Here is a 229,682-nt window from a genome sequence, read left to right on the forward strand (position 1 = left end):
CAAAAAATACAAAATTCGTATTCATTTGATGATTCGAATATTAGTTTCTGAGAAAATCGACCTTATGGTATAATTTTTGCCGATATTGTTGAAACTAAGCATCGAATCGTCAAATGAACACGATTTTTGTATTTTCCAGGTTGAAATTACTCTAGAAAATGATTTTCATCCAAATCGGAGCGAATCTGTTTACTCGATTTTTTTAATTTTCTGAGGCCGACCCCCCCTTTGAAAAAATTCGAAAAATCGAAAGTAATTTTATGTCTCCAATTTCGCTCAAACTTTGTATAAAAGGTAATTTTGAGCCAAAAAATACAAAATTCGTATTCATTTGATGATTCGAATATTAGTTTCTGAGAAAATCGACCTTATGGTATAATTTTTGCCGATATTGTTGAAACTAAGCATCGAATCGTCAAATGAACACGATTTTTGTATTTTCCAGGTTGAAATTACTCTAGAAAATGATTTTCATCCAAATCGGAGCGAATCTGTTTACTCGATTTTTTTAATTTTCTGAGGCCGACCCCCCCTTTGAAAAAATTCGAAAAATCGAAAGTAATTTTATGTCTCCAATTTCGCTCAAACTTTGTATAAAAGGTAATTTTGAGCCAAAAAATACAAAATTCGTATTCATTTGATGATTCGAATATTAGTTTCTGAGAAAATCGACCTTATGGTATAATTTTTGCCGATATTGTTGAAACTAAGCATCGAATCGTCAAATGAACACGATTTTTGTATTTTCCAGGTTGAAATTACTCTAGAAAATGATTTTCATCCAAATCGGAGCGAATCTGTTTACTCGATTTTTTTAATTTTCTGAGGCCGACCCCCCCTTTGAAAAAATTCGAAAAATCGAAAGTAATTTTATGTCTCCAATTTCGCTCAAACTTTGTATAAAAGGTAATTTTGAGCCAAAAAATACAAAATTCGTATTCATTTGATGATTCGAATATTAGTTTCTGAGAAAATCGACCTTATGGTATAATTTTTGCCGATATTGTTGAAACTAAGCATCGAATCGTCAAATGAACACGATTTTTGTATTTTCCAGGTTGAAATTACTCTAGAAAATGATTTTCATCCAAATCGGAGCGAATCTGTTTACTCGATTTTTTTAATTTTCTGAGGCCGACCCCCCCTTTGAAAAAATTCGAAAAATCGAAAGTAATTTTATGTCTCCAATTTCGCTCAAACTTTGTATAAAAGGTAATTTTGAGCCAAAAAATACAAAATTCGTATTCATTTGATGATTCGAATATTAGTTTCTGAGAAAATCGACCTTATGGTATAATTTTTGCCGATATTGTTGAAACTAAGCATCGAATCGTCAAATGAACACGATTTTTGTATTTTCCAGGTTGAAATTACTCTAGAAAATGATTTTCATCCAAATCGGAGCGAATCTGTTTACTCGATTTTTTTAATTTTCTGAGGCCGACCCCCCCTTTGAAAAAATTCGAAAAATCGAAAGTAATTTTATGTCTCCAATTTCGCTCAAACTTTGTATAAAAGGTAATTTTGAGCCAAAAAATACAAAATTCGTATTCATTTGATGATTCGAATATTAGTTTCTGAGAAAATCGACCTTATGGTATAATTTTTGCCGATATTGTTGAAACTAAGCATCGAATCGTCAAATGAACACGATTTTTGTATTTTCCAGGTTGAAATTACTCTAGAAAATGATTTTCATCCAAATCGGAGCGAATCTGTTTACTCGATTTTTTTAATTTTCTGAGGCCGACCCCCCCTTTGAAAAAATTCGAAAAATCGAAAGTAATTTTATGTCTCCAATTTCGCTCAAACTTTGTATAAAAGGTAATTTTGAGCCAAAAAATACAAAATTCGTATTCATTTGATGATTCGAATATTAGTTTCTGAGAAAATCGACCTTATGGTATAATTTTTGCCGATATTGTTGAAACTAAGCATCGAATCGTCAAATGAACACGATTTTTGTATTTTCCAGGTTGAAATTACTCTAGAAAATGATTTTCATCCAAATCGGAGCGAATCTGTTTACTCGATTTTTTTAATTTTCTGAGGCCGACCCCCCCTTTGAAAAAATTCGAAAAATCGAAAGTAATTTTATGTCTCCAATTTCGCTCAAACTTTGTATAAAAGGTAATTTTGAGCCAAAAAATACAAAATTCGTATTCATTTGATGATTCGAATATTAGTTTCTGAGAAAATCGACCTTATGGTATAATTTTTGCCGATATTGTTGAAACTAAGCATCGAATCGTCAAATGAACACGATTTTTGTATTTTCCAGGTTGAAATTACTCTAGAAAATGATTTTCATCCAAATCGGAGCGAATCTGTTTACTCGATTTTTTTAATTTTCTGAGGCCGACCCCCCCTTTGAAAAAATTCGAAAAATCGAAAGTAATTTTATGTCTCCAATTTCGCTCAAACTTTGTATAAAAGGTAATTTTGAGCCAAAAAATACAAAATTCGTATTCATTTGATGATTCGAATATTAGTTTCTGAGAAAATCGACCTTATGGTATAATTTTTGCCGATATTGTTGAAACTAAGCATCGAATCGTCAAATGAACACGATTTTTGTATTTTCCAGGTTGAAATTACTCTAGAAAATGATTTTCATCCAAATCGGAGCGAATCTGTTTACTCGATTTTTTTAATTTTCTGAGGCCGACCCCCCCTTTGAAAAAATTCGAAAAATCGAAAGTAATTTTATGTCTCCAATTTCGCTCAAACTTTGTATAAAAGGTAATTTTGAGCAAAAAAATACAAAATTCGTATTCATTTGATGATTCGAATATTAGTTTCTGAGAAAATCGACCTTATGGTATAATTTTTGCCGATATTGTTGAAACTAAGCATCGAATCGTCAAATGAACACGATTTTTGTATTTTCCAGGTTGAAATTACTCTAGAAAATGATTTTCATCCAAATCGGAGCGAATCTGTTTACTCGATTTTTTTAATTTTCTGAGGCCGACCCCCCCTTTGAAAAAATTCGAAAAATCGAAAGTAATTTTATGTCTCCAATTTCGCTCAAACTTTGTATAAAAGGTAATTTTGAGCCAAAAAATACAAAATTCGTATTCATTTGATGATTCGAATATTAGTTTCTGAGAAAATCGACCTTATGGTATAATTTTTGCCGATATTGTTGAAACTAAGCATCGAATCGTCAAATGAACACGATTTTTGTATTTTCCAGGTTGAAATTACTCTAGAAAATGATTTTCATCCAAATCGGAGCGAATCTGTTTACTCGATTTTTTTAATTTTCTGAGGCCGACCCCCCCTTTGAAAAAATTCGAAAAATCGAAAGTAATTTTATGTCTCCAATTTCGCTCAAACTTTGTATAAAAGGTAATTTTGAGCCAAAAAATACAAAATTCGTATTCATTTGATGATTCGAATATTAGTTTCTGAGAAAATCGACCTTATGGTATAATTTTTGCCGATATTGTTGAAACTAAGCATCGAATCGTCAAATGAACACGATTTTTGTATTTTCCAGGTTGAAATTACTCTAGAAAATGATTTTCATCCAAATCGGAGCGAATCTGTTTACTCGATTTTTTTAATTTTCTGAGGCCGACCCCCCCTTTGAAAAAATTCGAAAAATCGAAAGTAATTTTATGTCTCCAATTTCGCTCAAACTTTGTATAAAAGGTAATTTTGAGCCAAAAAATACAAAATTCGTATTCATTTGATGATTCGAATATTAGTTTCTGAGAAAATCGACCTTATGGTATAATTTTTGCCGATATTGTTGAAACTAAGCATCGAAATGAACACGATTTTTGTATTTTCCAGGTTGAAATTACTCTAGAAAAATGATTTTCATCCAAATCGGAGCGAATCTGTTTACTCGATTTTTTTAATTTTCTGAGGCCGACCCCCCTTTGAAAAAATTCGAAAAATCGAAAGTAATTTTATGTCTCCAATTTCGCTCAAACTTTGTATAAAAAGGTAATTTTGAGCCAAAAAATACAAAATTCGTATTCATTTGATGATTCGAATATTAGTTTCTGAGAAAATCGACCTTATGGTATAATTTTTGCCGATATTGTTGAAACTAAGCATCGAATCGTCAAATGAACACGATTTTTGTATTTTCCAGGTTGAAATTACTCTAGAAAATGATTTTCATCCAAATCGGAGCGAATCTGTTTACTCGATTTTTTTAATTTTCTGAGGCCGACCCCCCCTTTGAAAAAATTCGAAAATCGAAAGTAATTTTATGTCTCCAATTTCGCTCAAACTTTGTATAAAAGGTAATTTTGAGCCAAAAAATACAAAATTCGTATTCATTTGATGATTCGAATATTAGTTTCTGAGAAAATCGACCTTATGGTATAATTTTTGCCGATATTGTTGAAACTAAGCATCGAATCGTCAAATGAACACGATTTTTGTATTTTCCAGGTTGAAATTACTCTAGAAAATGATTTTCATCCAAATCGGAGCGAATCTGTTTACTCGATTTTTTTAATTTTCTGAGGCCGACCCCCCCTTTGAAAAAATTCGAAAAATCGAAAGTAATTTTATGTCTCCAATTTCGCTCAAACTTTGTATAAAAGGTAATTTTGAGCCAAAAAAATACAAAATTCGTATTCATTTGATGATTCGAATATTAGTTTCTGAGAAAATCGACCTTATGGTATAATTTTTGCCGATATTGTTGAAACTAAGCATCGAATCGTCAAATGAACACGATTTTTGTATTTTCCAGGTTGAAATTACTCTAGAAAATGATTTTCATCCAAATCGGAGCGAATCTGTTTACTCGATTTTTTTAATTTTCTGAGGCCGACCCCCCCTTTGAAAAAATTCGAAAAATCGAAAGTAATTTTATGTCTCCAATTTCGCTCAAACTTTGTATAAAAGGTAATTTTGAGCCAAAAAATACAAAATTCGTATTCATTTGATGATTCGAATATTAGTTTCTGAGAAAATCGACCTTATGGTATAATTTTTGCCGATATTGTTGAAACTAAGCATCGAATCGTCAAATGAACACGATTTTTGTATTTTCCAGGTTGAAATTACTCTAGAAAATGATTTTCATCCAAATCGGAGCGAATCTGTTTACTCGATTTTTTTAATTTTCTGAGGCCGACCCCCCCTTTGAAAAAATTCGAAAAATCGAAAGTAATTTTATGTCTCCAATTTCGCTCAAACTTTGTATAAAAGGTAATTTTGAGCCAAAAAATACAAAATTCGTATTCATTTGATGATTCGAATATTAGTTTCTGAGAAAATCGACCTTATGGTATAATTTTTGCCGATATTGTTGAAACTAAGCATCGAATCGTCAAATGAACACGATTTTTTGTATTTTCCAGGTTGAAATTACTCTAGAAAATGATTTTCATCCAAATCGGAGCGAATCTGTTTACTCGATTTTTTTAATTTTCTGAGGCCGACCCCCCCTTTGAAAAAATTCGAAAAATCGAAAGTAATTTTATGTCTCCAATTTCGCTCAAACTTTGTATAAAAGGTAATTTTGAGCCAAAAAATACAAAATTCGTATTCATTTGATGATTCGAATATTAGTTTCTGAGAAAATCGACCTTATGGTATAATTTTTGCCGATATTGTTGAAACTAAGCATCGAATCGTCAAATGAACACGATTTTTGTATTTTCCAGGTTGAAATTACTCTAGAAAATGATTTTCATCCAAATCGGAGCGAATCTGTTTACTCGATTTTTTTAATTTTCTGAGGCCGACCCCCCCTTGAAAAAATTCGAAAAATCGAAAGTAATTTTAATGTCTCCAATTTCGCTCAAACTTTGTATAAAAGGTAATTTTGAGCCAAAAAATACAAAATTCGTATTCATTTGATGATTCGAATATTAGTTTCTGAGAAAATCGACCTTATGGTATAATTTTTGCCGATATTGTTGAAACTAAGCATCGAATCGTCAAATGAACACGATTTTTGTATTTTCCAGGTTGAAATTACTCTAGAAAATGATTTTCATCCAAATCGGAGCGAATCTGTTTACTCGATTTTTTTAATTTTCTGAGGCCGACCCCCCCTTTGAAAAAATTCGAAAAATCGAAAGTAATTTTATGTCTCCAATTTCGCTCAAACTTTGTATAAAAGGTAATTTTGAGCCAAAAAATACAAAATTCGTATTCATTTGATGATTCGAATATTAGTTTCTGAGAAAATCGACCTTATGGTATAATTTTGCGATATTGTTGAAACTAAGCATCGAATCGTCAAATGAACACGATTTTTGTATTTTCCAGGTTGAAATTACTCTAGAAAATGATTTTCATCCAAATCGGAGCGAATCTGTTTACTCGATTTTTTTAATTTTCTGAGGCCGACCCCCCCTTTGAAAAAATTCGAAAAATCGAAAGTAATTTTATGTCTCCAATTTCGCTCAAACTTTGTATAAAAGGTAATTTTGAGCCAAAAAATACAAAATTCGTATTCATTTGATGATTCGAATATTAGTTTCTGAGAAAATCGACCTTATGGTTATAATTTTTGCCGATATTGTTGAAACTAAGCATCGAATCGTCAAATGAACACGATTTTTGTATTTTCCAGGTTGAAATTACTCTAGAAAATGATTTTCATCCAAATCGGAGCGAATCTGTTTACTCGATTTTTTTAATTTTCTGAGGCCGACCCCCCCTTTGAAAAAATTCGAAAAATCGAAAGTAATTTTATGTCTCCAATTTCGCTCAAACTTTGTATAAAAGGTAATTTTGAGCCAAAAAAATACAAAATTCGTATTCATTTGATGATTCGAATATTAGTTTCTGAGAAAATCGACCTTATGGTATAATTTTTGCCGATATTGTTGAAACTAAGCATCGAATCGTCAAATGAACACGATTTTTGTATTTTCCAGGTTGAAATTACTCTAGAAAATGATTTTTCATCCAAATCGGAGCGAATCTGTTTACTCGATTTTTTTAATTTTCTGAGGCCGACCCCCCCCTTTGAAAAAATTCGAAAAATCGAAAGTAATTTTATGTCTCCAATTTCGCTCAAACTTTGTATAAAAGGTAATTTTGAGCCAAAAAATACAAAATTCGTATTCATTTGATGATTCGAATATTAGTTTTCTGAGAAAAATCGACCTTATGGTATAATTTTTGCCGATATTGTTGAAACTAAGCATCGAATCGTCAAATGAACACGATTTTTGTATTTTCCAGGTTGAAATTACTCTAGAAAATGATTTTCATCCAAATCGGAGCGAATCTGTTTACTCGATTTTTTTAATTTTCTGAGGCCGACCCCCCCTTTGAAAAAATTCGAAAAATCGAAAGTAATTTTATGTCTCCAATTTCGCTCAAACTTTGTATAAAAGGTAATTTTGAGCCAAAAAAATACAAAATTCGTATTCATTTGATGATTCGAATATTAGTTTCTGAGAAAATCGACCTTATGGTATAATTTTTGCCGATATTGTTGAAACTAAGCATCGAATCGTCAAATGAACACGATTTTTGTATTTTCCAGGTTGAAATTACTCTAGAAAATGATTTTCATCCAAATCGGAGCGAATCTGTTTACTCGATTTTTTTAATTTTCTGAGGCCGACCCCCCCTTTGAAAAAATTCGAAAAATCGAAAGTAATTTTATGTCTCCAATTTCGCTCAAACTTTGTATAAAAGGTAATTTTGAGCCAAAAAATACAAAATTCGTATTCATTTGATGATTCGAATATTAGTTTCTGAGAAAATCGACCTTATGGTATAATTTTTGCCGATATTGTTGAAACTAAGCATCGAATCGTCAAATGAACACGATTTTTGTATTTTCCAGGTTGAAATTACTCTAGAAAATGATTTTCATCCAAATCGGAGCGAATCTGTTTACTCGATTTTTTTAATTTTCTGAGGCCGACCCCCCCTTTGAAAAAATTCGAAAAATCGAAAGTAATTTTATGTCTCCAATTTCGCTCAAACTTTGTATAAAAAGGTAATTTTGAGCCAAAAAATACAAAATTCGTATTCATTTGATGATTCGAATATTAGTTTCTGAGAAAATCGACCTTATGGTATAATTTTTGCCGATATTGTTGAAACTAAGCATCGAATCGTCAAATGAACACGATTTTTGTATTTTCCAGGTTGAAATTACTCTAGAAAATGATTTTCATCCAAATCGGAGCGAATCTGTTTACTCGATTTTTTTAATTTTCTGAGGCCGACCCCCCCTTTGAAAAAATTCGAAAAATCGAAAGTAATTTTTATGTCTCCAATTTCGCTCAAACTTTGTATAAAAGGTAATTTTGAGCCAAAAAAATACAAAATTCGTATTCATTTGATGATTCGAATATTAGTTTCTGAGAAAATCGACCTTATGGTATAATTTTTGCCGATATTGTTGAAACTAAGCATCGAATCGTCAATTGAACACGATTTTTGTATTTTCCAGGTTGAAATTACTCTAGAAAATGATTTTCATCCAAATCGGAGCGAATCTGTTTACTCGATTTTTTTAATTTTCTGAGGCCGACCCCCCCTTTGAAAAAATTCGAAAAATCGAAAGTAATTTTATGTCTCCAATTTCGCTCAAACTTTGTATAAAAGGTAATTTTGAGCCAAAAAATACAAAATTCGTATTCATTTGATGATTCGAATATTAGTTTCTGAGAAAATCGACCTTATGGTATAATTTTTGCCGATATTGTTGAAACTAAGCATCGAATCGTCAAATGAACACGATTTTTGTATTTTCCAGGTTGAAATTACTCTAGAAAATGATTTTCATCCAAATCGGAGCGAATCTGTTTACTCGATTTTTTTATTTTCTGAGGCCGACCCCCCCTTTGAAAAAATTCGAAAAATCGAAAGTAATTTTATGTCTCCAATTTCGCTCAAACTTTGTATAAAAGGTAATTTTGAGCCAAAAAATACAAAATTCGTATTCATTTGATGATTCGAATATTAGTTTCTGAGAAAATCGACCTTATGGTATAATTTTTGCCGATATTGTTGAAACTAAGCATCGAATCGTCAAATGAACACGATTTTTGTATTTTCCAGGTTGAAATTACTCTAGAAAATGATTTTCATCCAAATCGGAGCGAATCTGTTTACTCGATTTTTTTAATTTTCTGAGGCCGACCCCCCCTTTGAAAAAATTCGAAAAATCGAAAGTAATTTTATGTCTCCAATTTCGCTCAAACTTTGTATAAAAAGGTAATTTTGAGCCAAAAAATACAAAATTCGTATTCATTTGATGATTCGAATATTAGTTTCTGAGAAAATCGACCTTATGGTATAATTTTTGCCGATATTGTTGAAACTAAGCATCGAATCGTCAAATGAACACGATTTTTGTATTTTTCCAGGTTGAAATTACTCTAGAAAATGATTTTCATCCAAATCGGAGCGAATCTGTTTACTCGATTTTTTTAATTTTCTGAGGCCGACCCCCCCTTTGAAAAAATTCGAAAAATCGAAAGTAATTTTATGTCTCCAATTTCGCTCAAACTTTGTATAAAAGGTAATTTTGAGCCAAAAAATACAAAATTCGTATTCATTTGATGATTCGAATATTAGTTTCTGAGAAAATCGACCTTATGTATAATTTTTGCCGATATTGTTGAAACTAAGCATCGAATCGTCAAATGAACACGATTTTTGTATTTTCCAGGTTGAAATTACTCTAGAAAATGATTTTCATCCAAATCGGAGCGAATCTGTTTACTCGATTTTTTTAATTTTCTGAGGCCGACCCCCCCTTTGAAAAAATTCGAAAAATCGAAAGTAATTTTATGTCTCCAATTTCGCTCAAACTTTGTATAAAAGGTAATTTTGAGCCAAAAAATACAAAATTCGTATTCATTTGATGATTCGAATATTAGTTTCTGAGAAAATCGACCTTATGGTATAATTTTTGCCGATATTGTTGAAACTAAGCATCGAATCGTCAAATGAACACGATTTTTGTATTTTCCAGGTTGAAATTACTCTAGAAAATGATTTTCATCCAAATCGGAGCGAATCTGTTTACTCGATTTTTTTAATTTTCTGAGGCCGACCCCCCCTTTGAAAAAATTCGAAAAATCGAAAGTAATTTTATGTCTCCAATTCGCTCAAACTTTGTATAAAAGGTAATTTTGAGCCAAAAAATACAAAATTCGTATTCATTTGATGATTCGAATATTAGTTTCTGAGAAAATCGACCTTATGGTATAATTTTTGCCGATATTGTTGAAACTAAGCATCGAATCGTCAAATGAACACGATTTTTGTATTTTCCAGGTTGAAATTACTCTAGAAAATGATTTTCATCCAAATCGGAGCGAATCTGTTTACTCGATTTTTTTAATTTTCTGAGGCCGACCCCCCCTTTGAAAAAATTCGAAAAATCGAAAGTAATTTTATGTCTCCAATTTCGCTCAAACTTTGTATAAAAGGTAATTTTGAGCCAAAAAATACAAAATTCGTATTCATTTGATGATTCGAATATTAGTTTCTGAGAAAATCGACCTTATGGTATAATTTTGCCGATATTGTTGAAACTAAGCATCGAATCGTCAAATGAACACGATTTTTGTATTTTCCAGGTTGAAATTACTCTAGAAAATGATTTTCATCCAAATCGGAGCGAATCTGTTTACTCGATTTTTTTAATTTTCTGAGGCCGACCCCCCCTTTGAAAAAATTCGAAAAATCGAAAGTAATTTTATGTCTCCAATTTCGCTCAAACTTTGTATAAAAGGTAATTTTGAGCCAAAAAATACAAAATTCGTATTCATTTGATGATTCGAATATTAGTTTCTGAGAAAATCGACCTTATGGTATAATTTTTGCCGATATTGTTGAAACTAAGCATCGAATCGTCAAATGAACACGATTTTGTATTTTCCAGGTTGAAATTACTCTAGAAAATGATTTTCATCCAAATCGGAGCGAATCTGTTTACTCGATTTTTTTAATTTTCTGAGGCCGACCCCCCCTTTGAAAAAATTCGAAAAATCGAAAGTAATTTTATGTCTCCAATTTCGCTCAAACTTTGTATAAAAGGTAATTTTGAGCCAAAAAATACAAAATTCGTATTCATTTGATGATTCGAATATTAGTTTCTGAGAAAATCGACCTTATGGTATAATTTTTGCCGATATTGTTGAAACTAAGCATCGAATCGTCAAATGAACACGATTTTTGTATTTTCCAGGTTGAAATTACTCTAGAAAATGATTTTCATCCAAATCGGAGCGAATCTGTTTACTCGATTTTTTTAATTTTCTGAGGCCGACCCCCCCTTTGAAAAAATTCGAAAAATCGAAAGTAATTTTATGTCTCCAATTTCGCTCAAACTTTGTATAAAAGGTAATTTTGAGCCAAAAAATACAAAATTCGTATTCATTTGATGATTCGAATATTAGTTTCTGAGAAAATCGACCTTATGGTATAATTTTTGCCGATATTGTTGAAACTAAGCATCGAATCGTCAAATGAACACGATTTTTGTATTTTCCAGGTTGAAATTACTCTAGAAAATGATTTTCATCCAAATCGGAGCGAATCTGTTTACTCGATTTTTTTAATTTTCTGAGGCCGACCCCCCCTTTGAAAAAATTCGAAAAATCGAAAGTAATTTTATGTCTCCAATTTCGCTCAAACTTTGTATAAAAGGTAATTTTGAGCCAAAAAATACAAAATTCGTATTCATTTGATGATTCGAATATTAGTTTCTGAGAAAATCGACCTTATGGTATAATTTTTGCCGATATTGTTGAAACTAAGCATCGAATCGTCAAATGAACACGATTTTTGTATTTTCCAGGTTGAAATTACTCTAGAAAATGATTTTCATCCAAATCGGAGCGAATCTGTTTACTCGATTTTTTTAATTTTCTGAGGCCGACCCCCCCTTTGAAAAAATTCGAAAAATCGAAAGTAATTTTATGTCTCCAATTTCGCTCAAACTTTGTATAAAAGGTAATTTTGAGCCAAAAAATACAAAATTCGTATTCATTTGATGATTCGAATATTAGTTTCTGAGAAAATCGACCTTATGGTATAATTTTTGCCGATATTGTTGAAACTAAGCATCGAATCGTCAAATGAACACGATTTTTGTATTTTCCAGGTTGAAATTACTCTAGAAAATGATTTTCATCCAAATCGGAGCGAATCTGTTTACTCGATTTTTTTAATTTTCTGAGGCCGACCCCCCCTTTGAAAAAATTCGAAAAATCGAAAGTAATTTTATGTCTCCAATTTCGCTCAAACTTTGTATAAAAGGTAATTTTGAGCCAAAAAATACAAAATTCGTATTCATTTGATGATTCGAATATTAGTTTCTGAGAAAATCGACCTTATGGTATAATTTTTGCCGATATTGTTGAAACTAAGCATCGAATCGTCAAATGAACACGATTTTTGTATTTTCCAGGTTGAAATTACTCTAGAAAATGATTTTCATCCAAATCGGAGCGAATCTGTTTACTCGATTTTTTTAATTTTCTGAGGCCGACCCCCCCTTTGAAAAAATTCGAAAAATCGAAAGTAATTTTATGTCTCCAATTTCGCTCAAACTTTGTATAAAAGGTAATTTTGAGCCAAAAAATACAAAATTCGTATTCATTTGATGATTCGAATATTAGTTTCTGAGAAAATCGACCTTATGGTATAATTTTTGCCGATATTGTTGAAACTAAGCATCGAATCGTCAAATGAACACGATTTTTGTATTTTCCAGGTTGAAATTACTCTAGAAAATGATTTTCATCCAAATCGGAGCGAATCTGTTTACTCGATTTTTTTAATTTTCTGAGGCCGACCCCCCCTTTGAAAAAATTCGAAAAATCGAAAGTAATTTTATGTCTCCAATTTCGCTCAAACTTTGTATAAAAGGTAATTTTGAGCCAAAAAATACAAAATTCGTATTCATTTGATGATTCGAATATTAGTTTCTGAGAAAATCGACCTTATGGTATAATTTTTGCCGATATTGTTGAAACTAAGCATCGAATCGTCAAATGAACACGATTTTTGTATTTTCCAGGTTGAAATTACTCTAGAAAATGATTTTCATCCAAATCGGAGCGAATCTGTTTACTCGATTTTTTTAATTTTCTGAGGCCGACCCCCCCTTTGAAAAAATTCGAAAAATCGAAAGTAATTTTATGTCTCCAATTTCGCTCAAACTTTGTATAAAAGGTAATTTTGAGCCAAAAAATACAAAATTCGTATTCATTTGATGATTCGAATATTAGTTTCTGAGAAAATCGACCTTATGGTATAATTTTTGCCGATATTGTTGAAACTAAGCATCGAATCGTCAAGATGAACACGATTTTTGTATTTTCCAGGTTGAAATTACTCTAGAAAATGATTTTCATCCAAATCGGAGCGAATCTGTTTACTCGATTTTTTTAATTTTCTGAGGCCGACCCCCCCTTTGAAAAAATTCGAAAAATCGAAAGTAATTTTATGTCTCCAATTTCGCTCAAACTTTGTATAAAAGGTAATTTTGAGCCAAAAAATACAAAATTCGTATTCATTTGATGATTCGAATATTAGTTTCTGAGAAAATCGACCTTATGGTATAATTTTTGCCGATATTGTTGAAACTAAGCATCGAATCGTCAAATGAACACGATTTTTGTATTTTCCAGGTTGAAATTACTCTAGAAAATGATTTTCATCCAAATCGGAGCGAATCTGTTTACTCGATTTTTTTAATTTTCTGAGGCCGACCCCCCCTTTGAAAAAATTCGAAAAATCGAAAGTAATTTTATGTCTCCAATTTCGCTCAAACTTTGTATAAAAGGTAATTTTGAGCCAAAAAATACAAAATTCGTATTCATTTGATGATTCGAATATTAGTTTCTGAGAAAATCGACCTTATGGTATAATTTTTGCCGATATTGTTGAAACTAAGCATCGAATCGTCAAATGAACACGATTTTTGTATTTTCCAGGTTGAAATTACTCTAGAAAATGATTTTCATCCAAATCGGAGCGAATCTGTTTACTCGATTTTTTTAATTTTCTGAGGCCGACCCCCCCTTTGAAAAAATTCGAAAAATCGAAAGTAATTTTATGTCTCCAATTTCGCTCAAACTTTGTATAAAAGGTAATTTTGAGCCAAAAAATACAAAATTCGTATTCATTTGATGATTCGAATATTAGTTTCTGAGAAAATCGACCTTATGGTATAATTTTTGCCGATATTGTTGAAACTAAGCATCGAATCGTCAAATGAACACGATTTTTGTATTTTCCAGGTTGAAAACTCTAGAAAATGATTTTCATCCAAATCGGAGCGAATCTGTTTACTCGATTTTTTTAATTTTCTGAGGCCGACCCCCCCTTTGAAAAATTCGAAAAATCGAAAGTAATTTTATGTCTCCAATTTCGCTCAAACTTTGTATAAAAGGTAATTTTGAGCCAAAAAATACAAAATTCGTATTCATTTGATGATTCGAATATTAGTTTCTGAGAAAATCGACCTTATGGTATAATTTTTGCCGATATTGTTGAAACTAAGCATCGAATCGTCAAATGAACACGATTTTTGTATTTTCCAGGTTGAAATTACTCTAGAAAATGATTTTCATCCAAATCGGAGCGAATCTGTTTACTCGATTTTTTTAATTTTCTGAGGCCCACCCCCCCTTTGAAAAAATTCGAAAAATCGAAAGTAATTTTATGTCTCCAATTTCGCTCAAACTTTGTATAAAAGGTAATTTTGAGCCAAAAAATACAAAATTCGTATTCATTTGATGATTCGAATATTAGTTTCTGAGAAAATCGACCTTATGGTATAATTTTTGCCGATATTGTTGAAACTAAGCATCGAATCGTCAAATGAACACGATTTTTGTATTTTCCAGGTTGAAATTACTCTAGAAAATGATTTTCATCCAAATCGGAGCGAATCTGTTTACTCGATTTTTTTAATTTTCTGAGGCCGACCCCCCCTTTGAAAAAATTCGAAAAATCGAAAGTAATTTTATGTCTCCAATTTCGCTCAAACTTTGTATAAAAGGTAATTTTGAGCCAAAAAAATACAAAATTCGTATTCATTTGATGATTCGAATATTAGTTTCTGAGAAAATCGACCTTATGGTATAATTTTTGCCGATATTGTTGAAACTAAGCATCGAATCGTCAAATGAACACGATTTTTGTATTTTCCAGGTTGAAATTACTCTAGAAAATGATTTTCATCCAAATCGGAGCGAATCTGTTTACTCGATTTTTTTAATTTTCTGAGGCCGACCCCCCCTTTGAAAAAATTCGAAAAATCGAAAGTAATTTTATGTCTCCAATTTCGCTCAAACTTTGTATAAAAGGTAATTTTGAGCCAAAAAATACAAAATTCGTATTCATTTGATGATTCGAATATTAGTTTCTGAGAAAATCGACCTTATGGTATAATTTTTGCCGATATTGTTGAAACTAAGCATCGAATCGTCAAATGAACACGATTTTTGTATTTTCCAGGTTGAAATTACTCTAGAAAATGATTTTCATCCAAATCGGAGCGAATCTGTTTACTCGATTTTTTTAATTTTCTGAGGCCGACCCCCCCTTTGAAAAAATTCGAAAAATCGAAAGTAATTTTATGTCTCCAATTTCGCTCAAACTTTGTATAAAAGGTAATTTTGAGCCAAAAAATACAAAATTCGTATTCATTTGATGATTCGAATATTAGTTTCTGAGAAAATCGACCTTATGGTATAATTTTTGCCGATATTGTTGAAACTAAGCATCGAATCGTCAAATGAACACGATTTTTGTATTTTCCAGGTTGAAATTACTCTAGAAAATGATTTTCATCCAAATCGGAGCGAATCTGTTTACTCGATTTTTTTAATTTTCTGAGGCCGACCCCCCCTTTGAAAAAATTCGAAAAATCGAAAGTAATTTTATGTCTCCAATTTCGCTCAAACTTTGTATAAAAGGTAATTTTGAGCCAAAAAATACAAAATTCGTATTCATTTGATGATTCGAATATTAGTTTCTGAGAAAAGCGACCTTATGGTATAATTTTTGCCGATATTGTTGAAACTAAGCATCGAATCGTCAAATGAACACGATTTTTGTATTTTCCAGGTTGAAATTACTCTAGAAAATGATTTTCATCCAAATCGGAGCGAATCTGTTTACTCGATTTTTTTAATTTTCTGAGGCCGACCCCCCCTTTGAAAAAATTCGAAAAATCGAAAGTAATTTTATGTCTCCAATTTCGCTCAAACTTTGTATAAAAGGTAATTTTGAGCCAAAAAATACAAAATTCGTATTCATTTGATGATTCGAATATTAGTTTCTGAGAAAATCGACCTTATGGTATAATTTTTGCCGATATTGTTGAAACTAAGCATCGAATCGTCAATATGAACACGATTTTTGTATTTTCCAGGTTGAAATTACTCTAGAAAATGATTTTCATCCAAATCGGAGCGAATCTGTTTACTCGATTTTTTTAATTTTCTGAGGCCGACCCCCCCTTTGAAAAAATTCGAAAAATCGAAAGTAATTTTATGTCTCCAATTTCGCTCAAACTTTGTATAAAAGGTAATTTTGAGCCAAAAAATACAAAATTCGTATTCATTTGATGATTCGAATATTAGTTTCTGAGAAAATCGACCTTATGGTATAATTTTTGTCGATATTGTTGAAACTAAGCATCGAATCGTCAAATGAACACGATTTTTGTATTTTCCAGGTTGAAATTACTCTAGAAAATGATTTTCATCCAAATCGGAGCGAATCTGTTTACTCGATTTTTTTAATTTTCTGAGGCCGACCCCCCCTTTGAAAAAATTCGAAAAATCGAAAGTAATTTTATGTCTCCAATTTCGCTCAAACTTTGTATAAAAGGTAATTTTGAGCCAAAAAATACAAAATTCGTATTCATTTGATGATTCGAATATTAGTTTCTGAGAAAATCGACCTTATGGTATAATTTTTGCCGATATTGTTGAAACTAAGCATCGAATCGTCAAATGAACACGATTTTTGTATTTTCCAGGTTGAAATTACTCTAGAAAATGATTTTCATCCAAATCGGAGCGAATCTGTTTACTCGATTTTTTTAATTTTCTGAGGCCGACCCCCCCTTTGAAAAAATTCGAAAAATCGAAAGTAATTTTATGTCTCCAATTTCGCTCAAACTTTGTATAAAAGGTAATTTTGAGCCAAAAAATACAAAATTCGTATTCATTTGATGATTCGAATATTAGTTTCTGAGAAAATCGACCTTATGGTATAATTTTTGCCGATATTGTTGAAACTAAGCATCGAATCGTCAAATGAACACGATTTTTGTATTTTCCAGGTTGAAATTACTCTAGAAAATGATTTTCATCCAAATCGGAGCGAATCTGTTTACTCGATTTTTTTAATTTTCTGAGGCCGACCCCCCCTTTGAAAAAATTCGAAAAATCGAAAGTAATTTTATGTCTCCAATTTCGCTCAAACTTTGTATAAAAGGTAATTTTGAGCCAAAAAATACAAAATTCGTATTCATTTGATGATTCGAATATTAGTTTCTGAGAAAATCGACCTTATGGTATAATTTTTGCCGATATTGTTGAAACTAAGCATCGAATCGTCAAATGAACACGATTTTTGTATTTTCCAGGTTGAAATTACTCTAGAAAATGATTTTCATCCAAATCGGAGCGAATCTGTTTACTCGATTTTTTTAATTTTCTGAGGCCGACCCCCCCTTTGAAAAAATTCGAAAAATCGAAAGTAATTTTATGTCTCCAATTTCGCTCAAACTTTGTATAAAAGGTAATTTTGAGCCAAAAAATACAAAATTCGTATTCATTTGATGATTCGAATATTAGTTTCTGAGAAAATCGACCTTATGGTATAATTTTTGCCGATATTGTTGAAACTAAGCATCGAATCGTCAAATGAACACGATTTTTGTATTTTCCAGGTTGAAATTACTCTAGAAAATGATTTTCATCCAAATCGGAGCGAATCTGTTTACTCGATTTTTTTAATTTTCTGAGGCCGACCCCCCCTTTGAAAAAATTCGAAAAATCGAAAGTAATTTTATGTCTCCAATTTCGCTCAAACTTTGTATAAAAGGTAATTTTGAGCCAAAAAATACAAAATTCGTATTCATTTGATGATTCGAATATTAGTTTCTGAGAAAATCGACCTTATGGTATAATTTTTGTCGATATTGTTGAAACTAAGCATCGAATCGTCAAATGAACACGATTTTTGTATTTTCCAGGTTGAAATTACTCTAGAAAATGATTTTCATCCAAATCGGAGCGAATCTGTTTACTCGATTTTTTTAATTTTCTGAGGCCGACCCCCCCTTTGAAAAAATTCGAAAAATCGAAAGTAATTTTATGTCTCCAATTTCGCTCAAACTTTGTATAAAAGGTAATTTTGAGCCAAAAAATACAAAATTCGTATTCATTTGATGATTCGAATATTAGTTTCTGAGAAAATCGACCTTATGGTATAATTTTTGCCGATATTGTTGAAACTAAGCATCGAATCGTCAAATGAACACGATTTTTGTATTTTCCAGGTTGAAATTACTCTAGAAAATGATTTTCATCCAAATCGGAGCGAATCTGTTTACTCGATTTTTTTAATTTTCTGAGGCCGACCCCCCCTTTGAAAAAATTCGAAAAATCGAAAGTAATTTTATGTCTCCAATTTCGCTCAAACTTTGTATAAAAGGTAATTTTGAGCCAAAAAATACAAAATTCGTATTCATTTGATGATTCGAATATTAGTTTCTGAGAAAATCGACCTTATGGTATAATTTTTGCCGATATTGTTGAAACTAAGCATCGAATCGTCAAATGAACACGATTTTTGTATTTTCCAGGTTGAAATTACTCTAGAAAATGATTTTCATCCAAATCGGAGCGAATCTGTTTCCTCGATTTTTTTAATTTTCTGAGGCCGACCCCCCCTTTGAAAAAATTCGAAAAATCGAAAGTAATTTTATGTCTCCAATTTCGCTCAAACTTTGTATAAAAGGTAATTTTGAGCCAAAAAATACAAAATTCGTATTCATTTGATGATTCGAATATTAGTTTCTGAGAAAATCGACCTTATGGTATAATTTTTGCCGATATTGTTGAAACTAAGCATCGAATCGTCAAATGAACACGATTTTTGTATTTTCCAGGTTGAAATTACTCTAGAAAATGATTTTCATCCAAATCGGAGCGAATCTGTTTACTCGATTTTTTTAATTTTCTGAGGCCGACCCCCCCTTTGAAAAAATTCGAAAAATCGAAAGTAATTTTATGTCTCCAATTTCGCTCAAACTTTGTATAAAAGGTAATTTTGAGCAAAAAAATACAAAATTCGTATTCATTTGATGATTCGAATATTAGTTTCTGAGAAAATCGACCTTATGGTATAATTTTTGCCGATATTGTTGAAACTAAGCATCGAATCGTCAAATGAACACGATTTTTGTATTTTCCAGGTTGAAATTACTCTAGAAAATGATTTTCATCCAAATCGGAGCGAATCTGTTTACTCGATTTTTTTAATTTTCTGAGGCCGACCCCCCCTTTGAAAAAATTCGAAAAATCGAAAGTAATTTTATGTCTCCAATTTCGCTCAAACTTTGTATAAAAGGTAATTTTGAGCCAAAAAATACAAAATTCGTATTCATTTGATGATTCGAATATTAGTTTCTGAGAAAATCGACCTTATGGTATAATTTTTGCCGATATTGTTGAAACTAAGCATCGAATCGTCAAATGAACACGATTTTTGTATTTTCCAGGTTGAAATTACTCTAGAAAATGATTTTCATCCAAATCGGAGCGAATCTGTTTACTCGATTTTTTTAATTTTCTGAGGCCGACCCCCCCTTTGAAAAAATTCGAAAAATCGAAAGTAATTTTATGTCTCCAATTTCGCTCAAACTTTGTATAAAAGGTAATTTTGAGCCAAAAAATACAAAATTCGTATTCATTTGATGATTCGAATATTAGTTTCTGAGAAAATCGACCTTATGGTATAATTTTTGCCGATATTGTTGAAACTAAGCATCGAATCGTCAAATGAACACGATTTTTGTATTTTCCAGGTTGAAATTACTCTAGAAAATGATTTTCATCCAAATCGGAGCGAATCTGTTTACTCGATTTTTTTAATTTTCTGAGGCCGACCCCCCCTTTGAAAAAATTCGAAAAATCGAAAGTAATTTTATGTCTCCAATTTCGCTCAAACTTTGTATAAAAGGTAATTTTGAGCCAAAAAATACAAAATTCGTATTCATTTGATGATTCGAATATTAGTTTCTGAGAAAATCGACCTTATGGTATAATTTTTGCCGATATTGTTGAAACTAAGCATCGAATCGTCAAATGAACACGATTTTTGTATTTTCCAGGTTGAAATTACTCTAGAAAATGATTTTCATCCAAATCGGAGCGAATCTGTTTACTCGATTTTTTTAATTTTCTGAGGCCGACCCCCCCTTTGAAAAAATTCGAAAAATCGAAAGTAATTTTATGTCTCCAATTTCGCTCAAACTTTGTATAAAAGGTAATTTTGAGCCAAAAAATACAAAATTCGTATTCATTTGATGATTCGAATATTAGTTTCTGAGAAAATCGACCTTATGGTATAATTTTTGCCGATATTGTTGAAACTAAGCATCGAATCGTCAAATGAACACGATTTTTGTATTTTCCAGGTTGAAATTACTCTAGAAAATGATTTTCATCCAAATCGGAGCGAATCTGTTTACTCGATTTTTTTAATTTTCTGAGGCCGACCCCCCCTTTGAAAAAATTCGAAAAATCGAAAGTAATTTTATGTCTCCAATTTCGCTCAAACTTTGTATAAAAGGTAATTTTGAGCCAAAAAATACAAAATTCGTATTCATTTGATGATTCGAATATTAGTTTCTGAGAAAATCGACCTTATGGTATAATTTTTGCCGATATTGTTGAAACTAAGCATCGAATCGTCAAATGAACACGATTTTTGTATTTTCCAGGTTGAAATTACTCTAGAAAATGATTTTCATCCAAATCGGAGCGAATCTGTTTACTCGATTTTTTTAATTTTCTGAGGCCGACCCCCCCTTTGAAAAAATTCGAAAAATCGAAAGTAATTTTATGTCTCCAATTTCGCTCAAACTTTGTATAAAAGGTAATTTTGAGCCAAAAAATACAAAATTCGTATTCATTTGATGATTCGAATATTAGTTTCTGAGAAAATCGACCTTATGGTATAATTTTTGCCGATATTGTTGAAACTAAGCATCGAATCGTCAAATGAACACGATTTTTGTATTTTCCAGGTTGAAATTACTCTAGAAAATGATTTTCATCCAAATCGGAGCGAATCTGTTTACTCGATTTTTTTAATTTTCTGAGGCCGACCCCCCCTTTGAAAAAATTCGAAAAATCGAAAGTAATTTTATGTCTCCAATTTCGCTCAAACTTTGTATAAAAGGTAATTTTGAGCCAAAAAATACAAAATTCGTATTCATTTGATGATTCGAATATTAGTTTCTGAGAAAATCGACCTTATGGTATAATTTTTGCCGATATTGTTGAAACTAAGCATCGAATCGTCAAATGAACACGATTTTTGTATTTTCCAGGTTGAAATTACTCTAGAAAATGATTTTCATCCAAATCGGAGCGAATCTGTTTACTCGATTTTTTTAATTTTCTGAGGCCGACCCCCCCTTTGAAAAAATTCGAAAAATCGAAAGTAATTTTATGTCTCCAATTTCGCTCAAACTTTGTATAAAAGGTAATTTTGAGCCAAAAAATACAAAATTCGTATTCATTTGATGATTCGAATATTAGTTTCTGAGAAAATCGACCTTATGGTATAATTTTTGCCGATATTGTTGAAACTAAGCATCGAATCGTCAAATGAACACGATTTTTGTATTTTCCAGGTTGAAATTACTCTAGAAAATGATTTTCATCCAAATCGGAGCGAATCTGTTTACTCGATTTTTTTAATTTTCTGAGGCCGACCCCCCCTTTGAAAAAATTCGAAAAATCGAAAGTAATTTTATGTCTCCAATTTCACTCAAACTTTGTATAAAAGGTAATTTTGAGCCAAAAAATACAAAATTCGTATTCATTTGATGATTCGAATATTAGTTTCTGAGAAAATCGACCTTATGGTATAATTTTTGCCGATATTGTTGAAACTAAGCATCGAATCGTCAAATGAACACGATTTTTGTATTTTCCAGGTTGAAATTACTCTAGAAAATGATTTTCATCCAAATCGGAGCGAATCTGTTTACTCGATTTTTTTAATTTTCTGAGGCCACTCTTTGAAAAAATTCGAAAAATCGAAAGTAATTTTATGTCTCCAATTTCGCTCAAACTTTGTATAAAAGGTAATTTTGAGCCAAAAAATACAAAATTCGTATTCATTTGATGATTCGAATATTAGTTTCTGAGAAAATCGACCTTATGGTATAATTTTTGCCGATATTGTTGAAACTAAGCATCGAATCGTCAAATGAACACGATTTTTGTATTTTCCAGGTTGAAATTACTCTAGAAAATGATTTTCATCCAAATCGGAGCGAATCTGTTTACTCGATTTTTTTAATTTTCTGAGGCCGACCCCCCCTTTGAAAAAATTCGAAAAATCGAAAGTAATTTTATGTCTCCAATTTCGCTCAAACTTTGTATAAAAGGTAATTTTGAGCCAAAAAATACAAAATTCGTATTCATTTGATGATTCGAATATTAGTTTCTGAGAAAATCGACCTTATGGTATAATTTTTGTCGATATTGTTGAAACTAAGCATCGAATCGTCAAATGAACACGATTTTTGTATTTTCCAGGTTGAAATTACTCTAGAAAATGATTTTCATCCAAATCGGAGCGAATCTGTTTACTCGATTTTTTTAATTTTCTGAGGCCGACCCCCCCTTTGAAAAAATTCGAAAAATCGAAAGTAATTTTATGTCTCCAATTTCGCTCAAACTTTGTATAAAAGGTAATTTTGAGCCAAAAAATACAAAATTCGTATTCATTTGATGATTCGAATATTAGTTTCTGAGAAAATCGACCTTATGGTATAGGGTGATAGGGAAATGGTAAGTTAGTGTTTTCACCCTAAAAACCTTTTTCTTTTTTGGGTTGGGTTGGGTTTGGTTGGGTTGGGTTGGGTTGGGTTGGGTTGGGTTGGGTTGGGTTGGGTTGGGTTGATAAGGGAAAAAGTAGTACCTGATAGGGAAATGGTAAGTAAGTGTTTTCACCCTGAAAACCTTTTTCTTTTTTCTTTTTTCTGGTATTTTTTTATAAGTATAAATAAAACAATTTTAACTATTTATTTTGTTCGTTTCGTTTCGTTCCATTTACATAGCGAATTATTTGCACCTTATGTGCAAATAAAAAAGAAAATGAAAATCTTTTTATGAAAATCTTAGTGTACTAACCTGGCATTATATTCTCCTATTACAAATTGAAGAAAATTGAAGTAATTTTGGCCAAAAAACACAAAAAAATGAGAAAAAATCCATCAATTTTTAAACAAAATTTTCCATTTTCACGAATTTCCCGGAAATTTTTCATCGATGTTATTTGGAAAAACATTTTAAGCAAGAGGTTCAGGAGTGGCACAAAATTTTCGTCCTTTTTGCCCTAGGACCAACCGTTTTCGAGATATAGCCAATTTTCCAACCATTTCCATTTTCACGAATTTCCCGGAAATTTTTCATCGATGTTATTTGGAAAAACATTCTAAGCTAAAGGTTCCGGAGTGGCACAAAATTTTCGTCCTTTTTGCCCTAGGACCAACCGTTTTCGAGATATAGCCAATTTTCCAACCATTTCCATTTTCACGAATTTCCCGGAAATTTTTTATCGATGTTATTTAGAAAAACTTTCTAAGCAAGAGGTTCAGGAGTGGCACAAAATTTTCGTCCTTTTTGCCCTAGGACCAACCGTTTTCGAGATATAGCCAATTTTCCAACCATTTCCATTTTCACGAATTTCCCGGAAATTTTTTATCGATGTTATTTGGAAAAACATTCTAAGCAAGAGGTTCCGGAGTGGCACAAAATTTTCGTCCTTTTTGCCCTAGGACCAACCGTTTTCGAGATATAGCCAATTTTCCAACCATTTCCATTTTCACGAATTTCCCGGAAATTTTTTATCGATGTTATTTGGAAAAACTTGCTAAGCAAGAGGTTCAGGAGTGGCACAAAATTTTCGTCCTTTTTGCCCTAGGACCAACCGTTTTCGAGATATAGCCAATTTTCCATTTTCACATGTAACAATTTCAAGACAAATTTCACCAAAAATTATGAAAATTTTTAACCTTTGTATTAGGAGAATATAAGTTAGAACCCAACCCAACCCAACCCAACCCAACCCAACCCAATCCAACCCAACCCAACCCAACCCAACCCAACCCAACCCAACCCAACCCAACCCAACCCAACCCAACCATTTCCATTTTCACGAATTTCCCGGAAATTTTTTATCGATGTTATTTGGAAAAACATTCTAAGCAAGAGGTTCCGGAGTGGCACAAAATTTTCGTCCTTTTTGCCCTAGGACCAACCGTTTTCGAGATATAGCCAATTTTCCAACCATTTCCATTTTCACGAATTTCCCGGAAATTTTTTATCGATGTTATTTGGAAAAACTTTCTAAGCAAGAAGTTCAGGAGTGGCACAAAATTTTCGTCCTTTTTGCCCTAGGACCAACCGTTTTCGAGATATAGCCAATTTTCCAACCATTTCCATTTTCACGAATTTCCCGGAAATTTTTTATCGATGTTATTTGGAAAAACATTCTAAGCAAGAGGTTCCGGAGTGGCACAAAATTTTCGTCCTTTTTGCCCTAGGACCAACCGTTTTCGAGATATAGCCAATTTTCCAACCATTTCCATTTTCACGAATTTCCCGGAAATATTTTATCGATGTTATTTGGAAAAACTTTCTAAGCAAGAGGTTCAGGAGTGGCACAAAATTTTCGTCCTTTTTGCCCTAGGACCAACCGTTTTCGAGATATAGCCAATTTTCCATTTTCACATGTAACAATTTCAAGACAAATTTCACCAAAAATTATGAAAATTTTTAACCTTTGTATTAGGAGAATATAAGTTGAAAACCCAACCCAACCCAACCCAACCCAACCCAACCCAATCCAACCCAACCCAACCCAACCCAACCCAACCCAACCCAACCCAACCCAACCCAACCCAACCCAACCATTTCCATTTTCACGAATTTCCCGGAAATTTTTTATCGATGTTATTTGGAAAAACATTCTAAGCAAGAGGTTCCGGAGTGGCACAAAATTTTCGTCCTTTTTGCCCTAGGACCAACCGTTTTCGAGATATAGCCAATTTTCCAACCATTTCCATTTTCACGAATTTCCCGGAAATTTTTTATCGATGTTATTTGGAAAAACTTTCTAAGCAAGAGGTTCAGGAGTGGCACAAAATTTTCGTCCTTTTTGCCCTAGGACCAACCGTTTTCGAGATATAGCCAATTTTCCATTTTCACATGTAACAATTTCAAGACAAATTTCACCAAAAATTATGAAAATTTTTAACATTTGTATTAGGAGAATATAAGTTGAAAACCCAACCCAACCCAACCCAACCCAACCCAACCCAACCCAATCCAACCCAACCCAACCCAACCCAACCCAACCATTTCCATTTTCACGAATTTCCCGGAAATTTTTTATCGATGTTATTTGGAAAAACTTTCTAAGCAAGAGGTTCAGGAGTGGCACAAAATTTTCGTCCTTTTTGCCCTAGGACCAACCGTTTTCGAGATATAGCGATTTTACATTTTCAAAACGTAAATTTTTCAAGAGAAATTTCACCAAAAATTATGAAAATTTTTAACATTTGTATTAGGAGAATATAAGTTGAAAGGGGAAAAAGTAGTACCTGATAGGGAAATGGTAAGTTAGTGTTTTCACCCTAAAAACCTTTTTCTTTTTTGGGTTGGGTTGGGTTGGGTTGGGTTGGGTTGGGTTGGGTTGGGTTGATAAGGGAAAAAGTAGTACCTGATAGGGAAATGGTAAGTAAGTGTTTTCACCCTGAAAACCTTTTTCTTTTTTCTTTTTTCTGGTATTTTTTTATAAGTATAAATAAAACAATTTTAACTATTTATTTTGTTCGTTTCGTTTCGTTCCATTTACATAGCGAATTATTTGCACCTTATGTGCAAATAAAAAAGAAAATGAAAATCTTTTTATGAAAATCTTAGTGTACTAACCTGGCATTATATTCTCCTATTACAAATTGAAGAAAATTGAAGTAATTTTGGCCAAAAAACACAAAAAAATGAGAAAAAATCCATCAATTTTTAAACAAAATTTTCCATTTTCACGAATTTCCCGGAAATTTTTCATCGATGTTATTTGGAAAAACATTTTAAGCAAGAGGTTCAGGAGTGGCACAAAATTTTCGTCCTTTTTGCCCTAGGACCAACCGTTTTCGAGATATAGCGATTTTACATTTTCAAAACGTAAATTTTTCAAGACAAATTTCACCAAAAATTATGAAAATTTTTAACATTTGTATTAGGAGAATATTAGTTGAAAAGGGAAAAAGTAGTACCATTTTTAACCATAAATCGAGGTAAAATGTTAGTTTAGTTAGTTTATAATAAAAATTATTACATTTGTATTTAATGTAAATAATTATTAATAAAAAAATAAATAAATATATTTATTATTTTTAAATTTGTACCAGTTAACAAAAAACAATGAAGTATAAATATTAAAAATCATTTCTATTAACAAACTTAAGATTTATTTAATTTGATGCATTGAAAACAATGTAAATTATCAAATGAAACTAGTAGTTCCATCTATAGAAAACATATTGAACTAAAAATAATTACAAAAGCAGAGCCATCTATGCCAAATAGTTTGAACTATTTATTTACTGCTAGTTCAAAATATTCACCAAAGATGGCACCACCGTTGTTTACAGTTAGTTCAAAATATTACCCATAGATGTCACTATAGTCGGATCATGTTAGTTCAAACTGTTTGCTATAGATGGCATTACTATGGCAGTTAATAAATAGTTCAAACTATTTGCCATAGATGGCTCTGCTTTTGTAATTATTTTTAGTTCAATATGTTTCCTATAGATGGCACTACTAGTTTCATTTGATAATTTATATTGTTTTCATTGCATCAAATTAAATAAATCTTAAGTTTGTTAATATAATAATTTTTAAAATTCATACTTTACTCTGTTATGTTTTCTTTACTACAAATTATCAAATTGATTTTTCCAATCCTTTCTTATCATTTTAAAATAAATACTTGATTTATCAGCTTATGTCGGTAAAACCGTTTCAATTTATTATTTAGTCAAACTGACAGTTGTAGAGTTTGACATATTATTCATAAACATAACTAATTGATTAATGATTAATTAAATAATTATTTAAATAAAAGTTTAATATTTATTTTTTAAATAATATATTTTTAAAGTTTACTTTGTATTCGTTAAAATGGTTGAAGTAAGTAACGTCTTCCCGTCAATAAATGTAGTTAAATTAATTAATTTTGTATTAAATTTATTGAACAGGAATTAAAGAAGTACATGAACACGTTACTAAACAGGTACTTTTATTACTTGTTTTATTTAATAATAAATAATTAATTAATGATTTTTATTAAATTTAGAGTTCATGGATTGCATTGCATATTAATTTCGGATAGGGATGGTGTCCCAGTTGTTAAAGGTATAAATAAAGGTCGATCGATTGATTTGTATGATTGATTGATTGAATGTTGAATGTTTTTTAGTAACAAGTGATAAAGTTCCTGAACTAGCGCAACGTCCAACATTTCTCTCAACATTTGCGTTAGCTTCGGATCAAGGCAGTAAACTTGGTTTAGGTAAAAATAAAACATTGATTTGTATGTATTCCCAATATCAAGTGATTCAATTCAATAAATTACCGCTTGTGATCAATTTGATTGCAAGTAGTGAAGCTAACACAGGTCATTGTCTTGCTTTAGAAGAATATCTTGAACCGATTTTAAATGATTTAAAAACTGCTGTTATTGAACCTTAAAACTAAACTAAATTGTAATATAATTATGGATCTGGATCTGGATCTGGATCGTAGAACACACCATGATCTATGATCTATTTAAAACAAAAACACAAGTGAACTAAGAATATCAATCAAATACTTTTTAAAATAAAGTGCAGGTCTTGAAGTCACTTTGATTTACTTCTAAATAAGATAAATATTATTTAGATCGTTCGATGTTGTGTTCTAAGGATCCAGGATGCAGGATCCACATTCATCCTGTTATAATTATTAATAATTAATTGTTTTATATAATTTTATTAAAAAACATTTTACTTACATTTTATTATTTATTTGCTTCAAACCATTTCCTACAATTGTACAAATATTCGATACCTAAACTTCCTTTTCAACCTTCACCCTGCCGAAGATCAAAAATAGATAAATACAAAGTTTGTAGCTGCTGTTGGTATAACTAGACTAAATAATAAGTCTGAATTAGACAATTGAAAAACGTTGAGAAATTCAGAGTTCCAAACACTTATTCGTTTTTCAAATATTTTTTCCAACAGGATCGTTAGACATCAAATTGACTTTTGATCAGACTGAACGAAGACTTTTACATTCCTTAAAGAAAAGTTATTAATGAAATTGAAAATTGAAAGGAAAGAATGAGATTTAAAAATTTTAAAGATTAGGGATGGATAAAATTTAGGTTATTTGTTTTTGTTTTTATTATTAAAATTTATAAACATTAAATTAATATTTTTGTACAGTTTTACAGTTTTACAGTATTTGATTATTTGGTCTTTTGACCTGGACCTGATGATGATGTATCGGTATCGGTAACATCACTTGACGTGGATGCTGTGGATGGTTTTGATTCATGATTCATCATCGTACTTGATACAAACATATTTGGTATACTATTACCAAAATAAATTTTACTATTTTGTGCTAGAGTCTCATATTTTCTTAATTCTAGATATTCTGGTGTTAATAACAATTGATTCGCTTCAGCATGTCGTTGTGCTTGATAGAATTCAGCATCTGTTCGACTTTTCTGTCGCGCCAGATGCATTTCATCTTCAATAAGTGCTATGCGTTGTAATGATTCTTTTTCCATTACTTTCTGTTCGTATTGAATTTTCGCTACTTGAGCGACTTTTTCAGCTTCGATTATTGCTTTTTTCCGTTCGGTTTCTGCGTCTTTTTCGACAACCTGTAATAAATAATTGTATGTTATCTTTAAATTGTAATCCTATCAGTGCTCTATAAGGAATAATAAATAGAAGGGAAATGAACGGGAACTTGAACTTTAAAAGAGGGATGAAATCGTTAATTTTTATATTTTGATAAATAAAAAAGAAAATGAAAATCTTTTTATGAAAATCTTAGAGTACTAACCTGGCATTATATTCTCCTAATACAAATTGAAGAAAATTGAAGTAATTTTGGCCAAAAAACACAAAAAAATGAGAAAAAATCCATCAATTTTTAAACAAAATTTTCCATTTTCACGAATTTCCCGGAAATTTTTCATCGATGTTTTTTGGGAAAAACACATTCTAAGCAAGAGGTTCAGGAGTGGCACAAAATTTTCGTCCTTTTTGCCCTAGGACCAACCGTTTTCGAGATATAGCGATTTTTCATTTTCAAAAGGTAAATTTTTCAAGACAAATTTCACCAAAAATTATGAAAATTTTTAACATTTGTATTAGGAGAATATAAGTTGACAAGGGAAATAGTATTACCTGATAGGGAAGTGGTAAGTTAGTGTTTTCACCCTAAAAACCCTATTCTTTTTTCTGGTATTAATTAGTATAAATAAAACTTTTACCTTCTTTGTTCGTTTCGTTTGTTCCATTTACATAGCGAATTATTTGCACCTTATGTGCAAATAAAAAAGAAAGGATTGGAAAAATCAATTTGATAATTTGTAGTAAAGAAAACATAACATAGTAAAGTATGAATTTTAAAAATTATTTCAGTGAAAAAACTTATTACAAAAACAAAATACATTTAAATGCCATTTATGGTAAACTTGCTGAACTAATCTTAATTTCGATGGTGGGTGCTGTCTATGGTCATGTTTACCATAATTTGTAATCTGCCCACTATCATTAAAAAAATTGACATTTTACAGAGGGTAATCCAACTGACATTTAATACAACTTATTAACCACAAATTTAAACATGAACAAATGAAAACTTTTAACTTTTAGGTCAATTTGAGTTTGTACCTCGATGTAATTATAAGTATTATAGATTTATCAAAACTGACGGAATCTAATTTGGTGTAGGTTGATTAAAAAAAAAAAACAAAACAAAATTGGAAAATCATGATTATTTATTATGTAAAAAAGTAGCTAAATTATACTATGAAAATAAATATATAATTAATTAATATAATCAATAATTATAATATAACACTATTTGTTTATTTATATTTTCGACATGCCTATTTATTATGTAAACTTTTTATTAAATTAATGAATATAAATAAACTATATTTATAAATACACATTACACATAAATATATTTAATACCGATACATTGAATTTATTTATTAATTTTTATTAAATTTATCTATGTAATTTAAAAAAATGCAAAAAGTAGCATCACATTTAAGAACATGAAACAAATTTGACATTTCTAACATAACAAAATAAAATGATACACTGCGCGCCATCTATCTACATAATAAGAAAACTATGCTTAAATTTTAAATTACCGACTGAAAAATAAATACAAATATGGTCTGAGCTAAAATGTGTAGCTATTTGAATAAAAAAAATTACTTTGTAAAAATGTCTAATTATAAAATATAAATAATTAATTAATATAATCAATAATTATAATAAAATATAATATAAATATTTTTTCACTTACCTTTTCGTCATATTTATCATGTAAACTTTTTTTTATTAAATAAATTAGGATACATTTCACACAAGCTTTATAAATATATATTTATATAAACAAATAAATATATTTAGAACCGATAAATTAAATTTATATTTTAATTTTTATTAAAATTAAAACTAAAATTATCACTTTTCGTAAAATGTCAAAATAAAATGATACACTGCGCGCCATCTATGCACATAATAGAAAAGCTATACTTATATTATAAATTATTGTAAAATAAAATACAACCACAATAATTGAATACTAATGTTAATAAAAAATCGAATAGATTTAAATTAAAATAATTATCATATTTGTCTAATTAATATAAATCACTTACCTAGATGAAATTCATTCACGTTCGATATTCTAATTCATAGGTTATATGTATGACAGCTGATTATTTGTAATAGCAAAACATTGACAGACTATGCGTTATCAAACCTGCCATTTTGAAACACACATATTAAGTAGGCGTAGCAAAATATCAAACCCCTTTTAAACTTAAAAATTTATTTTAAAAAATAAACCATAAAACCACTTTTTTCTAGGAAGAACACTCACCATTAAATTACCTTTCAAATAAAACCAAAGAAACCATTAAAAAATAAACCATAAAACCCCTTTTTTCTAGTAAGAACACTCACCATTAAATTACCTTTCAAACAAAACCAAAGAAACAATTAAAAAATAAACCATAAAACCCCTTTTTTCTAGGAAGAACACTCACCATTAAATTACCTTTCAAACAAAACCAAAGAAACCATTAAAAAATAAACCATAAAACCCCTTTTTTCTAGTAAGAACACTCACCATTAAGTTACCTTTCAAACAAAACCAAAGAAACCATTAAAAAATAAACCATAAAACCCCTTTTTTCTAGTAAGAACACTCACCATTAAGTTACCTTTCAAACAAAACCAAAGAAACCATTAAAAAATAAACCATAAAACCCCTTTTTTTCTAGTAAGAACACTCACCATTAAATTACCTTTCAAACAAAACCAAAGAAAAAAATTAAAAAATAAACCATAAAACCCCTTTTTTCTAGTTCGAGGGTTAAAAAATATGATGACTGGCGGGGAGGGAGCCTAAATATATGTTGATGAATATTATTTTTAGTGGATTTATCAAACAATTCTTCGTCGTCTGGTTGATGAAATCGATTGTTTGAATGAAGCATTACATCGTCATAACTTTGTTGGTGTACAAATCGGTGCAGTTGGATTAGAACGTTTACGTAAAACAGCTCAAACACAATTAGCTCAACAATATGTACCAACTTTATGTTCATTAATACCATTCTTAGAAGTGAATTCGAATCAAGAGTATTTAGTAAAATGGATTCAAGAACTAGCAAAAGGTGGTTCGATGAGTAAATATCGTTGGAATTCTGGTTCAACTTTCAATGGTAAACAATGGGAGGATCATTTACCAACCGATGCTGCTGTAAGTACCTGTACCTAAACTTTATTTATTTTATTTATTATTCATCAAATTAAAATAAGAAAATTATTTAAAAAATACATTTTTCTCATTATGTCGTCTGGTGGTAGCCATCCATATTGAATTTTCTTGATTGCCATGTCTTCAGTACAAATCGATTGACGTCCAAATCATCCAAATCGATACACATACATTTACTGGATTGTTTTTATCAATTAAATGATGGTGGAGGAACAGCCTGTACTGTAATATAAAAATGTTAATTATTTTAATTTTAGATTGTAATGCATTTGATGGCTACTTATTTGGATACACAATTGGTTCCATTACCACATCAACCAGATGCAAGAAAGTTTGTTGTGGATAATGGGTATGTTGTTAACCTGCGAACAGAAAAATTAAAAACAGTCATTTTGTGGCTCTAATAATAAAAAGAGTCCTTTGGAATGAACCCATCCACATTTGTCAGCTTCCGGTAAATGTTTATTAACGTCAGCTTGTCTCTATTTTTGGATATCTCTAAATCCAAAAATGGTAAGTTTTCATCCAGCTTCTCTTCGACGAATTCCTTCAAATTCCTTCTTGAAGTTTGTTGTGGATAATGGGTATGTTGTTAACCTGTGAACAGAAAAATTAAAAACAGTCATTTTGTGGCTCTAATAATAAAAAGAGTCCTTTGGAATGAACCCATCCACATTTGTCAGCTTCCGGTAAATGTTTATTAACGTCAGCTTGTCTCTATCTTTGGATATTTTTAAATCCAAAAATGGTAAGTTTTCATCCAGCTCCTCTTCGACGGTGATTTTGATGTTGGGTTCCGCTTTGTTCAGAAATTCCAAAAAATCTTGTACGCTCGTTTTCTTAGTATTTATAATTGTAAATATGTCATCTACGTAACGATACCAATGTTGTGGGAAATACTTGTTTTACGCTGCTTGTTTTAAATTCCTTTCCAATCTTGACATGAAGACATATTGGTTTCAGGTACCTGTTAATAAAATTTTTTATTAAATTGAAAATAAATTTGTTCAATGCATAATCTCGTTAACCGGAGATATTCTCCTTTATCCACTTCAGGCACATTGTTCTCCGTCCGCCATTCCTCCAAGTGGTCCAACGCTTTATTAATTGGCACACTAGGAACAAGGGCCGTTACGTTAAAAGATTCAAACTTATCCCCATCTAATAAATTGACACCCTTAAGCTTTTCTATGAGTTCCATAGAATTCGTGACACTATTACCTGTTGGCTTGTTGAATTTATTAAATTCTGACACAAGCCATTTTGCGATCTTGTATGTTGGTGAGCTGATTCCGGATATAATATGCCGCATACCATCTCTTTCCTTGTGAATTTTTGGCAATCAGTAGCTGACATTGTTTGATTGCCTCTTTTATTTTTTTGATGTTCTTTTGGACTGAATCCTTCTCGACACGTTGATATGGTCCTTCCCTTAATAGCTTTTATTTACAAGAGAGTTAAATAAATAATAATGGGTCATAGTAAAGCCACTACTTACGTCATATCGAAAACTCGTTATTTACTTTCAAGTTTTCTAAGTTACAATCCAGTCCAGTCCAGTCCAGTCCATCAACAAAACTAGGTACTAGGTATTCAATGTTGGTTGACCATGCCATTCATACAAATTACTTATCTCTCAATCCATTATTGTGATTCTTTTAAATTCATACCAATCATAACAAATCGGAATAAATCTAAGGGGGAAACAAACTCATAAAAAAACTAAAGTTTTCCTATAATAATTACTGTCTAAACTATTCGCTTTGCAAAAAAAAAGCTTTCAAATAAAAAGTTTTTTCGTATTTATAGAGAAGAACAATTCTCTCTAATTTAAAGTTTTCTTTGTCAGTTATAAAATTCGAGTGAGCTTTTAATTGGACCTGAAAAGTTAACAATTTTAAACAAATATTTGTTTGTTTGAAGCATGTTCCTTAATTAAATTTATTTATTTATACTGATCTCTTCTAAAGCGTTGCGTTAAATAAACCACTGCACTAGAACTGTAGATAGCTTTGGCTTCGTATAAACATTTTAAAGGAATGACTTGAACACATTCCTTATTTGATCAACAACTTTATTTAGTCAAATTAGATGATCCAGTTGTTTGTTGCAGTTCATCACAACATCAAAATCTATTTAAAAAAAAAAAAAAAAAAAAAAAACAAGTATTAAAATCTGTTGATTCTTACCTGCCCTGCCTTACAAAATACTATTTTTAATTAATAATATTTTGTGTTTTATGCAGAACCTCCACCTCCACCTCCATCCATAAATATATTTTTATTTTTAAGTTTAAAATATAAACTTGAATGATTTAATTAATTTTAATTGCAGGTTCACCACCTTTAATTAATAATAATTATTGATTGAATCATTCAAATTTATCTGCAACATTTGATATGATATCAAACATTTTAAGCTAATCTAACATTAGATCCCATAACTACACCCGCACCCACACCCACACTCATTTAATTTAATAAAACAAACAATGCAATCAATGTGTTTAAGTTGAACTCTAGAAGGCCCGGCTTACTAAAATCAATAAAATCATTTAAAAAAATCAAAAAAACCGATTAAGTTAAATATCAATTGAAAAGAAACAAAAACAAGTACAGTAGTTTACATTACAGTAGCGACTTTAACAGTCGCCACCCATTCAAATTTACAATGGCTTGAATTTTCGCAATAATGGGTCTCGACCGTTAAAGTCATAATTAAGTTTTTTGAATTTTCATTCTTGTCATATTTTCAGTAGCATTCAATTGACTTAAGAATCATTAAAATTAAGGAACGTGTTTGGCGGGTCTTCTAGTGTGCCATACAGGAACACACTTATATAGATTGATTGATTTGAACATATTATTATTTCTTTGCGTTGCTCAGTCGGGTAAAAATAATAAGTTTAAAGGTCACACTCACGTCGCGTCGATCTAATGTTAGCTAGCTCTAGTTAATTAATGTAAATCAATATAGCTTTGGACCATATCATATCTATTTGATCTGCTGATCAATTGATTGATTATAAATCAATTTAATTGAATAAAGGAATTAGGTAACACCAAATAAAGATCACTTTTATTAATATTTTCACAAATTTAGGATAAATTATAGGTTTTGGTTTGTGATCCAAAGTTATTCAATAGTTTATTTATTTATCTGTAAAAAAATAGATTTTATTTTATTTGAATAAAAATAACAATTTACATAATTAGGTACGGAACCATTCAATTAATATTCTAACAAATATTTATAAATTGAACTAGAATTTAATAATAAATCTATCGTTATCGCTATCGTTATCGTTATCGTAGAACAGATGCTGTAAAAATTTGTTTTAAAATCTGTGGCAATTCACTGCAATCTGTACAAACAAAACCACGTCCTGCACCCAAAGTTCGCACCAAGCTGAAAACAAATTAAAACATTCATTTTAAAATTATTTTATAATCCACTTGATAATTATTTAAGAACTTTTAAAACGTGTTGGAACGGAACGGAATCAACAAATTATTTTACAAAATCATTAAAAATACTCGAAAGCTTGTTTTCAAATTCATTGTAAAATAAAATACACTTTTATGCATTTTGAATCCCTCGTACGTGCTGTACTCATCCACGTACAAGGGATACCGAACAGCCAAACCCCGTTCAAGATCGAGTAAAAAATGTTACATTACAAATATTGATGAGACCACCAAAATTTTGGTATAGGTCTTCATAAAATCACTTAATAAATCTATTTACGGTTTTCCGTCTGTCTGTAAACATGATAACTCAAAAACGAAAAAAAATATCAAGCAAAAATATTTACAGCTTACTCATGACGTAAAGAGAAAGGCCGAGTTCGAAAAAGGGCAACAAAGGTTTAAGTCTTGGATCCGAAGAACTCATCTTAGAACTCAATGATTAGAGATGGAACAAAAGTTTAATGTAAAAAATGTTCTTTATAAAAAAATAAACATTTTACATTTAAACTTTTATTCTGTCTCTAACGGTTTACAAGATGGGTCCCAAGGATCCAAGACACAATTGACCTATGTTGCTCATTTACGAACTTGACCTCACTTTTTACGTCTTATTGTTATTAAAGCTGTGATATTGTTACTGTTTTTGGTAAGAGCCATTATAATATTCGCATAACCACAGATAGAGAGAGAAATAGCTTTTCTACGCTTTAGCACTAAGCATTAGCCAAGCTTGAATGGTTGCGTGCATTAAATGTAATTTTCGTCTTATTTTTTTACTAAATTTTTATTTATAAATTCAATTTCATTTCATTAATTTGTGTTTTTATTTTTTGAGTGGTGGGGGATTACAACATTGTTCTTTACATTTGTAAACGATGAACGATGTACGATACAATGCACAACATAATATATTTAATTAAAATGATAATAAAAATAACTTACAAATTTTATTTTTTCAATTATTTATTAATAACAACTAATTATTATCGTAATAACACAACAAATGCACAATAAATAAATAAACTAAATAAAAGGCAGAAAAATTGGTAGATGTTTGTTGTTTACACTTTTGTGGCGTATTTTATATTCTCAAAATTTAGGAATTATGTTTAAATTAAATACATATGATTATAAAAATAACTTACAAGTTTAATTTCTTAAATTTTTCACTAATAACAACTAATTATTATCATAATAACACAACAAATGCACAATAAATAAATTAACTAAATAAAAGGCAATATCACGGAAATGTACGATCATAAACGATCATTAGTTTTAAAATATTTATATGGCGCTGTATGTATTTCAACTATCGAAATAAATGTTAGTTCAACAAGTTTACCATAGATGGCATTTAGATGTATTTTGTTTTTGTAATCCTTTAAGTTTTTTCACTTAAATAATTTTTAAAATTCATACTTTACTATGTTATGTTTTCTTTACTACAAATTATCAAATTGATTTTTCCAATCCTTTCTTCTTTATTATGAAAATTTTTAACATTTGTATTAGGAGAATATAAGTTGAAAGGGGAAAAAGTAGTACCTGATAGGGAAATGGTAAGTTAGTGTTTTCACCCTGAAAACCTTTTTCTTTTTTCTTTTTTCTGGTATTTTTTTATAAGTATAAAAAAAACAATTTTAACTATTTATTTTGTTCGTTTCGTTTCGTTCCATTTACATAGCGAATTATTTGCACCTTATGTGCAAATAAAAAAGAAAATGAAAATCTTTTTGCTGAAAATCTTAGTGTACTAACCTGGCATTATATTCTCCTAATACAAATTGAAGAAATTGAAGTAATTTTGGCCAAAAAACACAAAAAAATGAGAAAAAATCCATCAATTTTTAAACAAAATTATCCATTTTCACGAATTTTCCGGGAATTTTTCATAGATGTTATTTGGAAAAACATTCTAAGCACGACGTTCAGAATATGCTCAAAATTTTCGTCCTTTTGCTCTAGGACTAACCGTTTTCGAAATACAGCCAATTTTCCATTTTCACAAGTCACTTTTTCAAAACTAATTTCACCAAAAATTACAAAAATTTTCAACAGTTAGTTCAAAATATTCACCAAAGATGGCACCACCGTCGTTACTATTAGTTTAAAATATTCACCAAAGATGGCACCACCATCGTTACTGTTAGTTCAAAATATTCACCAGAGGTGGCACCACCGTCGTTACTGTTAGTTCAAAATATTCGCCAAAGATGGAACCACCGTCGTTACTGTTAGTTCAAAATGTTATTCATAGATGTCACTGTCATCGGTATCATGTTAGTTCAGACTATTTGCGATAGATGGCATTACTGTCGCAATTGATATTAGTTCAAACTATTTACCATAGATGTCTCTGCTTCTGTAAATATGTGTAGTTCAATATGTTTTCTATAGATGGCCCTACTAGTTTCATTTGTTAACTTACATACATTGTTTTCAATGCATCAAATTAAATAGAAATGTGTTTGTTGATAGAAATGATTTTTAATATTTATACTTCATTTTTTTTTGTTAACTGGTACAAATTTAAAAATAATAAATATATTTATTTATTTATTTATTAATTATTAATTACATTAAATACAAATATAATAATTTTTATTAAATTATCTTCTGGTGTTGTTTAATAAAATAAATTTTAAAGATTCAAGTTATTGTATTGGATATAAATATTTGTATTGAATATAAGTTCCAAGGGAAATAGTAGTACCTGATAGGGAAATGGTAAGTAAGTGTTTTCACCCTAAAAACCTTTATCCTTTTCTGGCATTAATTAATTAGTATAAAACTTTTAACTAATTGTTCGTTTCGATCCATTAACATAGCGAATTATTTGTTTGCAACTTATGTGCAAATAAAAAAGAAAATGAAAATCTTTTTATGAAAATCTTAGTGTACTAACCTGGCATTATATTCTCCTAATACAAATTGAAGAAAATTGAAGTAATTTTGGCCAAAAAACACAAAAAAATGAGAAAAAATCCATCAATTTTTAAACAAAATTTTCCATTTTCACGAATTTCCCGGAAATTTTTCATCGATGTTATTTGGAAAAACATTCTAAGCAAGAGGTTCAGGAGTGGCACAAAATTTTCGTCCTTTTTGCCCTAGGACCAACCGTTTTCGAGATATAGCGATTTTACATTTTCAAAACGTAAATTTTTCAAGAGAAATTTCACCAAAAATTATGAAAATTTTTAACATTTGTATTAGGAGAATATAAGTTGAAAGGGGAAAAAGTAGTACCTGATAGGGAAATGGTAAGTTAGTGTTTTCACCCTAAAAACCTTTTTCTTTTTTGGGTTGGGTTGGGTTGGGTTGATAAGGGAAAAAGTAGTACCTGATAGGGAAATGGTAAGTAAGTGTTTTCACCCTGAAAACTTTTTTCTTTTTTCTTTTTTCTGGTATTTTTTTATAAGTATAAATAAAACAATTTTAACTATTTATTTTGTTCGTTTCGTTTCGTTCCATTTACATAGCGAATTATTTGAATTATTTGCACCTTATGTGCAAATAAAAAAGAAAATGAAAATCTTTTTATGAAAATCTTAGTGTACTAACCTGGCATTATATTCTCCTAATACAAATTGAAGAAAATTGAAGTAATTTTGGCCAAAAAACACAAAAAAATGAGAAAAAATCCATCAATTTTTAAACAAAATTTTCCATTTTCACGAATTTCCCGGAAATTTTTCATCGATGTTATTTGGAAAAACATTCTAAGCAAGAGGTTCAGGAGTGGCACAAAATTTTCGTCCTTTTTGCCCTAGGACCAACCGTTTTCGAGATATAGCGGTTTTACATTTTCAAAAGGTAAATTTTTCAAGAGAAATTTCACCAAAAATTATGCAAATTTTTAACATTTGTATTAGGAGAATATAAGTTGACAAGGGAAATAGTATTACCTGATAGGGAAATGGTAAGTTAGTGTTTTCACCCTAAAAACCTTTTTCTTTTTTCTGGTATTAATGAGTATAAATAAAACTTTTACCTTTTTTGTTCGTTTCGTTTGTTCCATTTACATAGCGAATTATTTGCACCTTATGTGCAAATAAAAAAGAAAGGATTGGAAAAATCAATTTGATAATTTGTAGTAAAGAAAACATAACATAGTAAAGTATGAATTTTAAAAATTATTTCAGTGAAAAAACTTATTACAAAAACAAAATACATTTAAATGCCATTTATGGTAAACTTGCTGAACTAATATTAATTTCGATGGTGGGTGCTGTCTATGGTCATGTTTACCATAATTTGTAATCTGCCCACTATCATTAAAAAAATTGACATTTTACAGAGGGTAATCCAACTGACATTTAATACAACTTATTAACCACAAATTTAAACATGAACAAATGAAAACTTTTAACTTTTAGGTCAATTTGAGTTTGTACCTCGATGTAATTATAAGTATTATATATTTATCAAAACTGAGGGAATCTAATTTGGTGTAGGTTGATTAAAAAAAAAAAAAAAAAATTGGAAAATCATGATTATTTATTATGTAAAAAAGTAGCTAAATTATACTATGAAAATAAATATATAATTAATTAATATAATCAATAATTATAATATAACACTATTTGTTTATTTTTATTTTCGACATGCCTATTTATTATGTAAACTTTTCATTAAATTAATGAATATAAATAAACTATATTTATAAATACACATTACACATACATATATTTAATACCGATACATTGAATTTATTTATTAATTTTTATTAAATTTATCTATGTAATTTAATAAAATGCAAAAAGTAGCATCACATTTAAGAACATGAAACAAATTTGACATTTCTAACATAACAAAATAAAATGATACACTGCGCGCCATCTATCTACATAATAAGAAAACTATGCTTAAATTTTAAATTACCGACTAAAAAATAAAATACAAATATGGTCTGAGCTAAAATGTGTAGCTATTTGAATAAAAAAAATTACTTTGTAAAAATGTCTAATTATAAAATATAAATAATTAATTAATATAATCAATAATTATAATAAAATATAATATAAATATTTTTTCACTTACCTTTTCGTCATATTTATCATGTAAACTTTTTTTTATTAAATAAATTAGGATACATTTTACACAAGCTTTATAAATATATATTTATATAAACAAATAAATATATTTAGAACCGATAAATTAAAGTTATGTTTTAATTTTTATTAAAATTAAAACTAAAATATTATCACTTTTCGTAAAATGTCAAAATAAAATGATACACTGCGCGCCATCTATGCACATAATAGAAAAGCTATGCTTATATTATAAATTACTGTAAAATAAAATACAACCACAATAATTGAATACTAATGTTAATAAAAAATCGAATAGATTTAAAATAATTATCGTATTTGTCTAATTAATATAAATCACTTACCTAGATGAAATTCATTCACGTTCGATATTCTAATTCATAGGTTATATGTATGACAGCTGATTATTTGTAATAGCAAAACATTGACAGACTATGCGTTATCAAACCTGCCATTTTGAAACACACCTTAGATCATATATTTTAAAGTGAATTTTCAAAGAAACACACATATTAAGTAGGCGTAGCAAAATATCAAACCCCTTTTAAACTTAAAAATTTATTTTAAAAAATAAACCATAAAACCCCTTTTTTCTAGTAAGAACACTCACCATTAAATTACCTTTCAAACAAAACCAAAGAAACCATTAAAAAATAAACCATAAAACCCCTTTTTTCTAGTAAGAACACTCACCATTAAGTTACCTTTCAAACAAAACCAAAGAAACCATTAAAAAATAAACCATAAAACCCCTTTTTTCTAGTAAGAACACTCACCATTAAATTACCTTTCAAACAAAACCAAAGAAACCATTAAAAAATAAACCATAAAACCCCTTTTTTCTAGTAAGAACACTCACCATTAAGTTACCTTTCAAACAAAACCAAAGAAACCATTAAAAAATAAACCATAAAACCCCTTTTTTCTAGTAAGAACACTCACCATTAAATTACCTTTCAAACAAAACCAAAGAAAAAAATTTTTAACATTTGTATTAGGAGAATATAAGTTGAAAAGGGAAAAAGTAGTACCTGATAGGGAAATGGTAAGTAAGTGTTTTCACCCTGAAAACCTTTTTCTTTTTTCTTTTTTCTGGTATTTTTTATACATATCATATAGGTATGTACAACACATGTGTGTAACTTAAATTAGTTAATTTAATTAAATATAATAATAAATATTTAATAAACGTTTATTTATTTAAAAACTTACAGATACTAAATAGATATTATAGATATAGATAATAATATAATAAATATGATTAGATAATATCTAACTAAACTAATTAAATACAGTATTAACTAATTATATTTGTATTAAATATATTTATATTATATAATATAAATATAACTAGTTAAATATTTACTTATTTAAATTATATAATCTAACCATCATATATCTATCTAATTTACAAAAGTATTTATTAATAATTATACTTATATTGTTGTTAATGTTAATTATTTACTATTTAAATAATAATTGTTTATATTTTATATTTATTTATATATAATAATTAGTTATTTAATATAATTAATAAGTATATAAATATTAATTAATTAATTAAAATCGTCTAATATTTGATGAATAATTAATACCATAATGTTCATTATTATCATTATTATTACTTTCATTATTAATATCATTTGTATGTTGTTGTTGTTGTTGTTGTTGTTGTTGTTGTTGTTGTTGTATTGTTATATTTTTTAATAAATCAGCTTGTAATAAACTATCTAATGCTTTTTGTACAGATGGATCATTTAATAATGGTGGTGTATTTGTATTTGTTGTATTTGTTGTTGTTTTATTATTTATTTTTGATATAACAGATGTAACAATATCATTTAAAACAGTAGTTTTATCATTAACAATAGTTGTAGTATTATTATCATCATTATTTGTTGTTGTTGTTTTATTTAATATATTTAATATACGTGTTTGTAATTCATTAGCTTCAACATTATCAGTATTATTATCATTATTATTAATATTATTATCATTTGTTGTTATATTTGTTTGTTGTTGTTGTTGTTGTTGTTGTTGTTCATATTGTTGTTGTAATTGTTTACGTTCTTGTAAATATTTAATTAAAATATCATATTGTATACATGATAATAATCTATTTTCAGTTAATAAATTTAATAATATTTGTATTGTATCAGAATGTTTAATTAATAATTTATTTAAAATATTATTATTAGTATTATTATTAATAATATTACCACCATTATGTAAATAACATTCAAAGTTTTTATGTATTAAATTAATAGCATCATCTGTTGGCATATTACGATGTTCTAAAATAAATAAATAAATAAATAAATAAATAAATAAATAAATAATTATTAATTATTAATTATTATTATTATTTTATACCTTCTGTAGCACCATATAATATATTTAATGTTAATGAATGATATTGTTCATTTTGTGGTGTAACTAAAATAGCATATAAACAACCACGTGATGCTATATTAGCTAAAACACGTCCAATTGGTACATCTTCATTTGGAAATAATAGATCAACAGTTAAACCATGTAATTTTAATTTATTTTCTATATATTCAGCATATTCACTATAAATTAAATTAATTAAAATTAATTATTAAATAAATATTATTTATATTTATATTTTATATTAATTATTTACTTACGTTAATGATTTAGCTACAACTATTATTTCACAATCATTACAATCAATCTTTTTATTAACATTAACACCACTACCACCATGTTGTTGTTGTTGTTGTTGTTGTTGTTGTTGTTGTCTATTATTATTAAATGAATAACGTTGTTGTTGTTGTTGTTGTTGTTGTTGATAATTACGTGGTTGTTGTGGTTGTTGTTGTTGTTGTTGATGATGATGATCCAAAGGTGAACGATCTCTATAATTATTATTATTACGTCCACTTGGTCCTAATCCTGGTCCACCACGTCTTGGATACAATTGATTTGTAATTGTATTATTAATAGATTGTTGTTGTTGTTGTTCTGTTTTAACATTTGTTTGTTGTTGTTGTTGTTCATCATGTTGTTGTTGTTCAATATTATTATCTAATAGTGCAGATGTTGTTGTTGTTGTTGTTGTTTGAATGTTTTTTAAATTATTGTTACCTTTACCACCTTCACCAGTGATTGCACCCTTCAAATAAATAAATTAATAATAGATGTAGTTAATTAATTAAAACTAATTGAATTAAAATTATAATAATTAATTGTATGATGATTGATAAATAAATATAAATATTATTAAACAAAATAAAGTATCTAAATAAGGTACTGTATGTAATTAACTGTAAACTGTAGATTGTAGACTGTAAGTACTTACTCTAACATTTAATTTTTTTCCTTTAAATATGTTACCCAATTCTTTTTGTATAGCTAATTGTGCACTTTGTTCTGAATCAAATTGTATAAAACCAAAGTTACGTTGCACTGAGATACCAAGTATCTTGCCATACGATGAGAACAATCCTCGTAAATCATCTTCAACAACTGATTGATCTAAATTACCAACATATATTCTAGCTGGTGCTGTTAATGGATCTTTCATAAAATTCTTTTCTTGTCTTGCATACATTTTTATTTTTGTTTTATATTGCTACTTGTTTTATTACACACACTATATATATATATTTTAACATAAATTTAATATTTAATTAATTTATTTATTTAATTCACCAGTTTACTTCTATTAAATTCAATTTAGTAATATTTATACTTAATTAATTTATAATTTAAAGTAAAGCTTTTTACTTCTACATAAAATTATGAATGTTTGTTTTATTTTATTGATTTTAATTGAAGCTAACTTCACAGTTCATAACATACAACACAACTACAGACTTATAAACAAAGTGTGGACTGTAGACTGACTTGACACTAAAATGCTCTAAACTCAACAGAACTCACTTATTTATTTACTGTCAAGTAGTTTTATACCTTGTACAGAGTGCTATTCAAGTTGGCGACTTATGGAAAACTTTTTTTATTATAAGACTTTAAAAAAAAAACTTATTTTTTATTAAAATATCTACTTTCGAAAATATTAACATTCGGCTATTCACTTATCACATCAGAATTAAAAATTATCACACATCATTCCACTGAAAAATCATATTATACAGGGTGTCTACTTAAATTGGTCACTATTGGAAAACTTTTTTATTATAAGGTTTACGAAAAAATACTTATTCTATGTAAAAAATGTCTGCTTTCGAAAATATTCAGCTGCTCACTCTTGACATCGAATATACAGGGTGTTCAAAAGTTGAAAGAGTTAGATAGGAATGATAGTGTTCGTTTAGAAATGTAGACCATTTTGAAGAGATAAGGGAAACAGTTCAAGAAATTATTCCGGAGATATATGTAAGAGTGTATTTAAAAAAATTTGTTAATAAAACCATCTAGCTAGCACACCCATTCATATCTACGTTGGATTTTGCTGACATTTTTTTGATGTCTGACAGACTAGACTAGACTAGACTAGACTAGACTAGACAAGACTATTATTGAAATTGAATTGGATTGTTGATTATATTTAATTCTTAAAAGAATTTTAACCAGTAAGAAACCAATCCGCCGTTTATAGAAATTAAACAAATTGTTAATAAACAAGATTACAAACACTAACAAATATGATTAAATTAATTAATATTTGTTGGTTTTGTTCTGTTTGTTTAGCTTTTCTTGATATTTGTTTATGTCTTAATAATATTGATATTTTGTATGGTGGTCTCTTTTGTATTGATGGTAATGGTAATGGTAACCATCGGTTATAATAAAGATTAACTAGGTAATGAATATAATAATATAATAAAATGATTGGATTTAAAGATATATACAAATAAAACAATAGACTTTAATTATTTATAATATTATAATTATTAATTTAATAAATATATAATTATAATTATAATAATAATAATAATAATAATTAATATTTATTATTTTTAATATTAAGTAACAATATTATAAGTAAAATACTTACTAAATAAATAAGTATTAATTAACTAAAGTGTACTAATTAATTAAGTTAAGTACAATTGTGTTAAGTTGTTTGATTGTAAATTAAATGTAATAAAACTTTCAAGTCTTTAATTGAATATTTAATTAGTACTAATTAGATAATAATAAAGTAAGTAAATGTATCTATATTTTTATTAAATTTAGTTAAGTACATTAAATCATTATTAACATTAATTAAAAGTGATGATACGTATGATACGATACGATCTAACATTTTAGATACATTAATTAGTTTTTATTGTTGTTGTCGTATTATTAAATATGAATTAATTAATGAATATCAATAAAAATTTAACCATCATCTATTTAAAATATAAAACAATATATATATATATATATATATATAAATACATGAATGTTGTTATTATATATAAATACTATTAAATCAAATACATATAATATAATATAATAATAAAAATAAAATTAAAATGAATGGAATGTATAATATTATATATCACAAAAACATTACAACATATATATTAATATGTTGTAAGAATAATAAAAATAAAACTTTATATATAAAGTTAATCTTTTTATTTTTATTTTAATAATGATTGACTTGACTTTATATAAGTAAATGTTCTAATTCATTTTAATTAATAATAATACATTAAAATGTTATATAATATAATGTATTTTTAAAATTGTTTTTTTTTTTTTTATATAAACATTCATGGTTTGTTACATTTATTAGTAATTATAAGATAATAGTTCATGTGTATATAATAAAGATGTATTATACATGTTATAAAAAATAGTAAACATAAAACATAATAATAATACTAAGTACATATTATATTTATTTATGTGTATTACTAAGTTTTACTTTCTTTACTTTATTTATTACTAATTAATGTAACAATCCACCATTTATAAATTAAATATTAGTACACATTACATTATACAACGTATTCTGTTATTAACTGCAGAAATCAAACTTTCCAAAAAAAAATTCATCAAGAGCAACAAAAAAATTATTTACCAAATTTATATATATATATAAATTTAATGATGGTATCTCATCATATATAATATAATAATATACATGTTTAATAAATACAACATAATAAAATAAAATAATATACAACACAATAACATAAGTTTATTAACAACAACAACAACAACAATAACAATAATAATAATAATATAATTATATACAACCAACATAACTTAACATATTAATTATATATATTTATGTACATTTATTTTTAAATTCATTTAATTAATTTATATATTTATTTATAATTAATATTATATTATACAAATGTTACATTTATATTATTATTATTATTAATTGTTAAATATCATAATTGAACAACATTATTATCATATAATGTATCATTTATAAATAATGTTTGTTGTTGTTGTTGTTGTTGATGTCATTTATTTAAATTAAACATATTATTATAATTGTTACTTTTTGTTTTATTTATTGTTGTTGTTGTTGTTGTTGTTGTTCTCTTTGGTACCATCATAAAATCTAAATCAGGTAATGTTGTTATTGTTGATATATTATATAAACTATGATTATTATTATTATTATTACCACCACTACTACTACTAATACTATTATTATATAATGTTGTTGTTGTTGTTGTTGTTGTTGTTAATGTTTGTTGTAATGGTATTGTTGTTGTTGTTGTTGTTGTTATATTATTATAATAATAATGTGATGGATTTGTTATAATATTTGTTGGTGTAAATAAATTTGTATTATTACTTGTACTTGTACTTGATGTATTATATAATGATGATGTTGGTGCATTCCATGCAGTAAATACAGGTGGTGGTGGTGGTGGTGCTGTTGATCTTTGATAATGCCATTGTTGTCTTTGTTGTTGTTCTTGTTGTTTATTAAATGTTGGTGTTGTTGTTGTTGTTGATGTTGTTTGTATTTGATTTGATATAAAATCAGTCCAATCATCATCATTATTATAATGTTTATCATTTTTAATACAATTATTTGTTTTATTATTATCATTATCATTATTAATTAATAATAAATCATTATTATTTTTAATTGGTTCTTGTTGTTGTTGTTGTTGTTGTTGTTGTTGTATATTATTTAATGTTAATAATTTTAAATCACATACATTTGTATTTTTATTAGTTAATGTTGTTAAATCATCAAAACAATAATTATTAAAATCACTTATTTTATTATTTAATAATGTTGTTGTTGTTGTTGTTGTTGTTTTATTAGTTTTATTTATTGTTGTATCTATTTGTTGTTGTTGTTGTGTTGTATCTTTAACAGATATAAAATCAGTCCAATCATCATCATTATTATCATTATTATTTATATTTGTTGTTTTAACATTATTAACATGTTGTTGTTGTTGTTGTTGTTGTAAATTATTTAAACGTTGTTGTAAATCTAAATCAGATGTACCAGATATTAATCCTGGATCAGGCCAATCAATAACAACATTATTTAATTGTTGTTGTTGTTGTTGTTGTTGTTGTTCTATTTTAATTGGTTGTAAAACAATATTTATTGATTGTTGTTGTTGTTGTTGTTGTTGTTGTTTATCTATTGTATTATTATCTATTTGTATTGTTGTTTCAATATTGTTATATTGATTAAACTCTGTAAAATCATCATCATCACCATCATCATTCAACTCTGTAAAATCATTACAAATAGATGATGTATGTTGTTGTTGTTCTTGTTGTTCTTGTTGTAGTTGTGGTTGTTGTTGTTGTTTTCTTGTTAATTCTGGTGTTAATACTGTTGGTTGTAACCATGCAGGTTGTATTTGTAATGTTGTATTATCATTATTAACAATAATATTACTACTATTAGTAATAGCTGCCATTGATAATGATGATGATGATAATGATAATGGTTCCTCATTTATTATTGTTGTTGTTGTTGTTGTATGTATATGTGTTTCACGTAATAAATTCATTGGTGTTGTAAATAATTGTAATGTTTTATTTAAATTACATGAATTTGACATTGTTGTTGTTATTGTTGTTGTTGGTACTACTTCTTGTTGATATGATTGTATTGTTGTTGTTGTTGTTGTTGTTGTTGGTACTGTTGACATTGAATAATAATCAGAGAATTCATCATTATCATTATCATTATCATTATTATCGTTAGTATCATTACTAATTATTAATTTATTAATATCAAATGTTATTTGTTCACCAACAATATTATTATTATTATTATTATTATTAGATGATTGTTTTTGTTCTTGTTCTGTTGTTGTTGTTGTTGTTGTATTATTTATAATATGATGATTATCATTATCATTATCTAAAATAAAATAAAATAAGATTTAAACATGTTAATAAATAAATATATAAATAATACTTGCCTATTGTTGTTGTTGTTGTTGTTGTTGTTGTATTTAATTGTTGTTGTTGTTGTTGTTGTATTGTACTTGTAGTTGTTGTTGTTATTGGTATTGTAATTGGTTTTAATGGTTCTAATGGTGTACCACCTAAATTAGCAACAAATCTAGGCATCATACAACAATTATTTAAATTTGTTCCACCATATAACTAAAAATAAATATTAAATAAATAAGAACAACTTAAGATTATTAAACTTATTATACCCTCATATATAAATAAAAGAACTTACAATATTTCTTGTATCAATATTAATAGTTTTTAAATATTTTTGATATGTATGTGTTTGCTCCCATTTATATTTATAAACATTTAAATTCTCAATATCATTTAAATGTTGCCATATTTTATTATTATTATTTAATAATAATAATAATGAATTATTATTATCATTATTATCATTATTATCTTGTTTATATTCATTATCATCATCATCATCATCATTATTATTAAATGCTTCTTTAAATATATTATCTATCATTTTTATTTTATTATTATCATTATTTAATATTGTTGTTGTTGTTGTTGGTTTTATACTAAATACATTTATTATTTCATTTAATTGTTCATCATGTTTATATTGTTGTTGTTGTTGTTGTTGTTCTTGTTTAACATTATCATTTATTATTATTGGTGCTGTTGTAAAATCAGCAAAGTCATCATCATCATTATCATTATCATTATTATCAACAACAATCACTTTATCGTTATTATCATTATTACTTTCATATTGTTGTTTACAATCAGTAAAATCACCAAAATCATCATCATCATCATCATCATCATCAATATCATTACTATCTTGTTGTGTTATTATTATATCATCATTATCATTATCATTATAATTATGTATTTGATTTAATGTTATTGTTTTATTAACATTATCAATATCATTATCATTATCTATTATAATATTTGTAGATGATTGTATTTCTGTACAATCAATTATATTCTGTACATCTAAAATATTATTTTTATCAATATTAATATTATCATTATCATTATCATTATCATTAATATTATCAGTTGGTGGTACAACTACTTCATTTGAATGTATTATTTCTGTACTACTCAAACCACTATCACTTATAAATGATGAATCTGATAATGAATTATCTTTAACATCATTATCATTATCATTATCATTATCATGTTGTTGTTCTTTTAATATATTATTATGTTGTGGTGTAGTTGGTAATGATAAACCTAAATTAATTAAATTTAATTAAATACACATCATCATTAAAATAGTAATTATATATATTTAATTTATATTTACCTTCATCATTATCATTATCATTATCATTATTAATATTATTAGGTGTTATTGTAAAGTCATTATTAACATGATCATAATCATCATCATTATCATTATCATGATCATGTATTACAGCATTAATATTTACATTATCATTATTATCACTATCATCATCATCATCATCATCATGTTCAAACATTGGTGGTGGTGAATTAGATACTAATGGTGGTACTGGTATTATATTGTTATGTGTTGTCATATTACTATTAATAATTAATATAAATAATTATAATTATAATTAAAATATAATAAAAACATTCAAATTCAATTAAAACTCGTTCAAGTCCAATAGAACAGAACAGAACAGATGTTATCACATCAATAGATAATAAATACTTTTATTATTAAATATTAATTGTTTACTAGTTTAATTTTATTAAAATATTTAATTTAAATATAATTGTAAGTAATAACATACCTTGTTAATAAATTTATATTTATTTGATTTTAATATAATTGACACGTAAAGATATCTATCTATCTAATGATAATTCAAATCAGAACAGAACAGAACAGAACAGATCAGATGATGATGATATCTATTAGGTAAGAATTTGTTTCTATTTAATAAAATCACATATATTTTTTATAAATATTATATTTATATTTAATATTATTTTATTATTAATTTAAAAACATAATATATGTTGTATGTATTTATAATATAAATAAATGTAGTTTAGTTACATTTACATGTAATAATACATAATATCAATGACAGTTCACAGTAACTTAATTCACTTTACTAGTTACTAATTAGTTACTAGTTAGTTACTTTTATATTCTTATGTTGGTTGAAGAATGGTTCTTGTTTTTATTCTTAGTATGGAGGGTAAAGATAGGGAACACAATCTATGTTAAGATCCTAAAATTGTATTAAATTAAAATAAACATTACTGTTATAAACAGAAGATATAAATAAATACAGTTCATATAAATAAATATATATCATTATGACCTCTTTATTTAATGCTTTTTGATTAAAACAACCAACCATATGAGATTGTGTTCCTTATCTCTACATTCCATAGTTTTGGTAACGAATCGTATGCAATGCATAACATATAACCTAAAATAACTTGAATAAAATAAAATGTCTATAACAATTATGAATTCATTGGGTTTATTAAGGTAAATAAAATTAAAATTAAAATAAATAATAAATAATAAATAATAAAAATAAATAATTTATTAATTTTAGAACAATTAGTACAAAAGTATTTCAAACATGTTCAATACAACAAACATTATTCAATCAAACAAGTAATTCAAATAATATTTTATATAACATTGTTACAAGTACAAGTACAAGTTTGATACCAATTCGTACAAATATTCGTTGTCATTTTCCTCGACCAAATGAACGGATGCGAATTAAAAAACATGGTTATAAAAAACGGTTAACAACTCAAGCTGGATTACGTGTTTTATTGAGAAGAATATTAAAAGGACGACATAATATATCACATTAAATAAAATAAATAAGACATTAGACATACAATATGTATTTTATTTTATTTTATTTTAATGTTATTTTGTTATTAAAATACATATTAATAAATAATAAAATGTTTAAATTTAAATAAATATTAATAAATGTGTATTTATTATATACAATATAATGTTGTCATTAATCATTAAGAAAACCTAAATCTTAAGCATAATTATTATTTTATTAGTTGTGGATATCTACATCAAGTTGAAGTAGGTAATAGTAGATAATAAACTGAAATCACACAAATAGAATCGACAAACATTTGTAATGAAGAACTGTTCAAAAAATATATACGATCTAATTGATTTTGATTCAAATATTTAATCAAAAATACTACAAATAATAATCAATAATCGTTAACTAATTGTAACGATTTTTATTTATATCAAGTGATGAGGTTTAGGAAAAAACTCAAAGAACAGAAACTTCTTAAAATAGTTCAAACTATATAAATAGTTCTTTTATGCTATTTTAGTTTTTTTTTTAATTTTACGAATTTGTAAGCGTATACTTTTACAAGTGCGTAAATTTAAAGAGTACACTTTTTGATCAACTTAACTTTTTTCAACATTCTATTCTAACAGGAACAGTTTGCGTCCGGTTTGTTTCCTTAAAAATAAAAGATATACTTTTTAAATTTAAATAATTATGTACATGTATTAGTATAGTATCTCTGTGTGTGTGTCTTATCTTTATCTAATACATATACTTACTAATTTAGTAAGTATATGTATTAGACAAGGATACACATAAAGATACTTATTGTCAGTCATCTCTTTAATTCATCATATCACATCCAGATTCCACTTCCAGAGTTGTAGATAGACTAGCGTTGTGTTTGTGTTGTGTATTGTGTTCTTTATATTGATAAGTCTATGGTTGTCACATGTTTATTTAAAATATAATTAAAAGTAAGGTTAAGTGTAAATAATTAAATATTGTGAATTAATAAAATATATCAGTGAGCAGTGACATTCATTAATACAATTTATTTAATTTAAATTGATGAATATTATAATTATAGATACATATATGTGTGTGTGTGATGAGTAAATAATATAAACAAATAAAAATGAGAAATTTAAAATTATTTTACAATAAAATACAAGAATTTAATTGTTTATTAAATAAAGATGATGTATTTGAATTCTGTATTGATACAAATACAAATCGTTTGTTTATATTATTTAATGATGGTACAACAAGTTATATAAATATAACAACAACAACAACAACAACAACAACTGATGATGATGATAATGATAATAATGATAATGATAATATTATATCAAATAAATTAGAAAACTTTCATATAACAAATTCATCACCAATCCATTTAACATATTTATCAGTGACATGTGAACTATCTGTTATTGATTCTAAATCTGTTACAATATTTGATGGTCAACATTTAAATATAACAAGTATTTATTTAATTGATGATGAACAACAAGAACAAGATACAGCTGATAAAGATAAAGATATTAAAATAGTGAGTGCTAAATATAGTCCAGCACAAGATTTACTTGTTATTATAACAACAGATAAATGTTTACGATTATTAACATTAGATAATTGTTTGGGTGGTGCTTCAACACAACTTGTACAACTTGTACAATGTATTCAATTAGATGATATTAATAAAAATAATATTAATCAAAATATTGTTAATGTTGGTTGGGGTAGTAAACAAACACAATTTTATGGTTCTGAAGGTAAACAAGCAAGAACAATAGAAATACAACAACAACAACAAAAACAACAAAAAGATAATGTTGTTAATAATAATATTAATATAAATAAATTAATATATATAACATGGCGTTCTGATGGTACTTTATTTGCTATAAACTTTATACGTGGTGGACACAATGATGATGGGTATGGTTATGGTTTTATTGTTTTTAATTCTGATGGTATTGCACAATATTCATCAGATAGAGAGAATATTATTGGTTTAGAAGGACCATTATCATGGAGACCATCTGGTAATTTAATAGCTGGTGTTCAATTTATATCAAATACTAATAAATATCAAATTGTATTGTTTGAAAAGAATGGATTAAAACATGGTCAATTTATAATTAATAATGAGGTTAGTTTTAAATAATAATAATAATAATAATATAATTATTATAATTAATATTAATTTATTTATTTTTATAGAATAAAGTTAAAAAGTTATGTTGGAGTTTAGATTCAGAAGTATTATGTATTCAATATGAAAATAGTAATCGTATTGATTTATATACAATTAATAATTATCATTGGTATTTAAAACAATCATTAATATTTAATAATAATAATAATAATAAAATTAATAATTGTTTAATTGAATGGAATATTAATAATACAACAACAGTAGGTGATAATAATAAAATATTAAATATATTATTTAATAATATGTTATTAAAATATGAATGGATTTGGACAACAACAACAACAACAACAACAACAGATGATGATTTAAATGATGATTTAGCTTGTGTAGCTGTTATTGATAATATAAATGTATTATTAACATCATTTAAATATGCTTGTATTCCACCACCAATGTATGCATTTAAATTATCATCATTAAATCAATTAAATTCTATTAATTTTATATTATTTAATAATAATAATCATAATATTTATTGTATTGATTCAATATATAATTGTTATCAATATAATTTAATAACAACAACAACAACAACATTAAATAATGATTTTAAATATGAATTAATAAAATCATTTAAATTAAATACAATTAATAATGATAATAATTATCAAACATTAATACCATTTAATTATAATCATTTTATATATTTATCATTAAATGATTGTTTTATTTGTGTTAATACATTAAATAATTCAATTATAAAACATAATATTATTAATAATAATGATAATACAACAACAACATATTATGAACATTTAATTAAATTTAATAATAATAATATAATTATTAATATAAAACATAATAAATTAAATATAAATGAAATATTAATACAAACAATAAATAATAAAATATATACATTTAATATAATAAATAAAGAATTAAAATTATTATTTAATAATAAAAATAATAAAATATTAACAGCACCATGTTATGAATTAAATACATTTATAAATAAAAATAATAATAATGAATTAATAATATTAAATTTAGATGGATTTAATAGATTTTATATAAATCATAAATTAATTGCAAATAATATAACATCAATGTTTATATTAAATGAACAACAATTTATATTATTAACAACATTAAAACATGAATTAATATGTATAAATATTAATAATGAAATAAATATTATTAATAATAATATTAATAATTATTTTAAAAGATGTATTGAACGTGGTAGTAAAATAATAATATCATATAATTATAATATTATATTACAAATGCCACGTGGTAATATTGAATTAATAAAACCACGTATATTATTAATAACATTAATCAATAAATTATTAACTATTAATAATAATTATTTATTAGCATTTAATATTATGAAACAAGAACGTATTAATTTAAATTTATTATATGATTTTAATTCAAAATTATTTATTAATAATATAAATAATATTATTAATACAATTGATTTAAATGATTTAAATATATTTTTATTAGAATTACAAAATGAAGATGTTACAAAAACAATATATAAACAATGTTATACAAATAATAATAATAATAAACAAGAACAATTACAATTACAACAACAAGAATTAACTAATAATATAAATAAAATACATTTAATTGCTAATGAATTTATTAAATATTTATTAAAATTAAATGATAATAATAATAATAAATATATAAAAACAATAATAACAGCATATGTTATTAAAGATACAGATCAAGATTTAGAAGAAGCATTATTATTAATATATAATATTAAAAATAATAATAATAATATAGATTTATCAAATAAATTATTAAAATATTTATTACAATTAAAATCAAATAATATTAATTTAATATTTAATATTGCATTAGGAATGTATAATTTTGATATAATTATGTTTGTTGCACAACAATCACAAAAAGATCCAAAACAATATATACCATTCTTACAAGAATTAAATTCATATACAAATCAATATTATAAACAATTTAAAATTGATAATTATTTAAAACGTTATAATAAAGCATTAAAATCATTAATATTATATTATAATGATAATACTGATAATACTGATTTTAATGAATGTTTACAATTTATAAAATTACATAATTTATATAAAGAAGCACTTGAATTATATAAAAATAATAATAATAATAATATTTATTATAAAGATATTTGTAATATATTTGGTGAATATTTATATAATAAACGTTGTTATCATGAAGCTGCTATCATGTATGAACGTTCATTTAATTTAAATAAAGCATTAGAAATGTATCAATTAAATATAAATAATGATCCAACAATATCAATACAACATTGTTTAACTATTGCACAACAATTAAATTATACACAATTACAATTAAATACATTATGTTATCAATTAATTGAACAAATTAAAGAACAATTAAAACAACAAGATGATAATAATAATAATATAACAGCATTATTAGCTACAACAGCTACAACAATCTTATGTAATTATTTACAAGATTATGAATCAGCTATTGATATATTAACTGATGCTAAACAATGGTCTGAAGCTATACATTATTGTTATTTATATAAACGTAAAGATTTAATAGGTAATGTAATAATAATAATAATATTAATATTATTTATAATTATTTAATTTTATATTTTTATTTATTTTTATTATAGAAACACATATTAAACCTAAAGCATTACAATATTATGAAATATTAACATTAAATATCAATGAAACAATACAACAATTAATACAACAAACAGAACGTTTAATTATTGTACGTAAACAACAACAACAACAACAATATAATAATAATTATAAATTATTTAATGATAATGATGATGATAATAATGATAATGATGTAACAGCAGCTGTTAATTGTGATTTATATTCAGATACAACAAGTATTGTTTCAAAAACAACAACAACAAGTATTAATTCAAAATCATCATTGTAAGTATTCATCAAATACAATTTGTAAACCATATTTATCAGTTAAATAATCAAATAATAGATCTGATAATGATGTCACTTTACTGACTATATCAATTAATTTGATTGACTGACGCACAATTATAATTAATTATTAATGATGATAATAATTCATTTAAATTTACATCATCTGATTTAATTTTATTTATTTTTAGTAAAAGTTTTCGATCAAGTAAAAATAAACGTAAACATGAACGTAAATTATATAGTTTAAAAGAAGGCAATAAATATGAAGATTTAGCATTAATACGTTCATTACATCAATTAATTACAAAAACATATTTATTAATTAATAATAATAATATTATAAATAAATTATTATTAATATTAATGAATTTAAATGAAGAGAATAAAGCAAAACAATTACAACAACTATTTAAACAATTATTAAATAAAATTAATGAATATCAAAATATAATATGGCCACCATCATTAACATTAACACAATCTATTGATGGACTTGGATCTGGATCTGGATCTGGATCAGTTGAATTAAATCATAATGATAGTTTAATTACAACAACATATGGACCTAATATGACAACTAATTCAATTATTAATGCAACTAAACAACAACAACAACAACAACAAGATCATACAATAACAACAACAATGAATTTATTAGGTAAGTAATTTAATTATAATTATTAATAAATATGTCAATTAATTTTCAATTGACTCAATTCATCGATATCCAACGCTCATATACTTATCAATTTAAAATTAGAAAAACAATTTATTTTATGCGGAATTTATTCGAGAATTCGGGAACAATAGTTTTGCTTTGTTCAGCAGACAACGTCTTCATTGTTTTTCTTTTTACAATTTCGATCCAATGGGTTAAAAATTAATGATTTTAAAATTGTTTTTAATTTATCTAATTATAGTACTGTATATTATTTTAATTTTAGGGACCAATTAAATGGTTCTAAATAAATTTCAGCTCTATGGGTTTGAATTAATTACTTAATTGTTTAATTTTAACATTCTACGATTTTTAGAAGTAATAGTTGGATATAGAACTGAAGAAAGAACCTTTTAAAAATTGTTACAAAATCAAGCCGATGTCTGATTGAAGCAAAGCTATTTTTCCCGAATTCATAAGTAATTCTGCATTAAATAATTTGTTTCAGAGTTTCAGACAAAACATTCGGTTTATTTCCTAATGCACTACAATGCAAGTTATACAAAATACAAGTAGTATAGAGTAATGTAATTAATTTAATAAAGTAAAATTAATTAAATTCATTAATTTATTTATTTTAGAAGTTCAATATCGTTATCCACCACAACAACCAACAGCACATTGGAAACTATTTAGTTTAGAATCATCAATTTAATTAAATTTAATCCATTATAATAAATAACTAAAAATATAAACAATGTCTTGTTTATTTAAATATTTTAATAATAAATTCAAATTTAATTTTAATATTATAAAGTCATTAGTTATTTATTTATGTTCTTCTATCTATCCTTAGTAGAGTGTAGAGATCTGATTGATCCAACAACTACAACTCGCTCAAGTCACGACCAAAAACTGTCTCGTTTACATAGCAACAGCGATACACCTAATTGTGCAAATAAATAAAAAAAATGTAAATCTTAGTGTACTAACCTCCCATTATATTCTCCTAATACAAATCCATTTTCACATGTAACTTTTTTAGAACTAATTTCACCAAAAATTATGAAAATTTTTAACATTTGTATTAGGAGAATATAAGTTGACAAGGGAAATAGTAGTACCTGATAGGGAAATGGTAAGTAAGTGTTTTCACCCTGAAAACCTTTTTCTTTTTTCTGGTATTTTTTTATAAGTATAAATAAAACAATTTTAACTATTTATTTTGTTCGTTTCGTTTCGTTCCATTTACATAGCGAATTATTTGCACCTTATGTGCAAATAAAAAAGAAAATGAAAATCTTTTTGCTGAAAATCTTAGTGTACTAACCTCCCAGTATAAATATTAAAAATCATTTCTATTAACAAACTTAAGATTTATTTAATTTGATGCATTGAAAACAATGTAAATTATCAAATGAAACTAGTAGTGCCATCTATAGAAAACATATTGAACTAAAAATAACACAAGCAGAGCCATCTATGGCAAATAGTTTGAACTATTTATTAACTACTAGTTCAAAATATTCACCAAAGATGGCACCACCGTCGTTTACAGTTAGTTCAAACTATTTGCCATAGATGGCATTAATGTCGCAATTAATAATTAGTTCAAACTATTTGTCATAGATGTCTCTGCTTTTGTAATTATTTTTAGTTCAATATGTTTTCTATAGATGGCCCTACTAGTTACATTTGAAACTTACATACATTGTTTTCAATGCATCAAATTAAATAAATCTTACGTTTGTTAATAGAAATGATTTTTAATATTTATACTTCATTTTTTTTGTTAACTGGTACAAATTTAAATTTAAAAATAAATATATTTATTTATTTATTAATTAATAAGTAATTACATTAAATACAAATATAATAATTTTTATTAAATTATCTTCTGGTGTTGTTTAATAAAATAAATTTTAAATATTCAAGTTATTGTATTGGATTTAAATATTTTAATAATTAATTTTATATTAATAATAATAATAATAATAATAAATAAATCAGTTAGTTATCAACTACCATCACTAGAATTACTATTTGAATCATAATAATCATAGAACCCAGTTTTAATATTATTATTAAATAATAATATTTTTAATAAATCAGTTAATTTATTAATAATAAAATTAGGTTTAATAATATTTGTATTATTATTATGATTATTATTATTATTATTTAATGGTAACCATATTGTTAAACCTAAATTTGATTGAATACCACCTTTAATATCTGTTTCTAATTTATCACCAATAATACAACATTCATTTGAATTTAAATTAAAATATTTTATTGCTTTATTAAATATTAATTTATTTGGTTTTTCAATAACAACACTTGTACTATTATTATTATTATTAAAATCACCACTTATTAATATTAAATTAAATATTAATTTTAATTGTAATTTATTTATTTTCTCCCATTGTGCTGCTGATGGACCATTACTTATAATACATAATAAATAATTTAATTCTTTTAATTTTAATAACATTGATTTTATTTCTGGTTCTATTATTAAATATTTATAACGTAATTCTAACCATCTTTTATATATTTCATCTATAACAAAAATAAAAAATAATTAATTAATTAATTAATAATAATATAATACTGTATTTTATTTTACTTACATGCTTTATCTTTATATTTATTATTTAAACTCTTTTTAAATAACTGTGTACGCCATTCATCAATTGGATTGATTTCATTATCTGGACATTGTCTAAATAATTTTAAATATGTTGTACAAGTTTTATTTGCTTCATCCAAATTTAAATTATATTCATTTCGTAATATTTCATTTAACTGTAAAATATAAATATTTATTATTAATAACAACTATCTGTACCCTTAACATTCACTTTATTTTATTCATTTATTATTAAATATTCTTTATTTGTTGCTGTTGCTTTTAAAAAAACAATTCAATAATTATCAATAATAAATAATTCGTTTAATGTTTTAATTTATTATATTGTTTTAACCATCCATCATGCATATGCACTATTCAGCCATATTATTTTTATACAATGTTATTCGAAATCGGATACTTTCGTAGATCGTTCGGCCGTTGCCGAAGTTGTTGCAGAAGCAATAACCAATCAAATTAAGTCGGTAATGTAGAGTTTGTCTATAAAATGTCAATGTGATTCTTTTTCGATATTACTACAATAACATCAAGTTATGTAAAGAACCTTTTATGTTAGGGATTAAGTGACATCATATTTTAAAAATTATAAGAATGACGTGTTTGATTTTTTTTTGTTTCTATGGTCTTACAAATATGTTATGATAAAAACTACTAATTTAATTTTAAAAGAATTAGATTAAAATTATTTACTTGGCTATCAACAAAATAAATTTGGTAAACAAAATACAAGTGTTTTATGGAAATTGATGTGATTTTCTATATTAGTGACATGATGGCGCTGAAATCTGAATTAAAAGACCATAACATGGTATTATAACTAAAGTATTGCAGACACTGTTTAGAATGTGCATTGTTCTGTCAACTACAATTGTTATATCGGTGTGTGGTGTACGTTACGTTGTACGTTGTACGTAACGTACCACATCACGTACAACGTACACGTAACAAGTTAGGTATTTAACACCCACCCACCCACGCATCTTAACATTAATAATAATGCTTGTCATACATATACGTATATGTATAGATACAGAGTTGTTCACTAAGATGTTACCATTTAAATGGAATTAATGAATATTGTTCATAAAGATGTTTTCACCTATTTTAAGAACATTATGTAAAAGAATTTATTATAAAATATGTAAATATTTAATTTTGTAAATCTTAAAAACCATTTTAATTTGAATTTTACAAATAATTTTGTGATTAAAGTGTTATTTTAATCACAAAATGTTAACCTATTCCTACCAAGGCCTATTCAAACAAATAAATTAAAATAGATAATGATAGTTGAATGAATTACAACAACATATTTGTATAATATTCTTTTCGATATTTTTGAAAAAAGCTTCAACTATCTAGTTTAGTTTAGTTTAGTTTAGTTTAGAAACCGTTCATTTCAGAATTTAAAAAAAGAACCAATTTTTGGATTATATTCTTCAACTTATACATTAAATCAAGAAATACAAACAAATTATATTTTATTACAAAATAAATAAATATACAAACATGAGCAAAAATTTGAATATTAATAATAATTAGTAAGTACTAGAGCTGCACACTGCAAACACATTGACACACTGCAGGATTCAGTTCAAATAAATTCGGAACGTACATTTATTTTCATACAATTTTAGGAAAGCTTAAATAATATTCATCAAATTTAACCATAACCCAAATCCATAACTTTTATGATAACGCTCATTCATGTCAAATAAAACTATGCTTAAAAACATTCCTTTACTTCCCTGGTTTATAACATTATTTATTAAGGGTTACTAGTTAATAGTTAGTAGACGACACGTTACTAGACCTTCTCTAAAATCGTATGAAAATTAAACAATTATTGTAAAGTAAAGTCAGAGTATGATTGTTGTTTGTTTTGTTTAAATGATTGAAAGCGTCCTAAATTAATTAATTTTAGTACCTAATTCTAAAATTAAAAATATTGATTGATATTTAATCGCCAAATAATTTCTTGCCCAAATCCATAAATCGATGATTACGACAGACTTTCAATGCGTCACATTTCTTTAGCACTGCAATGACCGCTTCGTTAGCATCAACCAATTGACATAAGAAGTCTTCGTACGCTAGTTTAACATTCGGTTGTAACGAACCCAACTTAACTTTCTTCAAGGTATCAATGATACCCTCACACCAACCACTCTCGATACAGAACTCGGACAACCAAGGTATTTGTGCAATAACGCCACTCATTGTTTGCATCCCTAAGAACCATAATTCCATTAAATCGGACCAATTCTCTTTGTAGGCCATAGCAACCACTAAAGCAGTGGGATCATTTGATTCATCAACAATGTACGCATCCCACAGGAATCGTATTGTTGCTTGAATATAACGACAAATAGAAAAGTCATTTTTACGCACGGACTTTGATTGTTGCTTAAGCAATAATAAACCTAATACGGCCAAGTTGCCATGCAAGACTAGATTATCAGGTGTGTCTTTTAATTCTGGCAAATTATTGAAGATAAAACGTAAGAGTGTGCTGAACAGAAGACTCGTCTCCACATATTTAGCTTCCAAGACGGTGATGTTCATGAACACGTTACAGATGCTGATCATGGCTGCACGTGAGTCTTTCATGTCCTCGAGTTCAGCGGCTGTGGGCACCGGTGCTGGTAAAAGTTTTAATTTGGCGCGTTCAGACTTGGGCACTGGAGGTCGTTTCCAATTCACAATGGACCAATGGAAATCTAAGCATTCGTATAAAACTTCATCCTCTTTCGCATCCAATAAAATTTTACGAGCCTCATCTTCAACAGTTAGATGGCACAAAGCAGGTAACATGACTCGAAGCACATCCACACCAGGATTGGATTGGGATTGGGACTGAGAGTTGTTTTCCACACATTTTTCAGCCTTTTTTTCATCCAATTTTTGAGCACGATACGTATAAAAACTTTCATTGGCTAAGCTCAATAAAAATGGTAGCAACTTGTAAACTTGCGCCCGTAATGCTGAGGTTTCTTGGGCTAACCATGCAGCTAGAACGCGCACCATTGCATATACAAAGATTTTCTCTTCCAACGGTAAAGCATCCCGATTCTTGTCAACTTGAAGTTTTGTTAAAATGTTAATGAGGGCCGTGAATGCACCTTTGAATCCAGTGTAAATCGATTGTTTTTCCTTCTGCTCCAAGTCCAACTGATCTAGAGCAATGTAAACGATGGACGCTTCTAGAATGATAAAACAAGCTGTCAGTAGCTCAGCTTGTCCAAACGCTTGTTTAAAACTGCTCGCATCCAACATTCGCACTTCTATCGCAGACAATTGTAATAATAATAAAAAGAACGTTTTCGGTTTCTCTTCGTCTTGGAGCGTCCATTCGATTCCAAGCAAATCGATAATGGTTGCAGTTAAAATTAATGCAGGATTTCGTTGGTTCTTCCCAATTCGACTGCCCAAAATAGAATTTAATCCTTTGAACAAACTAATCGGCCATGTTTCGTCTGAACTAGTGCTTGCAATTAATTTTCGTCGACAATTAAATAAAAGTGAATTTAAAATGGTTGCCAATTCAAATTTTCGCTCAGAATGATCAGTTTCAAAATCCAATGCGATTTTATTGATTAACGCATGAAATGGTTTAGGATTGTCGTCCCACGCATTCGCTCCAAATTTCGTAACAAGTTTCACTAATAAATTTAACGCTTCATCCGTTTGAAAACTTTGTTGAGCATAGATTTCAGACATTTTAGTGATGGCGCCCACTTCAAGTAGAGCTTTTTGGCCTGGTTCGTAGGCTGCAATGTTTTGTAAGCAAGCATACGCTTCACCAACCACAATTAAATTATCGTCGTAATCTTGGTTGTCAGCTTGTGAGACAATATCCAAGAATACTGGAATATTTTCTAACATTTCTGGATGGACGACCACATCAGGATCGTTGCAGAACGTTGTCAGAATCGATAAGGCCACTGATTTGTAGACAACTGGTGGACAATCGACTGGCACATCACTTGTTAACAATAAACGTTTTAAAAACTTGAATCCAATCGCTTCAAAGATAGCCTTTCTAGCAACAGAATTACAATCTTTGCCTTTCACTAATTTTGTCACCATAAACAATGCAGCAAATTTTTCAGTATCAGTTTGTGCTCCTTTTAATATTGATACCATTTTTTTACACGCATCAGACATTCCAGTTTGATCAGCCATTGTAATTATTAATGAATTACACTTGATTTAAGTTACGTTTTACTTAATTTTATTTTAAAACGATAAAATCATGCCTGACTTAAAACACTTAATATGGTCAAAGTAACAACTTGATTAAGTTAAGTACAATTTGAACAACGCCCAACGATGTTCCTGTTCAATGTTCTAAAAGACTATTATTATAATTTTAGTTTACAAAACTTGTGAGTTTTTAGTTTATAAATAATACAATGAACTGACTTGACTTGACTGTATGTAGTTATGTAGTTAGGACGTCTGGAAATACTAACACAGATACAGATACAGTTACTAAAATTGGGAATTTTTGTATCTGATTTGCACACAACACATTTACAATTACACACAGTTCACAAGATTATTAACTACTTAAGTACTGTTGTAGCTTTATAAATTTAAAATTAAATATTATTTATATATATATAACTAACTACAGCTACAACTACAACGTTAACTAAAACTAACGATTAACGTGAATGTTCTATGTTCACTTCACACTATGTATGTATGTTTTATTTATAGATATTTTACAAAATTTAAAATTAAATAGAATCACTACATAACCTCACTTTTATTAATCATCAATGTGTCACACTCACATTTTATTATTATTTTAAATTAAAATAACAACAGTGAACATTGAACAAACTACTTAACTAACTAACTAACTACTAACTACATCTAGTTTTAATAACTTGTAACTAAAATTATCAATTCATTTTTATTTTTATTTAATTATATATTCTTTTTTTTTTTATAAGATTTAATTAAACATTATTTTAGAATATTAGTTAAGCTTCAAAAATCTTATTCAATGACTTTTTATAAACATTCAAGATATTATATAAACATAAATATCCATTTTATTTATAATTAGTGACGTGACATGACGTTTACAAGTACAATAACGCATGCGTATTATATTATATATATAAATTAAATGTATTATAATATTATTTTTGATAAAATATTTAATTAAAGATATAAAATATAAAAGAATTGATAGATATGTAGATAATTAGATTTATAAGAAAAATGAATATTAAATAAAAATTAAGAAGAATTAATAATAATGAATGTTTAATTAACTAACCTTGTTACATGCAAGTTTATCTGCTTTACGTGTTGGTATTAATGTGTTGTCTAGATCAAAGAAAATAGCTTTGATTTTCTTTAAATTATCCATTTTATAATTTGAATCTGTAACAATTTCCATCGTATCGTTATATTTTAATTAATTAATTATGATTTAAAATGTGTAGCTCATGTAAACTTAAGTAATCACTTTTAATTAATAATTTAAGTTATTTATTTATATAATTTATTATTTGTAAGAGTTGATGATCTAAACTACTTGTTGTCTTGTGAGTTATTTAACGTCTTAGTCTTAAACTAAGTCTAACCATAATCACTAGTCAGCTGTGAGTTGAGTACCTCTACGCTCTATCAGTTTATAATACTAACTACTCTGACTAGGTACCAATACCATAGACTAATAAAATACTAAATACTGAATAGAGAGATTTGAAGTTTGATCAAGTCTGATAATGAGTGCTCACTTCTCTGTTCACTCACTTTTACTGTGTTTTATTGTACTTACTGCTATTATTATAGTTTTATTTATTTATTATTAATTTAATACTAACACCATACAAACATGAATATGATATGATAATATTAATTGGATTGTGATTCATCATTTTCATAGAATCATCAGTGACCAGTGTACAATGTACAATGTACTCACACTCCTTATATCAAAAATTTAATAGCTCTTCTGACAGTAAGGTTGCCAACTTTTTTTTTTTTTTAACACAAGCGAAATTTACAAGAAAATTTTTCTTTTTTATGTAGAATTAATTAGTAAAATCAAAATATTAATATTAGATTAGTATGAATACAATATGTAGTTTAACTATATTAAAAATTATATAATTTCTCGAAGAGCAAAAAGGATATCGGAAGGATAAAAAAGGGATTTTAAATGAAGAGGGAAGGAAAAGAGAGGCTTCCAAATTTCATACGAGAAAAGAATTACATAGTGGTGTTACGGAATATAAGAATATAATCCAAAAAACAATTATGTATTTCCTTAATGAGTTAAAATATTTCAAAAACTTTATATATTAGAGAAATTCTGAATGCGATTTCGAATTCAGCATCTAAAAAATTATAAAAACTGTTGTATCACATCAAAGTGACAAAAAAACAAATTCAAATTTTATTGAGCAGTGTTATTGATTTTGATTAGATTAGATGTATTTTGAAAGTCGATGGTTTCAATATTATCATTTTTAAATAAAATGTTTGTGTTAAACATGAACTGAACTAAACTAAACTGAACTGAACTGTCAAAGTCATATTGATTAAATTAAATTGAAATGAAAGTTATAAAATTAAATATATGACAACAGATAGATAATAGATGTGATGGAATATAAGTAGAATTTAAATGATTAGATGGATTAAACAAATAATGAATTGAATTGAATTGAATTAATTAAATTGATTAAAATTAATAACAAATTATTGAATACGATAAGATAGGACAGGATGGCACATACATTACAATGAATACAAATATAACATAACTTTATTAAATTAAATGAATAATAAAATAAAATTATATGATGATGGATAAGTAAGATAAGAAGAACATAGAACACACTGTACATTGTACACTAGAATAGAATAATAATGATTATTAAATAAATAAAAATAAAAAATAAAAAATGGTTTTAAGTACAGAATGGTCACAAGTAGAAGTGATTGATTTAGTAAATGATGGTAGTGGTTTAGGTTTTGGTATTGTTGGTGGACGTAGTACAGGTGTTGTAATTAAATCAATACTACCTGGTGGTATAGCAGATCGTGATGGACGTTTACAATCTGGTGATCATATCTTACAAATCAATGATGTACAAACTCGAGGTCTAGCTAGTGAACATGTTGCAACGATCTTACGTCAATGTTCAACATTAGAACCAGTACGAATGGTTGTGGCACGTTCTGTTGATTCTACACAATGTACAGCACTAGGAAGTGATGCACCCATTGTACCAACTAAAACATTAACAGATCCAGATGAATTAGAAACGTTATTATTACAAAATGGTGGTTATCCAACTGATATTATTAGTCAAAGTCAAAGTGATGGTGATGGTGATGTTGAAGCATCATCTGCTGCTGCTGCTGCTCTATCACTTAGAAGTGAACAACATCAAACTAAAATAATAGATGCATCATATCATCCACCAATTGTTTTAACTAATAATAATTACAACTTAGAATATCACAATCAGAACCAAGAAGATGATGAAGAAGTAAATGATTCAGTTAGTAGATTGTTAAGTAGTGACAACAACAGCTGCTGCAGTAGTGACTCACCAGAATCACAAACAATTCATGTACATTTAGAGAAGAACTCGTATGGTTTAGGTATCACTGTAGCTGGTTATGTTTGGGAACGTGAAGATTTATCTGGTATCTTTGTTAAAGGTATGTTCTAACTCTTATTATTATTAAATTATTAATTATCGATTAACATTTTAAATTGATTGGTTTTAATGTCTTTTGATCTAGGTATCAGTGAAGGAAGTGCAGCTCATTTAACTGGTCAAATACATTTAAATGATCGTATTGTTGAAGTTGATGGACGATCGTTACGTGGCGTTACCAATCATGAAGCTGTTGAAATGTTACGACAAACAAATGTTACTGTTGACTTGGTCTTAGAACGTTATCTACGTGGACCACGTTATGAACATTTATTAAATGCATTACAAGCAGATGCCCCAGGTGCACCAGGTAGTACTAATAATCATATTAGTCCACCATCACCATCAGTCACTACATTATCTTGGTTTCCTGCTGACGATAACGATACAACAGACAACATTATCATTGAACCTGAACCAGAATCACATACAACCATTGATTCATTGACAGATGCATTCATTGATCATGATCATGCATTCACTGATCGTGATCGTGATCCAGACACTGTAGAAGTATTTGTAGATCCACACTTTGAATCTGGTTCAATAACACCAGATCTAGACATGGTTGTACAGAAACGTTGGAGTAGTTTATTGGATGATGAGAATACAGAGATTGTGGTTGCACAGCTACGTAAACTACGTGGTCTTGGTATTAGTCTAGAAGGCACTGTTGAAGTTGAAGATGGTATTGAGTTACGACCACGTCATTTTATACGTTCTATTCTACCAGAAGGACCTGTTGGACGTAATGGTAAACTGAATACAGGTGATGAACTATTAGAAGTGAATGGACAAAAGTTATTAGGTAATTTATTTTTATTTAAATTTTATTACAATTCAACTAAATTCAAAAATTAAATTTCTCATAATTGTTTATTCGAGTGTCAACACTTCGTATAAACATTGAACTTAACCCTCTTTTTTTAAAAGGGTAGTTGGGGATGTTAATCTGTTTTTTATAAATTATAAAAAAACCATGCATCAAATAAAATAAACAAATTCAATTAAAAGTTGTAGCTGAAGTATTTGTACCCTTGTTTATTTGATATATAGTTGATTTTTGTAAGTTGTAAAAAAGTGTTTAAAACCACCCAACTACCCCTTAAAAAAGAGGGCTAGGTATAGCATTAATTATTTATTTATTAGTATTACCATATTTGATATTTAATTGTATATAATTTGATTAGACTAATAATAATTAATTAATAAAAGTATTTATAATAAATAGGTCGTAATCATGTGGACGTGGTGAAGATTTTAAAAGAACTACCTGAAACAGTTCGTATTGTATGTGCACGTCAATCAGAAGGACGTGGTGGTGGTGGTAGTGGTGGTGGTGGTATGTACAATAGATGTAGAATCATTAATACTGCACAAGATCGTGAAGGGTTTGCAGCACGTAACTTATTAAGTGGAAGTTTACGAACATTATTAAATCATGATGATGATGATGATGTAGATATTGTACCAGATGTACCACCACCACCACCACCACCACCAGCAGCAGCACCAAGTGTACCAACAGATGGTATAGATGAAGATCATGAACAACAAGAATCATTAAATAATACATCAAGTACTGCAACATTAGCTGATGTTAGTGCTGTTGTAGATGATGTAGATGTAGATGTAGATGTAGAACTAGAAAGTACTAATGGTACTGGTTATGATGATGACTTGAACAATGATAGTAATGTTTTAATTCATGTCAATGATAATGATAATGATAATGATAATGATGTTATTGATTTAAATCAACATGAACAACATGAATCAATTGTAAAGAATGAATCTATAAATGAGAATGAATTAAATGATTTAATTGAATCTAAATGTAATTCATCATTAATTGAATCAACAAAATTAAATTTAAATTTAGATTTAAATAATATTTATCAAAATGATCAAAACGATGATAAAATATTAAATAATAAAAATGAAAATGAATTAAATAAAGAAATAGAAACAATCAATGAAGAAATAAAAGAATTAATAAATAATGAAGTAGAAGAAGAAGAAGAAGAAGAAGCAATAAAGAATCAAACAAATGGATTAGAACATGAAGAACATGAACAAGAACATTGTACACCACCAAAATTAACTAAAATGATGATTGAACAAGAAGAAGTAACAGCACCAAGTGTATCTGTTGATGATGATGATGATAATGATAGTATTGTTACATATTTAGCTATATGGAAACAAGAAATAGAATGGATAGAATTATTAAAAATAAATAATACAAAAGGTTTAGGTTTTAGTATATTAGATTATCAAGATCCATTAGATCCATATGGTACAGTGATTGTTGTACGTAGTTTAATACCTGGTGGTTGTGCATCATTAAATGGTCGATTACATCCTGGTGATCGTTTAATGTATGTTAATGACATATCATTTAAGAATGTTACATTACAATATGCTGTACAAATATTAAAATCAATACAACCAGGACACACTGTACGTATTGGTTTTAGTAAACCAATGCCATTATTAAAACAACATCATCAACATCAACATCAACATAAAACTACAACAACTACATCAGCTACATCAGCTACAGCTTCAACTACAGCTACAACTTCATTAAGTATTCAAGATAATTATTTTATTTGGTAAGTTTATTAAATTCAATATCATTTACATTTTTAATAATTGTTATTTTTAAATATAATGTTTATAATAATTGTGATAAGATGATGTATTGTAAACAATTGAAAATATTTATTTGATTTTATTCTATTCTAGTCATTATTAGTTAATCAAAAATTATTTAATATTGTATCAAACATCACATTACATGGATTATATTATTATTAACATCTTAATTATCAAACATAAATATTGATAAGACATCACATCTACAAACATGCTTCTAAGTAATTCTTAATTAAAGTATCATAAGATTTAATTAATGATATTTAATTACAAATCTCTATCTGTGAATGTTCATAATTCAACTATTGTATGTATATTCTCAAAAGGGAGGGGTTTTGAACCTTTAAAACTCCTTCCTTGCGAACAGACCTGCTATAATGAATGATAACATATTTTAAAATAACAATTTAAAATGTAACATATTTTGATAATAATTATTAAGTTCCTTTACATTACATTACATGTAGTGATGATATTAATTATTATTATTATTATTATATATGTTGTGCTGTGCATTATTGATCACTGCTTGTTGATCCATTGATCATTAATAATTACACAATACAAGAACTTGCATATATAATTATTAATTTAAATATTATTATAATATTTATTGATTTAATAAGAAATAGTAGATATAATGTAATTATCATTATATCCTTCCATATCATTCAAATGTAATGATGTGGGATAGGGTGGGATGAGTTAATGACTTTTAATAAAACTAAATAATTACAATTACAATTAATTTATAAATAAATTAATTGATTTATTTATAATTATAATTTATTTTACATTCACATTTAATTATATTATTATTATTTAATTAATATTATTTATTATTATTTATATTCTTTTTTAATAATTAAAAATAAAAGACCAATTAGTAAATAAATAATAATGTGATGTAGTTATCTGTAGTTATTTTATTGATAATAATTGATAAATGAGAATGTAAAGTAATAAAGAGTTATTTTATTTTAATATTAATTAATTAATTATCTAGTCTAATTCTGTTTATTTTTAATTAATATTAATTGTGATATTATAAATTAATATTATTAAAACTATTATTTATCATGATGATATTTATTATAATGAATTAATTATTTTTATTTATTATTAATGAATGATATTAATGATAATGATACGCTTTATTAAATTAATATAATAAATAATGTTAATGTTATATTTTCTAGTCAAACAATCAGTTTATTTATTTAATTATATAATTCTAGTCATATGTTGTGATTATTGATTGCATTTATATAATTTTAGTTAGTAGTTCGTAGTTGTATAATAATCATTTAATAAATATATTAATTTATTTATAAACGTTGTATGTATGATACTTTTATATATAAATTTAAATTAATTAAATTTATATATAAATAATAAATAAATATTATATAATTATAATTAGTAGCACAATTAAATAAATAAATAAATAATTATTATATTTATAAAATTAAATAAAATAAAACAATTCTAAATTAAAATAATAATATAATATAAAAATAAATCACAAATAGATAATTATTTATTAATAAATAATAATAATACATATTAAAGTTTGATATATTTATTGATTTTTATTATATTATATTATACAAATTGAAACATAATAATCAATGTTATACAATAATATAATAACTAATTATTTGTGAAGTTAAAGTTAAAGTTAAAGATGAGAACAAATGTATTGCATTTCAATTAAAATTGAATATACAATGATTTGAATTAATTATGATTGATTATATTAGTATTTAAAACTTTATAATTACAGTTATCTTTATTTATAATTAATTACTTATCTGTTGTTATTATAATATAAATATACATCACATTTGATTAGTTATTAATGTTAATCTAACACACACACACACACACACCTGTATGTATATTATTGTTATATTAATTATTATAATCAATTATATATTAAATGTTATTAATTATATATATATTGTTATTTATTAATATTTTATTATATTTGATATGATTCTAAATACAATTAATAAAACAATATATTTTAATTTTAAATTATATTACATTATATTCACATACACACACACACACATATATAATTAAATAATGTTTTAATTCACTTAATAAACAAACAAACTTAAAAACATAAATATCAATATATTGTAGAAAGATTACAAATAATTAATTAAATTGATTCACTTATTATATTATATTTGTTATAAATTAAATTCTTTATATAATAAGTATTAAAAATATAAAATAATATTTTTTATTAATATTTATAATTAAAATTAATTTATTTTTATGTAAAACAAAACAAACAAATAAATAAAAGATAATAATTAATTAGTACTTACTACTTATCACTAGGTGATGGTGGTGATGCTTGCTTATCATTGATCTATATTTAGTATTTGTATGATGATCGATCTCTTTAGTATTTATTTATTGACTTTGACAATCAATATAAAATCACTGTTACAGCAGCTTTGTAACATATCAAAACAAAACAAAACAAAACAATTTAATAAAAATTAAATATATTTAATTAATTTATGACTTTTTATTTTTTATTCATTATCCATCCTTAGATCATTTATTTATTACTTGTATTTGTATTTGTACATGTTTAAAAGGCAGTATTAAAACATTAAATATTCTTTATAAAATCAATGATTCAGATTCGAAAACTTACCAATATTTTATGTTGGTAAGTGTTGTATAAATCTAAGTGTACTACTACTCACCTATCATTATGTTCTCCTAATACAAATGTTATAAAATAAAAAAATCATCTAATATTGATTGGAACAACATTTTCCATTTTTTCGAATTTCTCGAAAAGTTTTCATCGATGTTAGAGGTTCAGGAAGAGGGGCTCAAAATTTTCGTCATTTTTGCCTTAATACCAACCGTTCTCGAGATATAGCTAATTTTTGATTTTCGCATGTAAGTTGAAAAATACTAACTAATAGAACCATTAAAAATATTAAATTTGTACTAGGAGAACATAAACTGAACAAAATAGAAGTATGTCCAGCGCGAGCGTCAAATTGTAAAAAGGAGCAACAAATAACAAAAAAGTATTTTTATTCATAAGCTCATTTTTAATAAAATACATGATAAACAAACAATTAGCTGAATATGATTATTATCAATTATTCAAAAAAATTATTTGGAAATAAAAATTTTTTAAATTAAACTTAATTTGTTGCTTTACGTGGCCTTATTTAATCGTTCAAATTCAACGTCAAGCGTCATTATGAAAATATATCTTGTTTTGTCTTAAAAACCGTGAAAATCCAACAAAAAACAGAAAAATATCTAAATGTAAAGTAAGTATGTAAGTACATAATAATATATCTATTTATAATCTACATGCTTGATAGTTATTTATTTGAATGCAATGCAATATAATTAATAATTAATAATTAATAATTAATAATAATAATAATAATACTTCAATCCAAATCTATAATAAATAATAAATAAATAAATAAATGTAAATGTAACATTAAAAATAGATTGCGTCATTCAGTGTTGTGTAGAGTAGATATCTTTTGTGTATTGCAGTACAAGACGTATTATCATTTACTTTACATGACGTCAAAGGATTTCCCTGAAATACTTAAATAAATGAATGACTAATCAAATAATATATTTATTTAAATTAGGGTACAAGAGAAAAAACATACTACGTCATACAAACTGACACCACTGCACTGACACACTCATTTAACTCAAATCTTTATAATTATAAAACTTTTCAACTTAATGAAAATAAAATCAATTAATTTATATTTAAAATATATTTATTACCATTGTCAAGTAAAATACAAGCAAAAATCTGAAATGTCCGAAAAATATACGTGAAAATATTGAAGATTACATTCGCTTGGAATAAATATTTTAGAGTTTTTAAATCGTCTGACGTTTGTTATAGCTTTTGGTTAGTTTTACACAAACACACCTTTTAGAAATTTTTAATTTCACTATATAGGAAGTTATTGTAATGGGTCTGATTTTCGAAATCGAAATTTTCAACATATCTTTACGTTTCAAGTACGTCCGTTGACATTTTTTTCGTTATCGATATTGCGCGAACGAAAACTAATATCGATTTGGTTCTTAAAAATCTTTGAATTTAAAGTTAATAAAAATAAATAAATATGATTGTGTATGTTTTGATCGTGTACCCTTCATATCATGAACAAACAAAACTAATACTTATAATAATAACAAAATAATAAAATAAGTAAGTAGATGGTGCCATCTATCTTACATTATGTAAAAACAAAGTGAATGTGATGACTCACTCATATCATGTTATGTTCAAGTTAATACAAAAGATTATCAATTTGACTGTTCTTAGTTCTGTGGTGTGGTCTGGTCTGTTCTTTTATTTAGTTTAATTTATAAAAATTTATTAAAATAATAATATTATTAAATAAATAAATAAATACTATCAAGTATTGTTTTGTGAATAATATTTTTATATAAAAGTAGTGATTGAAAGTGCAGTGATTAAGTACACTGAGTGGTACTAAGTAGACAAATAAAATATACAAAATGAAGTTAGAATTACATGGTGATTTATCAAATCATTCAGATTATTCTTCAAATGATCAACATGATTCTAATTTATCATCAAATCAAAATCAAAATCATTTTAATATATCATCACAATCACAATTAAATATTATTACAACAACATCAACAACATCAACATCTAATAATAATAATAACAATATTAATAATATTGGTACAAGTTCTGTAAGTATTATCTTTCATTTTATTATTATTATTATTACAATTAGTTTAATAGGTATTCTAGTTGTTTAAATAAATACAATTAGTTTTAATAATTATAAAATACAAAGACAATAGATAAATATTATAAACATTAAAGTAACAAATTTAATTCTGTTTTATATTAATAATCTATGTATTTATTTATTTATTCTTTGTTTGTTAATTCATGTTAAGTTGTATTTGTGTTACTATTACTGTTACTGTCACTGTCACACTATCACTGTTTATTGATTTGACAGTGACATGTCACATGTTTATTTATTGTAACTTTATGTATTAAAATATAAATATTATTTAAGTATTATTAATTAAATTTTTTATAATATAGGTAAGTAAGTAGTACTATAGTTATAGGTATCTATTTAACTTACCAAGTACCTATCTACTTATCTACCTATCTACAAACATAACTATTTATTTTGTATTTATTTATTTAAAATGTTTATTAATTAATATAAAAGTTTATTTATTTAATTATATATTATATTATTAATATTTAAAATAATTAATAAATTAATAATATATATAATTATATATAGATGGCATCACTATACAATATAACACAATATAATGCAATAAGTAGCAGCCATTTTAGTTTAATAATAATCATAATAATAATAATAATAATGATGTCCAAGAACAAAAGTTTATGAATTTTTTAGAGTAAAAAATTATGAAAACCTTAAATGTTTTTATACAAAAAACAATTGAATATTTTAATGAGTTAATTTAAATAAGCAACGAAATTTAATTTATTTTTTTAATTGTACACCCATATTTTGATACCATGTATATGTACCTAATATATATCCAAGTATACAAATTTTAATGCCAAGATTGTAACTAGAGCTTAAAAATATTAATGTTATTAAAAAATTTTGGTATAGATGTTCATAAAATCACCTTTATAATTAAATTTATTCCGTTTATCTGTCTGTGAACACCGATAACTCAAAAACGAAACGAGATATTTTTATAGCGTGCTCAGAACGTAAAGAGTAAGTTTGAGGTCGTAAATCGTAAATGAGCAACATAAATCAATTGGGGTAAACCGTTAGAATTAGAATAAAAAATTAAATGTATTCCTTTAGAAGGTATAAATAACTTTTGTTTGAAACATTTGTTCGTTAATAATCTTGTATTCTGACGACGACAGGGCAAAATTTGGTGTCTATTATTTTCAAGGCTATAAAAAGATATAGAGAGATGACAATTTGTTGATAGCTAGCTTCAACTAGTGACTCTTTTAAAAGATTTTTGAAAAAGAAAAGAAAAGGTTTTGATTATTTTTATTTTGTTTGAAAATTAATTTAATGGAGAGTGTTCTTAGCAATGTTCAAGTGCAAATTTAAAGTTCTATAATGGAGAGTGATTTTCAATATTTTTCAAATACTAGTTTTAGGTTCCGTAATGGAAAAATTTGTCGTGGTTTTTTTAAATTTTGTAAATTTTACTTGTTACATTCTTTTTTGTTTATTTTTTTTTATTATAAATATCAAATTGTGAGAGGGACGTGAATATCTTTTTATCGATTACAAAAATTAAATAAAAATATAGAGAGCTACAATACAAGTAGCATTTAAATGTTGTGATATACTTAAAATTATAATTAATGAGTTTATTAAAAGTATAGTACGATTACAAATGTGTAATATTGATTTAATTTAATGTAAGATGGTAGTGTTTGTTAATTTTGTAACACTCTGTATATGTATATGTATACAAGAAGTGTTAATAAAATAAAACAATAGATTGTAATGTAATGTAATTAAAAATAAAAGACCATAAATAGTAAAAACAATAAAATAAATAAATAAATAAATACAATTAACATAAAATAAAATAAAGTACTCAAACAAAGTAAAATATAAAAACTACTTATATTTAATTGAATTAATTAATTAAATAAATAATTAATATTATATATAAATATATATATATAGGTATTTAAAACAATATTATTGTTTTAGTATTCTTTTAATTTTATAAATGATAACAACAACAACAACAAATAAATCAAATAATTATTATATGTGTATTGTATTGTATTGTATTGTATTGTATTGTTTAAACAATAGCTTTGTTTATTATAACTATGTGGTGATATATTAACTATAATAATATATATAATAGAAGACTAAATCTATAATATAAATATTAATATAAATATTATATTATAATACAAGTATGTATGTAATTTATTATTAATTAATTAATTAATTAATAGTTATATAATTAAATACTTATGTGTGGCGTGGCGTGGCTTAGTTTAATAACTAATTTATTATTTTTAAACTTATATATCTTAAAAATTAATTATTAAAAATATCGATTTCAATATATCTATCATTAAAATCTGAAAATATGCAAGAAAGTGATAACAAGATCTGAAATCAAAATTAAAATCAATTGATAAACATCAAAGATATAATTAAAAAATAACTTTTGATATAAAATTAGTCATCTTTATGATACTCTACCGTTAAGTTATGACGTTACCGCTCACTTACTAATGAAACTCTCTTATTATTTGTACATTTAAATTTAAATTCTTCATATTTTGATAGTTTTTGATGTTATTCAAATAATTGATTTCATATAATGTTTTAGCTTGATAACGAATGTTGATTGTTGATGAAGCAATCAACAAATTATAAGACAAAGGCTAATTACTGTACACAGTTACAGTTACAGTCTATACAGTTTCTACAAATATGTTCAACACTTACTTATTTTTAACCCCCGAACTAAAAGCAGGCTTGTTATAAATTTGATCGCTTTGTGTTTGTCTGTCTGTGAAATTGTAGCGCTTAAAAGTATGAACCGATTTTGATTTTGTTTTTTTGGTTCGTTTGAAAGATAATTTAATGGCGAGTGTTTTTAGCTATGTTTCAAGTGTAAGTTTAGGGTTCTGTACTTGCAATTATTATGAATACATTTGTATAGCATCAGCATCATCATTAGCATCAGCACAACAAAAAAGCGTTTGTAAAACGCTCACATGTTCTATATCTTGTTAATTACGGAAAATGTATATAATGGATATGAAAACTAAAGAGCACATGCGAGCGGACGGTTATGCTTTGTTATGCTGAATACAGCATACAGCATGATAGGACGTACAAGAACTATAACGTCACAAACATGAACATGAATGTATAATGTATGTTGTATGTAATAACATTGTTGTTATTCTGGTGATGAAGATTTTATATAAATGTTGATTGGTGCCAAATAATGATTCTAAAAACAGATTCATGATATTATTTTGATGATGTTCATGTTAATGTAGGTGTGTTGTATGTGTATATAGATGTATAACTAACTAAAGCTAACTAAAAACATTTTTAAAGCTTTTTATTTTAAAAATAATTTATATTTATATATTTATACATTTATATTTTAGTTTTAGTTTAAGTTTAGTAACGCACTTGAAATCATTCTAAACACAAATGTAACTGTAACTGTAACGTACTTACTACAACATTATGTTTAGAATGATTTAATTTTAATTTAATTTAATTTAATTACGAACGCAACACAACGATACGAACGAAATTAATTAATTAATTAATATCGAATAATATTATTATTTAATGAATTTAATAATTATACAAATAATGGATCCATATGAAATAGCTAATTTTATAACAAAAGAATTAAATATGTTACAACAACAACAACAACAACAAATTAATGTTAATATTTAATTTTAATATTTTATTAATTATTAATTAATTATATATATATTATTTTTGTTATAGTTTATATCATTGGATGGTTTAAGTAGTGGTGTACCAACACAAACAACACCAACATTAACACCAACAACATTAAGGAACATTGAACAAACATTTATTGAATTACAAAATAATGAATTACATGAAGAACAACATTTAAATCAAGCTGGTTTTGTACCACCAACAGTTGTATTAACAACAACAACAATAACATCAAATAATAACAATAATAACAATATTAATAATAATAGTTTTATTGTTGATAATACTTCTTGTGATTTAGATACAACTGATACAATTAGTAATAAAAGTATGTGGACTACAAATAGTGATTCTAATTCAAATGATGATACAACTAATACAAGTATTATGATGATGAGACCAACACCACCAATAACACCAAATAACAACACCACTAATAATAACACAGATGTTACTACTTCTAGTGGTGCTAAAACTAATAATACTAGACGTAATGGTGGTAGAAGACCTAATAAAAATATTAATATGACACCAGAAGAAGAACAAAGACGTAACATGCGTAGAGAAAGAAATAAAATAGCTGCTGCTAGATGTAGAAAACGTAGATTAGATCATACCAATGCTTTATTAGAGGTAAGAATAACAATTATTTATTTATTATTTATTGATTCTTAATCTCTTTTTTAAGATTACACATCATTTTATTGATTTTATTGTTTAATTTCTATTAGGATTCATTTTAAAATCAACTAACTAAAATTCAATATCTTTTATTCTAATTTACTTTTAAATTCAAACTATTAGACGCTAGACAATCTAATCTATCAGTATTTTATCTTGTGTGACACAGTCCTTATCAAAATAAAGCTGTTTTGAAACTCACATGAGAATATTTAGAATGAAATTCAAAAAAAATGAAGTAAAACAAATGATCTGTAAAACAGTCAGTTGAAAACATTCAATCAATTATTAATCAATCATTTAATGACAGAAAATGGTAATAAATAGATACTCTTTCAGAACAAATACTTTCAGAAAAAATTTCTCATAAAAGTAGTAATTTTGAAAGAGTATCAATCAATCTATTACCATTTTCTGTCATTTAATGTTTTCAAAATTTGGCGACTTTTTCAGAGATAATAATAAAATAATAAAACAAAAGAGGGATATCACAAGTGAATCCCTGGCACCTAGACTAAGAGTTCTCTACGCCCTCCTTGAAAACGACCTAACCTAAAGAGACTTCTTCGAGTATGATGCGCTAATAAAATCAGATGAAGCTAAAGAATTCTGTAGAGGCAACTTCTCTATTAGGATCTCTCTCCGGATAGATGGATCCAAGGTTTCGAACCCGAACATTCTAAATTTAACGCCAATACAAATAATATGTATGAATGTTTCATTGTCCTCCATACAGGCTCCACAAGTGGGATCATTTGAGATGTTCATGCTACTTTTAGCGTATAAATGACTATTAAATATTGGTTAATTTTAGAATTTGACAATAAAAAATCGATTTTATGACAGCCGAACCACTTTAAACTATTATAAAATAAATAAATATCAAATATTGATTTTATTTTGTAAAGAATGATGTGTTTTAATTGAAGTTAAATTTAATTGATAATAAAACTTAAAGTATTTATAATTAATAATTGAATTGAATTTAAATAGGAAACTGAAGGATTGGAACAAAAGAAGATGGCATTACAAAATGAAATAGAAGAATTACAAGCAGCCAAAGAAGAATTACAATATGTATTAGAACGTCATCGTGCTAATTGTAGAATGCATCAATCATTTAATAATATAACAGGAGGTGGAGGTGGAGGTGGAAGTGTTGGTAATGTTAATATTACAAATGTTGGTCATGGTAATAGTATTAGACCTGATACACCACCAGATATAAAACCAATTGTTTATCATTTAATTGAATCAGCTGATGAATCTGTTATTAATTGTACAAATATAATGCAAACAACAACAGTAGCATCATCATTAAGAATTAAAGAAGAAGAATCTATAGATACAGCAGCAGGTGATGATGATGATGACGATGATGATGTTAATAATAGTGGTCTTACATTATTTACACATCCACCACATATAAATAAACAACAACAACAACAACAACAACATAATTTAATGAAGAACACAACAACAACAACATTAAATGAATTAAATACAACACAATTAAATGTTAATAAACCAAATCGTCCAAGTTCATTAAATGTTAATAATATTAATAAACAACAACAACAACAACAACAACAGATAATTAGTATTGCTGGTGTACCAATAACAACACCATCAGCAGCATTACCATTTAATTTTGATAGTTTAATGGAAGGTGGTACTGGTTTAACACCTGTATCTGGTCCATTATTACCAACAACAACAACAAATAATAAAAATATTAATAATAATACTGATAATGATATTAATACTAATTCTAAATTAGTTAGTCTTTAAATTAATTAATTTATCATCAATAATGTTAATAATATTGATAATATTTATATTTGTAATTGTTAAATAATAATAATTAATAATAATAATAATATTATTATTAAAAATACAATACATAAAATAATTATATTTGTAATTTATAATACAATACAAAACAAAACAATATATTAAACAATCAATATAAATATAAATAAATAAAATAAAAGTTGACTTTTACTTTGACTTATTTTGATGGATTCGATCCTTAATAAATACAATCTAAATCTAAATAAATATATATTTATATTATATTCTTTTATTTTATTTTATTAAGTATTATTTTAATAAATAAAATCAATAACAATAAATATTTTTATATGTAATTAAAGTTAAATAATAAATAAAAGACATAAGAAATATAATTTAACTTTATATTATATTATAATATTTAATTAAATAAATTATTATTATTATTAATAAAATAAGTATTGATTAAATAAATAAATAATTAATTAAGTATTATATTTGTATGTATTTATTAATAAAATTAAATATAATGTAATGTAAGTATGTAATCATTATTATAATTTTTGTATTTTATTTAATATATATTTGATTTATATATTTATTTATTATTGAACTTATTTATCTTTATATTACCTATTCATTTTATTTTTAATCATTGATTTTGAATCTATTTTTTAATATTTCATAAAAATATTAGTACAGCTAGCTAGTTAGCTGTACTAATTATTTAATTTACATCTAAACAAAGACGTCTACGTCTACATCTACCACACAAGTTCAAGTTCAAGTATAACAGAGTACATGCGTTAAGTAATGTATTTAAGAAAGAGTTGTTATAGATGTAGTTATATGAAATAAGTTTAAATATGTTTTACAATTAACTAAACAACACGTATGCATTCATTATACATATCTGTCTGTAAGACGTCTAAGTTAACGCATGTATTTAATTATATTTGTATGATAGATCTATGTCAAGATGTAAACTGAATACTAGGTACTAGTAGCTATACAAATAGGTTCATAATTATTATAAAAAACAACTTAACTAAGTAGATAGTTATCTATTATCTGTTATCTGTTACAGTTGGTTACAGATACAGATTATATTTGATTCATGTTTTATATCAATCAATCATGTGATGTGCATGTGATGATGGTGATAAGATTAAGATTAACATCTTTACTCCATACGTAAGTACAACTTTTATTTGAACACTTACAACAACTAAAATTCAATTAACAATTTTAAATCTTATTAATTAAATAATAAAGAATGTTCATGTGAGTTTAAGATACTTAAAGATAGGTAAATACTAAATGCAGATGCGTATACATACACATCATTATAATAAACAAGTCATAGGTCTGGTGTAACTCTTTACATCCACATCAATCAAAAATTATACAAAAATTTTAAAAAAAAATATCATATACGCTTCAATCAGTATCTCAACGAAGTCGATTTCGTTTGTTTTTCGCAAGATACCGGTCAGGAAATAATTTAAGAAAAATCTCGCTTGATTTAAAACGACTCAACCTAATGTTATGATATTCTTTTCGGATCATATTTCTGTTAATACACTTCGATAGACACCTCAAAGATATCGATATCAATTTTTACTCGCGTGATATCGACGAGGAAAAAAATGTATACGTACATATTACACACACACACTTCTTCTCCAAATTAGTGTTAATGCCTTGTTCTAGCTATGAAAAGTAAAGATATTTTGAAAATTTCGATTTTGAAAATCGAATTCATTATAATAACTTGGTATAGTAGGGTATTAATACATAAATAATGATATCGATTTGATTTGAATTAAAAATATTGAATAGTGTGTGTTATTAATTTGATTAATATTATGTATGACGCCATACATATATTTAAATAAAACGGTAAATAAAAGAACAAAATATAAAATAAAACATATTTATTATAAACATATGTTATTTGTTTATTATTATTAACAGATCATACATATCTTAGTTACCTACAGACTATACAGACTACAATCTACAGACTACAGTTATATTTAATTAACTATATAATGATATTTATATAAATCTGTGTGTTATTAATTAATTAAATTAAATTGTGTATTGTGTTATATTTAATTAATTATATATATTATATTATATTATATAAATATATAAAAATGTTTTTATTATATATTAATAATAATAATAATATAAATATAAAATTATTATTTATATTTATTATGCAATTCATATTTATTGGTAAGTAAATATAATATATAACTATATTATATTATATTTAAATTAAATTACATTACATTACAAATATTAATTATAATTATTATTAATTATATAATAATGCATTAAAAATTATAAATCTATTTTATTTTAATATTTTTTATTTGATAATTAATGGACATGAATTATTATCAAAACTTTTCATTTGTTCTTCTAAATCAACATAACATAATAATAAAATTGAATTAAGTTGAGTAGAGTTGAGTGTAGGTATCTTAACTTATCTTCTGATTGATTATAATTAATTCAATACTAATTAATTAATAACAATAAAAGTTATAATGATAATTTTGAGAAAGTGAAAGAAGGTATGAATTGAATATATTACATTAACATCAACACCTACTCATAATTATTATTATTGCAAATATTTATGTTAGTTCGTTGATCAACATGTTACATTATATTATACATTTTACAGTTATTTAACACTACCTAGATGACCTCAAATATAATTAATAAACTTCAACTTTAACTATAAGATATCAGATGTGTGTAATACATACATATAAAGTTTATTTATCTTTAAATAACATCTTTCTCTTAAAACTCTTCTTATATTTATTGATCATATTCTATTTATAAACATTAACAACATTATATATATTTAAAAATAATATTTATTTGTATAATTTTATTTATTTATTTGTATTTTAGTTAATAGTTTGGATCAACATAATATCCATGATACATTTAATAATAATAATAATAAAGATGAATCAAATCAAAGAACAGCTACAGGATTACAATTAGGATTTTTAAAACGTATATTTACAACAAATATAAATACTGGTAGTGCTGGTAGTGGTAGTGGTACAGATGGTTTAAATAGTTTCTTTGGTCAACCATTTCCATCATCATATAATTTATTTGATGATAATACTAATTTAAAAGCTTCTAAATGTCCACTATGTGATTCATCTGTTTATAGTTATTGTAGTGATAAATTATTACATGATGCATGTTGTTGTTTAAATCCATATGGTAAGTTATTATTATTTTTATTTAATTATATTAATTAATATTTTTTATTTTATTTTACAGAAGATCAATTACCATATCAATGTCGTTTTGCTGATTGTAGCTTCTTACATGCTAATTCATGTCGTGAACATCGTTTAATTACACGATGTTGTTGTAATAATTTATATTTAGCAAAAAATAATTAAACAAACAATTCAATTATAACAAATTTATTTACAATTCTATTTTATTTTATTATATTTTTATTTATTTATTAATCATTCATTATAAATTATATCTAATATAGGTTTATTATTTTATAAATAATTAATAAATAGGTTTATTATTTTATTAAATTGATTAATTGTTTTAAAATATTTATTTGAAATTTAATTTATTATCAATTATTCTTTTTATTTGTTTTTCCTATTATTGTCACTTTTACAAAACTAATTTCACCAAAAATTATGAAAATTTTTAACATTTGTATTAGGAGAATATAAGTTGACAAGGGAAATAGTAGTACCTGATAGGGAAATGGTAAGTAAGTGTTTTCACCCTAAAAACCTTTTTCTTTTTTCTGGTATTAATTAATTAGTATAAAACTTTTAACTATTTGTTCGTTTCGTTTCGTTTCGTTCCATTTACATAGCGAATTATTTGCACCTTATGTGCAAATAAACAAGAAAATGAAAATCTTTTTGTGAAAATCTTAGTGTACTAACCTGGCATTAAATTCTCCTAATACAAATTGAAGAAAATTGAAGTAATTTTGGCCAAAAAACACAAAAAAAAGAGAAAAAATCCATCAATTTTTAAACAAAATTTTCCATTTTCACGAATTTTCCGGAAATTTTTCATCGATGTTATTTGGAAAAAGTAAATAGTAAAATACTATGACTTGTGCTCCACTCCACAAGTCATAGTAAAATACTATGACTTGTGCTCCACTCCACAAGTCATAGTAAAATTGATTTTTCCAATCCTTTCTTCTTTATTATGAAAATTTTTAACATTTGTATTAGGAGAATATAAGTTAAAAAGGAAAATAGTAGTACCTGATAGGGAAATGGTAAGTAAGTGTTTTCACCCTAAAAACCTTTTTCTTTTTTCTTTTTTCTAGTAATAATTAATTAGTATAAAACTTTTAATTATTTGTTCGTTTCGTTTCGTTCCATTTACATAGCGAATTATTTGCACCTTATGTGCAAATAAAAATGAAAATGAAAATCTTTTTGCTGAAAATCTTAGTGTACTAACCTGGCATTATATTCTCCTAATACAAATTGAAGAAAATTGAAGTAATTTTGAGCAAAAAACACAAAAAAATGAGAAAAAATCCATCAATTTTTAAACAAAATTTTCCATTTTCACGAATTTCCCGGAAATTTTTCATCGATGTTATTTGGAAAAACATTCTAAGCAAGAACTAAAGAAGCTGCTCAAAATTTTCGTCCTTTTTGCCCTAAAACCAACCGTTTTCGAGATATAGGCAATTTTCCATTTTCGCATGTCACTTTTTCAAAACTAATTTCACCAAAAATTATGAAAATTTTTAACATTTGTATTAGGAGAATATAAGTTACAAGGGAAAAAGTATTACCTGATAGGGAAATGGTAAGTAAGTGTTTTCACCCTAAAAACCTTTTTCTTTTTTCTTTTTTCTGGTATTAATTAATTAGTATAAAACTTTTAATTATTTGTTCGTTTCGTTTCGTTCCATTTACATAAAATTCCATTTACATAAAAATTATTATATTTGTATTTAATGTAAATAATTATTAATAAAAAAATATATTTATTATTTTTAAATTTGTACCAGTTAACAAAAAAAAATGAAGTATAAATATTAAAAATCATTTCTATTAACAAACTTAAGATTTATTTAATTTGATGCATTGAAAACAATGTAAATTATCATATCAAACTAGTAGTGCCATCTATAGAAAACATATTGAACTAAACATAATTACAAAAGCAGAGCCATCTATGGCAAATAGTTTGAACTATTTATTAATTGCGACAGTAATGCCATCTATGACAAATAGTTTGAACTAACATGATCCGACTATAGTGACATCTATGGGTAATATTTTGAACTAACTGTAAATGACGGTGGTGCCATCTTTGGTGAATATTTTGAACTAGTAGTTAATAAATAGTTCAAACTATTTGTCATAGATGGCTCTGCTTGTGTTATGTTTAGTTCAATATGTTTTCTATAGATGGCCCTACTAGTTTCATTTGATAACTTACATACATTGTTTTCAATGCATCAAATTAAATAAATCTTAAGTTTGTTAATAGAAATGATTTTTAATATTTATACTTCATTTTTTTTTGTTAACTGGTATAAATTTAAAAATAATAAATATATTTATTTATTTATTAATTAATTATTAATTACATTAAATACAAATATAATAATTTTTATTAAATTATCTTCTGGTGTTGTTTAATAAAATAAATTTTAAAGATTCAAGTTATTGTATTGGATTTAAATATTTGTATTGAATATAAGTTCCAAGGGAAATAGTAGTACCTGATATGCTAAGTAAGTGTTTTCACCCTAAAAACCTTATTCTTTTTTCTGGTATTAATTAGTATAAAACTATTTGTTCGTTTCATTTAATTTACATAGCGAATTATTTGCACCTTATGTGCAAATAAAAAAGAAAATGAAAATCTTTTTATGAAAACCTTAGTGTACTAACCTGGCATTATATTCTCCTAATACAAATCGAAGAAAATTGAAGTAATTTTGGCCAAAAAATAAAAAATGGGAAAAAATCATTCAATTTTTAAACAAAATTTCCCATTTTCACGAATTTTCCGGAAATTTTTCATCGATGTTATTTGAAAAATTATTCGAAGCAAGAGCTGCAGGAGATGCTCAAAATTTTCGTCCTTTTTGCTCTAGGACCAACCGTTTTCGAGATATAGCTAATTTTACATTTAAATTTCTCACTTTTTAAATACTAATTCAGTCATTAATTATTAAATTTTCCTACATTTTTGTCAGGAGAATATTATTTTAGAAAATTTAATTTGAAAATTTTAATTTTGGTTGAATAAGTATTTCAAAAGTGATATGTGAAAATGGAAAATTGGCTATACCTTAAGAACGGTTGGTTTTAGGGCATGGGTATAGGTACAGGGTGGCTACGAGTACGAGTTACGGTAACTATGAGGAGGTCACTTGAGTATTTATCAGTGTTGGTTGTCTTGAATTATAAAAATGGAAGCTAAGTAAAAAAGAGGTTATATTGTAATTACATAAAGATGAACATGGATGTAATAAATAGACTAAAAGGTATAAAATAAAATAAATAATTAATATAAATGTGTTGTAATCATTATTTTGGTATATATTTTTATTTTTTAAAATATCAAAACAATTGTTTGTTTATGTTTTACTGAGAAATACCTACAAATATAAATATCAAATGTTGTTGTTTATTAATTAATTATAATTAATAATGATAATAATTAATGATTAGTTTCTAGTAGCAGCGTATACATTCATTAAATTAATTCAATAATAATTAATTTAATTTTAATTAAATTAAGTAATCAAATAATAATTATTATTTTAAGAAGTAAATAAGAGTAGATAAATAAAATAAATAAATAGTAATGGAAGTAATATAATAAAAAGAGAGAGAGTAAATATAAAAATAATAATTAAATGTCGATAATTAAAACTAAGTTTAAATTATCATCAGTCTGTCATCTGCCAGCAGTCATTATTATCAGTCTAAATATTATTAAAATTAATAATAATAGTAAATAATTAATTAATTTTATTATCTTAAACTTATTTACTTCTTGTTGATGTTAATAATAAGTTATTGTTAATGTTAATATTAATATTAATGTTCTGTTCTAAACATAGGAAGACTTTATTTTACTTTAATTAATAATTATTCATCAAATTGAGTGTGATTCATCCATTTAGTATAAGAAACGGTACAGTACGGTACCGTACGGTACGTATTTAGTATATTCATCCATCTGAGATGATTAACATATTTTTTATGGAATTTTATTGATTTCTATATCGAGTGTGAAGTGTTCAAAACTATTTGATAGAAGAAGGAAGAGGAGGAGGACACCCTGTATATAATTGTGTGTTATGTTTATTTGTAATAAAGTACTTAAGAGTAGTTATATTAATTTATCTTATACCGTTTTGTTTTGATGAATCTTAGATAGATAGATGGCATGGCATGGCAGTGTAGTAATAATTAAATTGATAATTTTATAAATTAATAAATGCAAATTAATTAAATGAATATTAAGAACAGTAACAATAATATAATATCAATAAACAATAACTAGTAATATTAATAATAATTAAATCATTTAAATTGGAATGAAATGATAACAATTAATTAATAATAATAATTAATTGTTGTTTTGGCACCTCTTACATACAAACATTCATTCAAACAAACATACATAACATACATACATATTAAATTAATTTTAAAATAATAATAATAATAATAAAACAATTAATATTAGTATTTAGTTGGATTTACATACATACAATAAATATTATTTATTAATATCAATCAATCAATCAATCAATATTATTTATTAAATCAGATCTGTTTATTTTTTATTATTTTTGAATATTATTTAAATTAAAATAATCACAAAACATTTTATTTTATTAAATAAAATAAATATTATTATAGTAGTTATAAATAATTAATAATGAGAGAGTATTTTATTATAAATATTTAAGACCATAAGAACCATAGAGTGGTATATTTGTATTTTTTTTTCAATATTGACCTTTGTATTGGAATTTGCTCTAAACGGTCAAAGTAATAGCGCTATAATGACATAACTTGTTCAATAGATTACAGCATTTATCTATTTTTAAAACATAAAAAGTTTGATAGCGTGAGTTCATTCTTTTTACAATTGGACCACTTTGGTTTTCATGACCTTAATTATTATGATGATAAAATTAATAAATAATATTAATTAATTAATTAATTATATAGTGAGTGTGAGTATGAATGAAAGATAATATTAATAAAAGTTTTATTATAATGAACTTTTAGTTATTTCCACAAGTCAACTTTTCTTTTTTTTTTTAAATCAAGTTTCAATAAGCACATAACCAAATTAAAAATCTCACCCTGTATAATATTTAATACTTAATACTATTATATTTATATGCAACCAACTAAACACATAAATTTAATTTTAAATAGGAACAACAAATAAATTTATTATAATTTTAATTGAACACAAATTAATAAATATTATTGTAATTGAATTGAATTGGAATGTTTATTATTAATAAGTAATTAAATTATTTGAATTGTAATTAATATTAATATTAATATTAATTATGTGTGACTAGAATTAATTAATTAATTATTTAATTTTATTTATAATAGATTTAGTAGAATATCATCCATCGAATTATAATTAATAAATTTAAAATTGATTTGAATCTATTCTATTGAATTTTAATAGTAATCAACTAAATCTATTTTTAAATAAATATTAAATTTAGTTATTAATCAATCAAATAATTAATTAATGTATTCAAATATACAGGTCAGGTCTGTACGCATCAATTATAATTATATATAATTCAAAAGTGTGGTCCAAACTTTTGTTATAAATATGATATCCAATCACTATTTTTCAATAAAAATAAATTTATTCTACAAAGTACAGAAAAAAACTTGTCCAAAACTTTGAACACACAGTTTGATGAGCTCTACACCGCGTTGTACATTGAACGAGGACTAAACTGATTTAAGATATGTTTTGAGACAACGCAAGGTTAAAAAGAAGCGTGCATTCGTCGATGTTGTCACAATCAAATGTCAAAATTGTAGAGCAGTGTCAGTATGATCAGACTAGCACTGTATTTTTATTGTAACAAGATCTTCAGATATATAAATTAAATTGTTCCATCTTGTTTGTATAAAAGACATTTATAACATTCTAAATCTATATTCGTCTGTTCATCCACCTTCACAGTCTTATAGGGACACTCTGTATATAAATTAAATTATATTATAAATATAAATATTAATTAATTAATTAATATTGATATATAATTACAATTCAAACATTTTAATATTAATATTATTGTTGTTGTAATAATTTAATTTAATTTGTGTATTAAAATTGTATATTTATTAAATCCTAAACTTATAAATCAAATCAAATCAAATCAAATGAAATCAATTAAATTATTATCATTATATAATTATTAATTAATAATTATTTATAATGAATGAATGACTTGTTGTTTGTTGTAGTATTTAATTAAAAATAATAAAACACGCACATTACATTTTAAAAGAATAATAAAAATAATATCTTACAGTTATAATTAAAATAATAAACGAGTATTTATAAATCAATGTAATGTAATGTATTATTGTTTTGTTTTGTTTTGTATTGTTTGTTGCTTTTATTTATTTTAATTAAAAATAATACTGATAGATAAAAAAGTAATAGAATTTAAAGAGTTTTAGAGTTGATAAAAGTAACCATAATAATAATAATAATAATATTAAAAATAATAAACAAAATGAAGCGTAATCAGTAATATCTAATTAATTATTAATTTTAATTAATATAAGAGTTAATTAAGTACAAAAGTTATTTTATTTTATTATTTTTATCAAACACTAAAATTATATTGAATCAATCATTTTAAAAACCTTTTAAGTCATATCTTTTTTAATTTCAACTAGTTTTTTAAGGAGTAGCTCAAAGTTCTTTTAAAATATTTTAAAAGTTTTATTATGAGTATTATATTTTGTTATTCTTCAACTACTTTTAAGAAACCAATTTTAGTTAAAAAAAAAGCATCTTGGAAAACAATTTGACTGAATAAATTTTTGAAATGACCACCAATTCAATTAAATGTAAACAAACAAACAAACAAACAAACAATACAAATACACAAAACTAATTAATTATGTTGTGTAGCTGTTAATTATTGTAATTGTATATTAAATGATAGTACAGAATGAGAAGGGGTAGGAGGAAGGAAAATTACAATTAAACTATTTATTAAAGATGTTCTCTTATCTTGATAATGTTATAAAATTGTTTAATTATTAAATAGAATACAAATTTAATAATTTTTTTTTATCCAACTGAGCAACACAAAGGAATGGTAATGTATATGTGTTTGTGTTCCTATGTGGCACACTAGAAGGGAAACGTGTCAACCGATTTTGATACTTCTAATGTCAATCGCTTTCTCTTAACATTACAAGTGTTACTAAAGATATGGCAGTAATTAAAATATAATATGGCATCCAACAGACGCCATATTATAAAAAATAAATAATGCATTGTGTGTTTCTTATTTCTTAACGTAGTTATACTCTTCTTCATCCTCCCCCCTGCACCACCATTCAATTGTAAATTGTATTAAGTAATAAAAATAAAATAAAAAATAGTTTTTTGATAGACAAATACGATAAAAAAATGAATAAAAAAAACTGTACCTTGTCCTAATCACAATCCAATCAATATCTTATTAATTATTAATAATTATTATGTTCTTGACTTGTTGTTGTTGTTGTTGTTGTTTAGAGAGCAGAACTTAGAACTGTTGAGCTTCTAGTTGTAGTAAAGTAAAGTAAGTAGAGCTTGTTCCTTCCTTTTTAGTAGTAGCTCAACAGAATCAAATCAACTTAAAAACACTGTTTAATGTTTAATGTTAATGTAATAAATGTTACTTAACTTACTTTTTATTTTGACTTTTTTATTTATTATTCTTTAGCAGTGGTAACTCCATCTACACCAGGTGTAGGTGTAGGTGTAGGTGTAGCTGTACTTGGTGATTCTGTTGCTCCAGCACCTACAACGTCTGACACCGTTTTCACTTTAATTTCATTTGTGTTATCATTATTGGTAGTACTGGTAGTGGTACCATCACCATTTTTAGTATTAACAGTGGTGTCATCTCCATTTGTTGTTTTTAAATCAGTAACACCATTCTTAGGGTTAGTTTTAGTGGTATCATTTGCATCATCAACAAGTAATTCTTCTTTGTTACCATTCTTTTCAAGACCATTCGCACCATTTGATTTAACTTCAGTAGTATTTTCAGTCTTTTGTTCAGTCTTTTCACATTCTTTTGACTTTGATTCAGACTTTGTATCTGTATCTTTATTTGTTGAACCATTTTCTTTAACTTGTTTATTTTCATCAGGAACTTGTTCATCAGTCTGTTTTGTATCTTTATCTTTATCTTTATCTTCTTGTATTGGCTTTGTATCATCTTCTTCACTTTTTTTATTAATTTTAGTTTCAGTCTCATTATCATCTTTAATTCCAGCTTCAGTCTTGTTCACATCATTATTATCATTAGTAATAGTTTTAGTTGTAGTATCTTCTGTTGTTTTGTTATCAGTCTCTTGTTTATCATTACTGGTAGTGGTTGTTTTTTCATCAGATTTCGTTTCTTTTTCTTCTTTAAGTTTTTCGATTTTCTTTTCAACGTTGCTATCATCACCATCACCATTCATTTCAACGCATTCAGCTTTAACTTGTTCAGTATTTGTTGTATCAGGCTTGTCAACAACAGTAGTTTCATCATCAACTTTCATCTTCTTAATAGTACTTTCATCAACACTTTCTTTGACAGTAACAGTAGTAGCTGCTTCATTATTTGTTTCATTTTTGTTTTCAGTAACTGTAGAAGGAGCAACAACTTGATTACAACTTTTAACTTCATCATCATTGGTAGTACTAGTACTAGTACTCTCAGTACTTTTAACTTGTTCTTTTTCTTGTTCTTGTTCTTGTTCTTGTACTTTAACTTCACTTCCTGCAGTAGTAGAAGCAGCATCATCAGTAGAATCAGTATCCATAGCAGTAGCATCAGTAGTTACTTTAGCAGCACTAGATGCTGTAACTTCTTTTCCTTTTTCATCTTCTTTCACTGTACTTACTACTTTTTCTTCGACTTTTACATCTTTTTCTTGATTCGTAGTAACTTGTTCTTTATCAATTTCCGCTTGACTTGCAACATCAGCATTACTAACTTTGATTGCAACTTGTGTACCTTTTGATTCTGTTGTTTTCTTTTCAGATGTTGTAGAAACTTCTGTGAAATCAATATATTATTATTCAATTCAACTGAACAATCATACAACTGAAATTTACAAAATTTAAAAAACCTTACACCAATTTTTTGGCTACGGAACCCTAAATTCACATTTGAAACATATTTTAAAACACTATTAATTAAAAAGCTTTTTTCCTTTATAGTCTTTTGGAGTACGGAATTCTAAAGTTGCACTTGAAACATAGCTAAGAGCACTCTCCGTTAAATTATCTTTTAAACAAAACAAAAAAAAATAAATCGGTTTATCCGCTATGTGTATGTGTCTGCTTGTCTGTGGTATCGTAGCGCCTAAACAGATGAACCGATTTTAATTCTTTTATTTTGCTTGAAAGATAATTGAATGGAAAGTGTCCTTAGACAGGTTTCAAGTTGGAATTTGAGGGGTATTTTTAAAATTAAGTAAATTTCACTTGTTTATTTACGTATTAAAAAGAAGATAAGATAAATAAAATTGATTATTGATCTGTTTCTGTACCTGTACTTGTATTTGTATTCATAGTTTTTTCAGTTGATGGTTCAGTAGTTACAGTTGCAGCTGCTGCTTCATCATCTACTTCCATAGTTTCAACTGTAGCTGGTGCTGCAACTGTAGTTGTATCTGTAGTAGTACTTGAAGCTACTTCTGAAGTAGCTTCTTCTGTTGTATTCTTCTCTTTAATAATTTCATCATTTGTTTTCTTTTCATCATTCTTCTCTTCTTGTTTCTTGTCACTAGCACTAGCACTAGCATTAGGTGTTGTTGATGATGATGTTTGTTCTTCTTCAACACCTTCCATAGCCTCCACCTCACTAGTTGTTGTTGTTGTTGTTTCTTCTGGTTTAACTTCAACATCATCAGTTTTAGTTTCATTATTCACTACCACTGGTGCTGATGCTGGTGCTGGTGCTGATGTTGTAGATTCAACTTTATCTTGTTCTTTTGTTTTACTATCATCTACAACTTCACCAGATGTAGCTGCTGCAGCTGCTACTTTATCATTAGTTTCTTCTGTTTTAGCAATTTTAGATGGTGGCTGTGAACATGTGTACATAATACATATTATTTAATTACCAGAAGGTTATCTTAATTTTATCAACTAAATGATTCAAATGATAGTTCAAGGTCCAAAAGATCTGACAGACAAACAAATCAAGTACTAAAAGGAAGTAAACTGTCCATTTTGTGAGTAATAAAATCGATCGTGATGAGGTTTTTTTGTATTCGATTCGTGAGAGTGTTTACAGCCTTTGTGAACAAAAATGATGACGATCAAATGAAAAACTGTCAATTAATTAACGATGAAAATAAGTCTAATTTTGTTATGCGCCGATTTTTGGGGCCGTTGAACTTGATGCAAATGACCCCGAAGGGCAGTAAACACATTGTCTCTTGAAGTTTACGAGAATACGTGACATATTTCGTCCTTGGACGTCTTCTTTTTGTCCACCCTGGTGTATCAAATATGTACTTCGAAAGGCATAATCGTAGAGATATTAATATTTAACGGCCTCGAAAACCCTCGAGTAATGAGTTTTGACGAAATTTTTTACATATTCTAGTAAAACTCTTATAGACGAGGAGTATACTACCCGCCTTAGACACTTAAGTTCCTCGAAGATTCTTTTCATTTAATAAAAAATCCCCGAGACTGAATCCACCGAAATTTACTTGACAGTCTTTCATTTGTTCATAAACTTTGTAGATGCCCTAACAAATCTCATTTGAATCTGTCATCTGTTTACTGCTCAGTGCTGACAGAGAGTTGATCGTAGATTAGTTTTTGGTGGTTAATTTTAGAATTAGATATGATATGTATGAAAGTTATTTACATAAATTGTTATTTATTTAAACAATTATGTACTTTTATTTTCATTTAATTAATTTAGCATACTTAAAATCCCTCTGGATAACACATCATATTCTTGTTATCCAGATCTACTAGTATGCATACAAAGCGCTTTAATGTTTAAACTTAACGATACAACACTGTTCTTCACTGTTTATTGATAGCCCTTCTCAACAAATAAATAGTTCTGGAGTCCGTCATAATAAAACTGAACTTATACAGTTTAACGATAGGTACAATGTGAACTAGGTGTGCCATGGTTTATTTTGGCATATCTAGTTCATAAAAAATAAAATAAATAAATTAAAATTAAACTAAATTAAATATAAATAATAATAATAATAATAATAATAATAAATTTATTTAAAATACAAACAAAATAAATAATAAAAAGTTAAGAAGTAAGTTAAGTAAGCACCTCTGTTGTTTCATTTTGTATTTCTTCATCAGCATCAGCAGCTAATTTACGTTTAGCTGATACATCTGAATCAGTTGCAGCTGCAGCTGTAGCTTGTACTTCATTTACTTCATTTAATGGCAACTCTTTGAATGACTTAACAATTGGAAATAGTTTTTTATGTTCATCTTGGATTGGAGTGTTACCTTCACGATGTACTAATACTGCATTAACACCAGCTTCTGAAGCAGCTTTAGCTTCTATAAATAAATAATAATAATAACAATAACAAATATAAATATAATTTAATTAATAATTTATTTATTTATTTACAATACCTTCAACAGAATCAGTTAAAAAAACAATAGATTCTGGTTTACAATCTAATTTGGTAGCAATCTTTTGATAACTAGTTGCATCTGTTTTACTTCCAACAAGAGTTTGATCAAAGTGTGTGTTGATATGTGATGTTAGATCACCAGCTGAACTCCATGAAAATAATAACTTTTGAGATTCAATACTGCCAGTTGAATAAACACAAACTTTACGTTTGTAACGACCAGACGATGATGACCAAGATTCTAATGCTAATGCAACATCTTCAAATACACTAAACATAACAAACAAACAAACAAACAAATTTATAATATATTTATTTGATAATAATCAAACAAAAAAGGGCTACCGTAAATGAGTCTCTAGCACCTACACTAAGAGTGTTCTGTGCTCTCCTTCAAAACGACCTGTCATCGGATTGGAGATTTCGAACCCGAACATTCTGAATCTAACACTCTGCAGATGTCTGTAAGTGCAAGTAACATGTATGGAGATTTCAGTCGAATGGCCTACCTATGGTTATACACAGTTTGACCTGAAGGCCCAGCATCTTGCTATGAGAATGACAGGCTCAAATAAAGTCTGCTATTTCATTTCCTATAACATTGACTTACTGTTAATATATTTACTTACTGTCCTTTTAATTGCCCTTTTGTATAACCATGTTCGTAGACTAAACCTTGAATGGTTTTGATGGGTGTGGATGAGACGTCCTCTTTTGTTTTAGCCACAATGTACTCCACAAACTTATCCAATTGTACATCTTTGTCACCATCTTTAGGTAAATCTGCACTTTCTTCACGTAACTTCTTTAATAATTCAATGACGGCTTCTTTGTCCCAGTTCTCTGATAGATATGTCTTTACGTTCTCGCACACGTATGGGAAGAGTGTTTCCTTTAAATTCAACAAAACAAACAATTAACTAAATTAACAACAAATTCAAATTCAATTGATTAATACATTTAAATTAAATATCTAAAAGGACAATTTTATTTATTAATTGTTTATTAGGGTGTAAACATTTCTTAAATCAAAGTCCACCTCTCAGGGGTGTACCTAACCTTCTTTTTTGGGGGAAATTGCGAGTTTTAATTACTTTTTTTACAAATTACAAAAAAAACTATGTACCAATTAAATAAAAAAATCAATTAAAAGTTGTATCTTTTGGTTTTTTGTTTTTTTCTTCGACTTTCTAACTTAAAAATTGATCAGAAAAAAAATTACATCAGAAAAATTGACCGTAAGGGCGCAACTTAGAAAAAAACTTTGGTGTCCATTTTCTCCAAAACTATTAAAAAAAAAAAGTGTGTTGATTTTTTTAAGTCAACTTCAACTAGTACTTTTGTAAAACAATCTAGTTAATACTTGCGAAAATTTCTGAATTTTTCGCCAATCAAATGAAAAATAAACAATCTTGTAAACCGTTACAAGTAGAACCAAATCACAGGTTAGGTTAATTTTTTATAAGGGGTAACTTTTCCATTCAACTTTTGTTCTATCTATAACGGTTTACAAGATGGATACTTTTTCATTTGATTGAATAAGCAAAAAAATTCCATTTTAAAATTCGCATGTCTCTGCTGACTTTGAAGCTAGAAGTCAATTACCCCCACAAAAAAGATAGTTAAGTATGCCCTTGAGGGGTCGATTTTTGTCTAAAACCCAATGAACAACCAATAAGATAAATAAAATTTCAAAGATAGATTAATTTTTTCTTTTTAGTTATATTGTACTAGCTCTAGTACTAGTACAATATGAACATAGTTGTAACAAAAAGTTTTATAAATGTATAAGCAAACATCTATTGTTAATTGTGAGGTCAGTTCAGGTCAGGTAAGATAAGGATTCAAATATCAAATTATAATAAATACACCATTGATCAGTGATCACACATCAGGACCAGAACCAACACCAGAGCCAGGTGTATCACAACAACAAATGAGATCAATATCCATTATTCGAACCAACAACTAGAGTATGCAAAAACTATTTATTTTGTTATAAAAAATATCGTGTGACGAACAAAACGAAAAAAATTATTAAAATATGGCCTCAACGAAAATTGTAGAATTTGATGAGAGGTCTTAATGTTTTGACATTAGATTGGATCGATGTCCTAGTTCTTCAGGTTGTTTTACTAGTCAAGTTAGATTCTAAAAAGTAAGAGATAGAATAACACTTTAAATGAGAAAGTTGATCTTCATACAAAAAACAACAATTTTCATCAAAGTCTTCTTTTCGAAAATAGTCAGATTTCGACAGAAATTTGACATATAAATATGTCATTATAGTATTTATCAGAAGAAAACACGTTAACAAGGACACGTTTTCAAGGGCAATAGAGAAAATTCACATGTAATAAATCTAAGTACATCGTCTAAATAAACTTGAAGTGTATTTTCTTTCGATTAAATGATTAATGACATATTTTTAAGTCACGTTTTTTCCGAATGATAATGTTTAAGGTATTTTAAACAAGGATAGTTGGTTTTTTTTGAGGATTAACTTTTACATTTAAATTATTATTCTATATTTTACTGTTTATGATCTAAATTAAGAAGAACATATAAATTAAAATGCTTGTTGTTGTACACTCTGTACTTTGTGCATTGTGTAGTGCAGTACTTACCATTAAGCACTAGCTACAGGTCATGAACACGATGATGATCACAAGGTCATATAGGTAAGTCTAACTATATTACATCTGTACATCTGTATTAATATCAGATCAGATCAAATCAAATCACATAAAATAATAACTACAAAAAGTACATTTTATGTCACAAGTCACAACGAATTTATACTAAAATGTGAGTTTTATGTGACACAGAGAGTACGTTAAACTACATACATATTATTAGTAAAATAAATAAGCCGACGCGACACGACAAGGTGCATGCGAAAAGTTAAGAAACGACAATGATTTTATTAAAACTTATGTTAATAGATAGCACCCCAATAAAAAAACATTGAACTAAGTTAACCTAATCATAAGATAAGAAGGTTATAGAGCCCTAACAGCATATATAGCCCAAATATTTATAGAATACTTATTTTGATTTAAAATTGTCAACTAGTAAGTGATATTTTTTATCATAATATACGACCAAATTTATTTAAAATTTTATAAACATTTTTAATTGTATTGAATTAAGAAACAACAACCATTATGATTAAAACTAACAGCTAACTTCTGTAACTGTAATTGTATATAGCAGCAGTAGCAGTAACACAAACTGTATCTTTTGTAAATTAAAATGGCTCGTCTATCAAATAACACGAATTTTATCATGTATTTTAAAAAGTTTAACATTTTTTACCCGAAATTCCACTTTTTGGCACAAAAACGAGAAAATATAAATGATTATCACCCAAACTAAGAATTACATTTTTACAAAGGTACAGGTACAGCAGGTATATATTGTAGACCAGACTGTTCAGTGTACAATGTACAGTGTACAGTGTACAGTGTGTTTAATGTGTATTCATCTTATAAGTTTTATAGAGTAGAGTTTAATTTGATAGAATGTGAAATTTATTTTATAATTTTATAAATATTATTATTTAATTAATAGTACTGATTCTGAATGAATAACAACAAATGATTAACAGACAGGACAGTAGACAGTAGCAACAACATAAACTGTATCTAAGTATTGTAAATTAATATAAAACTTAAATAAATTATATTACAATATCTGGATGACCGAGCTTCGCTCGGTTATTCGCCAATAGATGTCAGCAAGAGTCATATTTTTCACTTTAGACTACTCAAACGCCTCCTTTTTGTTATGTTATAATTTGCATTGTATTTCATTAACTACGTTATACACCAATAGATGTCTGATGAATTTTTCATGAAAAGACGGATAAAACAACATTTCTGATAAATGAAACCTAGCTAGATCGACTTATCGCCCCAAAAAACCCCTACATACTCATTTTCATGAAAATCGTTGGAGCCATTTCCAAGATCGTTGATATATATATATATATATACAAGAATTGCTCGTTTAAATATATAAGATTTACATATCAAACTTAATTAAATTATTAATTATTAATAATAAGTATTGTGAATGAATATTATAAATTAATTATTATTATTTATAAATAAATACTTGATTTGATTTGTTTTTAATTAAATTTTATTTTAAAATGTATGAATATTGAGATCACAACAATTTATTTATTTAAAATTGTTATGTACGATTTATTCATTTTAAATATTTTATTTAGCATACATTTTTTATTTAAATCAAAACCAATGATGGTACATTACTTACCAACCATCACCATGGTATGGTATGGTAGGACCAACCATTGATAATGAAATGGAATCAGTTATTATTTATAATTAATAAAATAATAACTATCTACCATTTGTATGCAATCTTAATGCAATCAAATGCATTCTAACTTATTTAATTAAAATAATAAATTGAAATCTTATTATTATTATTATAATAAAAATATAATTATGAGGCCATCATACTTCATCAACCCTCAAAGGACCACCATCATCATTTCATTTCATCTTTGTATATTCTTCAGTTCATGTAAATTATCTAAATTTCATCTTAAATTCAACTTAAATTAAATGTACATACAAAATAGTTGTAAACTTAATTACAAAACATAAATAAATTCAATTGAATTTAATTTAAAATTTATAAAAATAAATGATGATCGCAGACATTTTGATGTTAAATTTAAAACAAGAACATGGAAACATGGGAACATGAACATGGACCTACCTTAATGAAAGACAGAGCTGTAGTCGTTCCAGCCACATCAATTAAAATCACTTGTGAGTTTTTTAACTGTTCATCGAATTCAACTCGCGACATTTCTTCAACAACACTTTCTTTACAAACCATTCTTTATATTAAAATTACTTTCTTTTATTTTTGAGTTTATTGAGTCTGATTTCTGTTTCAGCTGAACACGTCTCTCTTGTGGTTGTGTGATAGCCGTTGCAGAAAATCGAATGCCGGTTCCGGTAATACCAAGACACAACTGTATAAAAGCCTGTTAGGTGTCCTTTATGTTTTTAGTTGAGGGAATATTTTTGATTGGTTTATACCCAACTTTATTACTTTAATGGACCAATCACAAGGCTCGTACTGAAATATATTTAAAAAAAAAAACATATTTAAAGGAATTACATCTACAAAATCTTTAGCTCTACACAGTAATATTTACTATTATTATAAATTTGCATTGCAAAATGGGTGCAGATTGCAGACTAATGCAGACTGCAAATAACATATGTGATCGCTGATCATGAATCATGTGTACATTGCAAATAACGAACTTTTTTTATTTACAAGTAATTTTTTTAAAATTTGTTTCAACTGCTTAAATTTTTTTCTTTATTGAATTCACTTTATCATATTTTTAAAATATCAAATTTATTGAATTTGAAAATTAAATTAATAATTAATATTTAAATAAACCTCTTTTTAACAATTTATGAAAATAAAAATCACCATTTATTACAGTAGACCTTCGTTACTTTCTGCATTAATGACTTAAAATTAACATTGCCCAAGTCTACGATAATATGATTGTTTTTCATCAAGTTAAATCTCGATAAATGAACTTCACTGAAATCCTCCTCTTCGTTAAGTCAAAAACTCGTAGTTTTTAGCATATCTGTTGAAATTTGTAAGGTAGTATCTTGTTAGTAATTTGATTTAACCCCACCCTTCTCTTATTTATCTATTTCCATGAGCGTACCCAGCTTTTAGGCCAAGAACTTACACTCATGTCCATTTCAAATTTAAAGACATTTATACATCAACATGTTTCGGTTTGTTTCCATGTAAAATCATGTTATAATATTGTAAAAACAAGTTGAGAAACAAAATACTTATCATTCTACATGTAATTTTATCATTTCTACGTGCGGTGGCGTTACTAACGAAAAAGCAAATTCAGATGCTGAAGGCCGAAGCCAAAAATTCTAGATTAGGAACCCATTAGTTATAATTATCGTTTCGTTCCTGGAACAACTAAAATAGGCGATGCTTTTTTGAAAAAGCTCTAAGGGAAAAGGTAATTTAATGGATAATGTTCTTAGATATGTTTCAAGTGCGAGTTTAGGATTCCGTACTCAAAAAATTTGTCCGGGGTTTTATAAATTTTGTAAATTTCACTTGTAATAAATCTTTTTAATTAACAACAACTTAAATTAATTAATTGTAAAATTGAATTAAAATAAAATTAATTTAAAAATGGTTTAAATTGAATTGGTTTCAGGTTGCACCATTGTTTGTAATTTATTTAAAACTGGAGTTTGTTCTTCAAAGATCGCTTCTGCAGGTTTCTTCCAGAATTCATAAATGAATGGTAAGCGTTCACTTGGCTCAGTACTCCAATGGTGCAGTCTACATTTCACTTGTGCTTTCTCAAACTTATTTATCTAAAACATTTTAATAAAATATCATTTACATGTTGTTACAGATTACAGATTACAGATTACTGATCGGTTCAATGACCTACCGTTACAGTTACATAGAATTCTTTCCCTTCCAAGGTTAGATCCGGTCCATTGATTGGTTTCTCTGGTAAAGTGATAGCATGTTCTGGTACATGATAGCCTGATTTACGGAAACTGGCACGGATGTGCCACGGTTCAATGGTCCAGGCTGTGTCTTTATTCATGGTCACATGTAACAGCATGTACTCCAATGCTTTTTGAGTCTGCAAAAATCACATATGATTAAATATTTAATGCTTAGTCTTAACATTTTAAGACTTTCAGGCTATAATCAATGTTAGTTCAAATGCCAGTGTCATTATACCGCTTTAGTAACGCCATCGCACCGAGAAATGATAAAATAACATGCACGATAATAAATGGTTTGTCTCTCAACTTGTTTTCACTTTATTATGACATAATTTTTCATGGAAACAAGCCGAAAAATGTGAATTTAGAGCGTGATTCTGATTGGCTGCCAGCCTCAACGGATATAAATACACTACAAAACTTGTTCATAATAAATTAATAAAAGATGGAATTCTTACCGAAAAGATATCGGTAATCGATATCGTTAAGAATTGACGTTGAATACTGATAATTAAATTGAGTTTGTTTAGGTGGGGTTACTTACTTTTGGTGCGTACGGTGAACTATGTTGAATGTTGGTTTGAATTTGATTCTTTAGATATTTGGCTTCATTTTCTGGTGTTTTATAAACTCCTAACTTTGGTAACAACAATTTATTATACGCATAATTAGGCTTGACTTGGACAACATCACCAGCCACACCTAGACCTTCTACATACGAAGTCAAGATCACTTCCATGAGCTGTTGAGCTCGTACATTTGTGTCTTCAACTAAATCGTATACAAAATTACGTCCACGTAATTTTTTTGCTGGACCATTCTTCTTTTGTAAACCTGGTGGCCATCGTCTTTTCAAAATGAATGTATTCTAAGTAACACCACAAATAGAATTAGAATTGATAGTAATGTTTAATTTTATAAAATATTTACCCTAGAAGGTTGTATTTGTAAGTCAAGTGTATTCGTTTTTAAAATGGTATTTGTTGACGAATATAAAAGTTTTGATACCGATCTCCACATTATGAAGAAGTGTTTCAAATCAATTGATTGAGGTTACATACACTGTCACTGTTATAGGTTATGTTAGTTAGTTACTGTCAGTTTCACTGTCATACAATAATATTTACTAAATAGGGTGCGTTCATCGATTTACAATGGGATTGTTGTGAACGCAGAAACGAAGGAATAAAGTTTGAAAATTTGAGCAGTAAACCAGATTCGAATGCCGAAAATCGCATTCAAATCCGACTTACTGCTCATATTTTCGAACTTTGCTTATTTTTTATGCTTCGTTTCGTCATCTATATAACGGAATTTCTCGCAATGTATAATGGAACGCACCCTAAAACAGAACTCTATGTTTACATACAAAATTATTAATTAAAATAAATATTAAATAAATAATTTTATAAAATAATAAATACATATTTAAAATGTCATCAATAAGTTTAGATATCAAATTAAAAAAATATAATAAAGTGTATTACGAAGGAGTGAGTTCTTTATTTTATTAATTCATTAAAATTACCATCTCAAAGATCCTGGAACTTGGAAGACAGCCCAAGTTTGGAATACCTAGATTCCAATTGTTTTATGGAATATGAAACAAATAATCCAAAAATTTCTTGGTTTACTGAACGCGTGTAGATTAATATTGATATCAAGAGTCGGGAAAAACTATTTGTCTTTATTAGAGTCTCCCAATTCGAATCCCGATTCGAAAATGGTGTTAGTTGGTAATTTAAAATGTGTATGGTTTTGTAGGATATTTTATCTGGTGTTATACAAATAGTGAGTCCAACAGATTTCAAATATGATGCGATTACATTAACAATGGATGGTGCTGTTAATTTACAACTGAGTGCTAAAAATAATGGAATCTTTGAAGCTTTTTATAATTCTGTTAAAGTAAGTGCCATTATTTAACTCCCGTACTAAAAAAAGAGCTGTTAAAAGTTTGACCGCTATGTGTCTGTCCGTGGCATTGTAGCGCCTAGACGAATAAATCGATTTTAATTTTTTCCTTTTGTTTGAAAGGCAATTTAATGGAGAGTGTTTTTTAGATATATTTTCTAGATTGCTGTATTCCTGTATAATAATAAAATTTAAATGTTTTTGTTTGTTTATTTGATAGCCAATACAATTAGCACATACTTGTATCGATGTGTTGAATGCAGGAGGTCGTCTACCATCTGGTACCACTGAAATACCATTTGAAATACCATTGAAATCAAATAAACCAGGACGGATTCTTTATGAAACGTATCAAGGAGTCTTTGTTAATATTAGTTATACATTGAAGTGTGATGTTAGACGAAGCTTTCTAGCAAAGGATCTAACTAAAACTAATATGTTTATTGTACAATACAAGGTGGGTATGTTAAAAGTTCATTCATTCATATTTATAGGTTGGGCCATTCCCGAACTTAAATAAAAAGGGTTGTTTGACTGATGTGTCTGTCTGTGTGTCTATGGCTTCGTAGCGTCCAAACGGATCAACCTATTTTGATTTTTTTGGTTTTGTTTGAAAGGTAATTTAATGGAGAGTTTTCTTAGCTATGTTTTAAATGCAAGTTTAGGGTTCAATAGGGTCTTTTTAAAATTTAGTAAATTTCACTTGTATTTATAAAAGTTTCAAGTATATGAGAACTTTTTTGTTGTGTACCTATGTATATTATACAGGGTGTATAATCAGTCGTATTTAATAATTTTTTAGCCTCAAGATAAATTAAAATTAGATCATCCAGTACATCCTGTTAAATTTACAATAAGTCCAGAATCATTACAAAATAGAGATCGTATTGGTGCAAGTAATATACCACGATTCTTAATAACAGGATATTTAAATAATACTATTTGTTTATTAACTGAACCATTTACAGGTGAAGTAAGTATATTAATTAATTAATATTAATTAATTAATTAATTAATTTTAATTATAATTTTATATACCTAGTTAATTGTACAACATACAGAATTACCAATAAAATCAATAGAATTACAATTAGTACGTGTTGAGACTTGTGGATGTGCTGAAGGTTATTCAAGAGATGGTATGCACTTATATTTATTACTGTAGTACAGAATAGGGTTGTCACCTCTCTAGATTCTACAATAAGTGGGAAGTCTGTCACAGTAAAACTAATATGCTAGCTGATATATCTAGACATTATTTAGTTATTTGTTTCATATTTAAGTTTAAGCAGTTTTTATTTTAAATTACTTGAACAAAATATTAATTAATCGAACAGTATTTAATAATTGAGTGATATTCACTATCTACTGACTTTCTGGTTGATCTATGAGCTGACAACTCTTGTACAACAGAGTGGTGTAATAAATAATTAATTAATATTATTTTTTAATTTTAATAGCAACTGAAATACAAAATATACAAATAGGTGAAGGTTCAGTACCATTTAATTTAGGTATTCCAATTCATATGATATTCCCAAGATTATTTACATGTCCAACATTATCTACAACTAATTTTAAAGTTGGTAAGTTGATCAACAAAACAGTGCTCAACAAACATTCAATTATTTTCAAATACTTCAACAAAATAAATCTAAAATATTTGATGAGTTGAAGAGCGATCATTCATTTCATACTGATTTAAAATAAAAATATGATCAAACAGGAGTTGGAGTTTAAGAGAACTCAATATTTGAATGCAGTTTTTAAATACAGATACACAGTTTTGTTAAAATAACCATTAAAAATTAAAAAAAAACATAGATATTTGAATCTTGTACGAGTAAGATCGAATCTAAATGAACTGTACTGTAGTGTGGTGTACTGTAGTGTACTGTAGTGTCTGGTAGTGGTATTTCTTTAAAGAGATTCATATTCATATTATAATTGTCATGAATTCATAAAAATTTAATATTGAAAACCATTTGAAAGTAATTTAAGAGAGCAGCAGCACTAGTTACTAATCAATATGACTCATAGTAGAATTAGACAAGGTATGTTTGATGGAGGATGAGTTTTGGTTCAGTTCGCGCACGTATCCAGTACCCAGTCGATGCCATCTTATCTTGTTTTCACTTCCTGATTCAAATGTTGTAAAAAAACAATCCTTGATTTTAGTAATGAAAAAAAAAATCGTGTCTTACAATTAATTAATTATTAATGAAGTTTTTTTTGTCAATTTTTGATGAGACAATTCGATATTGCAAATACGTAAACAAAACATTGATCAACTTTACAGCTTGAATGTAAACAAATAATCAATATGGCGGTGGCTGGGTACGGTGCGAGAGAGAATGCTTCCAGCCTGTATCTACCTGCACAAGAGCATACCTTGTCTAATTGTACTATGGTGTGAGTGATTTTAATTAAAATTTTTTTTTTTTGTTTGTTACAGAATTTGAAGTAAATATTGTAATAATATTTCAAAATGATCATTTAATTACTGAAAACTTTCCAATTACTTTAATACGATAAAGTAACAAATAAACAAACAACAAATCTTTATTAATTTAATTAAATAATAATCAATTAAATAAATAATTTGATTAATAAATGTTTTTTATAATGTGAATTGATTGCATTTGTTTATTAATTTTATACCAAAAACTATATCAATAAATGGTACTTTTCTAGAGGTGAATCATGGTATTAAATAAAGGAATAAAGAAGGTATAAGTAGGACAGAAACAAACTTGGTAGAGTAGGTAATAATAATATATGATGGCTTTATTTATAAAATACATATTTACAATACAAAATGAAGCACTGATTGTTGTTATAATTGTTGTTTATGATGTGATTTCATATGAGCTCGTAAACAATGTCGTTGTGTAAATGCTTGTTTACATAATTCACATTGATATGGTTTAATGCCAGTATGGGTTCGTAAATGTACAACTAAATTCTTTTTAAAACCAAATGCTTTATCACAATATGTACACTTATGTGATTTTATACCTAAAAAGTTATAAATAAATATTAATATTTATTATTAATCTTAAATATTAGATTTGAATGTAAATGTAGAAAGATGTACGTAGATACGAACCTGTATGTATAACCATATGTTCTTTAACACTCCTAGAATGTTTAAATTTTCGACCACAGATCTCGCATGGATATTTACGTTCATCTGAATGTGATGTTAAATGTTTATTTAATGTTACTAAACGTGAAAATGCTTTTCCACATATTTCACATGCATAATTCTTTTCACCAGTATGAACAACTCTACAACAAAATATTTAACAAATATATAGGGTGTCTCTCTCTCTCTATAACTAAGTTGGCTACATATGGAAAAAAATAGTAGAGAACCGTAAGATTTATACCTCAGAATCCAAGAACATTCAATGAATCTTTATAAAAACTGTTGAAAGCTTTAAGAAAGAAGGTAATTTAATGGAGAATATTCTTAAGATACGTTTCAAGTGTGAGTTTAGGGTTCCGTACACACAACAATTTAATTAAAAATAAAATAAAATGGATACCTGTGTGAACGTAAACTGGACCATTGTGCAAATTTCTTTGGACAGAATTCACATTCGTATGGTTTCTCACCAGTATGGATGCGTATATGTTGTTTTAAGTTACCCAATTCTTTAAACGCACGTCCACAATATGGACATAGATTCTTGATCGTTGTATCTACATCACTTTGTACTATATGTACATCATTACCATTACCACTCTGTACCTGTACTTGTTGTTGTTGTTGTAACATACTCTGTACAGAGTGTCGCTTCACATGTTTAATAAAATAACGATAAATTAAAAATGATTTATCACATATTGGACATTTATTTGTTTTATGTACTTTAGCATGATGACGTAATAGATTATAAAAATATTCATTACATAATGGACATTGTTGTTTATTATTACTATTACCACCCCTACCACCATTATTGTTATCATTATTATTATTATTATGTTGCGTTACTTTTTGATGTTCTTGTAATTGTTCATTTGTTTTAAATAAAGTGCAACAAGTCAAACATGCAGTTTTAGAATGTTTTAATTTAATGTGCGCACGCATATTTAAAACATTTACATTACAAATCTTACAATTCATATCATTTTGTTTATTTATTCTTATTGCATCCTCTTGTACATCACCCTCCTGTACAATTTCTCCTTTTAAATCATTTTTAATTTCTTTACGTTTTGTTTTTACTTTTTGAAGTTCTTAAACAAAAAACAAAAATTACAAATTAATTTTAAAAGGTTATTTTAAATTGTAGGTACATAACTTTTGGAACACCGTGTACAAGTGTATTTATAAATTAGATGAAATTTCATATCATTTACTGAAGTTTTGAAGTCAACCAGCAGTGTTAAGTTTTAGCTTCCACAATTTATGACAATTTACTCTAAAACCATGCATTTTAGGGAAAAAGTACTATGAATAAAAATTATTCAGCATAAAATTTCCTATGTTCCCAATCTTTCACTTTCATTATTTAATAAAATTTTCCACATTTTTTCACAGTTTTTTACAATTTATCATTAAACTAACATTACTACCTTCAAAATTTCAGTAAATTTGTACTAATTTGATGGGGAGTAGCAGACAGGTTCCAGACACCGTACGTACACACCTGGTTTAGATAGCGCCAACGGTGGACAGTTGTCTAAATGATTGAAGTAATCATTTTCATCATTAAATCGTTGTGGACACGTTGTACAATTATATTCCATTTTAATATCATTCTCAGTCTCAGTCTCATCTTCAGAACCATCTAGTGCTGTAGGTGTAATCGCGTCATCGGCATCATCTTCATCGTCGTCATCTTGATGTAAATGTTCAGACACAGACTCCAGCTCCAGATGTGCAACTTCGTACTTAACATTTACATCTATTGATATTGATTCTGGTTCTTCGATTTGAATAGAATCATGTAAAACTTTATCAGAACTTTCACATAATTGTTTAAATTCGTAAAGTTCTGATAGTTTTTCATAACATGTCAAACATAAATGTTGTGGGAAGCCATCTTTAATGTCAATCTGTAAGATATCAATCAATTTTAATTAAGGCTATTGATAAATGGTGGTGTAAATTGGAACTACTGAAAAAGCGATCCACTTCCTCTTTAATAGTACATATTTTTATCCCCAGTTCGCGGGATTTATATGATTTGAATATTTTTATTGGCTTTAAAAATGACAAGTACAAGTATTGCCATCTGGTAGTCCATATTGTAACTACTGAATTCGGGTCTTTTCTGATTTTAATTAATACGAATTATTATCGCTAGTTGACGAGTTTCAATTCCCAGTTATCTAGATCCTAGCAATACTCTCCTAGAGCCTAAGCCCAGAGCTATTGATAAATGGTAAGTAACCTGGTGGCCTAAATTGGAACTACTTAAACAAGCAGTCCACTTTCTTCTTTAATTAGTACGAATTATTATCGTCAATTGGCGGGATTAATCAGATTTGAATTTAAATATTTTGTTTGGCCTTTAAAAATGGTAAGAAGAAGTATTACCATCTGGTAGTTTAAATTTTAACTACTGAAAATGGGTCTACTTCCTAATTTGAGGCGTCTATCATCTAATATTTTCTAAATTAAAGTTTGTTGCTCAATAATGAATTTTCATCATTTTTCAGTAGGAAATTCTTGCTACTAAATGTACTCAACGAAATTAACTGAACACCTAATTTTTTTTAAAATTCGGACTAAACAATAAATTTTATGGTCCTTTTATAAAAAGATGGTAAATAAAATAAATAAAATATTTACATGAACTGATGAACATGCCATTATTAAATCTGCATTTGTTAAAGCTGCGTCATCAAAATGTTCATTTTTAGAAAATAATGATAATAATTGATTTTGATTTTGATCAATTAAACAAATACGACATTTTAATTTGAATGAAGACATTGTTTGTCTTTGTAATGTCTGTTCTAAATCTAATTTTGACATTTTATTTATTTTTACAAGTTTACCTGTACAGATACAAATAAAAGACACTCCATTCTTTACATTTTATATATCATAAACAATTTTATTATTTTACTCAAAACTCAAATACAAATAATATGATAATACCGTCCTTTAGTCTAACGGATAAGTTAATTGGAAAGCGGCAAGCATAAATTTTAGTTCCCGTTATAAATTTATCAGTTTTTGTACTGAATAAAGTACATAAAAAGAAACGTCCAATAAACTTTGTTTTCTTTACAACTCCAGAAATTTTTATGCAAATGATTTGAAACTTTTCATTTTCAAGATTTGTTTATAGTACTTCAAAGAGTGTACGATATACTTTTTTTTTCTATTATTTGACATTAAATACTCGGAATTTAAATCGCCAATCACTCGGAAAGTATTAACTTTTCGAAATATATTTCAATGACACTTTTTGCTTAAAATTCATTCCAATATCGTTTCCCGTTGTCATTTTTAGCATAAATTGTTTTACCCCCTGAGTAAGATTTCACAAATGTTTGTTTTTAACTTCTTTAAGTAAGCTTTAAACAATGCAGTCGAACAGTTTTTATGAAGATTCATTGACTGTTCTTGGATTCCAAGGTATAAATCTTACATTTATCCATTAAAACATTGTTTAGCCATTTACGATTTGAAGCCTTTTTTTCATCCAGATAGCAGCACGACCTATACGGATCACGTGACTAAATTTGACGCTCAAACTCAACGTCAAGCATTGTTATCGTGAACAAACCCATGATTGTGTATGAAGTGAAGTTAACTGAAAATGAAGTAAAATATGGCGGAGTGGAATTGATAACTGTCAGAGTGAGATCAATACCAAGTTTTATTAGTTTTTATCAAATAAATAAGTTTAAGATGTCTGATGTAGAGACGGATGGACTTCCATCGTCCAATTCGAACGGTAGTTTTAAGACAAACGATGGAGATTGGATCTGTACGGACGCACAGTAAGTTTATTTTGATTTTAATTCATGGTACCGGTCACGGTTCACGATGGTACCGCTACCGGCATCCAATGTTTGACAAGTTAGAAGTTTAACAACTTTTATTGTGGAGTTGATGGGAATTGTTTTATTTTTAGATGCGCTAATATAAATTTTGCTCGTCGTAAAACATGTAATCGTTGTAATAAAGATCGTGGTGAAATCCCAAAAAAGAAAAAACTTGGTCAAGAAATCGGTAAAGCTGCCGCAGAGAAGAGTAAAGGTTTATTTAGTGCTGACGATTGGCAATGTAACAAGTAAGTGTCTCCACCTTTACCTCCATGTTCTATGTTTGTGCTTTTAATTGATGTCGAACAAGGATTCTAGAATATACCGAATAAATGTAAGGTCTTGTTAAATTTTCTTGTTTATTTATTTTATTTTTAATCGAGTTTTTAATAAAACCCGAAAAATGACGACTAGTTTGGAATTGTAAAAGTACTCTTACGACCGGGCTCAAACTGTTTGTAATAAAAAAAAACTGAAAGAAAACAAATAAAGTATAACAGTTTACATAGCGATTTTAACATTCTGGCACCTGGTAGTCGCCATATTGATTTTAATTAGTGCCATATCTCCAATAGTATTCTCAAGGTTAAGAAAAATCGATTGACATCAGAATCATTAAAATCGATCCACACGTTTGGTCTCTATTGTGCCATATAGGACTAGGAGCACACATAAACACATACTGGTAAAGACATAACCACTCTTTTGCGTTGCCCAGTCGGGTAAAAATCGGATGTGTTTTTTAAATTCCACCCTCAAAAATGTGTCATTTCTTTGGGACGATTGAATTGTTTAGATGTGGCAACGTGAATTGGGCACGACGTCAACAATGCAACATGTGTAATGCACCAAAGTTTGGTGAAGTTGAAGAACGTACTGGTCTGGGAGGTGGATACAACGATCGTGGTGTGGTCGAATACAAACAACGGGAGGACTCTGATGACGAATATGATGAGTTTGGACGTAGAAAAAAACGTAGACGAAAGATGGAAGACGATCGATCTAGTGATAGTAGTAGTGTACGATCTACGGATGGGAGGAAAGAAGATAAGCAGAGAACAACAGGCAGCGCCACCACGACTGAAACTGATTTGGATGCCAAAATAATTTCAAAGAAAACACAAGATCACAATGACCTTCAAAAAGTAGTCGAAGAGCATGATCTACACACGCACCAGGTACTACCCACTACGCACACTACCTGGTTTGGTTTACTTATTTTTAAACCAGTCATCTGGTTACCTGCAAAGTTTGTCGGTAGTTTTGAAAATGGGTGATTTTATATATTTTGAGATGCTCTTTTCGAATTTCCATTTTAGATTAAATCTCATAAAATCTCCTACAATTTATATCTTGACAATTTTTTTCGTACAATCAATAATTTGGGCGTACAAGAGCACCTCAAAATCTATAAAATCACCCATTTTCAAAAATCCCGGGAAAATTTTCAGGCAACCCCTTTTTTTTTTAACCAAATGATTAAAGTATTTATCAGATTTCAAGAATTGGTTTGTTTATTGATTTTAGGACGAAGACGAACCTGAAGTAGCTGAAGCTGCACAAGATGACGATGAAGATGAAGAAGAGGAAGATGACGATGAAGATGGTGATTTATCAAAGTATGATTTAAGTGATTGGGGAGATGCAGCCCCAGCCCCAGCACCAGCACCAGCACCAATCTCCAAAACTAGTGACATATCAACAAGAAGTAGATCTGTATCACGTTCTAGATCCAGATCACGATCACCTATTAATCGTTTAAGGTAAAAATCAAATACCAAAACTTTATCCATTTTAAATCACTCTCAGATTGGCCACAAAGTTTGTAGCTTCACTCGAATTCAAAAAAACGCGTCCCTCACCGTCTTTATTTGTTGATTTCTTGGACTTGGATAAATTGAATGTTTAATATTTAATGTTTTATGTTTTAGACGGTGAACGATTACAAACGTACAGTAAATATTAATTAATAATTATTAATTAAATTATAATTATAAACAAACCAACAAACAAACAAATAAATAAATAAACATTCAAACTTACATGTAGAGGCTTTTAGATCTAATATAGAAGAGAGAGAGAGCAAGAATAAGAATAAGAATAAGAATGATAACAAAACAGAACAAAAAACAAATAATATGATTGTGTTTTTTAATTCAAGTCAGCTATCTAATAATAAACAGTGAGATCGATGATGATGATGATGAATGTGTTTTACTTTGTTGTGCTTTATGTTTAGTTTGTTTGTTCGTGGACTCTTGGACTCTTATTTGATATACAGATACAGTGGACCCTCGGTAATCCGTCAAACATCTTGCAGGGAAGTATTGGATTATAGAGTATACTGTCTATCACCTCCTATAGTCCTCCTATAGTTACAAAAGAGTGTTTTGTAATCGAATAAGTCACAAATCCAATTGATAAGATATTATACTTCAATACAAAAACAATAGTCACATTACAGGAGGCGTTGGATTAACCAGGAGCTGCATTACCAGGAGCCCGCTGTATTTATTTATTTAGTTGTTTTAAAAGCGTAACGTACGTACATACATGTAAGTAGAGTTGATGATGTTAGCTGTGTCAGCTTCTTTTATACTTATAAGTATATATAAATAAATAAGTAAAGTTTTAAGTTTAAATATTAACTTAACTGAACTTAATTCAATTCAATTCAATTCAATTCAATGATTGTTGATCAAAATATCACTTAGAAGAGTTGTGTTAATCAAATAAAAACAAATCAAATCAACAAATGTGTAATAATCTTGTTTAATAAAATTTATAAAAACATTAATAATCATATTCTATTTTATTTAATTAATTAAATAAATTGATCATCCATCCTACCACTAATTAATTAAATATAAATCATCTTATTTTATCGATTAACAATTATAATCGATTTTAATCAATAATAAACAGTTAGTTTATTTATATTTAATAAAATATTAAATATTCATTATATTTATTTTTAATTCTTATCATTCTAGTCTTAGTCTAATCAAATAAAATAAACTGTGCATCAAATAAAAAAACTTGTTTTTATTTGATGCACAGTTTTTATTGTAATTTGTATAAAAATTGTTTAACCCCCCCAAGCATTCCTAAAAATGGTGGTTGGGTACATCCCTGAGAGGTGGACTTTTTTAATTGTTTACAAGCTAATGTAATAAACAACTAATAAATAGAATTTCTTCTTTCTTGAAATGCATTAGTTTTTTCTTGATTAGCATGAATGAGATAGATTCTATTTAATTTGAATTTCTTTAATCTCCTTTTCATTCGCTTCAAATGTAATCTCATGTTTGAGATTACATTTGATACAGTTGCCTTCATTTTCATTGATAGCAACCAACTTATTTTGTTTACATCTCAAACAAACTGTAGCTTCAATTACTTCCCTCTTCTGTTGTATCTGTTTTATTCTAAAAATAACAAAAATAGAAATTAGCCTCCACTCAAATTAATTATCTAAACTGGTACTGGTCTAAATTAGGATTACTGAAAAAACTGTCCACTTCTTGTTTAATAATACAAATTTTTATCGCTAATCCTAAACTTTATCGCTAAATTGTAACTGGGTCCACTTCTTATTTTAATTAGTACGAATTATTATCGTCAGTTGACGAATTACAACTCCCAGTTATCAGGAGTTGAGCGGAGGAAGAGGATCCCTAGGCCCAATCCTATAAAGCAAATAATCGAAAAAACAGTATGACCAAGGAAACACCTCCGCGATAGTAGATTTATATAGATATACCTCAACTATTGGATTATACAGGATGAACTATTTTAATCTATGCATTTGAATATCATATGCAAAAGTTTTACTTTTTTAAAAATAACCTCAACAACAATTGTACAGTTTTAAAGGAAGGACATCATGTTCTGACATCAGATTTTTAATCTAGTTCTTCGAGTCTAGTTCTAAACGGTAAGAGATAGAAGAAAATGCAATATTACAATCCATTACCTTTCATCTGAAGTTCTTGATGACGAAACGGCAGTTGATGATAATGGCTTCGGAACTGCTCGTGGAGTGGGAGCTATATATCTTTTATATCTAAAAAAACAAGTAAAAACAATTTAAATTACATTCTAATCACAGAGGTATCTTACACCAAAAGTTCTTTTACATTTTTCCATCTAACACATCATTAAGGATTAAAGCCTTGTTAATTTGTAAACAACGCTGCCACTGATTTATTTATAATTAAATAATTGGTACGCCTATGACTTTGGATATTTATTTATTTTAGTTCATAATTTTGCCACTGCATATATTTATCATTATTTTATAATCGAATACATGTTCGTGTCTTTTACGATAAAACACGAACAACGATATTAGTCGATGATCAAGTATGTTTGTTTGGAAGCATAGAATATATAACCTTTTTGGAAGCCATGTTGGATTGTAGAATTTATTTTGTGTGTAATCAATATCTTTTAATAATTAAATCGTTTTATTAATAAACAAATGTTTTATTAAAAGTGATCCTTATTCTGACACTCAAACATCCCTTATAAACATGATAGTTTAAAAGTTTTTCTAATTTAGTCGGGAAATTCTTTAAATAATTAACCATAATTATCCAGACAGAATTGTTTTAACGACGTGATTCAGATCACAAAACGCCAAAATAGTTTTTTTTTCGTCTTAGAATCTCGTAACAGAATAATAATTTGTACTTGGGTCGATGAGTTAGTGATGGTACAGAGTGGCATTTTAATCTATGAATCTGAATATCTTGTTTATTAAAAAATGACCGCAACAAAAATGGTAGAGTTTAATGGGAAACAGTTTTTCGGGGGTCTTTACTAGTTAATTTAAATTCTAAAAGGTAAGAGTAAAAACAAAACTTTAAATTCGAAAATTTATCCTCAGAAAATAATCAACAATTTTTGTTTTAAAACATTTTTTTTTTATGGGTAGTTTTTTGAAAGAAATGCGACTTAAAAATATGTCATTATTGCATTTAATCGAAAGAAAACAATCTAACTACAGAAAAGTTTTAGCCAAAAGTTGTCAAGGACAGACAATCGTCTGTGTTCTGGACAGACCTACAATTATCGATAAACTTAAAGCATACTTTCTTTCGATTAAATACAATAATGACATATTTTTAAGTCGCATTTCTTCCGAAAGCTGACGATTTTCGAAAGAAATGTTTTAGAGAAAAATTGTTAGTTTTCTCCACTATTTTTGTTGAGGTCATTTTTTAATAGATGGCACTCCTGCGAGATAATCAGGTGTATGGGATAAATAGCCCACCCTATATATATATATATATATATATATATATATATATATACTATATTTATTAATTCTTACTTAAAACTTTGTATTTGTTCAGGCGTTAAAAATTCAAATGCTTCCAAATTATGGGCTAAAACATGTTTGTAGTGCCCTCTTAACGACTCCCATGTTCGATTTAAATTCTGAAAAAAAAAAAAGAATTTAATATTTAGGTTTACCAATAGCCAGTCATGGTTTTATAATAAGCACACTAAGCAAGCACTGGTTTAGCTAGGTTAGCAACAGAGCCAAGTAGCGGACTCGCCTATGCATCGATTAAAATGACCCACCCTGTATATTTCCATTAAATTAGATGAAGTTTTAGACTTAGAATGCCATTTATGCCAACATGTAACTTTTTACTTGTACAATAACAAGTGAAATATAAAAAAACCCCCGAGAATTTTTCGAGTACGGAATCCTAAACTCACACTTGAAACGTATCTAAGAATACTCTCCATTAAATATATTACCTTTTATATGAAACCACAGACAGGCAGACATAGTGGTCGAACTTATAATACCTCTTTTTGCTTGGTTCGGGGGTTAAAAATTTTCGTACGCGCAGAGAAAAAAAAAAGGTGGTTTTGCAAAAACCAACGATTTTCCACAGTTTTTTTTTTTCAATTTACTCGAAAACTATACATTTTTAACCCCCCGAACTAAAAAAAAAAGGGGGTGTTATAAGGTTGGTCGCTATGTGTGTGTGCAAGTCTGTCTGTCTGTCTGTGGCATCGTAGCGTCTAAACGAATGAACAGATTTTGATTTTTGTTGTTTTGTTTGAAAGGTAATTTAATGAAGAGTGCTCTTAGATACTTTTCAAGTACGAGTTTAGGATTCCGTACCCGAAAAATTTCTCAGGCGTTTTTTTAAATTTTATAAATTTAACTCGTTAATTAAAAGTCAATTAGATTGAATATCAAGAGATTTTGAATAATAATAATTAAAAATTGATTATGAATAAATATTTGACTTACTAATTGAATGTTCATTTCTTTCCATAAATTGGCGGATGTTAATCGTTGATATTCTCTATGTCTTACGATATATTTGATTATCAATTCACGTTCTCTGGTGGTGAAAGGTCTGAAAAATAAATCAATAGAAATGATTATAGGGTCTGTACCAGAGTCTGTACCTCAAAATAAGCCAATGTTTCAAATTTTGATCTGGGATTTTTTGCTCTAAAGAACTGCAGTGTCAAAATATATCCAAATGTTAGCAAATATTATAAATACAGCCAATACAAGAATTTTAGTTGTAATTTAAATGTGAACAAATTATTTAAAAAATATTACCTTCCCATTTTTCTAAATGTGTTTGATAAATAACTTTGATTAAATACGATGAAGAACAAGATAAAACAAGCAATAGATTGGTAATTGAACTCCACATTAAGTACTCTATTCTATATACATTTTTACTTCAATAAAAAGATTATAGATGGCTCATCTCTACATAAAATGAAGGTATTTACTATAACAATAAAAATCACACACTTAGGGCTTATACTAAATCTCATTTGAAACAAATTTGATTATAAAAATGTAATTTCATAATGACTCTTGACGATAAATTTGAACGACAAATTAAGATTTACCCTAACTTAAAAAATAGAACTACGTGCAGCGTCAATTTTAAAAGATATAATTTCATGATGACGCTTGACGCTGATTACGTTAACATTGATTCTCTATTAGCAATAATTAAGAACACAGTCTGTATATCTTATTTTTATAAAGTAAAGGCGGTAAAATTTAAAATAAATGTGTTACGGTTTTGTAACTAACTTCAGAGTGGTGACGTGAGAGATGACATTTTATGTTTATTATTATTTAAAAAAAAAATGTAGTGAAAAAACAATTACGGGGCTGGACCTTAAAAATAAGAAGTGTTTGAATAAAAATTAAATGTGAAAATAAAATAAAAATAAATGTGATATGTAATTAAATTAAATTAACTTTATATTTAAATAAATAAAATATGGCTTGGCTTAATTTAAATAATAGTATTAATTCATTAAAAGGCCAAATTACAAATCTAGCGACCGACTTATTATCTGAAGGGATTATACAGAGTTCAGGTTAGACTACCTTTATTTTATTTTATTGAAATATTTGATCCTCAATTTTATTAAAAAATATATCTGAAATATTAAATTGTATAATTGAAGGTTAGAATCCATTTTATTAATTGACAGCTCATCACTCAAAGATTAAATATACCGTGTGTTCACTGCACAAGTGTATACTGAATGCATCTAAAATGAGGAGTTAAGGTGTTGGAATTAGTTTTCCAATAATACTAGAGCACAGTTGAGAAGGGTATTAGGACTCTTGACAGGATACTGTCGATTGAACTATCACCTTCATAAAATGGGGATCTTTAATGATCCCACTTGTAGATCCTGTATAGAGGATGACGAAACACCTGCAGAAATATACAGGTCGTTAGATTCAGAATGTTCGGGTCTGAAACCATGGATCTGTGTGCTTTCTGTGTGGCGTCTGGCATAAACAGAATTCTTAATATTCATTCGATTTTAATAGCGCCTCCTACTCGAAGTCGTCTCGTCTTCAGGTGGCGGGTTGTTCTCAATTAGGGTACAGAGGACTCTTGGTCTAGATGCTAGAGGCCTACTTGCGGTACCCCTGTTTTGTCTTATTATTATTATTTCCAATAACATCTTTCTAAATTATAAAAAACAACTGATATAATATATTTTAATTTTAGATGTGGATGAAAATATAATTATAGAAAATGATTCACGTCTTCAAGAATTGGAAAATCTTGTTTGTGCACAAAAGACTGAGGTTTGTAACATTCTTTTTTATTTTTATACAAATTTCTACTCTCTTAACTTAATTTGGACGAATAACGTTAAAATATTGATATATTGAGGGTATTGTTCCCAAAAATGAATGACATAATCCTTATTTGAACTAAAAGCAAGTTAGCACATAAAAAAAAACGGTACTTGACTCGAAATGAATCGAATTTAAAACTTCAATACCGTAGCTTTTGTCTTTTTATCAATATAAAATAAAATATGATAGTGATAGATAAAGTAAGCCACCCATCCACCCACCTTCTAGTCACCCACTTAGATGGTAATATGGTTGGTGCATGGTAACATAATATGATCACGTGATTATTAATTATTATATAAAAGTTAGTTAGTTATTAATATTTACTTGATACTTAAAAATAAAATATTAATATTTATCATAAATATGTGTATACTATGCTCATTAGATTAGTGATTAGATTAGACCACTAGACCAGCTGGCAGCTGTTACACTTTACACATTAGATACATATTTAATAACGTATGTAACTAATGTACGTAACGTAAATAACGTATTTATTTATTTATTTATTATCAGTTTATTTACTTTAACAAAATAAAATATACCTAAATGTAATCATTAACACCAACCACTAAAATACAGTGTACGCTGTATGCTGTACGCACTACACTGCAAAAAATATTCTTAATATAGCAAGTTTTTTTAACCCGTAAATAAGTGTTACCCTTATCTTTATCAAATGACATGATACAATCCACATTTCTAAGCTTATTATATCTATCTGTCACGAAATATATACTCACACTCTAAAAGTGTACCGTTTAGGAAAAAACAACGAAAAATATATATTATAATACTCTAAACATATAATTATTGTTTTTAATACATGTTCTCCTAATATTCATTTAAGAACTTTTGATATTTTTACGTCACGGGTTACGGTAACTACGAGACCGGAATTCCGTACGATTTGAACTAGTAGAAAGATAAAGATAAAGATAAAGAATAGATTCACATTGATAATTAAATGGTTTTAATAATTATATGATTGGTTTAATGATTATTTATTTTGATTTTAGATTGAAACATTAAAAGAACAAAATGAAGAATTAAGTAAGAAGTTGTTTAAAAATAATGAACTGGTGAGTACTTTTTTACTTATGTTATTGTTAATAAATTATTGGTCCACGTCCAAGTTCTATGAGACGATCATCATCTTGATATATTTTATTGATTGACAATCATTCTTATCATAGTTTCTTTATTGAAAAGTATTCATAACTAATTTTAATTCAATTCATTTTAATTAATTTTCTCCATTAATGGTTTTTTTTTCAACCAAGTCTATACCATATTTTCGTTGTTAAATTATCATTCTTCTGATACCATTTTTGATTGGTTTACAGATCGATGTAGATCTGTTCATAATAAAGTATCTGGATGACCAAAATTTTTCAAGACACAAATTTTCTCACTAAATTAAGAATCATTTAACATATTTTTACACAAATATCAATTTGTATATTCTGGTAATTGTACTTTATTTTGTCACCAATAGATGTCAGGATGAGTCATATTTGGCAGTGAATGTTTCAGTTTTTCTTGAAAACACGGATAAAACGATATTTTCTATAAATAAAACCTAGCTATATTGATTTTTCGCTTCAATAAAATCTTGTATATTAATTTTAATGAAAATGCGTTGGAGCCGTTTAAATATGTAATATGAACAGATAAATTAAAATAGGTAAAGCGACCGCATCGATCTGTTAACCAATCAAAATTGGTATCAAAAGAAATATTGTTTAATTACGAAAATAATTGTATTATCTTGTCTGTAAAAAAAATGATTAAAATGAATTGAATTAAAAAATAATTATGAAGACATTTCGAAATAAAAATCATGATAGGAATTTAAGGTTTAAAAAATCAATAAAATTTCATAAAGAGTTCGTTTGATCTGTTTGTCATATAGATAAGATGAATGAAGATCGTGATCTGTATATAAATAAAACTATTTTGTTAATTTAGATCGATTTTATTTATTTATTTATTTATAGATTCATAATTTTTGTATAATGATTTTGTTAGTTGTTATTTTAAGAATATTTGTGGAGTTAATGAAACAAATTGGTTTTTTATCATTTGGTACAAAATTTATTGAAAAACTTTGGTTAGATATGTAAATTAGATTGAAAACATTGAAATTTTTACTTTATCTTGTACCTTTGATTTTTTTTTAAATTAAATAAATTAAATTAATAATTAATAATTGGTTTATTGTTAATAAAGATAAATGTTTGTAAAAAAAATACTGTGTGATAGCTTCTTGGATTCGGGCTGATGTTTGGAAAAATTTTGCTGGAATCGTTTCTTTAGTACATAAAAACTTGCATAAGTAATAAAGAGTTGAAGCTAATAAGAAAAGTGAATTAGTTTTTCACAAGTTTAAACTATTAAAATTTATGAAATTAAAAAAATACAATTCTTAAATGTAATTAGTATGGTCATTGGTTATTAGTCAAGTTTACTGAGTTTTTAAGGATTGATTCATTAGAAATTTGTTAATATGTCACAGTAATATATAAAGTTATTGTAGATAATAGATTTGATTTTTAAAATTAATAAAAAAAAGTATGAGAAGGTTTTTATTGTGATAAAATAACATATCTATAAATAAAGTACAAAATAAACATTTTAACTAGCACCCATCCGATCCCTTTATTAATAATTGTTATCATTTAATAACAACAGATGTCAGTTAATGTACCTACAGCTTACGTTACGTTATCAATGTAATAATACTTTACTTTAACGTTTAACTTTATCTAATATTATTTTGTTTAGATATATATTATGAATTAAATTAAGTATGTATGATGGATGGATGATTTACTAAACTTTTAAATCCAAACTAGTCAAAATTCAATCATTTCTTTATTTAGACTTTATGTTGATCTAGCAACATTGTGTTATATAAAACATGTGATTATATATTTATAACATAAGAGGGCAGTTATATCGTAACGACTGACTATTTTAAACTTAATTTGAACAAAACAATAATTATATAACATTCTGTACTTATTTAACTTGTTGTATTTATTATCTTATAAAATATTAAAAATAATATAAATATATTATTATAATATAATATACAATGTATTTAATATATTATCAAGGGGATTTAATAAATATTATATTTATTTAACATTGATAAAATCATTTTATATTTTATTTTATATATTATACTATAGAGTATAATTATTATTATTATTATTAAATATACCAAATTAAAATTTGAATTATATTTAAAAAAGGTGAAGGTTAGAGTTTGAGAGGGTGTAAATGTTAATATATACAAAGTGTTTTATAATTGGAAGTCTTAACTTCCTGAATAAGTACTTCGTATGTATGTATTCTTTTGGTGTGAAACCGAAAATGGACTAATTAGGTGATTTTATGAACACCTATGACAAAATTTTTTTCCTAGCATCATTATTTTTAAGCGTTACAAACTTGGGACTAAACTTAATATACTATGTATATTTCATATGTACATGGTATAATAAAAATATTAAAATTGATTCTTTTTAATATAAAAATTGTCTTTGGTGATGGTACACTTTTAAACCCGGCCATGTTCCGTTGTTCGTGTATTCTCCTGTTGGTTATCTTGTGTCGTATATATTCGTATATATTCGTATGTATATATCGTATGTCGTCTTCACACAATTTGTGTAAGAAGTATTTCGTTTTATTTTAAAAGTTTACATTCTAAAGACCATTTAACACTACAAATTATCTGATTCTAAAAGTGAGTTAACACTAAATAATCTTTAATTATATATAACCTGTTCGGTTTTTAATCAATTTTAATAACAGTTTTAAATTTTGTTATAATACTTATTAAATTTAATTTTATATTTTTATTAGTAATATGGTCAATTTGACATGAGGATTATCTCCCCTATTGTAACAATATATTGATTTTTTTGATAATATGTAATTTAAAAGTTTTATTATCAAAGTTAAAGTTAGGAGGGTGGGAGGTGTTTAATGATAACATAAATTTATTATCAATCAATCAATAAATTTAATATAATTTAATTTGTTAGTTGGTTTAGTTTTATATATAAAAGGTATATAAATTAAATATTATAACTATTTAATTAAAAGACATTAAACATTCAACAACAGTGTATGTAGTGTATTGTTAGTTATTATTTATTATTTATTATTATTTAAATAAAAGGTAAGATTATAGTTTAATTTACATATTTATTAGTAACATATTAATATTAATTATTTTATTTTAATTCAATCTATAAATTTATATGTATAAGGGAATTCTTACTGATTGATTGATTGATTGAATAATTTTACTTTTAAAGGGATGAAAATCTGAATCAACGTTTACTAAAATGTCAATATTATTAGTTTTTGATCTTTTTTTTGTTAAATTTTTTATTTCATGTGGTTTATAATATTTATAAAAGATAATTCTAATTATTTTTCTCACAAGCTGTATGTTAGGAATGTCTTTTTATTATTCGAAAATCTGAAACTATATTTTATCGTTGTAAGAAAAATTTAAAATAGGTGATCTTATCTATTAAATAATTATTTAATATCTTATATTTATAAATATTGACCCAGCATTGACATTAAGGTGAGCGCATCATTTTCTGCGTCCTCTATTTTCCAAAAACGGTTTAACGTATAAAAAAAAAGATTGAGATAAAATTTGTAGAAAATTATATTATCTCTACGATCTTTAACTTTGAATATGTAAGGACGCATATCAAAATAAAATTTTATTAAAAAACTCAGCTTATTCTGGTAGATTCCAAGGTAAAACCTCAAGTCGATTGTAGTATATATTATATTTTGTTACATCCTGTACTATATCTATGTATATGTATATATATTAAATTTTTAGTATATTTATTTATTTAAAATAAAATAAAATAAATATAGATTTAGGTATAAAACTAAAAGGTGTGGTTATATTTGGTTATTATATACATATATAGTTTGATGTGACTTAGTTTATTTATTTTGTACACACACATACACATAACAAACAAACACGCATTCATTTTTAAAATAAAAGTTAAGGTCTATCAGTATTAGTATCAGTCAGTATTATTATTATTAACATTGTAGGTATAATCATTAAATAAATAAATTGATTAAAGTTATGATGAACAAGAACAAGAACAAGGAACTCTATTCATTTTAACTTTATACATTACATTGCATACCATCAATATTAACCATATACATATATCTATGTACAAGATGTTCCATTTTAAATAATTCATCTAAATTTTGTTTAAATTATTGCGTGTAGTCTGATCACTAAATTAGCAACAAGTAACCAACACTAACACAATAAAAGTAATTACAATTAACTTATACATACTGATGATGATGATGATGATAACTACTACTTGGTAGTGGAAATGATAGGAAATTGTAACAAAAATCTAAATTGATTTCGAAATATCGTATAATTGGTATTTATTATCTTTGATGTACAATTTAAATAATAAACAAATTGAAAAGTTAGATCCAAAACAGTTAGTTAATTTGATCATGACTGTACTTATTATACATAAAGTAATATAAATGTGTTATTGTAGTGTGATTGTGTGTGGTTAATATTGATTTCCTTCTTGAATCTAAATCTAAATTTAAATTTAAATTTGAATCCTTGTTTTATTATTAGTATTAACATTATTTATAGATAACAACATTTATTAAAACAACTAATTGAATTAATTATATAAATACTTAAATATATATTTAAGTAAGTAATATTAATATTGGTATATCTATAATATAGTATATACAGGGTGTTTTATTTAAGTTTGTTACTAATACTGTTTATAATACATATATCATTCATTATACTCATGTCATGTATGTATGTAAAATATATCAAGGTATATTAAGTTTAGTGTCAAGTTTGTAATTAAAACTTAAAAATATTTATATTACCAACAAGTTCGAAATTTAAATATTTTCTGGAATTTTTTTTTTTTTTGTTATACTAGAATGTTTCACAAAAGCATTAGTTGAACTTAACCTGAAAAAAATCAGATCAGTACACTTTTTTTTATAGTTTTGTAGACTAAACTTTTGTTTCATTTCTTAAAGTTTATAAAATGGATACTTTTTCATTTGATTGAATGAGTAAAAAAATTTTTATTTTAAAATTGGCATTTATCGATCAACTTTGAAGTTAGAAAATCGAAAAAAAAAAACGAAAATGTTCACAAATACTTAAGCTAATGAATTTTTTATTTAATTGATACATAGTTTTTTTTTTAATTTGTTAAAATCTGATTAAAACTCCCAACTAACCCTTAAAGAAGGGGGTAAGGTACACTGTTGAGAGGTGGATTTTATAAACTGTTTACAAGCTACTAAATAACAAATAAATAAAATTTTAAAGCTACATTAATTATTTGTTTATTACCATAATATTATAACTATTTAATTTTATTAGACTAGAATAGAAAAAAGTTAAAAGTGAGTGATAGTCAGTTTTAGACAACATTCAACATTTATATCATAATTATTTATTTGCTTCTTAGAACATTGATAATTCATTTAAAAAAGCATGCAAATGAAATTAGATATTTTAAAAAATGTAAATCATTAAATTCTTTGATGACTTGTATAAAACTAGTTGTACCCGTACGGAATTCTGATCCTATGTTAACAGTATTAAAGGTGTGAGTAAAACAACAACTTAATTGTTTAAATTAGTATTAGTAGAACAGATTTAAATATTATTTGACTATAAAATAGCTTACTTAATAGGTTGTGAAATATCTGTTGTTCTGGCTTAATGATGTGCTTTGTATTAGGAAAACATGTATAAAAATGAACATGTTTGTCTAATTAACTTAAATTATTTAAATTTATGATATTTGTTTCTTTCAAATTATTTGTTTAGGGTGTTTTTTCCTAAGCGGTACATTTTTAGATCGTGAGTTTATTTTTAAATAAAAATAAGCTTTATAATGAGGGGTGAATTTTGGAATTTGATAAAGGAATAAAGAAGTTAAAGGTAGAATAAAAAAAAAAAAACTTGCTCAAGTAATAATATATACAATATACAAAAAGGTTTTTCAGAATAAGAACACATTATCTATCTATTGTCTATGTATTTATTTAGTCATTCATGTTCATTCATGAATTCAAACTTATTTCTAATAGATTAAGTAAGAGAAGTTAAAATTAAATTTTAAATCTTTTTATTTAGAGTTTTATATCTTAATTGAATAAAAATTATTTGAAATTTAAAAAAAAAAAAAAAAAAGTAATTCAATCATAAATAGGTATATAATATTTATTTATTTCAAATAAAATAACAAAATGTTTTATATTGTATTTTTTACAAACGCTCATTTCATTATCAGTTTAAAATTTACCAAAAAATAGCGATAAGACAAGTACTAGCCTAGCACTAAATACATATTTATTTCCGTGGTTTTAAATAAATATAAAAAAGTTATGCTAAATATTAAATATTAAATATTAAATATTATAAGTATAGGTATCGTATCGTTTATTTATTTATTTATTATTTAGTTTAGTTATTTCTTATCGCTTAGTATGTTTGATATACATACTCTACACTCTACAGTCTACATATACATATACATCTAACTAATACAATCAATCGTATTAGTTCGTTAAAGTTCGATTTAAAAACACAACCAACGAACCAACGAACTTAACAGAATAAGAAATGATAAACAAAATAATATAATAAACCACCAACTAACTAGCTATACTAAATACTAAACTAAAATGAATTTATTATTTATATGTTGTATGTACAATGAATTTATTATATGTTGAAGGTAATGATGTTCTGTGGAATTCTATTTAAAAATCTTGTATTATTTTAGATTATTAACATTTTATATTTAATATAATAATTTTAAGTTATCCATATATAACATATACTACATATATTAGTGTAATCAATATTTTATAAATTACTAAAAGGTAACAACTTTAAAGAAATATTAGTTTGGGGTGTAAGTAACATAATAAAGACAATTAAATTAAATCCAAATTTTAGACTTCACCAAACGACTGAATCATGACTAAAAAATAAAAAACCCTTGGATACCTCCAAATACACTTGTTGTTCGGTAGGACCTATAAAAGCATTTGAAACTCACTTAAAAGTCAGAACGTTTATACTAAATAATTAGTTCATTTTTCGATATTATTTTTTTTTTGGAATGAATATACTTTGAATTCAATTTTGACATACTAGATACTATTCTACATTATTTTATTCAAAAATCAGAATTATATCTAAATAAATATTTACAAGTTTAATTACAAAGGACTGTATTACCTACATAAATTAAAGAAATAATATAATATATGTGTTAATTTTAAAAGCATTACGTTACAATTAGTTTTACAATTGATAGTTAAGTTAGTTATTAATTATTATATAATATTTTTATAATAATTATATAACTTGTATAATATTTATAAAAGAATTTATAAAATTTAGCTGAATTAACTAAATTCTTGTTACAAACATACATATAATACATATCACATACCATACACCAACCAAGTCACACCAATATTAGTATTAGTATTATATGTATTATGTACTATGTGTTAGTATTGTTATCAGTTACATTTACAATCATACTTACAGTACAGTACAGTACAATCATAAAGTGTGTGTGATATGTTAATGTTAGTTAGTTAGTTAGTATGGTTTTACTACACTTGATACATTATTACATATACATCATTTTTATTGTAATATTAATATGATTGTGTGTGTATCAAACATTTACATAAAATATTATTATTAACGTTCTTTATTTTAATTTTGGAGGGATTTTAAATTTATAATATTAATTATATTTAAGTGATTTTAATCAACAATTACTTAATTAATAATATGTAAGTAAATATTTTATTTTATTTAAATATCACTTATATATTTATAACATATTTAAACACTATAATATTCTTTTTGGTAAAAAAAAAAGTTGCTCGCAATTAATAAATTTGACTCTAATACAAAATTTCAACAAGATCTTTCCAACTTTGACAATTCCATTCTTATAATAACCCTAATTTTTTTTTTTTTGGCTTTATTTCAAACAAAAAGTTTTAAACTAATTTTAAACTAAATGATAATCTTTTAAAAGTAAAAATCATCAATCAATAAAAATCTTTTAAAAATATGCATACATTCATTCATTGCGTAAAGTTTAAAATGTTGCTTGAAAAATGTGTTTTGTTATTCATGGTAAAAAGAATATTTACAAATGCAATTAACTTTATCAGTGAACACATTGTATAATAATAATACAATGAAACTATATATCGAAAAACAAAAATGTGTTTGATCTTTTAAATTTTATTTATTAGTTGTTTATTAGCTTGTAATAAATACGTATCAAAAAATCGATCACTCACAGGGATGCTTAATTTCTTTTTTTGGAGGTTAGTTCAGAATTTTATTCATTTTTTTTATATACAAGGATTTATTGGACACATTTTTCTTTTTTTTTTTTCGATATTCTAGCTTTAAAATTGACCGAAATTTTAAAATGCTTCATTTTTTCCTCATTCAATTAAAATGAAAAAGTATCCACCTTGTAAACCGTTAAATATAAGACAAAGATTTTAATGTAAAAATTATTCCTTATAAAAAAATTAACAATTTTTATTTGAAATATTTTTTTCAAAAATGTTACTGTGTACCCATAACGGAACAAATTTGAATAAAAATTTGGTGTCCATTTTTTCAAAACTATAAAAAATAAATAGTTGATGAATAACTTCAGTTAGTGGTCTTGTAAAATATTCTCGAAAAATTATTCTGTTTGTTGTTAATTATCTAGTTAAGAAGGGACATCCTATACCATGTAAATTTTATAATATTCGTATTAACGATACGTATTAGATTTATTAAATAAGTAAGTAATGAATAAATAATTTATTTTTAAATTTAAATAATTAAAATATAATAATTTAATAATGATATTTTAATTAGATATGGAGGAGGGGCAGGTCAAAATAATAACAATAAATATTAATATTAATATTAATTACATACTAGCTTGACCCATGAAAAATTCTGCACTGCGGTACTCCTAATGCCTAAAAACAGGCTAAACATAAGAGGTAAAAAATATCAATTTTTACTGTGTATAGGCAATTTAATTACAAATAAGATGTACAAATTACATACTGAACAAAAATAAATCTTAATATTATTTGTCTAGTGTGTTTTGTCCTAAGCGGTACATTTTTTGTATATTTTTCGTCAAACCTAGACATAATAAGTTTAAAAATGAATTCGAATTTGTTAAAAAATAAGGGTACACCCTATATTATAATTATAGTTGTATACATATAATAATAAATATGAATAAGTAAGCATAAAATAAAATAAGTAATATTTATATAAAGTTAAGATTAAGATTAAGATGTAGATTGGTTGATAAATAAGTTAGTTAGTTGAGTGTAATTTAAGATGATTGAAGTAAAATGTTAGAATTCATTTAATTTTTTGTTGATTTAACAAAAAATTAAATTACATTTTAAGATTACTAACTAACTTCAATCTTACTTATTAATTATTATTTAAAATAACTAGAACTGTGAGAACTAAAAAAAATTAAACAAATTTAATCAATTATTAAGCTAGAAAATAAAAAAATAAACGAAAATGTGCACAAATACGTCAGCTACAACTTTTAGTTGAATTTTTTTTTTATTTTATGCATAGTTATTTTGTAATATGTAAAATAATTATTAAAATCCCCAACTAACCAACCCCTCCTCCCACCAAAAGAAAAAAAAAAAGGTTTTAAGTAGGCCTCTTTAAGGTAGATCTTTATTTTACGCAATATTTACATAATAACAAATAATTAAAATTTCAAAGGTACTTTAATTTTGTCTTTATTATAATTATATTCTATTCTGATATAAAAATTAAGTTATGATAATGTAATTTTATACTAATACGTTAACGTTAACGTTATAATTATTAACTAGTTAGTGTGAACATAGCTTTATATTTAATACTTGTTGAATATTGATATGAAGTGAAGATATTTAAAACGTAGTTAAACGTTTATTTGAAGTTTATTTATTATAATTCTAACCTAACATTTTACATAACTTTTTAATTATTATTGAATAATGAATTCAATTAAATTGTATTAATGTCATATCAGTGAAGTCTGTTTATAAAATAATAATTAAAGAATCAACATTTTTTATTACATATTTTATTTATTTTACAATTCTTTTAAATTTGAAGTAACTTTTTAAAACTTTCAATACCTAATGATGTGATGTGATGTGATGTGTGTTTATTACATTTACATTTAGATATAATAAATAATAAATAATATCGATTTAGAAATTTAAAATAATATATTAAATCAATAGTACAAATAAATTATATTTGAGTCTTACATTGCGTTGGGTTTGAGAATCAATTTAAATAGAAAACATAATGTCATTTTTAAAACAAACATCAAATGAATGAACTAACTATAATCGATTTATTAACTTTAACTATAACAAGTGAAAATAAATCATTAATTGTATTAAGTGTTTAAATATCATATAAAGACTATGTTGATTACAAAATTGTTTGTTTTCTGATGTCCATGTCATGTAAGTAAAGAAAGTTTTCTGTTTTTAAATAGCTACACACATACATAACTGATATTCCCATATAATACATACTATACAATTTGCATCCTTGTGAATAAACAATGGTGTTTACGAAAAATTGTTTCAAATAAACTATGTTTGTTCTATCTTTAACGGAATCCTACAAACTCAAAATCCAATTGACCTATGTTGCTCATTTGCGAATTGAACCTACATTTTATGTCCTCTCCTCAGCACGCTGTAAAATTTTGAACTTGATATCTTTTTTATTTTTGAATTGTCGTGTACACAGACAGACAGAGGGAAAAACTTAGTATAGCTTGATATATTTCATATATACATGGTATAAAAACTAGCTATGTATGTATACTCCTCTGCGTTATAAAATTTATACATGTTTTACCATTCTAAGTGATATAACTATATCACTTACTGTTATAATAAATATCAATTAGAATGGTAAAAACAGTGCAAATTTTGTGAATACAAGTAAATGTATAAAAGTCATACAGTGACGGATTTAAATTTTTGATAGTCTAATTTTCCATTTGATATTGATTTCGTTTTTTAATTGAAATAAAATAATAAATAATTTTTAAGATCAATAGATGTATTGAAGACGTATTTTAGTGGCTAGAAAAGCATCATGAAAATCGATAGTTTTTTTTAATCTATGTTGATGGCCGTAGCTTAGTGTTAATCCTAGTTAAAGTAAATGCTTTATTATAAATCCATGACTATTAACTATTTAGACTATTTATTTGGTAGCAGTAGATAATTTAAACAGCATTGTTTAAATAATTAAATTAAAAATAAAAGTAAAATGGTTGTTTTAACAATTAATTAGTTTAGTTTTTAAAACACCTGCATTATATTTTTATTATTAAACTTATAGTACTTTATACATATACCTAATGAATATTAATTATTAATTATAAATGATAATAAATGAATGATATGAATAATAATTATTTATAAAATAGTTTACTTAAATAATAATTATATTTTTATTTTTGTATTTTATAAAAAATAAAATGTTTTTTTTTATTTAAAAAAACATTTTATTTTTTAAATGTGTTTAATGATATATTTATTTATAATTTGAACTGAATAGATGGCATTACTTAAATGTATCATTAATATTATTTTGACATTTAATATGAATTATTTTTATTATTAAGTTTTTAATTAAATATTGTTTATTAATATTAAAATAAATTTTATGATTATTAATAAATAATCAAATAAATATATATATTAATTATAATTGTTACAGTTACAAGATGTACAAGTATCAAATATACAACAACAACAACAAGTACAAGTACAAGATGTATCAGTACATGAATCAACAACAACAAGAACAACAGTTGAACATGATGAACATGAATGGACAATGTTTGATAATGATTTTGAAGAAGATATTAATGTTGATAATAATATAAATATAAATAATATTGATTTAGAAATAAATAAAAATATAAATAAAATAAATGAATTATTAAATAATAATAAAACAACAAACAATACTACTAATGTTATTTATAATGAATTAATACATTTATATCAATTAAATGAACAATTATTTAATAATAAAATTAATATTATTTATAAACAACAACAACAACAACAACAATTTAATAATAATACAACAACAACAACTACTACTAAACAACAACAACAACAACAACAACAACATGGTAAGTGTGTACTTAATTAAATATTAATAATAATAATTATTATTATTTATTAATAATAACACCTGCATCAAGTAAATCATGCTGGTTAGCAGATGTATCTGATGACCTGGTGTAGTGAAGTCAGTGTAGGTGTTGTTTATTTTTACTAAAAACTAATTTATCTTGCATTGTTTTCAATTTTAAAGTATTTACATTCAATTACGTGAAACCGTTAACTGAAATTTAGAACCAGCAGTTAGCTTATATTGAAAATTTTTAGCTGTTTATCTGTAAAATAAAATTATTGAGTTTATCGATAATTGTAGATTTAACTAATGGACACAGATAAATGTCCTTTATTCCCTTGACGACATTTGGTTAAAGCATTTTGTCGTAGCGATCATCATATACTTTTAGTCGTATTTTTTCTGAAAGCTAACGATTTTCAAAAAAATGGTTTGATGAAAACTTTTAGGTTTTTTATGAACATCAACTTTCTAATTTAAAGTGTTATTCTATCTCTTATCTTTTAGAATATAAATTGGTTATTAAAGATACCTGAAGAACTAAGTCCTAGTTCTAGCCTATTAGCGTATGATGCTCTCCATCAAATTGTAAAATTTTTGTTATTATTTGATTGATTAACTACAAAACAAACTATTAGTCATTATTGATTAAAATGAGCCACCCTGTATTAGAGATATTTTAACTGTATTAAGTGATGATTTAATATTGATACACTACACCCTGTATTCTGTAATTAAGTATAATAATAATTAAATATTTATTGATTTTTATTTTATAGATTCAGAATTAAAGTTAAATAATAATAATGAGAATGAGAGTATAATAAAAGAATTAAAATTAGAAATAAATAAATTAAAAAATTTGAATAAAGAATTATTATTAAATGAAGATGAAATAAAAATAAAATTAAATGAATTAAATGATTTAAATAATAAATTATTAAATGAAAATGATGAATTAAAATTAAATTTACAACAATTAGATGAAGATTGTTTATTAACAACAGATAAATTAGTTACATTACGTGATACATTACAACAAGATTTTAATAAAATACAATCTGATTATAATCAATTAATTCATCATAATCAACAATTACAACAACAACAATCTAATTATGGTATGTTATTTTATTTATTTATTTATTTATTTATTTATATGATTATTGATAACTGGGGGGTTGAAACCCATCCTAATTCAATTCAAAAGTTGATTTACATTCTTTACTTACAATTTTGATTACCAAATGGCAAACCTTATTACTTTATAAGGCCATTCCACCAGACCATTTATCAATAATTATAAAACATAAAAAATGATAGTAAACTAATTTAAAATAAATAATTTTATATTAATTATTATTTTAGAAAAAGAATTAAATGAAATGAAAATGAAATTAAATGTAAATTTAATTAAAACAAATAAATATGAAGAACAATTAAATAATATTTATATGATTTTAAATGAACATACAAATACTAAATTTAATTTATTAACAACATCAACATCAACAGAAGTTAAAGATGAAAGTGATGCTGAAGCTGATAATGATAATGAAGAATTAAATATTAAAATAATGGAATTAATAAAACAAAGTATTAACAATAATAATATTAATAAGAATACAAAAACACAAGAAATACAAGTACAAGTTGATGATAATAATGATTGGTAAGTATATATAATTAATAATTAAGTGTTTAATTAATTAATTAATTTATTTTATTTATATTTATAGTATAAATAATATTATTGTTGTTGATGAATTAAATAATAAATTAAAAGAGAATGAAAATGAATTAAAACGTTTAAAGAATGATTTAGATTTTTATAAAATGGAATGTGAACAATTACGTAAAAATAATGAATGTTTATTTGATGATTTAAAATTATTACAAGAAAATGTTAATTTAGAAACAATTGTTGAAACTAATGAAGAATATGAACAACAATTACATGAGTTACAACAAAAATTACAACAACAACAAGATCAATATAATAATATACAATTAAAATTACAAACATCATTACAAATTAATAAAGATCAAGAACAAGAAATTATTAAATTAAATAAATTACAAAATAATATGCAATTACAAATTAATAAATTAAATGATGAGAAATTACATTTAGAAACAAAATTAAAAGAATTACATGAAGAACAACAACAAGAATATGTTAATAAACAAGATAATATTAATAATATTAGTTTAAAATTACAAACACAATTAAAGATTAATGAAGATCAAAAGCAAGAAATTAATAATTTAAATGAATTACATGATAAAATACAATTACAAAATAAAGAATTACTTGAAGAAAAAATACAATTAGAAACAAAATTGAAAGAATTACAAAAACAACAACAAAAATATAATGATAAAGATGAAAATGTTAAACAATTACAAGAAAATTATGATAATATTAATTTAAAATTACAAACACAATTACAAATTACACAAGAACGTGAAGAAGAAATAAATAATTTAAAAGAATTACAAAATAAAATACAATTACAAATGAATGAATTATATGAAAATAAAATACAATTAAAACAACAACAACAACAAGAATGTATTGATAAAGATGTACAAACTGATAATATTGATAGTGATAATATTAATAATGAATTATATATAAAATTAAAAAATGATTATGATGAATTATTAAAATTAATAAATTTAAAACATGTAGAGAATGTTGGATATCATACAGAAATACAACGATTAAATACAATTATATTAGATAAGAATAATAAAGAAGAACAATTACAAGATAAAAATGATTTCTTAGAAGAGAAATGTAATAAATTAACAATAAAATTATTAGATGAACAATCTAAATTACAACAATTACATAAAGAATTAGAACGATTACGTGAACATTTATTAAATATAGAAGAAACACATACACAAGAAATGTTAGAAAATGATTTAAAATTAAAAGAATTACAAAATAAATTAATGAATTTAGAACAACATTCACAAGATTCAACATCAATATATACATCAATATCAATACGTTATAATCAACAAATAGAAACATTACAAAAACAAATACAATTATCTAATCAAGAACGTGATCAATATCAACAACAATTATCAATATTAGAAGATCAACATTTAAAACAATCAACTGCTATCACGAATTTACAATGTGTTTTAGAACAATTTCAAAAAGGTAATCAATAACTATTAATATTAATATTATACAGATTGGATTTTATATTATTTAACATTATCATATTATCATAGACAAACTATTTATTAAAGAGATAATATTACACAATATTTAAAAATATTTATCATAAATCTTACACACAATGTACTGAGACTGAGACTATAATGAATACACAAGATCATCTATTAATAAAATTATTTAATATTATAAAATCCAATCTGTATATTAATAATAAATTAATTGTTTTTATTTAATTATAATTATAATTATTATATGTTATAGATAAAGAAAAAGATATAATAGAAAGTACATTATTAATACGTAATGAATTAAATAAAGAATTAGAAAATAAAAATGATTTATTAAAAGAAATAGATTTATTAAAATCACAATTATATGAATCTAAACAAGGTTTAAAAGCTGCAACACGTTTACAAGAACAATTAGAAAAGGCAAGACATCAAGTTTGTACATATCAAGATCAAAGTAAGTTATTAAATATTATATTTTATTATTTTATATTTCATTATTTTATTTATGAATGTGTATTATAATACATGCATGCATGCATTAAACTAAAATAATTAATATTAAAATAATGTATGCATGTTTAATTTTATGAATATGAATAGGATTGAGTTATCATCTCTTAAAAGACTTGTGTTGAAATCGTATTCTAACTTCTATTTATCAACATAATTAATAGGATTGAGTTATCATCTCTTAAAAGACTTGTGTTGAAATCGTATAATCTCTTCTAACTACTATTATCAATATAAATTCTACAACATAATTTATTTTTGATTATTTGTTTAATATTTAAATAAATTTGATTATTATTTCTTTTAAATGACTGACTTGAAAACAATGTTTATTTAATTATGAGTGGGTTGAGTTGGATACATAAAACAACAACAAAATATTAAATAATATTATATTTCAATTGTAAAATTATAGTTTATGATTTATTTACCAACTTCTTAGAACTACTAGAAAATGACAACCTTGTATATCAGTGTGTGTAAATCTGTACACAGACTGATATACATACATACAGGATACTTATACAATTGATTCATACTAATTAAAATTGATTTCAATTCAATAGTTACAATTTAAATTACAAGATGGCAATACTTGTACTTACTTTTTATTTTTTTAAGGCCAATAAAAATATTCAAATTTAAAGCAGGTCAATAAAAATTTGTATTGTCAAAATAAAAAGTCAAATATTTTTACAATTATTCCAATTTAAATTACTTACCATTTATTTTTATTAATAAAAATAAATCTTCAATCACTTAATAATTTAATTAGACATTTTTTTTAATGATATATTATTAATTTATTATAATGATTTAGAAATAAAAATTATACATGAAGCATAAATAATGAATGAATGAATGAATGCATAGCTTAGCTTAGCTTAGAATAGAATAGTAATATAGTAACTATTGAAAATTAAATATCAGCTGGTAATTCTGGGTAATTTACAATTTTATAAAATCAGAATTCTAACTGATATGTGATTTACAATTAGTTTTATCATCATAACTTAAATAAATACATTTTAATTATATTTATTTTAATAGATTTACTTAATTTTATTTATTAGTAGTCTAATTAGCTAGGTGTCATGGTCATGGTCATGGTCATACATACCACAATATTGTGAATGGGCTCATTATGTCAGATTTTAGCTTAAAACCAATGCTAATAATTATGCTTAAACAAGCTTTTTAATCCATTGGTAGTTGTTAACTACAAACTTCACAATTTTATTTTAATTAAAAGAAATATATTTGTAATTAAAACATTTGTTCATTTTTAATTATTTATTTAAATGAATTTTTGTTGCAAATATTAAGAATTACAAAATAAATAATCAAAATAACAACAAGTTTTGTTAACAACATTTTTTCAGTAACTTCTCTTATCTGTAAAGAATTCATTTTATATTTCTTATGCTTTTAAAGAGCACACCTAACTATACAAAGTTTCCCAGAAGTAACAAACTCTCTAGTTTCATTAAGTAAGATGTCTAAAACGTCCTCTTACATTTTTTATAAGAGAATCTTTTAAGGCGAGCTATTCATTAAAATAGACAATCAATCAAACAAGTTGCGTGTTACAACGCTAAGACATTAACGTTACGGTGACATTAACATATGTTAACATCTGAATATTTAGGAACAGGTTGATATAAGTACAAATATAAAAGAGAATGTCTTTGAATTATATTTTGTATCTGATGCATGCAACAAAGGAGTGCGTTACTCTTGGGACATTCTGTATATAATATAAATATATAAATAAGTTAGTAAGTTGATAGTTGATATTCCATGATCCATGATCAATAAGTGATGAGCGATCCATCTAATAGGTGATGGAATCTTTTAAGTAGGTAGTTAATTAATAGCTTTTAAAATAAAATAACATTAGATTTGATAATAATTAAAAAGCAATGTTAATGTAATCTCATGTGGTAACTGTGAGGTAAGTTGACTTTGATACATCTCAATTTATTACATGGGACCTCATTATCATCTGTTTACAAGCACCCTCACATCATATTATACCACCCTCACATGCATTACATCATCATATTGTTTTGTTTTGTTTTCTTATTTTGCACTATTTTTATTTTTTATCAAAGTTTTTTTTTTCCTTTTTAATTTTTATTTTTTACATTTATTCATTTAGAATCCATTTTTATTATTATTATTATTATTGTATAAGGAAAGGTAGGGCAATTAAAAATATAACGGCTACAAACTGAAAAAATATAACTTTAAGGATGAGACTCTGAGTTATTTTTAAAGATTATAAATCATAATAAAAATTAACAGATCGTAACAAAAAATATAAATTTGGTAAATTGGATGAAGCATACATATTAGGTAGCATGAATCAACTAGCATGAAGCATGAAGCATGAAGGAAGCATATGGTGGTTGGTAATGGTAGGTAGGTAGGTAGTGTATATACATCGCGATCGTATTATAATCACAGCATGAAGGATCCTTAGAATACAATACTACAGAATGTTGCATGTGTTGCATTGTATTGCATTGCATTGCATTGCCTACAAGGTAGTGTAGTGTAGTGTAGTGTTGTGTAGTGTTGTGTTGTTGTAATATAGATTGTGAGTATTACATCAGGTACTGGTTCAAATTGTTAAGTTATCAGTGTCTGTGTAACACTTACATTCTTTTATTACATTCATCATCTGCATCTGATTTATTTAACTTAATGCATTTTATTTTTATTTATTAATTATTAATTAATTTTAACTTGTAATTATTTATTTAATAACCATTTAAATGTTAAGTTGGTCAAAGTGAAATCAATTTAAATTAAATCATCCAGTACTCATCATTTAAAATGGTTCGGCTGTTTGAGCAAGTACGCTCAATTTTTTTTTTTTTTTTTTTTTTTTTTTTTTTGTTGTAAATGACAGCTCAAAGTTCTTTGATCACAATAAATACAGTTTTGAGGCCTCTTGCGGGACAAAATTTTGAATTATTTTATTTTTAAATTATGATTTTTATTAAGTACCTTATGGAAAAGCTCACAATAATGTTAATTGTATAAAAATTAATCGATAATTGAGCTTCAAAAAAGTTATCATCATGAAGAAAATTTTTCACAGATTCTGTTTATAAAAAAAAAATGTTTTAACGCTTTTTCGATAGTTTTATATCATTTTTTTACATTTACGTTATACAAATTGCTTAGTTTACGATATTATTATAGCATTTTTTACATTTACGTCATATAAATTGCCTAACTGCTTGGTTGATTAGTCACGTAACAGCCGAACCACTTTAATTTTCTCTTGTAAATACTTTTAAAAAATTGATGATGTCACTTAGTCAATATTATAAAAGTTTCTTAACAAAATTAGAAGTCATTACGGTAATATTGAAAAAGGTTCATTTAATTTTATTTGCGACTGCGCAATAAATACTAACTTAATAATATTTGAACGATGATTCACGAAGATGTTCGTTCGTATAAATTCGTGAGCATGTTCATTTTGAAATGGCGTCAGCCATGATGGCTTGTCTGTGATAAAAAATTGCATTAGAATTTATAAAAATTATTTATTTAATCATTATTAATTAACACAAATTATTAACAAAATGTTTTGTTGTAAATTGAAGTTGTGTGTCATAAATATAACTTGAACGATGATCCACGAAAATGTTGGTTCGGATGACTTTGTGTGAACAACAACATGTGCATTTTAAAATGGCGTCATCCATTAGTTTTTGTTAAAAATCAAACAAGTGGATTTATGTTTGTGATAAAAAAGTTTATTAAAGAATATAAAAAATTATTTATTTAATAATTATTAATTAACAAATATTTAAAAAATCGTTAACTATAAATTAAACTCTAAAAGAAACAAAATATTTCAAATAAAAATTGAGTTGATACGATTTTTTTATAGCATTTTTTTTATATTTACGTTATACAAATTGCCTAGTACTTTAAATAAAATTAATTAAATAATAAAAACACAATTTTTATTTGCTTAATTCCGCTTTCTTTTTGAATTATTTATTTATTAAAAATAATTGTTAAAGTTTGTTTCATCTTGTTATTAAGACATCAAAATAATATTTATATTTGAAACAACAGTCAGTATTTTTACTAAAAATATTTTACGTTTATGTTATCAAAATCAGGTGATGTTACTTTTATTTTATTATTTAAAATTGTCAAGTAAAAAAAAAGTCTAAAAACACTTTGTCAAGATATATAATATTATTTTGGACAATACATTTTTTACAATTATTTTCAATAAATAAATAATTTAAAAAGCGGAATTAAGCAAATAAAAGTAAGTGTTTTTTTATTTATTAATTATTATGGAATTCCTCAAATTAAGACTCATCATTCAATACAATTAATAAAATTAATTTAATTTATTATTATAATTAATTTATTTTTGTTTAGTTGAGAAATTAAATGCAAAAATAACAACACAAGAAGAACTATCTAAAGAATTAACATCACATGCTATCGATAAAGTGGATAAAACTTTAATCAAGAACTTATTTATGGGTTATCTACAAACCTCCTGTACCAATCCAAAATACCATCAACAAAACATGGATACACAGAAAATATTAAAAATCATTGGAACGGTCTTGGATTTTAATCAAACTGATTATGAGAAGATATATGGGGGATCTGGTGGTTCATCTTGGTATCAAACAATAATGAAACCAACATCAAGACAACAAGGTGCTGATCTTGGACTTGGAGAGAGTTTATCAGAAGCATTTATTAAATTCTTAGAGAATGAATCACGACCAAAACCTACAAAACCTCCATTATTACTTGTCAATAATAATGGAAGTAATAGTAGTCGTAAGAATTCAACAACAGATGGTTCTACTGTTGATTTAAATCCAACAAGTAGTAATAGTATGACATCATCTTCAACAGCTGCTGGATCATTATTATTAAATGATGTTTTACTTCCTACTTTTGAAGATTTTGCGCATACTCGTAGTTCTAGTTCGATTTTAAAAGATGTTTTAAATAATAAATAAAAAATACCTCATCCCAATTAATTACCTCCTCCTTTTTTTATTTGCAGCCGGTTTATAATATTAAGTGGGCTTGTTTGTAACTCCCGATCAACAAGGGAAATTTACGAAAATTTTAAAAACTCGCCACAAATTGTTCCAAACTATAAAATTACTTTTTTTTTTCTTTTCCAAACTGAACCGATTTCGAAAATTTTAATTTTTTCGGGTATGAAACCCTAAATTCGTACTTGATACATAACTAAGAGCACTCTTCATTAAATTACCTTAAAAACAAGACAAAAAAAAAATCGGTTCATCCATTTAGGCGTTGCTATGCCACAGACAGACAAGCATATAGCAGTCAAATTTATAACGCCTCTTGTTTTAAGGTGGGGGTGAAATAAAAAAGGATGTATGTCTATTTGATTGCTATGTATGTCTGTCTGGGGCATCGTAACGCCTAAACGGATGAACTGATTTTGACTTTTTTAGGTCAATTTATTTAGGTAATTTAATTGAGAGTGTTCTTAGATATGTTTCAAGTGCGAGTTTAGGGTTCCGTATTCGCAAAATTTTTCCAAAAATTTTTTAATTTAGTAAATTTCACTTGTTTTTTTTTTTTTTTTTAATTTAGTAAATTTCAACTGCCTACAATAGAAAGTTTTTGTAATAGGTCCGATTTTCTAAATCAAAATTTTCAACATGTCTTAACGTTTCATGGTTAGGACGTTTCTTTAACACCAATTTTATGTGTGTACGTCGTGCGTAAACCTTTTTTTTTTCGTTGTCGATATGGTCGATCGAAGCGTATTAATCAGGGAAGTTTTGTTAAAATTCTTTCTTTTTAAATTTTAAAGTTGTCTTTACAGTTGTTTTAATAATTAACCCCCGCCCATGTGTGTGTGTGTCTGTCTCTCTGTGGCATCGTAGCACCTAAACAGATGAACCGATTAGGTGCAATGAAGGTGATTTAATGGAGAGTGTTGTTAGGTATATTTCAAGTGCAAATATAGGGTTCCGTAGCTAAAAAATTAAAGGGTATTTTTTTAATTTTGTAAATTTTACTTGTTTATGTTAATATAATAAATATATATTATTTGTAATTAAAAATCATTTAAATTTCAACCATTATTTTTTAAAATGAATATAAATATGTAATTAATTTATGTACCTAAGTAATTAATAATAAATCAATTTTATATACACCTGCTTATTGACAGTGTGGCTATTCGTACGTACCAGTCTTACAAATAACACGTACACGGGATACGGCTCTTAAATTACGAAAATATTACAACATTTCGTTTCCAAAAATTAATAGTTAGTATAATAAGGTAATGGGGTGAACGCAAACGCGAACCATCTCACAGATCCGTGCTAACACAACCTAATTAAAGCCGTGGTCAACTCGTATCTTTCGCGAGTTGGCTATGACTTAAATGGGGATGTATTAGCGCGAATTTTATGGCCCCAGCTCATTTTAAAAATGCAAATTTGTAATTATTTTCATTATTAATTACATTACTTAATGCGGGCGGGTACGTGCGAATAGTTACACCGATTTATTTATTTTAAAACATATACAAATTTTTTTAGGTAAATAAGTAAGGTTTTGTTTAAGGTAAGTAAGTAAAGTTTAGGTTTGGTAAGTATTTTGTTCCCGATTTCATAAATAGCCATAATCTAATAACATTAATTTTTCTATCATCAGAACAAAGCAATTACTAAAAAATTTATTCAACTAAGAAATAGCTATTTACCAATGATGTTCTCCTAATGAAAGTACACAAAATTTGAACATTAATTTGTCATTTTTGTAAAAAAAAATTAATTTTTTTCATCATAAAAAAAAATTTATAAATTTTTATCAAAAAACTGGTCATTTTTATTAAAAAAAAGTACACTTTGTACTAGGAGAACATAAGTTACAAGGGAAAGTAGTACCTGATAGGAAAAGAAAAAGTATGTGTTTTCACCCCGAAAATCAGAAAAAAAAAATTTTTTTCCCGGCAGAAAGTTAATGGTCTGCAAGAGGTCATACTCACCACATCCAATAGCAGACCATTAACTTTCTGACTTACGAGGCGAAAACAATTGTATCCCTATCAGGTACTACTTTCCCTTGTAACTTATGTTCTCCTAGTACAAAGTGTACTTTTTTTTAGTAAAAATGACCAATTTTTTGACAAAAATTTATAAATTTTTTTTTATGATGAAAAAAATTAATTTTTTTTTACAAAAATGACAAATTAATGTTCAAATTTTGTGTACTTTCATTAGGAGAACATCATTGGTAAATAGCTATTTCTTAGTTGAATAAATTTTTTAGTAAATCGCTTTATTCTTGTGACAGTACAAAAATTGAATTTTTTTAACAAAGTTCGTAAGCGTATTACAAATATTCGCTATCTACATAACGAAAAAATAGTGTAAAATTTTAAATACTTACTGTTACTTACCGTTTCGGCAGCATAGACTTACTTAAATATTTTATCTGTGGGCTTACTTAAATACTTACCTGTTACGAGGCGATCCAAAATTATGATGCATCTCCTAATTTATGTGGAACTTATAAAAAATTTAAAGTTTTATGTATGCATTGCCATCTATGAATTACATGTGAAACTTATAAAAAAATTTGTATGCATTGCCATCTATGAATTGAATGTAAAACTTATAAAAAAAATTGTATGCATTGCCATCTATGAAATGCATGTGAAACTTATAAAAAAATTTGTATGCATTGCCATCTATGAATTGAATGTAAAACTTATAAAAAAAATTGTATGCATTGCCATCTATGAAATGCATGTGAAACTTATAAAAAAAATTTGTATGCATTGCCATCTATGAATTGAATGTAAAACTTATAAAAAAAATTGTATGCATTGCCATCTATGAATTACATGTGAAACTTATACAAAAATTTGTATGCATTGCCATCTATGAATTGAATGTAAAACTTATAAAAAAATTTGTTTGCAATGCCATCTATAAATTGCATGTGAAACTTATAAAAAATTTATGGTTTTTATGTATGCATTGCCATCTCTGAATGAGATATAAAACTTCATTTTGAATTTCAATTAATCCACTTTGATGACGAAAACCAATTTTCATGTGAAAAATAAACATCCTTAATATATTTAATAATTTGTATGTTTTGAAATAATATATAATTGATATAAACTACTTTGATTTTTTATTATTTATAAACAATTTTATTACAGATATGATGTACAAATTACATAATGAACAAAATTAAATCTGACTCTGATATCACTTCTTTTATTGGATAATTAAGTGTACTTTGAATGTGTCAAAACTCAAAATACATTTGAACTGTTATTTATGTTGGAAATACAAAAAAGCATGCAACTTTTAATTTTAACGAGTACAGTGCTTTTAATAATTGCAGAATTCGTTCGAGGTCAACTAACAGAAACACTTGATTTGAACTCAACAAGTTGGAAAAATGATTCCAAATCGAATGTAATTGAATTAACAATCGAAAGACATACACAAATATATGATTCGAAACATTTGTGGATAATCAAATATTATTTTGATGACGATCAGAATCCAAGTGAATCTGTGGGAGAGTTCCAAGAGTACAAAGAAAACTATAAACATCTAGCGTTCATGTTTGATGGTTTAATTCGTGTGGCTGCCTTCAATTGTAATATAAAACATTATATTTGTAAACAAAATGGTATTCATAAACCGCCATCGTTAAATGAATCGTCTATCGTCAAGTTTTATGGAATACAAGCGAATACTTTTACTCCTTATCATGGAAAACAATTATTAAGTATGGTGGCTTAATAAATTTAGATAAGCAATGCACTGTCACTGATTATAATCACAAAGAATTGCCTCCCAATACCAAAAAAAACTTTTATTTCTACGTAGAATTCATCCTCTAAAACGTATTCGAAATATATCTTTTTTTGGCATATGTTAACTTTCCATTTTCTATTCTGTATTGAATAATCACATCAAAAAAACAAATTGAACTGCTTCTAATTAAAAAACTAATAATTGACTAAAAATTATTAATTGATTATATTATTCTATAATTAAAACAATTAAAAATTAATGATCTAAATGTTTTTTGATAAACAAATATACAATATTGACATTAATAGTCGGCCATTATAAAATGCGCAAGAATAGCATTGTGTTTACGAACGCGCATCTGGCAGCCATCATGGTTTTAATATTATTCTCAAACAAAATTAGAGATGGGTGATTCTCTCTCAAGAATCGATTCACTTAAAAATCAACTGCAAAGAATCGATCTTTAAAATCGTATTGAATAACAAAAGAAATATCTGAAATGAAAACTGTTTAGTCTAATAAAATTAAATAGAATACAATGATAATAAAGAAAAAATTAATGCATCTTTGAAATTTTATTTATAAGTAGTTTATTAGATTATAAACAATGTAAAAAAAGTCGATATTTCGAATTATAACTTTTAAATTTTAACTTTTGTTCTATCCCTAACGGTTTACAAGATGGAAACTTTTTAATTTGATTGAGAGAGTTAAAAATACCGAAATATGGCAATTTAAAAATTTTTTTAAGTGATGTACAGTTTTTTTGTAATTTGTAAAAAAAAGTTCCCCTTAGAGTTCGAATTTTCTTCACAAATTGTTTACAACCTAATTAATAATTGTGGAAAATTTCAAAGATGTATTAATTGTATATTATAGGTGATATGGTTGAAGCTGCATCGATCGCAATCAAACGTCGCTTTCAATATAAATTATCACAAAAAGAAAAGACATTCAAACAAATTATTATCAACTTAAATGATAAGACATTTGATGAGTATGTTCTATACAACAGTGATCACGCATGGCTAATTATATTCTATTCATCCAATTGGGGTCCATTCAAAAATTTCTTTCCAATTTATGAGCGTATCGCACGTGAACTACGACACAAACATGACATTCTTTGTGGAGCAATTAATATTGAATTTGAAACAAATAAAGCACGCGAATATAATGTACGAACGATACCAACCTTTAAATATTTTACAAAAGGTGTTAAAACGGGTTTTGTGGATACGGATGGCACGTATGGAGGTGATTTAGATCGATTTAAATTATTAGAATGGATTAATAATTTACATGAGAAAACGATGGAAATACCAATCGTTTATCAATTGATTGATAAACAGACCGCTATAAAAGCTTGTGATGAAAATACACATGCTTTATGTGTTGTAACTGTGTTGCCAACATTTGATAAATGTCATGCAGAATGTCGTCATTCATATTTAGGTAAGTCTAAAGATGACGCTTGACGCTGACTTTCAAGCGACAAATTAAGAGTTTACCTAGCTGAAAACAAAAAATAAAAATATGTGCAGCGTCAAACTTAAAAGATGTAAATTCATGATAACGCTTGACACTGACTTTGAAAAAATACATTAATTAATATAAAAGAATAGTATATTCTATTTACTTACTTGTTAAATGTTCTGGATCATAAAGATAATACCATAGAGCTGTAAAACGCAATAAAAGAATTCTTTAGACCGCAGTGAAAGAGATAGTGCCAGAAATTTTATATGTATAAGATGGATGAAGGCTAGCTATAGGCGTCTATTATATCTATCTCTATCATTGCGATCAACAGACCGATTCATGAATTGGGCTTTTTTATCAGAGAATTTGAATAACAACATTTTCTCTTGACAGGTGTGGGGACTCCATAACATTTAAGCGAGAAGGCCGTGACAGTAAAACTGCACTTACATGGTTTTGGAAATTTCGCATACGAATTAATATTATTTAACGTTAAGTACAAGATATACTAAGTGTCCCAGGGTTGATTTATAATTGTGCAATGATAAACCCTGGTACACCTAGTACATATTGTACCTATCGTTAAATAGTATTAATTCATATTGGAAATTTCTAAATCAGTGTAAATGCAGTTTTACTGTAACGAGTTCCTCGCTTATAATCTTACAAAATCCTATTTACAAATTATTTTAAAATTGTGTTACATAATTCGTTTTTAGATATATTACAGAACGTTTCAAAATTATTAAAACGTAATGAATGGGGTTGGTTATGGTTTACGTTTGGAACACAACCAGATTGTGAACGAATATTATCGATTAATAATATTGAATCAAACGAATCACTGCCACAAATGTATGTTTTGGATCTCAAACAAAGAATATTTTGGAAAAATCCAAGTAAAAGAACATTTTTAATGGAAGATCTTTTAAATTTTTTGAATAATATTGATGAAGATTTTATAAATGAGCATCATATTATCGAAGTTCTAGAATTACCTAGAATTTATAAATATCAATTGTGGGATGGTGAAAATGAAGAAATCTCATTGGAGGAGAATCTTAATGGAGGACGATTCAAATTTAAACAGAATATTAAAAATATTGATGAATTATAATTTTGAATTTATAAATTGAGGACTTTAAGCGTCTAATTAGAATTGGATGTAATTAATTGTTTAATTTACAAAAAACAATAAAGATTAATTTTTCACGAATATTTAGTTTAAATCCAGATTGTGAATTGTACAAGTGGCAACGTTGTTCAATTTACTTTGAGGGCTGTGATCATGTGATTAGTATTTCTTTCGAAACTTATTATTTAAATTTATGATATTTTTTTTCGTTTAAATTATTTGTCTAACGTGTTTTTCTCTAAGCGATACATTTTTAGACAGTGAGGATATTTTTCGTCACAGGTAGATATAATAAGCTTGAAAATGAGGAGTGAATTATGGAATTTGAGAAAGGAATAAGGAAGATAAGGATAGGACAGAAAAAAACAAGTAATAATATATAAAACTTAAAGCTAGCATTTCAACATGAAATATACTTCTTGCGTGTACTTGGATGGCAAAATTTACGACAATTTGCCGATTGACGTCGAATAAAGTTCTGTTTGTTCTTAGCATTGGATAAAACAAGCTTGTCTGTTGTCCAAAATCTTCAAGATTGTAATTTTTAAAGTATCTTATTTCAAAATCTTGTTCTTCTCTGATCTTTGTTTAGTGATCAACAAAGTTATTTAATTAAATTTCCTTTTTATTAAAAAATATGTTTTTTTTTTTTTTTAATTAATTAGAAGAATGTTGTTTTTTATGTTTTAAAATTTGAATCGGTGTTAAATATAAAACTTTATTACAATCTTTACAATCGTATGCGATTGTTTTAGATGATGAAGCTTTTGAATCCATTTCATTCAATTCTAAAACAAATCAAATCAATAATTATAAATAATACAAATAAATACGTATTTCTATTTCAATATAGTCATCATCAGTATAAATTAACCCCTAATCATAACCCCTATAATATTATAAATATGATAGTTTGCTTGTTACGTTTTCATCCAAAAATTACTAAATGGATTTGAATGAAACTTAATAATAATATAGCTCATGTAAGAAATTAATACATGAGCACTTATTGTTTATAATCAAATTAAATTTAGTTTGACATTTTACTACGACATCTGTGAGTAGCATCTTGAACAATAAATTTAATATTTCTGTAACAAGTGAAAACAAACAAACAAATGACTGAGCTAATTGATGAAATACCATGTATTACTCTATCATGTTACACATACATATACAATTTGCGCTCTCGCGGGTAAACTGTCATGTTTACGAAAAAAATGTTTCAAACAAAAGTTGTTTATTTTTCTATAAGAAACATTTTTTACATTTTAACTTTTGTTCTATCTCTAACGGATTGGGAAAAGTTGGGCCATACGGACCCAATATAGTACTTACCATCATGATTATGATGATTGTTTTGAAGTGGTCGACAGACAGCTTGATGTTGTAATTTATCAATAGTTGAAAAACAATATTCAATTGAACATCCTGTACATTTCCATGGAGTTTGTTCCACTTGTAATGCAATATTTATACTCCATTCTGTTTCTATTAAACTATAAAAAAAAAAATAAAAACAATTAATTAATTAATTTAATTAAAAACATGATTTGTATGACTGTGTCTGTTCTTACCAATTATAAAAAATATTTTCAGTTAATTGTATTCCACCTTTTTTATATGGAATCGGTGAAAAGGACTTATCAAAAGGATTCACTTCAATGTTAGTATCCATGTTTCTACCACTTCCTACGTACAATGTTTTTAGATCAGCTGCTAGAAGTCGATGAACTGTATAACTGACATTCGTTCTCATGTAACTAATTAAATCTGATTCTAATTCATGTTCTAAACTGTATCGATCACTTGAATTTGATTTTGGATCTTTATCAACTACAAACAAAAACAATCATTTAAAGAGTTGTCATACTTTCGAGTTCGATTCGAATCTCAGGTTTTCGAAGTAACAAAGGTATAAATTAACTTCTAAATCAGATCAATTTGGAAAAGGCTTTAGAGAAAAAGGTAATTTAATGGAGAGTGTTCTTAAATATGTTTCAAATATCAGTTTAGAGTTCCGTAACCGAAAAATTTAACGGGGATTTTATAAATTTTGTAAATTTCACTTGTAGTTAAGGATGTTCGAATGTTTTGGATGAGAGATATATACAAAGAAATCGCATTTATCGGGGACTTATTTCCAATTTTAATAATAATAATAATAAATTAAATAGAAAATAAAAAATACCCAAACAAGATATTAGATACATAGAAGAGAAGAAACAAAGCTACAAACCTTGAGTATCTGGATCTGGCTCATCTTGTAATGATTTCAATCGTTGATTTAATAACATGTTCCATTTTAAACGAATCTTGGATGCTTTTAATAATAAAATTTGACCACTTTCTGGAAATGGAAATTCTAACAACAACCAACTATCACAAACAATTCTAAAACAAATTAAAATTCAACAATTGAGTCAGTTAATTGTTTGAAAAACCCTGTAAGCAGGGAGTTCGTCATAATAAAACTGTACTTACAAGGATTACAAAATTTCACAAATGAATCAATATTATTTAACGATAGGTACGATATGTACTAGGTGTGTCAGGGTTTATCTTGACATAAAAATTTTTTACAATTACAAGTATTTTGCACTCTCATAGATATTATTTTGTAAAAGAATATTTTTTTGCAAATTTTATCTTGTTTTAAGTAAATTTGGTGTGACAGATCTTATCCTGTCACACCGACTTTCAATATATAAAGCGAATAAAATTTTACCATTATCGCAAAATTGCTTTTTTTCTATAATTTGTTAGTTTTGAATTCTTCTTTTTAAATATCTTGATGTGAAAACTCAAAATTTGACAAAAATATCTATCCCACCATTAAAAAATAAATAAATCCTGGCAGAATAAATGCCCACACCTAGTACATATTGTAGCTATCGATAAATCCGTGTAAGTATAGTTTTACTGTACTACGGACTTTAAGGCCTCTAGTAGTCTTTGTTACGTTACCTTGTAAATGTTTGATTTGTTTCAATAGTTTGTGCAAACAAGAATAATGTTTGTGCTGTTGGCATTCTAATTGTATTCATTAAATATGGTTTTGTTGTCTCTAATAATGTTAAATAACATAATAATTGATGTTTACAACTTAATGGACGTTTACTATAATAACCATCTGGTGGTACTTCTATATCATTCTCATGTAATTGTAAACATTCTGGATGTGAACCATAATAACTTTGTGGATGTAATGCTACAAATCCTTTTGTTTTTGTATGAAATAATTGTTCATTTAATGACTGAAATCAATCAATCAATCAATTATTATTACAAATTAAACAACTATCAAATTATTTTAAATCATATTACAGTCCTAAGAATTTAATTGTTTTGATAAAACTTCAATTATCTCAGGGTTTTACCTCCAAATCAAATTTTTAACCGACTTCAAACAAAAAAGGAGGAGGTTATCAATTCGACTGTATTTTTTTTATGGTTGTTACAGCAGAACTTTCGATTGGGTGAATCAATTTTGATAATTCTTTATCTATTTGAAAGCTAATGCTTTCCGTGTCATCCCATTCCATTTTGGTCTAGTTCTGACAACGGCATCTATGAGAAAACCATAAAAGTCTTAAATTTGCATTAAATATGCACGACAAGAGGACGAATAACTCAATATCACGCCAACCGATTTCGATGATTCGTTTTTTAGTGAAAAATTAGTTTTTCTTTTGAAATCGTTTTTATTTTTGTTAAAAGTTTTTTTTATTTAGCAATTTTAGTGAATTTGAAGTACACTAACTAATTTGTCACTAAAAAAAGAATCATCGAAATCGATTGGCGTGATATTGAGTTATTCGTCCTCTTGTCGTGCATATTTAATGCAAATTTAAGACTTTTATGATTTTCTAATAGATACCGTTGTCAGAATTAGACCTAAATGAAATGGGATCACACGGGAAACACCAGCTTTCAAACAGATAAAGAATCATCAAAATTGGTTCACCCAATCGAAAGTTCTGAGGTAACAAACATAAAAAAAAAATACAGTCGAATTGATAACCTCCTCCTTTTTTGTTTGAAATCGGTTAAAAATAAAGGTTAGTCTTAAACATTCAACTTATTCCATTTATTTCGAGGTTGATCTCTAATTAGGCCATACTTTTAAAAATGAATAACTTGTAGCATTTCTATGGTAACAGTAACAATATTTAAAAAAAAAAAAATTGATTTGTATTTGAAAAACAATTAAAATGATTAAAATAAAAATAATTTAAATATTAAAATAATGCCTTTTAATATAAATCTTAAATATATATTATTAATATTAATAAAAATATTAATAATAAATTGTTTATATTCTATAAATAATAATAATAAATTAATAATAAAAGTGAATCAAGATAATTATGATGAGATTATTAATCCAAATCATTTAAAAGGAATTCTTGTTTTAAATGTTTATAACAAACAAAATGAAAATTGTCAACGATTTGCAACCACGTACAGGTAAACAACACACGAACACACGTACATCGATAATCGAAAAAACTAGATCGAAAATTGTATAGACCTGGAGTATTTTTGTAATTACGAGTTGGTTGAGTCGAATTTGTCGATTATATCTATAGGAGTTTCATGAGTTTAAAAGTTGTTAGCCCAATCGTACAAAAATGGGATACTAATATAAACAATTTTATTCGGTCTATTTTTTCCGAATCGATATTTGAATTCTCCAAAAGCGCTACATATTACAAGAAAACTAAAACTTTATGTTCTTTTTTTATATTTTCCAGACAATATGCAATGGCTGTTGAAGATATTATTAATGTTGGGGCCATGCATGTACAAGAATGTAAATTTTTAACACAATATTTAAATGTAACAAATACACCTTTATTGATTTATTATTATCAAAATCAAAATTATCGATTTGGACCATTTAGATCGTATAGTATGCCATCAATACAAAAACTAATTAACGAAACTAATCAACATATACGAAAATATTTAAATCAACAGGTGAGAGTTAGAAAATTTTAGCCCATGCGAAACTAAATTTGGTATCTAGATTGCTTTTAATAAGGCAAAGCAAGAGAATTTCCTCAATTTGAATTACTATTTAATTATCAATTTGCCAAAAATTTACAGTCAATAATCGATATAATAAAAAAAAAAAAACTAACCAAAATATGAAGTCATTTATTATTCTTGCTGGTTCTTGGTTTTCTTGAAAAACGATGTTAAAATTATTCGGTAATTTAAAAACACTAATTTATGTTTCAAAACCACAAAACTATGAAATTGTTATTTGAAACTTTTTTTTTCTTTTAAAGTTTAATTTACAGTAAAACTTTAACATTTTCTTAATATTTTGTGTTAAATAATAAATAATTTTTATAATTTTTGAATGCAATTTTTTATTACAAACAAGCCATCATGGCTGACGCCATTTCAAAATGAACATGCTCACGAATTTATACGAATGAACATCTTCGTGAATCATCGTTCAAATATTATTAAGTTAACATTTATTGCGCAGTCTCAAATCAAATTAAATGAACCTTTTTCAATATTACCGTAATGACTTCTAGTTTTCTTAAGAAACTTTTATATTATGGACTAAGTAACATCAAAAAATTTTTTAAGATTTTTACTAAAGAAAATTAAATAATAAATAACTTATATTTTTCAACTATTTTATCAAATTTTTCACACTTTATAGAAATTTTAAAACATATTAATCAAATGCAAACAATTGACTGACTTAATTGTGAAAATACTATGTCTATAGCAGTGTTGAATGTGCTGCTTTTATTATTATACTTGTATATATGTAATATATACAAGTATAATAAGTCCCAAGTTTGTAACGCTTAAAATTATTAATTCTAATAAAAATTTTGATATACGAGTGAGTAAGTGTTCACAAAATCACCTAATTAATACTTTTTCGGTTCTCTGTTTGCCCGTCTGTTAACACGATAACTCAAAAACGAAAAGAGATATCAAGCTGAAATTTTTACGAAGTGCTCAGGACGTAAAAAGTAAAGCTAAGTTCTTAAATGAACAACATAGGTAAATTGGGTCTTGGATCCACAGGACCCATCTTGTGAACCGTAAAAAATAGAATAAAAGTTGAAATGTAAAAAATGTTTTTTTATAAATAAATAAATAACTTTTTTTTGTAAACTTCAAAACTATAAAAGATGAAGAAAATTTGCAGGTAGTGGTGTTGTAAACATTCTCAAAAATTGAAAACAAATTCTAGAAAATAATTTCGAAAATTTTCAAATATCAAATAAATGGCCATAATTGTGTTGATTTTAATTTTAAATACTTGCATTATTAAAAATAATTCAACACTAGTGGTTATACATGGTATTTAAACAATTAATTCAGTCAATTGATTAATGTTATTTTAGTATAATTTGATAATACGTAATAAAATAAGATGGAATTATAAAATATTAAATTCAACATTTATTAAAAATTTAATAAAACAATCTAATATCAATAATAATGATCCTGGATCAGATGAATCAGGATCAGGATCAAGATCAGAAGCATGGATGATTTTTATATATGAAGACTATTGTATGCAATGTATACAATACTTAATTGAATGGCGATCAACATTTGAAAATTATAAATCAAATAAAATGAATATAAATTATGGTGTTTTGGATGCAACCAAATATTTAGATATATTTATGGAATTAAATATTTATGGATATCCAACTTTAATCTTTATAGATGAAAAGTTACAAGTTCACTATTTCAATGAAAATTTTAATCAAGATAATTTATTAAAATGGATACAAGGTATTACAACAACTAGAGCAGGTAAACACAGACTGTCATGTCATGCAGGGGTCCGATTTACCTGGTATCTTTAAGGTAGATAGATATATTCTTGAAACTCGATAAATAAATTTAATCAAGGAGAACTCTTCAAACGAAAAATATTAGTTTCATAGAAACCACACATATTGTACCAGCATCGAATTAGATCTAAGTTTTTAAGCTCAATTAAAAGCTCACTCTTATTCATAACTAACAAACATGAGACGAATACTTTAATAATTTACTTTTTTAATAATTCTTTATCAATACGCAAACATTTTTGAGTTCCATGCATATGTTAACTTAAAAAAGAAGGAAGGAAGACAACTTGTATACAGTTTCTCTAAAATACATCGATTCCAAACGTGTTTTTTTATTTATAAATTAGGACTGGATCAGGCCTATTGGATGATTATGATAAAAATTTAATTTTTAGATTTATCATTATCAATATTCAATAATAATAATAAACAATCAATAAATACAATATGTAACAACAACAATAGTATGTGTTCATATTGTTTAATAATAATATTACCACCAAAACAATATATAAATAATAAGAAATTAAATTTATTATATAATTTAATTCATATTAAAATGAAACAATTTAATTATCATCGATTGGATTGGAAATGGATTTGGTTTAATATTAATGATACAAATATTAATATTAATAATAATAATAATACCATCATAGACTTATTACAAATAATACAAGAATTACCAACAATATTTATTATTGATTCAACAACATATCAACTTTATGGTTCATTACAACATGATTTTGATGAACACGGTAAGTACAGTGTGTACTAGATGTTGTGTACTACTTATTTATTTGTAACACACTACTCCTTCTTTTAAAAATATTAATATAGGTTTTCATTCATTATTTTAATGACAACTTCCTAGCATTTTCCCCAATTATTCAAGATATTTATTTATATAACACATATAAATAAATAAATAATAATAAATATTTGTTGTTGATAGGTTTAAATGAATTTTTAATTTTAATGGATAAAGAATTAAATATTGAAGAATATTATCAACATCAACATCGATATATAAAAGGATTTAATAATAATTTAAATGATATTATTTAATTAAATTAAATAAAGTTTAGTTTAACTTACCTTACAATAATTAAATTCATCTTGTACAGCTAATTGTGGATAAAATCCACTTGTTATTATTAATTTTATAATTATTATATCTTTAAATGAATCTGTTGTATCTGAATCTGTATCTATATCTGATAATAACTTCTAAAATAAAATTAATTAAATTATTATTATTATTTATATAATACAAGGTGTTTCAAAATTATATATCACTAGATTTAAGTGCATGTTCTTTATAACATACAAAAAAAGTTTTTATAAAAACTGAGGCATTTGATAGAAGACTGTCCAGGGGTGGAAGGAAAAGAAAAACAGATTTATTATAATTATAAGATTAAAACGGAAGATAAATTAAACATATCCGAACTTGAAAAGATTAAGCCAGTGGTTGCCTTTCTAAAAATTTACCGAACTTTTGAAACATACTGTATGTTTTATCTAAAAGGTACAACTAAACTATATAAAAACTTACTTGAACTTTTCTTTGATCGTTACTTAAACGAAATTCCACATCACGAATATCAATTTGATCATCTTCATCATCTTGTACACTTTCCATATCATAAAAATTAATTTTTAACATACGTCTACGTCCACCACCACCACCAGAATCAGATTTCTTTAACTTATATTTTAATTGACGTAGATATTTTAATTCACCATATCGAATCGATCGATCTGTACTATCACCAGAATTATTACCAATGTTTTTATTCATATCTAATAAATTACAATCCTGTAACAAATATATCACAAATATTTATAAAACTCGACACAATTTGGGCATAATCGTACTCTATTTATTTTGAATTGAAATCACATTTTATTAACAAGTTCAAATTTACAAAATTTAACAAAGACCTCGACTAATTTTTCGGCTACGGAACCCTAAACCCGCATTTTAAATATATTTAAGAACACCCTCCATTAAATTACCTTTCAAACAAAACCAAAAAACTCAAAATTGGTTCATTCGTTTAAGTATTGCAATGCCAAAAAAACTTGTATTTCAATGAAAATCTCAATTAAAAAATTGATGAATGAGAAATGATGAAAGAAAATACCTCTAATAATTGTTGAAATTGTGCACGTAATTTGGTAATCTCATAAAATCGTTGTTCCTCTAAACCATGTTTTCTACACCATTTCCTAGAATTATTCGATGATTGATTTGAACTGGTTGTAGTACTGGTTGTGTATTTAATATGTAACCATTGTCGATAAATATTCAATAAGGTGATTGGATCACCATCATCAGATTCAATTCGTTTCAATAATGTTTGACAATCTAGATCACGATATGCTCTATTTGTATAGGGTGATTGAACACTTAATGCAGCAGCTAGTCCAAGTACAGGATCCACTTGATCGAATACACAACTTAATATTAACATTTTACCAATAACAATGTCGACTGGTAAATGTGATAATGTTTTTCCAATCACTGTTAATTCTTCATTTTCTGTAAGTGCACCCTGTACAAATTATATAAATACAAATCCATTAACAAAGGACACCTAGTATATATCTAGTTATATGTTTGTTTGAATATTATTTAAAAGCGTGGGGTATTATATATGTATTTTGCTCACCAAATTTTTGAGTGAAATGATAGCATTTTCAATATTTTCGGGATTTGGTGCTTCAATAAATGGAAATTTACGTGCATCAGGTAAACCCATTGCAATCATTTGTAACATTAACGAATCTAATGGTACACGCTGTAGTTCTGGTGTTGAATACAATTCCATTTCTTCGTACTCTTTCTCGGAATACAATCGAAAACATACACCAGGACCTAGAACGAATCAAATAGAATTGATTATTATACATGTCTCGATCTACCTTCAAAAATCATTCTTTGCCCTAAAAATTACGAAATTCCTTAACACGGCTTAACATAAAAATCGTCACGTAAGAATGTGAGATATGACTGTGCAACAATTTATAACTTTATTTATGTAAGCAATCAAAAACAAATTATATGTATATTACAGATTTATAAAAGTAAGTTAATAAACTTGTATTTAAGACGTTTACACTTATTTTTGTACAGGTTTCGTAAAGAATTTCGTTCCTAAGGTGAGTCCCATGACCGCACTCTTCTCTTACACAAATATTGTGCTTGTGTAACCATAGAAAATGATTTCGCGATCTTTATGTATTCAGGGGGTGTACTTCAAAAGGTTAAAAACGATCCTGTGTATGTTTAATAGTTAATGTTGATTACCTGTACGACCAGCACGACCTTTACGTTGTTCAGCACTAGCTCTTGATATCCAAAACTCTTTCAAACGTTGCATACGATTGATCGGATCATAACTCATTTCCTTCACTTTCCCAGAATCCACAACAAAACGTATTCCATCGATTGTAACAGATGTTTCTGCAATATTTGTTGATACAATACATTTTCGTACACCTTCTGGTGGATAATCGAATACCTGAATAATACATTTTTTTTTTCAAATAACTTCTAAAATTCTGAATAAATATGAAATACCTTATCTTGTTCAGCCAAAGATAAAGTGCTGTGTAATGCCAGAACTATCCAATTTTCTTTTAATTTAGCGTATTCGTTGGCTGCGTCCACAACACTTGTGATTTCATTCAAACCACTTAGAAATATTAATAAATCACCTTTTTCTGTTTCTAACAAATCAAATATTTATTTTTCAATTAGATTACAATTTTCAAATTTCAAATTAACCCTTAACCCTTCAAAACGGTTGCAGATTCTCTCACGACTCATTTAAAACGTATTTTTTTTTGTTTCAAAAGTCCTAGTCTAAGTAAAATTTGACCAAAAGGGAAATTCCTCGCAGCAGTTTTCGTTCGTGAATCGAGGGGGATGGGGGGCATGCTGACAGTCTAAATTTTAACTTTTGGAATTCCTCCAACCCTGTTCAACTATCTTGAATTTGAGGAGTAGTTTGAAGGGTTAAAGACGATCGTGGCTACTGTAATAACGTGAACGTAATAAATCTTACTTGAATATTTTTCATCGATGTATTGCATAACTTGAACATATGGTCGTGCATTAAATCGTTCTGCTGCTGCTTGATATTTATTCTCAACGATTATTGGTCGATAATGTAATTTGATTGGATATAATCTGCCTGGCACCTGAACATTAACTTTAATTGGATGAGAATGGAGTAGAGTAGAGTATTTATTATGTTAAATGTTAAAACGAACGTTACCTGAATAACTTTAGCATTTTCCGATGAAAAATAATTAGTAAATAGTTCAATATTAATGGTGGCAGACATTAAAATAATTTTTAATTGTGGTCGTTGATAAATTAAACATTTAACGATACCCAATAAGAAGTCACCATGCAGATGACGTTCATGTACTTCATCTAGAATTATCACTTCATAGTCGATGGCTTCTATATCACTTGATAACTAGAAGGTATATCAAAAAAACAAAATTATCACTAGTAGTGAAATAAATAAATAAATAGAGTGTTACCTGTCGTAAAAGTAATCCTTCAGTGATAAAAAGTATTTTAGTATTTTTATTTTTGTGCTTCTCGAATCGTATTTGATAGCCAACTTCATGTTCATTGGATGTTTCATTTGTTACACGCTTTGCTAATGAAATACAAGCGATACGTCTTGGTTGAGTACAAGCTATAAATCAATCAAAATCAAAACAAATCAAAACCCTGACACACCTAGTACATATTGTATCTATAATATTGATTGACTTGATACTTCAAGGTTATAAGTGTTGGGTTATTACATACCAATACGATTAAATCCAGAATGATAAAGGTATTGTGGAACTTGAGTGGATTTTCCACATCCTGTATCTCCAGCAATTATAACAACTCGTTCATTTTGTACAGCTTTAATTATTTCATCCCTACAAATTAATTAAAAAAACATTTAAAGGTCTGGGTCTGAGTAGGTTAGATTAGGTAAGAGTGGGCCACACTTAAACCATAGGGTCCGTTGTGCCCATCTTCGGCTACTAATCCATGAACTATTTGAAGCTGTTTAAGAACAACAGGAGTGCTTTGACATCAACGGATTTCAGGTTGGTTCAAGTAAGCCCATCTACACACATGGCAAGAGCTGGAAAGTGTCCTGTAATCTGGGTGTGGAGGATAAGTAAGTTATAAGTGTACGCACCGATGTTGATAAACTGGTAAATTTCGTTGAGTTTCTTGTATTTTCCGTATTTGCTTACAATTCTCTTTTAATTTAAAATTTAAATATAATTCAACAATTTGTATAAATTCAATAAATTGATTTTTAGTTAATTTTGATCGTCGATCTAAATCTGGATCATGAATTGGTAATAATCCATATAATTTATCGATATCTTTTAATAAATTTATTTTATTTGTATGTTCTTTAACGATCTTTTCTGGTATTTCATTTAAATCAATTTGTGCTAAAAACAAAATAAATTGATTACACAATTATTTGATGCATAGTTTTTTTTTGTAACTTGTAAAAAACTGATTAATATCCCAACTACTCCCTTAAAAAAGGAGGATTAGGGAACAACCTCTGAGAGGTTGACTTTTTTTGTGCGAGTGTTTACATACTAATAAACAACAAATAAATAAAATTTCAAAGATGCATTAATTTGATTTGATTAAAAGAAATAAAAACTTACGTGGATTCGATTTAATTGTTTTCGTATTATTTTTTTTAATAATTGTCTCATATTTAATTAAAAATAACCAAAAATCATTTGTATCATCAACGATGATATCTTTACGAGATCGTGAATAAGGACATATAATCTTATTTAATTCATATTTATACGAACTAAATGAAAATCGATTCGATGATCCATCATCACCACCAGACTTCTTTGAAGATGATGTTGTTCTTGGTATTTTATAACTGCAGCTTGCAGATGATGATGACGGAGATATTGATCTCTTATCATACTTTTTTTTATCCATTTATTTCATATTTTAGGGTAATTACTTCACCAATTTTAAACTGACACGATTTGTACCAATTTGATTTACAATTACTGAACAGCACTTTTAGTTCTAAATTAATTACAGACTTTTATATAAATGTAAGTCTGTGATGCTTTTATTATTTTCTCCAACAAACTATGAAACTTTTATTTTAAACATTTTATTTCCTTTCGAGTTCAATTTTTAGTTCTTAATATTTTGTTTTAATAATCTTAAATAAATAATTTATATATTTTTTAGTAAACTTTTTTATCACAAACAGAAACAATCCATCATGGATTATGCACTTGAAATTGAAAAATGCACATGTTGTTCACACGAAGTCATACGAATCAACACCTTCGGTCATCATTGTTTTTTTTTTCTTTTAAAGTTCAATTTACAGTAAAACATAAACATTTTCTGTTAATATTCAGTCAATATAGACGAAAAAAAGGCCGGACCTGGAAAAAATTACAATACTGGATCTGAGGTTATGGATCGTTAGGGGGGCATGTAAATAACTTTAAAAAAAATTAAGAGAATTTTTCGTTCCGCTGTTTTTGAGAAAATCCAAAAAAATGGGGAAAAAAAATTTGGAATGCGTTTTTCTCGAAATCTATTGATTTAAGGGAAAAGTTTTTCAAATAAAAAATGTAGAAGACACTGTCAGCTACATTTTATGTCATTGGAGCAACGTCATACGAGTTAAATTACAAAAAGTAGGTGGCGTTAAAGTATTTGAAAAACTTTTCCCTTAAATCAATAGATTTCGAGAAAAACGCATTCCAAATTTTTTTCCCCATTTTTTGGATTTTCTCAAAAACAGCGGAACGAAAAATTCTCTTAATTTTTTTTAAAGTTATTTACATGCCCCCCTAACGATCCATAACCTCAGATCCAGTATTGTAATTTTTTCCAGTCAAAATGCCAGATTTACTGTACCATAATAAATAATTTTTATATTTTTGAATACAACTTTTTATCACAAACAAGCCATCATGGATGACGCCATTTTAAAATGCACATGCTCACGAATTTATACGAACGAACATCTTCGTGAATCATCGTTCAAATATTATTAATAAGTTAGTATTTATTGCGCAGTCGCAAATATAATTAAATGAACCTTTTTCAATATTACCGTAATGACTTCTAGTTTTCTTAAGAAACTTTTATATTATTGACTAAGTGACATCATCAATTTTTTAAGAGTATTTACAAGAGAAAATTAAGAATAATAAATTCAGTTTTTGTGTTATTTAATCGAATTTTTCACATTTTATAGAAATTATACAACAAAGAAAATTGCGTTCTACTTATCTCAGGGTCTAGAAAAGTAAAATACCAGAAAAAACATTTAATAAAAATTTTTAATAAACAAAATGATAACATATTTACAAAAAAAAAAGGGAACTTTTTATTTTTTGGTTGGAGATTGAGAACTATTCTTATAAAATTCCTTAACTATTTCTTTATTGTTCTATGATTATAGATTATAACAGAATACTATGGCTGTTTTTTTAAGTATCATAAATACAAAAAGACACTATTTTCTTAGGAATGTCTTTAAAAAATACTGTGCTAGTTTTTTGTAAAACTCTCATTTCTGGGTCTCGAGTTATTAACCTAAAATCAGTGTATTTACTCTCCTATCACCCTTCTTTTAACACAAACCCGTTATGTCCACGGCAAAAAATTCGAAAATAATATTGTTCCAACAACAAAATACGTAAAAAAATAAAATTGTATACATTTTTGTGCTAGAATGACATTTTTAAATAAAAATAGAAAATTTGGCTGTAATTGCAATGAATTCTTATTCAAACCATTCAACCATTTATCCGCACAATACCAGTATAAAATCGGTGAAGCCGAACATAACATACGGGTTGTCACTTGAATATGAACAAAAAATATACAAAAAATTGTCAAAGAAAATGCATGAACCACAAAAACGAAATCCAAAAAATTGATTTTTAACCTTAATAATTTCATTTGAACATAATCAATAAATTGTTGAATCATTATAAAAATAATTGGACTAGCTAACAGAAAATTTGGTATTTGTTTAAATTGGTAATATTTTAAAAAACCCACATCCCAATGGACGCGTTGAACGTATGAATAAGCAAATGGAATTGTATACGAACACCATATTGAAACATTCTCACCTGCTGCCATCTTGTAATTATTTTTTAAACCATAATCAATCAAAAATTGCGGTAAATTTGAATTAAATTTCATACAAAAACTTGTATAATTATAAATTTGTATCAATAAAAATGGTATTATTGATATTAGAATTGTTATAAATAAAATAATGAATATTTTATAATTAAATTTCTTATAAATGATTAATAAACAAAAATATGTAAAAAATCCAATATTTAATAAACCATTGGATCGTGTTCCAATTGACAGACCGATTAATAATGAAATTATTAATAATTGATTAATTTTAAATTTATTATCAATCATATCTTTATAGAATTCAACGCATTTTAACATGGCTGAAAAACTAAGGAATGCAAATAAACTTTCAGAATATGCGGCACTAAAAAAAATACTTGCAGGATTAAATGCAAACAAAATGGCCGTCGTATACGCATAATTATAATTTTTAAAGATGGCCAACGTTAATGAATATAAAACTAATGCAGTCTTTATAAAAATTAGATTATTTACAAAAATAATTGTTAAAATATAAATGCTAAAATTATTTATGAAATTTCCAAATAAAATTTGGATTGGAAAGGAACAAATTTTAATTAGAATTGGATAAATTGGAAAGAATGCTAAAACATTTTCATATGTGTATCCATAATGGAGAATGTGAAGAAAATATTGAGCATCCCAACGTAGAAATCCAGAAAATAAATGATAAATTATTTGATCCAAATATGATGATGGTTTTTGTTGTTGTGGATCGATTTGTACCAAAAATGTTCCAGAATCATGATCAGGAATTATTAAATTTGATATGTATTGTAAAAGAATTATAAATAAACGTGATTTTATACAAAACCAAATTATCTGCTTCTCGATATTTTTAATAGATTTTCGATTTCTGATTTTGATATCCATTGTATCTGAAATAAAAAATAATTATTTAAAAATTGTAGATAGGATTATAATGCATCGAAAAAACTTCGTACCAAAAAATTGTCCTCTTAGGGAAAGGAGGGTGATTATTTTTTACTTTTTAGGACAATAAACTTATATAAATAATTAATTTAAAATATTTTTTTTTTCGTTCAATTAATTGAATTTTTATCTTTAAATTGGAGGGGAAAAAATCTAAACCACAAGAAAACGGGAAATGGTTGGTTTTTTCCTTTTAATGATAAGACAAATGTGTTGTAATTGAGAATGATGTCAGTCAAAACCACCCAAAACTAAAATATTGAATCTAAAATTGATTAAGTTAATCTAAAGTGCACGCACGCACGCATGCATGCATTCAATATTAAAATTATGATATTTATTAGAAAAGTAAGTTTTTAATTAAATATTAAAGTTTTTAATTCATTTCACCCCCACCATTGTACACCCACAAAATCTAATAAAATATTATTTTTTATTAGAGCTTTTATCCAACTGACATCTAAAATTATCAAATAGTCTTTTAAGTACAAGTTTTTGTTCCCCTAAACAGTATAAGGGCCTATGGGACACGCTTTATTATTTCAATAATTAACTTGATACTGTGGCCTACAAATTTTCAAAGTAAATCATACGAAATTTCTTGTCTTGTTTGCTGCGAATAAAATGTGTTTTTTTAAGAAGAGTTTTTCTTAATATTATTAAAAAATGATTTTAGGATTTCTTGGTCATCTGTTTTTTACTTGGTAAGTAATTTTTCAACATAATATGGATAAAATTAAAAAAAAAATCATTAAACCTTCGATTTGATTCCAACAATATTGATTAAAAACTAATTTTAGGCTATATTAGCAAAAGTCAAACCATAAGAAATGCAGATGGTACCAGAATATCAACAGAACCTAAAAAGGGCCAAACTGTAGTAAATACACAGGGTCTCAAAGTACCAACGATCGATGGAATACCAAAGCCTGATCCTGAACACATTAAGGATTATCTTTGTGATTGGCTATTATTTGGCCGACGGATTGGTACAGAACGAGGAGATGAACCAACGTATCAAATTGCCCAGGAATATCCGGGCTACGATGGTTGGTTTAATAATCCCTCAAAACCAGATCTTGGAGCTGTCGGTAAATTATTATTTGAAGTTTTTTTAAAAGGGAATGAAGCAGACTCGTTGGCACGAGAGGGGTCGTCTCAAACGCCCCTTTCATCCGAGCCTGTCATTCCCATAGCAAGATTACAATTAATTGATTTTTAAATTTAAAGATACGCCACTTTTAAGACGAGTTCCTGCCAATTATGAGGATGGAGTTTATCAACCAGCCGGACAAAATCGACCAAATCCATTGATATTAAGTCAAGTCTTTTTGAAATCGGATGGCAAACGTACATACTCCAACACTGGCAAAAATGCTCTTTTAGTCTTTTTTGGTAAGGTTTAAGTAACTTTTTTGGAAGTATTTATGGAATCGGTAAATTTATTAAATTTAAATTAGCCATAATCTACCGATTCAATCAAAAAAATTCCCAAAAATGATATAGAATTGAATACCAAAGTATTCTCAAATTTTTGGTTAGTTCTGTTATTTTGTAAATAAAAAATAATATAATTTTGGGATAGGTCAACAAATTGTGGAAGAAATATTGGACGCTCAGAGACCAGCATGCCCACCAGAATACTTTAATATTCCAATACCGGACATTCATCCATTTAGAAATTTAACAATTCATACAGAAATGCCAGTATTGCGTACACGTTACGATCAACGATCTGGTCGAAGCTCAAATAATCCTCGGCAACAGGTACCCAAATTTCTACAAATGTACAATTTTCATTTGTCTTTTTGAATATAAATTTTCTTAATTATTTCTGTTTAAATATAATAAATTATTAATTAATAAAACTTACCTCATTATAATTTGTGAACATTACACTTAAATTAAGTTAAGATAAGAGATAAAATTATAATTTACAATTAGATTTACAATATTTGAAGCACATGATAATTATAAATAATCATAGACATATAAATAAATATAAATAAATACCATAGACTAAAATAATAAAAATTGACAGTTTGAGTTGGCTAGGACTATAAATTATTAAAACGATTCGGCTGTCAGGTGACTCAACCAGGCAGTTAGGCAATTTGTATGACGTAAATGTAAGAAAATGCTATAAAAATATCGAAAAAGCGTCAAAAACAAAAGTTATTTATTGAGCGTACATTGAGCGTACTTGCTCAAACAGCCGAATGAACCACTTTAAAGTTTTTGATTTTACTCTTATATTTCAAAACGAAATTCAATTGTAATTTTGGCTGTAGCTAAATGAAATTACACCATACATTGATGGCGGTTTAATTTATGGAACATCTAAAGCTTGGTCGAATCATTTACGCTTATATACAAATGGGACCTTAGCGAAAAATGGTATGTTAGCTAGTAACGATGGTGGATTATGGCCTGAAAAGAATACAATGGGTCTACCAATGGCAAACCCTCCACCACCTACTCATCATGGAAAATTCACTAAGGACCATAAACTATTTAATGTGACCAGATTTTTTAGTGAGTTAGATTAGTAGATTAAAATGATGCACCTCGTATAATAATTTTTACTTTTATAGAATTAGGTAACCCACGTGGCAACGAAAATCCATATCTATTAACATTCGGTGTTATATGGTTTCGATGGCACAATTTTTTGGCAAAATGTCTGACAAAGAGAAATCCAGATTGGTCGGACGAGCGTATTTTTAATGAGGCTCGTAAGTGGACAATTGCTTCCCAACAACAAATTATATTTTATGAATGGTTACCAGAATTTTTACACGATTCGTTGAGCGAATCCACATACAAGGCATATAATCCTACAATCGATCCACAAATCGAACAGTTATTTCAATCAGCCGCATTTCCATTTGGTCATACTTTAGTCCCATCAGGTAAGATCTTTGAATATTAAGGAAAAATAGGTTTTTAATTTTAGTTGATAAACAAACACAGAAGTTGTTCGAGTAGACCTCAAGGGTCGCACCAGACTCTATTCACGGCTTTTTTGTTGTAGCTGTGAAACTAAGAGATTATAGAAGTAAGGGATGTTCTAATATGGAATATAAAATACGGACCTGTAATAATTATTGGACACCAAATGAAGCCATCACATATGATTACAATGGCGACAAGGTAATGGATATCGATCGTTTAATATTGGGGATGACGTATCAGCCCAGCGAAAAGGAGGATTCAGAAATTGTTGAAGATTTACGAGGTAGGTAAAAGTGGAGCGCTAGGTCGATTCGAATCTTGGCTAGGTGGGTTCGAATCCTAGCCGTAGGTTTGAATTCTAGCAAAGTTAAAAAGAACTAATGTTTGTTCGTTGATTAGGTAATGTTTTTGGACCATTAGAATTCTCTAGACGTGATTTAATGGCTTTAAATATTCAAAGAGGCCGTGACCATGGCTTACCAAGTTATGAAGATGCTTTAAAAGCGTATAATGTCGAATGTAAATTCTGTGATAAATTTAAAAAAACGTATAAGGTAAAAAATCGCTTCTTAGTTTTATAGCTGTAGAATGCGCTTCCATTTGGAACTACATAAATATAAAAAGGCTGCTAAAAAATGTTTCGTACAAAAGTTGTTTAAGGTATAAATTAAGTTTCTGTTATTTTTGTTTTTAGGAAAAACTCGATACGATAAAAACTTCAAACGATAATTGGTCAAACGACGATATTGATGTTTGGGTGGGTGGCATTTTAGAAACGAGATCTTTTGGTCCAGGTCCATTATTTAAAGCGATTATATTAGATCAATTTACACGTATACGAGATGGGGATCGATTTTGGTTCGAAAATAAATACAATATGTGAGCAAATAAAAAAATTAAAATGTTTTGTTTGCTTCAGTAAACGAACCTGAAAATGGTTGCTAATGGCATGTGGACTATGATACTAGAATTTCAAGTCAAAGTCATGGTCACAAGCGATGTTCTCTATTGTTTTTATACAAGTACCTCTCCAAGTATTTTGCTAGCCATTTGTTTCGTTTACTGTGCTATATGTATTTCCGTTTGAATTTTTAGACTGATTTCTTAATTTTGACAGGCTATTTACTGAAAATGATATCCAAAGAATTAAAAAGCTAACTTTCTACGATATATTGTTGGCAGTCACAAACTTGGAACATTATGATTTACCAAAACGTGTTTTTGGACTTGCAATAACTGAAGGTACGTTCAACTCCTCCTTTCTTATTTAAGATTTTCTTTGATCTCCTACTTTATGGCGGTTTCGGAGGGAGGGGGTATGTCTGCCAGTATTGTGTAAGGATTGTGTCAACTGACCACTTGGCCCTTATTTGACGTTCAAACTCAGCGTCAAGCGTTATCATGAAAGTATACCTTAAAAGGTGCTGCAGGACATTTTATGTTTCAGATGAAAAGAAGTCACTATATGGTGGATTGGCAGATAATTCGGAGGGTTGCACAAAATATCATTCTCCACATCATAACTGTAGTTTATCTGAAGATTTTAACAGTTTTTTGAAAAATAAATATCACATAACAGCAAACAAAAGTTGTTCATATTTATATGAGGAAATATGGAGTGATGTAGCACAATTGGACGCGTGTACTCCTGTTGGGCCACAAACGTACGATTACTTTAGCAACAGTCAACTATCATTTATTATGACATTTGTCATTCTTATTCTATTTATCGTAGGTAGGTAACGTGCGTGTGTGCGTAAACATTCTCTTTTTTAAAACATCTAGCTGGCAACAAAAGATGCTATATCTGTGACTAGTCGACTAATATAGATGGATTTAAAATAAAAAATTAATAATTTTAGGTGTCTTTGGTTTAATCGGCTTTCTAGTGTGTTCTGAACGAAAACAACGTATCGATATCACAAAGAACAGACAAAAGGAACATCTAAAAAAATTACACACAAACTCTTCTACACATATGCCATTTCCAGGTTTGTTTCTCATTTTAATTTAACCTTTGAATATGGAAGTAAAGAGAGGAATTGAAACGTGTATTACTACTTTACTTGAGAAGTAATAGCCCTGGATCCCGTCACAGTAAAATTGCACTTACACGGATTTCGAAATTTCGAATATCAACAGACCTTTCTGCAACGATAACAGGCATATATATGTTTATTCTGCTAGGATAAACCCTGGCACATCTAGTAAATATTATATCTGTCATTAAATAGTACTGTCATGAGGTCCCCACTTATAAGTACCTTAAAATAGGGCGTAGCAATTCTTGAAACATCCTGTATAATAAATAAAATGTATTAAATTTTACAGCTTTAGAATGGATTGATTACAAGAAACCATATCGCAACGTAATTGTAATCGTTGATATAAAATGTGGTGAAATAAACTTACAGAGTCCTACAGAATCAAAGACTGTATTACGTTGTATCAATTTAAAGAACAAGACTCAAACGTTAGACTTGTATCTAATATCAGACGGTTTACATTTAGGAGTACGATTTCAACACGAATATGATTTATTATTAAAATTCGATCAGTTTTTCCGTCAACCGTTTATTGATCACTTGCAATCATTTATATCGAAATTGGGTTTAACGAGGTCTGGCCACAATACAAAGGTACCATTGAAAAGCTTCCTAAAAACAATTACGACCAAACGGCAACGTGACCAACAGTTACAACAGTTTTTTCAACATGCAGCACTTAGTTCTGTTAGTAAATTGTATCAATTTTATCTAATCAAGCTTGTTATGCTGCCTGCCATTAATATTTGTACATGGAAGTAAAGAGAGCAATTGAAACACATCAATCAGATGCATTAATTTCAAAGATGCATTAATTTTTTCTTGATTACCATGATATTCTATTTAATTTAGTTGGACTATGTCTTCTATTTACTTCCATAAACAAATACTTATTGTATGGACGCGCTGAATCAATTAACCATCAAGAGAAATGTTGTTTAAATTAATTTTTTACTTTTTAAAACTTTACAAACAAAGGAGTTTGGAGATAGAGCAAAAGTTCAAACGAAGAAAGACAAAGAAATAAAGAAAAAGGTGCACTCAACACAATTAACATTAAATGAGTTTGCTGATCAATTAACAATTGGTGTTGAATCAGAATTCGCAATCAAAATGTTTGGATTGGTCGATAAAGATAAAAATGGTTTTATATGTTTTCGTGAATTTATGGCAATGCTTAAAATACTTTCAAACGGTAGCTTAGATATCAATTCATAATTATTTTTACTCAACTCAAAATCGTGGAATCAGTTAAAATATTCTAAGTGTTCTAAAACAGAGTTCTAAAACATTTAGAATGTGCAATTTTAATTTTTAACTGATCCGATTTTAATAAAATAACAGCTTTTAATTTGAAAACAATTTTAATTATGTTTAAGATAAACCAATTAAAAAAATGGAATTTATATTTCAAATGTTTCTTATGGACGATTCTGAAACTATGTCTAAAGTTCAATTTATTAATATGTTCAGGTACGTATTAATGGGAGGGGGGGAGGTTAATCATTAATACACATATACAGGGAAGCAGAAAATTATACCAGTAAATTAAGCTTATCAAGACAAATGTAAAACCTATGAACCAAATTTCGACCAGAGGTGTAATTTGGGAGATATATGACTATGGGGAAAATAGAAAGATTTGTTAATTCACAGACCTATCAAATTCATAGAAGTCACTTCAACTCAACTCAAACTCAACTCATAGGAGAACGAACTCATAGGAGTCACTCAACTCAAACTCAACGTATAAGTCACTTTAGAATGTATATTTCACCAATACAGAGACACTTAGATGAAGGAAATAGTATCATTAAATGTATTACTATACATACGGAGTGGGGAGCGGGTTCAATTGTGTATTAATATTACTAAATACACTGAAGATAAGTATCAAATAATTAATTTTAATTTTTAGAACATTATCCGAACTTGTATATGCTAAAATCAATAACGAAGAATTAGAGAAAACCATTGATGACATGATGCTGGAAGCTGGAATTGATCAAAACGTTAGTTTTAACCGATTTAAGAGTTCACTCCACCATTTTAAAAGTGAAACAAAACTAAACTTGAATTCATATCTAAAATTATGTTACATCAATCATACAAGTTATAATCTAAATTGACAGAAAATTATTATTTTAGAATCAAAATTATCTATTTAATCATAAGATTATTATAAATTGAAGAGTTATCAGGTCCCTGTGCAGAAATCGTCCAAAACAGGGAGGTTCAGACTTTCGTTCCTCATGTTAGGTTACAATAAAACTCTTTTTTCGAGTAGGAGAATATTTTATTTGGTCCAAATGTGATATTCAGTCATTATTTTTCAATAAATTAATTATGCGAGACCTCCTTTTCTCACGATCTTCAGATATTGTGAGGTAAAGCAGGTAGTTTCACTTTTAAAATAATAATAATTAATTATGTATGAATGTAAACTGATATTTAATTTATTCATTCAAATAGAATTCGATAACTTTCGATGATTTTAAAAAATTACTCACAGAATATAAAGATGTGTTGGACTTTAGTAAATTGGATTTATCAATTAAGGATGTACCGTTCAATTCACGTTTGAGTGAAATCAAGGAAACATTTGAAACATTATATGCGTAAGTTATTTTATGTTATATATTATTATTCTGTCCTACCCTTATTTTCATTATTCTTTATTATGTCTAGCTTTGAAAAAAAATATACTCATGGTCTAGAAGTGTACCGCTTAGGAAAAAACACATTAGACAAATAATTTGGACGAAACAAATATCATAAATTTAGATAATTTGAGTTAATGCGTAATTATTTTGTACTTTTTAGTACTAAAGAAGAAATACAACGTCGAATTGGTGGTGAGCAAGTGTTAATTCAAGAACAAGATGAATTAGAAACTAAAAAGATAACAAAAGAATCGATTCAATTGAATTTATTTAATAAAATGTTGTATTGGTTGACCGTACGTTCCACACAAATATTCTGGTTTACTATCTTTACATTTCTCTTGTGGCTCATTTTTATTGAGCGTTTTTATAGTGAGCATTTTTTTATTCAAATACATTTTATTTTTAATGAGCACTTTAGCGGGGGCAGAGCAACTACAACCTTGTCTAAGGTTTAACTACCATTCAAACAAAAACCATTGGCATTTGGTTACAACAAGTTTAAGAATCCTCTTTTAACCCTTCATCCAACCAGTTTTTCGTACCACAATCATTAACTTAGCCATTGATTAGCAGTAAACAAAAAAACGCTATTTTTCTTGGCTTGTTTTCTTTGGACCCATAGATTAATTGGATTATCCCAACACTACCGTTCTGAATTGATAACTGTTAAACCCAATTGCTAATGTGCCATCCTGTACCTGTGTTGGATCTAATAAGTTGATTATGATTTCCAACAGGATATTATTTTGAACGTGAACATTCTGGATTACGTCGTATTGTTGGGAGTGGTGTAGCATTTACACGTGGTGCAGCATCCGCTCAAATGTTTTGTTTTGCCACGCTATTGTTAACCATGTGTCGTCACAGCATCACAGCGTTACGTGACACACGTTTGTGTCATTATATTCCATTGGATTCGAATCTTCAAATGCACATCTATATTGCTTGGTGGGCATTATTTTTTACAGGTATGATTGTTTTGTCATTTTGTACTTAAGCAGGAAGCTCGTCACAGTTTTACTGCCACGGGTCTATCAGAAAATAAATATCCAAAATTGATCCAAGCTTGAAATTCTGTGTATGTTTTGTTTTGTTTTAGTGATCCATTGTGTGGGTCATGGTTTTAATTTTTATCACATTTCAACTCAAACAGCTGATGATTTAACATGTTTGTTTCGTAACGTATACCATGCGTAAGTTCTTGCGTTACTTTCTAACTTTATAGATACAGTATGGCCAAAAATCGTGGGCTAAAGTGGTTAAAATGGGTAATCATAATTAAATAAATATGATTATTTTGATCCCCGAATTAAACACTTTTCCAACAATAAGCAGTTAAGACTAGAGTTCTGTTTTCTGATATCTTAAGGCAGAGCTCATATTTAAGACTTCTTGTAAAATTATTATAAGTTCAGAATGAAAACTTATTTATGTCTTCTTATTTCATTATATTCGCTAGGTCTCATGAAATACCAAAGTTTCATTATTGGATGTGGCAAACAATACCAGGTGTGACAGGTATCCTGTTGATTTGTATGACAACCGTCATGTATTCCTTTACAATTCCTGTGGTTCGTCAACGCTTGTACAATTACTTTTGGTTCACACATCAACAGTATCCCATATTTTTTATTTTATTGTATTTGCACGGGAGCAGTCGACTCATACAGGTCAGTCATAAACGGTCCATAAATCTATATCCAAAAACCATAATTTGATGGCGAGTAGTTCGCCACCAGGAAATTGGGGCAAAAATCTAAATTTAACTTTATTTTTGCTTCGTTTCTTGGACCAAGGTTGGACCGGTTTGTCGAACATTATAACCTAATTCAATTTTGATATAGGAACCTTTATTCTGGTATTTCTTGTTCGTACCCAGTCTAATATTTATTATCGATCATGGATATGGCATATCACATAAAAAAATGGAAATCAGTATCGTTGAAGCAGAAATACTATCGTCAGGTAAAAATTCAAATCATTCTTCATCATCCTTTATTAATCGACTTTGGTTTTTAATATTCGCTACCAAAAATAGTATTAAACAAGGAATGCTTCTGAAGTAGTTTGGGAAATTTTGAGAAATTTAAAAAGTTGATAATTGAATTTGACACTTAAATTTTAGTCAACTCAGTTTTAAAAAATGTTTTTACGATTTTTAATTAGTAAAAGTTGTTTTTTAGAAGTAACAATGTTAAAATTTAAAAAACCAAATGGATTCAGTTATAAAAGTGGACAATGGATTCGTATCGCATGTTTGGAACACAATCCAAATGAATATCATGCATTTACTTTGACATCATGTCCACAAGAACAATATTTAACAGTTCATATTAGAGCGTTGGGTCCATGGACACGCCGAATCAAACATGTTTACAACAGGGCTAAACCATATCCAAAGGTCTGATCCTTCAAGTCAATATAATAATTAGTTTTAGATTAGAACTTGTGTGTAATTTAATATAAAACTATAAATTTTTAGATATATTTGGATGGACCATTTGGTGCTGGTCACCAAAATTGGGATCAATTTAATGTATCAGTTTTAATTGGTGGCGGAATTGGTGTCACACCATTTGCAAGTATTTTAAAAGATATTGTTTATAAGAATTACGGTCATAACACCGATCGAAATATAAATAAAGTAAGTCTATACGCCATTTATTTCAAAATATATTCATCCACATCTTCTACGTTGGGAACTACGTCTCTCAGGGTAGATGGTTCCAAGGTTTCGGACCCGAACATTCTGAATCTAACGACCTGCAGATAATATGTATGGAGGTTTCGTCATCCTCCATACACTCTGTACAAATGGGATCATTAGAGATCCCCATGTTGTGAAGGTGATAGTTTAATCGACAGTGTCCTGTCAAGAGTCCTACCATCCTTCTCAACTGTGCTCTAGTAAGTTTTCAGGTGAGCACAGTCGAATGGTTTAGCTGTGGTTATACACAGTTTGACCTATTGCATGTCCTACACAAAAGTGGACTTGTCGTAACCATTCTTTGATTCGGTAAATTACAGAGCATCTTGCTATGGAAATAACAGGCTCAGGTAAAACAAGCGTTTGAGACAACTGCTCTCGTGCAAAAGAGTCTACAGCTGCATTCCCTTTAACGCCAGAGTGACCTGCAACCCAAATCAGCCTGACTGTGTTGTTCAGTGCTGGCTGATTCAGCTTTTTCACCTCCTGGAAGCATTCATAGACTATTCTTGTTTGAGATCTTGACAGCATACTAAATAAACGAATTTTGTCTGACACAGGTATACTTTATTTGGACAACACGTACTCAGAAACAATTCGAATGGATGGTGGATATGATCCGTTACATTGAATCCAAAGATTTGGATCATTTAATAAGCATCCACATTTATATTACACAGATTCACGAGAAATACGATTTACGTACGATTCTGTTGTATTTGTGTGAACGACAATTTCAAAAGACATCGCAACGTTCGTTATTCACCGGTTTGAAAGCTGTCACACATTTTGGACGACCAGATTTTCATCAATTTTTTGATTCGATTCATACATTACATCCAAATGTAAGTATATTCAATATTTAGATCAGACCTGGAGGAAAAGTAAGTCAGTAAGTTTTAGAAAACTCTGAAAAAGTCTTAAGAACTCTGAATATAACCCTAAATTTTTCAACGTTTTTGGACTAGTCTGAATAACTTTGAATCTAGTCCAAAAACGTTGAAAAATTCAGACTTCCTAAGACTTTTTCCGAGTTTTCTAAGACTTATTCTTTCTTCAAATAGTTTTTCCATCACAACCACGCTAAAATTTTTCGGTTAATAACCAATTCGTATAAATTATTTTTATTGTCACGATTACGAACAAAAGAAAATGATTCCAATATGAAAAAAAAATTGTTTAATCTGTATTAAAAAAAAAAATACAAGTTTGTTTTGTCAAAAAAGACGACACATCAAACTTAAACCGATTTGCAAAACGGAGAAAAAAAATCAAATTCAAAACAGTGGGGTGATCCGTTCTAGTAGATGAAGGGGGAAGGGGGGGGAGTTGGGTTAGTATAAAAAACAAACTCCACTCCAGACTAAAACATTTGATGATTGTTGTTTTGAAATCCATTTGAAGGATACCATTTAAATGATTCTAAGAATAATGGGCGGGGAGGGGGGGCATGCATCATTACAAAACTTCTTTCTTCCGATTCTCAAGCGTATCAATCAATCTATATCTAATACAAACAAAATATATCTAACACTTACACGGATTTCGAAATTTCGCATTGGTACCAGATAAAAATATTTGTGCCACGATAATCCCTGGCACACCTAGTCCATATGCAAAATTTTGAAATCCGTGTTAATGCAGTTTTACTGTGACAGGCTCTAGAACTAAATAGTTAAAATGAAACAAATGCAAAAGGTTTGAAACAGTTCAGTTTTTGAGTTTCATTTAATTAGAAAATTAAAAAAATTTCTTTTAATCTTCTTCTGTATTTATTTCTTTTAACTTCTAAGAAATATTAAACAAAAAATATTTACCGAAACAATTGAGCAAAACTGGACCGATATTTGGAAATAAAAATCAATGCATTTTTACTAAAGTATCAAGCACGTGATTACTTGGATTATCCAATTTAATTTCAACCAAATCATTTGAATCTTGGCCAGTTTCTAAGATACTTGGTTGGTTTCGATCATACGTATTCACAATAATTCTTGGATTCACATCAATTAAAATTGGTTCGACTGTGATTGTCTCAAAACGTCCCTGACCCTTCTTTGAGTCATTCAAACAATCACAATTCGTTTGTGAGAACTTATCAAATTTTGATGGTGATGAATCTGAATCTTGTTTTTGTTTTAATTTGCTGGCCAAACCTTTAAAAGATTAATGTTCATTTCAGTTTTGTACAGAATGATCCAACAATATTAATTACCTTTCAAAATGTCATCAAAGAAACCAAACAAACTTGCTGGTGCATCTTTGTTACACTTCTTTGGTTTCCAATGTTTCTTGGATCTGGACTCTTTAACACCGATCGGTGGTAAGAATGCTTTATCTGTTTGAATTGACTTCATGTTAGTGACGCCATCTTGATCCTCGTCATCAATCATTGACTTTTTAAAAACATTTGACAAGGTGTGCGTTTGAGGATGATCACCATGTTTGGATTTTTTTGATGGTTTCTTCTGTGAATGTGCGTGTTGTGGATTTTTATCGCTTCCATTTTCTTTAAATTTATATATTGGGTCATCGACTACACGTTCATTTGGTTCATTTTCTTCATTTTCATTTGTACATGATTTTGAATCTGTTGCTTTTTGAACGATATCAATTGTCATGATGTGCTGATTAGTTTCGATCCCTAAAATAACAAAAGTATATCCCATCAGATTGCATAATTATAAGCGGGGAACCCCCGTCACAGTAACACTGTAACTGTACTTACACAGATTTCAAAATTTCGCATATGAATCAATACTAATGTACAAGGTGTGCAAGGGTTTATTTTGGTAAAGATATTTTTTATATTTTTAATAATTACAAGTATTTTGCACTTTTATGGAAAATAATTTGTAAGAGACCGTTGCATTACATTACAGAAAGGTCGGTGTGACAACTTTAAAATGATTCCATGATGAACGCACCTTTAACATCATATTTGGTTACAATCAAATCAACATTTTTATATTCAACCAAATTCTTTCCATTTGATTCTTGATTTGTTGTACTCAGATTATTTAAATCTGTGCTCCCTTCCACCTCCTCCGCATCCAGGTTTGTTCTTGATAAGGTTTTAGAATCCTCAAATATAGATAAATCAACATTTTTATATTCAATTTTACTTAATACGTTCCCATTCAAAAATGACGCTGGTCTACGTCCAGACCCATGTGATTTCAAGGACATAGTTTCTGGTTGATGATAAATATTAATATTATCATAATGGGCCACTGGTGGCACTGTACCTTCCGCCTTAAAATAAAAAAACCATAGAATAATTAGATATAGATCTAATCATAAAACATAGAGGGACTTACGGTTAGTTTGACAATTTATTTACGAAATGTCACTCACAATAGACAAGGATAGATAGATAACATGGCGTACAACGTGGTAAGTTTTAGGGGTTATTACCTCTTCTCTTAAATTCTACGCCAATGAAAGGATAGGACAAGAACAGTAGCGCAATTTTCAAAGTAGTAAAATAAAAATAAATTTTCTGAACTTACTTTTTCTGGTTCAAATTTCGTAATAATAACATTACACTTTTTCGATATCGAAGCTAATATTTGATTTAACTTGTCACGTTCTAATATTGTTAACGCATCGGTTGAGATCCGTGACAGTGTGTTCAAGTAGTTAATGGAATCCTTGCAACGTTCACATAAATATTGTATTTCTAATTCTTTGCCAGCATTCTTAACATTCTCCAAATGTTTTTTGGTTGTTTCTGATTCTTGAATGTTACATTGTCGTGACAACAATGTCATATTTTTATTATTTAATGCCATTGTTGCTGATTTCAGTATGTTCGTCTCATCATTTATTTTGATATTCACTTTAACATCTTCAATTCTATCAAAAAATTCATTAACAATCAGATATTTATTTCAAACAAATCGAGGAACACACACGTCAAAATCGGGAATCTTCAGAGAATGAGATTGACCGGGAATTATTATGAAACCAACAATAAAATGATCGAATTTTATCTCATTCCGAAACAAAATAAAAAGATGTTTGTGATTGTATTGTATTTCTAAAAACTATGTGTGTAGTGCCCATTAGATTATTGTCAGTTTCAACAATAGATGGTTTGTAAGTTATTCGTATAAACACGAGTAAAATTCGGTCATCCAGATACTTAATAATTTAAATTTGAATTGATTATTATGTATGATTAATAATAGTCTAAAATAAAAATGGCAATACGATGCCATACCGTTCTTTCTTCTTGTTCTTGTTCTTGTTACATATAGTAGTTAAACGTATATCAGATTTATTGGTTTTAATTTTAGTTTCTTTGCCAATCATTGCTGAATATTGATGTTGATTGATCTGTTTGATATTGGTCAATGGTGTAATAATATTTGATAGCTGTTCAATGCTCTTGATCTCTTGAGGCATGATCACCGTACACACATAATTATCCAATTCATTTGGATTGATACGATTTAAATCGTTCAATTGTATTCGTCGGATTTCAATATCCCATTCATCATCATTTGTAAAGTTCTCTTCCAACGACAATGATTCCTGCAGGTCAAAGTAAGTCAATAGTTAGGAAAAAATTACGTGTGATAACGACTACAGTTTACCTTTTTAATATCACAATCTGTTACAGATTCCTTATTATCTGATACAGATTGTGATGAAAATTCTTCATGTTTAATAATCGATTCTTTTTGTAAAGAATCTATGGATTCTTTTGGTGTGAATGATGGAAGTTTTTGGTTGATTATGGATTCTTGTTTCAAGCTTGATTTTGATGTTGTTTGAAACATTTCATTGTTTTGGATGAACTCTTTTTGACTTGCATTCAAACAGCTTGCTCTCACAACAGATTCCACAGATTTTATTGGATTTGAAATGGATTCTTTATGTTTATTAATGATTGTTCTTGTGGATTTTTTAAATGAATCCACTTTGTTTTGTATCTTCTCCATGTTGGTGTTAATTTCACTATTGCTATCGCTAGCTATCGTATATTTCGTTGGTTGATTTGAATTCGTTGCAATCAAGGCTTCTTCTCCTTCCAGTTTCTCTTTACAAGTACAATATTTTATATTAGAATTAATAACATCGTCATCGTCAACATTTCGTTTCTCTTTACAAGTACAATACTTTATATCAGAATTAATGTCATCATCATCGTTTAATGAACTCCTTGTACCGGCATTCTTCAATTGTTCAACGTTATTCCCTTCTGCAGCCATGTTGAATACTTTAAGTGATGAAAACGTTACGGTATCCGCTGTATCCAAATCTTTTTTGGAATCTGTACGTGAGGATTCTTCTTGAATTGTATTCATACCTTTGTATGGAAAAATTGTGGTCAAAGTAACGGTTTTTAGAACAAAGATTATAAAATAGCAGAATACTTCACTAAGAGTACCTCGGTAGGTACCTATTCTTTTTGGAATATATTCAGGGGAATCCCCCGAATGTACACCCAAGTTGGTATAACGGGGGCCAGTGCTTCAGTCGCCATCTTTAAAAACACGTTTTATCAAATATCTCGTGAATCATGCGTCTTACGACAAAAATAATTGTGATCATTTTTGTAGATAATAATATTTTCTATATCTTTTATTTGAAACTTTTTTCTGTATAATGCATAGATTTTTATTTATAGCACGCTCCAAAGCAATCATCATATTGAACAAAGTTTGGAGTACTATAAATAAAAATTTATGAATTACAAAGAAAAATGTTTCAAATAAAAGTTGTAGAAAATAATTTTATCCACAAAAATCATCCATACTGTTTTTGTCGTACGATGCATGATTTACGAGATATTTGATATAACGTGTTTTCCAAGATGGCGTCTGAAGTTATCACTGTTTTTCCTTTTTAATTCTGGATTTAAAAGCAGACACGCCATTTACTCGTCCCTCATAATCAAAATGGTACCTGAATTTCGAATATCATGGATTTTATCGACTTTCTCATCATTTTGTGACTTTGCATCTGCGAGTTGTGTCTGTGTCTGGGTCCAATTGGTTTCATCTGCGTCCTTTGGTAATTCAATGTGTGAGATACAGCTCGTTTTTATTTTCACATCCTTAAAATCCTTGCCCATGTAAATGGTTTTCAATATTGCAGCTGGTTCTTCTTTTGATAAATTATTTTTACTTGCATTTATATTGAAAACATTTAATGAGTCGTCAGTGCTAGCCGTACCATCTATTGAATCCTTTTGTGATGCTTTCAAAAAGTTTGACTCCATACATGAATCGTTATTAACCGGGTTCGAAACGTTTAATTCCATACGTGAATCATTATTAGTTACTTTCGAGGCGTCTGATTCCATACGTGAATCACTGTTAAACGATTTCGAAATGCTTGATTTTAAATGTGAATCACTCATAGATTCGTTTGATTTGAAAACGTTGGATTCTTTAGAATCGTTAGAAGCCTTATGTGAATCATCGTTATTTAATTTGATTAAAGAATCTTTATCTTGAAGTGATTTTTGATTAGTTTTATCAATTTTATCTACAATATTGACTTCTGTAGATAAATTAGTAGCACTCATGAACTGTGAAATACTTCTGGATGAATTCAATACTTTGGATACTAAAACAAGATTCCAAATTAATAGAGTTAGAAAAAAGTTTATAAACTTTTTAGAGCTAATACAAATTGTCTAGTTAACGATAGTTTTAGAGCATTTTATTACATTTACGTCATACGATCATACTCCTTAGTTTGTTTGCTTACCTAACTCGTCATTACATTGAAATTGGAGGCATTCAGTAGAGGCTGCATTCAAATCACTACAACTATTTGTTGCGTTAACACCAACTTTGAATTCTTGAAGTGGTTGACAGCTGCAATTATTAGAATCAATCTCAGCTGTCTTCAAAACCTTTGATTCCTTCTTAATTGGCAACGAATCATTAATTTTTGTTGTACGATCAAATTTAAATTCTTGAATCGATTGAGAACTTTTTGGAGCTGAGGTTGCATTCACACTACTAGATGTTGTTTCAGCTAATTTTCCATTAATATTCATTAAACCAATTTTTCGTTTGATCACACGTTTCTTTGTCTCCCCCCTCCTAACATTCAATTTAAATGGTATGGCTTTTTCAAAATATAAATCTTGTTGTGAAGCTGCTACCGTTGCTGATTTCCATTTTGTTCTGTGTCGTGTTGGTGGCGCAACGATATTTAAATTTTTTATCACGTTTTCAATACTAAGTCGTATCTTTTCTGGTGATCTGGTACCTTTGTTGGTTGACGTAGATAATGACCCACGATTACTTTGATCTTTAAATATGTTCTCGATGCTGTCTTTCCTTGTTAAATCGTATTTGAACAAGATGTTCGAAGTCACATTCATTTTCATTGAGTTTGAAACAGTTTTAGTTGCTATTTTAGTGCCTAGAGTTCAGGATTAATTAAACGTTAAATACTATAAATCTTAAAATCTGGTTACAAAAGTTCACACATGCAAGATAATTCTTGTTTTGCTAAATTTCTATTTAATCGAAAACTATTCATTTTAAAGAAAAAGTAGATCAATCCAAAGTTATTTGGCGTAAAATTTTTGATCGATTTGTATATATCAACTAAAACAAGAATTATCGAGTTCACACGGGAAATAACGCAGATTTGCAAAACTAACCATCTGCTGATTTAAGAATGTACTTGGGGGCTGCTAGAATATATTTAGTTTTGGTTTTCCCAATTATTTGTTTGGTTTGACGAAGAATCCGTCCAGGAAATTGACTAAAATAATGTATCTCTTGTTTATAATAATTATTCTGGATGAGATGTCTTTTAATTAATCGATTTGCATTCATTACTATTTGATTATTGTATACTTTATCTGATGCTAAATGTTGTTTACGCCATTTATTCATTTTAATCAATAGATTTGCAACGGAATTAAACATACTGTTAACAACACGATACATTCGCCATATTTTACAATTCATACTTTTTAATTTACTCACAAACACATCTAACAATTTAATCAAACGTACTTTTCGAGGTTCATCGAAACGTTCCACCATACGATCGATTCGTTGCATAAATAATTTTACCAAAAATTCGAATCGTCGAAGCTTTCGTAATAGGATACGACGATTGATATTATTTCGTAAGTTCTGTCGTATTGATTTTGTGATCGCTTGTATGGTTTGAGTAGTTTGATAAAACTTTTGTTTGATTAAAAATGGTGACCACATAAAATAATGTTTTAAGTTTGAATCGTTTTTAATTTCTTGTTGATCGCTAGCCTTGGTTCGTTCGACGGTTTGATTTAAAACTCGCCAAAGTTGATACGAATTTGTCCAATTTGATGGTTGCGTTAGATTTGAGTAAACTAATTTGTTGTAATAACGTTGGATGTCTTTTAATACATTTGTTGTGTGTAACATTCGATGGACGTTCCTAAAACAAACACTGCAAAATATACCCCAAATAGCCAGAGCAAAAAAGTAGGTTCATAATGCAATTTACTGCACAAAAAGTACCTGTTATTGGTCAAATATATGAAACTAAAAAGTAGGTATTCTACACGGGTCGAGTTAGTTATTTCTAATGACGTATGACGGACCTATATAACGTTTGACGTATAATGACGTACGTACCATTTTTGTGTAGACGTACAATATTTACGTTGTTTTAGATCTCCATTATTATTATTTTTATTAAATTTAATATTTTGTGCACTTTTCTTTATTTCATTTTCATACATTCTTTGCATTTTTTTCCAATTTGGATCCTTTTCCAATGCGTTAACAAAATCACTAACTTTAAAAAATCCATTATTCACACCAGTATTATTAGTGCCCGTCTCCCCACTTGATGATCCTTGAAACTCTCCTAAACGTATTTGTTCTGGTGTCCCTTTATTATTACTTTTGTTAATATGACAATGTTTCTTAATAATTTGTTGGTAACCTGCTCCCCATCGTTTCAGAATGTTATGGTATCCTATAGGACGTCCATAAATTTGTGTTGTAAAGCCTAAACATATAACTGTTGACATGATAACTAGTTCACACTTGTCCCCCTTGTCTTAGAAATCTAATTTTGGCATTATTTACAGCTATTTCCGATTGAAAATTTAATTTGTGTTTCCCTAAATTTAATTAAAATAATATTTATTTAGTTTGTGGTTCTTACATTTAAGCGAAAATTTTGTCAATTTTATGGGATATTTTTTTTTTGGATGATTTTAAACAAACGAATCTCGAATGACATAATTTTGTAAATAATCAATTTTAAAATGTTTAACAACGGAAATGTTTAAATGTTTTATTATTCGTTATTCGTTGTATAGACAACGCCTTTTAATACAAGGTGTCCTGTATTTTGTACCTGTTTCAGTATTTTTTGTTATTTTTTAATAGACCATTTCGAAAGATCATCGTTTATAAGAAAAAAATAATTAATAAAGAACATAAATAGAAAAATATCGATCCTGGGAAAAATTGATGAGAATTAAAATTGTAGGAAATTTTATTCTTAATAACTTTGGTAATGACCATATTTCGTGTAAAATTGAAAATAAACGAGTTATTCAAAAAACAAAAATGCAAACTATGTCAAAACAATGTTTGAAAATAAGTAATACTTACTAATTTACGTCACAGCGCCATTCGTATAACTTCGTCAGTTTCCGGATCGTTCACGCAGTTCGGTATGAAGTATTTCGTTAGTAGCCAGTGACATCTACTTGTTTACATTCTAAGGACCGTTTGACACTACGGATCATCTGATTCTAAAGGTCAGATGACACTACAGTCTATTTAGCATTACCAGCATCCACTTTAATAATAAACTTACAGAAAAAAATGATCTTAACAACTAATTTATTTTGTTTTTTTTTTTTGTTAGTGCCAAAAAATTGGAGTGTTTACATGTGGCCCTGCACCATTTACTAAATCAGCCGAAGACGCTTGTGCAAAAATGAACACCAAAACAGATGAAGGACCAATGTTTGTACATCATTATCATAATTATTGATTATATTAATAAATGTAAATCTATCGAAATATTTGATTTGAAATAAAATAAACATTTTTTAAATTATCAAAAACTTTTAAAATTTATTTAAAAACAAAAAAACAAAACAAAATTTTAGCCAAACCAATCAGATAAAAAGGAGGCTGCACCAGATCGTACCAAGTTGCCAGCAGATGAATTATTATCTGTTGGTTTTGAATGTTTTGGACTTGACTTGATTACCTGCAAATTAAAAATATTAAGCATCAAGTTTTTCTTTTTAAAAATAAGAGACTATTATCGATTTATATTTTGAATATGGAAGTAAACAGAGCAACCAAAATTGTTTTTACAATTTCAATAACTTCAAATTATTATTTTTAAAATTATCCAAACGTTGCATGCATTTTTATTCACACACAATTATTTTTAGTAGTAGTTAATAAAAAATTCAAAATATAAAGCAAAAACAATTCCTTTTTTGACTTATCGTGATAACAGACGGACGGGTAACCGGAAATGAACTAATTAGGTGATGTTATGAACACCTATACCAAATTTTTTTTCGTAGCATCAATATTTTTAAGCTCTAGTTACAAACTTGGAACTAAACTTAGTATACCTTGTTATATTTCATTTACATGGTATAACAAAGTTTGAATTTCGCTCTTAGTGCTTGCGAAAGACAACCAATCTGAATGGTTAATTTCGTTTAGTTTAAAACTGTGCTCAACGACATCTATGAGAACATTAGGTTAACTAAAAACACACGCACATCAGCTGTTAGAATCAACATATCGATAAAGTAGAAAACTTAAATACGTACTCATATATATTTTAATAAAAAAAATTGAAATTATTCTGAAATGAATTTAAAATTTTTAGTATTTTGAGGATGATAATAAAGGCATTAAGGCATACATGTACTTTGTAGTAAGATCTGATCTTTGTAGAATCAAAGGCTTCGCATTCCTCTTATTCGGAAGTTAGTAAACTGGTTTATTAGCTCCCGCTAAATAAGTAGTGAATAAACGCACCATTAGCTCTAGAGTCCGTGACAGTAAAACAACACTTACATGGATTTCGAATACTTATTGTCACGATAAAACCTAGCACACCTAGTACATATTATGTGTAAGTACAGGGCGCTCCACGGACTCCAAAACTAAAACAATAATGACTCAAAGTTTTACTGTACTTTTTACTCACCTTTTTCTTTTCAACTTTATTAGTATTTTTATTGATTTGTATCGAAGATGAAGAACTATTTTGTGATTGATTCTTAGAACGTGATATTAATGGTGCTGTAACTGGTAACAATGGGAACCATACATTTGAACAATTTGATATTGGTAAGATCATTGCATCTTTTTCTGGTGCAATTTGATGTTGATTGATTTTCATTTGATTTGCTAACATCGATGCCAACGATTCTGGTTTATTTATTAATATTCCTAGGATACACTAAAAAACAAAACAAAATATATATTGATAAAGAGAAAATCGAGAATGGAGCGGACTAATAACCATCAAAATGAAAATGTAATAAAACATTGATAAAGAAGAACTCTGAATTTAAAACTTACTTGTGTTTTCTGGGCAGCAATTAAAACCGCTTGTTGTATATGTGGATAGAAGACATCATAATCAAATGGATCAATTAATTGTTGTAATTGTTGTAATAATTGTTGAATAATAGAATGTAATTGTTGATTATTATGATCAGATTGTTGTGATATAAACATAATATTTAAATATTTAATATCAAATAATAATTGTAAATATAATAATGATTGTTGTGATTGATTTTTATTGATTGTTGTTGTTGTATTATTATAATTATTAATTATTTGTTTAAATATTTTTAATATATTAAACATAATTGAATCAATTAATTTTGAATGAATTAATTTTGGTAAAGTGTGTGGAATGATGCCATTTAATTTACAACAAATTTTAAATAATAATTCTTGCAAATAAAAATTTATTTGTGATGGAATATTAATTATTGATTTATGATTATTATCTCCATCTTCTTCTTCATTCTTCTCTTCAATTTCAATTCTACACCATTGCTAAGGAATCATATAAAAACAAACTGAGTTCACTGAGTTATTTGTTAAAAAACTTACTTAGAACTTACCGGATAGAATTCTAACATTATACTTGGATCCGCTTGTATACATGGCCTTAAAGATTCCTCAATAATTTTACATAAACGTGCATCCATTACATCCAACCATTTATTCCACGTTTTTAAACGTTGTTCCAATAAATATTGACAGAAGTCATTCCATTGATTTGTTGATTTGGTGGTGTTGGAGCCACGATTACTTAGACCCACATCACGTTTAAAACATTTCAATAAGTTTGGACTCAATTGTTGGATGGCCAATAAAAATCGTGCTATCATTAAATTATATGATAACACTTCATTCTCACTTAAGGTTTTATTTTCTGATTTTGATAAAATGTCTCCGATTAATCTGCAAAACACAAACAAGATACAACACAATCAAATTGTAGCCAAATTATTCTAGCAAAACAAGCATTCAAAACTAATACGGTCAGTCATTCCCTTGCTTCGAAGAGCTGAATCACTTGGCACAGAACAACACAGACGGACTGATCTGGATTCAGAGTCACTCTGGAGTTAAAGGAACCCACTTGGGGAACCCCTCTTTTGTTTTAATATTATTATTATTCCATAACTTTTTGCTTGTTTATAATTTAAAAACTAACCTTTCCATTTGTTGCCTGGATATTTGTTGTAAATGTTCTTGTATTTCATGTTTGTCAGAGAACTTATCATTACCAGTACCAACACCACCCCCCGCCATTACTTTACCACCAGCAGCAGCTGTTGAATTAATACGATTCAAGAAGTGATCAACACGTACACTAGCACGTTCTGTATGAATGTGTTCCTTTCCAAATAAATAAACATCCAGATCCGTTAATAACATTCCTAAACGTCCATCAAAATCTTCACACAATTTTAGAACATTCGGTGAGTAACCTTTACTTTTCATTAATAAACCTAAAACCAACAAATTCAATCGTTTAAACACTTACTTAACTTAGGCATAAAAACCTTGAAAATGAGGGGTGAATTTTGGATTTTGATAAAGGAATAAGGACGATAAGGGTAGGACAAAAAAAAAACTTGCTAAAATAATAAAATATAAGATATTATTTCAATTTTAAAAGTGTGTGCAAGACTTTTGAAGCACTCTGTATGTATGTACCTTTAGCAATAAATTTATTTTCACCATCAACATTAAATTTTAATGGAACATCGGTTTTCTCCTCTTTCCATGTGAACCAACGCAAATCAATTTCAGGTTTAGCCGTTTTCCCACTGGATGCATTGATTAACGCATCTAACATCTCTTTTGATGTGATTTCCACAATTTGATTCCATTTGATTTGGATCAGTTGAATGACTCGTTCCGTAATTAATGGTTGAAATATTAAAAACCAAACATTAAAATTACGTTCTAATGATAATTTTTGACATAATTGTTCCCAATTATCAACCAATTCTGTTCAAAACAAAAACAGAAAAACAACAAATAAATTACCCACAAAACTACAATCTTGATTTGAGGTTATATTAGTTTAATTAATTTATGTAACTTACTAATTTTTAACGCTTCTTCCCGAATGCTATCCAGACCTTTAATCGATGTCACCATATTTAAACGTTCACTCAAATTTGAATTAATGGATTGCTTGACCCAATCCAACCAGCGCTGGATACAATCTCCTGCAGCTTGTGGTGTTATCAAATCACTTCTCGATTCAGTTACAATCGGCCTAAAAAAAAAACATCAAACAAGTGAAATTTACAAAATTTGAAACATATCAAACAACACTATCCATTCAATTACTATTTTTCCTTAAAGCTTTTTCCAAGGTGAACCAATTTTAATTTTTTTTCGGTTTCAGAACCCTAAACTTTCACTTGAAACATAGCTAAGAACATTCTCCATTAAATTACCTTTCAAACAAAATACAAAAAAATCAAAATTGGTTCACTCGTTTAAGTGCTATAATGCCACAGACAGACAGACACACACAGCGGTAAAACTTACTTGTATTCGTTAACAATCTTTGGTAGATATTTAATTAATGGATCACTAAATACAAAATCAACACAATTAATTGTTGGTTCTGCATCTTTACTCACGATATTCTTTAATTTCTGATAAACTAAACCTTCGTTGCCATTCCCACCATCTAAAAACAAAAAAAAATTGATTTTCGCGTTAAAAACAATTAATTCGGAAACGGATCCAACGATTTTCATGAGAATTAGAATGCAGGTAGTTTTTGGGACGAAAAATCTATCTAGCTAAATTTTATTTAAAAAAAAATATCGTTTTATCCGAGTTTTCAGGAAAAACTGAAACAATGACTGCAAAATATAACTCTTCCTGACATCTATTGGTGACGAAATAAAGTACATTATACCGGGACATTCAAATTGGTTTTTGTGTAGAGACATTTTAAATGATTGATAACTCAAAAAATAGGGAGTAAAGCTCGTTGATCCTGTAATTAAAATTAAATACGTTCCGTTACATACCAATAAAACATAAATAAATTAATTGTATTGTATTGATAATTAATTTTAATGTTGAACATGTTATTGTTTTAACACTAATTGCACTGATTGTGGCTGCTATGGCAACAGACGATCCTTGATCATGATTGATTTGTAATTCATTTTGTAAAATGATTTTACGGAATTCAATAAATTTATGTAATAACGCACTAATATTAATATTTTCTAATAATGCGTACGCTGTTAAATAATTCGATGCAACCTAGAAAACAAATCAAAATTAAAACTCTAGTGTTCTAGTGCTGTTGATTTAGTGGTCAGGTACTAACATCTGCAGAAAGTGTACTATTTTGTAGATGATTATGTAAATTATTATGGATACGTTTGTGGAAATGTTCAATTTTCATCCATTGTGTTTTAATTATTGGATAATTCTGTAAAACTTCATTTGTTGTGTCCAATTTTAATCCTAAAAAACATTTAAAAAAATATGGAGAAACATTTACGAATAGGGTATTATCGTTAGTCAAAAATAAATCATGAAATTTGAAAAAAGTAACGAAAGCTTCGACGATTCGAAGATTTGGTAAAATTATTTATGCGACGAATCTATCGTATGGTGGAACGTTTTGAGGAACCTCGAAAAGTACGTTTGATTAAATTGTTAGATGTGTTTGTGAGTAAATTTAAAAATATGAAATGTAAAATATGGCGAATGTATCGTGTCGTTAACAGTATGTTTAATTCCGTTGCAAATCTATTGATTAAAATGAATAAATGGCGTAAACGACATTTAGCATCAGATAAAGTATACAATAATCAAATAGTAATGAATGCAAATCGATTAATAAAAAGACATCTCATCCAGAAAAATTATTATAAACAAGAGATACAATATTTTAGTCAATTTCCTGGACGAATTCTTGGTCAAACCAAACAAATAATTGGGAAAACCAAAACTAAATATATTCTAGCAGCCCCCAAGTACATTATTAAATCAACAGATGGTTAGTTTTGAAAATCTGCGTTATTTCCCGTGTGAACTCGATAATTCTTGTTTTAGTTGATATATACAAATCGATCGGAAATTTTAGATTGATCTACTTTTTCTCTAAAATGAATAGTTTTCGATTAAATGGTAAAAATTGTGGAAAAATGTGGAATTAAGATTAGAAAAGAAAAGATAATCATGGAAATTTAATTTTTAACAACTTCGTTGATAACCATTTTTCGTGTAAAATTAAAAATAAACGAGATATACAACAAACAAAAATTCACGACCATCTCTTTTCGGGTCTAAATCGAAAAATATCGATTCTAGAAAAAAAAAGTAAGCTTGTACTAACCTGTATAAATATGTTGAGCTAATAAATATAACTGCGTTGCTTTTAAAAAGTTATTCTCATCAATTGCCGTCCAAATTTGTTCTGGTATATAAATCAAAATTTTTATTTGCATTGATATACTTTTTTCGAAAATTTTTTGTTCTTTTCTACAAAAAAACAACACTCATTAACCATGGGGAGAAGAAACATCACGTCACGTCAGTCGAATAATAATATCACTTACTCTTCTTCCAAATTGAATGTTGAATTGGAATCTTGACGATTTAATTCATCCTTAATTGCATTCATATTTTCACATAAATCAACAATTTTCTCAATACCTGTTAAAACATTCGTAGCGGATTCTTGCATCAATTTGATTGTATCCGATGCTTCAATCACATCTCGATATCTTTCACTAAAAACAAGTACCAAAATTAGGAACCAAGGTATTAATTATCTCGTGTTTAAAACGATCCAATGTTTTTCAGAAGACTTTTTGGAGTCTTATTTTGTATTACGTACCCGACCATCGTTCGTAATTCTTGATTTTTCTTATCAATTTCATATTGAATTTCTTTTTGAATATTTACAATTTTATTAATCGGATACTTTTGAAACAGTTCTTCTGTATTTATATTTAAATATTTCTCAGCCATTTTTACTTCTTATTAAATATATTCTTATAAAAACTTTTTTTTAAAATAAATTTTATACAAATTTTGACATAATATTTGACATGTCAACAAAATCGTTTCTAACCTTCTATTAGAATATTTACAACTTATAAAACTAAGTTTCAAATATAGATGGCTTACACTGTCCATCAATTTAAGTTCAAGTTCAAGCAATTCAATCAAGTACTAACATCTATGAATGATTTGTTTGAACTTAAAATGATGACTTTATTATGGATATCAACTGAAATCTAAGAAGTTGTAGGTCTGTTTACATTTTAAAACTAAAGAGCGTGATTTTTATACGAATGCTTACAAAATAGGAACAAATTTACTAATACACTAAGTTCAATGTTTAAATACTCTGCATATACTAAGTACCAGTTAACCAACATTACAAATACTTACCCATATAAATAAATGAAATATTTTTTATCATCGAATGCTCATTGTAATTATAGACAATGTATATATACATATTCATTGATTTCGAGAAAGCCTTCGATTCCATCCAAAGAAGTGCCATTTGGAAAGTACTTGCAGAATATGGAGTATCCACAAAGTTGGTGAATCTCTCAAGGAAACTTACGAGGGTGTGATCTGGAGATCACACCAACTCAGAAGACACACTAAATTAAAAATATTCGAGACAAATGTTAAAAGTGTTCTTCTGTATGGATGTCAAACCTAGAAAGTCTCGTAAAGAATCACTAGACAACTGCAAGTCTTTATCAACAGTTATCTCAGACACATCCTCAACATTTATTGGCCCAACACGATTTCCAATGAGAACCTGCTGGACATCTGTCACCAAACTCCAGTAGCACACACCATCAAGCAACGCAAATATGGTTGGATTGGTCACACACTCAGGCGAAACAACAGCATTGCCAAAGAAGCACTTGAGTGGAACCCCCAAGGAAAAAGAAGGGTGGGCCGACCTCGTCATACCTGGCGAAGAACCCTGGAGCAAGAAATTACTGAAGAAGGCAAATCTTGGGTAGAAGTCAAGTCCATGGCACAGAATCGAGTTCGTTGGAAGATAGAAATGCTTTGGAGCCTCTTGCGGGACAAAATTTTGAATTATTTCATTTTAAAATTGTGATTTTTGACATAGGACCTTATGGAAGAAATCACAATAATGTTAATTGTATAAAAACTAATTGGTGAATGAGTGCTTTCCACACTGCACTTTCCAAAATTTACGTTCGATATTCTTATAGCAAGTTCTTACATTTACGTCATACAAATTGTCATGTGATATCCGAATCACTTAAAAGATTATTGTACCTACTACATATTCGATACCTACATTTCTGGGTTCGTACGGCCGCACCTTTGGGAACTAAAAACGATTTGTTCTTGTACGGTACCTAAATAAAATAAAATTTGGAAATGATCTAAATAAATTTGACGCTAATGATCTATCTACCTATCCAATAAATAAATAAATGACCCAAATGATTTTAACAAAATGATGCTCCAGAATCCATTAAATTATTGACTTTTTAACGATGCAATATGTAAAGCCCCACTGGTATAAATATTTAAAAAAATTAATTATATTTGATGTATACCTACTGGACACTAAAGATCTTTGTGCCAAGCAAGGTCTGACTGACCTCTGCCTCTATTATGTATTATTCACACTAGAATTCCAAAATCATTTGTTACAAATTCGATTAACAAAACTTTTACAGGCTTTTTCTTTTTCGGACATTTTGATATCATTAATAATGATCAAAACAATTTTTTGAACTTGGCTTGGTTCTAAAACTTACTTACATTAGTTTTAATTTAATGGTTGTACAAAATACACTTATTTATTGAAACTATGTTCCTTATCGCACGTTATAATTTGTTTTGAAGGTATAAAGCCAAAAACTGTGCAACAATTTAAAGCGAGCCCAAAATCCGACGATGTGTTATCTAGGACACTACAAAAATGATGTTACAAAATCGAATATGTGTATAATCAATGATTCAAACAAGCAAAAAAATTAAAACAAATCTGAGTAAAAAAGTAAGTGCTACATTTATAATATACGGAGATACGTTAGGAACATCCAACCGAGTGTCCCACGACTAGTGATTCGTCATTTTAACCGATTGTGATTCGACAGATAAAAATAATTGTACTTTATACAACCCTTAAAATGTAAAAGTTTTTGTAAAATGATGTTAAACTTTCTTAAAAAGAATGAAAAATAAAAAAAATCCATTAGCTAACATGTCAAATACACGCAAAGTTAACTAAAAACTATGTACCTGAGTGTAAATATAAAACTACCCTATCTTACTCTATTTACAGGGTGTTCCAAAAGTTAAGTCACCAATCTTCCGACAGTAGAAATTCCGGGCAAAAGTCAGAAAACTCAATTCTTTTACTTTGCATTGAAAGTATTTTTAGGTGTAGTTGTACCGCCTATTTTGTAAGCCGCAATCTACCTGCTCTTACGGATGCATGTTATTATTGTTGTTACTCTCGATTTACCGTGTCATTCAATTTACAGTTTGTTCCTTATTTATTTGTATTTAATGTTAATGTTTCTGTTAATATAATTGCATATTTGTGATTCTTATTTCCTGTTAAAATTCATTAAATTTATCAAATTCAAAGCTTTTTGTTCATGTGCCCTTTTTTTACAAGGTAAATTAAGACTAAGATAAGGATAGAGGTTAAGATAGCTTAAGTCAAAAGTGAAAAAAAGGAGTAAGTAATTTTCCACGTTACTAGGAAACAAAAGCAAGTGTAGATAAGAAAAAAAGTGACTCAGAAGCAAAACAAAAATTGAAGAAGAAAATGAAATAATTGCGTTTGAAAACGAATACGTATAAAAGGTACTTTTGCATCTAAATAGTCTTTTGAATCAACTTTGAGATGTGATTTTTTGAACACACAGTAATAATGTATGAGTATGTATGTTACAAATAAGTAAAACAGTAGGTATTTTCTTGTTTTTGTAAAAATTTGCACTTAAATAAACAATTTTGTAATTTGGTTATTTTTTTTGTGATTAAATAAAATTGAATCGGTCACTAATCGATGAATTATCAAAAAAATAAATAAATATTATGATTAATGACTGTTTGACCCCTCTAACATCTAACACCTAACACAAAACATTAACATTAACATCTAGTTTGGTATTTAGTTAATTTTACCGTTAGTTAACAATGAATGAGTAAACACAGATAGATTTCTGGATTCAAATCTTTACCTTCTTTATTCTGTTTAAGATCGATCATTAATTTATTTATTAATTCATAATTAATTTAATTATTGGCTTAAATACGTAAATATTGACCAGTTGGGGTAGATCTGTTGGTACAATTGTGAATCGATCGTGTGTATGGGAAAATTATGAATATCACATACAAAAAAGTTAAGAATTCGTTAATGAACGACAAAATAAATCTTATGGGAAATTGATCTTGAATTTCTGATATGTATTCTCAACTTGCTCATGGTTTAATAGCCCTAGAGCTGGTGACAATAAAATTGCACTTACACGAATTTTGAAATTTCACATATGAAATGTACTTACTAGATTTGCCAGGGTTTATCCTGGCAGAAATTTTTTCAGGCCTGGCGATAAAAATGTTTGGAATCTTGATTCGAAATCTAGAAAATACAAGCTATCAAAACACATCCAATCATTTTTCAGCGAAATACACCATTTCGAGAAAATTTAAAATTGGACTAATTTCCTAATAGAAAAATATGGAAAAATAGACTTTATTCGTTTAGTTACCGCAGCTGCTGCGTGCTGTCAACTTTTGTTTAAATTGAAGTGCTAGTAAGTAAGGGATTAAATATTATAGAATTGTAAATACACCTCCCCCCCACTTCCATTTTCTTTCATTCCTTTGTGTTTTTTATCAATTTATTTATTTTGTATAGGGTGTCTTTAAACAACATATAATCCTGCAGGATGACAAAAACTACTCCAACTATCAAACTAATTAGTTTATATTTTCACTGGGAATGTAATCTAAAGTGTTATATTTTGGAGATGATGAATGACTTGAAAAATTGTAGACTTTGATGAAAAATGTATTTGACTTTTTAACTAAATACTTTAAATTTTCAGAATTACTAAAGCACAGATTCGCAAACAGTATCGTGAAAAAAAACAACCCATTAACAAGAAACTAATTACACAAAACCTGCGTAAGATAGCGTACCACAAAACTGTAATATTTTTGTGTAGAAAATCGACTACAAGTCACACTAAATATTTTAAAAAAATAGGCAGAAGAAGAAAGCACAAAATGATCTTACAAAATTGAACTTGGCCATCGTCAATCGACACGATAGGAACATAGTTCCAACCGGGTGTCCCAGGAAACCTCTCTTGTTATGTAATGAAAATTTAATGTAATATAATAGTAAATGTATGAGAATAGTTCCTTAATGTTCCTTATCAGCTTTATTAACTTTTAATATCTATAAGCTCACATTTTAAGAATGTTACACTCTGTAGGTATAGATAGAATGGTGCAATGGTTGTTTTCTGTTGATATGTTAAGTTACTTATCATTGACAGTTGTCAATTTATATGACATGCCATATAAAATACTTATTTACCAAAACAAATCTATAAGGAAAGAGTGGCCCATCCATCTATCATCCTATCCAAATAGGTTGGTATAAAAACTAGAGAAATGGAGATCAATAAAAACTAATCGAAAAACTTACCTAAATAAGTTTGGAATATGAACTTTTTATTTCAATAGAAAGGTAGAAAATGGTAAAAAATCCGTCCGTCCGAAAGTCCGTCGTTTTCTGAATTACGATCTCACACAGGAAAAATGCATGAATAATAAAAGAAAAATTATCGAAGGGAGAAAATCTGTGATTACTTTTCCAAATATTTTTTTGCTTGGCAGGAAATTTTTAAGGTACCTTCATATCTGTTCAAAAAAATTGATAAAAATAACTGACTTACCTATTTTTACAAATTTGTTCCTAAACCAAGTGAAATTAACAAAATTTAAAAAACCCCCGACAAATTTTTCGCGTACGAAACCCTTAATTCACATTTGAATCATATTTATCCGAGTTTTCAGGAAAAACTGAAACATTGACTGCAAAATATGACTTTTCCTGACATCTATTGGCGACGAAATAAAGTACATTACCGGAACATTCAAATTGGTTTTTGTGTTACTGATAAAATTTGTGTCTTTTTAACTCAAAAAATGGCAAAAGTGGTTCAAGGTACAACACTTGACGCTCTACAGTCTATACTTACACTGAGGGTGGTAACTGGAGTCTGTGTGTGTGATATCACACCAGTGGCATCTTATTGTCACAAACGGTACCTTCGACTATCTTTGTATTTTTTTTTTAAATTCAAAAGAAATTGATTTAAAAAAAATGATTTAAACTTTAGGTGACACACCAGCCTCACGGTGTGATGTCATTTCCTTTTTTTGTTCAGTTTCCTTTAAAAAAAAATGTCTCTTATTAAAAATACTTATTGTGACATGAAGCGTGGTGCGTTTGTGTTGGTTGGTGTCAACTGAATCCAATATCAATTCAATTTAAAGTCCAGGACCAGATGAAGTATTGAACAGCCATTTCAAAACGGTTGAAATGCCTGTTCGATAGGCAAATTATTGGTAAAATAAGTCTAATTTTAAAATAAAAATAAATATTTGCGTTTTTATCTCATATTTTTTTACTTGTACCCACAATTCATACTTTTCCCATTCTCCATAAAGCAACTTGCCTCTCTCTTTGCCATCGGCTGGCGACACCCTTGAATGTTTCCTTGGAGCATCAGAACTTGGAGCAGAATGTTACAGCATCTCGTTACTTTTGAAACACCTAATATAGGTAATTATAAAAATAGCTTCAATATTTTTAATTATAGATATAAATTTTAACTAGATGTTTAAACAATTAATTCTGTTAATTGGTTTGTCATAATAATTTGAATCATGTGACATATAAGTTTAAATTTGTTACAAATACAAATGATTGATTCCATCTCTTATTGCATTGAACACAATATTAATATTATTGGTCTTACAACTCAATATTTTTTAATAATTTCCTGATAGAAAGTTACCTACTATTGTTTTTATCACGAAAACAATAAAATATTTAAAAATATTGATTACTAGTTCGACCCGTATGGACCCGCTCCAGTAGTTGCCGTAACGGAATAAGGAAATAAGGGTAGGACAGTTATGGTAACTATCGGAGCGGAATTCCGCACGAGTCTAGCTATTTTATACTGACCATAAAGCTGTTGGTCTGACCTGTGTGATCCATTTCACCACCGTTCCTTCTTATTTATTTTTTTTTTATTTATTTATTTTGATCAAATATCTTTAGTTGTAAAGTTGAATGACAGATTGACAGATTTGACATTTTTCATTTTTTTTTTATATATATATTTGATTCAATCAGTGTGAGTTATGGAGTTTGAGACGACCCCATATGGGTGAATCTTCATCTTCATCTTTGAACTATGTTTGATGGAAAGTTTGTTCATGTTCTAACTAACTTGCTTACCATCAAATATTAACACCCAAATAAGAAGCAAACAAGTTCGTAGCGTAGTAGCTGCGTTTAACTAAGCGAATTCCCCCAGAATTTTCAAGAATTTTTTTTCGAAAACTAAGTGTTTAGAGAAAATACCTCAAAACCACCACCACCACCCCTCCAAAACTCTTAATCAATCTTGTAAACCATTAGTGATAGAACAAAAGTTTAAATGTAAAAGTTATTCCTTATACAAAAATTAACAATTTTTATTTGAATCATTCTTTCGTAAACATCACTGTACGTGTAAACGTGAGGGCGCAAATTCCGTGACGTCAATCTGGTCTTGTGGCCTAATGGTAATAATTAATAAACAGTATACACAGGGTATCTATCTATTCATATAAATTATAAAACACTCAATATTTACAAAATAGCAAGTGATTCAATTTAATAATAAAATTGTAAGTGAGAGTTTGAACATAAAGAGTACAAGAATTTAGTAAAATATGTTTTTGACTAGCCATTAAAATGCTTATTCCTTTATCTTTAACCCCCGAACCAAAAAAAAAGGGGGTTTATAAGTTTGACCGCTATGCATGTGTGTCTGTGGCACCGTAGTTCTTAAACGGATGAACCGATTTGGAATTTTTTTGGTTCTTTTGAAAGGTAATTTAATGTGGAGTGTTCTTAGATATGTTTCAAGTGCCAGATTAGGGATAAGTACCTGAAAAATTAGTTGGGGGTGTTTTAAATATTGTTAATTTCTAACTCTAAAGAGTTCAGAGTTGGTAAATCAATTTTTTTTTGATTGATTAAAAGAAAGCTGAATCAGCTATAATGTAAATCAGTCTAAACTCAGTCAGTCAGTTCTAATCCATGATTGTTTATGTTTATGACTAGACATATGATTATGTACTTAAATTTATAGAATACTTACAGTGTGTAACAGTAAACAGTATAATACGCAGACAGATATAATAGAACTAGCCATTTATAGTTAATAAATAAATAATATATTTATAGCTTAGCTATAAGCTTAACTCAAAGCTGCTGTACGTAGCTTTTATTATATTTTATGTATTTGTTGAATTGAATAAGTATCAACAATCGAAATTCAAAAGCATATTCAACAATTTATAACAATACAAATATTATATGTACTGCTATTGCATCTATGTGTTACAGGGTGTAACAGTTATTTATAAATACAATCGATTTACAAGTATATTAGAGTTATTTAATATTATACATGCCAAGAAATGCATACGAATGGGGTTAAAACGACCGGAAGTGTAGAGAATTTCATAGAATTCTTGATATTAATAAAGTTGACATGATATTAAAAAAATATCGTTAATAATCTCAACTTGTATTAAATTATTTTTTGAAGCTACAACACGATTGACCACTTAAATAAAACAAAAGTTATTGATAAAATAAAAATTTTATAACGCCACTAACTTTGTCTTTTTTGTGAGATTAAAGCAAACTGGGGCAATAGCGTATTGAAATACCGCTCATTTCAAACAGGATAATTTTTTGGTAGATGAGAAATTCATAAATCATTGAAGCGGACTGAAAATTAAAATATAATGTGTGCTCTTTCAAAAATGAACATTGTATTTATTATAAAAAATTTATTATCTACATTATTTTGTTAGCTATTCTATATTATTGTAAAGATTAGACTGTACATACTTTGAAAATCGGTCCAGTCGTTTTTGAGTTTTAGCGAGACTAACGCACAGCAATTTATTTTTATATATACAGATCAATAAAATTGAAAAAAAACCACACCCACTCAACCCACACCCACACCCACACCCACACCCACACCCACACCCACACCCACACCCACACCCACACCCACACCCACACCTAACCCAACCCAACCCAACCTAACCCAACCTAACCCAACCTAACCCAGCCTAACCCAGCCTAACCCAGCCTAACCCAACCTAACCCAACCTAACCCAACCTAACCCAACCTAACCCAACCCAACCCAACCCAACCCAACCCAACCAAAAATTACAAAAATTGTGTTTTTTTGAATTTTTTATGATTTTTTCGATTTTTACAAATTGCAAAAAGTGTAAAAAAAGTTTTTGTTTCCGATTTCGATAAAACTAAGTTTATAAGGTAATTTTGACCCGAAAATTACAAAAATCGTGTTTATTTGACCATTAAATGAGTAATTTTCGAGATATTTTATGAATCTGACTGTAGAGCCAACATTTTCATTCCGTTCAGTCTCTGAAATTATTCCGCATTGAATCTAATTATTCCGAAATTGTCCTTTTCATTTCAATTACGATTCATTACTGTTTCGGACACACAGTAATAAGTTGGACAAAGACCCAAGATATTTGTTATTCATTTTATTACATTAGTTTTTTAAGAAACTGTCCGAAACAAAAGGTAATCAATTTTTAAAATGAAAATGATTTTTTTTCTAAACCATCCCTGAACTATAACGAACAAAACAAACAAAAAATTTTGAAAATCGGTCCAGCCGTTTTTGAGATTTAGCGAGACTAACGCACAGCAATTTATTTTTATATATATGCAGATTTTAATTAAATTTATCGATAGTTAAACATATATTTAATGGCATGGATATTAATATAAGGTATTTTTATTTAAACAATGAGTAAATTAATAAATTCAGCCCAGTCTAAGTGCACACTATTTTCTTGTACACACTGTACATAATAATATAATGTCTGTATATTAATAATAATGTGAATAGAATAGATTTAATATTTAATATTTAAATGTTCAATTCATTGTTAATAATTCTAGCATTGTAGTTAATTATTGTACTGTACAACAATTGACTATACTACACAACAATACAATACTGTAATACTGTAATACTGTAATGTAATGTAATGTAATATGTTTGTGTGTATAAAGGCGTTAGACTGTAAATATAAATTGTAATATGAATTACAGTTAAATAATAATACAAGGATTCAATCCATGTTGAATTCATTCATTCTATTCTATTCAATCAATTCTATATCCACACATATATATATATATAATATATACAGGGTTGTTCAATAAAGTGTTACCACATAAATGAATTGGGAGATGTGTATTTTAAGAATTTATTTTGACAAAAATTAAAGTATTCCCATCGTTAACAATTCATTCCTTAAAACAATTATTTAAATACACACTTACATATCTCGGAAGTGATTTTTTGAACCGTTTGTTTCTCCTATTATCTGTTCTAAGTGGTCTACATTTCTAAATGATCATTAACATTCTTATCTTACTTTTTCAATTTGTAGGAACCCAGTACATTCGATGTTAAAAGTAAATAGCTGCATTATAATAATAAAGTTTTCTACCATTAGTGTGATCAAATTAACTTTTTGAATTCTTTAATTCTGAGTTTGGAGAAAAAAAATTGAATTTAGTAGATTATTATGATACAAATTGAAGAAACTAAAATCTAACATTTTTTGATGGTCGGAAAGGGTCCAAAAAAAATGGTAAAGTGGCCTAATCCGGTCTTTCGCGTCAGACACCCTCGGCTTGAGTTAAAAATAAAAAAGCGTTTAATAAGCTTAGGCGTCGTAAAAAGGCAAAAAAAATGAGCTGCAAATGAACCCGATTGGTCCATCGATGTCCCCACAAATTGCAAAAAACCATCGATTTTGCTCGAAATTTCAAAACTTCATAACTCTTGTTGTTTTAAAGATTCAAAGCTGAGATTTAAATGGATTGTAGCTTTTATGCCCATGAAGTATCACACACAATTTCAGTAAGATCGAATGTATACTTTTTGCAAACCGCAACTGAATGCAAAAAAACAGGACTTTTGTAAAATGGCTCTAAAAAAGTTGTGGTGCGGTAAGGCGCTATTTTTTTTACGCGATCGTATGCTTCAATAGTTAAAATAATACCTACTAAAGTGCCAACCTCTTATCTTTAGTAAAAGTTACTAAAATATTAATTTTAAATTACTATTATTTTAAATTATAACATTAAAAATAGGATTGGAGTAATGGGAGCAATTGTTAAGAGACAAAAGTTATGTAACATTATAACAACAACAGTCACTTATGGAAGTACTAGGATTATTCTTGCTACCCGGGTAAAAAAAATTATATATAATTATATATAATTACATATAATTATATATAATTACATATAACTATATATAATTATATATAATTACATATAATTATATATAAATTACATATGATTATATATAATTATATATAATTATACATAATTATATATAATATTATATAATTTTATATAATTACATATAATTATATATAAATTACATATAATTATATATAATTATTTATAATTACATATAATTATATATAATTATATATAATTACATATAATTATATATAATTATGTATAATTATATATAATTATATATAACTACATATAATTATATATAATTACATATAACTATATATAATTACATATGATTATATATAATTATATATAATTATACATAATTATATGTAATATTATATAATTTTATATAATTACATATAATTATATATAAATTACATATAATTATATATAATTATATATAATTACATATAATTATATATAATTATATATAATTATATATAATTATATATAATTATATATAATTTCATATAATTTCATATAATTATATATAAGTATATATTATTATATATAATTATATGTAATTTATATATAATTATAGTTAATTATATATAATTAATATAATTATATATGTAATTATATATAATTAAACATAATTATATATTATTATATATTATTATATATAATTATATATAATTACATATAACTATATATAATTATATATTATTACATATAATTACATATAAATTACATATAATTATATATAATTATATATTATTATATGAAATTATATATAATTATATATAATTATATGTAATTATATATAATTATATATAGTTATATGTAATTATATATAATTATATGTAATTATATATAATTACATATAATTATATATAATTATATATAAATTACATATAATTATATATAATTACATATAAATACATATAGTTATATATAATTTCATTTAATTTACTATAATTATATATAATTATATATTATTATATATAATTATATGTAATTATATATAAATTACATATAATTATATATAATTACATATAATTATATATAATTATATATTATTATATATTATTATATATTATTACATTCTAGTATAGCAAGATTAAGAACAAATTTTCTTGCTACCCGGGTAAAAAAAATTATATATAATAATATACAATTACATATAATTATATATAATTTCATATAATTATATATTATTATGTATAATTATATGTAATTTTTATATAATTATATATAATAATATATAATTATATAAAATTATATATAAATTCCATGTAATTATATGTAATTATATATAATTATATATAATTATATGTTATTATATATAATTATATATAATTACATATAACTACATTACTATATGAAATTATATATAATTACATATAATTATATATAATTATATATAAATTACATATAATTATATATAATTTTATATAATTATATATAATTATATATAATTATATATAATTATATATAATTATATATAATTATATATAATTATATATAATTATATATAATTACATATAATTATATAAAAATTACATATAATTATATATAATAATATATAATTATATGAAATTATATATAATTATATGTAATTTATATATAATTACATATAATTATATATAATTATAGTAAATTATATGAAATTATATATAATTATATGTAATTATATGTAATTATATATAATTATATATAATTATATGTAATTTATATATAATTATATATAATTATATGTAATTATATATAATTACATATAATTATATATAACTACATATAACTATATATAATTTCATATAGTAATATATAATTATATGTAATTTATATGTAATTATATGTAATAATATATAATTATATATAGTTATATGTAATTATATATAATTATATATAATTAAACATAATTATATATTATTATATATTATTATATATAATTATTAATAACTATATATAATTACATATAATTATATATAAATTACATATAATTATATATAATAATATATACTTATATATATAGTTATATGAAATTATATGAAATTATATATAATTATATATAATTATATGTAATTCTATATAATTTTATGTAATTTATATATAATTATATGTAATTATATATAATTATATATAATTATATATAATTATATATAATTATATATAATTATGTATAATTATATATAATTATATATAATCATATGTAATTTATATATAATTATATGTAATTATATATAATTATATATTGTTATATGTAATTATATATAATTATATATAATTTTTTTTACCCGGGTAGCAAGAATAATCCTAGTACTTCCATAAGTGACTGTTGTTGTTATAATGTTACATAACTTTTGTCTCTTAACAATTGCTCCCATTACTCCAATCCTATTTTTAATGTTATAATTTAAAATAATAGTAATTTAAAATTAATATTTTAGTAACTTTTACTAAAGATAAGAGGTTGGCCCTTTAGTAGGTATTATTTTAACTATTGAAGCATACGATCGCGTAAAAAAAATAGCGCGTTACCGCACCACAACTTTTTTAGAGCCATTTTACAAAAGTCCTGTTTTTTTGCATTCAGTTGCGGTTTGCAAAAAGTATACATTCGATCTTACTGAAATTGTGTGTGATACTTCATGGGCATAAAAGCTACAATCCATTTAAATCTCAGCTTTGAATCTTTAAAACAACAAGAGTTATGAAGTTTTGAAATTTCGAGCAAAATCGATGGTTTTTTGCAATTTGTGGGGTCATTGATGGACCAATCGGGTTCATTTGCAGCTCATTTTTTTTGCCTTTTTACGGCGCCTAAGCTTATTAAACGCTTTTTTATTTTTAACTCAAGCCGAGGGTGTCTGATGCGAAAGACCGGATTAGGCCACTTTACCATTTTTTTTGGACCCTTTCCGACCATCAAAAAATGTTAGATTTTAGTTTCTTCAATTTGTATCATAATGATCTACTAAATTCAATTTTTTTCTCCGAACTCAGAATTATCTAACAATTGACGCCATTTTTTTTTATTTGATCACACTACATATGTAGCCAACTTAAGTAGTAATAATAAACATCCTGTATATATTGAACGCTTGTTTTTAGTGTAGTGATGCTATTTTAATACGATTTTGAATTAAATATGTGTGTGTTGTTTCATTTCCTTGCTAATACTAAACCACTACTTGGTGGTGGTGGTGTCATGTTGATACCACCACTATAAGTATATTGTATATATACAGGGTGTCATTCATGCTTTGAGGATCATTAGCATAGATCAAACCTTTCAAATATAGTCAAAGAAAGGCAATTAATAGGCGTTAAATTTCCAGATTTACGCAATCAATTAACGTTACGAAACGAATCTTAAAATGTTCAAATATTTTGTTATGTTTTGTAACGAAGTGATTTGAACAATGGTAAGCAAATTGGAAAAATTTGTCACGTAAGTATGTGAAATATGTTGTGTGTAAGTCATGGTAACCATTATATGTTCAACTATTTTACACTCATCAAATTCATTACTATTTTGTTAGCTATCAAACCCAACCCAACCCAACCCAACCCAACAATTTATAAACGTGAATTATTTAGTAAAAATTTTTAAGAATTGGATACCAATTTGAATGTTCCGATAATTTACATTATTTTGTTACCAATAGATATCAAGAAGAGTCATATTTTGTAGTCAATGTTTCAGTTTTTCGTGAAAACATGGATAAAGCAACGTTTTCTAAAATTGAAATCGTTGTTTTTGGACAGGTTTCGTAAGGATTTTGAAACGTGTCAGTATTTTCATAAATATTTAAAAAAATGAAACAACCTATATAAAAAATAAATTAAAAAGTAGTAAATTGTGAGTGTGTGGTCCACCCTGTCTGATATATAACCGTACGATACGCTCTTGATTGAGTCAATTAAATTAAACTAAATGGAATCAAATATAGAATGCATTGCAGCTCAGTTCAGCTCAGCTCAGCTCTCATTCATTCATTCACTCATAGTGTAGGTGTAAGCAAGCTCTTTCTCTCTTTATTAATATTTAAAATATGTTCTTTATAATCCTGATTCTGATTCTGATGCTGATCTTTGATGATAATCTGTTATATTTATATGTTCCTTCCTTGCTTTACTTTGCTATGATTTTTATTTTTTAGCTAAATCAGCTAAATTTTTATATTATAATATTATCTATTTATTACGCTATTCGTTACGCTAGATGAGATATGTTTGTGAGCATGCGTACACGCTTATTATTAGATCACACATCGCATTGTAAAGTAATAGTACAATGAAATTAAATATCTAAACGGGAAAAATTAATGCATCTTTGAAATTTTCCACAGTTGTTTAGTACTCTCAGGGACGTACCTAACCCCTTTTGTTTAGGGGGAGTGTTACGGTAACTGTGGAAGCAGAATTTCGTACGGGTTGAGCTAGTTATTTCTCTATTTAACAAAATTTGAACTTTGTTAACTCGACTATTACTTCCATAATCAAGAGAAGGATGAACTTGAATCCATTAACAAGAGTACCTATACCTAATTCTTGTATGAATCAATGGTAGTTATACGATGTATTTAAATCCATAATAATAATTATAATAATAATAATAAATGGTTTATGAGGTATAGGATATATATATATATATGTATAATAATTCTATCCTACAGGAATATATTACAGGAATATTAAAATTATATATTTGTTGAATTTTTAATAAATTTTAATGATAAAAGTTGAGGGTTTTATTCAACGACACCTGTGACAAAAACACAGGTACGGTAATGTGTTGTACCTTGAACAGATACTTATAAATTACTACATACATATATGTGATAGAGATTATATACGTTTAAAAAGATGCATCGTCATGTAACTTGGGTCAAACAACGTCCTTTAAATTACTAAAATTGTTTTTATACCATGTTTAGTTTAGTCCCATATAGGTGTTCATAAAATCACCTAATTAGTCCATTTTCGGTTGTATTTTACAACTAACAAGGTTAATTGATTAAATAACCAGTGTGTGCTGTGATTTATTTATTTTCTACGTAATGCCATTACAGAACAGGATAAGTTCCCTCTTAAACATTGATCCAAAATTATAAAATGGATCAAAATAAATTATCCATAAATGTAAATTGTAGTTCAAGGTACTACAACCTTCCTTATTTATTAAACTCAAACCAACAAGAAATTTATACCATTATTATGATTATTATTATTATTATTATTATAAAACTGTAATGGGAGTGGGAATGATATGAACGGGGGATGGTTAGGGGGTGAAGAGTAGGTTATTCATCAAGTTATCACTGCTGGAACCGTGTTTTTAGCTCATCAACATTCTATATTAAAATAATTATCTTTTTATTTGAGTTATTTGTTGTACAGGATGCTTTAAAAGTATGGATACACTACACATGAAAGATGTCGTGGACATCCGGTTGGAATTATGTTCTATCGTATTTTCGTATAGTGCTTACTTTTTTATTTAGATTTGTTGGTTTGAATGATTGATTATGCATATGTTCAATTTTATAAATTATTTTCAAAATATTTATTCTATCAACAAAATTTTGGTATAAGATGTTCATAAAATCATCTAATTAATACATTTTCGGTTGTCTGTCCGTCTGTCAGTGTTACAAACTTGTGGCCAAACTTAGTATACCTTCATATATTTCATATAAATGATATAAAAAGCTTTTTCTTTAAGTATTTACAGCAAACAGACAATTTTTCCTTGATCATTGAGAATTAATAAAATATTTAGGTAGGTACTATTAATAAACGTCTATGTACAGCTTTACAATCAAGTATTATATTTATTTTAATAAGATGATACAAATACAAAATAGGTTTGGAGTCAGATGTGCTATTTGATTAAGTATCAGAAAGTTTTGAAGTAAGTCATCAAATATGACTGCAGATCCCAGTCCAACTGTATGTATGGACTGCTTTTTGCTATTAAAATAATGGATTTAGAGTTTTAGCAGGTTCTTTTCAAATAAAATATTAAAGTTTTTTCATCATAAATTAATAAATTTTAAAATATTAATAATTTATTATTCTCTATTCTATACATATAGTAAAATGTTTTTATTTTAATATTTCAAGTTTTCATTGCTTTCTTCTATATCTTCTTTATTTTATAACCTTTGTTATAAACTTTTTATTTATTTATTTATTTATTTATTCTGTTTTATTATTTGTTAGTTAGTTTGTTTTAAACTTTAATGCACATTCATTTACATTTCTATATCAGCAACGTTTTTTTTGTGATTTTACTTTTCCTCAAACAAATTTTCTATCAACCAATCATAATTACATGAAATAACTAAAACATTGGCGAATTTCTTCAAAATCGTTTCAGTTTGGAAAAGGCTTTAAAGAAAAAAGTAATTTAATGGAGAGTGTTCTTAGGCATGTTTCAAGATACCTTTTCCGATAGATCTGAAAAATTTATCGTAATTGACCTACAGAAATCATAGAGAAGGAATGTCTTGTATTGATCTTTGGTACACTTACAAAATGAAAGTGTCCATATTTTCATACAAATAATTAACATCAGACCTATTAGAACTATATGGACGGTTGTTGGGGCCATTGGGACTGTATACAGTTATAAAGCTGTCATTATTGTATAAGTTAGATATATACAGGGTGTTTACTTAAGTTGGTTACATATGCAAAACTGTTTTATTATATAGTTTACGAAAAAAAAATTATTCTCTAAAAGTACCACTAGATACCATATTTCTACTCTTTTAATGGCGTATAAGGTTATTTTTAATTATAAGAACGATTCACAATGGGTTGCGTCCTTTTAGTTGACCTTTAAACAATTAAAGTGGTGGTGTTTTGCACCCTGTATATGTATGAATGGTGTTATAAATGGTAACAAATGTGACCAACATGGATAATAAACTAACATGAGTACAAGCAACACTATAAACTTTTTGACTAATTATTTGTGATGGTGTTGTAAACACTTATACAGCGTTGTATGTATATGTATGGTGTCAACATAACACCAGTGCTACAGTTATTATTATTATTATTATTATTATAGCTGTTAGTACTTTATTGTTTCACATTTAAAACACCTGAGACCATCACACAACAGACCAATTCATTAAAATGTGTGTGTGTGTACCACCTAGATAAGGGAGGGTGCTTTAGTATTTAAAGTTTCATATAAAAGTTGTATTAAATGATTAAGTTTTAACCAAACCCAAATATTTCGTTTTCGATTTGAATCACGCTCATTGTCCCAGCCATGAAACGGAAAGATATGCTGAATTTTGGATCCATTACAAGAACTTCCGTATAATTTAATATTTAATCTTGTATGAATTTTAAAATTAAAATTTAGGTAAAATATAAATAATAATAATAATAATAATTTGTTTGAAATAAAAAACTTTCTTAAAAATTAAAATTAATAACATTTTGTTTTGTTATAATTATTATTAATGTCCATAAAGCCAACCATTTATTATTATTTTAAATTTATAAAATACAAAAAACAAAACTTGAATAAAAATATCTCACACATAATTCATTTTAAATAGAATTCATATTACACCTATTTTTACTGAAAGTTTCATATATATTGAAGGTAGATATTTAAAAAAATACAAAACATGCATTAAATTTTATTTTATAAAGTTCAAATACTAAAACCCCATCTAAGATTAAACAGTTTTCCACAGATTAGAAAAGAGATTCCCCGACTGTAATGATGATTTTACTAATTATAGTAATTTCAGATGAAAATATTTTCTTGTTTTCATACTTCTAAAAGCGTGATTATGTAGTCGTCGAGACATAATCCCGACTACATAATGATATTTTGTTTTAACGATACATCATTTGTCAAATTTTGCTAAGTAGCCAAGATGCTAGATGGGAATAGATGAATATATTCATTGTGAACAAAGAGGGTGAACAAGTATGAAAGCCATATAAACGCGTTTAACAGTACAAACAAACACCTTAAATGTTTGTGTAACACATTGTACTTAAATAAAGTTAAGTGCCAATGCCAATTAAGTGTCATAGTTTTAGTAAAACTCAAAACTAATAAATTATATTTTTGTATTTGCGTGCATGCATTAAGAATAAATTTTTGTTTTAAGTAGGTATTATTACTTCAATATGATATGACGATACCTTATACTTTATCTACTTAAATAAATTTAAGATTTTAATTTGTATTCTTTATTTTTAAGAACACATTGCGACACTGAAACGATACAATGTTTTCGTGTGTGTGATCAAAATGACCATTTCATTTCAGAAAGATCCCAATCTTTTTCAGTCATCTCCGTGCAAAAAGTGTCCACTTTTGTTCCACTGTGCAAAACAAAATTGTCGTTTTCTACCTCTTCGGCGGCGAGAAAAATAATATACACACACACCAGAGTAAGTAAAGAATGTCTTAGATATATATTTATCGACTACAGGAGTGTAATTCCGTACGGGTGTAGCTAGTTTATAAGTATTATTAATTGATGTTTTATAAATAAATGACCTTGCATGACCTTCAATAATAATTGTCCATCTGGTCAACTGTTCAATGGTTGTACCTTACTTACTAAGTCAGACTCAGATAGGTACTTACTTACTTAAGGTGCGTTATTACTTTACTTAAGATAAAACATATTCATTAAAATTGAGAATAGCTGACATCAATATTTTAAGTAAGTGTTTATTAATTAATTTGATTCATGGGAAAAACAGCTTTTTTTTGGGTCTTTTCAAGAAATATGTGGGTCAGTGAATGGGAATTACACAATCTAGTTGAAGTTAATGTTTGAAACAAAATATGCAAACATAATTGAAATTTTTCATGTAAACACTACAAAACTCGAAATTTTGATAATTAGTAAAATTGTAAGAAATAGATTAAACAATAATATTTGATTGATTTTATGAATTTGTATCAGTTAAGGTGTAAATACTTGGATGATAGACCTTTACTCCATATTTTTATACCATGTATATATGAAATATACATAGTATATTAAGTTTCGTCCCAAGTTTGTAATGCTTAAAAATAATGATGCTATAAAAAATTTTGGTATAGGTGTTCATAGAATCACCTAATTAATCCATTTCCGGTTGTCCGTCCGTCCGTCTGTGGACACGATAACTCAAAAAAGAAAAAAAATATCGAGCTGAAATTTTTACAGCGTACTCAGGACGTAAAAAGTGAGGTCAAGTTCGTAAATGAGCATCATGGGTCTTGGGTCTTGGGTCAAAAGTTTAAATGTAAAAAATGTTCCTTATAAAAAAATAAAAACTTTTGTTTGAAACATTTTTTTGTAAACATCACTGTTTACCCACGAGGGCGTTAATTAGGTGCACATTTTATAGTATGTATTAATATAATTAACTCAGTGTTTGTTTTCACTTGTTTTTTTTTTATTATAAAATCATCAACATCAAGTAAAATGGTTGCAAGTAAAAAACAAAAAACCTTTTATAACATGTATATGAAATATACCAAGTTTAGTCCCAAGTTTGTAACGCTTAAAATATTAACATTGGTCAATTGGGTCTTAGGTCCGTAGGACTCATCTTGTAAACCGTTAGAAATAGAATTTATAAAATTTATAAAATCAAATTCAAACTGTGATTATATTTTCTTTGTATCATAATAATTTTAATAACAGTAATTGAAAATTGAGTTTTTTTCTTTTATATTGTTTTTGATTACTTTGATCTTAGTGTAGGTACGTAATCTGGAGAAAGTCATCCCTTTTAATGAAGTGCACAAATAATTGGTTTTCTTTCTAATTGTATCAAGAAAAAAAAATTGAATGAAGGAAAAGTTTTTAACGAACTGTGTATTTAAAATAAGAAAAATACTTTGGAATATGAATAAATAAAAATACATAAATAATACATTAATATCGATTTAGAAAATATTTCTAACGATTTGGGATTTTCCTTGACCTAAGAGAGTCCGGTTCCTAAAATGGCCCATAGTAATATCAAGTTGAGATTCGTGGTTGAAATTATTTGTTCTTTATTTTCAACTCTGATCATGAAAATACGAAATTTTTCGTTATTTGTCTTGGTTATCGAAATATCGAAAGCTAAATAATTAAACAAAATTTTCAATTTTCGATATTTTAAAAATTACTCCACATATCGAAAAATTTTAATGATAATCATTATGTTAATCATTTACAGTGGAAAAAAAACATTAATCATGTGACATAAATGTAGTAAAAAAACCGAGGAAAAACCTGATATTTGTAATAGAACATTTTATAATAGAAGCAAAAAATTCTTAATAAATAGGGTCTATGAATAGTTATTACTACACTGTATCCGAATGACTTAATGTGTTTCGGTTTAGAAGGATGTGTTTTCGGTTTATACTTATTCGGTTTTCTCACTCAAATCCCGAATAAGTATAAACTTTAATTTTTTTTTTTATGAATTTATTCATATGATTTTTTGCAAATCAATTAAATTAATTTGAATACGCATTTATTTTGGAATAAGTTAAATTTATTTATTCATTAGGTTAATATAATTTTCTCACTGATATTAGATTTTTAAATTGTATGTATATATATCGGGTTATATGGCGGAGTGGTAAGCGAGTCCGACTCGTAGTACTAAGATCGTGGGTTCGAAACCCACTAAGGCAGAAAATTTTTTTTTTCCCTACGTTATTAATTTAAGTTTGTATAACAATCCCACAGGTGTTTTAGTCACTCAAAGTTTTTCATTAGGTTTGTACAGCTTTATCACCGATAATGTCTCTTGATATTGTTTCATCATATAAGAGGTGTCGCAGCTCGGTGTTAAGCGGGTGCGACTCGTAGATCGAAGGTCTATGGTTCAAAGCTCGGGCAAATAAAAATTTTAAATTTTTTCTCTACATTTCATGGTCTGATTTATTCAAATTAATTTCATTAATTTAAATGCGTGTTAAATTTCCGCGCTTTTTTCGGGTGTGGTCAATCAAAATTATTCATTAGGTCAGTAGTGTTTCATCGTTCATAGTGGACAGTTGGTTACATTTGTGCTTTGTGTTTCACCTTCATTTGACTTCCAAACGTCAAATTTCATTTTCGAATTTGTTTCTGAGTAAGTTTTTGTTTTAATTTACATTTTTCTAATTCTTTTTTTGTATATTGTAAAATTCTATATTATATTTAATTTGTTTCACATTTTGTCCAAATGCTTTTTTACACAAAACTTTTAATATTAATTAAAAAAAATTATGTTGGAATCATTTGTTTATTTTTTCTAATTGAAATCACATTCTAGAATTAGTTGTTTTATTATTAGTGATTGACTACAAGTATTTTTATTTGATTTCAAAATTTTTCGATTTCGCGATTTTTCGATTTCAAAATTATTCCCAAGAGATTCAATCTCATTTATACAAAATTTATTTATAATAAATATAACAAAATGAATATGTACTATGGTTCGATAAAATTTTTTGACGTTAGTGTTATTTTAGATGTAGAGTTTACTAATAAACACACAGTTTTAATATTAATAATTATAATTTTTATTTAAAGACGTTCATTCATCAACCTGTTTTGCTATGTGCGTTTATATGGAAACAGTATTTAAATTTGAAATAATTTTGAAATTTTATTAAAATTTTTAATAATTACTAACTGATAAAAGTTTCAAGTATAGTTATCGATATAATTTTTGAGAAATATCGATTTATATTTTCCATTTAAACCTATGTTAAAGATTAATTTTTGTCACTTTTTGAATTTAAAATTTAACATTAATTACGTTTCGATTAATTTATATAATTGTATATTTTTTCTTTCTTAAATCATTTAAACTTTTTTATCATCATAATTATTTTTATTTGTCTACTTACAAGTCTCATGAATGTACGTCCTTAAATGAATAACTAAATAACTCTACAATCCGTTACTAAATATCGAAAAAAATTCTATCAAAATAATAAATGAAACTAAATTTGTATTCAATTGATTTCAACACTCCGCTCAATTCAAACAAAACATATTCCTATGGGCTGAGCAAATTTGTGAAATTTTTGATTTGATAAACCTTTGGTACAAATATCAGCCAGTTCATTTTTTGAAGGTATATAATCAATTTTTTTTAAAATTCTGATCGAATGAAATGTTATTTAAGTTCACGTACATGCGTGAACCTGTTTTGCTACGTGCGTTCGTAGGGAAACAGTATGTAAATTTTAAAGAATTTTAAATTAATAGAAATTTTTTTGAAATTCTATTAAAAGTTTAAATAATTATTACCTGGTAAAAGCTTGTAAAAAAAAGTATTGGTATCGATATAATTTTAGAATAATATCGTATTTATATTTTCCATTTAGTCCCATATTAAATCTTACTTTTAGTCAATTTTTTAAACTTAAAATTCAATGAAAATAATTCGATAACAGGTTATTTTTCTTGTCTTAAATCATAGAAAATCATTTAAACTATCGCATTACCATATTGTTTTTTGTTTCTCTACTATTATCGTTGACGCATGTACGCCCTTCAATTATTTGGAAATAATATATTTTGAAAATCTAAAAAACAGAATATTAAGTTGCATTAGCTAGCTGCGGTTTGTAAAATGAATGTTTTAATATTATCGTTAAACCAGTAATTTTTGAGGATAATCAATCAAGTATTCAATAAGTTAAGAATTGGGAAAGTAAAAGAAGTAAACACATTGGCATTAAATACCATTTCATTCGATCAGAATTAAAAAAAGATAATTTAAAAATTGAACATATACCTACAGAGAATCAATTGGCTGATATTTGTACATACACTAGATAATAATAAAATTATTTTTAATTATTTTAATTATTTATCACTAAAATATATTTATTCATTAGGTTGGTCCAGTTTTATCACCGATTATGGCCGTTTAAATTGTAACAAGCATCAAGTCGTGTGGCAGAGAGTATAGCGAGTCCTACTCCTCTTACACAGGTATGGAGTTCAAAATCCAGGTAAGTAAAATTTTAATTTTAATTTTCTAAATCTCATGTAATAATTTATTCTTAGTAATATAATTAATTTGAGTGTGTGTTTTACTATTCACTATGAATAGCTTATTTATTTGACATTTATCTATTCCCTTCATTTGAATTCCAAATCTTAAATTTCATTTTCGGGTTTGTTTCTAAGTAAGTTTATGTTAATAAAGGTAAATTAAGATTAAATGAGCCATCTTTAATTGTTTATGCATAAATATTATTGCAAATTAAGCAATTTTTAACTTTTATGCCCAGAGATATTTTTGGTTTTTTTCAATTTATTTTACTCTAAATATCAGTTCATTAATTTAAATTTGTAAAATCGGTCTGCCCTATATCCTGAGAAGCGACGTTGACTAACTAAGGTTAGTATGATGTTTCTCAGGAAAAACTCGTTCGATTTGTTGCATGTGTTATAACACTATGAGAAATTGTGTAGTCAAAAATCAATTTTTTCTCGTTATGTCTGTCTAAAAGCTAAGCGCCTCGATAGGGGATTATGTATCAACTCATGATGACGGTGAGACGGGACATGCAAAAAAGCGCAGTCATCACTTAAAGTGAGTTAGGTATATCTAGACAGATAATGTACGGAAAAAATGATCTTGATTGCATGGATTTTTCGCCTGTGTTATAGCCTGTGATATATTGGATTGGTTTCATTCTGGGGTAAGTCAACTTATAACTGGGTTGAAAAATTGCCTAATTTTTCTTTTTAAATTTTTTTTATTTTCTTTTTTAAATATATTATTTTAAATTTGTAAATTCGGTCTGCCCTAAATTCTGAGAAGCGACGTTGACTAACTAAGGTTAGTATGATGTTTCTCAGGAAAAACTCGTTCGATTTGTTGCATGTGTTATAACACTATGAGAAATTGTGTAGTCAAAAATCAATTTTTTCTCGTTATGTCTGTCTAAAAGCTAAGCGCCTCGATAGGGGATTATGTATCAACTCATGATGACGGTGAGACGGGACATGCAAAAAAGCGCAGTCATCACTTAAAGTGAGTTAGGTATATCTAGACAGATAATGTACGGAAAAAATGATCTTGATTACATGGATTTTTCGCCTGTGTTATAGCCTGTGATATTTTGGATTGGTTTCATTCTGGGGTAAGTCTACTTATAACTAGGTTGATATGGTTGATTCAAATGGACCTTCAGAAATATTTATGCATAAAGGTTATTGTAAATTAAGCAATTTTTATTTATTCCTTTTCTTTTTAAAATAATTGAATTTTTTTCCAGAGATATTTATGCTTTTTCATCTCCGACAATGTCATTCGTATAATTCTGTGTTTGTGACTTGTAAAATTCATATCCTATCCTAGAATTACCTTTTTTTATCATATCCTATCCTAGAACTTTCTTTAATTGTTATGCATAAATATTATTGCAAATTAAGCAATTTTTAACTTTTATGCCCAGAGATATTTTTGGTTTTTTTCAATTTATTTTACTCTAAATATCAGTTCATTAATTTAAATTTGTAAAATCGGTCTGCCCTATATCCTGAGAAGCGACGTTGACTAACTAAGGTTAGTATGATGTTTCTCAGGAAAAACTCGTTCGATTTGTTGCATGTGTTATAACACTATGAGAAATTGTGTAGTCAAAAATCAATTTTTTCTCGTTATGTCTGTCTAAAAGCTAAGCGCCTCGATAGGGGATTATGTATCAACTCATGATGACGGTGAGACGGGACATGCAAAAAAGCGCAGTCATCACTTAAAGTGAGTTAGGTATATCTAGACAGATAATGTACGGAAAAAATGATCTTGATTGCATGGATTTTTCGCCTGTGTTATAGCCTGTGATATATTGGATTGGTTTCATTCTGGGGTAAGTCAACTTATAACTGGGTTGAAAAATTGCCTAATTTTTCTTTTTAAATTTTTTTTATTTTCTTTTTTAAATATATTATTTTAAATTTGTAAATTCGGTCTGCCCTAAATTCTGAGAAGCGACGTTGACTAACTAAGGTTAGTATGATGTTTCTCAGGAAAAACTCGTTCGATTTGTTGCATGTGTTATAACACTATGAGAAATTGTGTAGTCAAAAATCAATTTTTTCTCGTTATGTCTGTCTAAAAGCTAAGCGCCTCGATAGGGGATTATGTATCAACTCATGATGACGGTGAGACGGGACATGCAAAAAAGCGCAGTCATCACTTAAAGTGAGTTAGGTATATCTAGACAGATAATGTACGGAAAAAATGATCTTGATTACATGGATTTTTCGCCTGTGTTATAGCCTGTGATATTTTGGATTGGTTTCATTCTGGGGTAAGTCTACTTATAACTAGGTTGATATGGTTGATTCAAATGGACCTTCAGAAATATTTATGCATAAAGGTTATTGTAAATTAAGCAATTTTTATTTATTCCTTTTCTTTTTAAAATAATTGAATTTTTTTCCAGAGATATTTATGCTTTTTCATCTCCGACAATGTCATTCGTATAATTCTGTGTTTGTGACTTGTAAAATTCATATCCTATCCTAGAATTACCTTTTTTTATCATATCCTATCCTAGAACTTTCTTTAATTGTTATGCATAAATATTATTGCAAATTAAGCAATTTTTAACTTTTATGCCCAGAGATATTTTTGGTTTTTTTCAATTTATTTTACTCTAAATATCAGTTCATTAATTTAAATTTGTAAAATCGGTCTGCCCTATATCCTGAGAAGCGACGTTGACTAACTAAGGTTAGTATGATGTTTCTCAGGAAAAACTCGTTCGATTTGTTGCATGTGTTATAACACTATGAGAAATTGTGTAGTCAAAAATCAATTTTTTCTCGTTATGTCTGTCTAAAAGCTAAGCGCCTCGATAGGGGATTATGTATCAACTCATGATGACGGTGAGACGGGACATGCAAAAAAGCGCAGTCATCACTTAAAGTGAGTTAGGTATATCTAGACAGATAATGTACGGAAAAAATGATCTTGATTGCATGGATTTTTCGCCTGTGTTATAGCCTGTGATATATTGGATTGGTTTCATTCTGGGGTAAGTCAACTTATAACTGGGTTGAAAAATTGCCTAATTTTTCTTTTTAAATTTTTTTTATTTTCTTTTTTAAATATATTATTTTAAATTTGTAAATTCGGTCTGCCCTAAATTCTGAGAAGCGACGTTGACTAACTAAGGTTAGTATGATGTTTCTCAGGAAAAACTCGTTCGATTTGTTGCATGTGTTATAACACTATGACAAATTGTGTAGTCAAAAATCAATTTTTTCTCGTTATGTCTGTCTAAAAGCTAAGCGCCTCGATAGGGGATTATGTATCAACTCATGATGACGGTGAGACGGGACATGCAAAAAAGCGCAGTCATCACTTAAAGTGAGTTAGGTATATCTAGACAGATAATGTACGGAAAAAATGATCTTGATTACATGGATTTTTCGCCTGTGTTATAGCCTGTGATATTTTGGATTGGTTTCATTCTGGGGTAAGTCTACTTATAACTAGGTTGATATGGTTAATTCAAATGGACCTTCAGAAATATTTATGCATAAAGGTTATTGTAAATTAAGCAATTTTTATTTATCCCTTTTCTTTTTGAAATAATTGAATTTTTTTCCAGGGATATTTATGTTTTATCTCTTTCTTATATTTTAGGAATACCTGTCCTGTAATTATATTAAGTGATGTCAAATTTAGGCTGATAGTATTTGGGGATTGTGAATTTTTATTTTTAGGAATTGCGATAATGTTATCCAATTTGTCATGTTCCGGTCACGACAAATTGGATGATTAATTATCTTTTTCTTCTGTTTAAATGTAACCGGATGCACTTAAATAGAAGGAAAAGATCGTGGATTAGGCCTATAGGGGATACCACGTAAAAAAAAACGCGCTGATGTATCCTACCTCAATGGTAGTGTGGAAACGGATACAAATTTCTTTTATAATGATTTTCTTTTACAGTGAGAATTTTGGGTTACAAATGACAATCTTGGCTAAAAATGCAACGATCTGCCAAAATTTCAAGTATATCCATCGAATATAAATAATATCAACAAACATTTAAACAAACAACAGACTTAACAGCACACGTGAGTATTTGTTTTATGTTTCTTGTAAATAAGTCATCCAAAACAACATTTATCCAACTCAACAAGATTCAATGGTTTTCGTGATTCAATATTTTGTTTCATATAAATTATATTTGAAGGTATCATAAAGTTTCAATGCCGGAAAATATAAAATTTGTAATAAAATTTGTGCTTTTTATTTCTTTATAAATTAATAATTTATTAATTGATCACTAGAAAATAAATATTGGCTTAGGATATCGATTCTAAGTGCTGTTAAATTAGTTGCAAATATTATTTTATTATTTTAACATTTGGGCAACTTTTGCTTAAGCATCTTTCTGTATCTTGCGTTTTTTTTTCTTTCGATTCAATGCAACAATGATATATTTTTCGTATTTCGTCGTATTTCCTCCGAAATCTTACAATTTTCGAAAGAATATTTTCAACCAATTTCCTAATTTAATGTGTTATGCTATCTCTTACATTTTAGGATTAAAATTGATTAATAAAGCAACCCCAAAAAATAGCTTCAATCTGAACGAACTATTTTAGCCATAATAGATTAAAATGTTCTACCCTGTATATCCAGAATTCATGTTCCCAGAACATTTTTCCCAACTAGATTAATCAGTCCCTATATGCGTAAAATAGTATAAAATGCGAAATAAAAAACCTTATTTTTATCTTCGATTGTCAAGAAAGAAACAAGCTTTAAACTTTTTATTATTTTTTTATTTAAAATTTGCACTGAATTCTTAAGATCGTGTTAAATCGATCTTTACCGATGTCATTCACAGGTAATTACAGTAAAATTGCGTTATAAAATACTTGATATTAAATAAAATGACTTGCAGAGTTGCAGTACATGTAATAAATTAAGGGCATTATTTAATACTTGAAACAAAATATGTAATTATGAATATCATGAATTTATAAATAGGAGCCGAGTCGAGCTGAGCCGGCATCAACCAAAATTATTTACTTTCACTCATAGCACGTCGATCGACCACCGTTGGCATTGTGCATGACTGTTCTACGGGGCAGAGGCATACTGGCGGTGTAATACGTATTGTTTTCAACAGTTAAACAATTTTTTAATTTTATTACAAGATAATTACTTTAATCTGATTACCAGACTCTTTTTTTTTTATTTGTTTTCTTTCAAATTCAGTTTCTTTGTCGATATGTCCTAGATATCTTTCTTATTTATTCCAAATATTTTGATACTTTGATTTTTATCTTAATTAAATGTTTCTTGTGTAATTCAATGGCTCGCCTCACATAGTTCAAGTATCTTACAAAAGTGATTCAAGACTCAAACAGACTTAATACTCTATCTATTTTTTATCAGGGTAAGCTTTCATTTGGGAAAGTGGGATCTTAGATTAAAGCAATTCTGGGTAAAATGTAAACGCAATTAGCAACTGTCTATGCATGGTATTTCAACAATTAACTCAGTCAATTGTTTGTTTTCACTTGTTTTTATCAAAATAAATATCAAATAATATTTTAAGAAATGCATTTAATTATTTATTTATTTCTTTATTTTTATGCTAGTGTTTTAAAAAATAACTTTATATAAAAATATGTAGAGGCTATGATTAACAAATATTTGACACATTTTTAAAACGCGTGAGCAAATCTTTGATCATCTTGACGGATTAATGGTCCCATTTTCTTTGCCCAAAAGTATACAAAAAGATAATAAATAGATTTGAATTAAATATCTATCAAAGATTTTTTTTTATTATTTTGTTTTGAGAATTATTTCTATAATTAGAAAAAAATTCCTTTTTGTATTTAAGTATTTTTTTTGTAAATTTGATCCCGTAAAATCTTTAATTCAAGAGAATTTTCCGGGAATTAACACGAATGAAAGAATTTATTTTAAACAATACCTTGAAAAATTGTTCTTTTTTTCAGGAAGGTCTACGTTTATGTTTTTCGATATGCATTTTTATACCATGTATATATTAAATATATTAAGGTATACTAAGTTTAGTACCAATTTTGTAAGGCTTTTAAAATATTGATCCTACAAACAAAATTTTGCGATAGGTGTTCATAAAATTACTTAATTAATTCATTTTCGGTTGTCCGTCTGCCCGCCCGTTACCACGATAGCACGAAAACGAAAAGATATATCAATCTGAAATTTTTATAGCGTGCTTAGAACGTAAAAAGTGAGGTCGAGTTAGTAAATGTGCAACATAGGTCATAGGTCAATTGGATTTTGGGTCCGTGGGACCCATCTTGTAAATCTTTAGAGATAGAATACAAGTTTAAATGCATAAAATGTTTCATATAAAAAAATTAACAACTTTTGTTGAAACATTTTTGTCTTAAATATCACTGTTTACCTGTGAGGGGGCAAATTAGGCACAAATCATATTATACGTGTTATACGGGAATATCAGTTATGTATGTGTGGCTATCTAAGAGTGGCTATCTTTTTTACTAACATGACGTAAAAAAACCAACGATTACGTAACCAACACTGTCTATACATGGTATTTCAACAATTGAATCAGTCAATTGTTTGTTTTCACTTGTTTGAGTTAAAAAGACACAAATTTTCTCATTAATATAGGAACCATTTAAAATGTGTATATGTCGCTAATACATGTCAGGAAAAGTCATATTTTACAGCCAATATTTAAGTTTTTCCTAAAAATACAGATAAACTCTATGAATATCAATTTTCAGGAAAATCGTCGGAGAAGTAATTTTTTAAATAAATACTTATTTACATTTTTTTAAACAAAATTTAAGTGAACTATTTATTTAAATAAAAAATAAATAAATAGAATTGAAAATAAATATAATAATTATAACAATATGTATATCTATGTACTTATTATACATATTATTATTAATATTTAGTTTAAGTCGAAAGTAAACTCATACAAATTATTATCAAATGTTCTTATAATTTTATTTATAACAAAAAATATTATACAAATTCCTAGAAATTGGTAACGAGTTTAAGAGCGTTTCTTTTTGTATTTTCTGCGGTTTCAAAAAGCAATTTTCTCATTTTTTGATAGTTATCATTTTGCGCTCGTACGAATAAACATTAATGTTTACGAAAAAATGTTTCAAACAAAAGTTTTTTTTAATTTTTTATCTTTAACGGTTTACAAAATGAGACCTACGGATTCAAGACAAAATTGTCCTATGTTGCTTATTTAAGAACTCGACCTCACATTTTGAGCACGCTTTAAAAATACCAGCTTGATATCTCTTTTATTTTTTGAGTTATCATGTTGACAGACAGACAACTCAAAATGTACTAATTAGGTGATTTTATGAACACCATTACCAAAATTTTGTTCATAGCATCAATATTTTTAAGCGTTACAAACTTGGAACTAATCTTAATATACGTACACGGTATGAAAGCACGTCAGTTTCATCGCTGAACTTACAAAAGAGTAAAGTTGACATGAAATCAAAACTAAAGAAAGCATGGCTTCAAAAGAAAATTAATTAAAAGTTGTAAATAATATCATAAATCATATAAAAGACCATGTATTGTTTTTAAATTTGCAATTTAAAGTCAGCCATATTTATTATTAAGCCACGCTTCATGATATCAGTTGTCAATAGATATAATTAGAAGTAAATGTATGTATTTACTTACAACCTATCTGTAGTTAGTTAGTTAGTTACTCCATTACAGTTATTACGTTTAAGTTGACTTAAAGGTCAACTTAAAAGGTTATCAACAAAACAAAACAACACACAACTCTAACACAACTAAAAATATTTATTTAAATATTTTAATATTTATGTTTTATGTTTTATGTTTGTTACTATGCGAACATATCAACGAACATACCAGCTAGTTGCAGTACAAGTACCTACAAGTACAATCAAAAATGAATCTATCGGTTATAATGACGAGGAGCCATTATAGCTTGCCAAATGAAAAGCTCCAGATCAAATCATTGTTTAAACGTATAAAATCTGTCGCATTTAAGATGACAACATCCTCATATATTCTTTATTTATAGGAGATTGCTCACTCTCTTCCCATTGTAGGTACAAGGCACAATACTTTACCTTACTATTTAGAGTAAATTAAGGAATTTGTATGTTCGTTGTTCGTTCGATGCAGACATATCTAAGTACAATTAAAAATATTTTGAAATTTGAACACCTTGCAAATAAATTATCATCAACATTTTTATTGCAGTCTGTAGTCTGCAGTCTGCAGTTTGCAGTAGACTTGAAAGATATATATTCATTCAAAAAAAATAAAAATTAAAAACAGAATTACAAAATATTTAAAGTTTATTGTTCGCTACTTAAAAATATAAAAATTTAAATAATTTTTATTCATTGGACTGGAGTCATACGTAGTATTTGATAATAAGCATTTAATAATGCTTGGAAATTTGGGGAGCAAATATTGTCCAACTTGAATCTAAACACTTTTTAAAATATGAAAATAATCACAGTTGAGGAGGTTTCTTTCTAAAAGGAAAATATTTAATTGTGTGGCAAGATTTAAAAAAACAAACGAGTTGTGCAATGAGATACCCGGCTGGAACTATGTTCCTATCGTATCTTCGCATTATAAACATAACGCTGGCTTTTTTACTAAGATTTGCTTTGCTTTTTTTTGCTAGATTGAATAATTGATTATACAAATGTTTAATTTTGTACGATCATTTTAATAACTAATGACTCATTTTTTTGGAATGAAAAACATAAACTTTGGATGAAAAATTTAAATTGACAGATTATAAATTATTTTCAAAATATTCTGAAAATTCATGGCAATCGATTATAAAAGTTTTAGTTTTCTACATAACACATCGTTGGATTTCAAGGTCGTTTAAAATTGTTGCAAGTTTTTGGCTTTACTTCACAGCCAGAAAACAAATTATAACGTGCGATAAGGAACACATATCCAAAGTACGGTCCTAGACCAGACTATTAGGCACTATTGACTGACTGACTAGACTACAAAAGACATACAAATAAGTAATTTTATTTTTAAAAACGTACTTACGATACATAGCGATGAATGCAATGTGGCGTTAATAGTTATAAATTTAGTTATTTACAATAATACATCAAAATTAACTGCTTTGAATTGGATGCCATTCATTGGACACCATCTTAAATCATTGTTCTTGTTGTTGTTATTGTTACGGATTCATCCATCTTGAATTCAATTCAAGTCAATACTAACCAATCTACTAAATCAAACACTTATTTTATTTTTAAACCAAAAAAAAGTAATTTTATGGTTTTTATGGCACATTCTTTGTGCATCATTTATTTATGTGTAATCTTTTTATAAAGCATCCTCTACAATGAATCAATTATGTTATATGCGGAAAGCCGGTGCCAGCACTTATACGATTTTCGAAATTTCGCTTATGAATCGATACTATTTAACGATAGGTACAAAATGGACTAGATGTGCCAAGATTCATTCTGGCAGAAATATTATTATATTTTTAATAATTACAAGTATTTTGCACTTTCATGGAAATTGGTTAAATAGTTTTGGAGTTTTATGTAAACTAACATCCAGGCATGAGATTTTTATATATTAAGATATAGTTTTATCATATTTACAAAAACCAGAAATTTGAGAAAAGCAAACTGAAGATTTCTTTTACCATTTTCCGTAGTTACCGTAACTCGTGACTACTCTGTACCCGTGACAAAAAATAACAAACGACAAATTTCGTAGAAAAGTGGTTAAAAAAGGCAAGAAAGTAAAGAGTAGGGCAGAAAAAAACTTGCTAGAGTAATAATATATAAGATTCTACACACTGTTCTATTTTTGAAATGTTTCAGTGTATGTAAGTAAATATTAAGACAAATTTAAAGAATTATTTTTACTTTTTTATTTATATTTATAAAAAATAATTTTGGTAGGAATTAAAAATAAATAAATATTCTAGTCTTTACTGCAAATTTGTATGTACAGAATGTTTTTTAAATTCCTATACATTATAAATATGATCAAACTTATAACATCTCTTTTTTAAATTCGGGGGTTAAAAATGAGAGCAAACGGGTACTTTTAAACTCAACGGGTATCATACTAGTAAACATATAATTAATAGTTCAATGATTATCACTTCAACATATATATGTAAAGTATTTAAACAGTTAACTCGGTTAGTAATTAATTTTACTTATAAAATAAAATATTTTATTTTGGTTAATGACCTTCAATTTTTATTTCATTTAAAAATGATATTTTTGTATTTTAAATAAATTTTTACATCAAAATAATTGAACTGGTAAAAACAAATCTTTAATTATGTAATTTATTTTTTTATCAAAATAGGTAAAATCTTTATACTTTCTATTTAAACGTTCAAATACCTGAACGATACGATTTATTAATAATAATATTTAAAAAAAAAAAAATTAATTATTTAGATATTAGTAAAAAGAACTAATTGTATAAATACCATGTAATTTATTAAATAGATAGATATGTTATTAAATAAATAATAACAAATTATATGCCGTTAGTTATTCAAAGGTTGATTACTCAGAACTAAGAAGTGATTTTATAGAACTCAAAAGTGAATTAAATTTTTTGACTTTAAAAAACTTTTAACTTTACTAATCTGTGTGATTCCATGAAAAAGTGTACCGTGAATGAAAAACAAAAAGAGTTTTTGATGGTAATTATTTACTCAAAGGTTTATTACCCAGAACTTAGAAGTGAATTGATAGAACTTAAAAGTGAACTAAATCATGTTTCTATATAAAAAACCTTAACTTTACAAATGTGTGTTTCCAGGAAAAAGTGTACCATGAATGGAAAAAAAGAGTTTTTGATGGTAAAATGAACTGTGGTGACTTTCAGCTTTCAATATGGTAAGTACCCAAAATAATTTTTTTTCATAGTTAATGCTAAGTTTTCAAATTATATTTGTTTTAAATTTAATTAGTGAGTTTTTGATTATTATTAATTGTACTCAAAAATAATATTTTACTATATTTTACCTCTTTAAAATGGTTTTGAAGTTCCTATCTTGTGTACTGTAATGTTAATCTTTAATGTTTTTGCAATTCAAAGTGACAATAGTGTCAGTCACAATTTATTTTTCTAAAGAATTTGATTTTTTTAATACTTAAAGTCTTTATTTTACACATTTTCCAATAATTTGGCCCCAGATACAATTTTAAATAATAAATCAAGCATAGAGGAAAATATTCGCCGTTTAAAATCACTTTCGAACGTGATTTTCTTTTGCATGTAGTGTCAGTCACATTTGTATTTTGTTAAATAAATCATTTATCTTAAAGTTTTTACATCACACATTTTTATTACAGAGTGATAAATTAAAATCGTTTCTAGTAAAACGCATTTTAGATCAAACTTAGTGTGTTAGTCACATATGAAGTCATTTAGTTTACGCAGTACATGCGTGATGAATTTTATAAGTTTTAATAATCACTCTGTATAATTGAATAAATTAAAATTGTAATGAATTAACTTATAAACATAGAATAAAGATCTAACAACGTAAATATTTTAAAAATGATGTTTAAATCACAAACAAACAGACTTTTTACAAGAAGATAGATGTACAGACAGACAGACAGACAGACACAGACAAACATACGCATATGACAAGAGAAGACATAAAAGAATTAAATATGTATTAAATAGTGAATATAAGTAAGTCATTTATTATTTAAATACATAAATCTATCTACAGCTACAGTTTGAGTTAGTTAGCAACAAATTAAATTTATTAGCTTATTTAATTACTGATACCAAGTTATTTGTTTTAAACCTGAAAAATATAATCAAATATTTTTTTTTTTTTGTGTCGTTTTTCTGTGTGGTGGGTTCAAATAATCATTTTCTTGTTGCTTAAATGTCCAATGAATAATCCAAGTTTGCGACCTCGATCACCGAACAGCTGTGTCAAAAAGTCGAAAATACCGTGAAAATTTTGGCCTTTTTTCAAATTTTATCGATCATAAACCTAACGAAATAGTTTTTGATGGTACCATTTCAGGACTTTTTACAATATGAGACTAGAATTGTCTCTGTAGAGTCAATAGTTTCCGAAAAAAAGCCTTTCAAAGTTTATCATTTTCATAAAAATCGCAATTTTTTGCAATATTCATCGTCGTTCTGAATAAGTTTTGAACTTAAAAAAGCCGAAATTTTAATACAATACGACAAAAAAATTGTGAAGTTCGAAAAAATGATAAAGTTTAAATTTTGATAGGCTTTTTCTCGGAAACTATTGAGTCTACAGAGACAAACCTAGACTCAAATTGAAGCAAATATAGTTTACTTTAAAACCATAAAAAGGTTTATCAAAAACTAGCCCTTTAAGGTTGTAATCTCCAAAATTTGAAACAAAACCAAAATTTTAACGTTTTTTTCTTGTTTTCATTTTTGGCAAAATTTGATTATTTTTTGAATTAACATCATAAACAAGTTTGCACATTATTTTTCATTACGCGTCTAAAGAAAAAGTTATTGCAAAATATAGAAATTTGATTTTTATAATGGATGTTTAATTAATGAATAAGATTTATCAGTAAGCTGTTGATCTGATGTATAAAGTCCACAGTCTTATATTTATTATTAAATACTATTTACTACGACATGACATTAAATACATTGATGCTGTGTCCACCACATTACTTGTTTTACAAATGTTATTAAAAAGTATTTTGTTTTACAAATGTACGCCAAAAAAATGATAAACACACACACATGGAACAGGGAAAAAAAATTGAAAAAGATTTAATTTACCTGTATTATAATATCACAATTGGTCTAGTGCCAAGCGAAGTAATTGACATTTCAAAAAATAAGGCTAATTTTTCCGAAACAACAAAATTTATATTGAATTTCCACAAATTAAATATCTTACTTACCTCTAAAACTAATTTAAAAAAAAAACGATTTGATTTTGATCTGAAAAATAAAATTTTGGAAAATGAATAAATAAAATTTGCAATTTTGTATATAGACGATTCAAATGACTTTATTTACATACAACTTTTGTTTTCATCTTTTTGATTTTTTTTTAAATATTTATTTTATAATATTTTAAAAACAAACAAAAAACTTAAAATATTTATTAAAAACTTATTTGAGATGAACTTTGTACATTTTTAAAATAAAAACATTCTTATTATTAAAAACATAACTTACTTATTTATTTATTTATTTATTTTAATATTTATATATTAATTTTTATTATTCTTTACAATTAATTAATATTTATTTATTATTAATTAATTATTTATTTATTGTGTCCACAAGTTTACTTTATTCGCAATTAAATAATTCTTTTTTTATTTTTCTATTCCACAAATGTTTTACTTATAAATATTTATACTTTTAAAACAATTTACTCCTCAATAATTTTCAATTTTATATATTGGAATATAAAATATCTATTTTAAAGTAAAACTTTTTAAAAGTAATTTTATTTAAAGTAAAATAATTGTGGAGTAGAAACATAAAGGCTAGAATTATTTTTATGTTAACAATTTGATTTATGATTAAAAATTTTTTGATTGGCATTCATTTAATGGATTTGGGGGTACAAAAATTTGATTTATAGTTTGTATTTTGGACAATTTACAATGAAATTGATAAATGTATTTTTTTTTATAATTATTTTTCTTGATATAATATTAAAAATTTTTAACATTTAATAATAATTTTTTTATTTTATTTTGAGCAAAATTATTTACATATTTTTACAAAAACATTTTTTATTTTAATTAAGTTTCTTTTTTTAAATAAAACAGCTTTCATTTTATGTACTCAATACACCTTAAATCATCAAAAATTGAACCAATTCAACGAAAATTTTACTGTAAATTTAACAAAAAAATCTAAAAGTTTGATGTAATTCTAATTTATTTTTGAGCTACCAATTTAAGTCCAGGGCCAAATGTTTGATATGATTCAATTTAATTTGAATATAAGTGTACACATAAATAGAAATTAATATAAAAAATTATAAATTAAATAAGTAAAAATTAATTAATGACTGTGTTCATAATAAAATGATTCAAAAATTATTTAATTTTCTCAAAACGAATTGATTTATTCGCAATTTTTTTATAATTTTTATTTTTTTTGAAATAA

General features: G+C 26.9%; 24 protein-coding genes across 27 annotated transcripts; 12 read left to right on the forward strand and 12 right to left on the reverse strand.

The window, feature by feature from the left end:
- Positions 1-27,292: 27,292 nt before the first annotated feature.
- On the forward strand, positions 27,293-28,241 carry LOC123293516 (ragulator complex protein LAMTOR3-A-like). The gene is made up of 4 exons (XM_044874367.1): positions 27,293-27,443; positions 27,512-27,546; positions 27,610-27,668; positions 27,733-28,241. Exons 1-4 carry the CDS (start codon positions 27,435-27,437, stop codon positions 28,002-28,004), a joined length of 375 nt encoding a protein of 124 aa, XP_044730302.1. The 5' UTR covers positions 27,293-27,434; the 3' UTR covers positions 28,005-28,241.
- A 464-nt stretch (positions 28,242-28,705) lies between these two features.
- On the reverse strand, positions 28,706-29,956 carry LOC123293581 (erlin-2-like). Its single transcript, XM_044874447.1, has 2 exons — positions 29,806-29,956; positions 28,706-29,187 (listed from the first exon to the last, which is right to left on the reverse strand). Exons 1-2 carry the CDS (start codon positions 29,830-29,832, stop codon positions 28,765-28,767), a joined length of 450 nt encoding a protein of 149 aa, XP_044730382.1. The 5' UTR covers positions 29,833-29,956; the 3' UTR covers positions 28,706-28,764.
- Positions 29,957-31,981: 2,025 nt separating this feature from the next.
- Positions 31,982-33,218, forward strand: LOC123294112 (transmembrane protein 209-like). The gene is made up of 3 exons (XM_044875199.1): positions 31,982-32,324; positions 32,600-32,706; positions 33,152-33,218. The coding sequence occupies exons 1-3, from the start codon at positions 32,247-32,249 to the stop codon at positions 33,216-33,218; spliced, it is 252 nt and encodes an 83-aa protein (XP_044731134.1). The 5' UTR covers positions 31,982-32,246.
- Positions 33,219-35,493: 2,275 nt separating this feature from the next.
- Positions 35,494-44,481, reverse strand: LOC123294114 (nuclear receptor coactivator 5-like). Its single transcript, XM_044875203.1, has 5 exons — positions 44,195-44,481; positions 43,521-44,008; positions 43,243-43,442; positions 43,092-43,163; positions 35,494-35,501 (listed from the first exon to the last, which is right to left on the reverse strand). The coding sequence occupies exons 1-5, from the start codon at positions 44,444-44,446 to the stop codon at positions 35,494-35,496; spliced, it is 1,020 nt and encodes a 339-aa protein (XP_044731138.1). The 5' UTR covers positions 44,447-44,481.
- A 6,933-nt stretch (positions 44,482-51,414) lies between these two features.
- Positions 51,415-52,071, forward strand: LOC123293694. Its single transcript, XM_044874585.1, has 2 exons — positions 51,415-51,709; positions 51,780-52,071. The coding sequence occupies exons 1-2, from the start codon at positions 51,672-51,674 to the stop codon at positions 52,048-52,050; spliced, it is 309 nt and encodes a 102-aa protein (XP_044730520.1). The 5' UTR covers positions 51,415-51,671; the 3' UTR covers positions 52,051-52,071.
- A 1,074-nt stretch (positions 52,072-53,145) lies between these two features.
- Positions 53,146-58,509, forward strand: LOC123294116 (elongator complex protein 1). The gene is given in 10 exon segments (XM_044875206.1): positions 53,146-53,181; positions 53,359-54,168; positions 54,240-54,710; positions 55,248-55,728; positions 55,759-56,505; positions 56,605-56,769; positions 56,846-56,953; positions 57,041-57,125; positions 57,320-57,789; positions 58,431-58,509. Coding segments are annotated over 10 exon segments (3,447 nt in total). The 3' UTR covers positions 58,505-58,509.
- A 1,975-nt stretch (positions 58,510-60,484) lies between these two features.
- LOC123292175 (neurochondrin homolog) lies at positions 60,485-64,988 on the reverse strand. Its single transcript, XM_044872733.1, has 2 exons — positions 62,373-64,988; positions 60,485-60,600 (listed from the first exon to the last, which is right to left on the reverse strand). The coding sequence occupies exon 1, from the start codon at positions 64,628-64,630 to the stop codon at positions 62,405-62,407; it is 2,226 nt and encodes a 741-aa protein (XP_044728668.1). The 5' UTR covers positions 64,631-64,988; the 3' UTR covers positions 60,485-60,600; positions 62,373-62,404.
- A 2,324-nt stretch (positions 64,989-67,312) lies between these two features.
- On the forward strand, positions 67,313-70,767 carry LOC123294118 (patj homolog). The gene is made up of 4 exons (XM_044875209.1): positions 67,313-68,146; positions 68,231-68,953; positions 69,377-69,982; positions 70,100-70,767. Exons 1-4 carry the CDS (start codon positions 67,381-67,383, stop codon positions 70,765-70,767), a joined length of 2,763 nt encoding a protein of 920 aa, XP_044731144.1. The 5' UTR covers positions 67,313-67,380.
- Positions 70,768-75,301: 4,534 nt separating this feature from the next.
- Positions 75,302-81,797, forward strand: LOC123291507 (transcription factor kayak). 2 transcript variants are annotated; one of them, XM_044871814.1, is made up of 3 exons: positions 75,302-75,564; positions 79,368-79,958; positions 81,000-81,797. In XM_044871814.1, the coding sequence occupies exons 1-3, from the start codon at positions 75,361-75,363 to the stop codon at positions 81,795-81,797; spliced, it is 1,593 nt and encodes a 530-aa protein (XP_044727749.1). In that variant the 5' UTR covers positions 75,302-75,360. The 2 variants fall into 2 exon arrangements, with proteins under 2 accessions (XP_044727749.1, XP_044727750.1); XM_044871815.1 differs by lacking the exon at positions 75,302-75,564 and adding an exon at positions 79,035-79,301.
- Positions 81,798-83,515: 1,718 nt separating this feature from the next.
- On the forward strand, positions 83,516-85,551 carry LOC123294120. The gene is made up of 4 exons (XM_044875210.1): positions 83,516-83,522; positions 84,738-85,064; positions 85,125-85,234; positions 85,537-85,551. Exons 1-4 carry the CDS (start codon positions 83,516-83,518, stop codon positions 85,549-85,551), a joined length of 459 nt encoding a protein of 152 aa, XP_044731145.1.
- A 6,467-nt stretch (positions 85,552-92,018) lies between these two features.
- LOC123292105 (enolase-phosphatase E1) lies at positions 92,019-101,744 on the reverse strand. 2 transcript variants are annotated; one of them, XM_044872641.1, is made up of 6 exons: positions 101,495-101,744; positions 97,369-97,631; positions 96,738-97,009; positions 96,421-96,659; positions 94,658-95,189; positions 92,019-94,155 (listed from the first exon to the last, which is right to left on the reverse strand). In XM_044872641.1, the coding sequence occupies exons 1-6, from the start codon at positions 101,615-101,617 to the stop codon at positions 92,816-92,818; spliced, it is 2,769 nt and encodes a 922-aa protein (XP_044728576.1). In that variant the 5' UTR covers positions 101,618-101,744; the 3' UTR covers positions 92,019-92,815. The 2 variants fall into 2 exon arrangements, with proteins under 2 accessions (XP_044728576.1, XP_044728575.1); XM_044872640.1 differs by having other exon boundaries at positions 94,652-95,189.
- Positions 101,745-102,967: 1,223 nt separating this feature from the next.
- LOC123293285 (39S ribosomal protein L9, mitochondrial) lies at positions 102,968-104,392 on the reverse strand. The gene is made up of 4 exons (XM_044874049.1): positions 104,242-104,392; positions 103,856-104,179; positions 103,245-103,445; positions 102,968-103,164 (listed from the first exon to the last, which is right to left on the reverse strand). The coding sequence occupies exons 1-4, from the start codon at positions 104,329-104,331 to the stop codon at positions 102,982-102,984; spliced, it is 798 nt and encodes a 265-aa protein (XP_044729984.1). The 5' UTR covers positions 104,332-104,392; the 3' UTR covers positions 102,968-102,981.
- Positions 104,393-104,744: 352 nt separating this feature from the next.
- On the forward strand, positions 104,745-107,854 carry LOC123293145 (vacuolar protein sorting-associated protein 26C). Its single transcript, XM_044873862.1, has 7 exons — positions 104,745-104,804; positions 105,076-105,219; positions 105,446-105,682; positions 106,028-106,198; positions 106,268-106,364; positions 106,686-106,811; positions 107,681-107,854. Exons 1-7 carry the CDS (start codon positions 104,745-104,747, stop codon positions 107,758-107,760), a joined length of 915 nt encoding a protein of 304 aa, XP_044729797.1. The 3' UTR covers positions 107,761-107,854.
- Positions 107,855-108,014: 160 nt separating this feature from the next.
- Positions 108,015-111,221, reverse strand: LOC123294122 (zinc finger protein 569-like). The gene is made up of 5 exons (XM_044875211.1): positions 111,035-111,221; positions 109,887-110,295; positions 108,777-109,473; positions 108,335-108,516; positions 108,015-108,243 (listed from the first exon to the last, which is right to left on the reverse strand). Exons 1-5 carry the CDS (start codon positions 111,218-111,220, stop codon positions 108,062-108,064), a joined length of 1,656 nt encoding a protein of 551 aa, XP_044731146.1. The 5' UTR covers position 111,221; the 3' UTR covers positions 108,015-108,061.
- An 809-nt stretch (positions 111,222-112,030) lies between these two features.
- On the forward strand, positions 112,031-114,873 carry LOC123292214 (zinc finger Ran-binding domain-containing protein 2-like). Of its 2 annotated transcripts, none has more exons than XM_044872780.1 (5): positions 112,031-112,197; positions 112,332-112,490; positions 113,039-113,420; positions 113,770-114,005; positions 114,174-114,873. In XM_044872780.1, the coding sequence occupies exons 1-5, from the start codon at positions 112,106-112,108 to the stop codon at positions 114,178-114,180; spliced, it is 876 nt and encodes a 291-aa protein (XP_044728715.1). In that variant the 5' UTR covers positions 112,031-112,105; the 3' UTR covers positions 114,181-114,873. The 2 variants fall into 2 exon arrangements, with proteins under 2 accessions (XP_044728715.1, XP_044728716.1); XM_044872781.1 differs by having other exon boundaries at positions 113,039-113,337; positions 113,804-114,005.
- A 522-nt stretch (positions 114,874-115,395) lies between these two features.
- On the reverse strand, positions 115,396-118,926 carry LOC123294077. The gene is made up of 5 exons (XM_044875149.1): positions 118,844-118,926; positions 118,523-118,631; positions 117,581-117,687; positions 116,219-116,308; positions 115,396-115,670 (listed from the first exon to the last, which is right to left on the reverse strand). The coding sequence occupies exons 1-5, from the start codon at positions 118,849-118,851 to the stop codon at positions 115,493-115,495; spliced, it is 492 nt and encodes a 163-aa protein (XP_044731084.1). The 5' UTR covers positions 118,852-118,926; the 3' UTR covers positions 115,396-115,492.
- On the forward strand, positions 118,925-142,797 carry LOC123294123 (thyroid receptor-interacting protein 11-like). Its single transcript, XM_044875213.1, has 12 exons — positions 118,925-119,014; positions 119,341-119,628; positions 120,279-120,358; positions 121,435-121,497; positions 133,335-133,487; positions 134,271-134,307; positions 134,747-134,884; positions 135,550-135,644; positions 135,999-136,076; positions 136,317-136,944; positions 137,227-137,430; positions 141,909-142,797. Exons 2-12 carry the CDS (start codon positions 119,529-119,531, stop codon positions 142,508-142,510), a joined length of 2,178 nt encoding a protein of 725 aa, XP_044731148.1. The 5' UTR covers positions 118,925-119,014; positions 119,341-119,528; the 3' UTR covers positions 142,511-142,797.
- Positions 142,798-145,861: 3,064 nt separating this feature from the next.
- LOC123294124 (protein disulfide-isomerase A6 homolog) lies at positions 145,862-149,112 on the forward strand. Its single transcript, XM_044875214.1, has 3 exons — positions 145,862-146,300; positions 147,209-147,784; positions 148,531-149,112. Exons 1-3 carry the CDS (start codon positions 145,862-145,864, stop codon positions 148,926-148,928), a joined length of 1,413 nt encoding a protein of 470 aa, XP_044731149.1. The 3' UTR covers positions 148,929-149,112.
- On the reverse strand, positions 149,112-161,908 carry LOC123294126 (probable ATP-dependent RNA helicase DHX34). The gene is made up of 17 exons (XM_044875216.1): positions 161,516-161,908; positions 161,023-161,287; positions 160,635-160,753; positions 160,358-160,518; positions 160,084-160,290; positions 159,871-160,006; positions 159,384-159,532; positions 159,111-159,324; positions 158,473-158,678; positions 157,945-158,355; positions 157,353-157,616; positions 156,893-157,024; positions 151,914-152,203; positions 151,186-151,340; positions 150,524-150,782; positions 150,285-150,445; positions 149,112-149,734 (listed from the first exon to the last, which is right to left on the reverse strand). Exons 1-17 carry the CDS (start codon positions 161,808-161,810, stop codon positions 149,604-149,606), a joined length of 3,555 nt encoding a protein of 1,184 aa, XP_044731151.1. The 5' UTR covers positions 161,811-161,908; the 3' UTR covers positions 149,112-149,603.
- A 1,323-nt stretch (positions 161,909-163,231) lies between these two features.
- Positions 163,232-166,885, reverse strand: LOC123294127 (GPI mannosyltransferase 2). Its single transcript, XM_044875217.1, has 3 exons — positions 166,834-166,885; positions 164,313-164,905; positions 163,232-164,129 (listed from the first exon to the last, which is right to left on the reverse strand). The coding sequence occupies exons 2-3, from the start codon at positions 164,898-164,900 to the stop codon at positions 163,494-163,496; spliced, it is 1,224 nt and encodes a 407-aa protein (XP_044731152.1). The 5' UTR covers positions 164,901-164,905; positions 166,834-166,885; the 3' UTR covers positions 163,232-163,493.
- Positions 165,169-185,320, forward strand: LOC123294128 (dual oxidase 2-like). The gene is made up of 27 exons (XM_044875218.1): positions 165,169-165,175; positions 165,761-166,051; positions 166,191-166,355; positions 166,546-166,727; positions 167,252-167,495; positions 167,555-167,872; positions 167,995-168,198; positions 168,315-168,469; positions 168,610-168,794; positions 169,033-169,157; positions 169,363-169,650; positions 169,778-169,906; positions 170,247-170,647; positions 170,939-171,155; positions 171,340-171,353; positions 171,384-171,433; positions 171,879-171,972; positions 172,433-172,578; positions 172,784-172,995; positions 173,364-173,594; positions 173,726-173,819; positions 174,086-174,296; positions 174,471-174,591; positions 174,810-175,027; positions 175,109-175,270; positions 175,894-176,178; positions 185,192-185,320. The coding sequence occupies exons 1-27, from the start codon at positions 165,169-165,171 to the stop codon at positions 185,318-185,320; spliced, it is 4,878 nt and encodes a 1,625-aa protein (XP_044731153.1).
- LOC123294230 lies at positions 176,625-184,488 on the reverse strand. The gene is made up of 11 exons (XM_044875346.1): positions 183,940-184,488; positions 182,970-183,739; positions 182,060-182,725; positions 181,250-181,915; positions 179,935-180,650; positions 179,559-179,872; positions 178,846-179,191; positions 178,261-178,588; positions 177,549-177,977; positions 177,151-177,489; positions 176,625-176,840 (listed from the first exon to the last, which is right to left on the reverse strand). The coding sequence occupies exons 1-10, from the start codon at positions 184,338-184,340 to the stop codon at positions 177,194-177,196; spliced, it is 4,932 nt and encodes a 1,643-aa protein (XP_044731281.1). The 5' UTR covers positions 184,341-184,488; the 3' UTR covers positions 176,625-176,840; positions 177,151-177,193.
- A 114-nt stretch (positions 185,321-185,434) lies between the features above and the next one.
- Positions 185,435-187,053, reverse strand: LOC123294132 (conserved oligomeric Golgi complex subunit 1-like). The gene is made up of 3 exons (XM_044875221.1): positions 186,886-187,053; positions 186,509-186,763; positions 185,435-185,542 (listed from the first exon to the last, which is right to left on the reverse strand). Exons 1-3 carry the CDS (start codon positions 187,042-187,044, stop codon positions 185,435-185,437), a joined length of 522 nt encoding a protein of 173 aa, XP_044731156.1. The 5' UTR covers positions 187,045-187,053.
- A 132-nt stretch (positions 187,054-187,185) lies between these two features.
- LOC123292271 (conserved oligomeric Golgi complex subunit 1-like) lies at positions 187,186-191,870 on the reverse strand (the record flags this gene model as incomplete). The annotated part of the gene is made up of 11 exons (XM_044872855.1): positions 191,720-191,870; positions 191,439-191,612; positions 191,216-191,361; positions 190,199-190,338; positions 189,891-190,131; positions 189,397-189,541; positions 188,943-189,118; positions 188,548-188,844; positions 188,042-188,339; positions 187,443-187,785; positions 187,186-187,374 (listed from the first exon to the last, which is right to left on the reverse strand). Coding segments are annotated over exons 1-11 (2,283 nt in total), but the record flags the coding sequence as incomplete, so codon positions are not given.
- Between the last annotated feature and the right edge of the window lie 37,812 nt (positions 191,871-229,682).

The sequence above is a fragment of the Chrysoperla carnea genome, chromosome 2 (genome assembly GCF_905475395.1).
Source record: "Chrysoperla carnea chromosome 2, inChrCarn1.1, whole genome shotgun sequence".
Classification (NCBI taxonomy): Eukaryota; Metazoa; Arthropoda; class Insecta; order Neuroptera; family Chrysopidae; genus Chrysoperla; species Chrysoperla carnea.

Coding starts and splice junctions, on each gene's coding strand:
- LOC123293516 (XM_044874367.1), top strand. Junction 27,547..27,609: donor ATGAACACGTTACTAAACAG/GTACTTTTATTA, acceptor TATTAAATTTAG/AGTTCATGGATTGCATTGCA. Junction 27,669..27,732: donor TGGTGTCCCAGTTGTTAAAG/GTATAAATAAAG, acceptor AATGTTTTTTAG/TAACAAGTGATAAAGTTCCT.
- LOC123293581 (XM_044874447.1), bottom strand. CDS start 29,832: ATGGAACAAACGAAACGAACAAAGAAG. Junction 29,188..29,805: donor AAACGAAACGAACAAAGAAG/GTAAAAGTTTTA, acceptor TATTTATTACAG/GTTGTCGAAAAAGACGCAGA.
- LOC123294112 (XM_044875199.1), top strand. CDS start 32,247: ATGAGTAAATATCGTTGGAATTCTGGTTCAACTTTCAATGGTAAACAA. Junction 32,325..32,599: donor ATTTACCAACCGATGCTGCT/GTAAGTACCTGT, acceptor TTTTAATTTTAG/ATTGTAATGCATTTGATGGC. Junction 32,707..33,151: donor AATGGGTATGTTGTTAACCT/GCGAACAGAAAA, acceptor CGCTTTGTTCAG/AAATTCCAAAAAATCTTGTA.
- LOC123294114 (XM_044875203.1), bottom strand. CDS start 44,446: ATGTATGCAAGACAAGAAAAGAATTTTATGAAAGATCCATTAACAGCA. Junction 43,443..43,520: donor GTTGTAGCTAAATCATTAAC/GTAAGTAAATAA, acceptor TTTAATTTATAG/TGAATATGCTGAATATATAG. Junction 43,164..43,242: donor ATTATATGGTGCTACAGAAG/GTATAAAATAAT, acceptor TATTTATTTTAG/AACATCGTAATATGCCAACA.
- LOC123293694 (XM_044874585.1), top strand. CDS start 51,672: ATGTCTATAACAATTATGAATTCATTGGGTTTATTAAG. Junction 51,710..51,779: donor AATTCATTGGGTTTATTAAG/GTAAATAAAATT, acceptor TATTAATTTTAG/AACAATTAGTACAAAAGTAT.
- LOC123292175 (XM_044872733.1), bottom strand. CDS start 64,630: ATGGCTGATCAAACTGGAATGTCTGATGCGTGTAAAAAAATGGTATCA.
- LOC123294118 (XM_044875209.1), top strand. CDS start 67,381: ATGGTTTTAAGTACAGAATGGTCACAAGTAGAAGTGATTGATTTAGTA. Junction 68,147..68,230: donor ATCTGGTATCTTTGTTAAAG/GTATGTTCTAAC, acceptor CTTTTGATCTAG/GTATCAGTGAAGGAAGTGCA. Junction 68,954..69,376: donor GAATGGACAAAAGTTATTAG/GTAATTTATTTT, acceptor TATAATAAATAG/GTCGTAATCATGTGGACGTG.
- LOC123291507 (XM_044871814.1), top strand. CDS start 75,361: ATGAAGTTAGAATTACATGGTGATTTATCAAATCATTCAGATTATTCT. Junction 75,565..79,367: donor ATAATATTGGTACAAGTTCT/GTAAGTATTATC, acceptor TTTTTGTTATAG/TTTATATCATTGGATGGTTT. Junction 79,959..80,999: donor ATACCAATGCTTTATTAGAG/GTAAGAATAACA, acceptor GAATTTAAATAG/GAAACTGAAGGATTGGAACA.
- LOC123294120 (XM_044875210.1), top strand. Junction 85,065..85,124: donor TTGTTGTTTAAATCCATATG/GTAAGTTATTAT, acceptor TTTATTTTACAG/AAGATCAATTACCATATCAA.
- LOC123292105 (XM_044872640.1), bottom strand. CDS start 101,617: ATGGTTTGTAAAGAAAGTGTTGTTGAAGAAATGTCGCGAGTTGAATTC. Junction 97,632..101,494: donor CAGCTCTGTCTTTCATTAAG/GTAGGTCCATGT, acceptor TTGAATTTAAAG/GAAACACTCTTCCCATACGT. Junction 97,010..97,368: donor AAAGGGCAATTAAAAGGACA/GTAAGTAAATAT, acceptor TGTTATGTTTAG/TGTATTTGAAGATGTTGCAT.
- LOC123293285 (XM_044874049.1), bottom strand. CDS start 104,331: ATGTGGAGATCGGTATCAAAACTTTTATATTCGTCAACAAATACCATT. Junction 104,180..104,241: donor TACAAATACAACCTTCTAGG/GTAAATATTTTA, acceptor GGTGTTACTTAG/AATACATTCATTTTGAAAAG. Junction 103,446..103,855: donor GTTCACCGTACGCACCAAAA/GTAAGTAACCCC, acceptor TGATTTTTGCAG/ACTCAAAAAGCATTGGAGTA.
- LOC123293145 (XM_044873862.1), top strand. CDS start 104,745: ATGTCATCAATAAGTTTAGATATCAAATTAAAAAAATATAATAAAGTG. Junction 105,220..105,445: donor CTTTTTATAATTCTGTTAAA/GTAAGTGCCATT, acceptor TTTATTTGATAG/CCAATACAATTAGCACATAC. Junction 106,365..106,685: donor TGAAGGTTATTCAAGAGATG/GTATGCACTTAT, acceptor TAATTTTAATAG/CAACTGAAATACAAAATATA.
- LOC123294122 (XM_044875211.1), bottom strand. CDS start 111,220: ATGTCAAAATTAGATTTAGAACAGACATTACAAAGACAAACAATGTCT. Junction 110,296..111,034: donor TGGCATGTTCATCAGTTCAT/GTAAATATTTTA, acceptor GATATCTTACAG/ATTGACATTAAAGATGGCTT. Junction 108,244..108,334: donor ACATATGGTTATACATACAG/GTTCGTATCTAC, acceptor ATAACTTTTTAG/GTATAAAATCACATAAGTGT.
- LOC123292214 (XM_044872780.1), top strand. CDS start 112,106: ATGTCTGATGTAGAGACGGATGGACTTCCATCGTCCAATTCGAACGGT. Junction 112,198..112,331: donor TGGATCTGTACGGACGCACA/GTAAGTTTATTT, acceptor TTTTATTTTTAG/ATGCGCTAATATAAATTTTG. Junction 113,421..113,769: donor ATGATCTACACACGCACCAG/GTACTACCCACT, acceptor TATTGATTTTAG/GACGAAGACGAACCTGAAGT.
- LOC123294077 (XM_044875149.1), bottom strand. Junction 117,688..118,522: donor AAGAAATGAACATTCAATTA/GTAAGTCAAATA, acceptor TTTTTTTTTCAG/AATTTAAATCGAACATGGGA. Junction 116,309..117,580: donor GAACAAATACAAAGTTTTAA/GTAAGAATTAAT, acceptor TTGTTTTTTTAG/ATATAAAAGATATATAGCTC.
- LOC123294123 (XM_044875213.1), top strand. CDS start 119,529: ATGGCTTGGCTTAATTTAAATAATAGTATTAATTCATTAAAAGGCCAA. Junction 121,498..133,334: donor TGTTTAAAAATAATGAACTG/GTGAGTACTTTT, acceptor TAATTGTTACAG/TTACAAGATGTACAAGTATC. Junction 133,488..134,270: donor ATTTTGAAGAAGATATTAAT/GTTGATAATAAT, acceptor CTTATCTTTTAG/AATATAAATTGGTTATTAAA.
- LOC123294124 (XM_044875214.1), top strand. CDS start 145,862: ATGCAACTTTTAATTTTAACGAGTACAGTGCTTTTAATAATTGCAGAA. Junction 146,301..147,208: donor TCATGGAAAACAATTATTAA/GTATGGTGGCTT, acceptor TGTATATTATAG/GTGATATGGTTGAAGCTGCA. Junction 147,785..148,530: donor ATGTCGTCATTCATATTTAG/GTAAGTCTAAAG, acceptor ATTCGTTTTTAG/ATATATTACAGAACGTTTCA.
- LOC123294126 (XM_044875216.1), bottom strand. CDS start 161,810: ATGGATAAAAAAAAGTATGATAAGAGATCAATATCTCCGTCATCATCA. Junction 160,519..160,634: donor TTCTGGATTTAATCGTATTG/GTATGTAATAAC, acceptor ATTGATTTATAG/CTTGTACTCAACCAAGACGT. Junction 157,025..157,352: donor ACGATCAAAGAAAAGTTCAA/GTAAGTTTTTAT, acceptor ATTTTATTTTAG/AAGTTATTATCAGATATAGA.
- LOC123294127 (XM_044875217.1), bottom strand. CDS start 164,900: ATGGATATCAAAATCAGAAATCGAAAATCTATTAAAAATATCGAGAAG. Junction 164,130..164,312: donor TTTCAGCCATGTTAAAATGC/GTTGAATTCTAT, acceptor TTCATTATTTTA/TTTATAACAATTCTAATATC.
- LOC123294128 (XM_044875218.1), top strand. Junction 169,651..169,777: donor TCTTATTCTATTTATCGTAG/GTAGGTAACGTG, acceptor TAATAATTTTAG/GTGTCTTTGGTTTAATCGGC. Junction 171,973..172,432: donor AAGCTGGAATTGATCAAAAC/GTTAGTTTTAAC, acceptor TCATTCAAATAG/AATTCGATAACTTTCGATGA.
- LOC123294230 (XM_044875346.1), bottom strand. CDS start 184,340: ATGTCAACAGTTATATGTTTAGGCTTTACAACACAAATTTATGGACGT. Junction 182,726..182,969: donor CATTCTTAAATCAGCAGATG/GTTAGTTTTGCA, acceptor CCTGAACTCTAG/GCACTAAAATAGCAACTAAA. Junction 180,651..181,249: donor CCATGATATTCGAAATTCAG/GTACCATTTTGA, acceptor TTCCATACAAAG/GTATGAATACAATTCAAGAA.
- LOC123294132 (XM_044875221.1), bottom strand. CDS start 187,044: ATGTTTATATCACAACAATCTGATCATAATAATCAACAATTACATTCT. Junction 186,764..186,885: donor TTGCTGCCCAGAAAACACAA/GTAAGTTTTAAA, acceptor TTTGTTTTTTAG/TGTATCCTAGGAATATTAAT. Junction 185,543..186,508: donor ATAAAGTTGAAAAGAAAAAG/GTGAGTAAAAAG, acceptor TTTAATTTGCAG/GTAATCAAGTCAAGTCCAAA.